Raw genomic sequence first — 282,442 nt, forward strand, 5'->3', positions numbered from 1 at the left:
GGTGTTCAATGCCATTCTGTTTGCCATCAAAATAAAAATAATGTTAAAATGTATATAAAAAAAGGGGGGGGGGGGGGACATATTAGAAAAGTTGCAAACACACAAATAGGAGATATCAGTGAATTTTGAAAGAAAGTGGTATTCAAAAAAAAAAAAAAAACGGTAGTCAAAATTCACGATGAAGGCATTTGGAGACCTGACCTCTAAAGAAGTAACGGTTTGTTCCCGTTGTCCCGCAGGTCTCCCGAGCCCGCCGCCGTGCCCGTTACGCAAGCACAAGACGAACCGGAAGCCGCGCACACCCTTCAGCACCGCACAGCTGCTCTCCCTCGAGCGCAAGTTCAGGCAGAAACAGTACCTCTCCATCGCCGAACGGGCCGAGTTCTCCAACTCCCTCAACCTCACCGAGACTCAGGTCAAGATCTGGTTCCAGAACCGGAGGGCGAAGGCCAAGAGACTCCAGGAGGCCGAGCTGGAAAAGTTCAAATGCGCCTCCAAACCGCTCCTGTCCCCGTTCGCGCTGCCCTTTCCTCTGGGATCTCCATCATCTCTGTACGGACCTCCAGCCTCCTTCCCACGGCCCGTCCCGATGCCAGGACTATTTAACGGACCCGTGTCCTATGGGATGTATTATTTGTCATAAAAAAAAAAAACTAAAAAAAAACTTTTTTCTACCTGACGCGGCTTCTTCCACTCTGAGAGACTTTGCGCAAATTATTAAAGTTTACACATGCAGAATCACAGGGAAAATTACAATAACAGCTTTTGGTCACATTACATGATTGTTCTTGTTAATTGCACAACTAAGTGCTGAATAATACTCACGAACAACATGTAATTATATTTTCAAAGGAATCATCTAATTGCTCATGGTTATTAATTGGGCCTAGTTATAGTATCAGTAATGTCAATGTTAACCCAGTCCCCTGCAGCCACACGAGATGATGGAAGTATAAGCTGCTGTATATGTTTTATTCTTCGTGTTGTATTCTGGCGTGCTCTTGTAGAGCAGCTTTAGATGTGTAACTCTTTTAAGATCGTCTGACACGGATGTTATCCGTCAGAAGAAGTACTTATTGGCCTTATGTTGGAAGTGCCTTGAAAGACCAAATATTTATTAGTCTAAAATAAAAAATATTCTTTCTTAAATTTAACCGTTTCCCTTTTGTTTTGTCGTCTTATTTCTGAACGTCATTGTTAATAATAGGCCTAACTGGCACTGATAGATCATTTTCTTATAATTCGATTACATTTATTTATCCTACTTCGAGTCCGTTTAAAATACTTGTTTAAATTGTCGTATTTTAGCATATTTATGATAGCCTATATAATCAAACGTTGATGTAAAACAACCATCAACATGGTCCGGAGTCCGAACCCAACTTTCTTCTCATTTTCGGGTTGGTGTAGGCCTATATATTTTCGGTAAGTGTAAAATTTGTAATATATATATATATATATAGGCCTATTGCTATATATATTACAAATTTTATACTTACAGATATACAAATGAAATAGACAAATTTCCTGTCTAACTGTCGGTCTATAAACATTCAAACTACAAGTTTTTAAACTTTTTTTTTTTTCTTAAACTTTCACAAAAACAAGTTTGTATAGACAAACTTTGCTTTTGGTATAATAATTATATAATAATAATAATAATGAATTTCCATTTCAATTCAATTGTATTCTTCTGCGTCCTGTTTGATATACATCAATTCCAGTTTAATTTAAATTCAGCAAATTCTCTCCATCCATCCATCCATCCATTTAGTCAGTCAAACAATTTTTCATCAGTTGTTGATATAGCAAACCAGTTGATCCACTCAAGTTAGTCATAGACCTATAATTTAAACCTTAACTGTTTAAATTAAGTTATTTTTATTAAAATTGCGTGTCACATTTACAAGAGTGTTCTTACCACAAGTATTTGATGAATAATAACCTAACGAAATAACATCTTCTAAACATGTAATTATTTTGTGGAAATTTTGCAGAACCTTTAATTTTATTTTTTTATTAATTTTATTTTTGAGGATCGTTTGCGGAAAAGCTCCATCCTCTGACACGTGTCCTTTGGCTAGTGTCCAGTAGATGGCGCCATCGGAAACAGTCATTACAATCTGGTTGAACGATAGCAGTATAGACACATTATTCAGATAGACTGCATAAAACTGGCAATTCACTGTAAAAAAAGAAAAAGAAAAGAAAGTTGCTGCCTTCAATTTTTAAGTACAATCAACTTGGTTGTTTAAGTCATTTCAACTTAAATTACATTCAATTGACTTAAAACCTAAACCATGAGTTAAATCTCTTGTATAACTTATAAAAAAAAGTTGAAAATTGCATGCTTAACTTATTTTGATGAGTTAAAGCAATGTTAAAACATGTTGTCATAACTTATTGATCATATCATTTTTTTTACAGTGTACCAGTCGCTCAGTTCTTAACACAAAACAAAAGAAAAGTAGCTCCTTTCTTTTTCATCAAGTAACAAAAATAGAAAAAGTCCTCATCCTAAACAAGATTTTTGCAGTGCAATATTTCTCAATCACGCAAACGTTTGACTCCAGTTTAACTACAGTAACCCTGTTCAACACCTGCTGCGCTGTCAATGAAAAGCATTAAAGATCAGATCTCAATTTTCAATCCTCAAATGGCCCAGATTTTTCATTATCTGCTCCTAGCTTTATTCCAAAGTCATATTGTTCAGTTGTTAGTTCATTTTTCGTGTCCTCTGTACAGATTGTTCCTCATGGGAAGATACACAGATTACAAGCTTGACTGATTTTATTCTTGCCTGCAAAAAAAGTTATTAATCATTGCTTTTTGTTATATATTTTTGTTGCAATTATTAATCGTTTGTTACATTTGACTTTTTAGCCTAGCTATAGCATTTAGTACAATTTAATACAATCACACCGCCAAGGTTACAGAAAGGCAGACTGAATGTGATCATGTGTTTGTTTGCTCAGTTGCAGAGGTCAGTCTTACAGCACTTAGCCTCCACAGCTTCAGAATGCATATAGTCCCAGCAGGTCGCCCTGCTGATACAGGAACGGATGAAGGGAGGGCCTGCGGAGAGAACGTTTAATGTAACTAACTTTAAAAAAAAAAACGGATGCGAATAGGTTCCGTAGTAGGCTATCTGTTTTCACCAACCCGATCTCACGGCAATTCGTACTACGAATTTTACGAGGTGGCTAATTCGTAAGAATTCGTACGACCTCACTCGTACAAATTAGTACGAATTTTTGCTAAATCGTACATATTTTACGAGTTGGCCAATTCGTATGAATTCGTACGAATTACCTACCCCTGACCCCGCCCCTAAACCTACCCTGCACGTGGGTTTAGACAAATCGTACAAATTCGGGTCGTACGAATTCTTACGAATAAGCCACCTTTTTAATCACTCAAATTGGTCGTGAGATAGCGTTGGTTTTCACGGGTCGTGATATGGCAAGCCGTTTTAACTTTTATTAATTTCCAGGATATGAATACTTGATATCAACAATTCAATTTTCACTAGTTAAAATTATAATTATTGATATCAGGAATAATATTTCTACAAGTAACAATGGCAATTTTTGATATCAGGAATTACATTTTCACTAGTAACACTGCTAATTCTTGACATCAACATTTACATTTTCAATAGTAAAAATGATCATTCTTGATATCAACAATTGAATTGCAACTAGTAAAAACTATAATTCTTGATATCTGTAATTGTATTTTCACTAGTGAAATGTCACCATAGGCTGCCATTCAAAATCAATTCTTGATATCAAGAATTGATTTCTTACCAGTTGAAATTCCAATTTCACATATCAGAAATACAATTCTTACTAGTAAAAACCTTTATTTTTGATATCAAGAATTAAATTGTCACTAGTTGAAATGTCTATTCTTGATATCAACAATTGAATTGCTACTAGTAACAATGCTCATTTTTGATATCAATAATTCAATTTTCACTAGTGACAATGTTAATTTCTGATATCATGAATGTGATTGTTACTAGTAAGAAAGCCATTTTAGATATCTGAATAATATTGATATCAGAAATACATTTTCAGATATCAAAAATGAATTTTTTTACTAGTAGCAATTCAGTTGTTGATATCAAGAATAGACATTTAGACTAGTGATAATTTAATTATTGATATCAGGAATTCGCATTTTTACAAGTAACAATGTAATTATTGATATCAAAAATTATATAGTAAGAAATCAATTCTTGATATCAACAATTGATTTTGAATGGCAGTCTATGGTGACATTTCACTAGTGAAAATACAATTGTTGATATCAAGAATTACATTTTTGATATCAATAATTCAATTGTTGATATCAAAAATGTAATTGTTGATATCAACAATTCATATCCTGGAAATGAATAAAAGTTAAAACGGCTTGCCATAGTCGTGATGATGGGATGGCTGAACTCACCCATTAAACCCTGCTTGAGTTTGATGTACCCACAGTTGGTGACGTGTGGCAGACATGTCTGGACTGATGGAGTGCAGGGATTCCCAAGCCCTTTGGAAACACATAGGTTACAACGCAACGCCGTTGCCCTGAAAGAAAAGCGAGCAAGATCTGGGACAGAAAAAAGAGAGAAGGAGACAAATATGCATTATTTCCTGGCAATTTTTTGTTTGTTTTTACATTGCAAGACACTGATATGCAGTGTTGGGGAAAGTTACTTTGAAAAGTAATGCTTTACAACATTGCGTTACTCCCTCAAAAGTCAAAAGTAACTAATCGCATTACTTAGTTACTCTTTATGGAAAGTAATGTGTTGCGTTACTTTCACCCACATAGGCTGGGCTTGATTGTTTGTATTTTAATAACAAAAAACAACAAAAAAGTTCTATTTTTCTCAACAAAGAGAGCTGTCAGTCAATGAATTAGAAAACAAAGTAACTTGTGTTACTTATTTGAAAAAGTAACTCAGATATTTTGTTGTAAATTTAAAAGTAATGGATTACTAGTTACTTGGAAAAAAGTAATCTGATTACATAACTCACGTTACTTGTAATGCGCTAACACTAATGCTGAGATGTGAACATAGTGATAGCAGTATTTTTATGCACTAAAATGTGTGAAAGACATATGAACAGTTAGACCAGATATAATAATTTGAAAAACAAACAGGCTTACCATGAGTAAGAATCATTAGGATGCAAACAGCACAAAACCGCTTCATTTCTCACTGCAACCTGGATATCTGGCAGCAAAATGTACAAGATAATTACAGAATAAATATGAAACTGGTTCAAAATTGATAACACACTAGGGAAAATAAGCTGATAAATGTCAGTCTTACCAGCTAGACGACTGCTGAGGGACGTTTCTCACTCTGTAGATGCCACAAGAGGACTGATACACTTTTAAACAGTAAGTGGGAGGTTTTTCCTATCCTGAAGAGTGCGTCATTCTACTATTGGCTACTGCGATCGTTAAATGGGTAAAAAATTGCATATATATATATATACATACTGTATATTATTAACACACACACACACACAGTCTGGTTCACTATCTTTTTGGGGACACTCCATATTTTTTTATACTGTACAAACTGTATATTCTGTCTCCTTACACTAACCCTATCCATCACATGAAACTTTCATTTTTTCTACAAATTTAAAAAATATCTAATTTAGTATGTTTATTAACCCATTACCCTCGTGGGGACCGCTGGCTGGTCCCCCCACACACACACACAAAAACAAATGGAAATTCTCAAGGAACAACTAGTAACAGTAACAACAACATTAGCAATAGAATAGAAATATTTCTTATTCATGAATGACATTTTTATAAAGTAATCAAATACATTTTGCAATGTTTTGCTTTAAAATGTGTATTTTCTTTTCAATATATTAGTAAAATTAGGCAGTTCATTGCTTTATGCTGTGGCATGCATGATCTGAACACTGTGGAACATTTTTTTTTACATTGTTACATTTCTTTTTAAATTTATAATGATTTGTTACATATGTGCAGCAGCAGTGTGAGTGTTTTCATTATTTGTGGAAAAATCACACAAAGGCATCATTACTTGATGGTACGTGATGACCTAAGACTTCAAAGTCTGGTGTAATTCATGTTTATCAGCATCATTTACACTGCCAAGGTCACACAGAGGCAGTCCTGCAACATTTGTACTATTTTCATCATTTGGTAAACAAGTTGTTATAAAGTAACAAACAAAAGAATGAGCTGACAGATGAACACATTATGTTACTTTAACTGTTAAAGTTGGGGTTAGCCGCAATCAAAATTCTGAATACATTAGATAAAATATGACATATAACAATATATCAGATAGTTTAAGAAAACATGATTCAATAATTAGTACATTATCGAGAATTAGTAAGGAAATCACTTTATTTTAAAGGGTGTTTGCATATAAATGTGTTTGAGTTCTGCAGAAGAAATTAAGTCTTTGGAACAACTCGAGAGTGAAATGACATGCTGTCATTTGGTGTGTCTCTATCGTTCAGATATCACCCTATCCTGAGAGGGATAAGGTGTTTAGTAAAGAAAAATATATATATTTAGCAATAAAGAGAGAAGAAGCAGTGTGATGGAGTGAGGGTAACCTACACTTTATTCAATACAGTACAGTATCAGGTGACATCTCTGAACCAGAACACACAAGCGACAGAACCGACATCAGTATGAACAAGAAGAGACGTTCAGAATACTGGCACGGGAGAAGAAAAACAAAAACGAAACATTCATCTTTTGTTTTTTTGAAAACAAAAAACAGAGTAGAACCAAACAAAACCAATAACAAAACAAGATAAAACAACAACAAAGCCCCCAAAACAAAACAACCCCCCTCCCCCAAATAAAACACAACCCAAAACAAAAAAGACAATACAGAACAAAAACAAAACCCAAAACAAAACAAGACAAAACAGAACAAAAACAAAACCCAAAACAAAAAAAGACAAAACAGAACAAAAACAAAACAAGACAAAACAGAACAAAAACAAAACCCAAAACAAAAAAAGACAAAACAGAACAAAAACAAATCCCAAAACAAAACAAAACAGAACAAAAACAAAACACAAAACAAAACAAAACCGAACAAAAACAAAAACAAAACCCAAAACAAAACAAGACAAAACAGAACAAAAACAAAACCCAAAACAAAACAAGACAAAACAGAACAAAAACAAAACAAGACAAAACAGAACAAAAACAAAACCCAAAACAAAAAAAAGACAAAACAGAACAAAAACAAAACCCAAAACAAAACAAGACAAAACAGAACAAAAACAAAACAAGACAAAACAGAACAAAACAAGACAAAACAGAACAAAACAAGACAAAACAGAACAAAACAAGACAAAACAAAACCCAAAACAAAACAAGACAAAACAGAACAAAAACAAAACCCAAAACAAAACAAGACAAAACAGAACAAAAACAAAACCCAAAACAAAACAAGACAAAACAGAACAAAAACAAAACCCAAAACAAAACAAAACAAGACAAAACAGAACAAAAACAAAACCCAAAACAAAAAAAGACAAAACAGAACAAAAACAAAACCCAAAACAAAACAAAACAGAACAAAAACAAAACCCAAAACAAAACAAAACAGAACAAAAACAAAACCCAAAACAAAACAAGACAAAACAGAACAAAAACAAAACCCAAAACAAAACAAGACAAAACAGAACAAAAACAAAACCCAAAACAAAAAAAAGACAAAACAGAACAAAAACAAAACCCAAAACAAAACAAGACAAAACAGAACAAAAACAAAACCCAAAACAAAACAAAACAAAACAAGACAAAACAGAACAAAAACAAAACCCAAAACAAAACAAGACAAAACAAAACCCAAAACAAGACAAAACAGAACAAAAACAAAACCCAAAACAAAACAAGACAAAACAGAACAAAAACAAAACCCAAAACAAAACAAGACAAAACAGAACAAAAACAAAACCCAAAACAAAACAAGACAAAACAGAACAAAAACAAAACCCAAAACAAAACAAAACAAGACAAAACAGAACAAAAACAAAACCCAAAACAAAACAAGACAAAACCCAAAACAAAACAAGACAAAACAGAACAAAAACAAAACCCAAAACAAAACAAGACAAAACCCAAAACAAAACAAGACAAAACAGAACAAAAACAAAACCCAAAACAAAACAAGACAAAACAGAACAAAAACAAAACCCAAAACAAAACAAGACAAAAACAAAACCCAAAACAAAAGCTGTTTCATGTGTTCGGTGGCTGTTGATTGACTAATGGCTACTAACAGTTCACATTTGTTATTTCTCCTTTTCCCCTTTCATCTCATATTCGTCTCAAGTATGAGTCACTGAGAAAGGTGTTTTACATGCTGAGGAAATCCTTGAAGCAACGTGACTGCTAACAGCAATGGATAAATATGCAAGGATGTCCATAAAACATATTCAAATAAAGCTTATGAACATTTGAAAAAGGTCGTAGTGCTACATGACATCAATCTCTTTAAGTGCTGCTGAAAGTATCTCACAAGATCCCAAACACAAATCAATTATTGCAAATCATTAGTTAATACTAGATACATGACACTATTTCCCCAAATATCATTCATAATCATAAAAAGTGAAATAAAAAAACTGTAAATGTAAGAGTTTCCCTCGCAATTAAAAGAACATACAAGAAATTCCTGCATGATTAAGAAAAAGTCGTTCAGAAACTTTCAATTAAAAGTATAAAAAGGGGAAAAAAGAAAATGAAAAATATATCTATTTTCCCTGCTGTGATAAAGAACTGACCTGAACAAGAGCGCAGCAGATGAAATTCAATTCAATTTCCCTTTGCCAAGCATACATTATTTAAACGAGTAAATGGAGCATCTTCATACTGTATAATATCATATTTTCCTGTTAGTTGGCAATAAAAAATCTGTTCAAAAGAACAACAAAGTTTACAGGAAGTACTGGGTCAGTTTAAGGGATAGTTCACCCAAAAACTAAACTGATGTCATCATTTACTCACCTCCATAAAATAATATTTTTTTTGTGATATGCTGAATCATGTCCATACAATGAAAGTGGATGGAGATCAGGATCTTTCAAGCTTCAAATATGACAAAAACACCTTAAAAGTGAGAAAATCACACATTTGAATATGTGTATATTCAAATTGAACACAATACTTGAGATATATGGCAGAAAGGAATTATTAACCACTTACAAATGTCCTCACAACGCAACTGTACGACTTCAGAAGACTTTAAATATTGCATAAGTCATATGGATTATTGTTCTGATACCTTTTTTGTCGCTTGACGACCCTTGGTCACCATCAAATTTCATTTGTATAGAAAAGATCAGCGTGACTGTGAACGTAATATTTCCTCTGGGGTCGATGGAAGAAAGAATATAATTTAGGTTTGAAACTTTGGAAGCCCATTTCCGCCACATAAGAAAAAATAAATCATGCTTTTGTAAATCATAATTATGACAAAGCTATTACGAGCCAAGTCATATTTATTAAGTCAAAATGATCATTTTAAGATTTAAAAAGTCAAAATTATGACATACTATGTCAATTATGATTGTGTTAAAGTTAAAAAATTGACTTTATAGATTATAATTATGACTTTTTAATATCAAAGTCAAAATATTTTCATCTCATAATCTCGACTTTTGTGTCATAATTATGATGTACACGAGCATGCGTTTTTTTTCTTATGTGGCGGAAATGGGCTTCCGTATGAGAGCGAGTAAACGATGGATGGTTTTCATATTTGGGTGAACATCATTTTAGCGTATGGATATTCTTTCAACAGCACTTTCGGGAGGTACATAAACAGGCTCAAGTGACTATTCTGTGCAGATTCACAGCGTATTTAGATTAACAAAACACAACAGCCTCAGTTGCACACTTCCTCTAACACTAGGGGACGCTAAAGAGTAGCTACGTGAGGAAGAAAAACAACAAGAAGTGGAAGCAAAAGTTCTGTAGAGATCCAAAGACAGTAAAATATTTATTTTCTTCCTTCTCGTCATTAGTGTCGATTTCCTGATGGAGCAGTCCAGATGGTTAATGGTTTCATACTGTTTCCAGCCACTCATTCCGCTAAATTCTAACACAATTGACACAGAAGAGACGATTTGGAGAACCAAACCACGGCATCTTTCTCTCGGCGCAGAAACCCGTTCACATGTTCAGTGTTAAGGTCCTGATTATCAGATTCGTGCTTGTTTCTTTTAGCTCACTAACAGTTCAATAATGAGCATACAGTATTTATAGACATAAGACACAAAACATGCACTCACATACACACACACACACACACTCTCGCTCACAGAAAATGATCCGATATTATGTGTGCGTCAACATCAGTAGAGCTCAGTAAAGTACTATACAACAGGAAGGAGGAAGACGAGCAGGAAAACAAATGGATAGTGTCACTCCTTCAAAAGTGGTCGAAAAGAAAGAGGTACACAGCAGCAAACAGCGTAAGCACACAACACATCCGCCCAATACTGAGGGAAAAGGCAAAGGTCATTAGCATATATTTCACGTAGTCTACAGAATGTACACAAGCCCTGGAAATCTGTCCGTGGCTCGGTCGTATTGGGCCAATCAGAAACCACCGTCGGTGTCAGCTGACGATTATAAAAGAAGCCGTGGCTACAGCATACAGATTCCCCTTTAAAAATGTCAAAGTAGACATGTGGTGTAACTGTTTATAATAGTGTGTGAATATCTATATATATATAGAGAGAGAGAAATAATTTTCAAACATGACCGCAGACAGTCCTGAGGCGTGTTTTTGAGCCCTCGTTTTGTCCTTCAGAGCGAATAAATTAAAACACTGATAATAAAAATAAAGACGGTGGCTGGGGGGAAGATTTGGTTGGCGCATCCATCCATCATACCATGAGCTTTTCGTTTCGTTTTAGCCACGCCCTTGATTCCTGGGAGTGGGCGTGGCTAATAAGCAGCAGCGTTGGCCCATTGACCGGTGGATGGGGTTCAAGTTGAAGGATTGGGGGCGGCAGAGGCAGCGTTGGCGTTCGGTCCACTGATGGCACCTGGAACAATTACAGATGATTATTGAAAGTGGTTGTGAGAACAGTCTCGGGGTTTCTGAGAGGCTGAAAGTGAAACGCTCACCTGTTGCAGCCGTGGCAGACTGGGCGGAGTTATCCACCTGGTTCTGAGCATGTACAGGGATGAGTACGGTGGCCAGCGAGGGGTTACTGGACAACTCTGATCATTAAATGCAAAAGATATTAGTGTAACACTTTACAATAAGGTTCCAGTTGTTTAAAAAAAAATCCATTAGTGAACTGCATTAGTTAACATGAACTAACAATCAAAAAAATAAATAATCCAAAACATTAGATAATTTATTAAAATCAAACTTTGTACCGGTTAATAATATTTAATGGACAACTCTGTTCATTGTATAAAAAAGATATTACTGTAACACTTTACAATAGGGTTCCAGTTGTTAACAAAAATCCAAAGCATTAGATCATTTATTAAAATCAAAATTTGTACCGGTTAATAATATTTAATGGACCTGAGCTAACATGAACTAACAAAGTTGTATTTTAACATGAATAAATACTGTAACAAATGTATTGTTAGCTAATGTTAGTTAATGCATTAGCTAACGTTAACTAATGGGACCCTGTTGTAAAGTGTTAGCGATATTAGTGTTAAAAAGATTATGAATTATGAAAGTACAACCACATTTAAACTACCGTTCTAAAGTTTGGGGCCTACAAAAAAAATAGTTATTCATCAAGGATGCATTAAATTGATTAAAAGTGGCATTAAAGACCGTTATAATGTTATAAAAGATTTAGTTTTTAAATAAATGCTGATCTTTTGATGTTCCTGTCCGTTTTATTGACGTCTTTCCGCGGTTGAAACACTGACTGAACGATTACATGAGAGACATGATACGGATTTCGATAAGTTGGATTGTATCTTTCAACATATAATATTTCCTGACGTTCACTCATGTTATTTTTTTCGTTCTGTAACGTAGTAAAAAGAAAGGAATTGATCTCGTACACTCGCGCTCCACTTGGCTTGAACCGAGGTGCTACGGTGATCTCTCGCTCGCGCCACAATAAAGAGCCCCAAAACTGTATTTATGGTTTGAATTTTGTGCTAAAATGGACAGAATTTGAAAACTGAGACTTTGTTTCATATCAAAAGTAACAAAGCACAAAGCTTATTGCGATTTATTGGACGAAAATTCATGACGAAACCTGAAAAGTGTCGAACTTCACTTCACTGTTACATAAATAAATAAATGCATTTCTAGCCTATATGCTTGTCCTGTACGTTCGTGAAGAAAAATGAAAATGTGAAGAAAATAAACAGAGCCTATTAAATGGCTTACTATCACTAAAATATGAAAATCACAGGTAATAATAGATTATGACGGAAATTATATATATAATTCGAATATTAGTAAGTATAAAAATAGCCATTTTGACTTGTATCAACAAGTTTTGGTCAATTTATAAATGGATATTGTGAAAGAGAACCGAACCAAGAAGAAAATGCAACATTGTAACAATTTCAGTCCCTGTTTCGGAACAAAGCGACCGATCTACAGGTCTGAAACCATGAACCCGCTGTGCATCTGTGTGCCACATACCCTGTGTGGTGAAATTAAACAACACGGGCCGCTCTCGTCCATTCGGGAGCTTGAGGATGGGCTCACGGAGCTCGTCGAAGAAAGTGTGAGCGCAGGCCTCGAGAGGAGTGAATCGGGCTGTAGGCGTGTACTCCAACAATCGGGAACACAAGGCTATTGCCTCCGGAGGGGTCCGAGGCCGGAAAACCTAACATTCGGACAAAAACAGGTTTTTTAGTGCTATATACAAACCTTTGTACAATATTATAAACTTCTGACTGTCAAAAGTACAATTTTTTTTTATATAAATCGAGGTTTAAATACGGTAAGTCATAAGAGAGCATTTAAAGTTGACAATTAAATTGTGTTGGCAATAGTAGTTTTATAAGGCATTATAAGAAGAGGATAGAATCAAAGCCTAGAATTAAACCAAGGAGAAAAGCATGAAGCACATGGAAACACTCATGCTAACCTTAGTCCAAGGGTGCGCCTTTATCTGTGGAAACTTGAATTCAGTGTAATTTGGGTTCATCTCTCGAATCTGCTCTCGTGTTGGAGTTCCCAGCACCTGGAGGAGACTAGTTTTCTTATTCTGTTTAAATCAACACTGAAAAATGACACTATTTTCTCTTCTCTATTTCTTCCTGTTATCACTTACTGCTTTGAAACGATCTGTATTGTAAAAAGCGCTATAGAAATAAAGGTGAGTTCACACTTCAAAGACAATTATATAAGATACAGAGGAACGAAATCATTGGAATCACTTTCAGAGCAATTTATTTCCAGCTGATGAATGATATGTGTGGATGCTATTATAGTTATCTTTATAGCAGTGTTATTTTACTATTCATAATATACTGTTATAGTAACTATTAATATTTAAAAATATTTATTTTATTTTAGTCAAAGTTTTAGCAATTTTGTTGTTTTGCTGTTTTTTCTAAATAGATTTCTATTTATTCATTTTTTTAATTCAGTTTTAGGTTTAGTCATTTTAGTACTTTAACTTATTTTATTTCAGTTAGCTGCTGAAGAGGCAGCTCTAATTTTTAGGATTTTTCATATACTATTTATTTTTTTATTTCAATTATTGAAAAAGGATAGGGATAACAGCAACAACACTGCCTTATAGATATCAGGAAATAAGTCTTTTTTTAACAGTACACTGAGGATTCTGCTGTAAACTAGGAGAAAGTTCCTGAAAAAAAGAAATGTAACTTCACTTTGCGTTACTCGAACACTAACACTAAGAGAAGTGAATAATGTGATTTAACATAGACTCTTCAGTTCAGCAATAACAAAAGTTGAAGCAATCAAAATGTTATTTATGAAAACTCCCATGCTTCCACACCTTGATAATCTCAACAAGCTGATCGACACCGCTGTCACCGGGAAAAATCGGCTGTCCAAGAAGCAGCTCGGCCAGTACGCAACCAGCCGACCAAATGTCTGTATAGAAAAACAAAAAGGTAAACACTGAATATTACAGCAAATACTCTTGTTACATCACAGATATTTGATCCCATTTCTTTAGCTTGTCTCAGTGTGTTTTTGAGCTCTTTATACAATACACAAAAACTATGTTGGAGGTGTGATTTACAGTAACTGATACAATATCGCTTGTTGATGCATGTAATTTTACCCATGCAAATATCTAAATTAATCATAATTAATAAAAAGATTTAAATGGTCACATTTTTTAAAGAAATGAATACTTTTATTCAGCAATATGCATTAAATTGATCAAAAGGGACAGTAAAGACATTTATAATGTAACAAACATTGAAATTTTTAAAAACTGCACTTTCTATTCATCAAATAATCCTGAAAAAATTTTTTTCCAAAGTTTCCACAAAAACATTAAGCAGCACAACTGTTTTCAACAATAATAAGAAATGTTTCGTGGGCATCAAATCATCATATTAGAATGATTTCTGAAGGATCATGTGACACTGAAGACTGAAGTAATGAAGGCTTCCTTATAAAATTTAAATAGTAATAATAATATTTCACAATATTACCGTTTTACTGATTTTTTGATCAAATAAAGGCAGCCTTGGTCTGCATAAGAGGCTTCTTTTTATTTTTTATACGAAATATAAATATTTTTGACATCACAAAGACACTATGATTTACTCAATGTAACACTCAAGTTTATATTATGACTGCTTTAATGTGATATATAACAGTACAGGATTTTGTGTGATACTGAATCTCTTTGTTTTAACATTTCTTTTAGTGCACCTATGCCGATGGTGTAGTTTAAGAACAGTTTTAGGGTACAGAGAGCAGTAGAATACCTTACCTATGCTGGAAGTGTAGTCTGTGGCTCCGAAAATGAGCTCAGGGGCTCTGTAGTACCGCGAGCAGATGTAGGAAACATTAGGCTCACCACGCACCAGCTGCTTTGCACTGCAGGAGACGCACCGAACGCGAGAGACAGACAGAGACAATCAGACCAGAAATTACACCAACAACGGTGTACATCAAAACAGCCATCATTATCATCATAAGAACAATAATCATAATCAGTATTTATCACCATACACTAATTAACTAGAGCCAAATTTAGTTCACCACAGAGGATCTTTGAGCAGTTTATTCAAATAAAGTCCGACAGATTCAGATCAGAATGCTCAGTTAAATGTGTCGGATGGTCGGATAATTTGATCCGTGGCCGTGGGAATAGTCACATTCGCACATGAAACTTGTTCAGTTGCCGTGAAATAGCCGGATGAAGTTTTCCAGTAAAGGTACCACATCTGTTATTCACACAAGCAAAGTTTTTCGGTTTTATACTGCTGCCATTCACACTCTGCCCCCAAAATGCCCTCATTACCTCAACCAACCTCATGAGGTGCATCCTGGGATGCTTTTAAACAGTATAGTACATGTTGCATGATTTTCCTGCACTAACATCTCCATATAATCAATTTGTAAAGAAATATATATGTACACTATCGGTAAAAACGTAGGGATCAGTACGATTTTTTAATGCTTTGAAAAGGCGTCTCTTATGTTCACCAAGGCTCCAATTATTTGATCAAAAATACAGTTTGAACAGTAATATTGTGAAATATTATTAAAATTTTAAATTTGAATTTTTTTTAATGGGATCGAAGCTGAATTTTCAGCATCATTACTCCAGTCTTCAGTGTCACATGATCCTTCAGAAATCATTCTTATTTGATGATTTGCTGCTCATGAAACATTTCTGATTATTATCAGTGTAGAAAACAGTTAATATTTTAGTAGAAATTTTAGAAAGACTCTTTGATGAACAGAAAGTTTATTAGTAGACAGCATTTATTTGAAATATAAATCTCTTGTAACATTATAAATGTCTTTACTGTGACTTTTGATCAATTTAATGCGCCCTTGCTGAATAAAAGTATTCACTTATTTTATTTTGTATTACTGACCCCAGACTTTTGAACAGTAATGTAAGCACAATTTTTATTTAATTTCAATCACCAAAAGGTTTTTATTAAGATCATGAGCATCAACACAGAACTTCAGTCAATGTCTCAACTATCTCTTACTCAAGATCTGGGTATCGATAAGTGCGTCTCACCTTCCGAAGTCACAGAGTTTGAGTACAGATGTCTCTGGGTCGAGCAGGAGGTTCTGCGGCTTGATGTCTCGATGGCAGATCCCGTACGAGTGGATGTACGCCAAGCTGCGGAACAGCTGGTACATGTATAGCTGAAAACACACATAATCAGTGACTTTAATACAGCTGAATTTACAAGCTGAGTCAAATCTACAAACGAATCCACTGAAAGCCCAGAAATGAACTAAGATATAGCACAGAACCCCATGAAAACAGGAGAAATCAGCTCATAAGACGTCTAAACCAGCAAGACCACCATGGTCGACCAAGCTACATCAGAAAGCCCATAGGTGACTGGATTCACAACACAAACTACGTTTTGCAGTTTTGGTCCATGAGTTAGACCAGCACCAAACCAACTTAGAAAATCACACATCTTTAGATTAGTGAATAATGTCAGACTCTGTTAACCCTCTGGTGCGTGGCGGCCAAAAATGACTTCTTTTTTTTATTTCAATTAAATGAATGTACTATATTTTAGTTAGTTTTTATGGTACTAAATTCTATTTATGCTGTAGTCACTTTAGTAAAGTAGACACTTTTTGAGCATGGACCTGAAAATTTAATTTCCAACTTAAACTGCCATAAATCTTGAAAGCTTTTGAGCACAGACTGGTGCGTTCACACCGGACGTCAGGCGCGAGTGATTTCAATGTTAAGTCAATGCAAAGACGCGTGTAAAAAATTCCTGCGGCGCGAATGAGGCGTAGAGCGCGGCGCGGTAGACGCGAATGGCGCGAATTGAGCACGCGCGTTATGCGCGAATGATTTTATTAAGTGCTTTTTGTGCATTCACGCATTTGACGCGAATTCGCGTCTGCCGCCCGAGTTGAAAAATTTGAACTTTGGCGTCAATTCGCGCCGCGTTAACCAATCAGGAGCCTAGCTGCTTGCTGCTGTCACGTGGTGAAGTATCCCGATGCTTCAATAAATTATTTTTTAATATGACTAAATGCCTGTGTGGTTCTAATGCACAACAAAGCAAATATTTTATCACATAAAACTTGTTTTCAATATATGAGACATTCATTTTGTATTGAATGCTATTTATTCCATATCTAGATTATATGAAATATTATTATAATGTAAAGACAACCAACATACTATAGTGCATAAGTTCGTGTCTGGACAGTGTTGTGTGAGAGAGAAAAAATCATCACAGGACAGGTTAATCACTTTTGGAGGCTGGCTCCGTTTATCATCAACACAAAAATAAATGACATATTAGCAGCTAGGTGGGTGAGGGCGAGGGTGATCCTCGCTCCGATGCGGGACAACAGGTCATCAAACTGGGCGCGGGACAGGCGGAAATACCGCTGAAAGCGGCGTCATCCAGGCGCAGCTCCTGGAGCGAGCAAATGGTGAAACTCGCCAAACTGGGTTCGCCTCCGAAGGGTCTGGTGGACACAAATACGGCGACGATGATCCCTACGCCGCTGTTCTGCTCTCCAGAGCAAATACAGAGCGGTGACTCTCCCGATGAATGCTCGATCAAAATAAAAAAAATGGCCGCCAACGGGTTTCGAATCCGACGCGCGTAAATTTCGCTTCAAACTTTTGTTTTGACGCGGGAATTAACACAAAGTGGTCAAGCGTCAAACTAGACGCGGTAGACGCGAATTTGACGCGCTATTTGCGTCCGGTGTGAACGCACAGTGAAGTTTGATTTCTTTTCAAAGATGACACTAGGCAAATTATTGCTGAAGTGAAAAAAGTTTTAAAAATGTAACTTTTTACGTTTAATATGAAAAATGCAAAAAAATATATTATTTTAAATTTTTATATGAAATATATATGTTCAAAAACACGTTTATACTCTAAAACTGCATGAAAATCATAGCTGTAAATCTAAACAAGTTGTGCTCCAAATATGAGCTTGATATCTAAATGTACATCTTTGTTTGGGCGCAGTACCAAATGTTTTCACTAGATGAAATTCGTCTCCCATTCATTTCCAATTCGCTCATTTTTGACCGCGAGGAGTACAAGCGTGACTTTTTTTCAGGACCATTTAACCTTTTCGACTCATGTCCATGATTTTTTTGTGTGTGTGTTCACATAGCAAGTGCCAAAACCTTTACCAAGTTTCGTACCATTACTATGAAGTAAAAAATTCTAAACAAAACGTAAAAAAAATTCGGTCAAAAATGAGAGAGATGTTACCTTCACATAGACCATGGGCAGATTCTGCTTGGCTCTGCTGTAGTGTCTGGCCACTCGGTACACGTTTTCAGGCACGTAGTCCATCACCAAATTCAGATACACCTCATCCTTCTGTGGATGTGAAGAAAAGACAAAAGAGAGAGTGTTTGCTATCTAGAAAACATAGGTTGGTTATGGGTTACAAGCAGGGTTTGAAATGAACACCCGACAACCCGCCAAATGCAGGTAAAAACGAACTGTGGCAGGTAACGCTGTAAAATCACTAGCCAATTTGGTGTGTTACTTAATGTTTACTTTGCTGAGGAAGTTCGTGTAAGCCAAATCTGCGCAGATTTAGCACAAATACTCAACTCGTGAGTCATCATGATAAATACAGCGTATTGCGAAGAATCTGCGCATATCTGGCTTACTTGAACATGCCCGTCACTACACAACAAATAACAGTGCGCTTGTTCATTTGCATTGAAGAGATAGCGAAGATTAAAAAGACATTGTTATTTTCCAACATCCTAGATTTTTTGATGTTCTTTGAACTGTATTAATCTGTCCACATAAAATACATTTTTGGTGATGAGGATGAAAGAGGAGGGGAGGAGACTGCTGGATGACAGGATTTTGTTTGAATAAGAAATGAATGTATGAAATCCATATATATGTATATATATAAGCTGTGACGTAGTTAATCTGGTTCATTTTTCTTTCTTTTGGCTAATAGAAGTTCTGAATAACCAAATTGGCTACTAAAAAAAGTTAAAGTTAAAAAAGAAAAGAAAAAGTTAATTTCAAACCCTGGTTACAAGCAATGATCAGGTCTCAGGTGTGTGTTTACTGGCTATATATATATATATATATAACAGCATCAAAAGTGGTTCCAGTAATAAATAAACATTACTATGAGGTTATGTAATTAACAATGCATTTTTGGTTAAATATTAAATATAATAAACCATTCCTTTGATGTACACTACCGTTCAAAAGATTGGGATCTGTAAGATTATTTTTGTTTTCTTTGAAAGAAAGAAATACTTTTATTCAGCAAGGATGAATTAAAATGATCAAAAGTGACAGTAAAGACATTTATACAGTTCCAACAGATTTCTATTTCTATTCATCAAAGAAAAAATCCTGAAAAAATATACATCACGGCTTCCACAAAAATATGAAGCAGGACACCTGTTTTGATATTTATATGTTTTCATATAAATTTCTGAAGGATCATGTGACACTGAAGAATGGAGAAATGATGCTGAAAATTCAGCTTTAACATCACAGGAATAAATTAGATTTTAAATTGGTTGATCGTCTTGATTGTTCACAGGTGTTTCTTGTTAGTCATTAGTCTTGGTGTTTAAATAGCCCTCATGTTTCCATTGTATCTTGTCAAAGATTTTTATCTTCGACACTTTGGCCTAAATGTCTGCCATTCTTTTTTATTTGATATTTTACCTTGTAAGGCTGTTTTTAAAATAGGGAGATTAGTTTGGCTGTAATGCTCAGTCACTTGCAAAATAGTAAAACCAACATGAAAAAGAATCGTGATAAAATCGTGAGTCGTGATTTTCCTGAAAAATATCGTGATATATTTTTGCCATATCGCCCACCCCGATATTCAAATTAAAAACAGTTATTTTAAATTGTAATAATATTTCACAATATTACAGTTTTCCTGTATTTTTGATCAAATAAATGCAGCCTTGGTGAGCAGAAGCGACTTTTTAAAAACTAAAATAAAATGTAGTGTAATATTTCTCAACTTGGGGGACTTTCTAGGGAGAAAAGGGGGTCTGAGACTCATCACACATGAGACACATTGACTATTCAAACAGTCATGATTTCTCTCTCTTTCCCCCCAGAGACAAGAACTCCTTAATGTAGCTGGAAAATGAACCAGCCAAAGGCACTGAGCCATTTCCTACCTCGCAACAGTGAGATCAGCTCTGCAATTGTCCTGTGATTGAGTGTTTTCTGAGATGTGCTGTGATTGGTTGTTCATGCACACATACAAATGCTTAGATAAAAGAGGCTGCTAAATCACAAATATTGATATCAAGGCTCCATGCTGGTGCTTTCATACAGGTGATAACTAAAGACATGCGTTTTACACATTTTAAAATACAGTGATCATTTTAGAATTTATTAAACGAGGTTTGCTATTGCTGCTGATTGGTCAATACAGCTTTCCAACCATGCCAAAATACATGATATAGTATTAGTAACAAAACCTCTGTAATACTTGCATACTGCATAATGTGTAGTATGGACTATAAACTAGTGAATATTATATTTTAAAATGTTTTTGAAAACTGCAAAATATGCCATGATAAAGTTTTCAAATGGTATTATGCAACTTTGTTGACACAAATTTAAGATGTAACATGTTTGCACATATACACATGAAAATAATTAGCTAAAATATGCATAAAGAAAATAATTATAGCCCTATTAAGATTAATTGATTGATAGATTGATTGATTGATTGACTGACTGAACAATGTTCGGAAAAAAAATGACACATTCTACAGAGCCCCTAAAGGGACATGAGAAAAACATATATTTCAATGCTTTTGCGTTCTCTCGCAATTATATAGTTAGGTAATTATATTGTATATAATTTGCGGGCATCATGCAGCCGCAATCAATATGCAGGGTATTGAAATCACTTTTGAATGCCCGCTTTTTACTTTCACTTTCTAATTCGCGATCTCGTGTACTCTGTGTATAGCAGTGGTACTGACCAGGGTGGGAATTATGTAATTTTAGGGGCAAGGCCATTTGGCCTCCACCTTTTCTTTTTTTTTAGGGGCACCAAGGCCATATGACAGGGCACAAAGGCCATTGAGTACAATTCGATGGTTTTCCCATTCAGATTGATACCATAACATCCTAATTTGGAATAAGACATGGATTATGACTTTTTTTAATAAAAAATACATTTTTTACCTTCTGTGATCTGATTTGGCTTCAGATAAAAAAAAATCAGACAGAAAATATAATATTTTATGTATAATCAGGCATGAAAACGGTTCAGGGGTGAAAAAGGTGAGAAGGATATTACCCCTCTAGGGGGGTCCGGGGGGCATGCTCCCCTGTAAGAAAATTTTATATATTCCATATTTTAAAGCATCAATCTGATGCATTTTTAGATGCATTTTTTTGCATACCAGCGCAGTTTAAAAAAAAAAATCAAATAGAATTTCTATAACTGTGTTGAACTGATAATCACTCTTTTGTGTGTTAAACACAATCTACTTAATACAGACAACTTCATTATAAAGAAAAACAACAAATAAAAAAAATTTGATCATAACCAATCATGACAAAAATTCTATTATAAACTAGATTAGTGGATAACTCAGCAGTAAAATTTAGTCTAGAAAAATCACAAGTGTACAATAATTTTATCAAATCTGAACATTTAGTGAAAAAAAAACATTATTTACTGGGGAACAAATAAGAGACAATAAGTGTAGCACTAAATCTGGAAAAACGTTACACATTGCTCTTTGTATTGTTGTCAAATACATGAATGAAAAACAAGATAAAAATCAGAAAGATCAATTATTTTATATGGCTACTATAAAATTAAGACATTTTTTTAAATGTATATCACAGCTGTTTAATGAGGCAGCAACATATGATAGACAGGACAGAACAAAAAAGGCTATTAAGAATCTTTCATTGCGCAAAAGTATTATATGATTATGAAAGGATCCAACACAGTGCGGCACAAAGCGCTTATGCGCATCCCGAGCGCAGAATGATGCGCTTGAAGCACTTCTTTTACTGTCTATGGTCGAGTCCGCATTGAAAAGTTCAAAGCACAAACGAAAGACATATTGATGCGTAGTGTATTATACAGTATCTATCTATGCAATAGTTTATTGAGCCTTTTCTTTTAACAGTTTTAAATTTCAGTTACTGTGCGCGTGAAGAACAATTATAGTGCTCCAGTGTTGTGATCTAACAGACACACGATAGAAAGTAACATGATTAAGTTAGAGCAATACAGTCCAGCAAGATAGTCATTTTATGCGAAACCATAGAGCTTTATCTACAGATCAAGTATAATAATATTAACATTGAATCATCTTGGAGAGGGTTATCTGTAACCGAACGCGACGCGCTGTTTGATGCTGAATGGAGAATGACTGACAGTCGCAGCGGAGGGAAAAGTTTTCGTGAACTTGAATTTAATGACTTAAATTTCTATCTCACATCATAGGCTACTATGGCTTCATATAGTATACCATTCTATTCAATTCAATAAAATATTATTCCTGTTAATAGAAATCTGATGTAAACTGAGAATATATAAATATTTCTCCAAATCTGCACACTTTTGAGCTAAAAGCCGTGAGTGACGTTGTTTTGTGAATCGCTGTCATGACGACAGCACATGAGTTTTTTATGAATGGGAACGCGATGGGGAAAAAAACGCTTCAGTGCGCCGACGCACTGGTTATGACACTGCACCTGCGCGAATCCACGAACTAATTGAAGTTCAGAGACTACTTGGGTGGCCCACTATGCCGCACTGGCGCTTTATACATGGAACTTGGACAGGCCCAGGGCACACAGGCCACTGTGGCCGTACGATGATTTTTTTTTTCACGGGGCATGAAGGCCAAAGTGTAGGGCAACGGCGGCCATGGCCGCGTGGCCGCGGTATAATTCCCACCCTGGTACTGACCACACATTTCACAAGATAAGACGCCAATGACCCTCAGGATCTGTTGTGCACCAAATCCTCCGACATCGTCCTGTCAGTCATCTCTCCTTACTATCTTCATGTGATAACTGAAATCTGATGTAATGTAATGTAACGACTACCGCAGCAAGCCTGACCATGTCCCTTTAGGGCCTCCGTAGAATGTGTTATTCATTTTCCCTGCCTTTCTGAATTCGGAATCAGGCTTCGTCCACATCCCTAATCCAATCAAATATTAAATCAGGACATAGTGAGCGCTTGGAAAGTCAAGACAGGTGAATTGCAATGTGGAATGCAATAGCCGGTTGTAGACTGCACATATTAGTTGCACACTGCTGAGTTTAGGTTGCACTGCAGTTCTTGACTATAAGCTGGTGTGATAGTCAATATCCATGAACTTTGATTCAACCGCACCATTGCCAAGAGACTAAAGAGGTATGTAAATGGGTGAGCGTTCTGTCTGGACAGGGTTACATAACTGAACTGATCCTGTTTCTGTGACACCAGGGGAGCCGTCGGGACGAAGTCGCAACGGTCAGACACTATGTCACCATGCTGGAAGCTCTCGCTGTCTGTCAATGAGATGGGCAAAGATACTAGCTTCACAGGCCATAAACATAACTGAACATGTCTACAAATGCAGACATGAATGCTAAATCAACACGTTAATGTATGCCTTGCTGTGGTGTTGGTAACAAATCTCAGTACTCAAGAGGGCATTAGAGTTTCCTTCAAATTGCAGCAATACTTGTAGAGTAGTGGTTCTTAACAAGTAAGACTTACTACAAAACTTATTATTATCAATATTGAAAACAGTTGTGCTGCTTCACGTTTTGCGGAAATAGTGATATTTTTTTCCAGGATTCGTTGATGAATGTAAGGTTAAAAAGAACATTTATTTAAAGTAGAATTTTTTTTCTACTATTCACTATTTCACAGTCACTTTTGATCAAGGTAATGCGCCCTCGCTGGACAAAAGTATTCATTTAAACGGTCTTTAATTGCAACAAAAAATAATCCACCATCCGACCATGCAAACTATAGCATTTTGTGCAAATGCATCTGTTACTAACCAAGTGCCCATATCCTCAAACCATAAACACATGGTAAAAGAAAATATGACCAGACTTATTTCAAGGGACTATTTGTATCCTAAATTAGAAAACTTGTGTAATATGTGTTTCAGGCCATAGTGACACTTTAATCCATCATGACTGGCCATTCACATACAGCATCCTACTTTCTGTACCGTTTCTTTTCTTTTACGACTCTCGAAGCACCCCTCACACATTGAGATAGATAATGTTTTCCTTTCTGTCTTTGTTACAAAAAAATAAGCCCTGCCGTTGTGTGCGAGAATAACTCAAGAGTAACTGAATACCCAAAGGCCTCTCATATGTGCATCGGTGTGTGCGTGCGTCTTAAGGTTAGGCGGCTAAAATTTTGTGAACTGAACGTGTTTACAAAGGGATAAACAAGGCTTTACAAGACTGGAGGTAATGATGCTGAAAATTCAGCTTTGCCTCAAAGGAATGAATTACATTTAAATTGAATTCAAATAGAAAAAGGTTATTTTAAATTGTAATAATATTTCACAATATTAATATATATATATATATCTTACCGACCCAAAACTTTTAAATAGTATAGTGTATTTTTATACAAATAATATACATATATAAAAATATGTTGCCAAAAATAAGTTTATTATATTAATGAGGCAGTTAAAAGATGTTGAAGGTCATATTGATAGCTAGTGGTTGAACTGGGTACTGCAGTCCAAATTCAAAATATTGTAGAGAGTCGTTTCCCCTGCTCCTGCTCCTCAGACTTGATGCTCACGTGGGTCGCCAGATTGAGGGTACGCAACAGAAACGAGCGACGAGCCTTACACTGCATTCACACGGTGTCGGGATGGAGGGCGTGTCTGAAGCTTGGTGCTGACGTGACCGTCAATAGTGACAACAGCCAATCACATTACTTCCAGCTTGGACTGCAACACGCTAGGGTATTTGCATAAAGGTGATCTGATTGGCTGATGCCTGCTTGAAATTTTTTCAACTTCTACCACAAACAATGCCAGTGACGCGACGCACCAGAACCCACAATTCAGTTCGGCAACACATCACCCATTCAAAGTAAATGAAAAGTGGTAACGCCGACGCCCCATGTGAATGCACTGTTACGGCATCAGCTGATCAGATTGCCTTTATGCAAATACCCTAGCGCAGACGCTAGCCAATCGCTAGCCGGCTTTTTGGTGTTGTGTTGCGGTCCAAGCTAGAAGTAATGTGATTGGCTGTTGTCACTATGATGGTCACGTCAGCACCAAGCTTCAGACACGCCCTCCGTCAACCGTCGACACCGACATTTACTTTAGCCGTCTGCGTTCCACGACGGCCCGCGCACTGTCCGTGTGACGTAATTTTCGTCATCAGGAGGGTCCGTGGACGTCCCCACACCCTGTCCACGTGCTGCACAATTTTTGTGACCGCGCGAAAGGTACGCGTACAACAGCGCATCTGCAAGTGGCTTGAGCAATTGAAAACAAACGCATCTTTCTACGGTCACGGCCAAAGCTGCTTCCCAATTCAGAGGCTGCATCATTCAAAGGATGCGGACTTTAAAGGAAACACCTACGAAGGTCATGATGGTCGGAACGAGCGTTGTTAAATGGGACGGCCTAGCTTACGAAGGGCTGTTCTTGTGGCCTAGGAACTGTGGCAGCTGCCGTTGACAGGTGGCAGAAAGTTATATTAAACAGTCTGAAAACAAAACAGTGTTCACAAACTGTCTAAACATGTTTACCACGGTCCATTTCTGTATATAATAAAGAGTATAAACTACACTGAGATAGAATTTCATCTTATTAAGATACAAGTCAACATTTGAACTGTTTTTTTTTTTTTTTTTTACATTTGTATCATTGGATATTTGAGTTAGTTGAAACCTTATACCAATACGTTTAAGTTAAGTTTACTTAGGATTTTTTTGGGAGAGAAATTGATTAAATTACACTTTTAAAGTTTATCGTCACTGGCACGCAATGAATTCTGGGGTAGGCAAGGCCGTGAAGGATCCATCTGTTGTATCCTTCATTTCACGGGAAACGAAGGACGCATTTGGAGGAGCTTTCGAATTGGGACAGCCTTCATCGAGCAGCAGTGAGGCAGTTGGCCTTCGAATTCAGCCTTCGAAGGATGCAGCCTCTGAATTGGGATGGACCATTTGAAAGGCTTGCGTGCTCAACTGTGTGAAACGCAGAGCGCAACGTCGAACATTAAGTATACCCAGGCCTTCCTTTCTGGGACCGCGCAGTCACAAAAATTGGGCTGCACACGGAGGGGTTGTGCGTACGGCTGAAGTATACTTTGAGCTTTACAGTATTAGTTGATCAGCTAACGTATATGTTTGCAATGTTTTTATTGCCAGGGCTTTAGGTCGGGTAGAATTTGCGGCCCAGTTCGTTTGCAGGCTTCCATTGCTGTTTTCTGCCAATTGGCAACCCTCGGTCTCGAAATACTATTGGTAAATTGGACCAAAATCACACAAACCAAAACAAACAACAGACATTCCGACACAGAGCGCACATTTCAAAGCCGATTAACTGCTGCAGCATCGTTTTTCAGAGAAACAAGTATTTGAACTTAGCACGTTTCCTACATCTCTGCAAACATAAGCTATTTTTATGCTTTAGTACAGTCAAAAAAATGACACAGAGCACCTTTAAAAGAGCAAGTGAAAATCTAAACTTCTGGCGAAGGCCAGCAGAGAGAAAAGACATATATACTGTTAAACACTGCTTTAGTCACGGAAAGGCCCTTGATTGCTTTTCTGACTGATGTGACACTTCAATTGAATTCACTCAATCTAAAATGTGAAGGAAAACAAAAGTGTACGCGGATGAAAAGGACTCTCTTTACTCAGTAAAATCCTCATGTTTCACAACCACAATCATTTCCCAAACCACAAGCAATGCATGAGGCTGCAATCTATATTTATATATGAATGTGGCCCTCCTGACTGAAGTGGACGACCTCTGACATAAACTATGCATATATGAACGTGGTTAGGGTTAGGTTACATTGTGTGGTACCTTGATCTTCTTTCTTAGAAAAGAAAAGAAAAAAGAAGTGGCTGATTTTGGATGTCTGCAGCTTGTATAAATTTACTCTGTAAAAACTTACTCTCAGGTATGTAATGCTATAGTATTCTCGTTATACGATCTTGACAAGACTCTGATCCTATTTGTGTGATCTGTGAATAGATTATACATTAAAAGGGAAGTCTGAACTCTGTGAACTCTCTTCGACAAACACACACACACACTTCCTTTGGTTGGCTGCACAGGAGCCAGAACTTGTCATACAGTAAAAATAGGGCTGGTTTAACAGTTTATCTTTCCATCAATCAAAAGTTTCCTACTGAGCTTTCATTGGCCACTGCTGTGACAGGTTATGCCCCCGGGGCTATCGCAGGATTACCCAGAAATCCCATCCACAGGTCAAAACTGCAGAGCCTGAGCAGCAAGTGCTGTAAATCTCAACAAAAATACCACCCTGCTGGCATAGCAAGTGTATTCTGCTAAACATACTGTAAGATTGTGCATATTATTTATAGTTCTATTCATATAATGATTTGAAGATGAACGACAACGTTTTGTATATGTGCACCGCACCATGAGAGGGACATTTCATTCAATTTGTTCATAACATAGTGGAGAATCTCATCAAACAAAAAAAAAAGTTTAAAAATATTTGTTTATATGTTGAATAAAGAAAAAAAATGGCATATTAGAATGATTTCTGAAGGATCATGTGACACTGAAGACTGGAGTGATGATGCTGAAAATTCAGCTTTAGCATCACAGGAATAAATTACAAGTTTTAAAATACATAAAAAAAAGAAACCAGTAATTTTTTGAACTGTAATAACATTTCACAATATGACTGTTTTTACTGTATTTTTGATCAAATAAAACACATTACTGGTAAGCATAAGAGACTTCTATAAAAACTCGACTATAAAAAAGTCATAATTATTCCAAACTTTTGACCGGTAGTGTATATATATTATTATTATTATTATTTATTTGATTGCATTTATTTTCAGGGTTAAGTAATCTTACTGCAATTACAAATGTATATTTATAAAAATATACACATAAAATATGTACAAAAAATTTGACATTTTATTACAAATAACATGATATCGATATTACCATGATATAAAAAATACTTTACAAATGTCATAATATAACTATGATATTACATTAATATTGCCATGATATACACATTTCTTACAAATGTCATAATATATTTAAAAAAAAAATTACATTACATTAATGAAAATTAGATTTTTTTCTGCATTACACTAATAATTGAGGGAGAATAAATCTTAGTGGAACTAAACTAGGCTTAATTTTCTTTATGTAAAATATAATTCCATATATATTTAATATACTTTAGTGTTGTGGTCCAAGCTGGAAGTAATGTGATTGGCAGTTGTCACTACGACGGTCGCATCAGCACCAAGCTTCAGACACGTCCTCTGTCAACCATCGATGTATACTTCGTTTTTTAGCAACAGAGTACAAACTCTAAGTAAGGGAGTGTGAGTTTGCTGGTGTCTGGAGTGTATTTTAGTGTGCAAGAGCCAAACCAGTGGGGCTCTGCTGCAGTCCCTCATTATAAAGTCAGGTATCAGACTGCTATTCACTTAGGTTTGCACCATATGAATACATATCCCATGACCCAGAGCATTTGCTGGGAAACTACTGGGCCAGCATGTTTGTGGTATAGGGCACTTGATGGTGCTTAGAAAAATGGAGGGAAGAAAAGAAAAGTGGCACTCACTTTGTCTCCGCTGGAGTAGAAGAAGTACCGCAGACGTACGATGTTACAGTGATCCAACTTCCTCATGATTTGTAACTCACGATTCTGATAAATAAATAAAAAGTATGACAGAGAAAAAAAGAAAAGAGTCATGAGAATTTTTTTTTTGACATCAATACAAGGCTAAATGGTAAGCAAATGTCAACCATATCACCACAAGGGTAAACAACGTTAAACTTATTTCGGCCTCACAAATCTGACGCACTTGGGCTCATTCAGATTTTCTAAGGAAGACCAGCTGGACACACAAGACAACCAACGATACACACATTCATACCTTAAACCTTTTATCCTGCAGCACCTTCTTTATGGCCACCAGCTCACTGGTGTCGCAAAGCTTCGCTTGATACACGACCCCGAACGAGCCGTTCCCGATGACCTTTGTGTCCGTGTAGCTGACCTCCTGAGGTCTGTCGGGACCCTGACCAGGGGTCGCGGCCACCGTTGTGACTTTACTGCCATCTTTATCTCCTAAGGAGAGAGAGAAAGTACAATGTACCATGAATATTCCTTTGTAATTCACTGGTCTGATTAACACAGTCACATGAGCTCTAGGTGTTAATATCCTCATTAATGTGTGTTCATGCGTGTGTCCAAATACACCTGAGCTCATTTTGACTAAAACACATCCGCTTCACACCTCACCATGTTTTCACACCCCTGAGCAAGTGCTTGAGAACATGAAAATGAGGAATATGAGCATAAAATGGGGACGTGTCCTCAATTATACAATAGAAAGATGTTTTGAAAGTGACCTTTTTCTTCTCTGTGAATTTCCATTTCTATTAAGAGTATTTTTATCTCGATTAAACAAACTTTTTTTAAATGACCCTCCAATGTAGCAAAGGTCTGGTTTCTTGGTGGAAGCGTCTGCAGTCCAGTAATGGAAAACTGACTAAATAAAGTTTCATGAGTTTTAATTATGGATAATTACTTTTTATAGCTGGCAAATGGGATCATTAATCAGCACAATGAGAATTTTAATTGGAAACTAAAGCCAGATCATTGTTTAGAAAGTGATCTAGTCCAGGCCAAAGCTGAGGTCATGGAAACTAAATGTCGTCCACTAGGAAATAACATTAGTGACTTCTTTCACTTTTTATCACCATAAAGTCAAGATATTTTACATAAACCAATCACATTCTCATTAGCTACAATACCGTTCAAAAGTTTGGGGTTGGTAGTTGGTACAATTTTTTTTAAATGTTTTTGAAAGAAGTCTCTTATGCTCACCAAGACTGCATTTATTTGATCAAAATATTGTAAGAAATATTATTACAATTTAAAATGACTGTTAATAACAGCATTTATTTGAAATAGAAATATTTAGCAACATTATAAATGTGCTTACTGTCACTTTTGATTAATAAAAGTAATAATTTTTTTAAATACTTAACCCCAAACTTTTGAATTGTAGTGTACATTTACAACGCAGCAGAATATGATTACATCGACAAACATTTTAATTATGCATGAGAATGATTCATTTTATGACCAAACAAACAAAGTTTATGTTTCTGAAAGGTGAGACAATCACATTTATGCTGTGTTTGGGTTTAGAGCAGACTCATTTCTGGGAAAAGTATGCTAAGAGAAGCAATTTTGAATCCGTTCTTCAGTTTTTGATAAACACACTCCCTACCGAAGGAAAGTACAAGGTTTTCCAAACAGGTTTCAAACAATAGACAGTATCATGATTCACTGCAGATCTTCTAGGTCAGGAATGCATTGGTGTTACAAAAATACTTTTTCAAAATAAAAGAAATAATTAGCAGCTCGGCTTGTGTTTGCTTTCTAAGTGGTAGTACAAAGGTGTTTAGCAGCCGGAGCGAACTTTTCCGGAAAGTTTGCTTTGGCAAGCTGTTTCGAACTCCCAAAACGAACTCCAAATGAAATTGGTTTCGGCCTGATTTTGTTTGAAATGACGTCACATCAGTCCGTTCTTTAATTTCGCTTTAAGTATATCTGAGCATTAAAGCATTACTATTAAATTTACAGCAAAACATCTAAAGTTACTTTCTCAAATAAATGTAACCCATGTATCGTGACGTGAGTAAGTGCAGAGGTGTTGTGTGCGCTGTGTAAACATGATGCTATTGTAGTTCTAGACTAAATGTGAACATGCTCATCTCACCAACACAAAAATAGATTCAGTATTCCTTAAAATGAATAAAAACAGTGAAATGCAAACTTAGAATACTCTATTATGCAATCATGCAAGGATTAAATATGTAAAATAATATACTTATAGTATTTATTCTCACTTTATTAAACAGTGTCTTTGCTGGTCCAATTCAACCATACCAATAAGCAAAAATGACTTAATGAGTTAAACATCACATTTGTGTTTTATTTAGGGCTGTCAAACGATTAATCACGATTAATCGCATCCAAAATAAACGTTTGTGTTTACATAATATATGTGTGTGTACTGTGTATAATTATTTTGTATAGAAATGCACAAATGTATATATTTAAGAAAAATATGTAATTTATATATAAAATGTTTATATTTATATAAAATATACATTATATATAGGCTACATTCAGTCTATATACAGTATATACATGCAAATATTTCTTAAATACACATGCATGTGAGGGTATTTAAGTATTAAAAATAATTATACACAGTACACACACATATATTATGTAAACACAAACTTTTATTTTGGATGCGATTAATCGCGATTAATCGTTTGACAGCCCTAGTCTTATTTATTTATATGTTTTTATTGCTGAAGGAAAAGTGTTAAGCTGCGCCCTCTACTGTACATTTGCATTTGCTTCAGCCTGTGGCTTATTCATTTCAATTTTCATGTGAAAGGGCCTTTAATTTGCCAAATATAGAACTTTTTTTGTTATTAAAAAAACAAACGAGCAAGCCCAGCTCAGGTTAGAAATGTAACACAAAAGTAACCCAACGGATTACTTTACATAAAGAGTAAGTAAAACTAAGTAACACAGCAAGTTACTTTTTAGGGAGTAACACAATATTGTAACGCATTACTTTTAAAAGTAACTTTCCCCAACACTGCTGAATAGATCTGAAATGCACTGTAAAAAATGATCGTGATTTTAACGGTAAAAGACTGTAAAAATGCTACAGTGCAAAACTGTTAATTGGTTAACAGAAAGTTTCTTTACTATATACGGTAAATAACTGTGATAGATCTAACGGTACATTTAATGCAATTTTACTGTAAAATACCGTTAAATTTACAGTTTTTGAAAGTGAAAAGAACAACTCATTGTATAATTTACAGTGAAAAACCGTAAATTGACATTCCCACAATTCCCTGCATGACACTTCACATTTGATTTATTTTTGTTGAAATAACTAAGTTTCTTCTTAGTTTTCTTAGTTCTTTTCTAATCAGTTATGTACATTATGGTTTTATGTTACATGTTGTTAAATTGATGTTACCATGATGGTGTTTAATGTTTGTGCGAATAACACTTTGCAGCTTCAATATAATAGTATTAACTTTCTTGTGGAAGATTGCTTGTGATGAGCTTTGATTTATCATGTGACTCTCATCACTGCTGTGATGATTGTTGGTTGTCAGTGAATTACAATGGTCCAAAACAGTTATTAATACTTCAATAAGTTGGTAAATCATCATTATATCAAATAATGAATTACGGTTTATTACTGTAAATTTTAAGGTAAGTCTGTAAAACCCAAAACGTTGATACCGTATTTTTGACGGTAAAGTTCTGGTAACCACAGCTGGCAGTTTTTTTCCGTAAAAATCAACGGGATTTTTTTTACAGTGTACAGCTCCAGGACACTTGAAATGTAGTGCACTAGTTACACGGGCTACTTTTATGGTGTTTGCCAGGTCAGGTGAACCGTGGAGTAAAGTGCAGACCAAGCGCACGTTCAGCACGGGGAAATGTGATGAGTCAGAGGGTGTGAGCGTGAACACACACTCGCACGATGAGCTAATAAAGATATGGGCTCCCAAACTTACTCAGCATGGAATTTTAATTGAGTCACGGCCCATTACTAACCCAGATCATCTTCCCATCCTGCTCCTCTGACACCGTCCAGCTCAGGAACTGACTAGTCATTTAGCAATTCAGATAAACCGAGGCATTTAATATAAGACACAGCTTAGCTTAATCCTCTCCCGTCTAAGAGACTTTTCATCATGACGGCTGGAGCATTAAACGCATTATCTCACATACAAAATGATTATCCCTCACCATCCGCAACGATAAGAACAGATGAAAATGAATTGATCATGAATAAACATGAACTGATTATGAATATCTAATGATTAGCTCTGCAGAATTTTCCTACTTCTTAGTTTTGTTTATATTATAATGAACATCAGGTTGGCCGTCATAATTAACTTAATAAACATAAAAACAGGCACATTTGTTAAATGCATTCTGCTTAGGGATGCGCTGATATATTACAATCCTGGCTGATGAGAAGCCTATTTATTTTATTTATGTTAAGGCCAATAAATACTGATAATATTAAAAATTCAATAATTTTCCATAACTAAATTAAAAATACTAAAAACTATTCATTTGCACAATTAATTATTCAATATCTGATACCAACGTCAATCTATTCTTTAGATTTTTTTTTTGTCCACTTGAATTTTTTTTTTAAGTACATTTTTTAATGTTAACAATATATTAATGATCAACACCACTACAATTGCCTCAATGAACAGACTTCCGTCCCCCACACAGGCTCGTTTTCATACACATTAAATAGACATCTATCCTAAGAAGGTCTATAATAGCTCTAAATAGGATTAAAGGCCTAATTTGCTTTGACAGGTTCACAGTATTTTCTTTAATATGAGCTATGAAATGCAATTTCACGGCTATAATGAAAGGCCTGCTGCTGTTCTCTGACATGCATGTCTAGACAGACGGTTTGCCGCATGACAGTAATGAGAGTGTCACATGGTCAGGTGTAGCCCCTCTTTAGGACACACCCTGTGGAGGAAGGCATGCTGCCTCAGGCCTGGGCGTTGCTAATGGCAGCGGGATGAGTCTGCTGGTAAAGCTGACGCTGCGAGTCATTTGCTGTCAGCTGATTAGATCAATGCCAGCACCACCGGTACATACTCTCACGTACATGCACAATATTCTGAATGCAACGCCCCAAATATCAAAAGCAAAAAAGAAATGATATTTTGCATACACAAAATGAAGACTATTTCATTATTTGGCTTTTATAATATTTAAATTGAAATAAAAACTTTAAATAATTGAAATTAATTATATTAAATTATATTTAAAGGGATACTCCACCCAAAAATGAAAATTCTGTCATCATTTACTCACCCTCAAGTTGTTTCAAACCTGTATGAGTTTCTTTCTTCTGCTGAACACAAAGGAAGATATTTTGAAGAACGATTGGGAACCAAACAGTTGTTTGGCACCATTGACTTCCATAGAAGAAGAAAAAAAATACTAGGGGTGTGCCAAAAAATCGATTCACAGAAGAATCTAGATTCTCATTTGCAACGATTCAGAATCGATCTGAAATGTCCAAGAATCGATTTAATAAATAAATAAAATCAGCTGGCTGTTCGCCTCCATTTTTGTAACTATAGCCTATACGGGACGTCCGGACGTCATGCACGCAGCCGGTTTTTGAACGTGAGCGGCAAATCAGAGGAAGCAAATATGGATGCTTTTATAGAGCTTCTGATGCTTCTAAATATGATGCTTCTACATTCATTCTGCCGTGGCGGGCCGCCACACCTAAAATAATCCCGCCACGGCTGCAGCTTCTCAGTGAGGTCCGATATTAATGTGCATATTGTGTTATTGTTAAGCTAAAGGCATAAAAAACATTGTAAAGCACCATAAAGTGTTCGCACTATATTCCAAGACTTCTAAAGTCATTCAATAGCATAATGTGAGGTAAAAATTAATATTTAAGTCGTTAGTTAAAGTTAATGGAAACTCATCTCTCCTCAGTCATTCTCCATTCAGCATTCACACAGCGCGTCGCGTTATAGCGTTTTCTAAATCATAATCCTTTCTCCCGGGTGTCTGTTAGATTACAGCACTGGAGAGCGCTATGAATTGTTCTTCATCCGCACTGTAACTGAAATTTAAAACTGTTAAAAGAAAATGCTCAATAAACTGTTGCAAATATATAATACATTAAGCATAGATAGGCAGATATAATCTCTTCGCTTTGTACTTTGAACTTTTCAATCCGGAGCGCTGCGCGCTGTGACTTCGCGTTGCTTCAAGTGCATCATTCTGCGCACGGGATGCGCATAATCGCTTTGCCGCTCTTATTCGAGCCTTTCATGTTTTAATGTTATAATACTTAGGGGAGGTTTAAACACCTGGGGTAAGGGGGCGTGGCCAATGGCAATCACTCATGGGCCATGCCCCCTCCCCCTGGCGAAATGGGCCTGCCACCACAGCTGGAAAAAATCCTAGAGGAAACACTGGTCTCCGTTTGACATTCTGTATAGCAAAGCAGATGAGAGTAGATCATGATCAGAAACCCGATTAGAAATCATTATGGATAAAATCGAATCGTTTTAAATCGAAAATCTTTTTGAATGGAAAATCAATTTTGAATCGAATTGTGGCCTCAAGAATCGGAATCGAATTGAATCGTGAGATGGTAAAAGATTCCCACCCCTAGAAGTCAATGGTGCCAAACAACTGTTTGGCACTATTGACTTCCAATGGTGCCAAACCATTGAGAAAGATACTCATACAGGGTTGCAACAACATGAGGGTGAGTAAATGATGACAGAATTTTCATTTTTGGGTGGAGTATCCCTTTAAGCCCATTTATAAATATATACACTATAGTTCAAAAGTTTGTAGTTAGTAAAAAAAAAAATACAATAACATTTTGTTTTGGAGTTTTCCTATAATAGGTTTTCATGCATCCAAGGCCAAATGCTCATAACTTTCTCATAATGTATTGCAGCATCACCTAATTTCTCAAAGAGTCTGAAAACGGATCAAGATCCGGTCTCTCTAAACCCCTCCTTTTGCAGTCTACTCTGCTCTGATTGGTCAGATGGCCCCGTCTGTTGTGATTGGTCTACTCTGCTCTGATTGGTCAGATGGCCCCGTCTGTTGTGATTGGTCTACTCTGCTCTGATTGGTCAGATGGCCCCGTCTGTTGTGATTGGTCTACTCTGCTCTGATTGGTCAGATGGCCCCGTCTGTTGTGATTGGTCTACTCTGCTCTGATTGGTCAGATTGCCCAGTCTGTTGTGATTGGTCTACTCTGCTCTGATTGGTCAGATGGTTCAGTCTGTTGTAATTGGTCTACTCTGCTGATTGGTCAGATTGCCCAGTCTTGTTGTAATTGGTCTACTCTGCACTGATTGGTCAGACGGACAAGTCTCTTGTGATTGATCTTCTCTGCTCTGATTGGTCAGATGGTTCAGTCTGTTGTGATTGGTCTACTCTACTCCGATTGGTCAGTTTTTCAGTATCAATTCCAGCCCGAGTCCTCATGCTTTTGAAGTGCATGCAAAGTGGATTCGCAGTGCTGAAAACAGTGTCTTCTTGACATGTCGACAATATCAACCGAACTCTTACAGGCCTCAGCTGCAACGTTTGAGGGCGGGGCAAAGTAGACGTTGTTCGCGGGCAGACAATGAAGACCATAGATGGCATTATGCAAATTTTTTACAATGTTACGTAGTTATGTAACAGGAAGAATTGCTGATGACTCGTTCTTTAGGAGACAATAACTTTATGTTGTACACTTTGATCTTTAAAACTTTGCAGACTTTTTACATTCACAAATAGCTATATTACACACTGCATGAAAGGTATTATTTGAAAAAAGCTTAAAAGGAGTAGTTTAAAAATAAATGTTCTAAAAAAATTGTTTTCACAGCGATGCCATAGAAGAATAGTTTTTGGTTCCCCAAAGAACCAGTGAACAATTCTTAAAAGAACCCATTTTTCTTGATGTGAAGAACATTTTAATAATCTAAAGTTTTTTTCCAATATAAAGAACCTTTAGTGGAATGGAAATGTTCCATGAATGTTAAAGGTTCTTTATGGATCCATTAATGCCAATAAAGTGCTTTTAAAGTGTGTGTAGTGTGTTAAGAAAAATACAAGCTGCGCTGAGTTTCCATTGAGCACCATTACACCGACTGGGATGTGTTAAGTGCTGGACAAAGTGTCAATCCACGTGTCCTCCCCTATTGTTAAATTGACTGTGACACTATAGGTAGGCTGAGACATTTGGAAAAGGGATAGAGTCAGAGGTGAGTCACACACATCTCTCTGATCCTCCTTTCCAGAGAAGCACAGTGGTGAGATACACATCATTAGTGTAGGAAATGAGTGATCCAGCTGGGCTGAGGCTCAGGAGACAGGCCTGTCAATCAAACCACAGGGGCACGGGTTCAAAGAGTGGAAATGGACATTTTTACAGCTCGTGCACCTACGCAAACTTCATCCAGTTAGAAAATGCGTGAGATATCAAGCTATATAGTAGTAAGCTATGCCTCAAGACATTCATGGTCTTATAAATCAATACCTATTCAAGGATTTTAGGGCACTAAAACAAGCCATGAGCTCATCAAGAAACATCTTCCTTGTAAAAACAACCAGCTAATGACAGCCCTCAAATGACAGATCTATGTGGTCACAGGAATATTCAGATTAATATCAGAATAGGATTATGTATGCGTCATGTAATTGTGCCAACCAAAACCGACCAGTATAAAACACAACAGTATAACAACAACTATAATTACCCTGAATCAGTGCTGACATGATGCGTATATGACAAAATTCTGATTAATATCTATAAATTTGTGTGCAAATAAACAGTCATTGTCTATGCTGAAAAAAAGGTCTGGGCACTGCAATCTCCCTGCTATAAAACTACTGAGCTGTGCAATGATGCCCAGGCAGGGTGCTTCCTTAATGCACAATGCAGCAAATGTATTTCCATTGAGTAGATCTGATAATAAGAGACAGGACCTGACCCATCCCTTGAGATCCAGGCAGCACTACATTAGGGGATAGATTACATGACAGATGCTCACAAACTGTATATTATACACATCACCAACTGAGCATTTCTTGTGTTTCTAATGGTGTTTGGCTAAGAAAGATTATGATATGAGATACAGAGGAGATTATAATACTTACTGCTGACTTTCATGTTGCCAAAGGCTGAAGGCTGCGGCACTGGCTTGCAGCTCTCCGCAAATGAGGTGGTCCTAGGCCGGCCTGACATCTCCAAGATCCCGTTACTCTTTAACCACGATCCTTATAGGCTCCTTTAACACAAGAGTAAATGTCTGGATCCCCCCAAAAAAGCTTCTGTTTGCGCGAATGAAGGAAAACTCCAGTGTAGCTCTTCTAATGCAATGAATTCAGAGGTGGTCAGCTGATGAGAGATGAAGATATCCGTTCTTTAATACGCCGTTTAAAACACTGCACAAAACAAATGTTACAAATTAGTCCCCGTCTTAGAGTTGCCGATGATAAAGTCACAGGAAAATGTCTATGGAAAGCCAAAATCACATTGTCTTGAACACACATTCAGCCTATCGCTATCTCAGTTCATATATCGGCATATCCAGAGCCCAGAACTGTTATCTCGCATGCGCAAAGATTAAATCTACCGGGATCAGATAAACTTACTCGATTATAGTTTATCTTTCACTTTATATCCTGCAGATGTTGCCGGCGAGTATCGGATAAAGCTGACACCGAGACTTGCCATGACCGCATCAGTCCTTGAATAATGATCTAACGTTAGATCCGATAAAACGCAAATTATTCAGGCTTCTTTCTTCTAAATGATCGGACGGGTGTCGCTAGCTTTTTCTTGAGCCCTCAAAGAAAAAGAAAAAGAAAATCCCCGATGAAGATGTTCCCTTTCTACTAACACAGCCGCGGATGCCTCCTGTTACCGATGAGATTCGTGAAAGAATCATTCATTTGAGCCGGATCTTTTACAATGAATCGAATCGGACGGGTCGGAGTCGTTTTCGACGAGTCAACTGATAGTAGGCTTTTCAAAGATTTGACTTAAGTCATTGTAAGTCACTAGCCAAATGTCTACAAATAAAACGTACTGTTAATACGTTTATGATGTGCTGTTTCAGATCAAATGTAAATAAATGTTCAGGATTTTTAATGTAAAAGCTAATTATATTCTAACCTAAATAATAATGTTTTATGAGTTGGATAATCGCTGCAAACTGACTGAACTGCGATTAAAATTTAAACCTTAATCGAAAAAAGTGTATAATGTGCGTTTAAATGTGGCTACACCCGAATGTCAAGGACCACGTGGTGGCGTAATTTCGTCATGATGTAAAAGAATCCCTGAATTCGTCTTTGGAAATAAACTATTCAAAAGAACCGATTCTCTGAAATGAGTCGGACTTGACTTCCCATGATTACCTCCTAGCGGGAAGTAAAGGATAGCGCAGTTCTCTCTCTCTCTCTCTCTCGCCGAATTCGGAACCGCATACTACTAGTATAGGCTACTACTCATACTACTTTTACCACATCTTTTTATGGCAGCTAGAAATAGTAAGAGTATGCGGTTCTGAATTCAGCCTCTCTCTCTCTCTATTCAATTCAGAAAGCTTTATTGGCATGACAAAAAATACATATTGTATTGCCAACGCATTAAAACAACAGAAAAATGATTTAGGACATCTGAACATTAAGTAAAGCGTTTGTAGAAAATAATAATAATATTTTTAGTTTAATAATAATAACACTAAATAAAAAAAGACAATATTATAAACATGTGGCTAGATATAACAAATAAAAATAATAAAAAAAAATAATAATAAATAATAAAAGATTATAATACAGAAGTCATGTAACAACTTAGAATGTGTTGGCCTAATAGGTGGCTGGTTTTGGGCTGTGAGAGTGTGTTTATTGGTTGTTTGTTTCATGGTTCATGTCATAGGAGAAGGCAAGATGCTACAAATCCTGCGGCTATATTTGTGAATTTGGCTTTTTTTCTTTTTGGTTGATCTACAGATGTTAAATTGGGGAAATATTTGATTAATTTTGGGTTTATAGTGTTCTCTAATATTTTGGGCATTCTGTGTGGAAGTGCAGCTCAGTTTCTGTCACTCCCGGGATGCAGTGCAAGCGTCTGTCCTCACGGGAGATCCATGTCGGTGCCCCGGCCCGTCTCTACGGCCAGACTGTGCTCGCTGAGTCAATGTTTTCCTGAGTTTTACACTGTGCTCAGGTAGCTTGCAACACTGTAGTCTCGATTAAAGGCCGAATAACATTCCAGTTTGTGTTGGTTTTTAAAAGTGTTTGTCCAATGGGTGATGTACTTGTCTTTTTCTGTGTTCATAATTTGTGTGGGCAGAACGTGTGTGAGTGTGTGTCTGTCCTGAGGTCAGTCAGTCTCAGCACCAGCTGGCACACTCTTCGTTATAGGTTCAGCTCTTGGTGTTTTAGGGCTTTGTAATGGTATGTGTTGGGGTCACTTGTTTTTAGAAGTTGCCAGAATTTGATGGCTCATTTGTTTGTAGGATGTTTAGAAGGAGAGGGTATTGGCCTATAGTAGGACCCCACACTTCACTGCCATATAAAACAATTGGTTCAATTATTGTTTTGAATAGTTTTTGAGCCAGATTTGGATTGGGATGTCAATTTTAATTTATATTTTTATGGCCATTTGAGCTTTCTCTTTGAGTTCATTCACAGCCAAAGTAAAGCTACCCGTTCAAGTTATTTTTAGGCAGAAGTAAGTGTGTGTTTTTGTGGTTTCAATGGTTCTGTGTGATAGTGTGAATGTGTGTGTTGGTCTCTAAGATCGGGAGCGTTTCTGGAATATCATTACCCTAGTTTTTTAGAGGTTGACTGTAAGGGCCCAGGACTGACAGTACTACTCCAGCAGATTCAGGCTGTCCTGAAGCCAGTCTTTGGGTGACAGGAGAACCAGGCCGTCTGTGAAAAAGGTCATCATTAAAAATGAAGTTCCAAAAGTAAATATACCTCAGAAATCTTGCCCCCTTTTTTGCCTTCCTGATATCTATCGAAATCATAACAAATTTTCCTCCGTTGACTCTTTTTTTCTCTCTCCGTCGACTCTCTCACTGAACAACTACTGGAACAAAACGCCACGCGCGTACGTCATAGCGTGCTTACGCTGCGCGCGTCATGACGTCATTGCATTCGGCGCCGGGGGAAAAAATGGCGGCTTTGCAAGATGGACCGATGGAGCTGGACGCAGAGAAAGAGACAAAGCCTGAAATACTTAGCGATGGGACGTCAAACCTCTCGGGGAACACTGGGAACGGGGCCCTCTCCTCATCACCCCTCACCGCTGCCCCCGCCGGCGGAGCCCCGAAGCAGGAGGACCAACAAACTTTGATCGCAGTGCTCCAGTTTCTAAAGCGGAATAAACTGTCAGAGTCGGTGGAGATCCTGAGGCGAGAAGCGGGTCTCGCAGAAGACCAGGTGGACTCTCTGGCAGCCGATGGCGGTGGAGGAGGGAAAGGAGACGGAGATGGAGGGGATGCGAACTCTCTGCTCAGCCGGGTGTCCATCACAGCAGCAGCCGCCCCCCAGAGCACGCTGACCCCCGTGCCAGTCAAGAGTGAGTGGCACCTACAGCTTCTTATTGAAACAACATGCATCGTTTAAATTATTAAAGCATCAGTACAAAATCTGCTTTAGCTCTTGCTTATTATTATCATGCATTGCTCGAGTTAGTCCACCTTAGTTGTTTCAATAACACATCATTCTTCAGTCCTCCCTAGTCTTGCTTATTTATGAGTACATTTGCACAACTTTTTTTTTTTTGCCATTTTGTGCATGAAGTTCATGCATATTAAATAACTGGCCACTACTACTATATATATATATAATGTATTTTTGATCCATTTGATCCTCATGATCCTTCAGAAATCATTCTAATATGATGATTTGCTGCTCAACAAACATTTGTTATTATTAATTTATCAATGGTGAAAACAGTTGTGTAGGCTACAACTTTTTCCAGGATTTTGTGATAAAAGAAAGTTCAAAAGAACACATTTTATTTGAAATAGAAACTTTTGTAACATTACAAATGTCTTTACTGTCACTTTTGACCAATTCAATACATCCTTGCTGAATAAAAGTATTAATTTATTTCAAAAGATTCTTACTAGACCCAAACTTATGAACGGTAGTGTATAATGTTACAAAAGCTTTCTATTTCTGATAAATACTGTTCTTTTGAACTTTCTATTCATCAAAGAATCCTGAAAAAAATTGTACATAACATTGATAATAATAAGAAATGTTTCTTTAGGAGCAAATCATCATATTAAAATGATTTCTGAAGGATCATGTGACACTGAAGACTGGAGTAATGATGCTGACAATTCAGCTTTGCATCACAGGAATAAATTACATTCTAAAATATATTAAAATAGAAAATAAATTGTAATAATATTTAACAATAAAACAAAAAAAAGTATTTTAAGTCAAATAAATGCAGCCTTGGTGAGCAGAAGAGACTTCCTTTAAAAAACTTACTGATCCCCAACTTTTGATATATATATATATAAATATACACTATACACATTAGTCAACATTTGAAGTGGATCAAAACCTTTCATCGAAATTATATACATGAATTTTGAACAATACCCGGTCTTGTCTTAGGACAACTTTAATGAACTTTTTTGATCCACTTTAAATGTTGACTACTGTATATTACATTAAAATGTTTGACATTGACGTTCATGTTGTCAGAAGACCATCCAGATGTCCGTGTGGTGCTGTCAGCGTACAGTCAGCAGGGGGATCCATCTCTGTATCAGGTGTACTACAGCGACCTGAAGAACTTCATAGAGTCAGTGCTGGACTGCCACCGAGCAGAACTGTCCCAGCTCTTCTACCCCCTGTTCGTTCACATGTACCTGGAGCTGGTCTACAACAACAATGAGACCAAAGCCAAGGCTTTCTTCGACAAGTAAGCATCAGAACATCAGACCTTGTTTACTTGTGGAGTTAATCAGGGATGATATCAATATCATCATGTAATTTGATGATTCTGTAAGTCTTAACATTGTGGCTTAACCAGTTTCCTTTTTGCTGATAGGTTTAGCGGTGATCAGGAGTGTTACTATCTGGATGACCTGCGTGTTCTTTGCGGCCTCAGTAAGAAAGAGCACATGAAGGGGAACGAGGCTCTTCTGGATTTCCGCACCAGCCGCTTCGTGTTGCGCATCTCCAGAGACTCGTACCAGCTTCTGAAGAGACACTTGCAGGAAAGACATAATAACCAGATATGGAACATCATTCAAGAGCACTTGTACATCGACATCTTTGACGGCATGCCCCGCAGCAAGGGTCAGATCGACAGCATGTCCGGCAGCCTTGGGGGAGAGGCCAAACGAGAAGTCAACAAAGCCAAGGTTAGATACAAAAGCATGTATTTATTTACATATGGAAAATACACCAATCAAAAGGCTGAGGTCTGTTAGATTTTTGAGAGAATAAGAAAAAGTACCGTAATATGAATATAAAATAACTGTTTTCAATGTGAATATATTTTAAAAAGTAATGTATTCCTGTGAACAAAGCTGAATTTTCAGCATCATTACTCCAGAATTCAGTGTCACATGATCCTTCAGAAATCATTCTGGTTTTATTTGCATTTCTTCTTATTATCAATGTTAAAAACAAAAAAAATTTAGGATTCTTTGATGAATAGATAGTTTGAATTTTATAACAAAGTACAAGTCTTTACTGTCACTTTAGATCAGTTTAATTAAAGTATTAATTTCTTTAAAAAAATCTTACCAATCCCAAAATTTTGAATGGTGGTATTGTATATAAGGGATGGGATTTAGGTTCTTAATGGGATAACAACAGGAAAGTTTGCGCTTTTACATTTTGTACATGAATTATGATAAAAGACTAAAAGAGAGTATCACTCTTGAATTGAAATCATCTTGTATTTGAATAGTATTGTATGTTTTAATAATGTGCCGTCTTGTTTCTAATGGTACCAGGTGTTCTACGGGCTGCTGAAGGAGCCAGAGATTGAAGTCCCGCTAGATGATGAAGATGATGAAGCAGAGAATGAGGAAGGGAAGCCCAAGAAGAAGAAAACTAAAAAGGACAGTATAGGCTCCAAGAGTAAGAAACAAGACCCAAACGCCCCTCAACAGAACAGGTTTGACAGAAGCTCATCATTCAGCTTGAAGTTACATGTACACTACTGTTCTAAAGTTCGGGGTTAAGTTTTTTTGTTTGTTTGTTTAAATAAATTATTTCTTTTATTCAGCAAAGATGTCTTAAATTGATCAAAAGTGACAGTATAGACATTTATAATGTTCCAAAAACAATTATGTTCACCTGAAAAAAGTGTCATCAAATATATTAAGCAGCACAACTGTTTTCAACATTGATAATCAGAAATGTTTCTTGAGCATCAAATCTTCATATTAGAGTGATTTCTGAAGGATCATGTGACACTGAAGACTAGAGAGTATGCTGAAAATTCAGCTTTGATCACAGGAATAAATTACAAAAAACATTTAACAATATTAAATCAACTTACCGACCCCAAACTTTTGAATGCTAGTGTATATTGAACTTTTATGTTCATGAGAACTTAAAGATAATGCTTGAATTGATAGTTCACCCAAAAAATTCAATTCTGTCATCATTTACTCGCCCTCAAGTTGTTTTAAACCTGTATACATTTCTCTCTTCTGCTGAAGATATTTTGAAGAATGTGAGTTGATGGACCGCATTGACTTAAATGGGGTTTTTTTTTCTACTATGGAAGTCAATGGGGTCCATCAACTCAAAATATCTTCTTTTGTGTTCAGCAGAAGAAAGAAATTCATACAGGTTTGAAAGGCAAATAAATGATGACAGACTTAAAAAAAATTTGGGTGAACAATCAACTTTAAATGATGTGAAATGGTATAGTTTCATAATCTGTTATTCTTTTTTCTGATTGACAGGATCCCTCTGCCAGAGCTGAAGGACTCGGACAAACTGGATAAGATCATGTACATGAAGGAGAGCACCAAAAGAATCCGGCTCAGCCCGGAGAACCTGCCTTCCATTTGCTTCTATACGTTCCTCAACGCCTACCAGGTTGGCGCTGTTTATGTTGATGATGGAGTTTGGTGTTTCTTAACTCTGCACGTGCTGATTGTGTTGTCGCTCAGGGTTTGACGGCGGTAGACTTCACTGACGACTCCAGTCTGTTAGCGGGAGGATTTGCGGACTCCACAGTCCGCGTGTGGACCGTCACACCCAAAAAATTACGCAAAGTCAAATCTGCAGCAGGTACACGTACCTTCTTATTACTCTCACAGAGGTTTAAGGGAACATTTTACACTAGTTTTAACAATCCTATAACTTTTATTTCCAGTTTTAAACACTAAAAGGGATAGTTCACCCTTAAAGGAGTAGTTCACTTTTGAAAAAACTTTTGCTGATAATTTACTCACCCCCATGTCATCCAAGATGCCTATGTTCGAACTCTCCTGTTCGAACTCGTTCATCAAAATGAACAAATCTTTTTCCGAGTCAATTCGTTCATTTCGGTCGTTAAATGAATCAAATGACTCGAAAAAAGATTTGTTCATTTTGATGAACGAGTTCGAACAGGAGAGTCACACAAAATAGAGCAAGGCGAGCATGTGAGCTTATAAAACTTAAACGTTGTTATTTATTTTTTAAATGAGCGATCGTTTTGCATGATAAGACCCTTATTCATCGTCTGGTGTCGTTTAAAGACATTTTAAGCTGCATCTGAAACTGTTATTAACTGTATTTTGGACCTTGGACCGTATGGTTCCCATTTAAGTCCATTATATGGAGAAAAATCCTGGAATGTTTTCATCAAAAACCGTAATTTCTTTTCGACTGAGGAAAGAAAGACATGGACATCTTGGATGACATGGGGGTGAGTAAATTATCAGCAAAAGTTTTTTTAAAAGTGAACTAATCCTTTAAAATGAAAATTTGGTCATAATTTACTAATTACATAATTTACCGTGCAAACCCATAAGACTTCGAAACACAAATAAAGAAATTTTTAATGAAATCTGAGATTTCTGTCACTCCATTGAAAGTCTATTCACCCAAAAATCTGACACAAATAAAGAGATCCAGGGATGATTTTTCCGTATTTAGACAAATTTCCATCTTTTTCTTTTTCCTGGGACCCATGTGAACTGCGTTAGTCTGACTGTATGGATACTGAAATTGCCGGGAAAAAATTCAAAACAAACTGCAAATAGTGCTTTTTCTAATACATTTATTTCACGCTCGTTTCCTTCTTTTGTTTTGTCTTTACCTTATCACATTCCTGCAATCATTAAATAAATCCATAAGAATCAAGCGGTTTAATCTTCTAATCGCTTTATGTGATCAACAGATTTCAGTTAGGCTTTTATTCACATATAAACTTTAATCAGCGAACATGCATAGAGCACTCAAATTTGGTAAATGGAAGCTCAACCGTACTTGCTTGAACACACCTCTTTGAATCTTGCGGAAGCTTCGTTAAATAAACTTTCAATGGAGGGACAGAAATATCTCAGATTTCATTAAAAATATCTTCATTTGTGTTTCGAAGATGAACGAAATTCGGGTTTGGAACGACATAAGAGTAATTTTAAAGATTAACGTCAATGTCGATTAAGCGGTGTGTGATGCCTCACACAATTTGAATCATGCTGTCCTATTCTCTAGACCTGAATCTGATTGATAAAGAGTCTGATGACGTTCTGGAGAGGATTATGGATGAGAAGACGGCCAGTGAGTCTAAAATCCTACACGGTCACAGCGGGCCGGTGTATGGCGTCAGCTTCAGTCCAGACAGGTACCAAACATGTCCTCAAAAGTAACTTATATCGCCATGAAATGTGTTTCTAAGTAATGCAGGACAACGGGGGAGGTGTGTAAGCATGAGACTAACCAAACGATTAGTTTGCTATCAACAAAACTTTGCTGACAGTGCGGTTTAATATCTTCATCTGTCTCTTAGGAACTATCTGTTGTCCAGTTCTGAGGACAGTACTGTCAGACTGTGGAGCCTGCAGACGTTTACATGTCTCGTGGGGTATAAAGGACACAACTATCCAGTGTGGGACACTCAGTTCTCACCCTTCGGCTATTACTTTGTGTCTGGAGGACACGACAGAGTGGCACGGTACGCTAGATTCTCATTACTCTAATGATGTTGTTATTTAAATCAGTGTATACTAATTAGTGCTGCACGATTAATCATATCGTAATCGCGATGTCAAGCCTATGCGATTATATGACGCAAAATACTGCGATTTTATATGAAATAAACAAATTAGGGCTGTTAACGCAGCATCTGTTATTTTTTGTCATCCTTTGGCTAATGTTACATGATCCCGCTCTTATATCAAAGGAGATCGCGCGCTGAATGTCCTGACTGAAAGACGCGCGCCAGTATCATGCGCGTGCACAGACCGCGCGCCAGAATACAGTTCTCTTTCCGCTTAAAGTGAACGAACAATAACACACACAATTATGCCAAAATATCATTTGTCGAGTGTCTTCATAACATAAGAGCAGTCTTATGATGGTTGTCGTAAAGAGTTGTGAGAGAATAAGGCGCGTGTGAGATCCGCGTCTCTGTCAGCAACTCTTAAAGGGCCAGCATCCAATAATACTTTCTGTCAGTAAAGTTAATCAAAGAACAAAGGGAACAGAGAAAAACACTCACTGCTCTTGACCAAAGAACTTGTGTAGGTTTAAATAGGATTTTAGTCCATATAATTTATAATTTATGCAGCGCAGACTGTTTGATAACTTTATTCAATTTCTGTATATTTCCTACCTGTTAGACAGGAAGAGCACAGGTAAATGACATTTATTATGGGTTTATGTGAGAATTGTTTGAAGTTCACTTTAATTAAAATTAAATTAATTTTTATTGATCATTATAGGTGTTATCAATCATTTAGTTGTTGTTGCTAGTTTGAGTTGAGAAATACACATTTCAGAATTATCACTAATCTGTGTGTGCATTCTGCTTTAGAACCAAGCAAGTTGACTCATGAAACCATTTGTTTATTATATCGCAATCGCATATCGACCTCAATAATCGCAAAATGACATTTTCCCCAAATTGTGCAGCCCTAATACTAATACTGTACATCTACTTGCATAATGTATACAAATTGTACTGTTTTTTATATATATATATGTGTGTGTGTGTGTGTGTGTAGGTAGATAGATAAAATACAATACAAAATAAAAAAGACCCTTAGATAACAGATAAAAGGAAACAGAGAAGAACAAAACAAGACATTACAATGTATTAAAAGCCAACGAAAGTCAACATTCATTTCCATCGAGAGGTGGATCAATTTTTGGTCAAGATCTTGTATTGAACAAAAAAAGAGACTTGCCAATGAATGACAAGATATTGCAAATGTTTTCTAGACCGTAATCAAATATTCATGTTAAATCTTCATTTGCTTCCCAGGCTCTGGGCGACGGATCATTACCAGCCCTTGCGTATATTTGCCGGGCATCTGGCTGACGTCACCTGCACGCGGTTCCACCCCAACTCCAACTATGTGGCCACAGGCTCGACCGACCGCACTGTACGCCTCTGGGATGTCCTGAATGGAAACTGTGTCCGCATTTTTACAGGTCACAAGGTACTGAAGGCTTCCAAAGGTGACTGAATGAATGATCTCAGCACTGCACAGGAAATTACATTAATCCCATTCGCGTTGAATGAAGCTCTTTCATTATTTGCTTACTCCCTCTCAAATTATTATTTTTTAAAAATTATTATTATAGGCCTACTATTATAGTATTTAATAATAATTAGAAATAGCTTTTGATCCATTTTGTTATGCGTCTGTGTCATTTTTGTTAGTTTTTTGTTTCATTTTAGTACTTTGGTTTAAACTTTATTTTATTTCCGTTTCTAGTTTTCTAATTAAGTTCAAATTGATCTAATATTTATTTTTTATTTCTGCTTATTTTAATTGACGTTAACTAAATCAAGCTATGAATATTTTTCAATAAAAGCTATTCCCTCTCATGTCATTTTAAACCCATCTCTGAAAAACCTGCTCAACTCTTCTTTCGTATGCCCATTCTTTGCAGTTTATCAACCAATTACCGTTTTATACCCCCATTTTTCTGATATAATACTGAGTCATACGAGTTATAATAAAAAGTGATGATGTTTGATTTCAGGGACCCATCCATTCTCTAGCATTCTCACCTAATGGAAAGTTCCTGGCATCTGGATCCACAGATGGGAGAGTTTTGCTATGGGATCTTGGACATGGGCTGATGATCGGAGAACTGAAGGGCCACACAGACACAATATATGCCCTCAAGTTCAGCAGAGATGGAGAAATCCTCGCATCAGGTTCGGACTGCTGGCTCTGTATCTCAAGACAGCGTTTATGACCACAGATTAGGACTAGTTTTGATTGGATTGATGTAAAGTGTTTCTACAGTTTTACATTTGATACAAGCTTCTGTTTACACCTGGTATTAGTTTTCTTTTTGTTCGATCGGATCACAAGTGGACGCTAAATAGGGGTTTAAATGGGGTCCAAAACGTTTAGAGCTTGTCCACTTTCGACCACATTTCGGTAGTCGAAAACGCATTCGACCGGATTGCTTTAATAGTGAAGATGCTCATGTGGTCGAATAGCCACAAAAGAGCCTTCTCTCCGCCTTAACTGACCTAAGCTATCAGAATATCACCTTACGTTTTGGCCATATGAATATCAGCAACTTGAGGTCTTTTTATCCCAGAGTATGAGCTCCATATTCTCTTATTATACTATGAGCCATAAAAGCCTGATGTATCAAATATGATACTAATTTGAAGGTTCACTAAACTGTTCCATTTCAAAGAATATTTTTTTCCACACTTATTTCAGATCTCAGGCTTTACAGGGCTAATAGTAATTAAAGTAATTAAATTCAGCTTGAAATGCTGTGTCTTTTGTTCCAGGCTCTATGGATAACACAGTTCGGCTGTGGGACGCCATGAAGGCTTTCGATGACGTGGAGACGGACGACTTCACTGCAGCGACGGGCCACATTCACCTGCCTGACAACTCCCAGGAGCTGCTGCTGGGGACGTACCACAGCAAATCCACTCCCGTCACACACCTGCACTTCACCAGACGCAACCTGCTACTGGCTGCAGGAGGCTACAACTCCCAGTGAAGGGACCGCATATTTCAGAGGACAATGACTTCATGTAGATGTGTGTTTTTCATAAATGGTGCATGTTATTTAAAGATTACCACCCACCCTAACATGTGAAATAGGTTCAAGCGAAGTGAAAAAAGGAGTCAAGCACTGAGCATACCTGGGAACAGCGACCAATACCTCTTTCATCATTCATTTACTGATCCTAGATCTCACACCTCGTGCTCTTAAGCTTACCTTTTCTCTTCCATGCTTGTTTTCAAGGCCATTATGCATCAAATGTCTCAAAATGACATGGCTGGTCTCCTTTTGTCAATTTAAACTTTTCCATTCTAATTCAGAATCTGGTTCTTGGTCTTTGAAATGTGATGCATATGAGTGCTGTTGTCAATGTCTGTACAAGCTTTTATACTAGGTGCCTCAAAGTGTAAATAAAACAAGTTTTCTACACAGTGTTTGTTGGGTACAAGTGATTTTTTTTTTTTTATTCTTTACATAGTTGAACTGAAGTTATGGTCAAAACAAGGACATCCAGCTTGCCCTCCGTTCATTCTGCATTCACAAAACATCCTGAAGAGAAAGAGGAAAATAGTTGGAATGGAAGTGCAACTTTTGGAAATGGAAATGAATTTAAATTAAATTCAGGTGGCACTTACTATAAATTAACTTGATGTCACAGCCTTTTGCTTCTTGGGCTTCAATTTGAAGAAGAGGATAATGGCAGCAATGCTGGCGTATGTGGCCAACACACACTTGAGTCAAGGGGAAAAAGAGTACTTTCAATTTAGTGAGAATACAAAGGCAATGTATGGAAACTTGTTTCCACCACTAAATAAGAACTAAAAAGGAAATGGTGCCTGTTTATCTCACGATTCTGACTTTTTTTACTCATTTGTTGGAGTAAAAAAAGCATGAATTGTGAGATAAACACTCACAACTGTTTTTTTTATTTATTATTCCGTGGTGGCAACAACGTTAAGCATATTTTATTTTAGCTGCATAATAATTGTCAATGCAAATCAACTTACATTCCTCCTGCCTGTGATTGTGTATGAATTGAAGTACTTGGCGATGCCAGTGAACTGGTGTTGAGTTCCAGCGTCGTGTCCACCCATGATTTCTGTGTGTAATCTGCTGATCCTGAATTAATAAAGGAGTTTAAATAAATACATTAGGACTTGCGCATCGTTTTTCGTTATCATGCAAGGTCACGAAAAATGCGTATATGACAACACTGCTGTTTAATTGTGAAATGTAGTTGTAGTTTTACCATGAGATTGTATATGTAGTTTCTATAATATTATATTAGATATTACATAATAATATGCTTAAAACCAACTCATTCCGTTTGCTAAAACGAGCGTCTTTATTGTAAATGCGACCTCTGTGCTTTACTAAGCAGAATATATTCGTTTCGCAAGCAATATAAAAAACCCACTTTCTAAAACATGCTGGGGGAAATAAGATATTTCAGTTCAAATTAGAGACATGACTTACCAAGCAAACTGGTGCCCTTCAATGGAGGAGAGGCCGGAAAGTGAACGATTTAAGGAAATCCCACCCTCGTGGTGATAGCTTGAATAAACTGTGGTCATTGGCTTACACTCACGTCAATCGCTTTTTACACCACAACGATAGGTTTACAGAAACGCCAATCTGATAATCCCGTCACCCTATTGGTTGATTCTTTTTATTTTTCCTGCAATCGTAAATCCCGCCTCACAGTGTTTACGTCCGGGTCGGAAAGATGGCACGCTTGTGAGAAACATGTGAGATTTACTTGCATGACAGCATTTTACATTGTTCCACACAAAGTTGTATAGCGTAAGTAAAATCAGTTTGTTGTTACTGCTGGGGTGGTTTAATGACCTATGTCGCGTCTCTAAATGTAAGGAATATGTTGATTAAACGTTGTATTATAGTAACTTATAGCCTGTATGTTGTGTATCTCATGTGTCGACATGCAGGCAGATGTAAGACATGTTATTTGTTCTTGGTCAGTTTAAATAACGGTTAAATGAAGTGCTGTAAAGATGTTTTTTTAACGTCTAATAAGACTCGAAAATGTTTAATGCCTTTGTTTTTTGATTGGACCTCACTAGAGCCCTTCTATTCAGGTAAATAGTAAAGAATGGCATCTTTGGAGGAAGATTTCCCCCGTGGCGGTGCAGAGAAGAAGACCTCTGGGCCCAAACATGTTAAGACACATGACGTGGACAATCTTTTTGAAGTAAGATTATGGTTATGATGATGATGATGGTGGTGGTGGTGACTAAAGCAGTTATTTTAATTAAGATCAATGAGCAAACAGATGCTTGCACTGATTGTTACGAGTGTAATGTGTATGAATGTTTTTCAGTCACGTGAAACACTGGTTAAGAAGAAGAAGAAGAAGGACGTGGAACATGATGAAGAGAAAACCCGTAAAAAACAGAAAGTGGATGAAGAGAATTTAAAACTTAATACTGCCACTTCTGTGGAAATTCTTCATCTTCGGGTAATTTTGTAGGGGAAAAACATGACAATTCTTTTTGGATTTAAATAGAAGTCAATGACTGGATCATTATTGCAGTGATTATTATGTTTTTCGCATGTTATATGTTTAGCAACACCTCTTGATTGAAATAACATAACATTTATTTTTATCAAGAGGTGCATCAATTTTTGGTCAAGATCTTGTATTGACAATGCAAGAGTCCAGCACACTGTAAAGTCTCCTCCAGCACATCCCAAAGACTTTCAGTGAATTTAAGCTCTGAACTCAGAGGTGCCAATTCATGTGTGAAAATGATTCTTCATGCTCCTCCCAACCATTCCTTTACAATTTGAGCCTGATGAATCTTGACATTGTCATCCTGGAATATGACCATGATGTGTCCTCCTTACATAAGAAATAAAGAGATACACACTCCATCAGTTAGGGTTAGAAGAACTGTTCCCAAACATGTAACATGCTAAAAACATAATAATCACTGCAATAATGATCCAGTCTTTGACTCTGAAGATTAAATCCAAACAGCGACTTTACTTTTGTTTTGGTGAAATTGCACTTGTGTCTGATCACCCAGGTTTCTTTCCCATTTCCTCTGTCTAGAATCTGAAGATTGGCACTCTGATGCTGGGTTGTGTGAAGGAAGTGTCAGAGTTTGAGGTGGTAGTTGGTCTCCCAAGCGGTCTCGTTGGTTACCTGCCGATCTACAACATCTGTGACTCCTACACCAAGATTCTCAATAACAGACTGGACTCTGAAGACAGTTCAGAGGTAACACAGCTGCACAAGGAGGCAACTGTAAAAATATATGCGAGCGTTGTTGTATTTGTAACAGTATAATGCATTCTGTTCATGTTTGTCTACTCTTCATAGGAAGTCGTCCCTCTCTCGCAACTACTTACTCCAGGAATGCTGGTCAGATGTGTTGTGTCGTCTTTAGACTCCGCTAAGGAGGGTCATGTTAGTCTTAAAGTGTCAGTCAACCCAAAAGATGTTAACAAGGTTTTGAGTTCAGGCACTTTGAAACCTGGAATGGTGAGTTTGCAATCTTTCTTTATTTTTATATATTGTATAGTGTATATGACCCAGTTCTTGCTGAATCTTTTATGTGTAATTGTCACTCGTGAGCTAAGATCAAATCCTCTTAACGTTTCAGACTCTGAGTGGTTGTGTGGAGAGTGTGGAAGATCACGGATACCTGGTTGACATCGGAGTCATTGGCACTAAAGCTTTCCTGCCCAAAAAGAGCATTGCCTCAAAACAAGGTAGAATCGTTCTTCTTCTTTTTTATATCTTTCTCGCTATGAATATAGCCGGGGTAGCTGGCATGGCTTTAAACTCTAAACAAACAAATAAAACAAGGTAGGGAGTCAGGCGCAAACACAACAGCATAACATCTGATTCGTGTACATAAACTGTTTATCATGGTTCAATGACACGAAGAATCACCCACATCATAAGGAATGTAAGAGGATTACCGGTAGTTCACTTACAAATTAAAATTGCCATAATTTACTCGCCTTCATTTAATTTCAAACCTGTATGGCATGAACTAGTCCTAGAATTTAAAAAATAAAATACAAAAATGCTATTGACAATTTCAAATGTTGCGCCATAATACATGTTTGGAATGACAACAACAATAAAAGGATTTCTCATTTTTGGGTGGACTGTCCCTTTAAAGGGTCACTCCACCCATTTCAACATTAATCTTTATTGAAAGTGGGTTATATATGTAGTCGAAATGTAAAAGAAATTTTTAATTTGGTTCCCTCTTGACCGAGAAAAGACAGAAAATAACTTTAGGGCGCATTTGTATGTAAGACAACAACTCCCACAATGCACCACGTTGCACAGCTCCGCAAGCCACTCCCACTAATCCAGAACAGCGCAAACATCAGAGAAATCACTCTTCCGTCTACAAGAAGGCTAGCTGCTAAATGAGTTTGAAATTCATTTCACAAAAAATGTCTAGTTAGTTGGCTGTGGCGAGCAGGACGAGGGCGAGGGACGTGAGAGGACGACGCGAGTGATAATGAATGGCACCTGTGCAGCGGTCTCATATCTCTCACGGAGGAGCGGAAGCACAAAAGGAACAGGCCTGATTTTATGTTTTGTTCCTGTTGTGTGTGGCCAGCTGGCTTATACTTTTGTTTTGTATTTGTTTATTTTACTATTAAAATGTTTAAATGTTCGCCGGTTCCAGCCTCCTTCTTCCCACAACAACGAACCCCGTTACATTGGCAAACTCATTAGTGAATTACTCGTTTGTATTTCTTTCTATATGGTGAATTATTGCATGATACCTGGATTTTCAGTCAGGCGAAACTAGGATGGTTCACATCACAACACAAACGTCCGTGTGGTCGTCTGATTCAGAGATTTCGTCTAGGAGAAATTGCGATCGTTGAAATTCTTTGCAGCAGACGGACTCTATCTGTGTCCGTAGCGCACAGCGAGAGCACACGCACCAGCAGCCCGCCTCAGCTCGAGCCAGTCCGGGCTCCTCGTTCGCGACAGGCAGCCGCCTCCTGATCCTCCATCAGCCTCAGCTGCTCTTCACTATATTGCGGCTCGTAAAGATAGCCACGAAGAGCGGATTCGAGCAGCAGAATTTCAAAATCCTCTACTTCCATATCATGTTTAGTTTCTTCCGTCATTGTCGTAACTTCCTATCTCCACAGCGCTTGTTAGCTTAGCTTATAAACAAGATGGCTGATATTGCTTTCAGTATCTGCAAGTGAAGTCCCACCCACTGATCTGTGATAGCTCTGTTAGCGCATTAGGCACAACCCCCTATGGGCGGGTTTGAAAGGGTGGGAATTTGTGCTTGTAGTCTATACAGAAATCCCCCCTTTTTACACTTCCTCCTACAATGACGTCAAATGACGATTTTTGCGTCATTGTAGGAGGAAGTGAAAAAGGTAAATAGTAGATTTCTCTCGTCTCAGGGGAAAATGAAAGAATGTTGCACGACCATTCAATAGTATGACTGGTTGTCTAACAATGGACCTCTTAATGCAAATGGGTGGAGTGACCCTTTAAGGCTATGCCTGCGTTGGGATAAAAGCGGCATTGTTATTGTAAGTTTTCTGTTTATTTCAGATCTGAATGTGGGTCAGTACGTGTCGATCCTGATCGAGGAAGTCAAGAACGATGGACGTGTGGTGCGTCTGTGCCAGAATCCCCAGGTTCTCGCAAAGGCCTGTGCTATGGCTCAGCATGGATGGACTCTAGACACCCTCCTGCCTGGACTTCTGATCCGCGCATGCGTGAAGAGGGTAAGCAGGGTCCCCACAGATCCTTAAAAAGCCTTTCAAAATCTTATATCTCAAGTTTCATATTTTAAATGGCATAAGAAAAGTCTCAAAAATAGAGGTCAGAAGGCCTTAAGAACCCTGCAGATGAAACGGTTTAAGCGTAAAGTATAATATAGAGTGCAACAGTCGGAACCGGAAGCAAAAACTCCATTCATTTTTTCACGATAACTTATGAACCTTTAAAGACAGCCTTTCTGTGAGCTACGAGGTTTGTAATTGATGGTGTTTGTTTCTGGTGAAGCCGTCAGTCCACATTAATTCAACATATTTTTAAAATAATTGTTTAACAGCGGGATTTGTGGTAAAAACTACATTACCCATGATGCTGTACAAAAATCCAACAATCAGAGAGTCAAACCCAGCAGAACACACTAAAAGGTCTGTTTTTTTTTTAGCTCCGCCCACTCCCATGAAGCACTGTGAATGATGTAATCGAGTCTATCTCCCGACACTCAAAATATATATATACAGTATATCTGTTCGCAATGATTCATGGGATTGTAGTTCTTTCCCTCACTAAAGCTGTTAAGTACACAGTCTTGTACCTTTTGTGCTTTTGTCTGATTTTCAAAAACAGGTTTGCTTCAAATCTAAGTTTGTAATGTCATGATTTACCTCTTAGCTAGTTGGCTTAGTTCTTGGGTTATAACGCTTTAACGAAGAGGTTTTTTTGAAAATCCTTATGGGAGAAATGAATGAAGACGTGGGTGGGCTCTATAGCACTCTATGGTTAATACTAAAATACTTCCTCTTATCCCAGTTTAATGTACGACTGCAAGAAAGCTGTATATATTTTGAATTTCCTTTTTACAAGTGTTTCTAGATCAATGTCTTGTTTGAGACATTGATATATCTGTCCGCTGATGTTTTGTCATACTAGGTTACTCCTCACGGGCTTATCGTGACGTATCTTTCATCTTTCACCGGAGTTGTTGATTTTCTTCACCTTGATGAGGACAAGGCATCGACCTACAGCCAAGGACAGGAGGTAAGAGTCCAAAGACCATAGTAACAGTGCTTCAAAATGGTTGCTAATCGTTTTTGTTTGTGTTTCTGCCTGAAACATTTGCTTCTCAGCAGGGTTGTTATTGTTAACTAAAACTATTAACTCTTTTATTGAAATAAAGCTCAAATTAAATCTAAATATTAGATGAAAAACGTAAACTTATTTCATTAATTTTTTTTTAGAATTTCTAATTTTCATGTAGTTTAAATAGCACTAAAATTGCTAACTGGAAATAAAGTAAATATACACTAAAACTCAAGTAAAAAATAAACACAATTATTAAATCTAGGTAGTAATATTTAAAGGGGTCATGATTGAGAAATAAAATCTCCTTGATATTTTGACATGTAAGAGGTAATTGTACTGTAAAAACATCCTGTAAGTTTCAGAAGGAAGATTCAAAACTCTCCCGTTAGCCCAAAAACATCAAAAATCAAAGCTAAAAAAACGACTTTGTGATAATGTCGACAAAAGGCATAATAAAGACAAAATAAAATTACCTTCCAAAGTATCCTAATGCTAGGAAAGTGGTTTTTATTTTCAATGTTGAATGTCTCAATTGAGCATTGTTTGTATTCAGTATATTTCATTGTGGATATTCTGGGAAATCAGTCGCCATTTCGGCGCAGGCTTTGCAAATAGACTTTTACTGTAAGATATGGACCCGACAGTAATGCCACAACATGCAAGTAACCGTGTTTAATCTAATGCCTGATCTGTGGTCAGTGATTTTTGATATGTAACGAGTCATTTACTTTGTCTCAAAGTCGTTTATTTGTGTTTATTCATCACTAAATCAAGCCAGCAGTGCCTAAACAGTCAACTTGTTTCTTTCATAATCTTGAAAATAAGCTGTTATTAAAATTATATACAAAGAATGCCTCCTTTTACAATCGCTGGAGCTTTCAACCATCAGTGACTCAGTTCTGAACTCTCGCCAAAACTTCTGTTATAATCAATGAATCTCTTATTTACATCGTGTTTGCGCTGTTAGATATGATGAAAGAAATCGAGTTGCAATGACGAGATCACTGCATTCATTCGCTCCACAGACTGTGTGTCATCTGATCAATGCTCATCACGGCAACATTTCATGTGATGGGAATAGATCTAAAAATAATCCTATAATCAACTCTTTTCACGATTAGTTAATCTCGACAGCTGTAATGGTAAGAACGTAGTAAAAGTATTCAAGTGTAGTAATACTTATTTCATATGCAAAGATGTCAGCCAATCACAGTGGGCGTATACACTGAAGTCTCACAGCAGACACGCCCCTTCAAACAGTGTGTTGAAATCAGAGGCTAAAATCAGGCTAGGAAAAAAGTCTTATTTCGAAATTGACCATTTTTGATGTAAATATCATCATAACATTATAAGTGCACCCCAGGAAACATAAAATAATCAAAAAAAATGCCATTCGTGACCCCTTTAAAATAAACAAAAAGTAATAAAAATGACTAAAGCACAACTAAAATGAATTCAAAATGATAATTAAAAACTGTAATAATATATAAATAATACTAAAATAACAGTCAGTAATTAAGTTGTGTCTGCATCTTCCCACTGTTTCCAGGTCCTGGCACGGGTTTTGCATGTGGAGCCGTCCACACGGCATGTGAGCCTGTCCCTGCGCAGTCATCTCCTGCCACCAGGGGGCGCTGTGCTGGATGTGTTCTGCAGCGAGCGGATGGGTGAGGTGGTGCAGGGCTGCAAGATTACTGATCTGCACTATCACTCAGGAGCCGTGATTAAGATGCCCGACGGTACCACAGCCTTTGTGCATGTGAGTACAAATATTGTCAAGGATAACTACACCGTAGTGATGGGAGAAACATTCTGAATCAATTCAACCAGTTGCATCACAAAACGATTCATTGTTTTGAAGTGTTCAAACGCCACAGGCTGTTGGCACCTGCTGGTCAAAACGGTGTAAATGCAATGAAAAACTCATGTATGATGCAGTGTTATTTTTGAATCGTTGAGATACTGTTATTTATATTTTGAATCTTTTTAGTTTTAGTAATTTTATTGTGTTTTTGACAGTTTTATTACTATTTTTTAAATATAGATTAGTATTTTTGTTTTAGTTATTGCTGTCTTGTCAGATTGCTAAAATTTATTTATTTATTTAAATATTTTACTTTATTTCAGTTATTCAGTTTATTTTAAGTTTTATATGGTTTTAGTGTGTGGTAGTTTTAGTTAACTTTAGTAACCCTGGTAGTAACTTTTACAAGCCAATTGCTAATGTTTTCATGAAAGTCTATTAAATGTAATCTAAACATAATTAAATATGTTAATAAATATTAAATGAAGTAAATATTCTTTAAAGTTAGTATTTTTATCTATTCACAGTGCTTGATTTGCGTGTTATTAGGCAGGGATTTGGCAGTGTACGTAAATTAGAAACAATTAAATATAGTTCTAATTTCTGTATTATACCTGTTTAAGTAATACAATTCATTAAAAATGAACCTGCATTATAAAACTGACCTGAGATTAGTTAAAGGGTTAGTTCACCCTAAAATGAGAATTATCCCATGATTTACTCACCCTCAAGCTATCCTAGGTGTATATGACTTTCACACAATCAGAGTTATATTAAAAAAATATCCATTCTGTGAGTCTGATGAAGTTTTATTTGCTTTTTGGATGTAGAAAAACCTCACGAAGGAGCCAAAAGAAGAGTTCAACCCAAACCGCTTGCTGTCCCAGTCTGAACACTCTCTGAGAATCATAGATTACAGTCCTATGGAGCAAATTCACCTGGTCACACTGCGCAGGTGGGTTGATATGACGTTGCTAGGGTGTTCTGGCTGGTTCGTGTTATGATTTGTTGTTATGATTTCTTTTGTTTTACAGGAGCACTATTGAAATGACCTTCTTCAGATATCAAGACATCAAAGTGGGACAAATTGTTGAGGTGGGCAAGACAAAAGAAGTAATGGATCTGCAGCAAATGTCACATAAAAGAATGAATGTAATGGCGGTCACATGCTGCTTCTGGGTTTCAGGGTAAAGTTGCGGATTTGCAGGAACATGGCGTTTTCGTGAGGATAACGGACCACATCAGAGGAATGATACCCAGAATTCACCTTGCCGATGTCGTCCTAAAGAACCCAGAGAAGATGTTTTATGAGGGCTTGAAAGTCAAGTGCAGGGTGAGGCTTTTTAACCAGGGATGATAAAATCATCATTCTTTTCCTTTTTATTATTATTATTATTAGTAGTCATGCAGTATCTGAAATAGAAAGAAAGCTTTTGTAACTTTGGGCCGCCCCCCCAAAACAATGGTAGGGGAAACACTGTGTATATATATATATATATATATTAGTATGTATGTATGCATGCATGTATGTTTTTTTTTTTGTTTGTTTTTTGCGTTTACCCCATTTAATGCAACCTCGGGTGTCACTAAAACTGTATTTGTTGCCTTTCTTCTAATTAATTTTAACCTGGATTGTTTTTTAGGTATTATCAATGGATGTTCAGAAAAAGAGGTTGATCCTGACCAGGAAAAAGGCCCTTGTTGAGTCCCAACTCCCGATCTTCCAGTCCTACTCTGATGCCAGGGTGGGCCGCATCTCTCACGGCGTCATCGTGTTTGTGAAGCAGTTTGGCTGTATTGTCCGGTTCTATGGAGATGTGAAGGGTCTGGTTCCTGTGGGGGAGCTGTCCGCCGAGTGTGTGGAAAATCCAGAAGGCCTCTTCTTCATCGGCCAGGTCAGAGCAATATTTTAAACTTGTGAAGTGCATCTAGTTAAAAAATGTTTTTTTTTTTTTCATTTTGGAGTCAGTAGATTTTGTTAATAATGCTGCTGAAAATTCAGCTTTGGAATATCACAGGAACAAAATACATTTTAAATGGTAACATTTCACAATATAACAGTTTCTACTGTGTTTTTGATCAAATATGTCCATGTTTAAAATGATCAAATTTAATATCAATTGCTGTATTTATTCCAGTCACACGCTTCTGCGTATCTTGAAGTGTTTTCATCTTCAGTTCACACTAATTAACACTTTGGGGGATTCTTTTAATTATTTTCTGCAGGTGGTTCAGGCCAAAGTCTTGAGGTGTGACCCGGAAAATAAGAAGCTATGTTTATCCTTCAAGGCCGTTACTGAGGGAGATATAAAGGTGGAGCAGACTGAGAAATTTGACTTTGTGATTGGAAAGGTAATTTGACTGAAACATCTTTTTATACTTATCTTTGCAAACCACAGGAAAGTGAAAAAAAAATACATTACTACATATTTCTCTCTGTCATTTTCTATTTAGCCAGTCAATGTAAGAGTTTGCCGCAAAGTCCTGGATGGTCTGGAAGTCTCCATTGTTCCTGAAGAGGCTCCGGCTTTCATACCCATAGTGCATCTCTCTGATCATGTGACCAACTGCCTTCCCCTGTGGATGGCGTTGGAGGAGGGTGACACCATCTCTAATATAATGTGTCTCAGCAAGAACAAGAAGAAGGGAATTGTATCCTCACACAACCATTCTTATCTGTCAGTAAACACACACGTTATATTTTTTATCTGTGTTGGCACTGAACCAGAGAGAGTAGTTGTCTGTATAGATGTATAGATGGGAAACACAAGTACTGAGATAAAAGTTAATAGTTCAGATATAAACACTGATGTCTACAGTAGCAAAATACATTGAATTAACTTTTGAAAGTAACTTCAAATAAAGTTTGTATCAAATATGCCATTACACCATTAGGTGGTGACAAGTGAGTGACCGTTAAAAAAAATTGTGAGTGACTAATTCATTCAAAAGATTCATTCAAAAATGCTGATTCATCCAGTAGTTAAACAAGTCATGGCTTAATGAGTGAGTCATTGAATTCTTCATTCAAGAGATTTGTTCAAAAACGCTTATTCATACAGTGAAAAAATGTCCATTCATAAATCCTCTCCCATGGCCTCATGGGATAGTAAAGTGTCCATCATACACACACTTCAGAATCTCGCCGGAAGAAGTGTGTCATTTGGGTGCTTTTTCTGTGAATTCGGACATGTTTCTTTTGTCACATACTGTTTTTCCCCTAGTATATAGTAGGGAAGTATGTGATGTCGGATGCAGCTTTTATAAGCGAGTCATTCATTCAAGAAATTAGTTAAAAAATGCTGATTCATTTAGTAAAGAAACTAGATGTCTTAATAATATCTTAATTCTTAATGAGTGAGTCATTGAATCATTCATTCAAACTGATTTTTTTTTAAACAATTATTCCATATTAATTCCATTTTTTTTATATATATATATACACTCACCGGCCACTTTATTAGGTACCCCATGCTAGTAACGGGTTGGACCCCCTTTTGCCTTCAGAACTGCCTCAATTCTTCGTGGCATAGATTCAACAAGGTGCTGGAAGCATTCCTCAGGGAGTTTGGTCCATATTGACATGATGGCATCACACAGTTGCCGCAGATTTGTCGGCTGCACATCCATGATGCGAATCTCCCGTTCCACCACATCCCAAAGATTCTCTATTGGGTTGAGATCTGGTGACTGTGGAGGCCATTTTAGTACAGTGAACTCATTGTCATGTTCAAGAAACCAATTTGAAATGATTAGAGCTTTGTGACATGGTGGAAGTAGCCATCAGAGGATGGGTACATGGTGGCCATAAAGGGATGGACATGGTCAGAAACAATGCTCAGGTAGGCCGTGGCATTTAAACGATGCCCAATTGGCACTAAGGGGCCTAAAGTGTGCCAGGAAAACATCCCCCACACCATTACACCACCACCACCAGCCTGCACAGTGGTAACAAGGCATGATGGTTCCATGTTCTCATTCTGTTTACGCCAAATTCTGACTCTAACATCTGAATGTCTCAACAGAAATCGAGACTCATTAGACCAGGCAACATTTTTCCAGTCTTCAACTGTTCAATTTTGGTGAGCTCTTGCAAATTGTAGCCTCTTTTTTTCCTATTTGTAGTGGAGATGAGTGGTACCCGGTGGAGTCTTCTGCTGTTGTAGCCCATCCGCCTCAAGGTTGTGCGTGTTGTGGCTTCACAAATGCTTTGCTGCATACCTCGGTTGTAACGAGTGGTTATTTCAGTCACTGTTGCCCTTCTATCAGCTCGAACCAGTCTGGCCATTCTCCTCTGACCTCTGGCATCAACAAGGCATTTCCGCCCACAGAACTGCCGCTCACTGGATGTTTTTTCTTTTTCGGACCATTCTCTGTAAACCCTAGAGATGGTTGTGCGTGAAAATCCCAGTAGATTAGCAGTTTCTGAAATACTCAGACCAGCCCTTCTGGCACCAACAATCATGCTACGTTCAAAGTCACTCAAATCACCTTTCTTCCCCATACTGATGCTCGGTTTGAACTGCAGGAGATTGTCTTGACCATGTCTACATGCCTAAATGCACTGAGTTGCCGCCATGTGATTGGCTGCTTAGAAATTAAGTGTTAACGAGCAGTTGGACAGGTGTACCTAATAAAGTGGCCGGTGAGTGTATATTGCAGCAATTAACATTTTGTCAGAATCTCTACTAAATTACGTTATTTTGTTTAGTTGTCTTTTCATAATCGTAGGAGAATCTTTATATTTTAAACAAAGAAATCGTGTTTGTCCAGAATCATGCAGCTTTAATTTGCACATACCGTTCAGTTCTTCTTAACCGAGTCCTGTTCAGACTCTCACCAAGAAACCCCTACTGAAGGCCTGTCTGGAGGACGGCAACATCCCGCAGAGGTTCTCCGAGCTCCAGGTGGGGATGCAGATGCTGGGCTGGGTGAAGAACATCATGCCTTATGGAGTCTTCGTCGATTTCCCGCACGGACTCTTCGGCCTCGCTCCTAAAGATGTATGTTTGCATTTTGGTTGTTTGGATAGTATTTTGTGTGAAAATGACACCGTTTAAATTAGTTGGGGCACACATCAACACCAAAACTGAAACTTATAACTTGACTAGTCGACTAGACCACCAAAAAATACTGTCATCATTTACTCGCCCTCATGTTGTTCCAAACCTGAATGAATTTCTTTCTTATGCTGAACACAAAAGATGATATTTTGAAGAATGTGTCAGTAAACAAACAGTGGATTCGCCCCATTGACTTCAATTGACTCTGAACAACTTTTTTGGGTGAACTATCCCTTAACAGTCCATTTGAAATAGCCTACTTTGTCTGTGAATCTCTGCTTGCCTTACATTATGATCATTGTAAATGAAACCTTCATTTAAAGGAGAACTCCGGTCAATTTTAACATTGAGCTCATTTTTTTGTACATTTGGAGTGCTGTCAGTACAGACAAAAACGACAAAAATCGGTGTTGCCTAGATATTAATACAAATGATGTTAATTCAGCCAAGTCACATACCTGTATTTACTTCCTGTTTTCGTTCGAAGTCCACAGTAGTTGATTGTCGAGTGCGCGCGCGCGATCATTAGTTATATTAGTTACCAATGATCGCGTGCGCTAACTCGACAATCACCTACTGTGGACTTCGAACGAAAACAGGAAGTAAATACAGGTATGTGACCTGGCTGAATTAACATCATTTGTATTAATATCTTTCACATCTACTGCAGTCAGATTGACCGTGGTCATTCTTAATAACACCACTCACATGGCTGTGCACTTGTAATGACACATTAAGGTTGTTAAGAGGCTAAAAGCTGGTTTAGAACTTGCCCCATTGAAGTCAACAGGGTGCGAATTTTAAAAAGAGGATAACACGGTGTAGGCAACACCGATTTTTGTCGTTTTTGTCTGTACTGACAGCACTCCAAATGTACAAAAAAAATTAGCTCAATGTTAAAATTGACCGGAGTTCTCCTTTAAGCCCTATTCGGACGGGACTAGTTTAACATGGAGAGGTGGAGTAAAGTAATTATCAGCAGAGCTTCTCAGTGATTTTAGTCCCGTCCTAATGTGACATCTCAGTAATCATTACGAACAATGTCAGTAAAGATTACGGCGACTTTTACCTTCAGTAAAAAATTACCTCAGGTAATACTAATCCCGTGCGAATAGACCCGCTGTAAATATGTACGTAAACATTCCGTCATTTCCTGTTTAAAAGTAGTTTTCCGTGGTTTTTCCAGGTATGGAGGCGCTTGAAAAAGCATTCAAGATCAAAAAGAAGGTCGAAAGAGGCACAAAACTTCTTTTAGCGTTAGATAAGTGCCTATTACCAACATAATACAATCTGAATTGATTTAAATCATCCGACCTGACCTTACTGTTTTATATATACATATATAGGTTATATATGTGTGATTGCACACATGATATCAGGAAGCAACGTAATAAAGATAGAGATAATTACTGAGATATCTTATCCCGTGAGAATTGGCCAGTATTATTACAGACGTCCTGTGGTAAAATGACATAACCCCACCTCTCCATGTTAAACTAGTCCCGTCTGAATAGGGTTTCAATCAACATTAGCCAATTTAGACATATTTATTTATTTAAACCAATTGAATCCGTAGGCATTGCAGGAACACTAAGTACAAACTCTAACTTATTTGAGGAATTTTGTTTATAATATTGTTAACATAAGTCAGTACATGTCAAGGTTATATTGTTCATTACCATTGTCCGTGTTTTAATGTGCTTCTCGTGTATGAAAAGTATCTGTACGCATGACAGGCATCAAAATCGGAGAAAAGTTTGACGTGTACTGGCAAATGAGCCCTGCCTCCACTCACTCACACCAGCTGATTGGTTGCAAGGTAGTTTGTGACATCAGAAACACCAGAGATTTCAAACATTGTTTTTGAGACTGTCTTTGGTTCACTGCAGTTTTAAGGAGAAAATATTCAGCAATGGTGCTGACTTATGAATTTGTACATGGTTCGGCTTAAGGCATATTAAAAACACCATATAGACATAAACAACATTAAAAGCTTGAGTTTCACCACAGGGGGACTTTAAAATAAAATGAACACTAACTGAAGTGATATAAAATATACAAAAACGTAAACTTATAGACATTTAAAGCTATATAGACATTTAAAAAAAAAAACTTCAAACAAAATTACTATAACACTGATGTTTTTTTTTCAAGTATAAAAGTAAAAATTTCATACCGGAATTGTCCCTCATAACCAAACCAGTTCTACGTCACCTTAAAATAACATGTTACCCATAATATTTTTTTAAACCACTAGTATTTCCAGCATTGTTTACTCAACTAGTCTAACACATCCCTAGTACAGATGTGATGATGTTGTGTTTCAATCTCATTGTAGGCTATGGGTGACCAGTTCATCACAAACACATCAGGCGTCTTTGAGATCGGCCGGTCGGTTGTTGCCCTAGTGACCCATCTGGACGAAGAAAAGCAAAGGTTTTTGGTCAGCCTGAAGGTGTCAGAATTGAGTCTCTTGGAGCAAGGTGCCCACGCCAGACTGGTCCAGGGTCTGAAGGAAAGGAAGTCCATCTTTGAGATGGTTTCTGGCAGAGGTATGAGTGTAGGCTCTGATCAACAACAAACAATAGGTTGTCTGACCTCTGTTTTCCGCTCTTTGGGCTATATTTTAGTGTTTTTAATCAAGTTATGCAACTCTCTGTGTGTCTGCAGGGGAGTCTGACGTCCTACAACAGCTCTCTGCTGTGTCGCTCGGAGATAAAATCAAGGTGACGGTGGGAGATACCAGAGAGGACGGCTCGGTCACACTGACCTCGGATCGGCTCAGTGAAGCCACTGTGTTGGCCTCGAAGTCCCACACAGAAGGTGAGGACCGCCTTTCTTTTAAATAAGGTTTTGTTTATTATAACAAAACTGCCCTCCAAATGTAATTAGTTTGTAATTTAAATGATTTTAAACATGATTTTCTTCTATGTTAGGGTCTTATTTTTAATAGCAAAGATCAAATAATTCTCACACCCCTACTTTTGGTCTGCCATTCTTTTACTTTTGTATTTTGTTACCTTGTAAGGCTACATTTTTACTGTTCAGTCACTTGCAAAATAGTAAAACCAACTTGGAAAAAACACAATAAAATCAAAAATTGTGATTTTCCTGAAAAATACAGCGATATGATATTTTTTCCATATTCAAACTGGTAACTTGAGTTCTTGCTTTTGTCTCAGACTGAGAAACTCTGTGTATCTACAGTGTTTAAGTGTCATATTAGTATTATTTATATAGTATTATAGTCTTTATTAATATTTTTAAGTAGCTTTTCTTTTTATATTTATAGTTTTTATTTTAGTTGTAGTAATTTTGTGCTTTTTTTGCTTTTTTAAAATATTTTTATTTAGCTTTCAATTATCTTAGTTATTTTAGTACACAAAATTATTTCACTTAGTTGCGTTGGGTAACATTTATAATTTTCGTTTAAGTTTTTAATCTAATATTTTTATTATGTTATTTCAGCTTTATTTCAATGACTGAAAACAACTTTTAATCACTTTAGTTTACAAGAAAAACACTGTTCAGCATCAGCGGAAGAATAGAAATGTTCATGAACTTCCATTAGAACTGAATGTCTTATATGGTTTGGTTCCCATTATTACTCATATTATACTCATAATAACCGTAAACCGATTATTGCTCATATTGGACTGTCTACATGTCTGGACTGAAAAAGCATATAAACGGCCTTTAAAACTTCAAAAAGTGGTTGTATGTACATGTGCAGATCTTTACATGGATGGATAACATGCTAGTTCTCGCCTAACTAGATTTGTGTAAATGTTTCAGGCGTGAATGTGACTCCGGGCTGCAAATTCAGCGCAGTGATTCTCCATGTTGACCCTTTAAAGTCTGAGGTCCACGTGTCGCTGCTTCCTAAGTTGATCACGAACAAGAAGAAGGTAAGCAATACTTACAGCTCTGAATATCCACAGCGTCTGACTTGTTCAGGAAAGTCTGTTAAAGTTGATCCTTTGTGTTTTTCATCAGTTGACAAAGGACTCCACGTTCACTGCAACAATCCAGTACACCGATAAAGACTTTGCTGTCGTCTCATTGGGTGACACTGGTCACCTGACCATCATTCCCCTTAAGACTCACTTAAATAACATCTTGGATTCAAAGAAGTTTTCAGTTGGTTCCCATCTGAATGTGACCGTGGAGGACCCGAGCAGCGAGGAATTAGGAGGACTTCCTCTTGTAGCGTTCCAGCACCCTGATACCAAACACAAGCAGCCTAAATCCAAGAGCAAACGTCCATCCCGTGAGCTCATTCTTGGGGAAGTGATGACGGTCACAGTAAAGAAGTTGAAGCCCATGAACGTGCTGGTGACGCTGCCGTCGGGGACCACAGGAAGTATCCATGTGTCTCAGATAGAGGAGTCTCCTGCGGTCGGCAGCTTCCCAACATCATCCCTGAAGGTCGGGACCGAGGTCGAAGCCAGAGTGATTGGAGGGCACACAATTCGTGGTCACAAGTAAATACAGCTGTGTTACTTCGCCGATTTTCAATCACTTTTGTGTTGTTACAATGTTGGTACTAGAATATGTAAATGAACAATGTTTAGTAGGGGTGTAACGATACACAAAATTGACGGTTCGGTTTTCCCACGGTTTTGACGTCTCGGTTCGGTTCGGTTTAGAAAGCTAAAATTGCTTCTTTTTTTTCTTTCTTTTTTTAAACAGTGGTTTAACGAAAAAAGTATCTTTGTCTTTAAATTAATTCAATTACAATTAAACGTTTCACAAGGATTAAAAAAAAAATCTGCTAATTACTATAACATTAAAGGTTGTAGCCTAGAGTTTTAACCTAAATTCAGATGCTATTTATTTTTTAGATATAATAATCAACACACAACACATTGAATGAAAACATGTAAACTGAACATAAGGCAGTTTTTGCATTAACTTGTGTTTTTACTCTAATTTGTTATTGAAATATAATACTTTACACAGTTGTCATTTTCATGAAAGATATTTTAAACATACATTAAATAATCAAGATATCATTAACAGGTTAAGTAAAATATAATATATAGGCTAACATGGTGCATTTATTTAGTGCAAGAGTTCATTTATAGGAACCAAAGTTGTGGACACTGAATCACTTGCCTGTTGAAGTAAATATAATGCTAGTGACAAGCTATGCTGTTTTATTGACGTCTTTCCGCTGCTGAAACACTGATTGAGCGATTACACGAGTTATGATGCCTTTCAGTAAGTATACTGCATCTTTCAACATACCTTCAGGTGTCCATTCTGTAACTGAGGAAGAGATGATCGCGTTTACCCGCGCGCAGCGCTGCCGCTTGAAATGAGGAGCTTAGTAGGCATACAGCGATCTGTCACGCCACATCAAAGAGCGCCAAAACGCCATTTATTGTTTGAATTTCGTGATCAAATAGACAGAATTTGAAAGATTACACCTTGCTTATTATCGAAAGTAACAAAACACGGAGCTTGTTATTTGGTGTTAATGGTGGTTAGGCTACAAAACTGAATTCGTTGTGTACTGTACACAAGACATGAGGTCCATTGAGCCGGGCTGGGCTGGGCGGGGCCGGGATTAGCAGGGGGCGGGGCGGGGCGTGAATCGTGTATCGCGATTCGAATCGTGTGTTCTGTATCGCGGTTTTTCGGTTCGGTTCGAATATCGTTACACCCCTAATGTTTAGTCGTTCTCAGTGTTACCTGGGCCGAGAAATTCACCCCTATTTTCCAGCCTAAGCCTTTTGACCGCTTCAGGGCTTTCGTGAAAACTGCAGATTCTATTTCCGTATTTTTATATCCCTGCGCGACAGACAGACAGTAGGATCGACAGAGGGTTTAATATCGGGAACCAGACAGTTGATGGACCCCATTGACTTCTATAGTAGGAAAAAAAAATACTATGGAAGTCAATGGGGTCCATCAACTGTCTGGTTACCGACATTCTTCAAAATATCTTCTTCTGTGTTCAGCAATTCATACAGGTTTGAAACAACTTGAGGGCGAGTAAATGATGACAGAATTAAATTTTTTGGGTGAACTATCACTTTAAGCATTATCTTTAAGTTCTCATGAAATACTAGCATTCAAAAGTTTGGGGTCTAAACATTTACTCTTTAAATTCATTGCATCATTATGACTAAAAGTTTGCTAAGAAGTATAACCTATTAAAGCAAGGCTCTGTTTGACTCTGGTAAATGAGACTGGGGGATAGCAACATGCCCAGTGCATTATGGGTGTTGAAATTTTCCTGCCTATTTGGCAAAAGGGAAGACGGCAGCATTTTTCTATGCTTTCTTTATTCAGGTAGCACCGATTTCTGTATTTTCATGTATTTTGCCTTTCTACTCATATATATATATATACTGTATATATATATATTATTTTTTATTTATTTAAATGATTTGGGTTTATTTTGTAAAATAGTTTTCAATTGTATTTATTTTTATTTTTAATTACGTTTTTGTATTTCATTTATTTTTAAATGCTTTAATTTTGTATTGAATTTTATTTTGCTGGTTTATGGCACAATGGGTTTATTTGACTGTTTTTCTATTTGCATCTTTTCCAATGACTCATAATATTTCGTATTATATAATTTTGCTCATAGTTTGTTTAATTTTTGTGGCTCAATGTGAGGAATATGCCACATGTTGCAACATGAAGTTTTGGAGGGAAGAAAAATAATGATCATTCTTGTAATTTGATTGAATTTGATTGCAAAACATTTTAATGTTGCAGTTCAGACTTGTTTTATTTTCTTGCCAAAGGCACTTTTTACTCATTGACACTTGACGAGTGTTAATTTTATTTAAAAGAAGTTGTCAAATGAGAAAAGTGTTAAAAACATCAATGCATAAAACAACACTTTTCATTGGTGCTATAGTGATAATGTCAGGTTTTATGGACTTTTGACATTGTTTTATTTGATATTTGGGTAGCATGAAACAATTTTTATTTGGCAAAGCTTTGATTTTAGTTGATTATTCTCATGAAATATTCTCTGTCAACAGTTTCCTGGCAATCTCTCACCCCGACTATGGTGTTTCCATACCTGAACTCAGTCTTCTGCCCAGGTATACGTTGCTACAGCTCTCCATACATTAATATATGTGAGAAAGCAGCATATGGCAACAGTTGCAACAAACATTTGCTGTCTTTGTGCGTTTTATATTCGTTGTTTTGCGGTTCTGCAGACTTCACTCTTACTCTTTCTATTTCAGAACACTGAAAGCTGGTGACAAGCAGTCAGTTGAGACAAACTTCACACCTGGAGATGAAGTCTTGTGCTTCCCGTCAACGGTACCTTTTGGAATCTGAAGAACAGCAAATATAATTTAAAAACTGCATGAACTGTTGAAGTAATTTTTTTCCTTTTTTTTTCAGTACAACGAAGGAAAAAAAATGTTGGAAGTTGATGTGAAGCCCAACCTCACTGGAACCGTTGAGCTGTTAGCCATGATTAAAAAACCTGGGGTGAGACTCGATCAATTCGTTTTTCTTGCTTGTTAAATGTAGTATTTTAAAAGCAACGTGTTGCAAGATTGCGTTGCTCTTACAAAAAGTATTTCATCTGTATTTGGCAGTAAATTAAATAAACGGGAACATATGTTAATTTCTTGAGAAATTTAATGGTAAATTATTATTAATTATTACTTTTTTAGTTTACTCCTAAAAGTCATTTTTAATGCATTATGCGCTGATTAACTGCATTGAAAGAGGACCTATTATTATTTTATTTTTTTACATTTTCAACTTTCTTTAGGGTGTAATGTTTCTGTTTGAACATGAAAAAGGTCTGCAAAGTTACAAAGCACAAAGTCACTCCAAAGGGAGTTATTCTCTATATCAGTGCGCACTGTTTCTGAATTCCCTGAAACGCCCCGATTGTAGTCTTGAGTATCTTCCGAGAACAAACACAACAAATTTTCCTCATTTAAATAATTCCCGCCAAAGGCATATGAAAAAAAAAATATGCGAGGCTTGGTTATGTTGAGTTATAGTGTGTTGAAACTCACTGTTATGGTAAGGGGCGTGACATTTCCCAAACACGCTGGAAGCGGTTGACCAATCACAACACACTGGTCCAGCCGCCCAATCAGAGCACACTGTGCTTTTCAGAAGGAGGGGCTTCATAGACTGGAACTAAACAGAGCGTTACTGACAGACTGGGAAGAGAGGTGCTGCAACAATGTCAAATATATGAGAAATAATGTTTATGAACAAAGGGCAGACCGGTAATAGGTCCGCGTTAAATGAATGTGGTAACAAACAAGCTATAACTTACTTTCACATTTGTTTTCCCACAGCAAGCTAATCAACCAAAGAAGCTGTTTAAACCAGGACAGACCGTTTCTGCTAAGGTTGTTGGTGTTAGTTTCAACAAGACTCAACTACGACTTTCTCTGTCACTCACAGGTATTACTTGTCGTTTTATCTGGAGTCATAACTACACTCTGTCCGAGGAGATTTCCTAGCGCATATTTTCTCCTTGTTATAACAAACGCTGAGTCACATTATACTTGATGTTGCGCTCCTGCCGTCATGACGCACGTAGCAATCGTCCCTCGAGTCTCTTTAGCATTTCCTGTGTGTGCCGTTGCTGTAGGGATGTACAAGCTGGAGCAAGGGTTGGTCACTATGGCGACGGTTCGGAAAGTTGAGCCTCACCAGGGATTGTCGCTTCATCTCCCATTTGAGAATTGGGGTTTTGCTTCGGTAACGGATCTCTCCGATGCATATGCAGACAACCCACTGGAGCCCTACAAACAGGGCCAACTAGTCCGGTGAGTCATGAGTCGTGACCTAGCTGGAATTGTTTGTGATGAATGTCTTCAGGATTTTTCCTACAAGGAAGCTCTAAAATGTGTGTGTGCATGTCTTTTTTTCCAGGTGCTATATTACTGAGGAGGTTAAAGAGAGGAACTTCAGCGTTTCATTACGCCCCTCCAGGTATATTATCAAGTGTCTTTTAAAAAATGAGAACAAACTGGTTGAAGATCTGCAAATCACTTTTGAAACATGATGACCTTTTCAGCCATTACATTTATTTATCTATTTTTATTTTATTGTTTTATTTTTATTGGACATTTCTATGTTTTTATTGAAAATCAAAAGCTAAAACTTTCCTTACAAGAGGACAATACATACAAATAAAATGACAACTTACTACATTACCTAATGAAATATTACATTGACAATAATGTTATAATGACAGACAGTAATGATTTTTTAATAAATGGTAGCTGTAACAATAATAGTCTGATTTGCAATTCAATAATTATTACAGTTAGTTCACCCAAAAATGAAAGTCAAACACAATCGGAGTTATATTAAAAAATATCCTGGCTCTTCCCAGCTTTATAATGGGAGTGAATGTTACCTTATTTTTTGAAGCCCATAAAAGAGCATCCATCCATCATAAAAGTAATACATACGTCTCCAACGGGTTAATAAAGGCCTTCTGAAGCGAAGCGATGTGTTTTGTAAGAAACATATCCATATTTATAATAACTTTATAAACTAAAATCACTGGCTTCCGATAACAGCCGTAAGCGAGTCTAGTTCGGAAGAGTGACCTCTGACTTGAAAATTTTTGACAATTAATTAATTTGTATTATTATTATTTATTCATTCTTCCCTTTCTGCAGATTGCATAAGGACCAGCAAGATATTACAGACCCAGACATTGAGTCAATTTCCGATATAAAAGAGGGCCAGATTATCCGAGGATATGTGACGTCTATTAACGATAAAGGCATATTTGTGAGGTATAGCATCTTTTAATGCACATATTATTAATGAAGCCATTCTAGTCTCCTGAGTTGAACTAAAAAAAATTTTCTTTTATGAAAGGTTATCAAGGGCCATCACTGGAAGAGTTCAGTTCCAACACGCTACAAAATACTTCATGAACGACCCAAAATCTGTTTCCGAATACATTACCCTGAATGCACTGGTGACGGCCAAGGTTCTCAGGTAATGTTTTTCTAACTTCATATGAAGTCCTAATCTAGCCTTTCATTTCACTGAAAATAACCTAGTTATTTTGTGAATCATTTTTAATATATATTTTTTTCATATAAATGAATTTACGTTTCAGTGTGAACGCAGAGAACAGCCACGTGAACCTGTCGCTCCTGTCGGGGGACACTGGGAAACCAGATCTTCTTCCAAAATCTCTTGATCTAAAAATACGTCTGACAGGAGAGAAGAAAGTGAAATATGACGAAAAAACTGCCAAGAGGAAACGAGCTCTTTCTGAGAGCCAAGTAAGTGTGTGTGTGTTTGTGTTTGACTCTTTGTTTTGAAGAGGATGGATGTGACCCTGTGTTTTATCCCTGTAGCAACAAGACGATGAGACAGTTGGACAGAAGATAAAAAGGAAAAAAGATGAAGAATGCCCAGTGAAGGGAGAACGCACAGAAGAGAAGAAACCCGTAAAAGAGAAGAAGAAGAAGAAAAAGAAAACAAAAACCGAGGACAGTGACAGTGGTGTAGATGTGTTTTTCAGAGAGAAGGAAGAAACTACATTGGATAAAAAGTGTGGCCAAGTAAAGGTGACGCATCTCTTTTCAGAACAATATGATTGAATATTTCGAGATATAGGTAATCAACTTCCTCTCTGATATGTAACGCAACTGTTGTCTGAATGTTTAGGGTAAGCATGAGGAAACAGAACCAAAACGGCTGCAGGTGACATTTGGCTTTCCATGGGAATCAACGCTGGGATCTTTAACACCTTTCGCCGCAGTAGACGACACCCTTGAATCCAGTGAGGATGAGCAGGAAGTCACGAGCAAGGTGAACTCACACGTGCATCAAAACTAAATTGCTCCCGTGTAGACTATTGTACTGATCCCCCAAAGGGACATGGTGATGTACAAAAATATGAAATGGAAGGAAAGAATCGCATTCCAAAGCTTTTGCGTTCACTGAGAATCCTTGTGTTCGCACTGAAATAGAGTTTTTACTTCCACCCTTTATTGTTTCCATCACAAAAGGAGAACAGGAACATTTTGCAACTGAACACCACCTTTCCAAAGGGAACGCAAAAGTCTTGAAAATAAAGGGGGACGCAAAAATTGACGAACAAACGCAAATTTTCTAGGGATGCACGATATAGGATTTTGGCCGATATTCGATATGCCGATATTTTCAAACTAATTTTGCCCGATGCCGATACCGATATATTTGTATTTTTTTTAAGTGCAAAAAAAGCTTATTAAAGCTTCTATTAAAGTTCTCAGTCAAGAGCAGTGAGTGATTTCCTCTGTGTTTTGTTGTTTTATTAACATTAATGGGATAGTTCTCCCAAAAATTTAAATTGTCATCATTTACTCTCTCAAGTTTCTTTCTTCTGTTGAAATTATAAAAGTTATTTGGAAGAATGTGGCTAACCAAACAGTTGCTGTACTTCAGTGACTTCCATAGTATATTTAAGCACAAGAAAGAAATGAATACAGGTTTGGAACAACATTAGAGTGAGTAAATAATGACAGAATTTTTATTTCTGGGTGCAGTATCTCTTTAAGGACAAGCGGCAGCATATTATTACTGTCTCTTTAAGAGCTGCACGCGACACATCTAATATACACGCATTTGACAAGCAGATTTTCTCTGTTTGCTTTCACTTTAGACATAACCAACTTTGTTTATGTAAACCTTGTGTGTATTTGACAGTATCAGTGCAAATAAGACTCGAAAGATTAGTCCAGTATGCAGGTGCTGTGACAGGCTTTAGTTCCAGTGAGCGTCGTGTGTAACGCGCTCAGAAAAGCGGATGTTAGAACAGCGCATCAGCACGTGAATGACATGTTTACCTAGCAAGACTTTGACGCACATGCAAATAATGAACTTTTGTGAATTGCGGTGTCCCGTGAGTGTAACTCTACCTCTGCCTTTACATGTGATGTGATGTGAATGTACGTCACGTTGTACAGTATGTTGAGATGAAGGCGCCAGAATTGAACTGATAGAATGCACGATACTATGATTTTTCTTCAAAAGCAGATCGTGGAGACATTTTAATCGTCCACGATCAAAAACCGTGAGATGCACGGCACACCCCTAGTTGGAAGTTTAAGTTGCTGGCGCTCATGCTTCGTTCACGGTCGTCACGTGCGCATAGGAAACACGCCACCCTATCGGCAAGACTCATCGGCAGAAATATTCATATCGGCCGATGCGGATGATGGTCATTTAAAGCTTTTATCGACCGATACCGATGTTGTCCCGATATCATCGTGCATCCCTAAAATTTTCATGGTGGAACGCAGAACTTTTGTAAACAAATGCAAAGTTTCTTTATGGAGGACGCAAAAGTTGTGCGAACAAATGCAAAGTTTCTTTAAGGAGGACGCAAAAGTTTCTCTGGGGAATGCAAAAGGTTTGCGAACAGACGTTTTTTGGAGGAACGCAAAGTTTCTCAGGGGGCGCAATTTCTTTTCTTTTTTTACAAACGAACAGAACGTTTCTTGGGGGATGCAAAAGTTTTTTGTTTTGTTTTTTTGCGATCACCATGTCACTCTAGGGGACAGAGCGCTTGCAATTGTTCCTAGAGTTAAAAGACAAGTAGGGAAATATGCATTTTGTTTTAAGGCTCCATATGATTGGAACAATCTTCCTCTTTTTATCCGTTCTTTAACTTCACTTACAGCTTTTCGAAGGGCCCTCGTGGAATATCTTCGTAATATGTCTTTGTTTCTAGTTTTGTTTGTTGGACCATGGGCTTCATTGGCCATGTGTTTACTATTTCTAATTTTTATGTCTTCATTTTTATTCATTTATTTATTATTATTGTAATTCTTATCCTCAATGTTTTTTTTTTTTTTTTTTTTTTTTGTGTTACTCTTACTCCTTGACCTTGTGCAATGCTAGTTATGTGGTTGTTTTTCTGTCATTTTATCTATGGGGATCGTGTTGGGTGGGGTGGGGTTGAGCATTATGAGCTGGTGTGTGTGTTGTTGTGTTTTGTTGTACTGTTTTTGACATTTGCTCTGCTGTTTTGGTTCTTTTTTTGCTTTGATGTATTGGAGGACCCCCTCGAAAACGAGATGTTTCATCTCAAGGGGTTAATCCTCGTAATAAAGATATGTTTATAAATAAATAAATTGTAATGAAAGGTGCATTCATTCCCGCTCTTGAGCCATGGATTGCATCAAAATTAAGTTGCTCCCATGTAGACTATTAAATATCACAGCAGAGAAAAAAATTAAGGTTAAAGGTGCACACACTGAAAAGAAATTGTGAAACAATTTTCACTCAAAAATTACTAATAAATTTCACAAAGAAACGGCAAGAAACGCATTGAATTAAACATGAAATTTTGAAGTAGAAAAACTGAAAAAGTACTTGCTCCACAATAATCTGTTTGATTTACAACTTAGAAAAAATTATATTTTTTTTACAAAGCATTGCCTGCAAACACACCATAAACGGCTACTCTTTCTCTCCAGCCTGTGAAAAAGTCCCGTAAAGAGTTAAAGCAGGAGCAGCAGAATTCGGAGCAGCGGCTCAGCAAGCTGGAGACGGAGCTCATGGACACGTCTGTACGACCCGACAGCTACACGGCGTTTGAGCGTCTGCTCCTGTCGTCTCCGGACAGCTCCCTCCTCTGGCTGCAGTACATGGCTTTCCATCTGCAGGCCACGGAGATCGAGCAGGCGCGCGCAGTCGCAGAGAGAGCCCTCAAAACCATCTCCTTCAGGTGAAACACTTTAGTTTGTATGGTTGCCATTCAGGGCTTGACATTAACTTTTTTTGCTCACCAGCCACTGTGGCTTGTGGTTTTCCAAAGTTACTAGCCACTCAGCATGTTCGCTGGCCACACTGACATCGATACCATAGGGAAAAACTGCCATATAGATATTTTTTTATATTATCTCATAATTTGGCAGCCGGTATATTAGGCTGCTGGATCCATTATACTGTTTTATATAGCCAATATACTTGTCTTTATGTGCACGTTCTTTGGGTGTGAGCACAAAATTAGCGGGAATGAGTAAAATTATGGTCAATATGCATAATCCCACACCGAAATTCAAGCCATGTAACAGAAACGATATTCATCCAGAGCAAATGAAACGAGTGAGAACGCGCAGCTGGTATTGTGTATCCTGCGGAAGACTTTCAGATATATTTTAGTGTCTATAGTATCTAGCTTTTTAAAAAAAGTACTATTAAAAAATGTATTTTATAAAATTCAGCCCGCCAAAGTGGCTAGTAGGAGTGATTGCCTTAAACACCACTGCTGAAATGTCAAGCCCTTTTGCCATTAAATAAATACAACCTATGGACAAACTGCTTCAGGAAACCTGTTTGAAAGCAGTCATTATTGTCTTCGATTCCACTGAGTGTAGTTGTAAAGAAATTACACTTTTAATTAAAGGATTATATATGTGTTGCTCTGCCCCCTTTTAGCATAAATGTTTTGAAAAACATCCGAATTAAATCAAATTTTACAACTATTAACCAGTTTGTTTGTGGGTTTAGAGAGGAACAGGAAAAGCTGAACGTGTGGGTGGCCATGCTGAATCTGGAGAACATGTACGGGACACCAGACAGTTTGCAGAAAATCTTTGAACGGGCCATCCAATACTGTGAACCTCTTCCTGTGTACCAGCAGCTTGCCGACGTTTATGCCAAGTCGGACAAGATCAAAGTGAGCATTATGTCTGGTGACGTGATCTGATTGGTTGTTAGTTGGGACGCACTGATGTGATGTGGGTAGGGGTTGGGTGGTATGACCAACATTTTATATTACACTCCCATTCAAAAATAAGGGGTCTGTAATTTGTTTTTTTATAAATAATTTTTATTGCAAGGATGCATTAAATTGATCAAAAGTGACAGTGAAGACTTTTATAATCTTACAAAGGATTTCTATTTCAAATAAATGCTGTTCTTTTGAACTTTCTGAGAATAGATAATTCGGAGAATAATGAAAAGAAAATGTCCACAGAAATATTAAGCACAACTGTTTTCAACATTGATAATGAAGGGAAACAGGATCATGTGACACTGAAGACTGGAGGAATGTTGCTGAAATTTCAGCTTTGCATCACAGGAATGAATTACATTTTAATGTATATTCAAATAGAAAATGGTAATGTCACAATATTAATGTTTTACTGTATTTATTTAAAAAAATGCATCCTGGTTTCAAACATTTAAAAAAAAAATCACCAACCCTGAACCTTTGAATGGTAGTGTAAATATGTTGACTGGTATAAAAGTCTCTTTTTAAACAATTTATACATCAATTTATTAAAAAAGCTAAAACATAAACGCATGCTTACAAGCCATCAGAACAACAATACAATGTAGTGCATGAAATGCCAATATGGCTAAATATTTCTTTCTTTGGAAATCAAAAACAAGTCCTTATATTGGCCACATCTGTTCTCAGTATCAGTCAATTTTAAAAAAAAGGATTTTTTTTCTAATATTGGGTTATACTAATATGGCCACCAATATATTGTGTATCCCAAGTTGTTTTGTTGGTCGGTTAGTTACATCAAAGTTGAAACTGTATCACGGTATTAAACTTTTTGTATCCTGTGTGTGTGTAGGAGGCTGAGAGTCTTTATAAAAACATGGTGAAACGCTTCAGACAGGAGAAATCTGTATATCTGAGTTACGGCACCTTCCTGCTACGCCAGCGTCAGAGCGACGCTACAAATGCCCTCCTTCAGAAGGCGCTGCAGAGCCTGTCCAATAAAGATCGTGAGTGCCAGCTACATGTCATCTCTGTGGGAATCTGAAAGAGCTGTTTAAATGACATCCAGACCCTCCAGGTTGCCTGTTAGCAGCTCATGCATTGTTTCCTCACTACCTTTCCAGACGTGGACCTGATTGCCAAATTTGCCCGGTTGGAGTTTCAGTATGGGAATACTGAGAGAGGCAAATCCATGTTTGACAAGGTCCTGAGTACCTACCCCAAACGCACAGACCTGTGGTCCGTCTTCATAGATCTGATGGTGAAGCACGGCTCTCAGAGGGAAGTGAGGTAAGCAGACCTGTAGGCTAGGAATTGTACTTCATGTAGCCCATGTTATTCATTTTTAAACCCTTTTAATCAACCAATCACATTATTAGGGGTTCAAGCACGAAGTGCTGAAACCCTATTGTTATTGTTAATTTTCCCATGATGCAACATTCAGACATAAAACTGATCGGGCAGAACGAACCGTAAGTCGTAGAGCTTTGAAACTTTGGGGGCTGGTAGTACTCACACCGCCTACAACGTCACCAAGGCCCGCCCCGATTGGCCCATAGGTGGCGCTACAGCGGCCAAAAGTACGAAACGGCTCATAACTCCTCAACCGTTAGGCGTAGGCTCAAGTGTCTTACATCGTTGGAATCCTTGGCTCAAGCCGGACAAGATACCTGCCTCGGATTAACTCGTCACCCTGGGTACATTTTCGGGTATTTTGGGTTTTTCCAAAAACCTACTTTTGCGAACTAGTCCTAGGTTTTTGGCCCGGCCGGAACCAAACCAGTGCAGCGAGATTCTATGGAGTCTGAATGTCAATAATTATCAAAAAAAAGTGGAAATTTCGGTTCACGGTCCCTAAGGGACGCCAAAACGTTCCGAGTGGGAGGAGCCCCTTTTACTAAATTGGCTATAACTCGTGAACGGAACGAGATATTTTCACCAAACTCAGCGCACCTGTGTAAGAGCTCATTCTGTGGTCGCCTGAAAAAGGACGCGGCGACTGGCCACTTGGTGGCGCTATAACTGTTAAAAAGGTGTCAAAATGATGTTTTTTCAATGGCAAATCCCATGAAATGGCTAAAAGCGGCCCTCTTCCTGCCTGATTTGCATACAACCTCACAAAACCGGGCGTGCGCATGCGTCACCTGATCCTAAAGAGGCTTGGAAACTTTTATGGACGTCGGGCCATCGGTGGCGCTTTAACTGCTATAAAGGTGAAAAAATGCTCCATAATATCCTACGCAAAATGACATTTAAATGACTGAAAAATGGTCTGCTCTGCTCAGAACTTCACCAAATTAGCTGAGCACGTGCGCCATATTATTCTAAAGAAGCGTGCAAACTTTTATGGAGATCGGGCCATCAGTGGAGGTGTCACAGTTTAAAAGGTAAAAAAAAAAATCACCACATTTCCATGATAAACGAGCTAAAAGGGCAGAAAACTTACTTTTTCCTCTCCGAGGCACATGTTAAAAGGCTTGATAAAGTTTTTGGAACGCAGCAGCGCAAGCGGCAAGTGCCTAGACCCTATGGTTTTTTTTTTAGAGGCCTTTTTGTGGCCCTTTTTTAGGCCATTATTAGGGGTTCAAGCACGAAGTGCTGAAACCCTATTGTTATTGTTAATTTTCCCATGATGCAACATTCAGACATAAAACTGATCGGGCAGAACGAACCGTAAGTCGTAGAGCTTTGAAACTTTGGGGGCTGGTAGTACTCACACCGCCTACAACGTCACCAAGGCCCGCCCCGATTGGCCCATAGGTGGCGCTACAGCGGCCAAAAGTACGAAACGGCTCATAACTCCTCAACCGTTAGGCGTAGGCTCAAGTGTCTTACATCGTTGGAATCCTTGGCTCAAGCCGGACAAGATACCTGCCTCGGATTAACTCGTCACCCTGGGTACATTTTCGGGTATTTTGGGTTTTTCCAAAAACCTACTTTTGCGAACTAGTCCTAGGTTTTTGGCCCGGCCGGAACCAAACCAGTGCAGCGAGATTCTATGGAGTCTGAATGTCAATAATTATCAAAAAAAAGTGGAAATTTCGGTTCACGGTCCCTAAGGGACGCCAAAACGTTCCGAGTGGGAGGAGCCCCTTTTACTAAATTGGCTATAACTCGTGAACGGAACGAGATATTTTCACCAAACTCAGCGCACCTGTGTAAGAGCTCATTCTGTGGTCGCCTGAAAAAGGACGCGGCGACTGGCCACTTGGTGGCGCTATAACTGTTAAAAAGGTGTCAAAATGATGTTTTTTCAATGGCAAATCCCATGAAATGGCTAAAAGCGGCCCTCTTCCTGCCTGATTTGCATACAACCTCACAAAACCGGGCGTGCGCATGCGTCACCTGATCCTAAAGAGGCTTGGAAACTTTTATGGACGTCGGGCCATCGGTGGCGCTTTAACTGCTATAAAGGTGAAAAAATGCTCCATAATATCCTACGCAAAATGACATTTAAATGACTGAAAAATGGTCTGCTCTGCTCAGAACTTCACCAAATTAGCTGAGCACGTGCGCCATATTATTCTAAAGAAGCGTGCAAACTTTTATGGAGATCGGGCCATCAGTGGAGGTGTCACAGTTTAAAAGGTAAAAAAAAAAATCACCACATTTCCATGATAAACGAGCTAAAAGGGCAGAAAACTTACTTTTTCCTCTCCGAGGCACATGTTAAAAGGCTTGATAAAGTTTTTGGAACGCAGCAGCGCAAGCGGCAAGTGCCTAGACCCTATGGTTTTTTTTTTAGAGGCCTTTTTGTGGCCCTTTTTTAGGCCATTATTAGGGGTTCAAGCACGAAGTGCTGAAACCCTATTGTTATTGTTAATTTTCCCATGATGCAACATTCAGACATAAAACTGATCGGGCAGAACGAACCGTAAGTCGTAGAGCTTTGAAACTTTGGGGGCTGGTAGTACTCACACCGCCTACAACGTCACCAAGGCCCGCCCCGATTGGCCCATAGGTGGCGCTACAGCGGCCAAAAGTACGAAACGGCTCATAACTCCTCAACCGTTAGGCGTAGGCTCAAGTGTCTTACATCGTTGGAATCCTTGGCTCAAGCCGGACAAGATACCTGCCTCGGATTAACTCGTCACCCTGGGTACATTTTCGGGTATTTTGGGTTTTTCCAAAAACCTACTTTTGCGAACTAGTCCTAGGTTTTTGGCCCGGCCGGAACCAAACCAGTGCAGCGAGATTCTATGGAGTCTGAATGTCAATAATTATCAAAAAAAAGTGGAAATTTCGGTTCACGGTCCCTAAGGGACGCCAAAACGTTCCGAGTGGGAGGAGCCCCTTTTACTAAATTGGCTATAACTCGTGAACGGAACGAGATATTTTCACCAAACTCAGCGCACCTGTGTAAGAGCTCATTCTGTGGTCGCCTGAAAAAGGACGCGGCGACTGGCCACTTGGTGGCGCTATAACTGTTAAAAAGGTGTCAAAATGATGTTTTTTCAATGGCAAATCCCATGAAATGGCTAAAAGCGGCCCTCTTCCTGCCTGATTTGCATACAACCTCACAAAACCGGGCGTGCGCATGCGTCACCTGATCCTAAAGAGGCTTGGAAACTTTTATGGACGTCGGGCCATCGGTGGCGCTTTAACTGCTATAAAGGTGAAAAAATGCTCCATAATATCCTACGCAAAATGACATTTAAATGACTGAAAAATGGTCTGCTCTGCTCAGAACTTCACCAAATTAGCTGAGCACGTGCGCCATATTATTCTAAAGAAGCGTGCAAACTTTTATGGAGATCGGGCCATCAGTGGAGGTGTCACAGTTTAAAAGGTAAAAAAAAAAATCACCACATTTCCATGATAAACGAGCTAAAAGGGCAGAAAACTTACTTTTTCCTCTCCGAGGCACATGTTAAAAGGCTTGATAAAGTTTTTGGAACGCAGCAGCGCAAGCGGCAAGTGCCTAGACCCTATGGTTTTTTTTTTAGAGGCCTTTTTGTGGCCCTTTTTTAGGCCATTATTAGGGGTTCAAGCACGAAGTGCTGAAACCCTATTGTTATTGTTAATTTTCCCATGATGCAACATTCAGACATAAAACTGATCGGGCAGAACGAACCGTAAGTCGTAGAGCTTTGAAACTTTGGGGGCTGGTAGTACTCACACCGCCTACAACGTCACCAAGGCCCGCCCCGATTGGCCCATAGGTGGCGCTACAGCGGCCAAAAGTACGAAACGGCTCATAACTCCTCAACCGTTAGGCGTAGGCTCAAGTGTCTTACATCGTTGGAATCCTTGGCTCAAGCCGGACAAGATACCTGCCTCGGATTAACTCGTCACCCTGGGTACATTTTCGGGTATTTTGGGTTTTTCCAAAAACCTACTTTTGCGAACTAGTCCTAGGTTTTTGGCCTGATCGCAACCAAACCACTGCAGAAATATTCTCTGGAGTCTGATTGTTAATAATCATCAAAAAAAAATTTAATTTCAATTGTCGGTCGCTAAGGGGAACCAAAACGTTTGATGGCACCAGAGCCACTTTTACTAAAATGGTTATAACCTGTGAACGGAAAGAGATATTTTCGCTAAATTTGGGACACATGTTCATGAGCACAATCTGAGGTCACATGAAAAAAATTGCGACGATTGGCCACTTGGTGGCGCTATAACATGGAAAAAAATCATGACAATGGTTATAACCGCATCCAAACGTTAGTCTAATGAAAGATGGCATGCAGTGTCTTTGTCCAGGGTACCTTGATAATCTATAAGAACATTGCTGTATCTCAAAAACTCAGTATACGTCATCGGCATAATGCCCTGAAGGAGCCTGAGACTTTTCAAGCCAGCGTTTTTTCACGGGAGTGACCTCCCTATACTCCTGAATCCTTGCCGAGTCCAACAATACCAAACATGCCAGGTTTTGCCTTTTGGTTTTGTAACGTGTCATTTAGAGCTTAAAAAAATTACTGTTATCTTCGAAGACCATTAGTCCGATCGAGACAAAAAAAAAAAAAACACAGGCAATTTGAAAACATAAGTAAATAGTAGGGGTGTAAGAAAAAATCGATACACTCGAGTATCGCGATATTTTATTTGGCAATACTGTATCGATTTTCAAAAACGCAATATCAATTTTTTTTTTTTTTACGTGCAAAAATATTCTTGGTAAAACCGTCGTTCACGTTAATGTTGTGTTTAAATATATAAATAATATGCGCGAGGGAGAGAGAGCAAGACAGCGCTCGTGTTGTTTGAAGACGTGAGAGTGCGCACGCGCGGCCGGGTGCTCTCTCTCTCTCTTCTCATGCGCCCTGTCAAGCGCAGCAGTCATTCTATTCTTCATCACTCACCGATCAAAAAATGCTTTGGCGGGACAAAAATTTGCTTTGGCGGCCACCAAAAAGCGAACTATCTGACGGGTTTTATAAGATTAAATACAACACAAATCTAAAAAACAGACGCGGCCTCTATTTGAGCCTGTACCCAAACCTGTAGCCACAGCAGGCGTGTAAAAGAGACAGGCGTCCATTTGGGACTCAGCTATTCTTTGAAGTTTTACGGTAGGCTATGTGTTGGATGTACCCTGTGTATGAATAATAGTGCAAGCATTTTTTTTTAATGACAGATTGCACCTCAGATTGCACTTTATGTGTTATGCATTAGCCTAGATGTCACATTCAGGGGCTATGTATTTTCTTTAACTGACAATTTACATTTGTTCCTCAATGTTTACTTTAGGAATCATGTTCGTTTTTTTGCAACACCAAAACGTGTTGGATGTACCCTGTGTACTAGGAATGCAAGCATTTTATTTTATTGACATAGACAGATGTCTTTTCTTTTTTCATATTGCACATAATGTGTTGTGTATTGTGACAGGGGCTATGTATTTTCTTTTATTATGGCCTACTTGAGCATATAAAAAATTGCTCACTAAGATCCTGTGAACCACAATCCCAAACTGGCAGTTTGATTTTCTGTGTACTGAATTGTTTACCTAAAGTAAACTTGTTTGAATTTTATAATGTCTTTTTTAAATAATACTTTTTCTAAAATTATAGTCCTACTTTTAAAAAAATCCCAATATATCGCCTTATGCACAGTATCGAAATATATTGCAATATATTGAATCGTGACCCATGTATTGTGATACGTATCGTATCGCCAGATTCTTGCCTATACACAGCCCTAGTAAATAGCTAAACAATAATGCCCAAATGTCAAAATTATGATAGGAACTGAAAAAAAAAATCCAATCAGTATCACCCATGCATCATTTTTATGCTCTCATAAATATAAGTGTCTCAACTTCAAAACAAAATGAGTTATTTACAACAAATTTGAGACATGTATATGGGCACTCTTTGAGGACTACTAATAAAAGTGGTGGTATCAGGCAGGTCAAGCTGCTATAACTGTCAAAAAACACTTAAAAAAAATATTGTTCCTTAGTAAATTGCCTGTATTGGCTGTAAATGGTCTTTCCTATGATCTAAGTTTATTTATTTGGATCCCCATTAACCAGTACAGAGGCAGCTAGAGGCTTCTCTTCCTGGGGTCCCAACAATTAAATACAAATACTACATTTAATCAAAAAAATAAAAAGTTAAGTCAATGAACCTAACATTTATTCCAAATATCAAAATCAACAATTTACTATATATAGTGCTAATAAATGTTCCTTAAAATATTTTTTAAAACTCATTTTTCTTGTGTAGAGTGTCTCTTGTCAAAATGTGTAATATCAATTGTAAATCCTTCCATAGTTGTACACTTAACAATCACTGATTGTGCTGCAGTGACTGACAGCCCTGAGAAACAACAGCAGCGGCATATTCATTAGGCCCGCCCACAGTTCGCGCAGGCGCCGCCGTCAGTCAGCATTCAACAGAGGGAATCAGATGAGAACAGTACAGGCAGCAGCACACGGAGCATTTCTGCACACACTTCTTTCACAAAATCATAATCGAACGGGAACTGTGATTGAGTGCACTTGGAAACTTTGGATGCGTCAGGCTGTTGTGTTGTCATAGAGAGAAAAGTGGAGTGGAAATCTGTATTGAATTTGGTTTTGGTGAGTGATTTTTTTAAATATTAAATCTGAATATAAAAAGACATTTGAAAGATATAGATATGTCAATTTCAGAAATGATTTGATATGAGTAGACCGCACTCACAGCGCGAGCTGAGCTAGTTAGCTAAAGCTAAAGCTACCACGTGTAACGATGCTTATTGTATCATGAGTTGAGACAATGAGTGATTTATGAGTGTTGATTGTTCTATAAATGTCGAGAAGTTAGATTAATGTGTCATTTGAGATGCGCATACTTAATTATTGGACGTTTGTCTTGTGTTTTGCAAGGCTGTGTTTCCTTGTTCTCAGTTTTTCCCTATGTGAATGTGATCCGCAGTATCCTGTTTTGAAACTATCAACTGGTAAGATGTCTCCAAGTTTCTTTTGTTTTTCGGACTCCTTTTAAACCTTTTTCGGTTTTAAAGGACTTTGATTCATGGGATTTAGTGATTGATTGGTTTATTTTTGCTTCTGAAATGAACAGACTTTGAACAAAGTCGGAGAACTTTGAACAACTCTTTAAACTGAATCCTTTGATTCACGAACTTTGTTCAACTGAGTCGTTTTATTCATGAACTTTGTTCAACTGAATCTTTTCATCTTTCCAGCATTTCCAATTCATAATGTTGAACATACTGTTTACTATTGACAGTAAATGTGTTTATTGGAAGGAATTCTGAATCATTGTGTTTTAAGTCGAATCCAATATCTGATTACATTTCTTTTTGTACATTTCATCATTCATTCATCCCAAAAGAAATGACTAGTCGTTAATGCTGTAACGTTAGTCAACCAGAGAAATCCTTAGTCGACCAAAGTCCTGTCCTGCACAACGATCAGTCAACAAAATAAAAATAAAAAAAGATGCGATGTTTTGCATTTTTATTGAACATTTATTAAACAATTGTCATAGAGCATTTATAAAACAACAAAAAATCAATACTACAAAACTATAATAATAAAATTAGTTGAAAATTAAGTGATTTTTTTTTTACTGAAAAGTGAGAAGTTCTGTCCTAGATCTATAGTGACCGTCACAATCGCGCACCTGATCACACCACACGCTACAAAAAATATAACTGCTAAAACTGCCAAATAATGTAAAATCATAACAAAAGCTCTCGTTTATACTGGTGTATATTCTTCTTTACTTTCAAAGCTTTGGGTTAACTTTTGTTCAGTCGATCTAGGCATTTTAAAACACACAAACCCAAATAGCCTAAAAAACAATCCTAATAATTATAGGCTGTATAGTAGGAAGGCATATATAGGGCCCTATGATTTCCGCGATCACGGAATCGCGGACGGAATTACGGAATTGGCAAATTAACGCGGAATCTAGTGTTAACGCGGAATTTCGTGGAATTTTACATATTTGGATTGAAATTCTGTTTTTGTGTGGGAGAAGACCGTATGTCTGGTGAAAATGCAGACCGGGGGACCTCCCGTCATTTCAGCTCCAATGACGGCATCAAAACAATGAAAAGCAGCTCCCACGGCTCTGCTTTCCTCGGCGAAAAAGTTAAGAAACTCGACGCTATAAGCCCTCAGTACCGAGCCGAGCAGTTCGCACGTGACTTTTATGCAGTGTTTCCCACACATAGACTAATTCGCGGCCACAAAATCAACTCCGGCCGCCACATATTGCGTTTCGTTTATTTTTTATACGCTATTTAAATCACGCATCGTATTCTTTCCGTTGTATTTCCTTTCCCCGCTCTCCCTCCATCTCTCTCACTCACGCGTCTCTCTCACATACACACACACACACACACAAACACACCGCGTCTGCGCCTGACTGGACAAAAGCGAAGCAAACTCCGCGAGCGACACTGGGCGAGAGAGAGACAGAGTGTGACTTTTATTTAAACTTTAAACTAATATAATTTATTTTACTGGACAGTTTAAAGCTCATAACCATATTTTGTTGTTACTTGAAGAGTTTAGTGTCATGTTGCATCATGCAGTATTTGTCCTGAAAAGGCTACTGAGTAAATGTCTATAATTTAAGGTCATTCCTATTTTATTTGTATACATTTTAACCATTAACTTTAAAAGCACACTCTTTTTATGACTAAAATAACAGTAAAGGGTAAAAAAAAATGAATTCCCAAAAATTAAAATGGAAAAAACGGAATTTGGGAAAAAATAAAACGGAATTTGGGAAAAAATAAAACGGATTTCATAGGGCCCTACATATAGGTTTATTTTCATTTTGTTACATTATTTAGGCTATTTTCAAACCTTTTTTATGTTGTGGGCAAAAAATACTAACATGTCCACATTCTTGGGTAAAAGACAGCTCCTCGACTTAACAATAAATCCTGCTTTGGAAAATATGTGCTCTGCAGGAGTGGAGGTTGCAGGGATGCAGAGCAGGCGTCTTTTGCGCGCTCAAATTCGTTATTTCAAATGTAGGCGCGCGGCATGCGCGCTCATAATGGAAGCGACACGGTCATCTTTTCCAAGCGCGTCCACGCCGCATCTAGATGAAAACATCTCAACTTTTCAGAATGCTGCAAGCGCACCGTAGGTCATGTGACAAGAACCTTAACAACAACAAGCTTAGAAACAACAGACGCCTCCGGAGCGCAACCGCCCTAGCGCTTTGGAAAAAGGAGAACGCGGCACGACTAGCGTTTTCTACGCCTATATGTGAATGGCGCAGCAGCATAGCTTGCACTCCACAGTCTTGTCTTTTTTTTTGTAAAATTCAGCCAGACAAAAGATTTAGATTTCTTGGAGATTTTGTCGACTAAAGCCAAAACAAATAGCATTCTAACTGAATGAATACAGCAGAACTACCTATATTCTTTACTGATCACGAAGCTGCAATGCAGCCAGCCACAGGTGCGGTTCCCGAGTGTTCTACATGGTGCGCTATACTGGCGCAGAATAGCCTAAATTAAAACATTTAAATTTGGGGATAAAACATAGGCTAATTATATTTAGAATACAGTAATATATAACTGCTTATAAAGGAATAAATATCAAGGAGTAAATCAATTAATTTATTTCTGTTGGTAAAAATTATGCAACTTGTCGACCAATGAGAATGTCAGTCGACCAAGACGGCATCAACTGATTAGTCGACTAAACGACTAAAGTTGACAGCCCTACTAGTCAGTGATGTCTGTTTTGATTTTTTGACTGTTATAAATTGTTTATATTTGTCACTCATCTTTCTGAAACAAACTACAAAGAGAACTATTTCCTTTTAATAAGGAAATAAATATAATTTTCTATTTGATAGCAATACCACTGTCACATGACACCTATCACAGGTCTGAGCTCGTCACTGTCATCACTGCAAAAAACAAAACAAAAAAAAACCTTTACATGTTAACATTGTGTTGAATAACATGGATTCATTGATTGTAATGACATGGATTGTGTCTAATGACATTGTGTCTTACATGGATTCATGGTTTTCTAAACAAACATTATCAAAACATGGAGCAAATCCGACCTTTCGCGAGTTGGGGAGTGCAATGTTCCATGCAGGGTGGAAAATTAACTTTTTTGCCCACCAGCCACAGTGGCTGGTGGATGCCCAATTTTACCAGCCACTTATTTTTTACCAGCCACTTTTTCCACAATTCAAATTTATAAAAGAAAGTGCACTAGCATATTTTGAATTCCTTCAATCATTTTTTTAAAATTATTAATACAAAATTAATACATACTATGACTCGTGCTCTTTTATTGACTCAAGGTTAGTTGTTCCTCTAACGAACGAATTGTTTGCATTTTCGGACGACGCATAGGTTCGACAGTAAGTACAGTGCATGGACTGTTCGACGGGAAGGTAGGCTAACCATTCCCTCGGTTTCCCTTTATCATCAATGCGCCACTTGTTCGAAAAGTACCTTCTCTTTTTATTTACTTCGCCCTCAACAGTTTGTACATTCATAGCTACTGCTGACTCCGCGGCGGGCCTCTTAACACCGGGTTTATGTCGCCACATTTTTTTAATTTTCCTTTCGTCTGTACCTCAGCTATATGTGTCACGGTCCGTTCAGCGCTGTGTCCGTGTCGCACAGCACTGAAAACCAATCAAATTAGTTACTCGACAAAAGTGCATTATTGTTACTTAGCAACAGCATTCTTTGACAAAAGCTGTCCAATCCGTTACAAGGAATGTTTTTAGTAACCAATAAAACTGTTTTACAATCTACCCGCCACTGTGGCTGGTATACAAGGCAAAGTCACCCGCCACTTTGAAAAAGTACCCGCCATTGGCTGGTGGCGGGTGCTAATTTCCCACCCTGGTTCCATGATGCGTAATAACATTCCATTCGTAGGGTATTGACTGTAACCCCTTATTTACACTCTTCAGTGCGTTACAGCTGTGATGCTCGGCTACCAGAGCTGATTGCGCCCAATCTAGTGAATGCTTGTGTTTACACCAGCCACGACGCAGCATTTCAGAAGCGTCTCTCCACGCCGCTTACCTAAAGATAGGCGCCTAGTTTATATTCGACGGACACCATGTCCAAGCCACACCGCACCTTATATACAAAATAAGAGTAAAGGTCAATTTCAAATATTTTGCAAACTAGTCCCTGTTTTTTTGCCCAAACGGGACCAGACCAGTCTAGGACAATTCTCTGGACTCTCTAGGTCAATAATTATCAAAAAAGTTGAACTTTTGTGTTTTTCATATTGTTATAACAGGATGATTTAGAAAAGGGGCGTGGCAATAACTCAAAAGCCTATAAATCATAAATAAAAACTCAGAACTTCACAAATTGGTGAGCATGTGACAACATAGTTAACAAACATGCAACATTTTATGGAGATCGGACCATAGGTGGCGTTATAACTGTTAAAAAGCTTTAAGACCATATATTTCCTATGGTAAATTGCCTGTATTGCCTGTAAATTGTTGTTTCCATCTATTATGTCACTGGTTAGGGTTAAGAGGCGCAAAATTAACGTTTTGGGAGGAGCCTATTTTTCTAAAATGGCTATAACTCAAAGTAAATGATATCTTCACTAAACTTGGTACACATGTGAATGAGTTCAATCTGAGGTCACAGTAAAAACATTGTGACGATCAAACAGTAGGTGGCGCTATAACATGAAAAAAAAAAAAAAATGGCTATGACCACATGACCGTTAGTCCGATTGACCTGAAATTTGGTGTGCAGTGTCTTGGTACCATGTATGTGTAAAAGAATAATGGCATATCTAAAAAAACATGGCCGCCATCGACCAATGAATTTTGAGCACATTAAACAAGGTTAACGGACGCCGAGGTTAACGGAGAATTTTGAAAGAAATCGGCCTTTGGCGCTAAAGTTTTACAGCTCTGTAATCACGTGGTGTTGCACACATCCACACAATATGCATATCTTTGATAGATCTAGTTAACGAAAATGTTATAAACCTACTTTTGTGAACTAGTCCTAGCTTTTTCGCTCAATCGAAACCAAACCAGTCTAGGACAATTCTCTGGACTCTGTTGAATTTCCTATGGTAAAATGCCTGTATTGGCTGTAAATGGTCTTTTCCATCTATTATGTCAGTGGTTAAATGTATGCTAAATAAAACTTAATGTCTTAAATGCTTATGTGCTTAAAGGCCTTAACTGCTTGAACCCCGATAAATGCTGCTTGCAGCTTTAATTGGTTTTGATTTTGTTTTAAATGTTAGTTTAAAACAATTATTTATTTGGTAGTTACAAATAAGCCCTCGTATTGGCCATATCGGTTCTCAATATCAATTTCTTTCTATTGTAAAAAGAAGAAAAAAAGGTGATAGTTGGTCAGTTAGGCTAAAGTTAAAACTTGTATTAATTTTGATTTTGTTTTAAATATTATTCTGTATTTTTATTTTATTTTTGTACTTTTTATTTTACATTTTGAAACTATTGCATTGTTAATTTTAATGTATTCTATGTACCTTTATTAATGTATTTTTATATATATATTGTTGACATTTTATATTATATGTAGGACTGCATCGATATGAACATTTTGGCCGATACCGATAATTCTTTGTTTATTTGAAAGTCGATAGACGATATATTGGCCGATAAATCTAAATCCAAATTTTTATATAATATTTTCTGATTACAAAAACAAAAGTCTCACCATTTAAATCCATGTCCCAAGCACACAATTATAATGATGTTCTTATTATAATTTTCTGTAGCCTGTATGACAGGCTACACATTGCAATTAACTGTATTTTCCTTTTTGAAGTGATTCCAATCATATTTCAAGCAAAATTCATATTTCAAAACCATCATGGTGAACAAACAGTGCACATCTGAAGGAAATAATCCATTATTTATCGGCTTTAATACATCGGCCCAATTTTCTTATCGGGCCGATGACGATAACTTAAAAAATGAACATATGAAGAGTTCGGTTCCAAAACGCGATAAACGCCATTTAAAAAAAAAAATTAGTTACTGCAAAAATCAGTATTGTATCTGGTTGGTATTGAAAAGTCCATGTTTAATTTTAAGTAAAATGCGATATCCGCCGTGTTTGTTCTGTCATGTTTTCTCCCTTTCTTTCCAAACCGTGACAAACGCCAGTCTCCCTTCTCTGCAGAATGCGATATATGCGCTCTCAACCAATCACAACGCACCATTCCACGCAATGTAAACAGTAACGGCAGCGCCTTAAATACACCCGGCTTCCTAGTTTTTCTTATCTATTTTGTACTTTTCGATCAACAAACAAACAAAAAATGAATAATTTTGACGGCATTGATGAACCTGTGGTTGTTTCTGCGGTGGGTTAGAAACGTAAGGCATCGAAATCGAATCATTTACGTGAGGAGATTAAGAAGATGAGGAACTCGTGAGGAGGAAAAATATTTTCAATCTTCTTTACAGTTCTTAATAAAAATATTATACTAATAAACTTGCGTTGTTGTGTATTTTCAACAGTTTCAATATGAGAAAAAAAATCTTTATATTGATTCAATGGATTAATTGCATTTTGATTTTTTTTAAATGGATTTATTGCATTTTGGGGGGAAAAAATAATCCGTTTTTATAATAAATCTTTGAAAATCAAAACCTGGAGTTATTTTTTTTTTTGTTATTATGACCTACAAATGCTATGTGAAAGTTTGAAACAGAAAATAGTGGTTTCCATCTTTCCACTTTCTTGGTAAAGAAAACACATTTTTACTCAAATTAATCTAAATGGATTTATTGCGTTTTGGAACCAAACTCTATATTATATGTAGAGTGGAACAGAATCTTGTACATTTGGTTCTCAATTCTTGTGTTTGGCACAACACTTGTTTGAAAATATTTTCCTGTTCCCTCCAGGGAGCTTTTTGACCGTGTGATTCACCTAAGCGTGTCGGTGAAGAAGATCAAGTTCTTCTTCAAGCGCTACCTGGAGTACGAGAAGACAAACGGCACACCTGAGAGCATCCAGGCGGTCAAACGGAAAGCGGTGGAATACGTGGAGTCGAAAGGAGCCGAAGCCGCCAGCTAGAACCATCAATTTTACATCAGGATTAAGATGAAACGAATATCTGAGGACAAAGAATCTTTTCTCCCACCCATTTTTTTCCCCTTGTACACCTATTAACATATTTCTGGAGGTGCATTTGTGTGCGTTTCCTAAACTTGCATCTCCTGTCATATGAATGTCTATAGCCAGTTTTTCCCTCTTTGATGAAATGACGATTATGGATTTTTTTTTTTTTATAAAAAGAAAAATAGTGCTGTAATAGAGGAATTCAGGTTTTGCAATAAAAAAAATTCTGCCATCTAAAGCTCCAGAAATCTTTATCCACCATTTGCTTTTAAAGGAAGGTTAACCACAAAAACATTTTATTCAAAAACAAACAATACAAAATGACAAGAAAAAGGAACAATTCAAGCAGTGAACACGATAAATGGAGAGAAGAACTGCTGGTTACTGATTATATATTGAATATTTCTGTAAGGACTACTTAGGATCTTTACGAAGACCTGTAGAACCAGTCAAACAGACAGTGCACTACACCTACACCCTACTGTCACATATATACGCCCCTTCATCGGCAGTAAAAGTTTAATTGTTTTCTTTTGTTTCCTAGTTAGATCCCCTGAGGATATTTACCTCTCATTTTGATGCCTGTTACCCAGCATGCACGGTGTGTCTCTCGCTTTAGAACCTCGGCACATTACTAATTTAAAGAATATTGTGGCACGATATATAGGAGATTATTCTTATGTTTGGCTACTGAATCACTAGTGGAGGCTGAACGTTGTCGTCCTGGTTTCTCACGTTCTCCAGGTCCGCTGTGGCGGTGCATATAGATGGCTTTGAAGAGCCTTAGCGGGTCACGTGATTTGTTCCAACGACCGCAGAACTGGAGGGTGTTAATCTGGCCGTGGGCCGCACAGTTTCTGGGGTCACACCTCCTCTGGGTCTTGCAGCACCTCGGCTCCTCGTGGGGCGTCGGCGTTCTGGATACGCATGATGGGTTTATTGCACATCGGGCAGACGCTGCGGATCTCTAACCATTTCAGCAGGCACCTGCAAGTTACAATGAAAGATCTCTTTAAAAATACGGTTGCAACTGCCAAACTTAGTTTTTGCATTTTGCTTGAAAATTGCCAACACCAATGCAAGGCTGTTGCTTGTAGTTTGTTTAGGTCTCAAAAGTGTGAGCAATAGTAAGAGTGATACTTTAATGTCTTTAGGACTGATGCATGTTATAAATGTTTATTCTTCAAACATTTAAATTGCATATTAGGGGTGTAACGGTTCACAAAATTCACGGTTCGATACACTTGTGTCACGGTATGTTTCCGATACAGCAAAAATAAAGAAATGCCAGAGAAATGTCCTTGATTTATTTATTTTTTTTATTATATTTTTATTAAAACTAACATCATAAAGTATGATATTTTTTAACTTTGAGCAATGATGGAGCTATACTTGACTTTTCTTAGGAGCTTATAAAACAAAACAGCTCCTTGGACAAAATGAAATGTAATTGTAGTAGTTATAAACAAAGGTTTATTTTAGTTCAGATTAACATTTGAGGGCAGCAATTGTATTATTCATAATGTCAAAATAAAACCGACGTGATGTTACTTGAAAGCATTATAGCCTACTATTCCTGCCAAACTTCCATGGTTACAGTTAGTAGTGTTACTACAGTAAACCCATGATTAATGTTGCTGATCTGTGGACAGTCTGGACACTGAATAGTTCATTCATGGCACAATGTTTCTTCCTGGTTTCCACGTCAGCGCTGTTTGATCCGTTAATAACGGAGAAATGCGAATGTTTCTCACTAGATCTCGCAGCGATGTTATTACTTCAGTGGCGAATTCAAATGCTTTCTTTACTGGATTTCGCTGTGTAGTAACAGTGCTGATGATTAAAATCGGCTCGCGCTGCATTGGTCCGCGCTGCATTGGTCCAAACTGATAAACGGCCCGTCAACCACACAATAACGAGTGGTTTCGTTCCGCTTACATGACATTTGCCATTTGATGTTGGGCAATGTTGTGGTCACGCCAGACGTTATGAGCGAGCTTGCCACGCGTGACGCGCCTACATTTTAAATAATGAAATTTTGGTCGGCAAGAAAAATGGTCCGACGAACCGTTCGGTTCAAAAATGCGTACCAAAAACCGAACCGAAAGCCTCGTAGGCCTACCGAACGGTTCAATACGAATACGTGTATCGTTACACCCCTAATATATATATGTAGGAGTGTCTGAATGGACTTAACAGCCTAAAATAGACTATTGTATTTCATATATGCCACCGTTCAAAAGTTTGGGTTGGTACATAAAAAAAAAAAAAATGAGCCTTTTATGCTTTTATTTAATCAGCAAATATAGTACAAACAGTTATATTGTGAAATATGATCATGTAACTGTTTTATATTTTTAAAATGTAATTTATTCCTGTGATGCAAAGCTGAATTTTCAGCATCATTACTCCAGTCTTCAAGACAAGTGTCACATGATCCTTCAGAAATCATTCTAATATGATGATTTGCTGCTCAAGAAACTATTAATATTGAAATCAGTTTAATATTTTTGTGTAAACCGTGTGGGTTTTTTTCTGGATATATCAGGCGTCATCAATATTTTGTCCGTTTTCCCATAAAAAAAGACTTAGAATATTTATTAGAAGTACTCTAACATTGTGGCTTCAAATTGAACAATTGCCAAAAATAGATGTGCGAAGGCAGGTGATGTGTAAAACTGTGACGGATGAGTTTTCTGTGGAACTCTGCTGGCTCTATATATTCAAAGCAGTTCTTGGCACAAGTAAATGTGGCATCTTCAGTTAAGTAAACACTTGTTACAGTGGAACTCACTTCTTATGGAAGGTGTGTGAGCACGGGCACACACCCAACTCGTCTCTGGTCTTGAATTCCTCTAGACACACGGCACAGGGCTGCTGTGACACAAAACACCAAACTATTTTAGTGTCCTTTTCTTTTATTAATAAAGGCATAATTCAAACATTTTAGCTGTTTAGCAATATGCTGCATGAATGCTGGCTGTAGCCTTTCCTACATTTTTTTCTTTCTTTTGGTTTCAGTCACACTTTTTCCTACTGCATGTGATTTTGCAATTGGGCTGGAGTTCTATTCTACTGAAAATAATGTCTGTGCTCCCATAATGCAGTTCACCAGGTGGTTGAGATGACCCGAAAATCCCGCAGAGGTCTATTAGCATAATCAAAAATTTCCCCTTGAGGTTTTTACGTAACAAATGAACACATCATAACCTTATTTAGAGTAATTTTTAATGCACTGTGTGGAAATTTGAAATGCAGAACTATATTTGATTCTGACACTTGTGTTCATAAATAGTTATTCTCAAGAAACGGTGACATACTACTGATTTAATCAACAGGATACTGAACTTAGTCTCATACTTTGTGAATACTACTACACTTTACAGTAATAACTATACATTGTCCATAAAAACCACACCTAATCCTAACCCTAAATACATATAGTTAATTATTATAGGCTATTTAACCCTGTTAATTGTGTATAATTATATAATTCAAATCAATAACATTTTAGGCTACTACTAAATATTTGGAGTAAAAAGTAGTTTTTAAAAATTTATGCAGAATTTATTATTGTCCCTGCATTTACTTATGCTGTCTGTGACGTTATCCCTTTAAACAATAATGGTTTGATCTTTCTGACGTCATGCAACTTTTAGGGCACAAGTTTAAACAGTCACGCTTAAAACGCATGTTATTTTACAGAGAGCTTATGAAACTTACTCCCAGCAGGCTCAGCTTCTTTCCTGCACCTTTCAGCACCACCTTTAAGAGAAAAAAGGAAATAATGACACTGTTGTTTAATGTTAAATCGTATTTCTTTGGATTTATGGTTAAATCACTCGAAGCTGAAGTGCGAACGGCGTAGTGCGTAATTTCTGCGCCACAATTTCGAAAAAGGCTTTGCGAACACGCTCCTCGTCAGTCATTGGTCGAACAAACATAGCCACGCCCATAGCTATCGCCATTGGTCGAGTCAGCATCAGGGTTACACAAATCTGGGATTACAGATCGCTGTGGCGAATTTCCACAACAACAATCGACAAGACGAGACAAGTAGTTTTCGAGAAAATTAACATACATGGCGACGGCGTACCTACAGTTGTCTCTACATCGGGATAGAATAAAGTATTTTAAAAAGCAAAAAGTGACATATTTCATCTCTACCAGGAAAAAGCCACTGTAACAGACTAATGTAAGTAACTGAGAGTTGAGAAGTGTCGGTGTGCTTTATGTATCGATTTCCTGTTTTTTCAATTGCAGTTAAGTCTGCCAGTGTTTCTCTTTACATGTTACATAGCACTTTCTATGAATACAGTACACTTTGGAGTCTTATTCTTTCTTTTTTTTGTAAGCAAGTCACATGTTTTTTATTGTGAGACCCATTACATATTTTAGATACATTATTATCTTAAATAACTTCAGAGGACCTTGACAAAAATTATATAAAAGGTAAGCATCTTCTTTTTTTTTTTAAAAAACATTAAAAAAAATGACTTTTCAGGTGCTTTTGTAACATATTCATGGAAAAAAAGCACATATGTGTCTTGTGTTGTGTCATACTTGCATGCTAACTATTTATATAAGTGAAGTATATCATGAAGGTCATTGCTAGATTGTATTTCATCAAGACTATATTTATATCTAACTGTATTGTTTTAGGCCCACCTCATTGTAACTGTACTGCTCCCTTGTGCCTTGCTGTTTCAGCCTGTAAACAAAAAGAGAAAACAAAATTAAACAACACTTCTACACTTCCTGAGTTCAACTGCAAAAGCTGCTGTGGGTGGGTGGTGCAAAAGAGAGATGTTGTGATTGTGAAAATCATTTTGCTGTAGCATTTCCTGTCAAACTCTCAAATGCATAAAAATACTTCTACATAATATACTAATTTATACTGTCATCTTAAATTCTGACAAAGTCTTGGATCCAAAATGTAATTTAAACTAAAATTTATTATTTATGTATGTATTATTTATTTATTAAATATATGTGTGTGATTAGCTGACAGGGAACGTTCTCAAAACGTTCCGACAAAGTTCTTAAACGTCAAATGTTCGCTCAAAGTTATCAGGTCTTTATTCACGAAAAAAAAAAAATCTGGAACGTTTTAGTTGGACGTTCGTCTAATGTTTTCTTATTCAGAGAACATTCAAAAGTAACTTTCCCATAATGTTCCCATAACGTCCAACTAAAACGTTATTGAAAAAAAAACTTTCCATGAATGATGTATAGATAATGTTTTTGTGCTAACAAAGACCGAAGAACGTTTATTCATAACTTAGTGAGAACTTTTTCAGAACGTTCTTGCCAGATATACACTCACCTAAAGGATTATTAGGAACACCTGTTCAATTTCTCATTAATGCAATTATCTAATCAACCAATCACATGGCAGTTGCTTCACTGCATTTAGGGGTGTGGTCCTGGTCAAGACAATCTCCTGAACTCCAAACTGAATGTCAGAATGGGAAAGAAAGGTAATTTAAGCTATTTTGAGTGGGCCATGGTTGTTGGTGCCAGACGGGCCGGTCTGAGTATTTCACAATCTGCTCAGTTACTGGGATTTTCACGCACAACCATTTCTAGGGTTTACAAAGAATGGTGTGAAAAGGGAAAAACATCCAGTATGCGGCAGTCCTGTGGGCGAAAATGCCTTGTTGATGCTAGAGGTCAGAGGAGAATGGGCCGACTGATTCAAGCTGATAGAAGAGCAACTTTGACTGAAATAAGCACTCGTTACAACCGAGGTATGCAGCAAAGCATTTGTGAAGCCACAACATACACAACCTTGAGGCGGATGGGCTACAACAGCAGAAGACCCCACCGGGTACCACTCATCTCCACTACAAATAGGAAAAAGAGGCTACAATTTGCAAGAGCTCACCAAAATTGGACAGTTGAAGACGGGAAAAATGTTGCCTGGTCTGATGAGTCTCGATTTCTGTTGAGACATTCAGATGGTAGAGTCAGAATTTGGCGTAAACAGAATGAGAACATGGATCCATCATGCCTTGTTACCACTGTGCAGGCTGGTGGTGGTGGTGTAATGGTGTGGGGGATGTTTTCTTGGCACACTTTAGGCCCCTTAGTGCCAATTGGGCATCGTTTAAAAAATGCCACGGCCTACCTGAGCATTGTTTCTGACCATGTCCATCCCTTTATGGCCACCATGTACCCATCCTCTGATGGTTACTTCCAGCAGGATAATGCACCATGTCACAAAGCTCGAATCATTTCAAATTGGTTTCTTGAACATGACAATGAATTCACTGTACTAAAATGGCCCCCACAGTCACCAGATCTCAACCCAATAGAGCATCTTTGGGATGTGGTGGAATGGGAGCTTCGTGCCCTGGATGTGCATCCCACAAATCTCCATCAACTGCAAGATGCTATCCTATCAATATGGGCCAACATTTCTAAAGAATGCTTTCGGCACCTTGTTGAATCAATGCCACGTAGAATTAAGGCAGTTCTGAAGGCGAAAAGGGGTCAAACACAGTATTAGTATGGTGTTCCTAATAATCCTTTAGGTGAGTGTATATTTAGTATGTACGTATGCAAACTATAGAAAGTTCCTGACATGTCTTATTGTGTCTTTCTACATGTCTTTACAGGAGCGGAACGCAACAAAGGACACATCTGATTTGTGGTACAGCAGTTGTGCGGGTGTGGTGAATGTGTTTGGGCTCTTGCCTGAACAGATAGCAGCAGAAGATTACACTGAGCATGAAGATGAACATGCCTATGCCCAGTACGATGACGTACACGTTGAGCGGCAGACGGTAGATGTCTTCCTCTGACATATCACAGTCTGAATGCTGCAGCCCTAAACCACAGAGGCAGCCTACACACAAACACACACTCAAATCAGCAGTTTACATCACACGCAAACAGGAAGAACACAGTTCTTCAGAACGCCCACTTTCAAGGGAATATTTGGAAATTAGCTATGCATGCACAAAAAAAAAATATGAACAACTGTGGGATTGACTCCAACAAACCACCATTTGGCCTTTCGTGAAGCCATAATATGGAACAGGAAACTATGAATGGTATACTCTTATAACACACATTATGTGTTATAAGAGTATACCATGCATAGTTTCCTGTTTTCTAACAATGTAAGTTCTAGCCATTCATATTCCCCAGTCAGTCAATGTACTTTAAGAGTTAAAGATTAACGCAGAGTCTGCAAGAATCCCCCTTAGTCCGAGTCTGTGGAACGATTCATCTAAGGTGCTTATGTGGAGGGGCTTCCACTGAGATTATTGTAAGCTTGTGTCATTCTGATGGGGAAGGTACAATGAGATTTAATGTGTGCCACATGGCAACAGATCTCAAGTATTATCATTATTATTATGCTTTGTCATATCCAATGGCAAAATATTTCATTTTTTTTACAGTAATACAACTGAATACATTTTTGTTGAATTCTTATTTTTATTATCATTCGTATGAATGATTATGACTGAATGATTATGATATTTTTTTATTGTATATATGAAACTCAAAGAATGATACATTTTTGTAGATGCACAAAATATTCTGATTATGGTCCATAATCTTGTTAAAGCTTTATTCAGAAAAAAAGGTTTGCATGCTCAGCTGCTTCCTGTACACATATATTTCATATAGGCTACATTGAGCTGCACAACTATGATTTCAACATTGATAGTAAATTACTTTTATTATCAATGTTGAAATAATAGTTTCTTGACCAGCAAATCATTCGAATTTGAATGATTTCTGTAGGATCATGTGACACTGAAGACTGGAGTAATGATGCTGAAAATTCAGCTTTAATCACTGGAATAAATTACATTTTAAAATATATTCAAATAGAAAACAGTTTAAATGTAATAATATTCCCCACTATTACTGTTTTACTGTATTTTTGAACAAATAAATGCAACCTTGGTGAGCATAAGAGACTTCCTTCAAAAACATAAAAACAAATCGTACTGACCCCAAACTTTTAAACATATATTTAGGGTCATATATATATATATATATATATATATATATATATATGAGACCCCAAAATATTATTAATACATAAAAATGGCAGCTGTTTACATCCTTTATCTGGTTTAGGCAGTCGAGTCGACGCGTTTACATGACATACGTAATCAGAATCTGAGCAATTTCCGATAATCAGAATGCATTTCGTGTTTACTTACTGGGCATTGCTGTCATTGAAACATTTGACTTGTTACAGGTCGATCCATCTTCTCATCTAAAAATAAATCTCTAGACATATCAGTTTTCAGAAGAGCAAAAGGCTTGACAGCGTGCGGGTTGTTAAAAGCTGACTACGTACGCATAGCATGAATACTTCCACAATCTTTGACAAGCTACCCTTGACCTTTCTGAATAGTTCCCTTTGACTTCTTCAAACTGGTTTCAACATCCTCATCAGCAATAACGCTTCAGTGACTAATGCTGTGGGAGGAAAACAAACTCAAGTTCAGCTTGGGACTTTTCGCAAAGGCCACTCACCGTTACACCATTGGAATGGTTGCATGTAATCTGACTCCAAGCAGAGCTGCTGCAAACTCACTGCTTGTCTGGAACAGGCAATGCGGGGGCTGGAGGACGCAGCCGAAAACCAGTTTCCAGCTTGACTTATTCCCGACAATTTGCCACTGTGCAACCAACGTTGTCTGAGAACCAGCTCTTAAAATGATAGGGTGTGCTGTCTTGATTATAGTCGAATTATTCCTCCATTCATCTCACTTTTATGATGCCAGCATCGAAGGACAAAAGATTTCAATCACTCTTTGCCTCTGCTGATGTGAATATGCACAAGGTGCTTTGTTATAGAGACAAAGGGAGCATAATGTGCCCTTGATATTCTTCTTGTCTTTTGAGAACGAGTCCATACGTGGCCGAATGGCACTTCGGATGTGATCTTCTTTGTGTTGTCGTCGCACACAAAAGTTAACAAATTCCTTGATAAATCCTGCGTCGGGCGGTTTAGCGAGCACTAAACATCCATACGTGCAGAAGTGTGAACAACATACAATCTGATTCAAGACTCCATCTACAGGCTTTGTCTTCCCTCAAACCCTCTTGCAAAAGACTTTGGCATGCCTTTGGGTCTCTTGTCGATTATTCCAGCAGTTCTTCCTTGACGTCGCCTCTTTTTTTTTTAGGTATATTCTGCCTTGTTTTTGTTTTTTTAGGTATATTCCTTTATCGAAGAGCAGGCCCTTTAAGAGAATGAAGAGAGCAGTATTTTCAAGCGTTTACGTGTGTGGGGGAGTATTTTTTCTCTCCACCTAAAACCATCTGCTCTCTCAATCCTTCCATCAAAAAAGTAGACCGAAAAAAACAATCGTCCCTCGACTCATTTAACAAATTTCCCAGCCAAAACCCAAGCATCTGGGGGTTAAAGATGTGTACTAGTGAGGCTAACCAGTAATATTATTCAGGAAGGCTCCTGCGTCTTTCCTGGCCGCACACATTCAGTTTGTAAACAGATCTGTGCTCATGTGATCCTGATTTGCCTCGCAACTCTGTCCTCCGTCCAATCCCTCCCTCCCTTCCTTCCTGAGCGATTCCCCTCCTCCAATCCCTCACGCTCTCACTGCGCGACTGCAGTCACAGGATGGCCTCCTCTTCTTCTAGAAGTGAGGGCTGCAACATTTTAGAGGAAGTAAGGCCACATGCACGCGCTGTGCTGCAGAAAACAAGCCGAAGGTGACAGACAAAACAAGTGAGAGTGAAAAAAAATGGGGCAGACGCATGAGCGAGCGCAATGACACGTACGCAGCACACATCAGATGCAGATCATGTTGCTGTCTGACCTACTAAAGCACTAGCATGATTGAAGCTTGTTATGTTCAAGCACAGAATATAACTGTAGCTTTTAATCAGAGAAAGGGCGGAAAAAGAAACAGACTCATGCGACCAACCCCCAACTCTATTCTGCTCTAGAGACAACAGCTGCTGCTTGCCTAACAACCATGTGCTCTCGGTGTCTCTGTTTGTCGCACTCAGCAATCTTGATGACTTATCACAGTTCAGTTTCATGCTAACTAGATGATTTGTTGGTTATCTAAAGGGCTGGGATGTACTACACCACTTTTAAAATCTGAACTGGTTTTGAAACACTATGCATCATGCACTTGCCGGTCCTCCGAATGGATGGAATCATCATTTGAAGTCTTTGACCTTCATACACTACACGATTTTTTTTTGTGTTTGAAATCTGTCAACTCAAATCTGCAGACTGGCTCTGACTTTCAGCAAATAACTTGTCCTGACTGTGAATCGGGGCAAAAGTTGTGTCGTGTATTGTATTCTAGCCTTATCAAATCACGGTTTCATTCCATCAACTGTCTTACAGACGTTTCTTCCAGTTATAGCACAAGTCTATTTGATGTGATGTTTACATCTGGAAGACGTATTTTTAAGAGTGTTTGCTCATCCGCAATACGTCTATAGGACGTTTCCTGTCAGATGTCAAATAGACGTTTAGAAGATGTCAGTTTAACATGCATTTTAAATCATTACATCTTAAAGACATCTTCTAAACGTCTATTTGACATCTGACAGGAAACGTCCTATAGACGTATTGCAGATGAGCGAACACTCTTAAAAATACGTCTTCCAGATGGAAACATCACATCAAATAGACTTGTGCTATCTGGGTTATTGTTAACTGAAACTATTAAAAATAGTTTTCGGTAATTGAACTAAGGTAAATTATAAATATCAAATGAAAAACGTACACTTAAAAAAACGGAAATTAAAATTAAAAATGATTCCTGACAAATAAATGGAATGTCAAAACTGAAATACAAATAAAACTGAATAGAAATATTTAGAACAACGAATAGAAAATGACCAAATAAAACATAAAATGAACTGTTAAACCTTTATTAAAACTTTCAAATTAAAAAATAAAATAAAATAAAAGCGCAAGTATTCAAAATATTCATTTTAAAGGTCCCCCTGTAGTCAGTCATTTTATCCCTTAAAACTCACCTTTGATCACCAAAATTACATATTTAAATGTTTTTTCCTTGGAAAAAAATGTCTTTATGCCTTAAAATGTCTAAAAGCATATGTCACATAGACATATAAACAACATTAAAAACTAGATTTTCACCACAGGGGGACTTTAAGACAACATTTAAAGCATTTATATTAAGATTTTCTATATTAGGATTTCTTGTCCCTGTCAAAGATATATCTCAGACTCAGACCTTACTATAATACACTGCACACGCTTTCTTTTGATCACTGCATGAAGAAGGAACGCCACCATTCACTAATCCATTTTGGCTCGTGCTATTGCTATGTCTTTTTGTAAAAATATTTTGGTCCACACTATAGCTAGGATTATCACATCCCCTGTCCGAATCGCTTTGGCCAACATCAAGGCCATCATTCACATAACCACTTTTGCAGCCTTTTTGCCCCACACTACTGTCAGTGTTATCACAGTCATCTCCATCTTGATTATTGTTAGCATTCGTGCTACAATCTCCATTTTGTCCAGTGCGAGCATCTCCACACTTTCTTAGATTCAGTCCAGGTTTGCACTTGTGCCAGTCCCACAGGAGCTTGTTCATGGTGTCCTGTCGTCGAATCCCCAACAGTTTGTCGTCTTCAGTCTCGGGTTTATCGTCGTCATCATCACTATCATCTCCACGTGAATGATCATGGAAGCTCTGAATCTCGCCGCTAATATCCTCAAAGTACTGCTTGATGCGAACCTTGGCGAAACCTTTGCCATGTTCTGTGCAAGTCTCATCAAACATCTTGCGCTCTGTGTCTACGTAGTGAGACCAGTATTTGGTTTTGAGGAAGGCGCCCTGGTTGAAGCAGGGCCGAATGGCTCTGATCAAAAACGCAACGATTGTGATGACCAACAAGAACAACCATCCAAAAGCCTGGAACATTTAGAATATAGACAAACAAATTGGTACATTTTACAACATTGGTATTTCCATCTTAACTAATGATATTTTGGCCTGGTTTCACAGACAGGGCTTAGACTAAGCCAGGATTAGACCATAGTTCAATTAGGAAATTTAAGTAGCTTTTATAAATGTGCCTTAGAAAAAAAACAAACATTACTGCTGTGCATCCTGAGACAAAACCATGTCTGTGAAACCAGGGGTATACTCAATGCCATTAAGCACTCCAATTTTAGTTAATTAGTCTAAGACTAGTTCTATACTACTTTGATTTAATATCAAGCATACAGTGGCAAAATTGTCAATAAGCACATCAACATACAGTACCTGTGAAATACACCGTATGTATATGACCGCGGCATCTCTCGATAGAATGTGTTGGCCATCATATATATGCTTGCATGGAATTTTGGCCAGCGTTCGTATAAGTTCCTCATGAGACAGTCCATATCCACTTGCATTTTTGCCAAACTCGGAAATTTGCAGGTCCATACTATAGGCACACAGAAAGCTTTTACCATCCATTAGAGTCACTGAGATCCAAACCGCTGGAGCGATCAGCGATCGCTGGGATATGGACACACACATGTAGCGCAGGACCGTAGAGTCCTTCCTCCGCTGTCCTATCGGCCGTTTCAACTCCTCCGCCAGCATTGAGACATTGTTGTTCAGTACAAAACCCAAAAGGAAGAACCATATAGGTGGAATAACCAGCATACTGATCCCATAGGAGTAGTTATATTCAGGGATACAGGGACAGTTGAACTCAAAAGACGCGTAGAGCTGAGCACTAGCCAGGGCCATGACGCCACACATGCCGTTCATAAAAGACTCTTGGTTGGTCTGGAGGATCTGGGCCATCATACGGAACTTATCCATATTGATATGTTGGTAGGTCTATCCTGATATTAACCTGTGAGAGAAGAAAATGTGTTACTTAAAGATCACCCCTGATATTTCACATGCAGAATGTTTTTCATAAAAGCTTTTTTTATATATATAAAATTGGACCCATGAAACTAATTTTACTTTCATAAATGGATTTTTTAATTGGGAAAAATATCCATTGCCAATTAATAGAATATAAAGGACAACTACTAAAAACAAATTTCTTTCAAACACATTTAAAATGCATGTATTCGAATTGCATGTTAAATTTGCATCGTTTTGGATTACACATACACAAACGAATACACTTTATGTGATAAGTCATACATACAGTAAATGAAACGGACAAGATTTCAGCACGTTCATATTATAGCATAGTTTATTACTAGTAAGTAACAATTTGCATCTATTTGATTTTATTTAAATAATCATATTTTCAAAATGCATGTATTCAAATAGCTTAGAATCAACATAAATCTGTGCTTTGTGAAAACAATTAAATGTATTCGGTTAAAAAAAGGACATGGTTAAAATATGGCTAACTTAGCTGTGGAACAAGCATAATATTCAATTAATTCAAATGCATGAGATTGTAAGATATTGGATTTATTGATAACCTGATTATTGTGTATTTAAAAACTATGTAATCCAAATGGATGGACTTTTTTCATGCAATTCAAATACATAAATCTTACATTTAGGCCTAAATATTTTTTTGAGTGTAATGTGCACTGATGAACTGTACATAATAAAACCAAATAGGGTTACAAGTTACAACACGCTAACTAAATCATTAAAAACCGTCTTAAATATAACATTGTATAGCAAAACGTCAGTCAGAGTGAGATATAACTCAGTCTACTTACAGAATTCAGCCAAATATTAATCCATTTCTCTGAACTCAACTGAAAACAATTATCAGAGAAGAGGGTTAGTGTTATCAGTTTCAGCCCTCACTGTCTCTCTCTGCTACGCGAAACAACATACACCCCTTTCTTTCACGCGATGCAATCGATTCTCTGTTCATAAAGGTGATTGATCTGTTAATCTTCCGTCTGTTTATATTTTTGTCCCTCCAAACATTGTGATTTCAGTTTCAATGCACAAAAGTCTTTGTGTTATTTGAAGTAGTCTACACAGACTGCATGTATTTACATACCTGGTAATACCATGGTAACAGGCAGTGTGGTTCAAAGCACATGCAAAGGTATTGCCTCACCCTATTCAAATTGAGTTTTCTGTGGGATTTTGGGTTCCAGTGCAGTTGCTGGAAAACTTTTGGAGCTTGATGAACACTGCGGTGTTATTAATGAATTAAATCAACAATATTTGCAAAAAAAAAGAAAGAAAAATTATTTTATTTATGTATGTAAGGGTTGAGCAGCTGACGGTCAAAAATAATCGATTCATCAATTCCAAAGCTTTAGAATCGATTCTTCTCCTTGGTTGGAGTCGATTCACTAGTTATAAGCTCCATTGAACGGCCTGGCATAACAACGGCCATGTTCACCATTACTAAACTACGACACATCCCAGAAAGTGCTATTGGTGGGATTTTGATTCACCTCAGTGATTCGAATCTGCTACTTTATACTGTGATTCTTTCTCTTGGAGATTATACTTGGAGATATATTCTCTTATTAGGGGTTCAAGCGCACAGCGCTGAAACCCTATTGTTATTGTTAATTTTTCCAAGGATCAGCATTCTCACCTAAAACTGATCGTGCAGACCAAATCGTAAGTCGTAGACACTTGAAACTTTGAGGGCTGGTAGTCCTCACACCGACTACAACGTCACCAAGGCCCACCCCGATCGGCCTGACGGGGGCGCTACAGCGGTCAAAATTATGAAATGGCTCATCATAACTCCTAAACCGTTAGGCGTAGACAGACTCCAGTTTCTTTTATAGTTGGAATCCTTGGCTCAAGACGGACAAAATGTATGCCTCGGATTTGCTCGTCCTTCGGGTAACAATTTTGAGTAATTTTGGATTATTGTGAAAAACCTACTTTTGCGCACTAGACTAGTCTTCGGCTTTTGGCCACTTGGTGGCGCCAAATATAACCACCCAAACATTAGCCCAAATGACTTGAAAATTGGCATGCACTGTCTTTGTATGAGGTGCCACGATAGTCTATGGCCCTGTCCCAAATGGCACACTCCGGACTTGTGGACTTCCTCAGAGTCCACACTTCGGTGACGTCATAGTGCAGACCTATAGGGCCCTTAGCGCGAGTCCGCGAGGGCGCATTGAGAGGTATTTTTGGGACAGACTCGATCGTCACGCCGGAAACAGGAAGACGGTCTGGTTGTTGTTATGGACAGGAGCTACAGGTTCGGGGAAATATGCTGCCTATTATTGTTGTGTTTACATATGTCTCAGTAAAGCCCTGACATTCTGTTCTATTTATTTAACGAATCATAATGCGATCGTATTATTCAGCTCGCTATTATTAGCCTATGTTTGAGACATCAACCACTGGTCGATGTTCATAATGTTTGTATAAACTTGTCATAAAAACCGTAATGATAATTACACTTAAATATTTTCTTCTCAGCCATGTTAACAATTGTCCGTGAGCGAAATCTCCTCCCATCCGTTGTCTGATTGACCTTTCGCAACGATTCCTGGGTAGTTAAAGTGCATGGAGCCTGCATCTATGCGGGCTTCGCGGAAGAACGCTTCAAGGGTACAAAGGGGGCGCTGCTGAGCACACTTCAGAGCGTTAAAATGCTAAATGGGACGGCCTACGGACTCGTAGACTCGGCGAGCACACGCAATTTATGTCCACGAGACCGAAAGTCCGCATGAAGTGCGCCATTTGGGACAGGGCCTATGAGGACATTGGCGTATCTCAAAAAACATGGCCGCCAATGAAATTTGAGTAGCTATCAAACAAGGTTACCGGAGGCTGATCAGAACCAAACTCAGTGAGCATGTTCGACTCATGGCTCTAGAGTTCTGTAAGAATTTCGAAAGAAATCGGCCCCTAGTTGGCGGTAACTGGTTTTATGCATCTGTAATCACATTGTTTTTCACACATACACACAATATTCATATAATTTGCTCCATAGGCAAAATAACAGCTAAAAAGTAATGTCAAACTAATAGCTTTCTTTTGTGAAGCAGGTGATGTATTATTAGTTTTATTCATTATAGTAAAACTGTGATTCTACAACATAAGGGCCAGCAGTTTTGTGGCAAACAGATAAAGTGAAAGATTTAACAAACAGTTTGTGCACAAAAAGTTATCATCTATGGCATCACAGACTCACACAGATATCAAGAGCACAGGGCAAGGAAATGTACTGGACAGCGTCATGCAGAAGGTCAGGATTATGGTTACGTTGACTCACGTACAATGATTGACAGCTGCAGAGATCAAATGAACGTGCGACGAGTCATAAACTGATGCAAATTAGGAAGAGGAGAGACAGCTCGCTCTGAACGCTCTTTCAGGTCTTCAGATCGCATAATTCAGTGGGAAATAAATAGAAAGGGTATTCTATATGACAAAATAGTTTGCAAACTTGGTAATAAATCAATATTTCTCCAAATATGCACACTTTTGAACTAAGAGCCCTAACGGACGCTGTCTCTAGTGCATGTATGTGAACACAAATAAACCGCAGTGGACGTGAGTGAATTCATATGACTGTTGATATTATTGTATTTCAAATATCATGCATTACAGATTGATTATTTTGCAATCCTGACATAAATCAAGAAATTAATGTCACTGTCAAGTCAAGTCACCTTTATTTATATAGCGCTTTTTACAATAGGCTACAGATTGTAAAGCAGCTTCACAGAGATAACATGAAAATAATACAACAAAGTTTGTTTCTAGAAGAAAAGTGTGTCATAGTCCACCTTAGGTAAGGCCTACATTTCGGGTCGGCCTAGACCTTAAAGGGATACTCCACTTTTTTTGGAAATAGGCTCATTTTACAACTCCCCCAGAGTTAAACTGTTGAGTTTTACCGTTTTCGAATCCATTCAGCCGATCTCCGGGTCTGACGGTACCACTTTTAGCATAGCTTAGCATAGATAATTGAAGTGGACAAGACCATTAGCATCTCTCTCAAAAAAATGACTAAAGAGTTTTAATATTTTTCCTATTTAAAACTTGACTCTTCTGTAATTACATCGTGCACTAAGACCGACCGAAAATGTAAAGTTGCGATTTTCTAGGCTGATATGGCTAGGAACTATTCTCTCATTCCTGCGTAATAATCAAGAAACTTTACTGCCGTACCATGTCTGCAGCAGGCGCAATGATATAACGTCTTGTCCACTTCAATGATCTATCCTAAGCTATGCTAAAAGTGGTACCGTCAGACCCGGAGATCGGCTGAATGGATTCGAAAACGGTAAAACTCAACAGTTTAACTCTGGGGGAGTTGTAAAATGAGCCTATTTCCAAAAAAAGTGGAGTATCCCTTTGACAGCATAGTTGGCATGAAGGTCTTAAAACGCTTGAACCCCGTTAATTGCTGCTTGCAGCTATATTTATATTATATCATTATACCTGTGCATGTTGGTGAGTTTTTTCAAAAGATTTGTTCAAAAACAGCGCAAAACACCATAACATCACTCATTTAAACCACGTTTTTAAAAGGAGGATAGCTAAAGGATCATAATTATTATAATGATCAATCTGACTCATGTCACATTAAAGACAATATCAAAGAGGTGACTAAGTTTTTAATTGCAAACAGTTTGCAAATGCTTGATTACAGAAACGTCCACCTCAGCTATCAGCATATATATAAAATGTCAATATATCTTGTCATTCGTTCTACCAATGACAATGGTGAAAAATATGCATTATACTCTATATTATAAGATCTTACTTCACCTGCCCTTTTTAATTCAAGAAAATTAATCGCTTATAACAGTTCTGTAATTTAACAGCCCTATTTATAAATAGTTTAATAAGCATCACTGATTATACATGCACTGTGAGTGATTCATACTAATTTTTTTAAACAGAGCAATCGTACAAACTTGCATATATCTTTGCATGTAGAGGCATGTCACCGCTCACCAGTGTATATATTTCAAAAATAGGAAGGGGTTGTACTCAGTATTCAGGAAGTGTGTTGTCAAACTCAAACAGTGTACATCCTGTGTGATGCACGAGAAGCAAAAAACCCGAACAGACCCTTGCAAAAACATTTTCAGACAATTTCTCTTTTCAGCTTTACACCGAGACTCTGTTTTCTGTGCTTAAAGGTGTGATATTGAGAGGTAAGTTATTTAATGATATTAAAGATGTGCATTAAGCAATAAGGACAATGTAAATGCAATAATATTTGAGAATGACATACACAAGTGCTACCGGAACTACAGAGCAGTTATATATTAAACTAGATTATTTCAAAAGCATCCCGTTACTCAATTGTTAGTTTATTCTTTGTCAATTATGATGTAGCTTATGGTTTTTCAAATACGTAAATAAAGAAAATACAGCTTTGTGAAGAGGAAGTAACTTTTTTCATTCACAGGATGGAGGACACGTTTCTACACGCGTTTGTCGTTGTCGTCAGTCTGCTGCTCTCAAAGGATCACAATGTCTTCCATGACCAAGATGACGGCATCACGGTGAGCATGCAAGAACATGAGCTTGTTCTTCTGGAGGAGGGAGCAAAGCTGGAACAAGGGGAGCATGCCGTTTCCAATGAACTGCCAGATTCAAATCAGGAAGTGCCACAAAATCATCACAGGATGCCAAGAAGAGAGGGGGACACGTCAGATGTCCAACAAATTACGCCAAATGTCAAGACCACAGTGCTGCACGAGGAGCAAATGTCCCCAGTGGGAGAGCAAAACGACTTCCGCCAAAAGGCGTTTGCACCAGATGACCAGGAAATATTGGATATTGACAAAGGCAAATGGACATTACATATGCCAAAGGAAGGCCTAACACAAGAAAAAGTCAATGTGGATGAGTCAGGGTCTACTGTGGACCAGAATGTCTCTCAGGGGGATCCGACACAGCCGGAAAAGCCACAAAGCGACCAGATTGACACCCATCGTGATCAGGGTTTATTCATCAACCAAAAAACACCAACTTCAAGCCAAAGGTTGACAATGATAACTCAAGAGGTCATTGACAATGATAACTCGAAACAATCTAGTGATCAAGAGGACAACTTAAGCTGGTACTTTTGGAAGACACTCTCCTTGATTTCATTTTTTCGTATTTTGAAAAGTTTCCTGAAAAAGGGCTCCATCCTGCAAAGGAAGACGCAACAATGCCTGAGCATCTTCTCCGTAGCGTCTAATATTGATAACGAGACTTTAACTTGCTTCCATTACCAGTGTGTCCTGGTTACACCCAGTCACAGATGGCAAACTTGTGAGTTTGTAGAGGGTTTTGTGAACGACCTTCTGGAAACTGTGAGAAATATGAGCACTGCAGGTTCAGACATGGAGATTGCGGACTTTGTTGGCGTTGGCAGCTTATACGAACAATGGGCTTCAAAGAAGAGCATCGTGTGCGACATACACATACCCATCATCCCACCAAAGCTGTATAGCTTCGAGTTTGAGCTTTTGAAAGAAAGTAGAGGTTCTTCAACCAACCAGTACTGTTGTAAAGTCAAGATGGTCAAAGACAGTGCCAGTTCAATCTGCCCTTGCAACAATTCCAACCTAGATGACGATGATATGTTGTGCCTTTTACATCCAGATAACAAAAAAGGGGATCATGTGGCTGAACGTTACATTAATGACCTTCTATGCCAAGAGAACAGCTCATATCTTGCAAAAACACATGTTGTGAAGTGGTTTAAAACAGCTATTAGGAAAGCATGGAAAGAGATCAGCCACAAATATGAGGTTGAGCTAATATTCCAGAATTGGGAAAACCCTGGAAGTCTCAAAGTTCGGTTCAGGTCAGGACGGGTCATCCTGTTCAGCCTCACTCCCGTGGTCAGGTTTAAAGACTCAGACGTACATCTGATCTCCTATCTTTCCTCTGACACATTTTCTGATACCCATTGGCCCATGTGTTTTGCACGCTACGAAAACGCCCTTCTTCAGCATGTGACCAAAACTCTTCCAGACAATGCGTGCCATATTTATTGTCTACAGATCCTTTCCTTCCTACACAAACACCAAACTGCCCTGACTGGACCATGTGGGCTAACAAGCTACCACTTGAAGAATGCACTCCTGCATCTTCTTGTCAACAAACCCTCATCTTGGGAGCCTGAGCAGATGGTTTTGAGGCTAAATGATCTGCTGACTTTCCTCCAACAGAAAATCGAAGCTAAAGTGTTTGACCACGCTCTGGTTGGGAACCCTCGAATTCCTACTGAAATTGGATTTCCCGAAGAGTTTAGAGCAGGAAAGCCTATTAACTTGTTTCTACCTTTATTAAACAATGACTTGTACTCAAAAACCAACAGACACTTACTGGAGATGATTAGAAACATGCCAATGCTGATACATGAATATGGATCAGTAAGAAATGTTCTGTAAAAGCACCATTTAATTTGAGAGTGTATGTGCCAAAAAACTTCATTATGCATTCAAATGTTTACTCTTAGGGTGGAAAAAAAATAAAGGAACGGAAAGTATTAGTAAATTCAGTTTATCACATTAGCTTGACAAGGCATAACCACATGGACTATAACAGCGTTATTCTGTGATCCAACTTAAAACATCTGCCATCTGTAAAAGTGATACTTCTAGTAATCCTCTGATTCCCAGGAAAACTCAAAGTCATCGCCAGTTAAAGGGAACTCAGGCATGGCCTCCTCTGGTGATGAGGTTTCCTTTCCCATCTTCAATTCCCAGGACTCACTGGTGATCATTGACTTACCTGTTACAGACAGAAAAACTTTTGTCAGCAAATCAAACTTAATTTGGGAAACAAATCTATTCACACTGACCAGATATCCTTGGAGAAGCAGGACATGTAGATGCACAGCAGTTACAGACAGAGGCATCACCATACAGCTCAGTCCACCTAAAGCACACCGACATCCACAAATTTCTCAGTCATGGATACATTTAAAGTCTTAAGGTGCAGTAAGCGATTTCTGAGAAACACTATGAAAGTGGAACGGACAGAGCACTAAAACACTTGTAGCCAATCAGCAGTAATGGGCGTGTCCACTCATGAGGGGGAGGGACCTGTGCTGCATGGCATGTTCGTGAATTTGGGGGTGGAGCTATCAAGATGGGTGTAATCCTTTTGGGTAGGGACGTGTTTGTTTTTGTGACTTCAAATATCAACAGCATTTCTCAAAAATCACTTACTGCACCTTTACCTCTATCAAAATTGTTCAATAACAGGATATGAAAGGGAGAGCCCATAATTTTGAGCAGAAATTTTGGGAATAAATGTGTGCTTATAAACTCACTTCTTGGTGTGTCTGTTATACATGCATGACTTGGCACTAGGTGTAGGAGTCTCTGGTCCAAAGTCCAACTCGCAATGCAAATACATGGTCTATCAAGAAAAGAGGGGATTTTAAAAGCAGTCAACAAGCCAACCATGTATTAAACATGAAACAAAAAACATTTTATACCTTACTGGACTGTGGTTGGGAAACCATGTGTTTAAACAGAAAAGCTCCCACACAAAGTCTCACAGTCATCTTGTCATCACTGGTGTAGAACTTTGTCCAAACGCTGTTCTTACTGTCCACTAGGCATCTATACGGAGATAAATTTGGAACAAAATGGAAACTCCAATAATTTATCTTCTTTACTACAACATATAGCCAAGTAAAATAATAAAGCAGCACGATTAATCATTAAAAGACTGATCTCAATTAAAACACCCGCATTCTTATTCCTAAATGACAAAGATTCAACGATTACAAACATTTAATTTATCCCAGTACTTTTGTGATAAGTTTATAGTTTGGATATTAACCCGTCTACTGTAACGAAAAAAAAAAAAAAAAGATTTTTTTTTTTTAAATAACCTTTTGAGTAACTTGACTCAAATGATTGTATCAATTACATCATTACGCCAGCATGTGATTGTTAAAAACTGTATTTGTCATTGAATAATTCAAGACATTCGTTCCAAAATGCTAATTCATCCAGTAGTGAAGTCTGAAGTAATTAAATCATTCAAAAAAAAAGAAAAAAAAGAAGACATTCAGATGAAACATTTTTAAATAGACTGCAGTAATTATCATTTTGTCAGAACCTCTAGTAAATTTGATATTTTGTTTATCCAGAATCATGAAGCTCTATGAAACGAGCAAAGTAAATCTAAACTACAGTCAACCTTAATGGCATTTAAACATAGAAGCAACAATGTACTTACTTCATTTCATAAATAAGAATGTAGATATATTTACCCATAATTCTCAACAACAGAATATTTATCCTTCGACCAAGGGCTTGGTTTGGAAGTGACAAAACAACGGTTCAGGTACAGCCGTTTTCTTGCTCCCCTGCTGGGACTTTTAGCTTCAAAGCATACGGGTTTGCCAAGGTCAAAGCTCTGGCCAACCGGAAGCAAGTTCCAAGACGCTGAAGTCACAAACAAAAATCAATTTTCACTCGTAACATTACCAGTTCAGTACAAACTTACCTCAAATCAACAGAATGTGTGGCATAATGGTGATCAGTCACAAAATATAGTTTTGACCAGTCCCAAACAAACACACTGTGAGGCACTTGGAAGTAAACGTGGCCAAATTTTGGGAGAATTTAAAAACAGAAAAGTGAAGCTCATTATAAAACCACTAAACAGAATTAATATACAAAAGCATTTGTATTATGGGCTGTACAACAGTTTAAGGTTTATGGAGCTTTGTTGTCACGATGACATAATTGTAAAATTACCTCACAAAGAAAAGGTAAGAGTGATTTGATTTTTTTTTTTTTACATTCTCTTCCAAGTGCCTAACTGTGACCCGAACTTTTGCACACATGCAGATGTATACACACATTTTATATTATATATATATATATATATATATATATATATATATATATATATATATATATATATATATATATATATATATATATATATATACACACACCAGTGTTGTAGTCGAGTCACCAACTGTCGAGTCCGAGTCGAGTCTCGAGTCCCAGTGTTCGAGTCCGAGTCACCAAAGAAGAGTCCGAGTCGAGTCCGAGTCGAGTCACCATTACCTGAGTTCAAGTCCGAGTCGAGTCTCGAGTCCCGTGTTCGAGTCCGAGTCGAAATTATATACACTTAAGCCAAATCAAGCAACATTTTTCAGGCACTCTTTCTTGCAGCTAGAAATGTGTATGATATCACTAGAATTGCCTTTGACCTTATCAAATCATTGTCAACTAGCTGTGGCACGATTATTTATTTAATTGTTTAAATACATTTTTGGATGATCAGTCAACTGGAATGGATAAAGAAAACAAAAAAGAAAGCCTAATTGGACAGAGGAGGAGAAATGCATTCTTCTTGACGAATATGGTAAAAGAAAAACAATTTTGAAATTTTGAAAAGCAAACTAAATCCCAATGTAACTGCGGCAAAAAAACAACAGAAAATGCAGTGCTATAAGCAGTTGTAACTCCGCAGGAAAAGAGTGGTTGCGATGTGTGACATAGTCAAGGTCGCCGTCTAGTTTGTTGGCTAAAATAAACATAATTGTGTTATATTGTATGATAAGCGGGATTAAGCGCTGAGCGCGTCCGATTTTGGCTCAGCGCCAGCCATAGCACGAAAGCACAGTTTAAATCTGGTGGTACCTTTAAATGTCACGTCACTGTACATTCGCTCCTTAGTGGTCAGCTCAGCTGCTGCAAAGCGTGCCAAAATCGAAATTTCTGATTAGATGTAGAGGAACTTATCGAGTGTTAAATGAGTGTTACGTTAACTCTCTCACGAGAATGCGGCGTAAAGTGAGTGACGTCAGTGAGTGTGTTGTCAAGCAAGGAGAGCGAGCGGTAGCAGTGTCTCTGTGAGGGAAAAAATAGATCACGGCCGGTCTTGGACCCCGAAACAGGAAAAGTGTAACATCTTATATCAATTTTTTATAACCTATTTAGTCAGAAACAATGTCATTCATTTGATGAATGCTCAAGTCCGATTTTATATATTCTCGAGTCCGAGTCCAATTATAGTCATCAGTCCGCGAGTCGAGTCGAGTCACGAGTCCAGAGCATGGAGTCTCGAGTCGGACTCGAGTCCAGAGAATAAGGACTCGAGTCGGACTCGAGTCCAAGTCCAGGACTCGAGTACTCCATCACTGATACACACACAACAACATAAGTTTCGAATACACAGAAATATTTGAAAGTGAAAACAGATGACTTATGTACCATCCATTGCAGCAAGTGTGGGCCCTGTTCGAGTTTCTATGGACTTGTACAAGACTCCACCTGCTACGTGGGGTAAGAATCCTACCTTATAAGAGCGATGGAACCTTAATTAAATTTAGAAACAAAATAAGCCACTTAATTAAATTTAACACACTTAACACTTTAAAATGTACAGAAATGTAAACAATTTACTTACTTTGTGTAGCTACACCGAATAGGCACCCTAAACGACTGTTCCCTCACAATCAGCTCAGTGGCATCTGGCATATATTGGAGCGTGTTCGAGTAAGTCACACGATCTGCATCCTCCTGAAATAAAACATATCACATCACCAAAAATGCATTTGACTTGACCCTTTTCACATTACATGGGTAAACTTCTATAGTAGTGAATGAGAGACATTGATATTGGCGTTTCCATTTCCTCAAATAGCAAAAGAACTCCCAACAGTTTTCACAACTTTCCAAAAGAGGGGGGGGGAAATAGAGAGATTGATAAATGGCAGTCAGAAGACAGAAAGATGTCAACTTTAGTCACTCCCACAGCCACTGTATTGGAAACACCCTCAGCAGCGTTAACTATTTTTTGCAATTTTATAAAAAGGTACTCTAAAATACTAAGTGTGTTATAAATGTATTTTAAACAGGGGGGGGGGGGGGGGGAGACTGTTAAAAGAATCAAACTGTTAAAACGCATCACAGTCAGTAAAAAGGGTCCATTCACAGAAGCGCCATCTTTGATTTTTAAAGGGAATGAAAGCAAGGCTGTGAGGGATCATAGTGAGGGATAGACATGCATCTCAGTTGGTTGTACTGTGTTTTTTGATTGTTCTGTTGACGAAACACTGCAAAAATATCTTTCAGAGAAATTTCTCAGACAAAATAAGCTGTGGGAAATTATAGTTTTTTTTTTGTTGTTTTTTACAGCGGATGCCATTGAAAACGGCCTCGCCTTCATACCTGCCATGGCGCTGCTCTGAATGGCCGAAGGTCTACTGACGGGGAACTTGGGAAGCGATAAAAAGAAAATACCATCACCCACCCCTCGTTGTATGCCACATCCTTTCAGATAGTACAAAAATTGATAGTGAGTATCTGAGACTTTGTTGACAGCACACGTTCCTAGCTTCAGTTTTTTCCATGCGCTGGGGTCGGAAAACAAACTTCTCCGCACTTTTACGTGAATCCGGTCCATGTAACACATCACCTCCATATTCGGATCAGAGACAGGTTTCTTAGGTTTCACATCGGCCGTTTCGGCCAGAAGTATTGATTTGAGCAGCGGAGGCACCGGCCTACTGTGCCTTTCTGGGGTGAAAAGTTCTTTATGTAGCATAGATGCCTGTATTCGTACTGACCCCGGTAGTAATAGCGGACGAAATGGTTTTGAGTGAGATAAACCGTTTTTGACTTGAACTGGTTTTGAGTCCGATATATCGGGTTTGACTTTAAATGGTTTTGAGCCCGATAAACCGCCTTTTTCTTGAACTGGTTTTGAGTCCGATAAATCGGGTTTGACTTTAAATGGTTTTGAGTCCAAACCGGCTTTGACTTGAACTGGGTTGGAGTCCGGTAAACTAGCTTTGAATTGTGTCATAAATCCATCACCGTCACCACTGTTCTCAGTGTCGTCATCATCATCTGGGCTTAGTGTGAAACTTTCCAACGAGTCCCATTCCTCCTCTGGGTCAATATCAGTGTCAGCATCTTCAAAATTGAGCGAGTATACTAAATGAATAGAGCTGAGAAAAACAACCAGAAGACAGTTCAGCCACATCTCTGCAGTTTCTAGCTACCGTTCCTCTGCTTAATTTTCTGAGGCTGTTCTCATCCCAAGACATTTGTAGTAGCATATCAGTGTGACAAGAAACACCTGCTGTTAATTGACTCAAAAAACAGGCCAAGTTTGACGTCTGCTGGATTAAGCTGGTATTGCATTTAGCGAAGGCATGGCAAATCAGAAAAAACACCTGCTTTATAAGACTTCATCTCTTCTTTTTCAATTGTGGAAAAAAATGGGTTGAGTTTGAATTAATTTAGCCTCACTTTGGCTTCAAATTAAACCAAATTATTTACTTGATATATAAACTTATTTTTTCTTGTTCTGCTGCCTCCTTTCTTTGTTCCATGTGTTAGTTTTTTTATACAGTCGTAACATTATCTCTAAGGGACTGTTCGTTATTTAAGGGGCCAACGGAGGAGATTTGAGATCTGTAGTAAAAAAAGACTTGACCCTCCCTTCGCCAGGAATAATTTTTTCTATGACTCTCCAAAAGGATTGTGAAAAAAGGCATGACCCTCCCCGATAATTTATTGATTACTTCTTACTATCAATGAGAAATTCAAATCTGATGTGAACAAAAAACAATTTGATGTTCAGAAATCTAAGCTTTCTAAATCTAAGTGGGGGATCTAATTTGAAAATTGAGTCAAAGCAATTAAGAAAACCTGTAATAAGAAAAATATAATGAAATAGTATTTACAACAAAATATCTTTTTATTTATTTAAGCATTTAAATATGTTTGAAGAACCACCAAATAACAGGAAATACAATGAGGTTATGAGGTGACATACCAGAATACATGCATCAATGCATCATATTATATATGATAATAAAAATTACAAAATGCCTTAGTTCAGTTATTTTACCATCTGTAAATCATAAACAATGAAAGGTAATTTATATATACATATCTATATATATATATATATTGTATACTGTTGCTCTGACATCTATACTGTTTATTTACAATTATTTACAGTTTTAAGATAAATATTTAAATTGACTGAGCTGTGTTGCATCTATATTTCAAACTTGTGACTGAAAGAAGCTCAGGGAAACAATCACATAGTTCATGTAACATTTTAAAAACAGATAACCTACAAGTTTTATCAACATACACTTAGTTTTGTATATTTTGGGGTTGGGAACCTTGAAGGTTTGGAGCATCGATGTTCATCCTCGTCCAAAAACCTCACAAAAGTGGATTGCATGCACTAGCTTGTAGCGAAGTGTTTTGATACTGCTGTATTTGGGAAGAATTAATCTGTCAAAACAGGTCTGAGCCTGTGGCAAACGGTGATCTGGATCAGGACCGTCTGACTGACAAATCTTCAGAGAACGCGTTGAGAAACCTCCCACAGGCACACGGTCCGTTCCATACAAGAACACTGAAGAAAAATAGGTAGAGCGAGGATGTGAGGCAATACAAATAACAATTCTTAAATGTACATATGATGTTGTAGATGCATATAAAAAATAAATATATTTCATGTATAAGCTTACTCAGAAATTTCTTCTTGTTCTCTTCAGAGAACTCAAAGAAAACAGTCCAGAAGTTCTTGATAAGCTCATCAGAACATCGTTCATAGGAAGCAGACTGAAGACAGAGCAGAAAAAGTCTTAAATACTTGTTAAATTCTTGTTACAAATTGTTTGTAATACGTTTACCTGGAGAAGCTCCTGCCAGTCATATTTAGGGGAGCCGTGGAGAAGCTCCTGCAGTTCTTCAGGGTGAAACACGCTCCAGATATCGAGAGGGCAGCCCTCAGAGAAACCGCTTGAAAAATCCTTGAACTGATTCTCCACAGACTTGTTGAAAACAAAGTCGACATACAAATCCACATACTTCTGTCTGAAAAAAATTTTTTTTTTAAAAGACAAGTTTGACCGAAAGTCTGTCTAGATAGATAGATAGATAGATAGATATAGATACCTATTAACTTTGGTCACTGGAATTTGACCTCCGTTTGGAACGAGCTCTTGCCCTTTGACCTGAAAGAGGTAAATGGCTCCTGTAAGTATTAAAAAAACAGCTTTGTACACCTTTAAACAAGTGAATATAGACTGTATTACTGTGAAATCCAAAAACAGTACATCCACGACGTCCTCTTCTTCCTCGAGAAGGCTTTTCAAACTTCTAATGTGGGATTTATAAAATACAATTAAACCATGATCAGCTCTGTAAAAGCACTGGGAAACTTACAATGTGTAACATCTAATGGTTTACCTGGCCTCCACAGGGGACAGTTCCTCCAGATCATTCAGAGTGGGACTCAGCTGGAGGAGTTTCTTGAACAAGGCCAGTGGGAAGTCAATGTTAACATAATGATGGTTGTACAGCGCCATTCCACAGATAATGCCAAGATAGTAAAAATCCTTATTACATTGGGTGCGCTGAAAAGATACAAGCATCGTTGCGCATTTGATATGGGGAAGACCACATAAGAAGCCTAGGAATAAGGAGTGTTTGGTGAAGAGCTTACATCAGGATTGAACCAAACCAATAAATTCTCATGGACCTCCAGCACGCTTTTCTCCCATTTGAGGAGAGACTTGGAAAGAAGGGAGAAGAATTCGGCTGATAAGCCCCTCTCATCTATTCCATTCTCCCCGATGAACACGACCTGTACAGGAGACGTTTCCATCATTGTTAAAGTAAAATGCAATATCAGACATTTCAACTCTGATTTCAATTCTGTAATTCTTTTACCTTTAATAGATTTAAAAATGAGTGGGTTTTTTGTTTGAGATACTTTAAGGTGTCTGTCAACAGTGAGTTCCTGTTTACACGCAACACGTTGTCATTTAACATGAGCATCTCTTGGTCAGGAAAGCTCCATATGCACTTATTCTGCAAGTTCTAAGAAGAGTAAAATGATGTTAGCTTTAAAGGGGTAATCCACCAAAAAATGTCAACTCTGTCACCATTTACTCACACTTGTATCATTCCAAACTTGTATGACTTTCTTTCTTCTGCAGACCACAAGTATTCTGAATAATGCTGGTAACCAAACAGTTTTGATCTCCATTGTATGGTCCAAAAAAATGAATTTCTCAAAATCTATACACTATTAGAAGAAAGGGTTCTATATGGAACCTTTAAGGGTTCCGTCAGGCGCTTCATAACCTTTTACGGGCTCCCATTATGAGATCATTTTATGGATTTAGTTTTAATTAATTAATTTAGTTTTAATTCATTTTTAATTTTAAATAACATTTATGAATCAAACAGCTTGTAAACATACTTTATCACTAGAAAATAATTAAATAACATGAGAGATATATGCAATCATTTAAGTCATTTCTCCTTATAGAACCTTCTTGGCGTAAAGGGTTCTTTAAAATTGAGTCAAGAACCCTAGAGTTCTATATAGAACCCCATTGAACCTTTTTTTTTCTAAGGCCCTGTTTACATCAGGTATTAAGATGCATTTTAGGCGATTGGATCACAAGTGGACGACACTAAATGGGTGTAAACGGGGTCTAAAACTTTTTGAGCTTGTCCACTTTCTAGAGGTATTCGAAAACACATTCGACCGGATTGCTTTCATAGTGAAGATGCTCACATGGTTTGAATAGCCACAAGGCCCTGTTTACATCTGGTGTTAAGATACGTTTCGGGCGATTGGATCACATTCCCGTTTACACCTGGTGTTTTAATCCGCCTCTTTTGTCCACTTTCAACCACTTCTGTCCTGATTTCTTTGAGGGGAGGGTAAATGTTTTTTTCAGAACTTTTTTCAGAATCTTAATACTAGGTGGAAACAGCACCTAAGAGTGTATTTTGTGTCCCACATAAGAAAGAACATCATACAGGCTTGAGGGTAACTGTTAAAAATTAAGTTATTTTGCATATGTACTGTATGTAGGGCATATGCATGACTGAGTACATCCATCTCTGACTTACACCAAACATTCTCCGTTTAGATACCGTGTCAGCTGCAAAAGGGAACTTGACCAATATTTCAATAATTCCCTGAAAGAAAAATCCATTGAAGTACTTTAAGATTTGTTAAAGTTATTGAACACAGAACATTAAAAATGTCATGCAAATCTCATTGAAATATTTGTTTGTATCATGTCAGAAGCCTTCAATACTCACCAAGTAGTAATCTCTCAATTTCACCGTGTCATTTTCTTCTGTGAGCCCAAAGCTCATATACATCTCGCGCAGGTTTGCCAAGGTGGCTTGCAGCTATTGATGTATAGAAAAAGAGAAATTTCTGGTATTTTGGTTTGTTGTCCAAAAATATCTTTGTGAAACTGAATTCACTATTGCTTTGGTTCTCACCGTATCTAAAAGATCGTTGATCTCATGAATGATGAAATCACTGTTTGTGATGTCACTGTGGGTAGTGCAACAGACCTTCACAACAGAGACAAAATATAAACAACTATTATACAATGATCAGGTTAAATTAAATCTTGAGATCAAATGTTTAAAAAAGGCACCTTATTGAGCATCTGAAGGATCTCCAAAAAGGTCTGCAGGCGTCTAGTAAAGTCATGGTCGTTTTTGCCGCAAGAAATCTGGCCAATCAGCTCAGCACATTCTTTCTGAAACAACTTCACCAAGTCTTTGAGCCAATCGTTGGGGAGTTTGGACCAGTACATCACTGAGAATATATCATACAAATGCTTAAACAAACACAACAAGGCCAAAAAACACAAAGGTTGAAATGGTCCTCCAGCTTTACCTAACACAGTACGAGCATCTAGATTCAACTGAAGGATTTTGGAGGCCAGTGCTCCAGTGAGTTCAGTTCTTTGTTTCTGGAGTCCTCTGATGAGTTCAGGGAGGAGAAGGTAAAGTCTCAGAGCTTCCACACCAGCTGGATTTGGGTTCAGAGACGGCAGCAGTTTCTGTTGAACTACCTTCACCACCTGAGGGCCAAAAACCATCAACTGCATCTCACTCATGCAGTTTAAAATGTAATGTAATTTTTTATAAACATTGGTTTCATCATTACCTTTGTTATTGACCGTTTATCCTCTAATAACTTTGCAAAGGATGTTTTAACCAGATCAAAATCCAATCCACAATGCTCCTCAGAAGTCTGATAATGTTCATCACAACTACAAGGACAGAACGTTACATAAAATCTGTGATGAAAGGAGAGATTTTAGGCACAGAAATGACTAGATAAGACTAGCTAATTTTACCTTGTTTTGATGAAACTTCCATTCAGAGAAGCAGCCGAGGAGAACACTGTGTTTATTTCCCTGTAAACAACAAAACTATATTTATATTCCATTTATATGCTCAAATATATTAAATTGCTCAACAACACAACCTCTAATTGAATTAAAAAGTAAGAATCCTAAGATTCACATACTAAATTGTGTAAATATTATAAAATCAATACTATCTGATTGTTCTGCTATTTAATATTAAGTTTTAAAAGAAGGACAAATGCATTAATAAGGTCACGACACACCACATGTTTTTTCAAAATATTTTAAGAGCATACATAAATGCGGTACACTGGATTTATAACAATATCATGAAAAATCACGTGAACAGAAGCTAAGCCAGGCACTCACTTATTTATTGTTGTATCACTTCCAGACACCCATCGGTCAACCATTTTGTCATTTGTCAAAACCGCTCTGTGATTGGATTTTGGCTTACTTTCAAGCTTCTACAAAATACAGAAAAGTAAATATAAGAAATCACGGTGGAGCAATAATCTGTATGTAAAACTGAATGAAAACTGCCTGTCTTACTTTGAAAAACAAGGCAAAGGAATGATTCTCCCCAGCGATGAGTTTTTCAAATGTGTATTTATGATCACATTCTGTGTGCAACAAACATTTAGTTCAGAGCAACATCTTGAATATAAAATATTCATAACAAAATAACCTATGGCTAAAAGATAATTGAATCTACCAGTTGACAGATCCACAGGGAAAGGCACAGACTTCTTGATCATTTCTCCATTTACCAGCTTCCCTTGCATCCCACATCCAAATGAATAGATCAGCTTTGACGATTCAAATGATACGAGTGTGTGACGTCTTTATTCAAGAAAGAATCAAATGCCTATTACTGAGCTGATCTCAAACATTAGATATACTGATTGCTTCTGAAAAGTCTAGTTTACCTCCCGCATGTGACCTGGGACACTTTAGATCCCCACAGTTCAGCAACGACCCGCGGATGATGTTCGTCTTTAAATGAGTTGTGCCCAAGCTGGCCAAAACCTCCTGATCCAAATGTGAACACTGTGCCGTCCTGAAACATGAACAATTAATTACATTTTCTGTCAAGCTTGTTGTATGCTAAATATGGTATTATTAATAATATGGATATATAAAATATTACAAAATACTACCTTTGATAAAGTGGCAGTGTGTTCCCCTCCACATGAGATGGACACAGTTTTCTTTCGGTTCAGACTATTTACAACCGTTGGGACGTGTCTGTCTGTGGTGGAAAAACAGTAAATTCCTCACTTCCAATGCTTTGATATAGATTTTACACAGTATTTCACAAATGTAGTATATTTATACAGTATGTGCTTTTACTGATTGATGAATCAGAAAAATAAATAATTATATTTCTTTCTTATGTTTTATCATTAATCATTTATATAATTTGATTTGATATAATTGTATTAATTATCATTAATCATTTATATAATTTGATTTGATATAATTGTATTAATCTTTATGCCTCAAATTTAGCTGATTGACTTAGGGTGAACTTTTATACTTGCTAGACGAGGGCAAAAGTCTATACGTTTCCGATACAGACCACAAATGCTCGAATGTCTCAGAATAAAGTGGTAAACGAATGTTATCTTAGCTAAACATCTTGCAATGTACGGGCTAACACCTCAGAGTGTGAAAACATGAAAACTAGATATGTTTGTGTCTTGTGTGGCTTCGATGCAATATACTATGAAAAGAGAACTTAGCTCGGTTCCAATAAGCAACTGCATAAGAGGAAGGAAGAATAATTTTCTGTACGGGTCGGTTTATCCTTCAGACTCAGACCTTGCTCCTTCGCAACCCGTCTTTTCAAAGAGAGATCTCTCAACCACTTTACTAATCTTTAAGCAAGAATATTATACTCAGTGTGTTAATTTTACTTAGATATATTAGAAGTGGTTTTAACTGTTCATTTATGTTTCTTTATGAAACTTTTAGTCCTAATTATGGATTAATTAATTTTACTATTCATTTATTATTTGATTTTTTGCTGTTAAGAAATCAAATTTGACTTAATCATCTGACTGGATCTCCTCCTTGCATCACTGATTAGATACACTATGAAATATTCAGACCTGTAGTGTCTCCGAGGCCCAGCTGTCCAGCCGAGTTCTTTCCCCATCCGAACACGACTCCAGAGAGAGACAACACAAAGCTGTGGTCTCCTCCAGCGCTGATCTGAGCCAGTGGGATCCCATCCAGACTCTTCACGCGGTGAGCTGACAGAGAGCTGGACTGTTCTTTCTCCAAACCCAGCTGACCGTGAGAGTTATCACCCCATACAAACAGCTGACCATCTGAAAGACCAACAACAGCTCTGCATATCTACACACAAATGCAAATAACTTTATGTCAATCATAACAAGATGTCAAAAGATTAAAACAAAACATCAGCTGTTAGATGAAATGGTTGTGAATACCCTTGGTTAGTGCCATTGAATGCTGGTCTCCACACGCGATCTGAATCACTTGCTTGTTTTCCAGACCGTTAAGAGGACTGCAGAGAAAAGACAATCTGTCAGATATACTGTAGCCGGGCCATTCCACCGAATGGGTGACATTTGCTTGTTGTAACTCTTCAAAATTAAACTTTATTTTTTATCTTTTTCAACATTGAATCTAATACTACACATATTTAACTATTCAAAATGTGTATTGGTCAATCTCAGGCAACTTTATTTATTGTTTTACAAGGTTTAAGCAGAAGATGGGCGCATGTTTTCTCAATCCTGTTACCGAAAATCATGTGCCATTTAAAAAGCAAGTTTAAAAGCATGTCAATTAATTCCTTTGTTTTCCCCACAAGAAAGTGTTTAATTTAAAGAGATTGTTGGTTATATTTTCAAAAAATTGATATTTGTGACAATAAAATCACTATTAAGGCAAGGTGTATTTTAATAAAAAACACAAAGCCATTTTTTTTTAACAAGACCGAAGCCTCAAGTTTATATATTTTTTTAATTTAATTTATTAAATAATTGTATAACTTATGGGCCAAACAAAACTGATAAAAATAGTGGTTTAATTTTATTTTTTTAGAAAAAGAAAAAAATTGTAACAGGACTGAAAGTAACAGGATTGAGTTTTTAAGCAAAAAGTTATCAAATACATGGCATATGGCCACATAGCATAGATGCTAATAGCATGAGGACACTGAGCCATTTCTAGTGCCTTACCAAAAGTTAATATTTTTAAAATAAACAAATTAAATCTAAGAAAAAGTTTAGGTAACAGGACCGTATGTTGAGATTGACCTTCTCAGTCATAGTTACAATTTCATCAAATATACAGAAATTAAAATGAGAGGACTTCCTTATGGTCGCCCCATTGCCTTCAGAAGATCCAGATGATGCAACTTACTGTTGAAAATGTGTCTTGTGGAATATTCTACGTTTTTCAGAGGCGGGATGTAATAGGGTATAACAGGACTGAGTGAAAACCCGGGGACATGACTAAAATGTGTATTTTATCTAAAATATTAGATCAAATGTTTTTTTCTTTTTTCATTTTAAAGCAGATTGGATACAAAGTCACACAACAATGCAAAAAAAATCTAATTTCTGAAGGATTTTAATCATTATATTTCATGGTAAAGTTTAGAGAGAGAGTGGGGACATGCAGAAAATGCAATTTTTTAGTGTTCTATGTAGTTTCTATTAATGTTTTTAATTATACATTTTAAATTTGTAGTTAGATTAATATGCATGACATTTTGCTTAATAATAAAATGTATTTTAGAGTTAATTTTCATGCAATTTTATGCATATAATGTCCTGGGGACAGAAATGTCACCCTTTCGGTGGAATGGCTCAGCCCTATATTTGTTATTATCATGTATGGTAATTTATACTGCCTACATAAACTTACCGGCACACAGTAGATGTGCCCATAAAGAGAACTTTTCCTCCATCAGCAAGAAGAACCGCACAGTCTCCTCCACAGACAATCGATCTGAATCTCAAACTGTCCTTATTCAGCTGTGGTTGCTCTGGATTAAAACAAATATTTTCATCAGTTCAACTTCTATTCAGACTGTAAACATACAAACAAACATGTTTTCATAATTAATACATGACATTTATCTTACATTTAATAAGTATTGTAATGATAATTTTAACAATAAAAATACAAATAAAAATAGTTTAATTTATTGCAGGCTTTCATACCTAGTTTTCCATCCTGATCACAGTCTTCGCCGCGGAATCTCAGGATCGAGAGCTTCTCATTCCTGATAAATCCAACAAAACTCCTTCCAGCTGACATGTCCTGAACTGGTGATTTGGAACACACGGATCGTATTCCACATTTGCCATGTTTGACTTTGTCAGGCTGTATCAAACCGAGGCCCTCTGTGAGCTGCGCTCCCCAGTAGCACAACATGTTCACACAGCTGATCGACCAAAGACTCCAGCTGACTGAAGAACACACTCTCTGAAAGCAAACACGCTGGTTTTAGCCAAAACGAAACCGGTTTGATTTCCCACTAAGTGAAACTGTTTGGGAATCATAATCTACAATGATGCGTTCAATATAGTGAATAGCTAAAACGAACAACAAAGGAATGAGGAATTTAGTTGAGTAATGAGGGCAGTTAATTGGAAAACGAAACAAAAACTTAAAAGGATATTTCAACCAAAAATGTATATTCAGTGTATTTTTCTCTCGTGTCATGTCGATTTCACATAATATATTTTAACACACATACACGCTAGGTAGGTATATGTACGATCAAGTACAGATAAACATACTGACGTATGAATAATTTTATAACAAAACAGTTGGCTCTTTTACATGATTCCGAGTTACAGAGTGGGAAGCTACTGTTTCTCCTAAATCATTGGTTTAGATCCATGTCAATCACAGAAATCTGTCCAATCAACTGATTGAACCCCACCGACGAAATGGAGGGATCTGATTGGTTCACTGGTATTTTCCTTCAGAGGCGGTGGGGTGCAGAGCCGAAACGACTCTGAAGATATGACCGATTGTATATTTACTTACACTAACGCGTTAGGATAAACAAAAACAAATAGAAATTCATTGTTATCACACAATTTGAAGGTAGGTAGCGAATAAAAATGTAGAAATTATACAATATTCTCGTTTTGTTGCACATTTGCGTGTAACCTTGTTACCTAATGACTCCATTGGTACAGGCAGTAAACCCGCTGTTTAGTGTTTAAACAAAGGCTGTCTTATAACCTAACGAGCTGACTACATAGCATTTTTGGGCATGTATTATACAGTTTTTTTTTAATTGAATGACTTAACTTAAGTGGGAGGGGCTGTAAACATGCTATTTAGATATAATAAAACAAAGGCTATGTCTCAAAACACATCGAGCTGCCTAACTAAATAGCTTTTTTTTTGGAAATCATAGGTGCCTAAAAAGTGCTGCCTGTGTTGGCAATTCTTGCTAAATTGTGAGACACAGCTGAAAGGTACGTGCTGCATTTCGGATAGTATATGTTAATCTAGGGATAAACAAGCCTTGAGGAAAGTCATTAATTTGTTCATTTTCTCCTTGTTTTTCAGAGAACTCCTGGTCGAGACTATACATTTTTCAAGACACGCTTTCTGCACTGAACTACGAAGCATATTTTGGGTCCCATTTTGTTAAGTGTGGGGTCCAGCCACGAGTATGTCAGTGGCTCTTCTCATGCGATATGCCACGCTCACCGGGTCCCGAGTCTGGAGCAACCATAGACAGTTAAAGGGCAGCAACCAGTAGCAGTAAGTGACATGGCATCTGACGCACAGTTGGCACATCCGGTCTTCATTGGCATGTGCCAGTGGATAGTGGAATGTGTCACTGACATTATCGCGACACACTGACATGATATATTTATTTTGTGTCTTGAATGGGCTGTTTGTCACTTTGCTAGATAAACAACATAAAGTAGCACTGGTATTACAAAACATTGTTGTAGAGACGGAGACGGAGACGGACTTTTGACTTGAGCGCGGCGAATTCTCCAACCGGGGGGGGTATGGGTATGAGCGGACTTTTGACTTGAGCTCGGCGACTTCTAAGGGCCCCCCCCCCCCCTGCCTCGGGCCCTGGGTACTCGGTACCCCTTTTCCCCCCGCTACCACGCCCCTGCATAGAGGCTCAAGCCGTATGTTTAGTAACATAAAACTTCAGAGGTTTCCTTCAGGAGATGGGCTTTGGAATCTGTGTTTTAGAATAACTAACTGTTTATGTTGCATTTGGTGTTTTTTTTTTCAGAGACATTGCAGAGGAGGAGAATAACTTGGAGTTAGTTTTAACCAGGGCATTTCTTGAGCTGGACAAATCTTACTGCACATGCATTATTAAGAGTTCATTCTATAGGTATGCGCGTTTGAATATATGTAGTCGTTCCCTAAAAAAACAACCCTCAACAAACTACTTGTCTGGCCTTAAAATGTATAATACAGAATTTTATCACTTCGGGGTATCCACGCGAACTGGAATTATCCCGATAACGCTTTATCTCTAGAGAGGTAAGGGAAGGGAAGGAGGCCTTCACAGGGGAGGGACTAGTGAAACTTCAGCACTGCATTGTCGTCGTGTCCAGGCGCAGGTCCTTCATCAGATCTGAATGTTTGAGGAGACTGTGAGGCTGTCAGTCCCTGCGCCGGTGTGGATCCTGTCATTCAGAATCACAGATTATTATTTTTGGAAGTATGACCAACATATTAAGTTTCACCGGAAAATGTCATCTGAACAAGTAAGTAACATCCACTTTTGTTCTGACCACCTAAGGGGAAAAAAAGCATTGCAGTTAATCGCGCTGATTAAATCTAACGATCGCTTATCATATCACGTCAAACCGTGCAAATTATACTTTGTTCTCAAATTGTTAATGTTTACAACATCAGCATTGCGTGACTACATTTAATGTGTATTAGGGATAACGTTACCTTTAGTTCAGTTTCCATTTCTGTGCAGTCTAATTTCTAAATGTCATACCAACAAATATAATATAATCATATTATTACCTTTTAAATGCCCTTCCAATATTATCCTTGTTTTCGCATGGGTCTGGTTGCACTCTTTTTTTCTGTAGCCACTCGAAGTCTGAGTTATCCACTGAGTAAGTGCACTAGACAAGTTATGTTTTAAATCGGTGCAAATATTTCTGATATATAGAGCAAATATTGCGTGATTTTAGTTTGCATCGCCAGCTGTTAAGTCTTGCTCATTGATCTGCAGGAATGACCGAAAAACCTCTTGCCCTCCCTTTCCCCAGCCAGTGCAGACTTAAACAGATATAATTCATGCATTTCCATTAGGGGTGTCACGGTTCGGTTCAGTACGTTTCCGATACAGCAAAAAGAAAGAAATGCCAGAGAAATTTCCTTGATTTAATTTTTTTTATTATATTTTTATTAAAACTAACATCATAAAGTATGATATTTTTTAACTTTGAGCAATGATGGAGCTATTTGTCCTTGGACAAAATGAAATGTAATATTGTAGTAGTTATAAACAAAGATTTATTTTAGTTCAAACTTCAAATTAACATTTGAGGGCAGCAATTGTATTCATAATGTCAAAATAAAACTGACGTGATGTTACTTGAAAGCGTTATAGCCTACTATTCCTGCCAAACTTCCATGGTTACAGTTAGTAGTGTTACTACAGTAAAGTAAACCCATGATTAATGTTGCTGATCTGTGGACACTGGATAGTTCATTCATGGCACAATGTCTCTTCCTGGTTTCCACGTCAGCGCTGTTTGATCCGTTAATAACGGAGAAATGCGAATGTTTCTCACTAGATCTCGCAGCGATGTTATTACTTCAGTGGCGAATTCAAATAGCCTGGCATGCCAGACCTACATCAAGATGTTAGATGTCACACTGGCTGCGAAATAATTTTTGCTGCCGCTAGGGTGCGTCTAGATTTCTAGGCTAGAATTCAAATGCTTCTTTACTGGATTTCGCTGTGTAGTAACAGTGCTGATGATTAAGATCGGCTCGCGCTGCATTGGTCCAAACTGATAAACGGCCCGTCAACCACACAATACGAGTGGTTTTGTTCCGCTTATATTACATTTGCCATTTGATGTTGGGTAATGTTGTGGTCACACCAGCGTCTCTTACATTATGAGTGCGCTTGCCACGCGTGACGCGCCTACATTTGAAATAACGAAATTTTGGTCGGCAGGAAAAATGGTCCGACGAACCGTTCGGTTCAAAAATGCGTACCGAAAACCGAACAGAAAGCCTCGTACCGAATGGTTCAATACGAATACGTGTATCGTTACACCCCTAATTTCCATGTAATTAGTTTCACAAACGTAATTCCGATCGACCAGCTCACTTGGCACGGCGTTCGTGGTTTGATTAGTCGAGACTGTTTTCCAAAGCTCGAGCTGCCTGTATACGCGAAGTGGACTGTCTTTATAAAATATCTTTTTATTAAACTGTCTGTACACTTACAAAGTTCTCAATGCTTATGTTACTGTGTTAGTGTGGGGCTATTTTGAGCCTTGTTAGTGGTATTAACTAGCGATTTTTATTTTTACTTACTCTATGCCCTATATACTAGCGTTATACGCTAAACAGTTTTTAGAGATAAAGCTCTTTACATTCGATTATCATGAAAACAAATCTCAGAGAACGGTTGACTAGGTACCAATGTTTTATTAGACCAAAGGTTCATTTTGCGCCGGAGTTCTCCTTTAATGATGGATTTGATCTGCTGTAAAGTGTGACAACACCAGGCCGTTGGCGGAATTTGTTCTAATTCATAATGTACAGAAAATTATTGTTTATATTATGTAATTATTGTTTATATTATGTATTTTAACAGTGTTTCACTGTAAAACCATATGATTACTTGCTTTTGATACATTATTTGAACTAAATATTATTGCCTCATTGTTATTATGCCTATTATACAGTATATGCCTCCTTTCTTTGTTCCATGTGTTAGTGTTTCTGCTGCAACAATTCTATTGCATTATGTCTGCAAAATGTAACATCCAAAACGTTTATTTCATGCTAGTTATTGTGTCAGTAAATTGGCCAATGCCACCAAAATAAAAAGTGCCTTTGTCATCGTGTGTGAGCCACACTTGTTAAAATGTTTAGATGTTTTTTTCACCATGGAAATATTTGTTATACAAATTTCATGTTTTTTCATGACACTTTTGCATACATGTGCCAAAACATGCAATTTGCTTAAATCAATGAGAAATTCAAATCTGATGTGAACAAGAAACAAATTGTTGTTCAGAAATCTTATTGGTTTGAGCAATAAGTCAATTGAGTCAAAGCAATTAAGAAACACTGTAATAAGATACATATAATGAAATGGTATTTACAACGACATATCTTTTTATTTATTTAAGCATTTAAATATGTTTGAAGAACCACCAAATAATAGGAAATACAATAAGGTTATGAGATGACATACCAGAATACATGCATCAATGCATCATATTATATATGATAATAAAAATTACAAAATGCCTTAGTTCAGTTATTCTACCATCTGTAAATCATAAACAATGAAAGGTCATTTAAAAAAAAATACTGTATACTGTAGCTCTGACATCTATACTGTTTATTTACAATTACTGTATTTATAGTTTTTAGATAAATAGTTCAATTGACTGAGCTGTGTTGCATCTATATTTCAAACTTGTGACTGTAAGAAGTTTAGGGAAAGAATCACATAGTTCATGTAACATTTTAAAAACAGATTTACTTTTACAGATTTTACTTTACACGTTTTACTTAGTTTTGTATATTTTGAGGTTGTGAACCTTAGTGGTTTGGAACATTGATGGATGTTCATGTTCGTCCAAAAACCTCACAAAAGTGGATTGCATGTGCTAGCTTGTTGCGAAGTGTGTTGATACTGCTGTATTTGGGAAGAATTAATCTGCCATAACAGGTCTGAGCCTGTGGCAAACGGTGATCTGGATCAGGACCGTCTGACTGACGAATCTTAAAAGGACGCTTTGAGAAACCTCCCACAGGCACACGGTCCGTTCCATACAAGAACACTGAAGAAAAATATAGATTGAGGATGTGAGGCAATACAAATAACAATCCTTAAATGTCCATATGATGTTGTAGATGCATTTTTTTAATATATATACATTCATGTATAAGCTTACTCAGAAATTTCTTCTTGTTCTCTTCAGAGAACTCAAAGAAAACTGTCCAGAAGTTCTTGATAAGCTCATCAGAACATCCTTCATAGGAAGCAGACTGAAGACAGAACAGAAAAAGTCTTAAATACTTGTTAAATTCTTGTTACAAATTTGCAAGTTCTGCTAATACATTTACCTGGTGAAGCTCCTGCCAGTCATATTTAGGGGAGCCGTGGAGAAGCTCCTGCAGTTCTTCAGGGTGAAACACGCTCCAGATATCGAGAGGGCAGCCCTCAGAGAAACCGCTTGAAAAATGCTTGAACTGATTCTTCACAGACTTGTTGAAAACAAAGTCAACATACAAATCCACATACTTCTGTCTGAAATAAAAAATCAAGACAAGCTTGACAAAGTCTAAATGCTTTTGAAGATAGATAGTTCGATAGGGAAGGATGAGGGTAGTTAAACAAGTACACTACCTATTAACTTTGGTCACTGGAATTTGACCTCCGTTTGGAACGAGCTCTTGTCCTTTGACCTGAAAGAGGTAAATGGCTCCTGTAAGTATTTAAAAAACAGCTTTGTACACCTTTAAACAAGTGAATATAGACTGTATTACTGTGAAATCCAAAAAGAGTATATCCACGACGTCCTCATCTTCCTCGAGAAGGCTTTTCAAACTTCTAATGTGGGATTTATAAAATACAATTAAACCATGATCAGCTCTGTAAAAGCACTGGGAAACTTACAATGTGTAACATCTAATGGTTTACCTGGCCTCCACAGGGGACAGTTCCTCCAGATCATTCAGAGTGGGACTCAGCTGGAGGAGTTTCTTGAACAAGGCCAGTGGGAAGTCAATGTTTACGCAATGATGGTTGTACAGCGCCATTCCACAGATAATGCCAAGATAGTAAAAATCCTTATTACATTGGGTGCGCTGAAAAGATACAAGCATCGTTGCGCATTTGATATGGGGAAGACCACATAAGAAGCCTAGGAATAAGGAGTGTTTGGTGAAGAGCTTACATTAGGATTGAACCAAACCAATAAATTCTCATGGACCTCCAGCACCCTTTTCTCCCAGTTCAGGAGAGACTTGGAAAGAAGGGAGAAGAATTCGGCTGATAAGCCCCTGTCATCTATTCCATTCTCCCCGATGAACACGACCTGTACAGGAGACGTTTCCATCATTGTTAAAGTAAAATGCAATATCAGACATTTCAACTCTGATTTCAATTCTGTAATTCTTTTACCTTTAATAGATTTAAAAATGAGTGGGTTTTTTGTTTGAGATACTTTAAGGTGTCTGTCAACAGTGAGTTCCTGTTTACACGCAACACGTTGTCATTTAACATGAGCATCTCTTGGTCAGGAAAGCTCCATATGCACTTATTCTGCAAGTTCTAAGAAGAGTAAAATTATGTTAGCTTCAAAGGAGTAGTCCACCAAAAAATGTTCATTTACAATCATTTACTCACACCTGTGTGATTTCAAACCTGTATGACTTTCTTTCTTCTGCAGAACACAAGCCTATTCTGAATAATGCTGGTAACCAAACCAGCATTATTTTAATGCACAGTGACCTCAGTTGTATGCTCCAAAAAAAGGCATTTCTCAAAATCTCCTACACTCTTTAGCCGGGGACACACTTAACGACTGTAAGAGTTCCGTCAGGCGCTTCATAGAACCTTTTACAGGCTCCCATATATGAATCAAACCGCTTGTAAAAAATACTTTATCTCCTGAAGAAATTAAATAACATGAGAGTATTATGCAATCATTGAAGACATTTCTCCTTATAGAACCTTTTTGACATGAAGGGTTCTTTAAAATTGAACCCCATTGAGATTTTTTTTCTATGGCCTCGTTTACACCTGGTATTAAGATGCGTTTCGGGCGATTGGATCACAAGTGGACGACGCTAAATACAGGTGTGAACTAGTAAGAAATAAGAACACAAACTACAACTTTCTTCAGTCACAGCCTTAGATGAAATCAACTGAAGATAAAACATTAAATCTCTCAAGATCTCAGCAGAGGAGGATTAAACAACTCCACAAACAGCATTACCAGCTTCACTTATTACTAAACAGATTGACTTTATTTCTGTCAGACGTCTACAGAAGTTCTTATTGAGAACTAACAGAGGTTTAGATGTTGATTAATGATCGTTTCATTTGACGATACCATCATGATGATCAGCGTTTACTTTAGTTGGGCTCTTGACCCTGTTTAAGGGGTCATCAGATGCAAAATTCGCTTTTATATGATGTTTCCATATAAATGTGTCTTTGGAGTGTGTGGACACAACCACAATACAATGAAAAAATCCATTCACTCCTTTTTTGTTATCCTCAAAAAGTCTAAACACTCTCAATAATCAAGCCATTTGGATTTTCTGAGCAATGTCATATTGCTTATGCTCCACCCACTGACAGACTGTTCCTTATTAGCATAGTTCCCCCTTCAGCCATTTGTATACTGAGGCAGGTATAAGCATAGATATCCATAATAACGGCTAGATGTCTCGTCCGCGCTGCTGGTCAATGGAGGTCGACGTCCGCACCTGGCGGCCATCTTGTCACAGGCAGCTCGCTCACTCGTAACATTGTGTTTTAATGGTGCGTGTACTTTTTAAATAACCATTACTTGCTCAATTTTCTACCGATTTTCAAACGGTTTGGTTTGTTATAAACGTCAGAGATGTAGTTATGACACTGCATACTTATGAATAATAAGTGTATAAATAAATAATCATCCAGAATTATAGCCACGTTAATAACGTTTGTAAGAAACCAAACCGTTTGTAAATCCGTCAAGATTTCAACGAGATAAGAGTATTTGTGTTCGTGCTGATCACTCATCTTACGTACCACAGAGATCGACAGAAAGCTTGCCTGTGACAAGATGGCCGCCGGTGATGACGACAGAGACTCCGCCATAAGTAAAAACTGCTGCATCTGTGTTGATGAGAGAATCAAAGTGTATGCGCGTTGTGCACCCGATACATTATGGCCAAGCATGCGCCATATAAAATAGCATTATGAACAACGCGGAAGCAATTGTTTTCTGGAACTGCAAAATAGCACTAGGGAATGTTTGCGCCGAAACACGCCTCCTTTTTGCGCCGACCCGCCCAGGGAGCGCAAGTTCATTTCCTAGTTTACCGACGTGCGTCTGTGGAGGGAAAAGCCCGCTTTACGAGGGTGCAAAATAGGAATGATACAAGGAGTGTTCAAAGTCATTTGCGCCGGGTGCAAGATAGGGCCCCTGGTGTTTTAATCCGTCTCTTTTGTCCACTTTCAACCACTTCTGTCCTGATTTCTCCGAGGGGAGGGTCTATGGGTGGGTAAAAAATGTTTTATCGTAATACCAGGTGTAAACAGCCCCTAAGAGTGTATTTTGTGTCCCACAAAAAAAAGGAGAATATTATACAGGTTTGAGGGTAACTGTTGCTTAAAAATGTATTATTTTTGCATATGTACTGTATGTATGTCATATGTACATCCATCTCTGACTTACACTAAACATTCTCTGTTTAGATACGGTGTCAGCTGCAAAAGGGAACTTGACCAATATATCAATAATTCCCTGAAAGAAAAATCCATGGAAGTACTTTAAGATGGGTTAGTTATTGAACACAGAACATTAAAAATGTTATGCAAATCTCATTGAAATATTCGTATGTATCATGTCAGTAGCCTTCAATACTCACAAAGTAGTATTCTTTCAATTTCACCATGTCATGGAAATCTTCTGTGAAACAAACACTTAAAATCATCTCAGCCAGTCCTGCCACGGTGGCTCCCAGCTATTGATTTAAAGAAAAAGAGAACTTTCTGGTATTTTGGTTTGTTGTTAAAAAAAAATAATAATAATTTAAACTATTGCTTTGGTTCTCACCGTATCTAAAAGATCGTTGACCTCATGAATGATGAAATCACTGTTTGTGATGTCACTGTGGGTAGTGCAACAGACCTTCACAACAGAGACAAAGTATAAACAATTATTATACAATGATCAGGTTAAATTTAATCTTGAGATCAAATGTTTAAAAAAAGGCACCTTATAGAGCATCTGAAGGACCTGCAAAAAGTTCTGCAGGCGTCTAGTAAAGTCATGCTCAGTTTCATCGCAAGAAATCTGGCCAATCAGCTCAGCACATTCTTTCTGAAACAACTTCACCAAGTCTTTGAGCCAATCGTTGGGGAGTTTGGACCAGTACATCACTGAGAATATATCATACAAATGCTTAAACAAACACAACAAGGCCAAAAAACACAAAGGTTGAAATGGTCCTCCAGCTTTACCTAACGCCATACGAGCATCTAGATTCAACTGAAGGATTTTGGAGGCCAGTGCTCCAGTGAGTTCAGTTCTTTGTTTCTGGAGTCCTCTGATGAGTTCAGGGAGGAGAAGGTAAAGTCTCAGAGCTTCCACACCAGCTGGATTTGGGTTCAGAGATGGCAGGAGTTTATTGTGAACCACTTTCACCACCTGAGGGCCAAAAACCATCAACTGCATCTCACTCATGCAGTTTAAAATAAGTTTTTTTTTAAATAAACATTGGTTTCATCATTACCTCTGATATCAACCCTTTATTCTCTAATAACTTTGCGAAGGATGTTTTAACCAGATAAAAATCCAATCCACAATGCTCCTCAGAAGTCTGATAATGTTCATCACAACTACAAGGACAGAAGGTTACATAAAATCTGTGATGAAAGGAGTGATTTTAGGCACAGAAATGACTAGATAAGACTAGCTAATTTTACCTTGTTTTGAGGAAACTTCCGTTCAGAGAAGCAGCCGAGGAGAACACTGTGTTTATTTCCCTGTAAACAACAAAACAATATTTATAGTCCATAATATGCTCTAAATTGCTCAAAAACACAATCTCTAATTAAATTAAAAAGTAAGAATCCTAAGATTCATTGCTAAATTGTGTAAACATTATATAAAATCAATCTGATTGTTCTGCTATTTAATATTAAGTTTTAAAAGAAGGACGAATGCATTAATAAGGTCACGACGCACACCAGATGTTTTTTTAACAATATTTTAAGAGCATACACAAATGCGGTAAACTGGATTTTTAGCAATATCATGAGAAATCATGTGAACAGAAGCTAAGCCAAACACTCACTTCTTTATTGTTGGCCATGTATCACTTCCAGACACCCATCGGTCAATCATTCTGTCATTTAATGTCAAAACCCCTTGGTGACTGGATTCTGACTTACTTTCAAGCTCCTAAAAAATACAGAAAAGTCAAATATAAGTAATCACATTGCAGCTATAATTGTATATTTATTAATGAAAACTGCCTGTCTTACTTTGAAAAACGAGGCAAAGGAATGATTCTCCCCAGCGATGAGTTTTTCAAATGTATATTCATGATCACATTCTGTGTGCAACAAACATTTCGTTTACAGATCTGTGCAACATAATGAGTAAAACAATATTTATAACAAAATAACCTACTGTTAATATATTTTTAGGCTATTTACCATTTGACAGATCCACAGGGAAAGGCACAGACTGCTTGATCATTTCTCCATTTCCCAGCTTCCCTTGCATAACACATCCAAATGAATAGATCAGCTTTGACGATTCGACTGATACGAGTGTGTGACGTCTTTATTCAAGAAAGAATCAAATGCCTAATTACTGAGCTGATCTCAAACATTAGACATGTTAACCATGTGAGGAAATGAAAATAAATCTGCATTACTGCATTGAAACACTGACTGCTTCTGAAAAGTCTAGTTTACCTCCCACATGTGACCTGGGACACTTTAGATCCCCACAGTTCAGCAACGACCCGCGGATGATGTTCGTCTTTAAATGAGTTGTGCCCAAGCTGGCCAAAACCTCCTGATCCAAATGTGAACACTGTGCCGCCCTGAAACACAAACAATTAATTACATTTTCTGTCAAGCTTGTTGTATGCTAAATATGGTATTATTTCAGTGTTTCCCACAGAATTAGATTCTATTTGCGGTGGTGTGGTGTTTGGGGACCGGGGGGGGGGGGTTGGGGGGGGGTGATGGGTGCATAAAGGACAAAAGCTTAGGCCGCGCCACAGGGGCCTATATGTATTGTAATGGTGCAAAAAGTCTCTCTCAACATAGAGGCATGTTATCAATAACCTTTATTGGAATATAAATGTACATAAGCTTAACTGCAGGAATCTGTGAGGGCAACGGACAAGAAAATTGGTGTACCCAGGGCAGGCTTAGTAACAAATACCCTTGTATGGTTGTCTTGTCTATACACTAAACATTATTGCTGTCAAAATAAATGATTAATCCAAGTGATTAATCAAAAAATAAAAATAACTCATAATCCTGATTGATGCCTTCCTGATTGATACCTTCCTGGTATGTACTATGCTCAATTATATAGCAGGGCTCTCAAGTTTTGAAGACAGGCAGCAGGAGTGACAGAATCACAATTCCAGGATATGCTTTTTTTCTGGTTGTTGCGTTAAATCTTACCCAGATACAATAGTGCTATTTTCTGATTGGCTATTGTGTAGCCCTTTCTTTTTTTTGATTGGCTGATAAGTGGCAGGCTCGACTGCAGAACTCCAGGGGATACGCGCTTGATTCCTGCTGCTTCCATAGTGAGAGCGGCGCGGCCAGAGACATTTTGGGCGCTGCGCATATTAAATATATTATAAACAGTTTTTCCGCGAGAGAAATACAAAAGACCGAAATGAGTGACTGTGATGCTCAATGCGTGACACTTGAGAGCTCTGATATAGCTAATGGCAACAATGTTGCAGGTGCGATGCACCGTGTACAAACCGGAATATGTTTATACTTCTCATCCAACCACAATCAAATGCACTCTATCCAGATGGCGCGATTTATCTGGATAGGTTTTTTTTTTTTTTTACGATGACAAGCAGAAATGAAAACAAGCCGAAATGAAAAAGCAGTAACAAGGCTATTTTTAAAATGTAAGGAGTAGAAAGTAGCCTACAGATAATTGCGTGAAAATGTAAGGAGTAGAAGTAAAAAGTCGGCTGAAAAATAATTACTCCAGTAAAGTATAGATACCCAAAATGTGTGTTTGGACAGAATACGAGACAGAGTTCTTTATTACATTCATAAAAGACCAAATACAGGAATACTGGCTTCTAAACCTCAAAGAAATGCCACAATCAAGACCTCGGAGCAGATATAAGTGAGAAAACACCTCACATGTGCCGCTCACAGTATAAGGGTCTTTCCTTGCCATTAATGCTTGGATATCACGCTTAGGACTACGTCTCTTTACATTAATAATAATAATAATGTCTAGTGCGGTGGCTGTGATTTAAATATAAACCAACCAACATCCGTTGCCATGATTTTTGGAATGACTGATCACGATAGGAAAAAATGACGTTTTAGTTGCATAACATCGTTTAATGGAAACGCCGTCATTTCGCAAGCGCGAATCTGTAATGGAAACGCGACAGCATTTAACATAGATTAACTTCTCAGTTATAGTGTTCATTATACTAACCATTCAACTCCGGATTGATTCTGGAGGAATAAGCACCGGCAACAATCTCATGTTTTGATTCAGATCGTGCTCGAAGAGGAGGGGCAGGGCTATTCGCGTCTCCGTTGTCAGTTTGTGAGAGGGGGAGGGAGGGAGCAAGCTGCGCGCAGCTCTACAATAAAATACAATTTTATATTAAATAGTTAAAAAATCTGAAAATCAATCCGTGGCGGTCAGCGTTGATATTGTGGCGGGCCGCCACAAATTAATGCATGTATGGGAAACCCTATAACATGGATATTTAAAATATTAAAAAATACTACCTTTGATAGAGTCGCAGTGTGTTCCCCTCCACATGAGATGGACACAGTTTTCTTTCGGTTCAGACTATTTACAACCGTTGGGACGTGTCTGTCTGTGGTGTAAAAAAACTGTAAAGTAATTCATCACTTGCTTTAATGTACATTTGACACAGTATTGCACAAATGCAGTACAATTATATGTGCTTTTATACCATCACTGATTTAGTGATGAAATATTCAGACCTGTAGTGTCTCCGAGGCCCAGCTGTCCAGCCGAGTTCTTTCCCCATCCGAACACGACTCCAGAGAGAGACAACACAAAGCTGTGGTCTCCTCCAGCGCTGATCTGAGCCAGTGGGATCCCATCTAGACTCTCCACACGTTGAGCTGACAGAGAGCTGGACTGTTCTTTCTCCAAACCCAGCTGACCGTGAGAGTTATCACCCCATACAAACAGCTGACCATCTGAAAGACCGACAACAGCTCTGCATATCTACACTCAAATGCAAAAAACTTTATGTCAATCATAAGATGTCAAAAGATTAAAACAAAACATCAGCTGTTAGATGAAATGGTTGTGAATACCCCTGGTTAGTGCCATTGAATGCTGGTCTCCACACGCGATCTGAATCACTTGCTTGTTTTCCAGACCTTTAAGAGGACTGCAGAGAAAAGACAATCTGTCATTTGTTATTATTATTATCATTCATGGTAATACTGTTATGCCTACATAAACATACCGGTTTACAGCCACAGTAGTCGCCCCAGCAGCAGATTTGTCCATAATGTGAACTGGATGAAAGCTTATAGGTGACTGAAGTAGGCTGAAAGCAAACCCGCTGGTTTCAGCATAAACGAAACCACTAAGTGAAACTGTTTGGGAATCATATCTACAAATGTTTTCAATTGAGTAATTGGCTCAATGTACAACAAAGAAAACATAATAGTTGAGGAATGAGGAAAGTTCATTGGAAAACGAAACAAAAACTTAAAGGGATATTTCAACCCAAAAAAATATATTCTGTGTAGTTTTCTCTTAGTCTTCCACGGAGGCACAAAAGAATGTGTTTGACAAAATATAATGGACTAAAAACGAACAAAAGTCAACATTCAATCTATTTTCATGCAACGAAAATAAATGGTGACAAATCGATTCTGTACGCGATATGTCATACATCTCTCCTACATCAAGATCTACATGTCGATACATATATTTTAACACATATACACGCTAGGTTTGTCTGTGTGCGATCAAGTTGAGACAAACAACATATTGGCGGTGGTATGTGAATAATTTTTAAACCAGTTCGCTCTTTTGCTCTTTTACATGATTTACTGAGTGCCAAACTACTGTTTCTCCTAAATCATTGGTTTAGATCCATGTCAATCACAGAAATCTGGCCAATCAACTGATTGAACTCCACCGACGAAACGGGGGCTTCTGATTGGTTCACTGGTATTTTCCTTCAGAGGCGGTCGGTGCAGAGCTAAGCTGAAACGACTCTGAGAAGAAATGACCGACTGTTTATTACCATAGTATATTACATATACTAACTCGTTAGAATAAACAAAAATAAAAATCGAAATTCATTGTTATCACACAATTTGAAGGTAGGTAGTAAATAAAAATCTAGAAATTATACAATATTCTCGTTTTGTTGTCGCGGAATCCGTTTTTGCTAGCAGCTCGAGCGCCGAAAAGCTCGAGGATTCATCTCCATTTTGCTTGTTGTGATTAATGTTATCATTAATAAGCTTCTTCTGGTAGAATTTAAATACGTTTATATAGTTGTTTTGCGTTACTAGTTATGTTTAAAACGTCACTAACGAGCTGTTTGAAAGCATTGCTAACATGCTGTTATATAAGCGGAGTGTTGCGTCATGTTTATTTACACTCTTTTTTCATTTTTAACTTGTTGATTATTTGCCCGTGTGTCTTAATTTTGGGTTATTCTCCTTTTAGATGAATGTATTGATGTTGTCTTCGCAGGTTATGTGTATATAATCTATTACATCTTGTGTGAATTAAATAGGGGGTGGGGCACATTTGCGTATAACCTTGTTACTGAATGACTCCACTGGTACAGGCAGTAAACCCGCTGTTTAGTGTTTAAACAAAGGCTGTCTATCTGCTGAGTATCGACTACCTAGGCAGCATTTTTGGGCATGTATTATACAATGTTTTTTATTGAATGACTTAAGTGGGAGGGGCTGTAAACATGCTATTTAGTTTTAAAACAAAGGCAAGTCATTCATTTGTTCATTTCCTCCTTGTTTTGCAGAGAACTCCTGGTCAAGACTGTAAATTCTTCAAGACACACTTTCTGCACTGAATTTCGAAGCGTATTTTGGGTCCCATTTTGTATCGGACTCTTCCCACCTGTTCCATAAGTGTGGTGTCCAGCCACGGAGTATGTCAGTGGCTCTTCTCATGCGATATGCCACGCTCAGCGGGTCCCGTGTCTGCAGCAGGGCCGCCCTCGGCCTGACCAGCGCCCATCAGGAAGACCCGAGACGGTCTCTACACACTCCGTCATCTCCACGGTGCAGTAACTCCCGCTTTGATCCAGACGGCAGTGGCTGTCCGACTACCTGGGACTCCTTTGGGATCTGGGACAACCGCATCGATGAGCCCATCATGCTTCCATCAAGCATCCGCTATGGTAAACTCATTCCCAAAGTTAGCCTGACCAAGGTCGGCTGTGCCTCACTGATTGGTCAGCGGAAGGAGAATGAAGACCGCTTTCAACTATCGCAGATGACGGACAACATAATGTACTTTGCCGTTTTTGATGGGCACGGGGGTGCAGCGGCTGCTGAATTCTGCCACAAGAACATGGAGAAGCATATTAAGTAAGGATCAGTCGTTTAATGACTGTTATGGGAGTTTTATTTTATTTGAATAAAAATCTCCAGTTTTGTTGGCACGAATATGCATCCGGCTACTAGAAAAACTCACGATTGTGCGCACATAGAGGCTCAAGCCGTATGTTTAGTAACATAAAGCTTCAGAGGTTTCCTTCAGGAGATGGGCTTTGGAATCTGTGTTTTAGAATAACTAACTGTTTATGTTGCATTTGGTGATTTTTGTTTCAGAGACATTGCAGAGGAGGAGAATAACTTGGAGTTAGTTTTAACCAGGGCATTCCTTGAGCTGGACAAATCGTTAGCCAGGCATCTTCACTTCAGTGCAGATGGTAGGTCCTATTTCACTGATTTATTCTTTTTTGAAAGCATGCATGTTACATGAATACATAATACTCTGTAGTCCCTCAGCTCAGTTGTAGAGTCTTAATGCTTAAGTATTGCTTTGATGCATTAGGTATATATGTAACAGAGCCAAATTGACGTTTGTGAGCAGAACATGACAATGTAGTCTAAAGAAATATTTTTGTTTAATAAAAAAAAACAAGTGATCCCTAATGCAGAGCAGCGAAGGCCTGTATAATCTTCTCGTGATAGTTCACAGACTTCTCTTTGGCTCTGTAAAATGCGTCCATCCTAACATAAAGATAGCACTTGTATATACTAGGGGTGGGTAAAAAAAAATTGATTCCTAGATGCATTGACATTCTTTCTCCAAATTACGAACTGTTCATCACAATTTCAAAATAGAAGTTTAAACCCTCGGTCTGAGTTTGAATGTTTTGATGTCCACATGTTCTTGCTCAAGAAATTACAGTGGCTGTAGCATTTCTATCATAAAGAAGTGAACACATATTAAAGATTAAATAAACTTGAGTTAAATGTCATTTGGCCAGTATTAAGGATGGATTTGATCTGTTGTAAAGTGTGACAACACCAGGCCACTGGCGCTCTCTGCAGGCATTTGTTATAATACATAATGTACAGAAAATGACCGTTTATATTATGTATTTTAACAGTGTTGTTCTGTAAAACCATATGATTACTTGCTTTTGATACTTTATTTGAACCATATTATTGCCTCGTTGTTCAGTGTTAAACCATGACTTCTGGCAAATTTTGTGGATAGAAATGGACATTTTGAGACATACAAATATGACATACCATCAACATATTCAAGACATGATTATTGCAGCACGTACCTTGAACTGGTCACAAACAGAAACCTTAATTTTAAGCAGGATTATTCATGTTTTTCTTTTGTGTTATTAATTAATAATATATTGTTCACTCAATGTGTTGATGTTAGATAACGCATTAAGTAATGTTAATGAATGGTATCTATCTTCTTATTGTAGTGTTACCAAACTATACAGGAGATAAAACGTGTTTTATTTGACTTGACTGTACTTTTATTTAATCCAAAATGGTGTTCATATTTAATTTTAAAAGGGCTTTTTAAACCTGCTAAGAGTTATCCAGCCAAGAATAAGCCTAGAACTGCTTTTTTGACAGACTAACATTAATGACATAGGGATGCACCGATACTGATACCAGTAGTCGGGTGTCGGTCCGATACTGTGCTCATGTAGGCTACTCGTAAAACTACCCCGATACAACCACACCCGAGTCCACTTTAGGGGCCGTTCACATATCTCGTTTTTTGCGCTCAAAAAACATCTCAACATCTCATCTCAATAGGTCATGTGACAAAAACCAAACAATCAGCTTCGGCTTTTTATTTCTCATCTCCATAAATATATCTAGTAGTAAAGCTAATGCAAGGGATAGAAATCAAATAATTCTTTGCTGATACTTCCTCGTCCTCATGGAGAGCGCAGTTCGTACCGCTTTCTCCTTTCCACAAGCGCTTGCTCTCCCGTGGCGTCTCGTTGCTATGCAACCACGAACAGAGGCGCGCCTGGAAAAACGAGCGCGCCGCGTCGCTTCTATTATGAGCGTGCTTGCTACATTTGAAATAACAAATTTGCACGTGCAAAAAACGCGGTCTATTTTTATTACCACGGAAAAATATCAATTACTCGAATAATCGACCGATTACTCGGTTACCAAAATAATCGTTAGCGACAGCCCTACTCATTTATTTTATTACTGTTCATTTTTACAGAAAATTTGCCTACAAGGTACCTTAACTTGATAAAGATTTGCATCCAGTGAAAAATCAAAATGCATCAGGAATTATTTCGAACAACATCATGACTCCTTGAACTGAAATAGTATCAAATATTAAATTTGATTCCCACCCCCAGTATATCATATTAATGCATATTTAAAAATACGCTTTTGCCATTTTTCTTTAAAATAGTCTTTGTTAGATTCATGTGTGTTAATAAGGATATTAAATGCTGTTAGAATAAGTACGATTATGCCAGGCCCATCTTATTCATGTAGTGTGCGGCCCACTAGTGTGGCCTGCTGCGTGACATGTCCAATCTTGCCCTTTGTGTGTGCGTGTTATATCTACAACAGCCGCGGACCCAGCTTACCCCCTATAAGAGCTGCAGCTCTGCACTACCTTTATGGAGGCCGGAGGGCTAGATTGCTCCAGCGGGTCCTTGCGTGGACTTCTGGAAGGTTCCTGACCTTTCTCTCTCTCTTTTCCTTTCTGTCTTTCTCTCTTATCTCTCCTTTACTGTGCTCTGTCTTCTTCACATGTGTTGGTTGCTGGAAAATGATTAGTTAGTTGTTGTTGTGTTCAGAGCTTGTTTTCTGTGTATGGATAACTCTAGTTTTATTTGATGTTGTAGAAATGAAAAGCACAAGATATTTACTGTGGGAGAACAAAGTAATTTCCAGTGAAGAAAAGCTGTTTGCTTTTATGCTATTAATGAATTTTTGTAAACCAAACTGGTGTTTACTGTCATATGTGCCATAGCTAGTCAAAAAGACACAATGCTACCTGGTTGCCTTGACCAATCCAGTGCATCATCTCTTTTGGAATCTCCCTCTTTTTTGTTTTCGGTTTACGTTTTTATCAAAAGCTTTGCGTACATATTTATTAAATATGCACAGTATTGTGTAGTACAGTACACTAGAATTATGTGCATTTCTCAGAACAGGACTAAGAATTAAAGCTTTTTAGTTTCTGTGTGTGTGATTAAAAAAATTGTACAAAAACTCACTATTGCGGATTATTCTGTATCGGTGACTTTAAGCGCATCACAACTAACCATTCTGCCTCGGTCTCTGGTGTGTTACAGCCTCTCTGTTGAGTGCAGGGACCACAGCCACAGTGGCTCTGCTGAGAGATGGGATCGAGCTGGTGGTGGGCAGTGTGGGGGACAGCCGTGCCATGCTGTGCCGCAAAGGCAAGGCCCTCAAACTCACTGTGGATCACACACCTGAGAGAAAGGATGAAAAAGAGAGGTACAGTTTCCCTGGGAGCACTAGTTTCTCCAAGCAGATTGAGGCACTGTGAGAGCACCTCTTTTGATCGACATGTTTGTTTCTGAAGGATACGCAGGACTGGAGGTTTTATTACGTGGAATAGTTTGGGTCAGCCTAATGTCAACGGCAGACTGGCCATGACGCGCAGCATTGGAGATTTCGACCTCAAGACGGCAGGTGTCATCGCAGAACCAGAGACTAAGAGAGTTTCAGTGAGAGCTTTTTTTTTAAAATTCACTTTAAATATACAAAATGTCTTCTCTTTCTCTCTCTCTAGAATTATATTATCATTTTTTTTTATTTTAACATAAATACTTTTAACATAAAAAGTTGTATTGATTTAAGTGTACCTGTGTTGTCAGTTGCATCACGTCCATGATGCTTTCCTGGCACTCACTACTGATGGCATCAACTTCATCATGAACAGTCAGGAGATCTGTGACGTCATTAACCAATGTAACGACCCTAAAGAGGCCGCACAGCGCATATCTGAACAAGTGAGTCAAATAATCCAACATCCACCATTAAAGGGTTAGTTCATCGTTCCAAACCTGTAAGGCCTTTGTTCATCTTTGGAACACAAAAGATATTTTTGATGAAAACCATGAGCTTTCTGACCCCCCCCCCCCCCCCCATAGACTGACACGTTATTACCACTTTCAGGCCCAGAAAGGTAGTAAAGACATGGTTAAAACAATCCATGTGACTCCAGTGGTTCAACCTTAATGTTATGAAGCGACAAGAATACTTTTTGTGTGTCAGAGACTGAAAAGTATTCTTGAGGCTTCATAACACAACTATGTTTTTTTTAAGTCATACCGATCATCGTTTTCATGATTGATCGTCCCTGTAACGTCCCAGTATTCATGCACATCCCTAACCTAAACCATTTTTTTTTTATGTCCGGCAAAAACAAGAAGATTGTGATGCGTCCTGTTACCATTATATAAACCTACTCATTTATTCTGGTCCCTGTTGTGAATGCAGCAGGATTAAACATGCAAACGATTCGTAGTAAGTTAATTGGTTCTTTTCTGTCTCTCTCAGGCTCTTCAGTATGGATCTGAAGACAACAGCACTATCATTGTGGTGCCGTTCGGTGCCTGGGGCAAACACAAAAGCTCTGACGTGAGCTTCTCCTTCAGTCGCAGTTTCGTCTCCAGTGGCCGCTGGGCCTAAGCATAAATAACTCAAGACACTGATCGTTTAAGTGATACACAACATCGACTCACTAATCTGAGCTAAACAATGTGCAATATTCTCCTTATCCATCCTGTGAGGATCACCTCAAAAAGACCGTTAAAGCCAGAAGCCACATTTAATGTGGTTTTGGAGTTGATTTCTCTCATCAGAATGATTGTAAGCTATTTAGCCTAGAGAAGCACAATAAGCATTGAATTAATGTCTAAGACGGTGTTAAAGTTTTCCTGAGCTTTGAGGTTTTCCTTGTCTTGAAAATTGTTCTGCTAACAGTTATTTGGTGACCTCAGTTCTGGTTTGCTCTTTCGCAGATACAATACTTTAGAATAGTTTGCCTTGCTATAGTGAAATCAACATTTTAATGTCACAACGTGATTGCCAAGCACTTTAAGATTTTGGGAGGTTCCATTGTTTTTTGTAGTGTTGCGTGACGCGCAGAAGCACATTTCTGTGGTCTACAGTCTTTGTCTGATGGCTGTGCGTATTCCTAAGCCCATATTCACAGTTAGACTACTGTGTGTACTGAAATATGAACTCCGATTCCTTGTGCAAGCACACGTTTCTGTAACTCTGTCTCCTATTATTAGTGTGAATATACTTCTTCCAGCTTAATAACAACCAGCAATTTTAAAGCTACACTAAGAAATATTACTACCAAATGGAATCCGCAACCCAACTTGAGGACCATTGTGTGAACAAATCCATGATTTTTCTGTGCCTTGTCCATAAACGTCTGTTCTTATTTCTCATGCTTGAGTTATTCTGATGAGGAACTCAACTTTAGGTTCATAACTAAAGTTTTAAACTGTGACGTGTGCTTGTTTAGTGTTACCAGACAAACTTTTTTTATTCAGATTGTACACTTCAGTGGTTTCCCTACAATGCATAGATCAAAGTGCAGATGGTTGTTTTATTTTATTTATATAATGTATATGATGGACAGTTAACTTTATGGTGTATGTGAATGTATATATATTATATCTCAATACATCTTTTCTTCTAAAGTCTCCTAGTTACAGGAGAGAAGTGAACATTTATTAATTCATTCATCCTCTGACATGATTGTTGTAATTGCAGACATTCTGCTGAAAAATCTTCTGTCATGATCTCTGATGTTGTCCAGTGAATTTTATTTGTAGAGCCATACACACGTGACCTCAGCAAGTCGGCATCTCGGTTCAGATTTCTCCTTCAGCATTTCCTCTTATTTATGACTTTTAACAGCCTTTTTTTTTTTTTTTTTTCATGTCTTCCTCTTTAAGGTCCAATAGCGCTTCCAGTACGATAGGCGTCTTGTTTCTTTTCATATGTGCTGTTCTTCAGTTATTATGTTTCTGTCAGAATGTATTACATTCAGTGTTAACACAACTGTGCATGGATTTTGCCTAGAACAATCTGTAAAACAACTACAAGTGTTTCCTACTCTATATATCTGGACCTAACTTTGCTATTATTGATATGCAGTTTATTGTAAAATACAATGCAGCTGTGAATAAAGTTTCACCAGAAACATCTCCTTTGGTTAAACTTTTTTTTTTTTTACCTGTGTTTAAATACTGATGCATCTACTGTCCAATCTAATTGGATCCATTAAAAGTAGTGTTGTTGTGCGTCACATTTCTCATGGTATTAGGCACCACAATTATTTTTTTTCTAATTGACTTGCTACTAAAAGCATATTTTAGTAGGCCTGTAAACTTAAGTTTGATTTAAATGTCCTGCTGCAATGTGAATCATTTAACATGTTATATTATTGTGTCCCAGTAAATGTACTACAGGAAAATGTTCAGGTTTAAACGCTGATGATGCCTGTGACTGAATCCCACCCTCTGCTCCATCTATATAAGATCTCCGCTTCACCGCCTCAAGTCAGATTTGGATTTTTCCCATCTGATACTTGAACAGCTTAAACACTTGCGGACATCCAGCGGTCACTGCAGCAGCGAGAGGAGGGTAAGCATCTTTCTCTAATGTTTCACTGATGTTATATTAATACTGTAGATTGAAGGTTGTGGATGTTTATGCTACTGTAACCTGTTTGTAATCTGTAACTGAAGTGAAAAAATATGCTGATAAAGTGTTACAGCCACGTTGTATTAAATAATGGCTATTTTAACAAAAAGACAAGATATTATATAAAATCGCATATTCGTATAAATTATATAGCCATTTCAATTTCATACATGATACACTGGAATATAAAAAATTAAAGCTACATATGGAGAGACCGGGACTGATTGTAACCCATTCTAAAAGGAGAGTTTTATTTCTGAAAGTGTCTCTATAGACATGCCTTAAAGTCTAGGCTACAAAAAACTTATTGAACATTTAAGCGTTATAATTCTGAAAATAGCATAACAGTAACTCTTAAAATCTGAGGTATAGTTTATATTCCTGATACAAGCTAAGTACACTTCTCTTATTCATATTGTGTTTGTCTTTTTAGGGAGAAAACCTGGCAGAAGATGACTGACAATGTTGTCTTTGAGCATGATCAAATCACGGAAGAGACGGGCAGAAATGGGATGTCTTTGTCAAAGATCATTGCCATGGGGCCCGTGAAAAAGCAACATGGAGCCACTGTCAGCTTCCATAGCATCTGTTATAGAGTAGATCAGAAGAGCGGACCCATCTGCAAGAGGACAACAGTCCAGAAAGAGATTCTGGTAGACCTCAAGTGAGTCGATCTCATGCACAGAGACAGAGAGAGAGAGAGGTCATAATAATTCAGATCAGGGCTCCTTTAGTCTCTTTAATCTGTTAAAAGATCGTCCTCCATTGAGTTTTGGCAACATCTTTCTCGGGTTAAGCTTTTATTGCATTTATTGTAGTTATTGCATCATTGGAATTAAAAAAGATTCTATGGCATAACTCAGACCACTTCTATGATAATATAGGAATATTAGAAGGTTCTCCTAGGACATCATAAGAACTTAAACATCTATGATAATATTGGAATTTTAGAAGGTTCTCCTATGACATCATAAGAACTTAAACTTCCATGATAATATAGGAATTTTAAAAGGTTCTCCTATGACATCATAAGAACTTAAACATCTACGATAATAAAGGAATTTTAAAAGGTTCTCCTATGACATCATAAGAACTTAAACTTCCATGATAATATAGGAATTTTAAAAGGTTCTCCTATGACATCATAAGAACTTAAACATCTACGATAATATAGGAATTTTAAAAGGTTCTCCTATGACATCATAAGAACTTAAACTTCTACGATAATATAGGAATTTTAAAAGGTTCTCCTATTACATCATAAGAACTTAAACTTCTACGATAATATAGGAATTTTAAAAGGTTCTCCTATGGCAGGAGTTTTTTAAACTGGAGTGCTAAGGCATCTGAAAAAATTCTGGAAAAATAAGATAACTGAAGGCGTTAAAAGTAGTTGTATTATTTCCATTGTTCTGTTTTTGAAACGCTGGTTAGAAATCATTAGATGCATTGTTAATTTTTTTATGACAGCCTAGTTTATAGCCGTAAGAAATAAAATCTTTCCTTGCCATGTACAGGCATTCAAGAACAGGTTGTATTTTATTCATAGCTTGTATATAAACGAATGCATAAATATAAATAAATGCATATGTATTTGCTTCACAAGGCGATCATCATATTTGGGGGGCCTTAGCATCAAAATGTTTGAAAAAATAAAACATTTTAGTGGCATCATATGGATCTTGAAAAAAAGTCAGCACACCTTGGCTCCAATAATGTGAAAAATGTAGTAGACTCACACACAGGTGGTAACGTTTCGAGCACGTAGGCAAAGGTTAAACACACCCCGCCTTTAAGGTGGTGTGTTTAACTTTTAATTGTCTGACGAAGAGCCTACGTGCTCGAAACGTTACCATCTGTGTGTGAGTCTACTACATTTTTCACATTTTTACACCCAACTTGAGCAACGTAGTGTTTTGCTGTGGATGTGCGTGCTTTTGGATCTGATTTTATCATATGGATCTTAACGATAGTTCTCTTACGACATCACAGGAATAAACAATTCTCCTATGCCATCATATGAAATGTACAAAAGTTATCTTATGAGATCGCAGGAACTTTAAACGGTTTTCTCTCTGGCTTCAGAAGAACTTCAGTAGATTCTCCAGTGGCATGAGGCTTTACAAAACCTTTTTACCTTTACATGTTCTGCATTACTTGTGTGTTCACCAGAACAATGGATAGCAGAAAACTAGAATGCTTTTCCTTAATGAGCTTGACATTTCCCAGAACCAAGTGCATAGTTTCTTTGGACATTCTCTCTATAGTGTTAGTGTCAATTATATGATATTATGAATGGGTTTGTGAGTCTAATCTCTTGATCTCTTGGCTTGCAAACCCACCAGGGTTAAATGCAGTCAAGTGTGATCTTGACCTAATGAAAAACCCAGTTTAACTACGGGTCTCGACATCACCTAGATGACCCAGTTTTAAACCGTGTTATAGTTTGATAACCATTTAAGATCTCTTAAATGTCAGGAATTTAATGACAATTAGATTCATTGCTTAGATGAGTAGCATTTAATATGGCGCTCTACATCTTTTAGACTAGCATAACAACATCTGTGCAATAAGTGTTTCCACCGGGCCCGATGAATTCAATAGCAAGTGACATGAACATAATCTCATTTTTATCTCCCTTTTCAGTGGGATCATGAGACCTGGTTTAAATGCTATTTTGGGTCCTACGGGAAGTGGCAAATCTTCGTGAGTACATATTTGACGAATTCACATCTTAATAAGATATCAGTGCCAAATGGATTCCGGATTGAAGGGGAGATTATTTTTTGTTTAACAAGCTTTTGGAGTATCTTTCCTGACAGTTTCCTCCAGGAATACGGGATCAGATGAATGTTAATGCAACGTTATCATCCTCAAATGGAGTTTTTCTCTCTATCTATCAGGTTTTTGGATGTACTTGCAGCCAGGAAGGATCCTGCAGGTCTTTCTGGAGAAGTGCTCATCAATGGAGCCCTTCAGCCGCCTAATTTCAAATGTCTTTCTGGTTATGTTGTCCAGGTACAATGCATGCATGAAATGAGCTCTATATATGAGTCTAAAATGAGTTGCTTAAATGCTTATAAGGTGTAGGAATGGGATATTGGGATTCAGCATAGAGTTTCCTAGCAATACATTATACGCAAGGTTTGTGTGTATATGTTAAGGATGACATTGTGATGGGCACTCTAACGGTGAGAGAGAACCTCCGTTTCTCGGCCGCACTGCGTTTGTCTTCCCGAGTCAGTCCGAGGGAGAAGGAGGCGAGAGTTAACCACCTCATCTCAGAGCTGGGCCTCAACAAAGTCGCAGATGCAAAGGTGAAATAGCATTTCTTGTCCAGGATAAATTAGGTATGTCTAGTTTACTTGCTTCCTCGCATTCTTTAACAAATCCTTCCCTCGTGGTTCAAAATGACCCGAAGCCCTAAAATTATACTAATTTTTTTTCTTCAAAAAGCTTATTTTATTTCATTTTGATATTTTTTCTATTTTTTTAATGCAATTTATTTTGAGATTTTTTTTATTTACCTTTAAATTGCTAGATTTGATCAATAAATAAATAGTCATTTAAGCACATTCCTCATCAACTTAAATTCAAAATAACTCACTATTTCATGCATAAACCTTTTAATTCAGCTCAAAATATCTTACACTGTGTGTCTCTACCATCCTTTGTGGGGAAAAAAATAATATAACATGATATTTCATGACTCTAGCCACTAGATGGCATTATATGTCCAGTCCTTCCGCTGGGTCCTAAAGTCAATTCACTTCGGTATGCATTCAGACACATGTAGACATTATAAAATAATTTTTTGGTATAGTTTTAGCAATTTTAATTTTGAGCATTTTTAGGTTTTTCTGTGTGTACTGAAGGATTCCTCCCATTCCATTCATTCCAAATTGACCCACGAGGGAAGGATTTGTTACTTTTTTAAATGTGAACCACAAAACTCCTCGAATCCATTCAATTTTTGTGTGTGTATTCGTGCTTCAAGTGCGACAGAAAGGGTCTTGGACCCCTCCAATGAAAAATTCCGGGTCAAAATGACCCGAGGGAAGGATGAGAGTTAAGTTGATAAAAAAAGTGTAAATACCATCAGAAAGCTGTTACTTCAAAAGATAAAAATAAAATAATTTTAGGTAGTTGTACATATAAAGTTCTGAAACATTTTTTATTATCCAACATAAATATTTTAGGTTAAAATGTATAAACAGGTTTCAAATCAGGTTTATTGGCGAAATGTACAGACTTCCAGCTGTTTGCAATGAACAAATCAAACAAGTTATTGAAATAGCGCAACAAAACAAATGTTTCAATTGTTTTCCCCAAATTCAACTGAAAATGCAACTTTTGATGACTTCTGCAGTCTAACTAATATTCCATGTTGTCTCTACAAAAGATCTAGACCATAAGTGTGCACGTATGTCTGTATAGGTGGGCACGCAGCTTATCCGAGGGATCTCAGGTGGGGAGAGGAAGAGGACCAGCATTGGGATGGAGCTGATCATAGACCCATCTGTGCTGTTTCTGGACGAGCCCACCACCGGGTTGGATGCTAGTACAGCTCATTCTGTGCTTCTGCTGCTGAAGAGGCCTGTATATTCACAACATCCATTCATTGTCATGGTAACACTTTATGTTAACACTAACATAACACTAACAGTTCATGTTAGTGTTAACACATGGTAACACTCAGGGGCGTAGCAGCCATTATAAAAGTGGGGGGGACAAAATGGTGTGGTGATGTGACCCAAAGGTCAGTCCTTCCAGAAAAATGCGGAGTTTTTTTGTGATTGGTGGGGGCAAAAATCCTTGATTATGCGGCGATGGAATATGCAGGATATTTGCAATTTTATGTGATGAAATTGCGGGAACTTGCAAAAACTGCGGTTTGATGAAAAAGAGAGAAAAGGTGATTCCCCAACACCCTGTTCTCACTAAGCTACTACCTTAATGTAAAGAGCTATTTCTTATTACTTCCTATGATAAGCAAACATACTACATCACAGAAAGTGCTGGAATATTTAATCTTGTTTTATTTCAGACCTTAATAAACGCATGGCTCAAACTTACAAAACATTGATGAGTCAAACAAGTTCTGTAGCTTTACAAAAGGAATATGCTACAACTTCTGTAAAAATTAATAAATAAAATATGAAAAAAATGTTTCCTGTTTTACATCTTTTTTTCATTTTTTTTTTCAATGATGTTCATGTCGAGTCATTATGTCACTTCATAACGTTCCCATGGCAACCGGGGGAAACGGCTGCTCTCGTGTGAAGCAAACGCAACATTTTTCAACTTTCTGCTTAGATATATGTGACTTTTTTTTGCAACAAAAATGCGGGGATTATGAAATCATACAAGCCCCGCATATTTTGCGTGGAAATAGGCAATTTATACGGCAAAAGTGCGGCGTATTTGAAAAAATGCCCCCGCATAAATATGCGGACTTTGGCTGATTATTGAATCATGCGATCGCATAATCGCGTTTTTCTGGAGGGACTGAAAGGTGATGTTCATAATAATACATTCTAGATGGAATAGCAATTGGCATTTTACAGCACCCTAGTGCCATTTTTGGGAACATGCCATGATAGTTTACAGCAACCTATTTTTGTGAAATCATACTCGAAATAAAAAAATATTGCAGGACTTGGACTGTGGACATCTATACTTTATTTTTTATGAAATAAAGATATTTTATGATATTTACAATATTTCAGTTAAACTACACTTGAACAATAACTTTTATCTTACTTCTTAACAGTTGGACCAAAAAAAAGTGTTCAATGAGTATAACAGATTACATCTAGCCTACAGTAATTTTATACAACAGACATTTTATAAAAAATATATCAATAAAACCTAAATCAATGTATTCGGTATTGGACATCAATTTAACATTGACATGTTGCATTTACATTGAATTTTGGTCACCCGACGTCGCAACCAAAATTTAACCAAATATCAACGTCTTATGACGTTGTGTGCCTGCTGGGAATAATCTGTTATGTCTCATTTAACAGACGCTTTTATCCAAAGCAACAAGTAGGAGAGCATTTAACAGACACTCGACACAATCCGGCGCGACGTGAACCCATACGGGTTCTGCTGTCTTACACGTCTTACAGCGTTACAGTAGGTTAAATCATAACAAGGAAACTTTACGTGTGATTCATGTCATCGCGACATACTGTAACACATTATACTTACAGTGTGTGTTTGAAAAAAATGATGTAGTCCTCTGCTTTTTTTCTGGGGTGCATTACAGCCAAACAGCAAAGCGACTAAACAAACACGAAAATTCGCAAGAGCAACAAAAGATTTGAAGCTCATGGCAGACGCGCCCAATAGATGCTTCGCGCTGTGATTGGCTGAATGTTAGCTCACTCAAGTCTAAGTAACAAATCAGAGAACACGGGCGGAAATATTGGCGCTGAGTAAAAAAAAATGCGGGGGACAGAATGACCTGTTTCTAAAAGTGGGGGGGACGTGTCCCCCCCGTCCCCCCCGGTTGCTACGCCCCTGGTAACACTAACAGTTCATGTTAACTAATGTAGTCAACTAATGTTAACTAATGAACTTTATTTTAAAGTGTTACCTTTGAAAAAGTGATATGATCTTAGTGATGTTGTCTCAACACTGTTGTGTGTTTGTTTTTCAGAATGGCCGGTCAGGGACGCACCATCATCATGTCCATTCATCAGCCGAGGTACACCATCTACCGGCTTTTCGACAGCCTCACCCTGCTGGCCAACGGCAAACAAGTCTATCACGGACCCGCTCAAGACGCTCTAGACTACTTCGCCAACATTGGTACGCATTATTTACCGATACGAAAACCTAAAAAGCTTTTAAATATGCTTAAAAAACAAGGGTTGGAAGAGCTGAACTGTGAGGTGACACTTTCTTCTAAGATGTGAATATCAGGAGCACAATACTAACATCTCTACTTGAATGAAACTTTTGTTTTTTCAATGATATCTTAGGATATGCGTGTGAAGATCATAATAACCCAGCTGATTTCTTCTTGGACGTTATTAATGGGAGCTCCGCAGCGGTCAACGTGACAAAGATTCATAATAATGGAGGTACTTTGGTAATACTTCTATTTATATAGAGTCAGACTCGCTTGTTGAGTGATATATAATTAGCCTGGTTAAAACCAGACCATTCGTCAGTTGTAACTGAGTTATGGTCTGGCAAAGCGTCATAGACAAATCATTTCCAGAGGGGCGTCACCAACGGACGTCGCGGATAGACCTACAACCAATCAGAGCGATGAAGGAGATGACGTATGCAGAGCAGCGGAGAAACATCTCCGAGTGTTGTTCTTTGCTCGGTTTTTAACAAAAAGGAAACGTTCAAATCGCTTAAAACAGACGCGATAGCTGATTCGAACGAGTGATGTTCGACGGCGGCATCCATCTTTGTAATGTAGGCTACAAAATCTGCTTCAAAATCCCAGCGCTGTCATCATCGTGTAAAGCCCGCCCCAACCATTCTGATTGGTGCCGCGATTTCGACGGATTGGAAATGGGCTTGAATGAGTTCTTTGCCAGACTAACTTTCAGAGCAAATCTAAATTTGCCGGAAGTTGTCTGGGTTTTCCCAGGCTAATGTATAATATAAAACATGCCAAAAATGCCAATACGAGGTTTTCCTTCAAGTAAATAGCCATTTACACTCAACTTGGCTATAAATAATTAAAGAGATGTTTTGTATTAGTGGTGCATTGTGATCACTTACATGAACTTGCATTATACACCATGTGTAATATCGACAGATTTTGAGTTTGAAGTCGCTGCCGTCAGCCAGCAGTGTATTGAGGATCAGCTGGTGGACAAGTACAGAAACTGCAGTTACGCACGGGTCATCAAAGCCGAGCTGGAACGCATCACCCGGGCCAAAGACAGCAATATCAGAGCCGAAGGTCACGCCATCACCTACAACAGCTCTTTCTTCCAGCAGCTCCACTGGGTGTTGTGGAGAACCTTCTGGAATCTGATGCTGAACCCGCAGACGTCAGTAGCGCAGGTACCGCTGACATCTGACATCTGTTGCTGTTTTCTAAACTTAGTTAGAACTTATTTATAATAATTATATTAAATGCATCACCCCAAAACCCAAAAATAAAATAAGAAATTCTACAAATACAAAATAATAATTGTAAATAAATAATTTAGTAAAATAACTTTATTTAAAAAATGTATAATGTATATTAAAATATAAAAAATATTCAAATATGTATTAATTAGTGTGTGTATTAGGGCTGTCAAACGATTAATCGCAATCGTATTTAAGAAATATTTGCATGTATATACTGTATATAGACTGAATGTAGCCTATATATAATGTATATTTTATGTAAATATAAACATTTTATATATAAATAACATATTTTTCTTAAATATATACGTGTGTGCATTTATATACAAAATAATTATACACAGTACACACACATATATTATGTAAACACAATATATATATATATATATATATAATTATTATTTACATAAATCAAACCAAAATTTAATTATTTTATTTATTTATAAATATGTTAAATGTATCACCCCCAAATCAAAGATTAAGATAAGGAATAAAAAAATATTTTTAAAATAATTATATATATATATATATATATATATATATATATCTTATAAGTCTTACAATTGAAAATTTAACTCTCTGGAGGCATGATAATTCCAGTAAAAAAAGGTCATAATGCGAAATCTTCTTAAGAGTTCTAAAATAGGCTTTATTTTTTATGCAAAACATAATCTCATTTCTTTCTATGTAACCTGGTCATGTTTTCATGAGATCTGAGCATTCAGCTCAGTTTGTAGGAATAGATTACACTAAACAAAGATTTGTTGCCCCAACAGTTAAGATCCAGATCCTCAAAAGAGAATTTACGGAGACTTTAAGTTTAGATGCTCATTAACCACCAAATGCCATCAGAGGAGCCCTCGATTCAGTCATTATTAACAGCTGATTGCTCCCAGAGGCTTTGGGCTTATTCCTCGAGGTCAGAGCTAAGCGGATCTGCTGACTGTTGTGACCCTGCTCTCGCCCTCCTCGTAGATCTGAAGTGATATCATTTCTGGCCATGCACTGTGGATAATTTTTCACAAGCATAACAGAATAGTGTCTACCAGACCGTCACCTGACTGGAGTTAACATAAGGGCTGAAGGCTCTGCTGTATTTGCTTAGCCTTTTACCCTGGGAACGACCTTCACACTGCAGACACTCATACGCTGTCAAGAGATTATTGTCAAACTCACTCGTTCTGCCTATTGCCTCTGTCCAGTAAATTATGCTAAGATGTTAAGCGGTGCTAATTAGCACGTTGCCTTGCGCTTGCTATATTCTGGGTGGTTGATGCATTGTTGCTAAATGGTTTCTAGGATGTTTTGGGTGGTTCAAGTCAAAAGCCATCAAGCGGATTTTGATTTGCCGCTAGTTATTTCCTATACTATTGTTTCCAGATTTCATTCCAAATAGTATCTGATAACACTTTACAATAAGGTTCATTAGTTAACTACCTTAGTTAACATGAACTAAGAATGAACAATATTTCTACAGCATTAATTAATCTTAGTTAATATTAATTTCAACATTTACTAATATATTATCAAAATTAAAGGCTGTATTAGTTAACATTAGTTACTGCACTGTGAACTAACATGAACAAACAATGAACAGCTGGATTTATATTAAGTAACATTAACAAAGATTCATAAATACTGTGACAAATGTATTGTTCATTGTTAGTTCGTTAATATGTTAACTAATGAACCTTATTGTAAAGTGGGTTACACTTTATTTTAAGGTGTCATTGTTACAGTGTAGTTATATATTTAAGTACCGAGTAAAATTAAGCAACTACATGTACTAACTATAGGATTAGGATTTGGTTGAGGCTTAGTTGCATGTAATTATGCATAATTTACTGTTATTACTACTGTAAGTACATGTAACTTATGTAACAAGGACACTGTAAAATAAAGTGTTACCTAATATTAATGAAAGCATGTTCATGTGTCATCAATACTGAGATCATCTATGCCAGTTTTAGAGTGCACTGCTTGAATGAATGAATGAGGCATTTATATGAAGGTTGAATTGAATTATGAAGGTTATGTTTGGCAGTTGGCAGTCACGACCCTCATGGCTGCTATTGTTGGTGCCATCTTCTACGGAGTCAAAGATGACCAGAGTGGCATACAGAACAGGCGAGTTCAACTCCTCTCCTGTGTGGCATTAAATAACTTTATTTTAATGCCTTTCTAGAAAGCATTGTGCATGTATATAAAGCTTTAATTCTTGTTCGGGGTGGGCAAAGTACACAAGCTTTTATGATATTATGCTTTAGTTTAATGTAGTCAAATGATTGATAACATTCCACAAAATGAAAATACTCTAAAGAACAAATACTTGCGCACAATACTTTGACTACTGAAAAAATAACAAATAGTGAAATTTGCTTATTTATTTATTTTGAAAGGTTTTGCAGTTTTTTTAAGTACATTTAACATCTGTTAAACTAAGAAAAATCTACTGTTTTAAGTATATTAATCTGCAGTTATGAGTGCTGTCAAATCAGTTAATTGCATCTAACATAAAAGTTGGTAAATACATATTTGTGTGTGTATATGTATATATATATATAATATATATATATATATATATATACACACACACTGTTTTATATATATATACACACACACACACACACACACTGTTATATATATATATATATATATATATATATATATATATATATATATATATATATATATATATATATATATATTAGGGCTGTCAAACGATTAATCACGATTAATCGCATCCAAAATAAAAGTTTGTGTTTACATAATATATGTGTGTGTAGTGTACTGTGTATAATTATTTTGTATATAAATGCACACATGTATATATTTAAGAAAAATATGTTATTTATATATAAAAAGTTTATATTTATAAAAAATATACATTATATATAGGCTACATTCAGTCTATATAAAGTATACACATGCAAATATTTCTTAAATACACATGCATGTGTGGGTATTTATGTATTAAAAATAATTATACACAGTACACACACATATATTATGTAAACACAAACTTTTATTTTGGATGCGATTAATAGTTTGACAGCCCTAATACACACACACACACACACACACACACACACACACATATATATATATATATATATATATATATATATATGATATATTTACAAACTTTTGTTAGATGTTATTAATCATACTGATTAATCGATTTGACAGGTAAATCTAACTTAATCATTTAAGTAAATCTAACTTGATTATTTTACATAAAATTAATTAGAAGTAATGCATACACATAAAGTAAATGTGAAGTGATCATTTTGTGAAAAATTCATTAAAAGCTTTGAATAAATCTACTAATTTAAAGTGGCTATAAAAAGTCTATCCTTATTAAAATGCCAGGTCTTTTTCCACCTTTGATGTGACATTGAAAACAACAAATTTCACATAGCAAACAATATAAACGCATGATATGAAATTAGTTATATGCAAATTACACAGATTAGCCAATTTTCTCCAATTCGTCAAAAAAGTAATTAGTTAAAATAAATGAATCATAAAGTACTAAGTTTATAAAAATATATACATTTTTTTAGAAAAGGCATGCAGCTTTCCACTGAGTAAAATACATGTACTCACTTTATTTTAGTTTTTTTGTAGTTCCATGTAATTGTCTCAATTTTCTTTTCAGGTTTGGTGTTTTGTTCTTCATCACAACGAATCAGTGTTTCAGCACACTCTCCGCAGCCGAGCTCTTCATCGCGGAGCGCAAACTGTTTATGTATGTTCTTCAGACGTTTCGTCAATTTATTATTTTGAACTATTTTATATTATAATTCTAATTTATATATTTTATGATCATTAAAATAAAAAAAGTAAAAAAAATGGAAAATATATAATTAAAAATGTATATTTTAAGTATATTTTTAAAGATTTCATACACCATTTCATGTTTCTATTGATTTATAATTGTCTTATATTATAATTGTATTTTTTTTATTTTATGTTAATTAAAATAATATAATTCAAAAAATGATAAATATATAATTTTATAAGTAAATATAAATATTTTAAGATTTCATACACTATTTTCATGTTTCTATGTATTATTTTATATTATTGTAATTTATTTATTTTATGATAATTAAAATAATATAATTAGAAATTAGTTTTTTTAAAGAATAAAAAATGTTAAGATTTCATTCATCATTTCATGTTTCTATATTTATTATTCATTATTTATATTATAATGGTAATTTATGTATTTTATGATAATTAAAATATAATTTAAAAAATGAAAAATATATATTTAAAAAAGTACAATTAAAAATTAGAATCAAGTATATATTTTTAAGATTTCATACATCATTTGATGTTTCTATATTTCTAATTGTATTTTTTATAATGAACATTATTTCTGTACTTAACCTCCGTGTAAACGTATCTCTATGTGGTGTATGTGCAGGCTCGTGTGCGTCTTCTGTGACTCTTTCTCTTTTTGCAGTCATGAATACACAAGTGGATACTACAGAGTGTCCGTCTACTTCCTGTCTAAGATCCTGTCTGACATCATCACTCAGCGCACGATCCCTACCATACTCTTCACCTGTGTTATTTACTTCATGATCGGTAAACATTGTACACGCTTAACCCTCTGGGGTTCCTCATTTTAGACTCACACTCAGGACCTTCGGGTCAAAAATGACCCGGAGGGCGGCATTAAGATACATTTTATTTGAGTAAAATCAATGAAATATATTTTTGTTCAAGAATATTTTTTCTTTTCTTTTTTGGTGTTTTGAGATAATTTTATAATTTATAATTAATATTTATGCAATAATTAAGACCCATTTTTTCCCATTGAATATAATAGAACATTTATATATATATATATAATTAAAAAACATTTTTTATTAAAGCTGTATTTCATTTTAGAGTCAAGTCTAGACCTCATGAAAGCAATTTTTGAAATGAGATCGGAGCCATCTGGTGGACACACTGAGCATTTTTATCACGCAATAGCACATTTTTACCACTAGTGGATTTACAGCTCTCTGTTACAGTAGAAACCTATGGTAGAAACACTCTAGTGATTTTTTCACATAATGTTTAATTTTTTCAGGTTTTTGATTTGAATATATAATAACAGATTCTCAAAGACTATATTTGTCATTTTTTTTAATTAAAAAAAAAAAAAAAAATTTTTGGTTGGTTTAAATGGTAATTTTAAGTGGCAGTTTTACTTTATAATACAGTCAAACCTGAACATTGCATTATAAAGAGAACAAATGGAAAATTTTTTGTCACCCATTGTTTTAAGAGATTCACCTCTTCACTGTTGTGTGCTTTTTTTCTGCATCCTGGCTGTTTTGTAGATTGTATGCACAAAAAAACTCTGTATTTTCACATTTTTGCCAATTTCCCATTCATTTCCTATGGGGGTCATTTTTGACCCGAAGACCCTGAGTGTGACTTTTTTTTTTTACGACCACTTAGACTTTTAAAATCCTTTCCCCAATTTTTTTGGGTGTTCATATACCAAGTACCAAAAAAGTCACCAAGTTTTGGACCACTCCGATGAAGCTACGATTTTTAACATTTTTTTATTTAAACGCTTCGGGTCATTTTTGAGGCAGCACACGATTGCATAATCCTCATGTTTTCTGTAAACGTATAACCCACGGTATCTACATTTAGCCTACAAATTAGGAAAAAATAATATAGCATCAAATTGTTTTAACATGTTGAAAATGTCTTTGTTTTGCAGGGCTAAAACCCACAGCGTCAGCGTTCTTCATCTTCATGCTGACAGTGATTCTGGTGGCTTGTACGGCGGCGGCCATGGCCATGGCCATCTCAGCCGACCAATCAGTGGTGGCGGTGGCCAACATCTTCATGACCATCAGCTTCATCTTCATGATGGCAAGTACATATTGCAGAACAAGTGTTTTAACCGCAGAGAAGGCCTGTTCTTTCCTCTTTAACTGAATGTGTGTCCAGATCTTCTCTGGTCTGCTGGTTAACCTGAAGAGCATCATGGACTGGCTGTCCTGGTTGAAGTATCTCAGCATCCCTCGCTACGGGCTTGAGGTATGAACTTTCACTCTCTACATCTGAGCGACCGAAAGACTTCCTGTTGAGGTGATATTGTTATGATGGTTGGTCTAATCATTTGAACAGGCATTGGAGATAAATGAGTTTTTGGGGCTGAATTTTTGTGGAAATGTCTCTGCTGTGATGAGCGGCCCTGCAACAGACATAATCATGTATGTACAAATATATGTTATATATATTTTGATATGTGTGGTAAATAGTCTCTACAGGTGTAGAATTGTGTATATTGTGCCAGTTTATCTTATATAAAACAATATTGTTAAATGTTACTTTCTATTCATTAAAGAGTCCTGGGAAAAATATATCATGGTTTCCACAAAAATAGTAAGCAGCACAACTGTTTTCAACGTTGATAATAATTAGAAATGTTTCTTGAGCATCAAATCAGCATATTAGATTTCTGAAGGATCATGTGACACTGAAGACTGGAGTGATGATGCTGAAAATTCAGCTTTACATCACAGGAATAAATTACATTTTAATATATATTACAATAGAAAACAGTTATTTTAAATTGTTATGATATTTCAAAATATTACTGTTTTTACTGCTCAAATAATTGCAACATTGGTAAACATAAGAGACTTTTTCCCAAAACCTTTAAAAAAAATATTCCCAACCTTTTGAATGGTATTGTATATGTGTATCTGATTTTTTTGTTACGTTATACTACATATTCGGTGCATTATATTTTACAGCTGCACAGGAGAACAGCACCTGACGTTCCAGGGAATCGATTACTCATCCTGGGGTTTGTGGCAGAACCACGTCGCACTTACAGTCATGACTTTGATCTTTCTCTTCATCGCTTACATCAAGCTCAGATTCATTCATAAGTTCTCATAAATGTTCTGATTTGTGTTAAAGGATTAGTTCACTTTAAAAAAAACTTTTGCTGATAATTTACTCACCCCCATGTCATCCAAGATGTCCATGTCTTTCTTTCTTCAGTCGAAAAGAAATTAAGGTTTTTGATGAAAACATTCCAGGATTTTTCTCCATATAATGCACTTTGCTGGGCACCAAACGGTTCAAGGTCCAAAAGACAGGTTCAGTGCAAACTGTTCAAAGGGCTTTAAACGACACCAGACGATGAAAAAGGGTCTTATCAAGCGAAACGATCGCTCATTTAAAAAATAAATAACAAAGTTTAAGTTTAATAATGTCAAATGCTCGCCTTGCTCTGTTCTGTGATGCTTGTTCGTGACTTTCCTGTTCGAACTCGTTCATCAAAATGAACAAATCTTTTTTCGAGTCATTTGGTTCATTTAACGAACGAAATGAACGAATTGACTCGGAAAAAGATTCGTTCATTTTGATGAACGAGTTCGAACAGGAGAGTCACACAGAACAGAGCAAAGCGAGCATTTGAGCTTATAAAACTTAAACTTTGTTATTTCTTTTTTAAATGAGCGATCGTTTCGCTTGATAAGACCCTTATTCATCGTCTGGTGTCGTTTAAAGCCATTTGAACAGTTTGCAGTTTGCACTGAAACTGTCTTTTGGACCTTGAACCGTTTGGTGCCCAGCAAAGTGCATTATATGGAGAAAAATCCTGGAATGTTTTCATCAAAAACCTTAATTTCTTTTCGACTGAAGAAAGAAAGACATGGACATCTTGGATGACATGGGGATGAGTAAATTATCAGCAAGTTTTTTTTTAAAGTGAACTAATCCTTTAAATGTCAGCTTTATCACATAATATAATTGTATCCTTCTTTACAGTAAGGATGTACGTAGATGTGATTCTTTCAATGCTGATTTCATCCCAAGTTATCAGGGTTTGATAGTCAACATGAGATCAAAACTGGCCCTTTCCAAATACACATAACTGGTCTTACTATGAACAATTGTAATGCATATTATTTTTACAATCTGATCAACATGTCCCCTTTTTTCTTTCTTTTTTATAAAACATATCACACCAAGAACGATAACTATATTAGCGTCCACACCAATGCATGATATCGTTCAGTTTATTATAAGCATGCGCTTCAGATTTGTAGCCTGCCACTTTAAATGCTAAAGCTCTTAAAAGCAGGGTGGATTCTGATTGGCTGTCAGTGTTTTTATAGTTTATCAGCTGAAAAAAAAAACATGATTCCATTTCCAACGATATCGTTTCTCTGTGCCATTATTATTATAGTTGTGTGAACGCTCTGCTATTCTTTTATATTAAGAATGATTTTTAAAACCATATCGTTACAGTTGGTATGAACGGGCCTTTGGAGAAGTAAAATGGGCTGTAATAAATCTAAACATTATTATTATTATAGTACAATTAGTAAGAGATCTTAATGAGAATCTTTTGTAAACCTATACTAAGTTTAATGATTTGCGCTAATCAACTTAAACTTAAATATTTTGCCCCCCCCATCCTTTGAATAATGAACAATTTGAACCCCTATGTTACAAACAGGACTAGGGTTGTGCACAGGCCTGGTACGGCTCGCTCCTTCATAATCCATGTAATTGGTCTTAATGAGTTGCAATCCACTGCAGACATCAGTGAGATTACTGAAGCGCTAAAAGCACAGACGAAAGCTAGCTAACTCTTTCATTGATAACTACACAATATCCCTTTATTGTACAGGTCTTACAGTCGAGGGCATCATGACTGGGATCAAGCTACACGTGCTTCGTGAACAAATAATGAGCACATGATGAGTTTCAATGGTTTTTATTTCAAATGACTGTCGTATTGAACTGTAATAATGAATAATGTGTATGTAAAAATGTGAGAGTACCATAGTTACAGAGGTTATTGCACAAATTGAAAAATGTTTAAAAAAAAATCCAAAAAAAAATCGTTAAAGCTGCAGTCCGTAACTTTTTTTGGTGTTCAAAATTTATAATAATGATTAAAGTACATCATGAATCCACTTTCCAAACTGTGTTTTTGTCTAATCTTGAATCAATACGGTATATAATAAGTGTTTATATATTCATGCAGTTCTGTTTATTAAACGCTAGAGCGCCAAAAGTTACGGACTGCAGCTTTAAGATCTTTGATATTTTTATTAGGCTTAAAGGAGAAGTGTGTAATTTCTGCTTCTCTAGCGGCACCAAACGGTGAATAGTTTGAGCAGCCCAACTAGGCCCCAACATAACAAATTTGGCTGTATATTCATACGACGTGTTTGAAAACAGCTAGTTGTGCAGAAACTATATACTTTACCTTTAGGAAAAGCTTTGCAAATCCTATCTTAAGACAAATACCGCATGGGTTTCCCATGAAATCAGATGCACTCCAAATCGAAGTTTGTTTCAAATTACAAAAAGTATCAAAATGATTTAAGTTTCATAATTATTCAAAATAAATGTAGAAATGATTAACACAACATGCCACACTTGTATTAAATCAAGACAAGAACTATAAAATATGCAAAGCAAACCATAAACTTGAGTGAAATTGCACTAAAGTTGATATATACTGTATAAAGCAATGTGTGACCACTGTATGTATGTTTACTTTTCACACGTTTTTGTGTTTATTAATAGCTATTTTCACACATTTCTTCTGATTATATATAGAATGATATTGGTCCTCGCTGAACATTATTTCCTTAATTACATTCATCATTGTAAGCTTTCCAACTGGCTTCTTCAATACTGTTGAAACTGGACTTAAATACTGTAGGTTAGTGAAAGCTTAATGAATAACTAAGTATATACTGCATTTATTTGTAAGCAGCGCATTCAATCATAGCAGGGTACAGTACAAAAAAAAAGTGATTTACAATATACTTGGGTTTTTCTGAGCCATTTCTACAATGACTTCTAAGTGTTTTTAGAGACTGTGTCAAGTTCCCCACAATTGTCTTGAACACGATCCACTAATATTCATTTTGAATAGTGTATCTATTGTATTATGAACGTTTTATCATTTGATACTTGATACTATGAAAATGGTTCAAGAACTTTTTGGGACGAATGTTTACTGTCAAGGAGTTTGATGAAATGATTGCATCAGTAGATAGTATAATTATAGCTAGGATTGCCTGAAAATACGGGAAAGCAAAATGCACATCAAATACATATTAATACATGTTAATATGAGTAAACTAAAGCTAAGCTGCCACTGACTGACCTTAAAATCTAATTTGCTTTATTAGAACATCCACAAAAATCTCTTTTCAATGAGTAATAGTGAAACTGTGTTTTAGAACTTCAAATTTATCTTCATTTTTTGCATTATAAAGCACTGTAAAGCCCCAATTAACTTTAATATAAAGAAACACAAATAAATAGCTTTGTGCAGGACTATTTAACAGCTGTGGCTTTAATACTTTTAAGTAGATTTTGCCCAGTGCACTGCACCAAATTGTGAAACAATGAAATTCATGATCTGTAGGAATGTTTTTTTTTTTTACAACCAAACCCCTTCAAATGTGGCCGGCAGCACTGGCCGCACCATCCGGGCCCTCGTTGGACAGCGAGGAGGGTGAGCGGGAACTGCGTGGGCGGAGCTGAGCGGACGAGATGATGGGAGTGCCCTGATGGTGGCTCACCTGTGACATCGTGTCATCAGACTCCCAGCGCTCCAGTTCGTCTCTCACCAGCCGGTCCATTTGCTCTCGGCGCAGCTCTGGATCTCGCCCCATTCTTTCGTCCTGAGAGCACAAGTTAATGCGTCGGAATGTACACTAAAATTATTTGCAGTGATCCAGGTGACAAAAAAATGACAAAGGGGCCATTCACAGAAAACGCGTTTTTGCTTTGAAAAAATAAATGGAATGAATGGGGGGAAAAAAGCAAGTCTATCGCGCTTTTTCACAAAAACTGTTGAAAAAACGCGTTCTGTGTGGACCAGCCCAAAGGCATTTTTGGGAGTCAAGAGCACGCTCCAGATAAGAAAAATAATCTCCATGTCCTAACAAGTTTTCAGGAATAAAATAATTTGTCTAAAAGCGAAAAGTGCTGCCCAACATCACACATACACTCACCGGCCACTTTATTAGGTACCCCATGCTAGTAACGGGTTGGACCCCCTTTTGCCTTCAGAACTGCCTCAATTCTTCGTGGCATAGATTCAACAAGGTGCTAGAAGCATTCCTCAGGGAGTTTGGTCCATATTGACATGATGGCATCACACAGTTGCCGCAGATTTGTCGGCTGCACATCCATGATGCGAATCTCCCGTTCCACCACATCCCAAAGATGCTCTATTGGGTTGAGATCTGGTGACTGTGGAGGCCATTTTAGTACAGTGAACTCATTGTCATGTTCAAGAAACCAATTTGAAATGATTAGAGCTTTGTGACATGGTGGAAGTAGCCATCAGAGGATGGGTACATGGTGGCCATAAAGGGATGGACATGGTCAGAAACAATGCTCAGGTAGGCCGTGGCATTTAAACGATGCCCAATTGGCACTAAGGGGCCTAAAGTGTGCCAGGAAAACATCCCCCACACCATTACACCACCACCACCAGCCTGCACAGTGGTAACAAGGCATGATGGTTCCATGTTCTCATTCTGTTTACGCCAAATTCTGACTCTAACCCTAAAGATGGTTGTGCGTGAAAATCCCAGTAGATTAGCAGTTTCTGAAATACTCAGACCAGCCCTTCTGGCACCAACAATCATGCCACGTTCAAAGTCACTCAAATTAACTTTCTTCCCCATACTGATGCTCGGTTTGAACTGCAGGAGATTGTCTTGACCATGTCTACATGCCTAAATGCACTGAGTTGCCGCCATGTGATTGGCTGCTTAGAAATTAAGTGTTAACGAGCAGTTGGACAGGTGTACCTAATAAAGTGGCCGGTGAGTGTATATATTGTATATAATGTATTAGTATTTTTATTTAGTACTTAATGATGTTGAAAATTATAAGAAATAGTTTTTTAATCATTTTTTAGTTATTTGGTAATTTAATTATTAAAGTATGGAATAATTACATTTTTTATGCAATTATTTGATCAAAAATACAGTAAAAACTAATATTGTGAACTATAATTACAATTTAAAATATTTTTTTTTCTGTTGTAATATATTTTAAAATGTAATTTACTCCTGTGATGTTAGAGCTGGATTTTCTGAACTCCAATTTTTTTTCTTTCTATCTTTAATTTTTTTTTTTTTTTAAATGAATACTTTTGAATTAGCAGGGACGTATTAAATGGATCACAATGAACAGTGAAGACAGATTAAACATTTTTAAGATTTTAAAAACATGCTGTTAATTTTACTATGAAATAATCCTGAAAAAATGTATCACGATTTCCACAAAAAATAAGCAGCAAAAACTGTTTTCTACATTAATTATAAGAAACATTAATAACTGAGCAACAATAATAATTGAGCAGCAAATCAATATATTAGAATGATTTCTGAAGGATCATGTGACATTGAAGAAAACAGTTATCTTAAATTTAGGGCTGTCAAATGATTAATCGTGATTAATCACATCCATAATAAAAGTTGTTTTTACATAATATATGTGGGTGCACTGTGTATAATTATTTTGTATATAAATACACACACATGCATGTATATTTAAGAAAAAAATATTATTTATATATAAAATATTTATATATAATATAAATTATATATAAATCTATATACATGAAAATATTTCTTAAATATATACAAGCATGTGTGTGTATTTATATATATACAAAATAGTTATACACAGTGCACCCACATATATTATGTAAAAACAACTTTTATTTTGGATGTGATTAATCACGATTAATCATTTGACAGCCCTACTTAAATTGTAATAATATTTCACACTGTTCTCACTGTTTTACTTCTTTCAAAAACATTACAAAATCATAATGATTCCAAACTTTTGACCAGTAGTGTACAATATATATATATATATTCTTTTATAATAAATATAAAAAATGCACTGTTTATTTAATACATATGTTTTATACTTGTGTGTGGTTTTCACTAGGTTTTCAGACAGTGCAAAACCATTGGTAGATTTTATCATAATGCTATCGCAAAGGTGCATCTATGTAACGTGCATCCTCAATCTGGCAACCCGCGTGAGCATCGAGTCTGAGGAAGAGGGGGCGGGGGAAACAAAGATCTCCGATATTTTGAATTTGTTATTTCCACCACTAGTTGTCCTTCTTACACACTGCACCTTTAATGTTATAATGCTAATGTGCAAACATTTTTGAAAGGTTTTAAACTGTTTTTATCATCACCTCCATGACTCCATCCAGGATCCGTCCAAGCACATCTCTCCTCTTCATCTTGGCTCTCTCCATGGCCTCTAACTTCACGATAACGGCGTCAATCTTTGACACAATGCTGCCGATCGAGTGCTCCATGCGGTCCACTCGACGCACAAGCCTGATGGGCCACATCAAGCACAGAATACTTTTCAGTTAGAGGTCAAACATTGGATATTGTGAAAGCGTAATACCAGTGACAGGTGATGTTTACACTTGGAACTCCTCGTATGACACGCCTCCTGAGCTGCTGCCACGGCGACGAGAGCTGTGTCCACTGTCCTCATCATCGTCCTCCTCGGAGTCGTCATGGCTACGAGAGAAGCTCCGCCCACTCACTGGCCTGGGCAGCGAACTGTGCTCCAGATCTAAGTCCTCCTGGCGAGTGTTCAACAGATACTAAACATCTGCTCCAGTGTCGTTTAGTGTGTTCACACTTGGCATGTTTGGTTGGATTAAAACGAACTCAGATGCGATTGCTCTGTTAGTGCGGTTCATTTGAAGCACTAGTGCAATGCCCGTGCAAAATCAGTTTTTTTGTGTTTTTAGTAATTGTTGGTTTGAGTTGCTTAATAGCCTGGGCTACTATTACACAGGAGCCTAAACTCTGAGAAAACGATAACGTTAAGCGCACCAGAATAAAATATAATATTCAGAATTAAACAGTGTAGCTGATTTACAGATTCAGTTAAATCCCTACTTTTTCAAAAATGAATCGCTACTTTTTCAAAAATTAATCGCTACTTTTTCAAAAGTGAATCGATACTTTTTTCAAAAAAAGAATCGCTACTTTAAAAAAAAGAATCGTTACTTTTTCACAAAGAATTGCTACTTTTTCAAAAGTGAATCAATATTTTTTCAAAAATGAATCGCTACTTTTTCAAAAGTGAATCGTTACTTTTTGAAAAAGAATCGATACTTTTAAAAAAAGAATCGCTACTTTTTCAAAAATGAATCGCTACATTTTCATAGTTCTATACATAATTTTTCATAGTTCTATACAGTTTTTAAACTATGTATAATTACATTGTAATAAACATATAATTACATTTTAATAAACGTATAAGAATGTAACAAATGTATATTTAAATTTTTACACTACTTTTTCCAAAAAGAATCGGTACTTTTTCCAAAAAGAATTGCTACTTTTTTCAAAAAGAATAATGTAACAAAATAATAATGTAACAAATGTATAATAACACTGTAATAAATGTATAATTACATTGTAATAAATGTATAATTACATTGTAATAAATGTATAAGACTAACAAATGTATAAATAAAAAATTTACACTACTTTTTTCAAAAAGAATCGCTACTTTTTCAAAAAGAATAATGTAACAAAATGTAACAAATGTATAATAATAATGTAAAAAATTTATATTAACACTAATAAATGTATAATTACATTGTAATAAACGTATAATAACACAGTAATGTATAATAACACTGTAACAAATGTATAATTACATTGTAATAAACGTATAATTACATTGTAATGTATAATAAGACTAACAAATGTATAATTATTTTTTACACTACTTTTTCAAAAAGAATCGCTACTTTTTTCAAAAAAAATAATGTAACAAAATAATAATGTAACATGTATAATAATAATAATGTAACAAATGTATAATAACACTGTAATAAATGTATAATTACATTGTAATAAACATAAAATAACACTGTAATGTATAATTACATTGTAATAAACGTATAATTGCATTGTAAAAAAATTATAATAACACTGTAATCGCTACTTTTTTCAAAAAGAATCGCTACTTTTTCAAAAAGAATAATGTAACAAATGTATAATAACACTGTAATAAATGTATAAATACATTGTAATAAACGTAAAATAACACTAATGTAAAATTACATTGTAATAAACGTATAATTGCATTGTAATAAATGTATAATAACACTGTATTAAATGTATAATTAAATTTTTTACACTACTTTTTTCAGAAAGAATCGCTACTTTTTCAAAAAGAATATACTATATGTATATGTATAACTATAATTATAATATGTATAATAACACTGTAATAAATGTATAATTACATTGTAATAAACATATAATTACATTGTAATAAATGTATAATAACACTGTAATAAATGTATAATTACATTGTAATAAACGTATAATTACATTGTAATAAATATATAATAACAACCTTGAAAAGAATCGCTAGATTTCTCGAAAGAATCGCTACTTTTTTACTTTTTTTACTTTTTTACTAAGTAAACAGTGTAGCTGACTTAATGTTTAGCTGACAGAATGTTTATTTCTAAACCACACTTTTTAAACCACAACCCTCTCTAATGTCAGAATGTTTATTTTTAAACCACAACTTCAATGTGTGCTCCTTTTACAGATATATTTAACGATATATTTTGCATTTCTAATCCAAACAATGTCAAACTCGGCACTGCACTTGAGACACCTGTCAAGTTTGAAATCCACCGGACTAACGGTTCGAGAGATATTCGATTAACAGACAGACAGACAGACGTTCCTGTAATTTATAGATAGATTGAAGTGTGAATGCTGCCATCTGAACCCCGGTGCATCAAACAAGCGGACCGAAAACGCTGAAAAGATGAATCTCTGTCCGCTTCCAAACTTACTCTGGTGCGGTTTGACTGATATATGAACACAACACGGACCAAAGACATGTAAATGAACCAAAAACGGGACATGATGTAGAAAGATGAGACTTTAAAAAACACAGAATACTCAAGAATACATAGTCAATCGACATAGTCACAATGTTGCTCATCACAGTTCAGTACAGGCATCAGAACCGCGTCTCCTCACAGCAGATCTGTGTGTGTGTGTGTGTGTGTGTGTGTGAGACGGAGGGATTCCTGCTGCTGTTTTAACTCTTCACGAGTTCTCAGCTGCTCAAAATATTATCATATGTAGGCTACGCACATACAGCGAGCGCATTTATCCCAGAACACAGCATTGTTTTGGATGTTCGCTAAGTTCCATCATGAAATATACATAATAAAAGGCGACCAATCAGGTTGTGAACGTATCCCACCCTATGCCTTTAGGTTCGGTATCTTTAGATTCGGTGTTGAAATGCCAATGTGAACGCTAAACGGACCAGTAATAAATGCTTTTTCTCTCTCTTTGGTCCAGACCAAGCGAACCAAACAACAGGTGTGAACACACCCTTAATAAATGAAGTTCTTTATTTTAAATGTTTTAATAGTGCTCTTGAATCTTTTTGAGCATTTCTGTGGCTCAAACAGTAGAGCATGACACTAACAACGCCAAGGTCATAGGGTTTGATTCCCAGGGAATGCATGATGAACTAATGAGATGAATGCAATGTAAGCGACTACCAAATGAATAAATATAAATTGTTTCCTTTGGTCCATTTCGGGTGTGTTCAGACTTGCAGTTCAGTTTGTTTGGTCCAACAAAAAATAAAAAAAACGAAACAAACGCTTAGCATTCACATTGGCATTTTAACACCGAACCTAAAGGCATAGGGATGCCTTCACAACCTGATTGGTCGGCTTTTATGATGTACCGTATATTTAACTTACCAAACATCCAAAACAATGCTGTGTTCTGGGATAAACGCACTCGTTGTATGTGCGTAGCTATTTTGACCAGCTGAGAACTCGTGAAGAGCTTATCAAATGTGTAAAGGAGTTAAAACAGCGGCAGGAATCCCTCCGTCACACACACACACACACACACACACACACAGATCTGCTGTGAGGAGACGCGGTTCTAACGCCTGTACTGAACTGTGATGAGCAACATCACGACTATGATGAGAAAAACAGGTATTCTGGAGCATTCTGTCCTGTTTCAGGGTCGCATCTTGTGTCATCATGTCTTGTTTTTGGTTAGTTTACATGTCTTTGGTCCGTGTTGAGTTCATATTTCATTTGAACCGCACCAGAGTTGGTTTGGAAGCGGATCGAGATCCATCTTTTCAGCGTCTCGCTCTGCTTGTTTGAGGCACCAGGGTTCAGATGGCAGCGATCACACTTATTAAAATGAACCGCACTAACAGAGCAATCGCACCAGAGTTCGTTTTAATTGAACCAAACATGCCAAGTGTGAACGCACCCTTAAATGAAGTGACATGTTACAAAAACAAAACTAATTGTGCAACATCCTTCAGCATTAGTTTTTCACTCACTCGCTCTTTCTCCAGGTCATCTCTCATCTGCTGGTGCTCGTGTTCGGTCAGTTCCTGATCTCCGTCAAGGTCATACTTGGCAAAAATGGCTTCAATCTCAGCATCTGAATGGCCCTTTCTGTGTACAAACACACATAAAACAATTCGCATTGATCGTTGCGTCCATCTTGCATTTGTATAAATTAGTGTAGATAAATGTTTCTCACCCTCTGAGGTCTTGCCGGAGCTCATCGAAGCTGAGTTTGCCAGTAGCCTGGTGTAAGCTGTCTGGGATGTCATTGATGGAAGTCTTCTTCAGCTTGAGTTTTACCATTGCCCTGTTATAGCCCTTCTTGATAAGGTCTGTGATCTCCATCTCTGACCTCTGCTGGGCCATGTCAGCTTTCACCTCCGAGTACGTGTCATTGATGATGGCCAAGAACATATTCTGAACAAAGCAAAATGCACCAGTCAAACATAAGCATTCCTTTTTTATATTCGATTTATTTTATTTTCAAGCTATTTCTTTTAGCTCAAACAGTAGAGCGTTGCACTTGCAACGTCAAGGTCATGGGTTTGATTTCCAGGGAAAGCAAAAGCTTATAAAATGTAGAGGCCTCGATATACTTCAAGCGCAATTGAAGAACGAACTGGTGTGATGTCATTTCCAACAAAATCAGGCCAGAACGAAAGTTCGTTTGGAGTTCTTGTCGGGAGTTCGGAAAAACAAACAACAAAGAAAGAAAAAGAACTTTGCTAAATATGTTGGGGCCTTAAAGGGACAGTTCACCCAAAAATGAAAATTCTGTCATCGTTTACTCACCCTTAAGGCCTGTTCACACCGGGACGAATTTCGCGTGCGATATTCGCCGACGTTTAACGCCTCGTGACTAAACAAAGGGCGCCAATGTGAGTGTGCACACCGACACGAAAAACGCCACGCGTAAAAGCGCCATTTTTAAAAAAACGCCTCGGGTTCGTTTTTTAGTTTGACGCGCCACGTCAAAAACTATCCGACCAATGAGATTGGCGCTTTTGCTCACGTGTCTGGAGCTTCTGAAGTTACAGTAAAACACAACTTGGGGGCGCTCAAACACAAAACGGTCTTGCTGAGCACACATACGTAACTGCGAAGAAGATATACGCAAAGTAGCGTCTACACTGCCGGGGAGAAATAAGACGAGGAAGATGCGAGGCAAGATGAATGTAGAGCTGCTGGTCTCGTTGGTGTCGGAACATAAAGAACTATATGACAAACGCAACAGTGACTACAAAAATCATGATAAAAGAGAACTGTTATGGAGTGGTATTGCAAAGCAAATGGGCGCCATCTAATGTCAGGGAATGAATTTGCATGTTCACTCGGCTCATCGTCAGCGAAATTCGCTTGGGTGTGAACACAAAAAACGCGTTGAAAAACGCTGGCGAATAACGCGCGCCGATATTAGTCCCGGTGTGTACAAGCCTTTAAGTTGTTCCAAACCTGTACGAGTTTCTTTCTTCTGTTGAACACAAAAGAAAGTGTTTTGAAGAATGTTGGTAATCATACAGTATTTCTTTACTACTATGCAAAGTCAATGGGTACCATCAACTGTTTGATTAACAACATTCTTTAAAATATCTTGTTTTGTGTTCAAGGCTGGGTAAGTAATGACAAAATTTTCATTTTTGGGTGAACTATCCATTTAAACCTTCAATCATGGAAGAGGAGAGACGGGAATTGGACCGGGAAAGGACATCAAGATGAAACTTATTAAAATAATTTGAATCCTATTTTATTTTTAAGGTTCAGTTCATGTCATTTATGTCAAGTTCCTCTTGCTGTGTTTACCAGCAAAATCATGAAGATGAAGAACACGAAGGTGGTGAAGTAAATGGGTCCCAACACGCTGTCGGCCTCCTCGATTTCCGAGAAGTCAAAATCACCCAGAATGATCCGGAACTGCGTGAAACTGTGAGCAACAGAAACCACCAACATTAACAATATTCATAATGTCTCACAATATATTTTTTAGAAAAGTGTATTAAAAATAAATAAACACATTTATTTACATATATATTAAATGAATTAGTTTTGAAATTATATATATATATATATGTAATTATATATATATACATATATATGTACAGGGGGGGGGGGGGGGGGGACTTGTTTCTAAGTTTCACTTGTTGATTGGATGTGAAGATGTGGGCGTGGCACCCAAAAAAGAGGGTAGATAAACGTAAGCTTGCAGAGTCAGGGTTTAAGCGGACTAAATGATTGGAGAAGTCCTGCATACATCACGTCGGGCGTTTTCAACGGAAGATTGATTTAGGCTCAATTTTGATTCAAAATTACGAGGTCAAAAACATACATAGATGAATTGTTCACAATAAGATCTATAACATGCATTTAGAAAATAGTGTGTATTTTCATTTCATGCCAACTTTAGCTAAACGTGGATGAAATTTTTCTAAATAGCTGACGTTTTTGTGAATTATTGTTAATATAACAATATATTCTGAGTATAGGTTATTTAGATGCATCCAAAACTCACATGCAGGCCTGAAATGTGCTGAAGTCGTTGACTTGAGTTCCAAAAACTAAATATGCCAGCTGGGCGTAGGCCAGGAACACGATGAAAAACATGATAGCGAAGCCCATCAAGTCCTTGGCGCAGCGTGACATGGTGGTGGACAGCTGATTCATGGTCTTGTTGAAATTAATAAACTTAAAAAGCTGTGGGAGAATCAAGATGGTTGTATTTTGAGGAAACAACAACAACAAAAAATCATTTTGGCACGACAAATGTTGAGATGACACCTCACCTTCACCCATGAGAGGAAGACAATGACGGCAGCCAGGTTGTTGAAGTGAACCTGAAGGCGAGCGAGCGGCTCAAAGTTGGGGTATGTGCTGTGGTTCTCCAGCAGGAAGTGAAGTCTGTGACTGACCGCTGATGTTCTACAGATGTTCATAATGATGGCTGGAACACTGAGCTGTGATGGTGATGAAGAAGATGAACCAAAGTGTCATGCTCAAAAGCACAAAATACACTGGCTAGAGTAAGCTATACGTATTCAGCGTCTAAAATATGTGGCTTACTATAACAATGAGAACGTCCAAGCAGTTCCACAGGCTCTTGAAGTAACGCAAACGATGCAAGCGGATTTCTAGAACTTCTTCCACCAGGTAATACAGCACAAAGAGGCAGAAGGCCACTTCACACATGCCCACAAAGTAGTCCCAGCTGGACACGTAGCGGATAAGACGCACCGTCTGGAACTGCCAGGAGGTCACGGCGCCCCCTGTGGCTGGAAACTCTGCTAGCAACCTACAGTAAAGCAGCAGGAGACAGATCTTTGAGGCAAGGTGGTATATTGAGTCAAGAAAAGTAGAACGAGGATGCTAAAGCCATGCTGTATTTTATTATACATCACATAGGCGAGCATGCGAAAAATCGAATTAAGAATTTGTTCCTACCACGTTCATTACCACGATTTATTAATTGGTTCCCTCATTTTAGTTAAATCATGGCCAGGATTTAACTGAATCAAAGTAGTTTGAGGCCACAATTTACCAAAAACGAGGGAACCAATTAATAAGTCTTATGAACTAATTCTTCAACTCATTTAAATTATATGTTTAAAAAAATGCAAGACAGAAGGCCAATCACAGTTTAGTATGCAAATTACACCATTGCGAATGCTAAAGAAGTCAATGGATGAGTTTTATCTTAATTTTTTTTTTTAATAGTTTAAATGGAGTCTACATGTTAAACGTAGAGCAATATTTGATGCTAGATGCTATATTTTTTAAATAAAATATGTTTGCCATATTTTATTAATATATATGCAATATTTATTGCATAAATTACTATTAAAATTGAGTTTTTCATTTAGATAAATAACGTTGTTTTATTAAATAAAATGTATTTGCTATATTTGATTAATATTTAGGCCTATGCAATATTTTATTATAAAAATAACTATTTAAATTTCGTTTTTTAATTTAAATAAATAGTCATTTAAATTGATGCATGCAAGAAGACCAATCACAAGTCGGTATGCAAGTAAGTCAATAGATGATTTTCAAAATTTCTTACATTTCTTTAAAAAAAACTACAAGTTAAACAAAAAATAGTTTAAATAGAGTATGTACAGTATGTTACTGGTTTGGGAAAAATAAATGGCAAAAATTTGAATAAAACTAAATTATTAAATCCCATGCACTTACAACACAGAATCAGTCCATTACCTGACAATACAAAACAAGTTAACGTTGCCATTGTAGACGGAGAAGTCCAGGAACACTGCTCTAGTGCCACGATCCAACCAGAGGTTGTTTTTTAACTCTTGCAGCTGATTGGACGACTTCTCTCGTGTGCGTGAAAGGTCCTGGTAGTAACCTCCACCGTCATAAGTCGACACCTGACCCCAGTAGCTGCTCTCACCCAGACTGCTCTCCTCTGAGTACCTCCACCTGACAGATAAACAGCATGAGAAACCTGTTCAAGACCAAAGATCAAAAAAACATTCAAAATAAGCTATCCGTGTATTTTTACATACGCTGTGCCATTCTTCAGTCCGAACGGTGCCTTGTCCTCATTGGCAGGAGAATAGACATTGTAGCAGTCGTAGACCTCATCCCGCAGGTCTTCGTGGACAGAACAGGACTCATTGCGCACTTTGAGTTGCCGGAGACGTGGGACGCCCAACAGGAGGTTCTCGTAGTAGATCAGACTCTGGTTTTCAGGGAGGCTCTTGTTGTTGTACCAGACCTCCCAGTACATGCCATTAAGAAAAGGGCCTTCTGTGAACTACAGATAATGTTTTCATTAAGGTCTGTTGGAATTAATCTGCATTTTCGTTTCTATAAAAGAGCATTAAAGTCAGAGGATTAATTACTTTCCAGAAGTCTTCCATGGAAGAAAGAGTCTTGAAGGTCGTTGGTTCTCCACTTGTCAGCGGTGTATCCACGAAAAGTTGGGACATGACTTTGGTGTAGTAGTACATGTTGGTGCTCACCATTCCGTAGGTTACTAAAACAAATATAAAGACATATCGATAGTGTGTTTATTTGAAGGTGAATTTTTTTTCCATGTCCTCCTCCTGCTACAGCAAGTTGAGCTGGAAAGAGATTGACGGATCTGGAAAGAGATTGATGGATCTGGAAAGAGATTGATGGATCTGGAAAGATGGATCTGGAAAGATGGACCTGGAAAGAGATTGATGGATCTGGAAAGATGGATCTGGAAAGAGATTGATGGATCTGGAAAGAGATTGATGGATCTGGAAAGATGGATCTGGAAAGAGATTGATGGATCTGGAAAGAGATTGATGGATCTGGAAAGATGGATCTGGAAAGAGATTGATGGATCTGGAAAGATGGATCTGGAAAGAGATTGATGGATCTGGAAAGAGATTGATGGATCTGGAAAGAGATTGATGGATCTGGAAAGATGGATCTGGAAAGAGATTGATGGATCTGGAAAGATGGATCTGGAAAGAGATTGATGGATCTGGAAAGAGATTGATGGATCTGGAAAGAGATTGATGGATCTGGAAAGAGATTGACAGATCTGGAAAGAGATTGGTGGATCTGGAAAGATGGAGCTGGAAAGAGATTGATGGATCTGGAAAGAGATTGATGGATCTGGAAAGAGAGTGACAGATCTGGAAAGAGATTGATGGATCTGGAAAGAGATTGATGGATCTGGAAAGAGAGTGACAGATCTGGAAAGAGATTGATGGATCTGGAAAGAGATTGATGGATCTGGAAAGAGATTGATGGATCTGGAAAGAGATTGATGGATCTGGAAAGATGGATCTGGAAAGAGATTGATGGATCTGGAAAGAGATTGATGGATCTGGAAAGAGATTGATGGATCTGGAAAGATGGAGCTGGAAAGAGATTGATGGATCTGGAAAGAGATTGATGGATCTGGAAAGAGATTGACAGATCTGGAAAGAGATTGATGGATCTGGAAAGATGGATCTGGAAAGAGATTGATGGATCTGGAAAGATGGAGCTGGAAAGAGATTGATGGATCTGGAAAGAGATTGATGGAAAGAGATTGATGGATCTGGAAAGAGATTGATGGATCTGGAAAGATGGATCTGGAAAGAGATTGATGGATCTGGAAAGAGATTGATGGATCTGGAAAGAGATTGATGGATCTGGAAAGAGATTAATGGATCTGGAAAGATGGATCTGGAAAGAGATTGATGGATCTGGAAAGAGATTGATGGATCTGGAAAGATGGATCTGGAAAGAGATTGATGGATCTGGAAAGAGATTGATGGATCTGGAAAGAGATTGGCTACACTGGGTTAAGAGAATGTATATTGACATAAAAGATCTTACATACTTCACCTTTAAACATAATCTTTAAAACTATGGAGCCCCTAAAGGGACACCGTGATACATGTAAAATGTTAAAGCATTTGAGCTGACTATAAATAGTCAAAAAGGGAATTGCTGCTGTGGTCATTTTGAGGAATTAAAGTGCCTGTTATTCCAGAAAGAAAGACTGCCAGAGCTGGAGCAGACCAGGGAAACGGACAATTTTAGAAATATTTTTCCATTATGACATCTGATTCTCTATGCTTAATGGCAATTAATTTTGTTCCGTTCAAAATAAATAAATCTTTATACTTTTTAAGTATCATTAAGTTTTATGCTCAATTAAACTGACTCTTCATCTGAAAACTGTTACTCTAGCATGTAAGGAAAGGCAATGTAAAAGCATTAAAAACATTAATGTAACAAGGTGTGTATTAACATATTTAAGCATGAAACTGTCCATAATTCAACCTACATATGCAGAGAGTGACCAGAAAGAGGATGTAGGTGATCATTTCTCGTAGGACGGTTTTCAGATACATCTCTCTGTTACTGTTGCTCTCGCCCAAAAGACGAGTGTCCCACAGCACTGAAATAGAGAATGAAATGAAGAAATATCAATTTTCCACCAAAGTTAATTAGTGAATTCTCACTTATTTTCTTTCTTAATTATTTTCATCTGAAATGTTTTATCTATTTCTTTCTTTTTTTAATGATTTTTACCCTTGACTTTTAATGAGGTACTTGTTGAAAATGTAGTACATAGGCTATGTACTACTTTGAATTTGAATGTTTTTTCTTGTCTTTTCTTTTTTACTTTGTTCTTTTTTTCATTCTCTTCTGCTCACCAAGTCTGCTTTTATTCCATCAACAATACTGAAAAATACTGAAAAATATTACAATTATTTTTTATTATTAAATATAATTATTATTTCAGCATTATTACTCAAGTCTTCAGTCACATGATCCTTCAGAAATCATTCTAATATACTGATTTGATGCTCAAGAATCATTTCTTATTATATCAATGTTGAAAACAGTTGTGATACCTTCAAACCATGATACCCTGAATAGAAAGTTGAAAGGAACAACATTTTTAGGAATTAAATAAAAATACATTATAAATGTAAATACATTATAAATGTATAAAATACATTATAAATGTATTTACTGTCACTTTTTATCAATTCAATGCACCCTTGCTTAATAAAAGAGATTAATTTATTTTAAAAATGATAAAGTTAGCGAATTACAAATAGTGCACATTAACAGACAGGCACCTTGTCATAGATTTTAATTCGGACATTATTTTGGCCCATTTATGAACTTTATTTTAAAAAGTATGACCCAGGGTTTTAGAAGATTTGGTAACACTTTAGTTTAACGTTGTTTTATTAGCATGCATATTACTAGGATATTTGCTGTTTATAAAGCACATATTAATGCCTTATTCTATTATTCCATTTTCTACATCCCTTAATCCTACCTAAACGTAACTAATACCTTTCTAGGTATTTATAAGGAGTAATTAAGAGTTAGCATGAGGCAAAAGTCGTAGTAAATAGTTAGATAATAGTGAGAACTGGACCCTAAACTAAAGTGTGACCTAAGTATTATATTTTCATTATAGTGAAACATACATAATTATGTAATTTTAAGCAAAAGTTTCACCTCTCATTTTCTCGAGTATCCTCTTCCCACAGCTGCGGTGTTCTTGTGCCGGTGGAGTTGGATACAGTCCTCTGTTGATCCGCGCACTGATGCCGGAGAAGCTCCCGGGTCTGCCGCTGCTGCTGCTGCTGGACGCCGTGGACACGGACCTCCGACCCGGGCTCGCCGGAGGCCAGTCCGCTTCCATCATCCCCTCCTCCGGCTCGAAGCCTGGGTTATCCCGGCTCCACGCCTGTCTGGAGCTGGAGGCGGGTGGGGAGGGGGTCTCATCGGGCACTCCGAGGCCCACTTCAAGTTCTTCATGATGCATTTTTTCCATCTCGATCCCTTCATGACGCGGAGATGTTGCGGGAGATGCCGCCTGGGTCTGCGGTGCTTGAGGACGGACGCGACTGGAGCTCATTGTGTCATTTACAGTAACCGAATATAAACAAACGTCTTCATTTCAGTAACTCTGGATGATTGCGACGGTATGAAAAGGGCAACCTGACGCCACGAACTCGTATTCAGAAAATCTCGGATTTAAATTCCTTTAAGCAAAAAGTTATTGAGTTATTGTTTAAGCTTTTTAAAAACTCTAAATCCACTATTACGATGGTATGTGCAACAGAAATAAGTTACGTAAGCAAATTCGACTTTAAACTTCATACAACAACAAAGGTTTTTGTCTGAAAGAACAGACGCTTTTTAAAATAGGAATAGTTTACTTGCATGTTACACACTGAAATAATTTTGATTAACTTAGCTTCAGTCCAGCTTTTGTGAGAGTGGGGGAAAGCAGTTTTCCAGTCCACACTCAGCCATCTTTGTTCCCAGTTGTTCCCAGACTAGAGGAATCCAGTTACACACTGACATCAACCTCTGGAAACTTCAACATTTCCCAGCTCCTCCCTTCTGTCCACCTCACTTTCACTGACACTCACAAAATCATTTAAACGTTCGTTTAATAAAAAGATTAAACAATTGGAAATGGTTTACAATACTTAACATTGATTTATAAAGTGGTAAAAAAGTTTTAAAATATTAACCATACATATTCAGTCTAAAAAAGTGACTTCATTTGTTCAATTGGTTTAAACTAACGACAACGTCACAGACAGTTTGCATTTCACACTCTGTTGTTATTGTTTGCGAATAAGGCGAATAAGTTGCCAGGCAACAAGATGACGCCCCCCTCCAGGATTTGATGTGGAAGGATGAGTCACCGTTTGCTGAACCAATCAAGAGATCAAACCAAAACACTTTTGCTGCGTCCCAATTCGCCTACTTATACTACGCCCTAAAAGTATGTACTCTTTTTGTGAAGAAAAAGTACATACTTTTGAGTGTGTAGCAAAAGAGTAGGCAAGCTTTGGGACATACTACTTCCTCATCTTTAACGGACAGATCTGTCGCGTGCATCCTATCACCGTAAACTGCCCTGTCAATCATCTCGTCACAGTTAAAATCCTCCATTTAATCTAATATAACTTCTTACCATTTCGGAGAGAATTGTTGTCGCACGTTCATCTGCCAGTCATGGGTCTTTCATGCGGAGACTCTCCTCATGTGTTTGGAATTTGAATAATAATGCATTTAAAAGTTAATGGCTAAACGTATCTTTGCAAAAGTTCACAATGCTGCTGCAGATGCAATATAATGTGGACAACATTGAATAAATACATTTTCGTCAGGTTAGATACTGATAATTAATCACTCAAACCCCTTTATCTAAACCTCTCTACATAACCGTCGGACTCGCGCGTCCTCCATGTCTGTAGTTTTTGAACACTTTTCATTCGTGTTTGTAGTTCTAACCGAATCCTCGTCCAACGCGCGATGGGTTGTGGGCAATATCAGCCGTTAGAGTGCGCATCGATCTGCACTTCGGATTCTGACCGGATATAGTAGACCATCCGGGTCTCTTTGGGACACTCATTTCAACATACTACGATTTGGGACGTACTAATTCTATTTTCGAATACTATTTAGGACGGATAGTATACGAATTGGGACGCAGCATTTCTGTCTGATTGTTTACAGTCTATGGTCTGATCACTTCATGTATGAGAAGTTCTACTGGTTATATTAGTAAATAACCACAATAATTCAGTTTAAAATAATGACTATCAAAGCAGTGCTTTAGGCCGGGAAAACCCTGCGATATTTCGTACGAATTTTACGAGGTGGCTAATTCGTACTAATTTATACGACCTCACTCGTACAAATTCGTACGATTTTTGCCAATTCGTACATTTTTTACGAGTTACCAAATTCGTATGAATTCGTACGAATGACCTACCCCTGACCCGCCCCTAAACCTACCCATCACGTGGTTTTAGACAAATCGTACGAATTCGTACGAGTGAGGTCGTATGAATTTGTACGAATTAGCCACCTTTTAATCACTCCTACGAATTTGTACGAATTGGTCGTGAGATAGTTGCCATGAAGAACCTTAAAAGGGGCAGGTCACCCAAACATTTTAATTCTAGTTGCGTCCCAAATTACGCATTACACTCTATTCACTTATACACTACACAGACAGGAACATAGTGTCGGCCCAGATCCGGCCCACATCTTGTACGCACTAGCCGCGTTTCCACTGTCGGGCCAGTGCGAGCCAGGGCTTTAAACGAGCCGTGCTGCCGGGCTAAAAGCCTCAGGCCTGTAGCACAGGGCCCAAAATCTGCTGCGTTTCCACTGTCGGGCCAGAAGCTCTAGTGCTTCACTAAAACCTGCCCTTAACATGCCTCTCTGGAACAACGTTACACTAAACCATAATTTCACCAACAAATGGAAGTTTTATCAGAAAACTAATCAGAAAGAAATCACTGGAAACACGCCCGCTTTTGGCCCGACAGATGAAACACAATCCACATGTACCAGATGTGGCCCGGATCTGGGCCGACACTATGTTGCTGTCTGGCTATGTACTTATGCACTAATACTTTCTAGAGTTGAAAATGGACCTGTAAAACCATATCTGGACATTTTAAATGCCCTTAAATAAGCCACATACCCTAGATATAAGAGACTAAATTTAAATATTATTTCAACACATTCTAGGGCACCTTTAAAAGTTACATTTTTAGGCTCATAAAATGATTAGGATGTCAAAATGATCGAAATGACCAATCAAATCGAAGAAGGTGTCTTACTGTCACTGTCACAATGCAACGAGAGATCGTGGAAAAGTTGTTTGGGGAGTAATTTGCTTTTGGGATAATTTGTTTGTTAACCTTAATTGGGAAAAAAACCTGGTCTTTACAGCAGAAATTCTTACTCACAAATAAAGTGAAAGAAATTTACTTTAAGCCCATACACAGGTTCTATCCTGTTTTATTATGGGATTTATGCTTTCTCTTATATGTTACCGTTCTATGCAACAACAAAACAAGAACCCCGAAATGGTTCTTCTTTTTAATCTTTTTTTATTAAATCAAATGGTCTGCTATTCATGTATTTTACAAACAGCAATATGTTTTGGTCATTAATATTATGCTTAATTATTCCTAATGCTTTTTAGTATTAAATAATTAATTTAGTGAGCTTGTAAAAAACATTTATTTGTCAAGTACTGTTTTTTTGTAGGCTACTTTTGGCAATTAGGCCTTCAACTTTGACTTGGTAACTTTGACTTTGATACAGAAAATTTATGCATAAAGCACAGTATTTTTGGGACAAGACTTGATCAGTCGTTCACTATGCAATTAAGTATTGTTTTTCTGGTATTCGCATACCACAGCAAGTCTACAAATTCTGCCATATAAGGGATATTCAGTGAGTCATATGAAGCCTCAGACAAGTCCAAATAGGCCTACATCTCATTGATAATGTTTAGAGAGGGTTTGAAGCAAATGTTTTTCCTCTCCAAATCTCAACTTTGTTGCCTTTTCATGCACCTTTACAAGTGTCTCCATTGTCTTCCAGTTTCTGTTAGATTTCAAGCCCACCCTGGCTGTTTGTGTGGAAACATTTGGTTACCTAACTTCCCCTTGTCTTTACATAAAAGCATCCTCTCCAGATCCATCACCAACTTATTTATCTTTGTTCCTCAGTGGTGGAATCGACTCCCAACACCTGTTAGAACTGCGGACACTGTACTATTGTAAGCTTGTGAAGGTGTATCTACCATGAGGAATCTGCCCAAACTTCCCAATCCTCAAGGGAATAAGCAGGGCTCTGGACCGTATGGGGGAATGAATGGTTCTGTTAATACTCAACCTAGGGTAGTGTGTGGGAAACTGCAAATGCTTATGAGAAGTTTACCTAAAGTACTTCAGGATTACACTAATGGCAGAAAACAAGAGGACCAGTTAAGCCAGTGGTCAGGCCTGCGATGGCCATTCAGGTGTCTAGCAACTGGAAGCTCTTCTTTTTACAACTTACTCAGATCTTATCAGAGAGTGTCAGCCGTTCAGAGGCCCTGCAGGGGAAGTTCAGTTTCTTCTCGCTGTGTTTAGGGTGCAGGGCAGAGATTGATGTACAATCGATTAAATGTTCATGTCTATATAGGCAACAGCCTCCTTACAGCATGTTCAACATGGGCTCCATTTAATTTATTTGATAAACCCTGTGCTATTGGCATCAATGATTCTTACAGTTTATATTCACAAATTATCATTGTTTTGTTAAACAGTTTCTTTATTTTGGTATATAGTTGTATTGTACCAACTTGCAGCATGTCTCTAATAAAAGAAGATCTAAAGAATTATCTAAACCCTTATCTTTTCCTCATTTAACATACCTTTCAAGGGATAGTTCACCCAAAAATTAAAATTCTGTCATAATTTACTCACCCTTGAATTGTTCCAAACCTGTGTGAATTTCTGATAAACACACAAAATAATTTAAAGAATGTCAGTAACCAAACAGTTGATGGGCCTCATCCCATATATTTTTCTTTCATTCAGTCAGTGGGGCCCAACAACTGTTTGGTTACTGACATTCTTCAAAATATCTTCTTCTGTGTTTAGCAGAAGAAAAAAAATCATTCAGGTTTGGAACAACTTGAGGGTGAGGAAATTATGATCGAATTTTCATTTTTGGGTGAACTATCTCTTTGACTAAAATGTTACTTGTTTTGTATTCATAGATATTCATATTTATGTTATATTAGCATAACACCAACAAATGTTCATTCATATATATATATATATATATATATATATATATGATATTGGGTCAATGGGGCTAACACAGATTTCACTTTACACAGGAAAATATAAAACAGAACATGAGTGATATTCTTCTGACCTATGATTCTGACAAGTCCCGCCCTTGACCTGATACTTGTTTGCTTTCGTTGCCACGGCTATATGAACGACTTCTTAACTGTCTAATCACGATCGACTTGGATGCCATTCCGACCAATCTGATTGGTTAGTGGGTGGAGTCTTGACGCGTTAGAGGCGGGACTTGTCGGAGCCTCCATCACTTCCTGTGCCGCATCCTGTAAAGCTCTACGCTTCCTTCTGGAGTTCAATACGTACAGTGGACCCGGCACTTCAGTAAAGCAACTTCTGCGAATATATATATCACACTATTTATTTGTTTACCAAGTGTGAATGCAGCAGCTCAGAATGGAGACATCTGGGAACTCGAGTAAGAAGCAGAAACTGAGTAACGCGCCTGAGAGTTGGGTGAGTAACGGTAGTGGCTGTAAATTGAGGGATATTCTGCATTGCTAATATAGTAACGTTACTGTTACAGTACCACACATCGTGCTTTGAATAATAGTGTTTTTGATTATGATTCATCTGACCCACAGTATTTTAATTCATAATATAAACGAAATCTAGAATAATCGTTCTCGTCATGGAGGTCCTCGGCTTTGATAAGTGTGTGAAAAGGATGAATGCATATAATCCTTTTATTTGTGCATATTGTCTGTCTTAAAACCTAGTGAGCTTCTACAGTATTTCTGGCATCAAAAGCACGGGTATCTTTACTTTTTGGGCATGTAACGTTACTATAATACTAACATGGCTTATTGGACATATACCATGGTAGTCTTTGGAGTATAATGTAAATACCATGATGGTACATATGCTAATAATTCTGTACCACGTTATATATATATATATATATTATAGTATTTTTGAATTTTGTATTTTTTTGTTGCATTTTTTACATCATAGGCATGTGCAATTGCAATTATTTATGCAATATTGTGCAATAGCCTATTTATAAATATCATCAATCATCAGTAAAAAATTACCCTGTTTGTTGGACAACTACAAATTGTTTATATATACACACCATATAAATATTTATATATATGTGTGTGTGCGTGTGTGTACAAAAAAAATTGTATAAGAAAAATATAAGTGGTCCAGTACTATGGTATAAACCAACATACCATGTAATTACAATCTGATACAGCCAATGTCTTTCTTGAAGTGCTTCACTTCAGTCAATCAGACAGGAGGCCTTTGTCAAAGATGAGGCAGATTAAATGAATCTGAATCTGCAATTTGTACAGGGGATGCAAAGAGCCACCAATGTGACATACCAAGCCCATCATGTGAGCAGAAACAAGCGTGGACAAGTAGTCGGCACTAGGGGAGGATTTCGAGGATGCACGGTGTGGCTTACAGGTAGAACATGAATGACGTGATTTAATCTTCATGGTTGTGTGTGTCCAAAATGTTCAGTAAATATGAAGACCGCTCTGTTGTGCATCCTCAGGTTTGTCTGGTGCAGGTAAAACGACGGTCAGCATGGCTCTGGAGGAGTATCTGGTGTGTCATGGCATCCCCTGCTACACTATGGATGGAGATAACATCAGGCAGGGCCTCAATAAGAACCTGGGCTTCAGCCCTGAGGACCGCGAGGAGAACATTCGCCGTATCGCGGAAGTGGCAAAACTGTTTGCTGACGCGGGGCTCGTGTGTATCGCCAGCTTCATTTCCCCATACAGCAGGGTGAGAAACATAGGGAGCTGTGTGTATAAGACTTCTTAACAATGTAAAGCCTGACATATCAAATAGTAGAAAAATCTGTTTATTGAACCTGTTTTGTGTCATATTTGATACATCAGGCTTTTATGAACCATATAATTTGATATAGTGAGAATATGGAGCTCATGCATTGAGAAAGAAAACATATACATTTTGCAAACTGAGCAAAAATATACAATTTGGTGCAAATGTTGTTATTTACATAGCTTGTAATGTAAATCAATGAGATTTTTATAGCAGCATGACAACATAAAATGCATATAAATATCAGTTGTCACTCAATATCTTCCAGTGTTTCTCAGGAGGATTATATTTAAATTCTTAGTTTTAAGATCAAAACTCTGTAGTTTTTATAGCAGGTGGTGAAATGTATAATGTAATGCAATATAATGATGATTGAGAGATGAATAAATAATTTTGAAACAAACAAAAAATAAACAAACAAATTCCTCAATAGCCTGTTGTATCATATTTTAACAAGAGTTTTCAAAAAAATGATGTATGGATGATCAAGTAAACCTAAGTTGCTTTAGTCCAGTGAAAGTTATTGTTATGTTTACTCTATAAAATCGTTAAAGATAAAAAGTGTAAACTATTAATCAGACAGAAGGCATGTAGTGGATTGTGCAATCTAAAACAACAAGTTTTGATCATTTTGGTAATTTAGAGGCATTAGAAATGAGATATTTTAGGGTTAAAACATTTGATTAATATTGTTTTGGCCCCAGGACCGCCTGAATGCCAGGAAGATCCATGAAGCTGCTGGTCTTCCGTTCTTTGAGGTGTTTATAGACGCTCCTCTGGATGTGTGTGAGCAGAGAGATGTGAAGGGGCTCTATAAGAGGGCTAGAGCTGGAGAAATCAGAGGTAAGATAATCATGTTTTTTTTTTTTTGGCATATCCAACTCAAATCATTTTAGTTTTTTTGTAGTCTGCTGCAAATGTCCTCATGAAATACAAAGATTACTATTCAGATTCAAACTACAGATATTTAAATTTTGTTTGGACTTCATCTCAGTTGCTGTCAGTGTCTATTGAATGTAACTTTTGTCTATTTGTATCTGGTATTTGGACATATGAATGCGTAATGTCATGCAAAATATGTGTCCAAATACATGTATTTACACTCACTTAAAAAAAATGAGCCTAGCTAAAAATTGCAAAATATTTAATTGTCTTTTAATGTTCTCAACCATTTTAATCAGAAATCACTGGTCAGGAAATTAGCAAGAATTGCACAAATACTGTAGATGAAGTAACTCAGCACAGAATAATCCTTCCCAACTTACACAATGGAGACAGCAATGGCTTTTTAAATAGTGGATTTGCTTACATTTTGCATAATTTCCTGACCAATAAATTGTGGTTAAGACAATTAAAAGCTTAGCGTGTAGCCATTTTGGGCTTGGCCCTTTTTTTTTTTTTTTTGTAGATGCACTGTATGTTATGGCTCAGATTTAATCTCATACTGGTCAGTAGTCAGTAGGGCAATCAGTCCTAAAGTTTTAAACCTAAATGGATTTGTGTGCTGCTGTCAATAAACTCAAAGCATCCTCTTCAATTTTGCAAAGATCTTGCAAACCTGATTGTGCAGAAATATGTGAAATGATTGAGTTAGACAAGACAAGGGCCCTGGGATGATCTGAGGCACTGAAGGAGGACAACATGTTTTGTCTGAGAAGAAAAACACCAGAAAAGCGTTTACTGGATTTTTGCAGAATGATGAAAGAGTGGAGCTTGTGGCCTTTTTGGTGCGCATTAACACTTCATCTCGAGAAACACAATTATGATATCAGCAGTGTGTACTTTTGAGGTTACACAACTTTTTGAGCAAATGAGAGGTGATTCATCACAACCTTCTTGGTTTCCTGAAGAATCTGGAAATAGGAGACACTGGACTCGCTCTTGACTGACTCAGTGTTTCCTGTTGTTTTTGTTAAATTCAATTTGTATTGCTGTGGACCTGCAAATTCAGTAACGGCCAATCAGATGAAGAGTGACACAGGAAACACTGCTGTGAAAGTTGAAATTACTCGCATTAATCTGAAAGTTGCTAACATCTCGTGATGAGAATGAGTGATGTTTATAGCAGGAAGTGTCTTATTCACATGCGCATATTAACTGATACATTTGAGCTGATTTATACGGTGGAGGAAAAATGCTAAATCCTTCCAACATTACTAAGGACTTGGTCCCGTTTAATGAAAAACTGCTTTCAAGAAGTGCATCCCAAGCATGTCTGTTTTAATGTAACCGGCTACTCTTGTTGTCCTCAGGGTTCACAGGAATAGACTCTGAGTATGAGAAGCCAGAGGCCCCTGAACTGGTACTAAAGACCGATTCTTGCAGTGTGAACGAGTGCATCCAGCAGCTCCTGGACCTCCTGCAGGAGAGGGTAAGCTCACTCCATTCGTTCATGTTAAACTGAATTCTGTTTGAAACTCTGTTTGAGAGTTTGTTATCTAAATGTCTGATTGTTGCAAGCGGTAAAACATCTTGGTAACACTTCCTTTTACAGTACAGTACTTACGTGTACTTACCTAGAAAGTACTGGCTAATATAAGGTAAGTACATGGGTTAGGGGTAGGTTCAGGGTTAGTACCTAGTTATTACCCAGTAATTATAGTTACTATAATAAGTACATAGTAAGTAAATGGGTTACAGGACTGTAAAAGGAAGCGTTACAGACATCTCTTGCTACAGAAGTTTTTCTCATTTACATGCACATGTACAGTATATACTGGTATCAATTGGAATATGGCAATATTACGATTATTATCAAGTCATGTGACTGCCACAGTCTGATATCCTGATTCAGTTTTTGCTACCCCTGGAATATGCCTGTTTTATTCGGAAATTTGTTGCATGTAAACACCTTATACAAAATCCACTGAAAGAAGATATTAACTGTTTTGTATTTTAAAAATGTATTTTATTCATGTGACACAAAGCTGCTTTTCAGCATCATTACTCCAGTCTTCAGTGTCACGTGATCCTTCAGAAATCATTCCAATAAGATGATTTGGTGCTCAAGAAAAAAGCACCAAATTTGGTCTTGAAAAAAAGTTGTTGTGCTTAATATTTTTGTGGAAACCATACTTTTTACTGTCACTTTTGATCAATTTAATGTGTATTTGCTGAATAAATGTACTAATTTCTTGAATGAAAATGAGACCGATATAACAAAAGTGTAGTATTATTATAAATACTTGCTCGACACTTTCCATTCCATGGCGTTGTTTGTGAAAAACTCGTAATAAAACTGAGCATACTGTATAACCAATGGCAGCATCTTGAAACTCCCAGGAAATAACAGTGGGAATAGAAAACACGCATGTGTAGATCATCATATAACATCCATGTTAACAGGAATATTCTGATGCCTGAACACATGTAAACTTTGTATTCCAAATATAGCTACAAACCGAAATAGATTCTATTATGCATTAGATTCTAATGTGACAATGACTCTATTGTGACATCAAACTAAGATGATGGGGTTATTATGGAAGCTTGTTTCCGCCACAGAATGAAAAATAAAAAAGGTAATTGCGACTTTTTATCTCACATTTCTGACTTTTTTTCTCACAATTGCGAGTTAACATCTCGCAATTCTGACTTTATTTCTCAGAATTGCGAGATATGAAGTCAGAATTGCGTAATATAAAGTCGCAATTGCGTGTTATAAAGTCAGAAATGGATGATATAACATCGAAATTGCGTGTTATAAAGTCAGAAATGGATGATATAACATCGAAATTGCGTGTTATAAAGTCAGAAATGGATGATATAACATCGAAATTGCGTGTTATAAAGTCAGAAATGGATGATATAACATCGAAATTGCGTGTTATAAAGTCAAAAATGGCTGATATAACATCGAAATTGCGTGTTATAAATTCAGAAATGGATGATATAACATCGAAATTGCGTGTTATAAAGTCAGAAATGGATGATATAACATCGAAATTGCGTGTTATAAAGTCAGAAATGGATGATATAACATCGAAATTGCGTGTTATAAAGTCAGAAATGGATGATATAACATCGAAATTGCGTGTTATAAAGTCAAAAATGGCTGATATAACATCGAAATTGCGTGTTATAAATTCAGAAATGGATGATATAACATCGAAATTGCGTGTTGTAAAGTCAAAAATGGCTGATATAACATCGAAATTGCGTGTTATAAAGTCAGAAATGGATGATATAACATCGAAATTGCGTGTTGTAAAGTCAGAATTGTGAGATATAAACTATAAAAATGTTAGTCTTTTTTTCCCTTAGAATTGGCCTGATAACTCGCAATTTATATCTCACAATTCTGAAAAAAGATGTCAGAATTTCTCGCAAAGAAATTCTATAGAAATCGAAAACTCCCAATTATGTATTCTATATAAATAAAAAAACTCGCAATTATGTGTTATAAAGTCAGAATTGCGAGATGTAAAGTCTCAATTCTGTGTTTTTTTTCTCGCAATTGCGACTTTATTTCTCACAATTCTGACTTCATATCTCGCAATTGTGAGATAAGTCGCAATTATTATTTTATTTTTTTTATTAAGTGGCGGAAACAAGCTTCCATAGGTTATTCATTTGCACCCTTGTTAACAAACTTTGGTATCCTTATTTCATGATTTAAGGCCAGTTTTTTTAACACAGAAAATATTGCAACTTTGCTCAAAGGGGTCATCGGATGCCCATTTTCCACAAGTTGGTATGATTCTTTAGGTTCTTCATGTAAAGTTTGTAACATACTTTGGTTAAAATTCCTCAATGGCTGTGTAAAACAACACCAGGGGCGTTGCTAGACCCATTTTACTGGGACACGTGCCCCAGTATAAATCTGCTGTGCCCCAGTAAATCTGAAGTTTGAGTTTAACAATTTATTTTATTTGTCAGTGTATTTAATATAAATTATATTATAGGGTAATAGAAATGATCTATTTGCAACGCAGTAATAAACGAATCAATGCTTGTAAAAGCAACGCAGTTTAACCGAAACAGAAGCGACAGAAATCCGCGCGCGTCTGTGTTTCCTAGCAACAGCAGCGCTCACAAATCTGAGCACACCGAAGTCCGGTGTTGGCACGCGAGGTAGGCTATGAAAACATGACGAAACAAAAGTTTCTAAATAATACAAATAATCTTAAAAGTAAAATTGAGTCAGAGTCAAGTGATTGACCGTTTTGCCAAAGTGAAGCATAGGCGGTAGCCTACAGTTTAATGCTCAACAAATAAATCAACTTAGTTTGAACTTGGCTGGGGAACTTTGTTTTCTTTTAGAATATACATGCTCTTTATTTTATATAGTAGGCTATATATTAACTCTTTATTGATTTATTGAAATGTAATTGTAAATTCTTGAAAAATATAAAGGCTAATTATTTACATTGTGTAATGTAGAAGAATCTAAATGTGCAAGAAAGTTTTCTCTCCGTTTTCTATTTTCTAAAGTTTTCTATTTTCATACAGTGTTGGCTTTTATGGCACAAAAAAAAAAAAGAAATTCGTGTATCATGATTTTAAAGCTATTGTTATCCAATTTGTTGGCATTCAAACACCTTAAAATGGACATATGTAGGTCCGAGAAATCCAAATTTTTCCACTACCCAGCATGGTGTTTTTGAAACAAACAAATTTATTTATCTATCGGTAAGCCCCGCCCTCCTTAGTTACGCTTGCTATCTCAGACAAACAATGGGGGACCTGTGCCCCAGTAGAGTTTTATGTCTAGCAACGCCCCTGAACAACACGCTTTTTATCTTCTCAAAAAACAGCTCAGCGACCAGTTTTGGTGCATGTCTCTTTAAATGATGAGCAACTGCTCACCCCACCCCTCTCTTCCATGGGGGGTGTCACACAAGACAAGTAAAGTGCTGCCTTGGTGGACAGTATACAAATCAGTCCCTCCAGGATTTCACGATTTTTTTATGTGATTTTTGCGATCAAAATGACTGATTTTGTGGTGGTAATTTCCAGAAATTTGTGAAAAAATTTGCGATTTTTTATATTTTATAATTATGACATCACATTTACCATATATTATGTCAGATGCACTATAGTCATACATGACACAAATCACAAACAAAATGCATGAAGCTTGTTTATTTGGTCTAATCAATTTTTTTTAATTGCGCTGTCGCCTATTGTTGTTACTTGATTAACATTAACAACAGCAGGTAAATTAGGTTACTGTCACTTTAAGCCCTACTACAGTAATGACAAACGTCCCAATCAGTTATTACTGATTGTTTTACATAAATACTTGCCAAGATTAATATTTTGAAGTAATTGTAGCTATGTGTATTTGTTCAAGTGCTATAAAGAGAATTCAATATTCTTACTAGGCCGACAGGCGGTGACACGCAGTCAGTCAGTCAGTCCGAACACACACACACACACACACACGCTTGCAGTCAGAGACAGACTGTCACTCGACTGGCTGAAATTAGTTCTCTTTCACGGTATACTGCGCTTTTAATAATTCTTTTTAGTACCATCGAACATATCATACTTTTTGTTATGTCATTCAATCATGTTAAACGCATTAATAAGTTTGCCGTACTGCCTAATGAAAACCTGGGCGCTTATGTGAGAGGGCAGGAGAGACGCTTTTTCTTTCGCCATGTTTCTGACAGACCGCTCACAGACATCACGCGTGCGCAACATCTATTCTGTACCCACGTAAAAATGCATTGAAACTTTAATTAACTAGAGATATTTCAATTGGGTGATTATAATTTAATGTTTTGTTAGGTCTTTTTTTTGTGATTATTTTGCGGTTAAATTAGGAATTATGCAGGATCGCAAAAAAATGCGACATTTTGTTGATTTTGCGTTGTATTCAGCGATCGCAGAATCACGAAAAACTGGAGGGACTGACAAATGGCTGAGGCTAATACAGGACAGTCCGTCAGTGGTCGTGGGCGGAGCATGAGCAATATGACATCATATTTCTCTGAAAATTCAAACGGCTTGATTATTGAGAGTGTTTAGGCTTTTTGATTATTAAAAAAAAAAGGAGCGAATGGAATTTTTTCATTGTAGGGTGGTGTGTCCGCACACTGCAAAGACACATTTATATGCAAACCACCATATAATAAAAGTGAATTCTGCATCCGATGACCCCTTTAACATCTTATCTAGATGCTTTCATCATACTTTGATATAAATGACATTGACGTCTCTGTGATAATGTCTTCACCTTCTGTAGGACATCGTGCCTGTGGACGCGTCCTATGAGGTCAAGGAGCTCTACGTGCCTGAGAACAAGCTGGACTTGGCCAAGGCTGATGCAGAGACTCTTCCAGCAGTGGAGATCACCAAGGTATCACTCCTCGACTGACACTCACATTCAGCCGCCTTCAGATGGCCTGCAAATCCATTTTGACTATTGGCTGTTATGAACTTGAAACATTGTCTGACCTATATTGGTTTTAAACAGTCTAAAACATGTGCAGTTTAAAAGCTAACATGTGTTGTCTGTTGGTGGGTTAGGTGGACATGCAGTGGGTTCAGGTGCTGGCTGAGGGCTGGGCTACTCCTCTGAACGGCTTCATGAGGGAGAGAGAGTTCCTACAGTGTCTTCACTTCAACTGTCTGCTCGACGGTAAACGCATAATCTCGTGGTATACTTTTAGGCTTGGATTTCTTTTTTATGTGCTGTGTTTTCTGAATGCAACACTAGATGGCGACATTAGACAGTGCAATGCACTTTTTCCTGCTGGCCGCTATTACATTCAGAAGTGATTTTAGAAATAATTTCCATATTTTTTCTACTTTTTATTTTTATGTAATACAGATTTAACTGACAACTAGTAAATCATGATGACAGAGTAAAAACACATTTTTAGAAATATTTTGTACATTCATGAAAAATAAAGATCTTATAGGTACAGTACTACTTCAGGCTCATAAAGGCATAGCTCACTCCAAAATATGGCTCCCCTCATGGCGTTCCCAACCAATATGACTTTGGTTAATCTTTGAAACACAAAAATGTTGAAATTTTTAATGAAAGCACGATTCATATGGATTTGTTTTACAACACATTTTTGGATCTTTAAAGTTTTGGTTACCTGGACTTTTCAATGGAAAGACAGAAACTCAAGTTACACTTATGTGTACTTACAGTGTACTTACCTTAGAAAGTACTGGTTAATATAAGGTAACTACATGGGTTACGGTTAGGTTTAGGGGTAGGTTCAGGGTAAGAACCTGGTTATTACCCAGTTATTATAATAACTATAATAAGTACATAGTATGTATATGGGGAACAGGACTGTAAAATACAAATAAAGTGCTACTAAAACTCCTCAGGAAACTTATGGATTTGGTACAACATGAAGGTGAGTAAATAATGACAGGATTTTCATTTGTGGGTGAACTATGATGGACCACCGACATAAGGTGAACAAGCTATTACTAATAATCTAATATTTCAGTGTTTCTGGCTCTTGGAATGGGTGGCCTATCACAAAATAAACTGAATTTAAGCGAGGGAATCTTAAGGCTCTGCGAGTGGATTTGAAATGACAATTAGTGGTAGAAATAAAAGTGTTAATATAATTTTAACGGAGGGCTTTTGGTTTAGGTTGATCACATGCTTTCCAGGATGTTTGGGCTTTTTAGAAACGGGATCGTCTGAAATAAAAAGTCGGCATCCTTTTGATTACGAGAACAACAAATGTGTGAATTGCTTTTTAAACCACGACGTGTTCCTCGCATTTATAAAACTGTGTAATTACAGCAATTTCCCACATCATGCTTGAGTTTCCAAAAAGTGTCAATTTAGTTTTACGACCTCGTAGTGCTCTGCCGTGTGTTGCCTTGCCTAGTATTCAAATTTGTGTTTATGCTATGCATTGACACTCACACACCTATTAAGATAAAAAAAAAAATGGGCCTAGTAGACGTTTGACTTTGGATATGACAGAAATACGGCCAGAGAAAGTCGTTAGTTATTCATGCATTACATCATCAGCGTCATTAGACTTGATTACTGTACATCACACCTTGTGTTATTATTTTTATCCTTACAATACGCCCAATTGGACTCTTGTTGGACCAGACTGGCGTCTTTATGGACGATGCCTGATACTAGTTTAATTTGGATTGAGCTGAAATGGGACACTCAAAGGGCTCGTTCTTATGGAAAACAGCTGTTTCTGCCATGATGTCGGTGTGTTATATTCTGAAAATGGATTTTAAAAGCTTCCCGCTCATATTGCTTTAATCAAGGTGTAGGACCTCTTACTTTCTTAGAAAACTCGCCACTTTGACATTCAGAGTTCTTTGCCTTATCTCGCCCCATAGATCCTTAACTGTTCCCCTTTAGCCCTTTCAAAGCTGTCAATTTCTCAAAGTCTCGTGTTGTTTGATGTATGTGCCGTGCATCTGACCTCTGTTCGTAGGCGGGGTTATTAACCTCTCGGTGCCGGTGGTCCTCCCCGTCTCAAGCTCCGACAAAGAGCGTCTGGACGGCAGCACCGCGTTCGCGCTGGCCTACGGTGGACGGAGAGTCGCCATCCTCCGAAACCCAGAGTTCTACGAGCACCGCAAGGAAGAGCGTTGTTCCCGGCAGTGGGGCACCACCTGCAAGGATCATCCATACATCAAGGTCAGAGGTCAAATATAGACAAAAACCTGCATGTTTAGTAGATTATGAACACAGTGTCCTAACTAGGCAGCGTGTCCGGCAACAAGAAAGCGGAAGATCTGCGTGACCCAACACAGTAACAGCCAATTAGAGCATATTTGATTGATTTTAAATTAATTTTTTGTTCACACTATGTTGCAATTACTGTAATTACTCGATCAGCCTCAGAGCTGTTCACATCCTCGGAATTATGCTTTTCTATGGCAACACTGTTAACGCCGAAATGAATCTGTGTAACTTGATTAATCAGTAGACAAAACCACAATACAACACATTATGCAAATGCCTTATTAATTAATTTATAGTTTATTTAGTGGTGCATGAGATGGTTATTCCAACTCTGCTAGCAACTTTAAAATTCATTGTATGTCTGTCGTTTTGTTTTCAAATTGATCTTTTATTTTTAATAGATTAACAAAAGTTAAGTATAGGAATTTTTCAAAAGAATTGACAATATAACTTTCCTGCTGAATTCACTGCCATTTTGAGTTTCCGCATGAGGTTGCAGAAGTTGGAGCGCTCAGAAAATTCAGTTTACAAGTAATTGTTACAAATGACCAAAGCAGTTATGTAATTTCAAGTTCTACGAGGACGTGAGTGCATTTTATAAGTCGGAATCTCGTAATTATGCTAATTCCGACATGGTGTGAATGCATTTATGCAAACTATCTGGAGCTTGATTTTGGACCAATGAGATTTCTTATCTTATGTAAGCACTTGGAAAGGATTAACATGGCCCTGTATCTCATTTTTGTTGTCAGCTCCCTCCCTTTCTTTCTTTTCTGACTCACGAACCACCTGGAAAGTCCCGATTATAAACCTGCTGTGAATGAGAGCACTGTTTAGACTACATACATGTTAATATGAAAGCAGAATCACAGTGATTCAGCACCATGATCCATTAACGCATCACTTTTCACCTGTCTGGCACCGGGGCACCCTTTATGGGAACACATTGTCCGATGGTACAAGCGCAGAATTGTGCAAGGCTGTCTGTTGCTTCATTGCTATTTATGAATGTTCATGAGCAAATATAATAGCTTTTTCTTGGGTTCAGAACTACATTTGATCATAAACTCACCCCAAACTGTTGCTCTACAGAAATTATAGCTCAAGACTAAATTATCCTCCTTATTAGGGATAAAAGTATTGAAAAAGGGTTATTTCAGAAGGGACTTGATATTTAGGCACCACAACGATGTCGTTTTTTGCTGTACATTTCTTTTCTTTCTGCAATTGTATTTAAAAGAGGAGATTTTCCGCTTAAGTCCCATTTTTGAAGGTAAAGTCATGGATATCTAGTCAGAAACAGCTGACCTGATGCTTTAATAGGCCCCTGTGCGGTCTCATTGCCAAGCTTTCCTTGGACTGGACTTTGACAGAAGACAGAGTCATGATGCCATCTCACTAGGTCTGTGGAAACAGGGTCTCTCTCTCTCTCTCATATATCTTTGTTCAGTCCTTGCTTTAGTGATCTCTTTATTCCTTGACCCCCTTCATTTCACACATGTGTTTTAGTTGGATTTCTCGCCCTGCGTTCTATCCTAACAGTGTTTAGGCAAGTGGCGCTCTCCTCCCCTCCTTTCCCCTCACCTTCCTCTTACAAATCTCGCAGAGTAAATACTGAACAATTGTTTCCATCTGTAAGTAGGGATTGTGGGCTTAGGTGCTCTTTAATGGCTCCGCTCTGCTCCAGCTCGCACTAATGGGCGCCAACGGAGAGCTTTCGGACTCTGGAATGGCCCCGTCTGTCTGCTCGCCTACGGTCACAAATAAACCCATCTCCAGACCCAAGAAAGAAATTGCATTGAAGTTGCTAGCAATCAGCTTTCGTTTTATTTACAGTGTTCTGTCTCTCAATGGCATTCTCGTAATGAAGTTTAGATTTACCACTGTCCATAAACAAGCCAAACAAAAAAAGATTGATTATTAAATTATACAAAAATATAAATATATATATATATATATCCTCTTGAATATGCTGTTTTTAAAGTTACATTTACAGTTTAACTTTTAAAATCGTTGTAATCAAATGATTGTAATATTGACTAATAGTATATTTAATTATGCATGCTCATTTACATATATTTTTACATTTTAATATTTAATAATCTTTTAAAATGCTAATCATTAAATAACACTTGATGTAGACATGCCTAAATTCATGTGTAGCATTTTATTTCTAGTGTGCTTTATTTATTTATTTAAATATATCATCCAGAATTTTATTATTGTTGCATCCCTAGAAAATAGCTTGCGAATTCCATATCTTATTGAAGTGATTGCACTTCAGTTTCTTCCATAAGTTCAGTCAAGGCTCGAGCTGGAACTACCGTCATGCCTGTTTTCATTTTACATGATCATTAATATCACGTACGCTGAAACCCCCCAAAACAAATGAGTCTGAACATCTGTTTGATTAATATTGTTCCAGAGTGTCCAAAATGGGAAAATTTGGTCTTATGAATGTGGAATATGTGATTATAAGTTCACAGAATAGTTCATCTCATTACTTCACTATGTCTGGTTTGTATGTTAAACTCTGTCTGCTGAAGCACGTCAATCAGCGGGGCTGTAAAACCGGCCTCCATTACGTGTGGTAAATACTCTTTTCCTGTTTATTTCGGCTGTCAGTCTGACAGCTGAGTCCACATTGTGAGATTTTGTATGGGGAGAGCATTAACTTAATTGCATTATCTATGTTTTTTCCCCTCATTGAAAGGGGTGCAGTGCTCAATTATTGTCTATGACAGCTAATAGAGTTGATTTACTGTATAGATGTGATGTAGTGCCAACAGATCGCTCACTGAGTTTTTCCATCGCCAGCCTCTGCAACATAAATTAAATAAACGGCTGCTACTGTTGCTATACTGTGGCCAGAAAATGACAGCCGCACATGCATTCAGTCTTCAAATGCAAACGCAATGCAACTTATGAAGCATTTTATTAACATTCACTGCTTTCAGGCCTCTCCAAGATTGCTTAATATGATCACATACTTGCACATAAAGTTCTCGAGCCACCAGTGGTGCTGTCAAGTCAAATCAATAGATGTAAGTCTTGTGAAATGGTATTCTCCATCCTAGCGGCCCCGAATCTGCTGCAAGCTGTGATATCCTCAGCATACTTTACTGCTTCTTAACCCTGGCCAAGTTAGCGGCTCAGCCAATGCCAGCGAAGACCTCCTGAAGGTAAAATATAAGTAAAAGCAGCCAAGAGTTCTAGTCTGATTTGATATGGTAGTCTTGTTTTTAAAAATGAATGTTTAGAAATTCAAGCTAATAAACCAGAGTCTGTTGAGTCTGAGAATGAGAATGACATCTTGCTTTTAGAGCTTTCTAACTAAGATTGTCAAACTTGAGCATGGAAACAAAGTCGTATTTACTTCTTAAGTTTCCAGGCTGTTACGATTAGCATTTTTGAGGAAGACCTATTTGGGTTTCTCAACGTTTGCAAGGTTCATGACATCAAATCTTTGAAATGAATACAAGAGTTTTGTAATTTTGTATATTTTCCTGTTTCAGAACCAGCTGTCCCCAACTGTGTTTGCCAAAGAGTTTCTTCTGTGTTAGTGGACATTTTGTGGCCAGAATATGCTACAATGTGGACATTCAGTCAGGGTTAGCTATATTAGACCACTTTCTTACCCCAAACCACCATGCTGAGATTTTAAGATGAAATGTTTTTGCATGTATCATTTGGCTTTCAGAATCTGGAGGGATTCTTATGTTCCTCAAACCTCACAAAGAAAGAAAGAGAGTGCAATTGTGGCAGTTTGTCCAACAACATTGTACAGATGAGGTTGGAAGTTCATTGCTGCTGTTCCTGATGGTCTTTCCTGCGGCAGATGGTGATGGAGAGTGGAGATTGGCTGGTCGGAGGTGATGTCCAGGTGCTGGATCGGATCTACTGGAACGACGGGCTGGATAGTTACAGGCTCACACCAACCGAACTCAAGCAGAAGTTTAAAGAGATGAACGCAGGTATGGAACAACACTCAGTAGTTGCTCCTTTTGAGACAATTTTGACTAGTCTGTTGGGTGTTGCAAGTTGCCTTGCCCTCAAACTGTAAACATACATTTTCTTAAAACTATTACATTAGTTTTAATGCAAACAACTATTATGAATAAACAAGTCTTTATGGATTTTAATTGCATTGCCATAGACTTGCATTGCTCTGTATATTAACTTATGATATTTATGGCTAGTTAAGAGATATTAAACACTCTTCTCTCATTTTTAGATGCTGTCTTTGCCTTCCAACTGCGGAACCCAGTGCATAATGGCCACGCGCTGCTCATGCAGGACACACAGCGACGTCTAATTGAACGTGGCTACCGCCGACCCGTGCTTCTGCTGCACCCGCTGGGAGGCTGGACCAAAGATGATGACGTACCACTGGCCTGGCGCATGAAACAGCATGCAGCTGTGCTGGAGGAAGGGCTGCTTGATCCCAACTCCACCATTGTGGCCATTTTCCCCTCACCGATGATGTACGCCGGCCCCACAGAGGTTAGTGTGGAAAGAAAAGGGACCAAGAACAGACCCCTGAGGCTTACCATTAAAATAATAATGTGCGATCAGCTGGTCATTATATAATTTTTTCAGTTTTCGTGCTTCGAATGGAGACTCTTGATCATCTAGTCATCTATCGAAGATTTTATGCTCACCATATATATTACTATATACTAAAATGAATTTTCTGCAGTTGGTAGCTACATGTTTTGAGACGCCAGATTCAATTTAGCCTTTGAGATCTTCCTCAATATGTAAATCCTTAAGTATCCCATAAAGCTCTATTAAATGTGCTTTTTGCTAAGAACGATAATTAAAATAGCGTTTGCAGTCAAGGAACTGTTGTATGGAAAGTTAGTGGGGAGGAAACTTGCGCAGGGCACATTCCTTCTTAAGTCGTCGAGGTTACACTGGATTGGTGATCCGTTCCACCTAACCTGTGCTGGAGGCTGAAGACAACAGGGACAGTCTCTTCTTGCGGGCATCACGCATCTCTGGACTTTCCTGTAGGAATTGATTTGTGTCTCCTGAAGTGGCTCTAAACAGAACCAAAGTGTTTAGAGGACAGTGGTGTCCCTCTATGATCCATTTGTACACACACACACACACACACACACACACACACACACACACACACACACACAACAAGGACAAACAGGGAGCTTTCTTCTGACAAATTTTTTTTCTGGTGTAGTGTTCCATGGCTATTTTGAAGTCTGTTGTTCTTTAATCATGTGGCCAGGGACATTAAACATTTTATTGGGAGCAGACAGAGTCTGTAAGACTAAAGCAGCCCACAGGAAGCAGTCGTTCGCCTCATTGAGTTATGAGAAGGAAGTTAGGGACATGCTGACTCCACAGAAAAGAATTAGCTTAGGTAGTGTAGGCCAATTCTAATCATGTGTCCATCCAAATATGTTTTCACTTATTTCAAAATGATACGTTTTGACATATTGTCCCTATCTCTGTGTCATTGAACATAATTTCCATTTGTTTTACATCATTATTGTATCCCTAAATTTAAGTGCAGGATTGTTCATCAAAAAAATGAAATCTGTCATGATTTACTCATGTTGTGCCAAACCTTTTTTTCTTTCATTAACAACACATTTTTTTTCTGTTGCTATCTGTTTGACTTTTCTAAATTTTCTAAAATTTCTAAAAACATACAGCAGTTTTGTCTGAGTAAAAGACCAAAATTGAAATTAGATGCTGAAAATCTTTTTGTCGTGGGCACTCTCAAATCTCATTCGCATGCTTTTGGTTACAAGACATGCGAGAACCAATTGACGTCAAACCTGTTTTATTCATATTCAAATGGACACAAATGTGAATGACATTTGAGAGCTATAGCAGAGGGGATTTCAAGTGAATTATAGTTAAAATTTCGGCCTAACAAAAATATTTGATGGTTTCAGAAAACTTAGAATATGGTGTACAAATTGTATGGAGTTCTTTTATGATATTTTATGGTGCTTGTTTAGTCTTTTTGGATATCAGCAACCCTAGTCCTCATTCACTTTCAGTCATTGTTCACACTACTCTTTTCCAAACATTCTCACTTATTTTGTGCTCCACAGAATGAAGAACGTGAACTTGTTTGAACTAACACTCTAATTGATTAGCTTTAAAGTGAAAATATAATAAATTTGAACTGTTTCCAACAGGTCCAGTGGCACTGCAGGGCCCGAATGGTGGCCGGGGCCAACTTTTACATAGTGGGCCGTGACCCTGCAGGAATGCCTCATCCGGACACAGGTAAAGACCTCTACGAGCCCTCCCACGGAGCTAAAGTTCTTACCATGGCCCCTGGACTCATATCGCTGGAAATTGTGCCTTTCAAAGTGGCAGCCTACAATAAAGTCAAGAAGGCCATGGATTTTTATGACCCCAAAAAGTAAGTTTATGTATTTTTCCCCATTTAAATTTCTCTTCCTTTTTGTAAACACAAAGTAACTACCGTACACAAAATGAGTAAGTCGAGTGTCTTTATGGATCAAATCTTATCAAGTTCGAGACTTGGACATATTGACGTGGCGTTAAACTGAAAACATGAATTTACTTCATGTACATATTCAAACAGACTATCATCTTGAGTTGAACTTCCCTCCATATCAGGCTTCCTCGATTCCTAACCGTGTTGCCAAGAATAACAGGAAATGTTTTGTTGTTGTGTGCTTTTACCAAATTCTATGGCTTTGCTCCATTCTTTGAAGTCATTTAGAAATGGATATCTGCCATTATTCCTCTGGCGCTGTTGCAAATGCTGCGGAAGATGACTAACGAAAATCATGCATTTTCGCGGCGTCTCGTCTTGCAATTAATAGCGCCCGTCCCGCTATCGAGTTAACAGGCATTTTTAGTCGTCCCTGATGAAGACCATGCAGCATGTCAACATGCAGCAAAACTGACTGGAAGAACTGGGGACTTTTAATGTTGAATGATCTTTATGCAAATGCACATCCCACACAGAGTTTAAAGGAAGAAAATTGTATCAATTACTCACCCTCGGGTCATTCCAAAACCATATGTGTCTATTTTTTCCATGGAAAAACAACAGCAACAAAAAAAGATCGAGCTTTAAATAGATTTTTCATCGGTCAAGCTCCATAAAGGGCAATAAGAAAAATGGAAATATTCCATAGAAATGTTACTGAATATTCAAATGGAATATTAAAAAATAAAAGAATATTAACATTTGTAATATTCATTATTCAATATGGAAAAGAGCAGCTTGTATATTCTGTGAAGAATCATATTTTGTGTTTCACGCGGGTTTGGAATGACACGTTTTTTGGACTGTTCCTCTGTCTGTCACGTTCCATAATCATAACTACCTTCATTATGATTAAGTATTGAGATTGTTGCTTACAACAATCTCAATACTTGTAAATATGTAAAGTCAAGTGTCAAGGTGACAGTGGTGCTGGAGGTTGCTGGCATCACTTCCCTCCTCCATCCCAGCAATCGTTTGGAGGGGGTTGGGGTGGCAGACTCGCACTCCGTCTGAGTTTCAAAGAGCCCCGCTTGGCGCCTTAGTAAATTTATGGCGTTCCGTCTGCTCCTTGAGCAGGGTGTTGGGCCTGGCCAAATTTGAGACGAATATGGATGCTGAGCCTAATTGCCAGCCATCCCCCTTAAAGTCTTCCTCTAAAACGGCTCAAATCAGTCCAAGCTGTTTCTCATTTAAATGCATATTAACGGTTCTCTATGGAGTCAGGGTTTATGTGTTCCACCCCTTCACCCCATTGAAGTGACTACCAGGTGGAATGGTGATAATATTCCATAAACCATCAGTTGTGGGTCCATCCAGTAGTAGGATGCATCATATTTGCATCTATTGGGTGATTGCTAAGGTGTTCTGGCTGCTTGCTAGGGCATTGCTTGGCAGGAATTTTGGGTGGTTACTAGGGTGTTGCTAGCCTGTCACTAGGGTGTTCTGGATGCTTGTTAGGGCATTGCTAGGGTGTTTTATGTGGTTACTTACTAGTGTGTTTGGTATGTGGTTTTGTATTCTGAATACTTGCTAAGTTATTGCTGGCCAGTTGCTAGGGTGTTTTTGGGTGGTTACTAGGATGTTCCTAAAAGGGTTGCCAGGGTGTTTGCTAGGATGTTGGTTACTGGGATGTTGCTATGAGAACATTACCTTTAAAAAAAAAAAACACAAGATGTCTTTACCAAAAAATACAGTAACAATTTAAATATTGTGAAATATTACATATTACACAGCTCTGTGGAATACTTGATTCTGATTGGTCAATCGCACCATCCACGATAACGATAACAACGTTAAAAACGGATAACACAGACTCATCCGAGTAACTGAAGTCGGTGCTTTACCCTTGTTAGGAACGGGTTTTCCTCGTGGGAGTTTTGCGTTCGGTCGGTGAGCTAATAAAATAATAAAACTCAGTCAAATCAATATTTAGTGTAGAGTTATTTAAAGATGTCATCCGGGTATCGCAGACTGGCTCTCTCTTGAATACAAACGCAGCTGCTGCCATTTTGCAACGATTGTTTTGTACACTGTAATAGATAATAAGATAACAAACAGGTACGATTTTTTAACGGTTTCATCTCGAATCAATATCTCTAATCGCCATAATTATTTATGAGGTGAAATGCCGTGTAATACGTGGTATGACTGTACCGTATCCCTTAAATGTCCGTCTAGTTTGAACTTGCCACGTTTAAGAGCTACTAAAATATTTCAACTCAAGTCAATATTTTGTGTCTAATGATTTACTTATGTGGCAAGTAGCCGTTACTTAATTGAACTAACTTTTCTGTTTGAATATATTTTAAGATGTAAGTTATTCATGTGATGTCAAAGCTGATCACATTTAAAAAATTTTTTTTTTTTTTTGGAAACCGTGATACTTTTTTTCAGGATTCTTTGAAGAATAGAAAGTTAGACCTAATATTAGGGTCAGGGGTTTGTTCAAATGCACTATTCAGCGTTATAAGCCCATATAAAATGCTTCACATTCAGTCTAGACTGAAGAGCCTTTCTGAATGACAGCGTTCGTTTAATGAACCTGATTACGGCAGGGAAAGGGCAGTGCAACAGCGTACGTTTATAAATGCATTGTGCTGTGTGAATTTGTTTTCATAAGGTCTGCGTCTTAATCTGAAGAACAACTAATCCGTAACAAATAAACCCTATCCGTAGGAGCCATTGAGGATTGTATTTAGACTAGCGTTCGAGTTGTATTCGTGCTGTTGGAGACTAATTAGCTCTATTTATCAGACATTTTGCGCACTGTTTATTTTCGAAGCATTTGTTTAAATGAAAACGTGTAGCAGAGAGTTTGGATTTAATGACATTGGTCTGAAAGTTTAGATTTCTGTTTCTTGCTCATTTATTTTTGTCTAGAAGTAAAGCCAGCCTGTTTACCTCGTCGTCTTTGCACCGTTGAAAGGAATTATGTGGCTTAAAGAGCCACTTGAGAGAACATATTTTATCATAGAGCTCTTTTCAGAGTACAATACATCGTTCCCTCCAGAGCGAAACGTCCCGAACAAAGGAGCAGTGTACAACACCTAGTTATTATCTCTGACGCAAACCCTGAGATTATGTTTCTTTTTCATTTTCTTATCACATTGGGTACCACACTGACTGTCCCTTTTCTGTGCACATCTTAAAATTCCCTCCGCCGTCTCGTTTTACCCAGACACCAGGACTATGACTTCATCTCAGGAACCCGCATGAGGAGGATGGCTCGCGAGGGCCAGAACCCTCCGGAAGGCTTCATGGCATCCAAAGCCTGGAATGTTCTCAAGGAATACTACCAGTCTTTGGAGAAGGCCTAAGCCGTTTTCCAGGCGCCCCGAGAGAAGCAATTCTGTTACATGAAAAGGAGGAAGAGGAGGCGATCATGGTTTGTAAAAAAACAAAACACAAACGTTGGGACCACCCAAAGGACTTCTTGAACTGTTTTGGATGTTGTTCCTCATTAAATCACTGTCGGTTTCATGGTTCTGAGTCTTATGGCAGCATTTTTATGTTCAGTTTGAAAAAAAAAGAAGAAAGAATGCGAATCAGCTTGTGAAAGGTACATTTTAAGTATACAACACTGTAAACATTAAAAAATCTAAATGTTTTATTAGTAAATTATTCCATCTATATTCTTGTACTCTCCTTGGAATTCATAATCGCTGTTACAATTGGATGAAAGACGTGTAATTTGAAAATTGCCCTACTTGCCTTAAAGATCAAAAGCTTTTAGTGAAACGGTTACATGTACAGCATTATTCTGGCTTAAATGCACATTAAACTCTATCAACAGCATTTATGGGATACCGTCAAGCACGGTAGAAAATCTTTTTTTTTTAAACGGCAAAAATAGAGGTTGCAAAGTCAAATATCAAAATAAAGAGGAAACTATTTTGTGGTAATCAACATTATGCTACAAATTCTGTCAAAAGAGCTTAAGTATTGAACAGCGAACAATCCTTTAAGCCAGAAATGTGTGCCTGGATGTGACGTATACAGTTGGTTGTGGCCGGCCCTCTTTTAGGCGTTGGTTTTAGTTGATATAATTTGGGGGGGAAACTGTCGTTTAATTAATGGTCTGCAAATATTTGTAGTGACAACAGTATGTTCTTCGTGTACATTTAGGCAACATTTTGTTCTGAAATCTGGACAATTGTTTCTTGCTTGCAAAGCAGCCAAACATACATTTCACATATTTAAATCTGAGGTCTGTCCTTTGAAAGTTACTGGCATAACTTTAATAGAATTTGTTTAGTCAGCAACATTTCTAACCACGGTGTTTCGATATTTCTTTGTTTGAATGTAGTGTTTTGTTAAACAACACGATTTAGCTTTGTTTTTGGTATAGGTGCATTTTCTTTGTAGTATTTATTTTAAAACTTTTTTGTGTTTATTGTATTAGAATAGAAAGGATCATATTCTTCAGTTTGCAATTCATATTTGTCCTGTTTATTTTTTAACAGATTTGTCCTTTACTCAGTGTTTTTAATAAAGCATTCCACCAAAAAAACAAACAAAAAAACATCAACTTAATTGCGTTTTAAAGTTTTATTAATTAAAAATCTGCACTCTCATACAAAATGCACATCCAAGGTTACAATAATCCGGATACATTTTCGTTTAAAAACGCTCTCCGTCCACACTAGCATTTCAAGCGTTTTCCAAAAGTTTCTCATCCATACTGAAATGTCGGAAGACGCTTAAATCAACTTTACTGCGCATGCGGAAAACGTCAACTCACCGAGTTGATACAGAGATCGAGAGACCCGACTTCTTCTGACACGATCACTACATTAGCAAATTATCCCACCACTTACTGGTGCGTTCGGGTCGCACTCAATTGCCACTCCAAGTTTTGGTATGAAACCAAAAGCGTCTTCAAAAAGCTGTTTTCTCTGGACAAAAATGCCATCTCAGCAGTGGTGGAGGAAGTACTGAATCTCAGTACTTAAAGCTGCAGTCCGTATCTTTTCCTCTTTGTCGCCATCTCTCTGTTCGAAATCTGTAACTGCAGTGATTCGCGGAATTATCATCTTTACGTGGGTTGTAAATCGGCATGAAACAGCGCGGATGAACACAGTGCTTTGAGGCGAGTGGTGCTGTCAGTCACCGCGCTGTGTGGATACTGTCATACAGAATCACAGATTCACTTTTTGAAAGTTTGACCAACATAAGAATTTTCATAAGAAAATGTCTTCTGAACAAGTAAGTAACATCCATTTTTGTTCTGACCAACTAAGGGGGAAAAAGCATTCGACATGATAAGCTTCGTTAGATTTAATCAACGCGATTTACAGCAACCGTGCAAATTATAGCCTACTTTGTTCTCAAATTGTTCATGTTAACAACATCAGCATTGCGTGACTAATGTTAAATGTAATGTGTTTTATGGTTAGCAGCTACCTGTGTAGTTCAGAATTCAAGTTCTCCATAATAGCAAAACGAGAAAGGCACAACAAAGGAAACTCCATAACTGTGTGAATTAAGAAAACGTACTGTTACACGATTGAACTATTGAAATGTCTTACTTGTTCAGCAGAAAAAAGCCGTCTCTTCTTCCGTTTTGAACCAAAACACGGAGTTCACGCACTTTTCAAAAGCCTCGCCGATGTTTAAATCCTTGTGTTCGCATGAGACGGTTTCTTTCTCTTCCTCTAGCCACCTTAAATCCGAAGTACGAAGTCTTTTGGGTTTTATAACTGCTGAATCTCCAGTTGACACTGATGATTGTTGTTTGGATCTTTCTGGATGCCATAAGTTTAATTATGTAAAGTACTGCGAGAAAAGCCTATACATCTAAACATCTCGTCACGCGCAGTATAGCCGGCTAGCTGAAACTCCTTCTTTATGTGTACGGGTGTGACGTCATGACGCAAAGACATGCTCGAATTTCCCGCGGAAACCCACCAGTACCACTGGAATTAAAATCATTATTACAAGCTAACCGTTTTGAATCTAGCTATGGCAAGCAGATAGTTTTGACCACTGGCAGAATACGTTTTTTTTAACATAATTATTTTGGATTATTTTTAACTTAAAAAAGTTACGGACTGGAGCTTTAAGTAAAAGTACAAATAACCTGAGACATATTTACTTTAGTGAAAGTAGAAGTACCACAATGACAACCCTACTTAAGTAAAAAGTACCTGATTTTAAATGTACTTTTAGTATTAAAAGTAAAAGTACTTGCATAACAATTTATTCTCTTAATGTCTATATTCTAATGATTAATAAAACAGTTCATCCTAACTCATTCAACATCCTATAATGATGTTCAATAATGATGGAAAAGCCGTTATTTTTAAAGTTTTTGTCACCATTTCTGAACAAGCTTGCAATTAGGCAATATACACATCAAGCTTAATTTGACGGGGTTTGGCTGTAAACGCGATTAATTTATGGCTTAATTCTGAACCTCTTGGCTTGCCATACTAATCCTTACCAAAGGCTACACACGCACCCCACACTTCTTATACTGTCTATGACCCCACACCACTACTAAACCTACCCATGCGTATATGCACGTAAAAACAAATTTCCGCGTATAAATTGCACGATAAACACACTGCGTGACTGGGTTGATATGGTAACCAAACTTCACTGGTGAGACAAACGTGCGACGAACGGACGGTCAGGATGATGTTTTGGCAGGGGAAAACTGATCAGAAAATGTAACGAAAATGTAACCGAACGTTGTAGAAATGTAGTGGAAGTATAATAATTGCTGCAAAATGTAACGAAGTAAAAGTAATAAGTATGCACTATTGATTCTACTTAAGTACATTTTTCGCACATCTTTACTTTACTTAAGTAAAGTAACGAAGTATTTGTACTTCGTTACATTCCACCACTGCATCTCAGTGTGGACGGAAGGCCAAATCTTCAATGTATCTGGATTCATAGACAAAGAGATGAAAACATCTCTAATCATAATGTACTTTTCCCCCAGTTCCCGCAGTTAAACAGTGCCGTGTGCAGCTGCTGTACAAGGTCAATGAAATATATCAGAAAATACACACAAGCCCAGCTGGCCTCCAGATGCAGTCGTGCCCCTGTGAAAGTGGGACACCTAGGGTTAATCCAGACTCTTTCAGGAATATCCTGCGTCTCCTTTGATTCCAGCTCAGAGATGAAGTGTCCAAATGTGCCAGCCGTCATGTTTTCCCTCTGCCAGATCTTGTTCAGTCTCTCAACTGCATCGAGCGGGGCTTTCAACATGACTGAAAAGCACTTCAATATGAACATGAAGTGAACGTGCCCTAGTTACCTTTTCCCTCTTTATCAGTTTACCTATATTCTTATAAGTTCACTTGATTGAATTATTTCAGTTGAGATATGTCAGTCGCCGTATATCTTGTGAATCTTGCCAGAAGTAATTCAATATTGTATACACCCAATTTATCTCTGTTGTATACCGTTCATTCAGTCTCGTAACCTAAACGATGTTTGTAAATGCCAACTGCTTTTTCCCTTCAGCTGTGTCTTGTAACTCAGGCTTTATCGATACTGACAGACAGGGAAGCAGCTCTCGGTAGCACCTGGTTCTTGTCTTGGCCGCTCTCGGCCCGTTTGACCTCCCCTCCAGTGCTGGAAATGCAAACCACCATAAAGGTAAACGCATCAAGTCATTACAATATCCTTAACTCATAGAGACAGACGAGTTAGTGCAGTTGTTTTTGAAAGGTGATGGGGAAAGAATTATTGTGGTCCAAATGTTTGTTGTTATTGTTATTGACAGATGTCTTTGTCAGGACATCCATGTGTTCTCGTGACAAATAAATATACAATGTAGTTTATTTCCAAGTATAGACTCCAGACTCTTGGACCGGTTTGCTGAGACAGTTCATGTCTTTGAATAGGTATGGCTAGCTTAAATACCTGATACCTTTCCACAAATAGGGTACTTTACTGTAAAATGTTGATTTTTGACATTTTTTCAGCTCATACTGTATGTCTTGACCTTCGTTACTGTATCTGACGATTTAAAACGTCATGAATTTTACATTTTCTGTTGAATTGATATAAAGTTCATTAGAGAACAAAAATAATAATTATGACCAATTATTATAAAAAAAGGGCATGCAACCACATGACTTTCCCCCTTAAAAAAGACAATCATTAAATCTCAATTTGTACACATTATAGTGTTGACTGCAGTTGTCAAGCTCAACCATACAACACTGTCATTTATTTTATTCTATTATGTTATTTAATTTTATACAATATAGTATTGTTTGGTGCTTTAGCAATGCAATGGTCATTGGTTCAATTCCCAGGGAATGCATGAACTGACTTTAAAAAAAATTATACTTTCAGTGTAATGTAAGTTGCTTCAAAAGTTTTTTATTTTATTTTTGCACCTGCATTTTTACATGTAAAAGATTTCAGAAACAAGATTTAAATTTTGGGTGACTGCTCATAAAACTCATATCTACTTTGACCTATTGATGTGGTTGAACATTTTCTGAAGATTATGCCCCCCCTTTTTTGTCTGAATCTTTGTTCCAAGTCCTGTTTTGTACCCATTTGTGGAAAGTGGCCGATAACTCGCATGCGTTACTCCAATCCTCCATGACTAATTAGTGTCACCACTCCATCATGTGACATCATCGTTGGATTAAACGGTTACATGAAGCCCAGCCATTTCCCCTGCATCTGCTTTTACTTGCATTCAAAGCCGTCCATGACAAAATCTGACTCTTATAGAAGGACTACGAAATGATGAGGAGACCCAAAATCTGTTCCCGGAGCTTTACAGGTTCTATAACAACTAGCTGTTAGTTGAGTCCTCTCTTTAAATTTGTGATTAAATGAGAATGCTGATGTTCCCGTGTGATTTCCATGGCTTATATAAATATTTGCCTTCTTCCACATGTCTTTTCCTGGGATGTCTGATACTTGAGACGTCAGTCACAAACATTCATGATTTTCAGTGACTACATTCTTTTTACTTTTTAATCTGCCTTCATCCGGTTTGGAATATCTACAGATATTAAAATCTGACATATAGGGCATTACCTCAGATGTGAGGGGTTTGGTATAAAGAGATCGCATGGATATAGGGGTATCATACATCAAATACTACAGCCTGGCATGTTCACATCAAAGAGACGCATCTGTTTCATGACATGGTGAGGATTCGAGTCCCGTGAGACTTGAGTCAACCCTCTCGCACTCCTCATCTTGTCCTCGTTCGCCGTCTTGAGTGTCTTCAAACTATGGCAACACTCCAGCCTCATGCCACCTACCTGGGTAAGCGCAAGTGATCTTTGTCATTTCCAAATGATTCAAACTCTGTCGTCTCAGTATCAGACGGCACGCCTAAAGGCTGTTCACAAAACATATGATGCATATTGTGTTTAAATGACAGGAACCTCTGAGTCAGGAGTGAGCTGGGAAATGGTCAACTATATTACTCAAGCTTTTTTTATCTGTAAAGTTGAATAAACATTGCAGCTACTTCCTGACTAAATTTCTCTCTCTTTTTTGAAGGTTTCACATCTGTGTCCCTACCTCAACACTGTCATATATTTAAAAAGCTGGCAAACTGAAGTCTTGAAGGTCCTTTTTTTCATATTTCACCTTCTACAAATTCAACAAGGTCACACAGACTCTGGTGAGTTGTATAGTTGTGTATAGTGTTTTTTATTATTATTATTATTTTTAAGAGTAATCCCTTACTTTACCTTTTCAATGGAAAAGTAATTCAATTACTTTTTACAGTAATTATTTAGTTCTGCATTACACCCAATACTGATTGTGATGAATAAAAAGTCCAAAAGAACAGCATTTAAATAAATCTTAAATGAAATATAAATATCTTTTGTAACATTTTAAACGTCTTTACTGTTAATTTGTCCTTGCTGAAGAAAAGTATTAATTTCTTGTAGCCTAATTTTCCAGTGAGTAATTAATTTGCTTCACATTATCTTATAATATTGGCCACTATTAGTGTGTGTGTGTGTGTCTGGGTGCTGTGAATTAACTTAGAAATTTACATGCAGTCACGTTATTTGCGACAGGGAAATTGCAGTGAATCTGTCCAGCAGATTTGAAAGCTGTCAGCGCTTCTTAATGCCTTTTGGCCACAATGTTTTGATGACGAAGGTAATGTTGATGCTATCATCTGCTGTATGTTTTGCAGGTCATAACGGTGCATTAATAAGCCATTAACATTCATGACACGCCACTGTATTCAAATGTAATGGCTTGTATGGAGGTGCCTCTTGCGTCAGCGCCATCCGAATGAGTCCTGATGCTACACTGTGCTCCATTTATCTTTCTTCCTCAATCAGGAGAATGAGATATTATCTGCGAGAAAGAGAAACAATCGTTAATCCTTCAGTTTATTTGTTCGTCACTAGTTACAGACCACCCTTGAGGGGATACCTCTCAAAGTAAGCGCATATAGCGTCAATTATGCAGGCAAATTTTCTATCGATTGTTGCTAGCTAAAATGGCAACAGTTTAAGAGTTTAGTGGTATAAATTCAGTAGATTTAAGTCACTCTTATGATGTTTTGCTTTCATAAATGTATTTCATCTTAGCTAAAGGGCCATTAGGTAGCTTGGGTCATTTATATCGAGGAATGTTATACTCCTCAAAATGTTTAATTTAGTTCTTAGGGATAAAACTAAAGACCTTGTATAATTAACTATAAGAATTTTAAACTGTAGGCGTATTAAAGCCATTTTGCTTATTTTAAGCACATGCCCTTTTGGTGCTTTTAAATCAAGATTGTAGTAAAGATTTGAACCCACATGAACCACACCACAAAGTGTGGTGAAACTCAGGATTTTCTTTTAGCCCCAATTTTACGAGATGGGGACGTGTCACTGAGAAAGCAGTCGACCCAATAATGAAATTATTTTTATTTACACGTATGCACAAAATATAATCGTATTAAATGATATAGTGTATAACGATTCAGTTTACAGCACCAAAATGTTGCTGTATTTATTTATTTTTTGTAGAAATGATGCATCGCTAAAAGTGAAAGTTGCCCGTGAAGTTGAAATTACGACTTCCCAACTCAAACTTCCCAGAAAGACTTGAACGCAGCATCTCACCACACTTAATGAGTCGCAAGCAGAAAATATTTCTGATTGGCTAGTTTTCTGGTTAGATAAGCATGGACTTTCTTTTCTCTGTTTGCATATGTCATTGATGTTCACATTTTGAAGTGTGCAATTTCAAAGTGTGTATATTCTAAATAAATAAAACATTTATAAAAAACTGAAACTTATGCAAAAATCACATTTGCATTTAATCACTTAGCAGACTCTTTTATCCAAAGCGACTTACAAATGAAGATAGCAATAGAAGCAGTTAAACCAACAATAGAAGCAGTTAAACCAACAATAGAGCAACAAATATGCAAGTGCTATGACTAGTCCCAGTTAGTCTAGCACAGTACATGTAGCAAGTTTTTTAAAAAAAAGAATAGTAAGTGTTAGTATTAATGAATGAATGGGTAAAGTGTTGACAAAAAATATGCATCTTCAACCATTTCTTGAAAATTGGATAAAGACTCGGCAGCTCGGGTTGAGTTACGCAGGTCATTTCACCTGCAGAGAACAGTCCAGGTAAAGGTCTATGAAAGAGATTTTGTGCCTCTTTGGGATGGCACCACAAGGCGCTGTTCACTTGCAGAACGCAAATATGTCTGGAGTACTGAGTTTAGGTATGGGGTGCAGAGCCAGTGATTGTTCTGTAGGCAAACATCAGTCCCTTGAATTTGATGCAATTGGCAACCAGTGCGAGTTTATGAAGAGAGGTGTGACGTGCGCTTGCGTTGAAGACTCTTGCTGCAGCATCTGGATCAGTTGCTGAGGTTTGACAGTGCAAGCTGGAAGGCCTGCCAAGAGATTTACAATACTCCAGTCTGCAACGAACAAGAGTTTGGACAAGGAGTTGTGTAGCATGTTCCAATAGGAAGGGCCTGATCCTCCTAATGTTGTATAAGGCAAATCTGCAGGACCAGGCAGCTCTAGCAATGTGGTCTGTGAAGTTTAACTGATCATTAATCACAACTCCAAGGTTCCTGGATGGAGTTATGTTTGATGAACCTAGCTGAATGGAGAAGTTGTGATAAAGTGTTGGGTTGGCTGAGACCACAAGCAGTTCTGTCTTTCGCAAGGTTGAGTTAAAGCTGGTGGTCCTTCATCCAGCAAGAAATGTCTGTCAGGCAGGCTGAGATGCGAGCAGCTACCGTAGGATCAATAGGCTGGAATGAGAGGTAGAGTTGTGTGTCATCAGGGTAGCAGTGATAGGAAAAACCATGTTTCTGAATGACAGATCCTAGTGATAACATGTAGATGGAGAAGTGAAGTGGTCCAAGCGCTGAGCCCTGAGGCACCCCAGTAGCTAGATGCGACTTCTCACCCCTCCACATAAACGGTGGAGTTTAAAATGACAAATAAATGAATCTGAAAATTTGACACCCTGAAGGACCTACCTGAGAGGTAAGACTTGAACCACCAGAGTTCGGTTCCTGAGATGCCCTTCGTCATGAGGGTTGACAGAAGGATCTGGTGGCTGTGTCATAAGTAAATCACATCTGTCATCTTCATACTGTATACTTACTATGTATATTATTTATGTGCATATGTATGTGTTGTGAATTAGGCTAAAAATTATTGTGGAAAGTTTTTCTGTGCATATAAAAATGTGCAGTAATAAGGGAATGAGACCCATTGTTGGAGAAACAAACGTCCTAGTCCTGCCCCAAATGTGCGCTATTGGTTTGCAAGTCGTGCTGGTTGAGATGTTCAACAAACAGAGCAATGTTTTGATAATGTCACAGTCACAATGTTTTCTTTTTAGAGAAATCAGTCTTTGAATGACTGACTTGTAGTCGTCTCTGCAACTGAGGTAGGTATTTTGACACAAATAATACAAAAAAAACCCATAAAAAAATCCATCAGTTTCATGCCCTGTGAGGTTTAGCCTTTCTAAAATCGAGGTTGTGAGGTCACTTTTGCTGGTTTATGTGCTCTCTCTCACGGTATTGGGCCATAAATAAACACAATCTGATGATATACATCCAAACCGGCATTTGCATTCAAATTGAAGATACTATCCTGACAGCATGCAAATAGAGCGGGAGCTTCATGAGGTCATAAACACATCCGTCAGCAATGTGCTCATCTTGACAACATGTTGTGTTTGTTTGTATGATGTCCCAAAGCCCTGTGTGAACAAACTCTCACATCTAGCATCTAGATTATTTGAGCTTTGTTCACATAATTAATAACTGATAAAGGAGTGTGTAGTTACATCTGCTTGGCATTTAGCCACGTGTTTTTATTAGTAATACATAGTGGCTCTGTTTCAGCCAGGGCTTGTTGGCTGAGCACCTGGCTGGCAAATCTTTATTTCCCATATATCATCTGTTGTGGTGCTATTCGATGCGGCGATTGTATTTGTCTTGGACATTGTTCTAGCTTTGATCATGAGCAGCTGTAATTATTTGGCCCCGCACTTTCCGCAGGAGACAGCCGGTGCAACAGGAGAAGGCCGTGTGTGTGTATGTGTGAACAATCCCAAACAGACTGGGTACAGTGCAGGATTTAAGTAGAGGATAAATAGCCCAATTAAATACCTCCTTTATGGTTTTCATCAACAATACAGTTGGCTGGTATTGTGCAACACTCTTTAAGTCTGTGAATGAAGGCGGATACGTAAATGAATCAGTGGAAATTGAAGCAGGCCCACCCTCCCCCAGCCAGGCTTTCATCCTCAGGTCCCGAAACAAAAATAAACACATGAATTAAACCTGAGAGGTGAATGAGAGGGAATTGTTCATTTATGGATTCCGGAAAAACAGGAGCAATCGGGACGGAAAACAAGGGTGATTTCATTAAACTCCAAAACCGCACATTTGACCCCTCCCCTAACTATTGTACGGAGCAGACAATGGAGCTTTTTGTGTGCAATTTGTTTTAAATAGGCATTTTAAATAAATATACAGGTTAAAACTGACCAACATTGTTCTTTGTTGCCAAAAATATTTAAGAAAAAACTTTCATACTGTACTAAATACTATCACATGCACCTTTTTATTAATGTCTTTAATTCACAGACACGCATATTATTATATACAGTCCGTTACTGATTCCAAATTACATGACAACATTTTTTTGTTTTATGGAATCTTTTACAATACAAATTTTAGGTAATATAATCTGACTACTTTTAACCTAACTTGTTTATCACGTTGAATTGAATAATATTGTACCATATTGATATAAAAATACAAAGAAAATATATTCCATTCTTTGTTATCAACAACATGAAGTGCATTAAATATTAGATACAAGCTAACAATTAAATCATAATTTAAAATTGAAATAAATTATTTTTTAAAATAATAAAAATGTGATTGAAAGAAAAAAGGGTAGCATTTTATTTGAATGTGTCCTTGTTACATGCATTTATTATAGTAATAACTATAACTTAGGCATAATTACATGCAACTAACCCTAAACAATGCCCTTTTCCTTCCCTAACACAATAGTAAGTACATGTAGTTAGTTATTACTTAATGTACAATTACACTGTAACGGGGACACATTCAAATAAAGTGTAACCGAAAAAAGCTTTCCAAAGACACAGCAATATATGGTTAAATGACTCACTGAGTGATGAATCAAATAATAATCAATGTGTTGAGTTAATTTGAAAGTTGAGAAAACACTCCAATGCTTTGTGGCCTCTCAATTTTCCATGTATAGCCACCTGACTAGTGGCTGGTTTCTGTGTGCAATTTCACAAAACTAGAAGACTTTCTGAATGTATATAAGCGATATATATGTATATATATATGTACTTTTTTATAAAGACATTTTAAACATGAAAAAGAAGAATTAGGGAGAATCAATAAATGATTTACTGGGAGAATCAATGAATTCTTTACTGCTATTGTTTGAATAATATGTAATCATTCAAAAAAGTAACTACGGTTATGATGGATTATGTATTTTAAAATGGCATCTAATCTAATTACTTAATTTTTAGAATCTAGTTACTACCCAGCACTGTTTATATACACTCACCGGCCACTTTATTAGGTACACCTGTCCAACTGCTCGTTAACACTTAATTTCTAAGCAGCCAATCACATGGCGGCAACTCAGTGCATTTAGGCATGTAGACATGGTCAAGACAATCTCCTGCAGTTCAAACCGAGCATCAGTATGGGGAAGAAAGGTGATTTGAGTGACTTTGAACGTGGCATGATTGTTGGTGCCAGAAGGGCTGGTCTGAGTATTTCAGAAACTGCTAATCTACTGGGATTTTCACGCACAACCATCTCTAGGGTTTACAGAGAATGGTCCGAAAAAGAAAAAAGATCCAGTGAGCGTTCTGTTCTGTGGGCGGAAATGCCTTGTTGATGCCAGAGGTCAGAGGAGAATGGCCAGACTGGTTCGAGCTGATAGAAGGGCAACAGTGACTGAAATAACCACTCGTTACAACCGAGGTATGCAGCAAAGCATTTGTGAAGCCACAACACGCACAACCTTGAGGCGGATGGGCTACAACAGCAGAAGACTCCACCGGGTACCACTCATCTCCACTACAAATAGGAAAAAGAGGCTACAATTTGCAAGAGCTCACCAAAATTGAACAGTTGAAGACTGGAAAAATGTTGCCTGGTCTGATGAGTCTCGATTTCTGTTGAGACATTCAGATGTTAGAGTCAGAATTTGGCGTAAACAGAATGAGAACATGGAACCATCATGCCTTGTTACCACTGTGCAGGCTGGTGGTGGTGGTGTAATGGTGTGGGGGATGTTTTCCTGGCACACTTTAGGCCCCTTAGTGCCAATTGGGCATCGTTTAAATGCCACGGCCTACCTGAGCATTGTTTCTGACCATGTCCATCCCTTTATGGCCACCATGTACCCATCCTCTGATGGCTACTTCCACCATGTCACAAAGCTCTAATCATTTCAAATTGGTTTCTTGAACATGACAATGAGTTCACTGTACTAAAATGGCCTCCACAGTCACCAGATCTCAACCCAATAGAGCATCTTTGGGATGTGGTGGAACGGGAGATTCGCATCATGGATGTGCAGCCGACAAATCTGCGGCAACTGTGTGATGCCATCATGTCAATATGGACCAAACTCCCTGAGGAATGCTTCCAGCACCTTGTTGAATCTATGCCACGAAGAATTGAGGCAGTTCTGAAGGCAAAAGGGGGTCCAACCCGTTACTAGCATGGGGTACCTAATAAAGTGGCCGGTGAGTGTATATATATATATATATTTAATTTATTTAGTTTTTTATTATTATTATTTTACTACATTATTTTTCTCATAAACTCCTCCACTTCCATTATTTTCTTTATACATTTTAATGTTTTGTTTGTTTCTTAATTCAATTAGCATTTTATGTCCTTTTAATATTTTCTCTATGGCTAATTACAGGTTTCTATTCCGAATAACGCTAAAATATGTACTCCCATATACAGAGTTTGAGACTGCATTGAAAATCTGTGATTTATCGTGATTTAAGCCTGAAAAAAAAGCCTAAAATATTAAACTGATATTAACACTTACAATGTGTATTAAATCACCAATGAAAGCAAAACTGATAGACTAGCGGTCTCATTGTTTTAACTCTACTGTGCGTCCCAACAATGGCGCAGTACCATTTGTATGCGCTTTTGGAGGCTTGCAGTTGATTTCTTGTCTTTCAGTGCTTTTGATCTGTGTTTGGTACACAGCAGCCCACCCTGAAGTTCAGGTAATCCATGAGATCCCCACGGATCTCCAGCGGGAGTTAGACTGGCCTGTATCCCCACTCCTGATATCCTGATTTTTATAGTTCACTTCGATTCCTCTATCCTCAGTGCCAAAGCCAAATGTGTGCTTTTTTTTTTTGTACAAGTTTTTTTTTAGAACCTTTTATGAGTTATAACTAGTATCGCATGTTTCCATTTCCATTGTCCAGAAATTCCAACAAAAAACACATCTCTATAAATCAGGCACAACGGATCCCCGAGCAGTTTTGTTGCTGCCCTACTAGTTTAATCCTGAGCCAGTTTTCAGAGTTTAGTGGAATGCAAACTCGCTTTATATTGCAGATCTAATTAGCAATGACTGCGGAAAAGACAAAGACATTTAGCTTTGGAATCTCACTTCGTGATAATCATGCTCTTGGAGGACAGTCAGAAACCATTACTTCCCACTCCTCGTGTCGCATTTTAATCTCTCGACCACATCCTGACTAGCCATGGAAAGAGATATATTCATTCTTCAGTCGTCAATAATATGGCCTGGATGGCTCGAGTTTATTGTGCATAGATGATATTTGGTATAGCATCCATAAATGCTTATTATGCATTTGGATAAATATACCACATTAATTGTCTCAGCAGTTTTCTATAAGCTTGTCATTTTATTCTTTGTTATTATAAACTCAACTCTTGTCTTTCCAGCTTTATGAAGAAACTCGTTTTGTCAGTGAACATCATACTCTAAAGAAAGATTTATTCGTTTGACTTTCTCGGAAGAAAAACGTTTTTTATCCGTACAGTGTAAGCCAATGGGGTCCAATGTTGTTTTGGACCCCATCGACTTTCATTCTAACGACAAAAAAACATATATTCAAAATGTATTTTGTGTCCCATAGAAGAATGAAAGCCGTACAGGTTTCAAACGGCATGAAGGTGGGGTGGACTATCGCTTTAAGTATCACTTTTATCTAAGATGTTTCTCTCCAAATTCTTTACTTAGAAAAATGGGATAAAAATCTCAGATCTTGGGTGATGGATATGATGAGAAATTGGTGAAAACCGTCTATGTTTCTGTCTTTTGAGCATGTGCTGTTATAGTAAGTGTAATGTATTCGTTCCAATGTTTTATTTCTTATATTCTGAATTAGTATGCATCAATAGCTTTTGGAACGATGTAGAAACTTGGTGAAATTCTGCAACTGACTCTCAGTTGAATTCAGTTGTCATATTATACTATTTGGACAACTATTTGACTTTAAATAACTCAAAACAGCACCAACTCTGAATATTGTGCTTAAAAACCCCATTTTGCTTGGTGATCTGTTAATAAACAGAAGTTTAAGACACATTTCTGTGATGTTTTTGCACTACTGTTGTCATGTTTGTGCATAATTGAAGTGTTGCAGCATGATTAAACAATAACACACACGCGTATTTACCGTCAGGTGTCGGTTTATCAACATACATTTAGATCAAATGTTTCTTGTGAGTTTCATTTGGCCCTCAGAGACATGCCTGAAGACAGACAGAAGAAGGGAATTTTACTGGGAAGTGTGTTCAACTAACAGATGTTTTTTTCTATAACTGTAGATCGGAATGTCCATTTATTCACTTTCTGAAGACAAAATTCCAGCTAAGTGGCCAAGACCTCTCGGCAATATGAATATGAGCAGAAACACGTCCAGCATGCGTGGTGAATCAGACCTCAACGGCTCCCCAGAGACATTTTCGAAGCATCTGCATCCCGAATCAAGGTAACAAATGTGGTTCTGTATCACGACTGTGGTTCTCTGCCAAATGCATCCAAATCAACGTTTTATTTGCGTCATGTTGTTTTTTTTTTGGTAAAGTGGGACAACACAAACTTTCGGACCTCCATGAAGTGGAACATCTGTGATGTAAACACTCTGTCCCACTGAATCACACTTATTAAGGGGACGTCGCCGTCCTGCCTCCGTTACTGTCGGAGTGTGTTATTTATGTGAGAAATTGCTGTGGTATTTCTGACACTATCCCCTGGTGTATATTTGGGGGAGTCTGGATTCCACCTCTGCTCATTTACACCTAATCGTTCTTTAGTGTGAAAATCAGGCAAGATGGAAAGGCAGATGGAACATATTAAAAGTATATATATTTATACACGCGCACACATGACAGTGGGCATTCTCCGGGCACATGGATTTCATTTGTGAAGCTTAGAGGCAACAGATTTCGACATGATTTTTTGACTCCTTTAAAACTTCCATTTTGTTGTCATGCCAGTGAATTAGGGCATCAAGTGGGATCTAATCTTTCCTGATACACTTTCAAGGCACATTTTCAAGTAGTTAAAGTAGGTGAAAAAAGGATACAATACATGATATAGCAATGTTGTGAAGCACTGTTCACCTATATAATGTGTATATTGCGCTCATATGGGTGGGTAAATATAAAGAGTCTATTTGATTAATAGATTAATTCATGCTGTTTATTATTAAATGCGTCATCATGTATTCAATCCTTATTAACTAATAGTCTAAATGAATGTGTTAATTACCACAATGGGTTAAGGCCATGTATTTCAACTTCCAGTTGTCTGCTTTAATGAATCATTAGCTAATGGTTTGCAAAGATATCGTTATGTAATAACTTTTCTTGTTGAGGGACATGACTATTAACTCATTATTAAGTAATATGTAATTTTGGTTTTGGCATCCACGCTAAGCCATGGATTTCAGTTTCCACAACCGGGATTCTGCTGTACCAGATGAACTGGTGCATGGAGTGTCTTGTTGTTCATGGCACAGAAATATAAAGCTTATATTTGTGTGAAACCCAACGTACCCATCCTACAAACATATTCTCTGACATTACATTACTGTGCAACTCTCACAGACCTTAAAGTTGAGTGGGGGATGTCGATACCCATAACCATAATGACATACAGTGTTGGGTAATTAAAAAAAAAAAAAGTCATTAAATACTGTACTAGCTACTAATTAAATCTTTAAAAGTGTAATTAGATTACTGTACTAATTACTCTCTCTAAAAAAGTATTGGATTACTTATTACGAATTACTTTATAAATCATATCAACCTCAACCAGTTAAACAATAGGATAGAAAAGAAACTGCACTTTTAATTCTTTCAAATAAACAATATACAACTGCATAAATTATTCTTCAACTGACCAAAGTGTGTAAAGGGAGAAGGTTACATAAACAAAAACACATTTTAACGATATTGTATTATATATAATTATTGTAGTCTATACAGTATTTCATGCAATTACATCAGAAGTAACTAATTAAAAGAGAGAAAAATTAAGAGTAAATAAAGTAAATAAATTAAAGTAATTAGATTACTTAGTAATTAATTACCCCCAACACTGATGACATATTACTCAATAATGATTTAATAGTGCCTCAACTAAGTCGTCATAAAACAAATATTTCTTTGCAAATCATTAGCTAATGATTAATTAAAGCAGACAACTGGAAGTTGAAATACATGGCTTCGACCCATTGTGGTAATTAACACATTCATTTACACTATTAATACAATAATGAATTAATACATGATGACACATTTAATTAATAGCAATTCATGCATGACTTAATTGCTAATGTGGTTAATGGATTAATGAATTGTTTAATTCTTCATGAGTCAAACGAATTACTGCATATTAGTGCATGCACCCATATTGTAGTGTTACCCAATATTTTTATTGTGGAGCAATCAGTATTATATTACAAGCAATCTGAAAATAGTTGTTTCTGATTGGTCAATCGCTGCATCCAGCGGTGTGATATCGTGCATTATTGATTGTAGGGATGATAACCTCAGATGACTTCAGTATTAATATTAGGCCTTACTGTCATTTTGTTGCAGTGTTCATCCTGTTGCCATTACCAGACAAAATGTTTAATACACTGTAATTTACTTTTTTCTTAGTGGAAGCTTCAAGATAATAGACCAGATTCTAGTCAGAATATGAGTCTGATACTGCTGGGCTGTGATTATGGGGCGTGTTTCAACCGAACCAGGAAAGAAAATACCTCTGCACTCAATTGGATAGACCTACAACCAATCAGAGCAAAGGAGTAAGTGACGTATGTTGAATCCCGTAGGAAGGACGGCAAAAACATCTTTCCGATCGGCAAATGCCTTGATCGCGGTTCTCTGTTCCTCTTTTAAAATGAACGCGCTGTCGATATCTTCTATAACATGGCTGAATCTACACATCTCATTTCTCCAGCGGCAGCCACCTTTGTTGTAAACGAATTCAACCCAAGCGCTCTTTGGTGACGTGGATGATTACGTTACTGTTGATCATCTGTCCATCATCGTATAAAGCCCGCCCTGACAATTTGATTGGTCCGAACAGCTCTGGTTCGAGCATAGTTGCTCCGCCTCCACAACGAATCAAGTCCAGAGTCACGGTGCGGATCCACTTGTCCGTGCGACACTTCAGTCGCGCCGCGCTCCGTTTTATTCCTATGGGTGACGTCAAGCGACTTTAACGCGCCCGCAAAACATCCCGGGAAGGCGGCGCGGCGCTGAGCGTCAAAAAAGCTGGCCGATGCCCATCTTTATGCAAATGAATCCGATGAACATGACGCTTCCATCCAATAGAAGTAGAGCACATGGACACTGGGGAAGTCTCTCGAGGGTCCCATTTGTTCTAGACGTCCTACTAGAGAAACCACGCCCATACCGGTAAACTTTAAGAACGCCCATCAACGTACAAATGTGGGGAGGCGTCGCAACACCACGCGACAGTCGTGTCGCGAAAGTGGATCCGTACCGTTAAGACCGAACTTCCCGACCTCAAATGTTGTGGGCGGGGCTTAGTTTGGCTGGCATCCAGGCTAGATAAATGTTCGATTAGTCTGTGAAATATCATTTTACTCCATTTAAAACTCATAATAGAATGGGCGCTGGACTCGTGCCAGTATAGGTTTTCTTTTAATGCCTTGAGGAAGTGGCTGTTGAATAGACTTTTAATGTACTTTGGGTTTGCTTAAGGTATTACAGAGTTCTATGAGGCCTTTTGAACTGAAAATAAAGAAGTGTTTCCTCACTATTCAGACAAATTACATTTGATCTTGTCTGTTTCCTTTCTTTTCAAATCCCTTTTAAGTTGCCTGTTGAGTGAGAGAAGGCAAAAGTGACTTTCTTGGTTGAGCTGAAAGGCCTGGACCATATAGAGCTAGTAAACACACAAAAGCCCAGCTGGTGGGTTTGACTCTCACTTTCTTAACATATATGAGGACTGAATAGACCGTTTTAAAGGGATAGTTCACCCCAAAATAGAAATTCTGTAATTTACAGTACTTACCCTCATGTTGTGACTGTTTAGCAAATTGTGCTCTTTTCTGTCCAAAGAACAAAAAAGCACCGTAATCACTGATACAAAAATATTGACATCACTATTCATGTTGCGTTAGTTTAATGGCATTGATGCCATCATTCCTTGTCTTGTGAGTGACTAAAGTGGATAGCATGATTTTTAGCGAATAAATTTAGATTTTGGTCTGTTATAATGCAGTTTAGATCAGTGGTTCAAACTTGGTTCCCCTTTGTCCAAGACAATACTCAAAGGCCCTCATATCTAAGGATACGTTCAGACGGCAAGTAAATTTTTTGCTTCTATGTGACTCAGATCTGTTTTTGTCATGACTGGGCCATTTCCATATGTGGTCCTAAATCCGATACAGGTCCGATGTTTTGCAATGCGACCTCAGTCTGAACAGTCATATCCGGGTGGGTACTCATGGGGTATGGATGATCATGAGAAAGGTGAGGATAATAGGTCCTATAGAACCTATTAAGGTTCTGTAGGACTTTAAACCTATAGAAAATCTGTGGAGGGAGCTGAAACTTCGAGATGCAAAGCGGCAGCCAAGAAACCCTAAGGGTTTAGAGAGGAATGGACCAAAATCCCTCCTGAGATTTATGCAAACCTGGTGACCAAGTACAAGAAACGTCTTACTATTGACTCCTATTGTAATAAAAATAATAATTCAACTAAAAAAAATGTCAGTTTGATGTTACATCTTTATTGTTTGTGTTTAGGATGTTAATTAATTGAGTAAATATGACAACATTTTTAGTTATTGGGGCCCCCTGGTTGAGAATCACTAGCTTATATGGTGTTGTTTTGCCCCTTTTTTGAAGATTGACAGCCTCCATGTACTATATACTTATCTTTTTACATCCTTTTTGTGTTGCACATATAAAATTAAGTCAAACAGGTTTGGAAATTTATGTTGTAACTACTTACAATTCTTAGAAAAGTCCCCTTTTTTAAGGGTTGTGTTCTCCAGCCTAATCACAACCAGATAATCAGAAAGTTTAAAAGAAAGGAAATTAAAAAAACATCAATTCCTCTTATCTCCCCTGCTTCCCCCAGAGTGTTAAAAGCTATTGCAACATTTAGTCCAGCACATGGTTACAATCATATGCTGTTTAAAATGTCTCAGTAGGCTATATGGTTTTTCTGTTTTGTCAAGGGTATTTATATCTAAATGTAATAGTTTAGAGTGTTGCTAATGCGAATGTGCTAATTTAATTTGAGTACGAGCTCGTCGGAGTAAAGACTGCAGTCTTCCCCGTTGGGAAGTCAAACTTCATTAGACACTGTGTATTTATGTTCCAGTGTTTATTAAATGGTGGTTTGAGTATTTTAGTGATGGTACCCTTGCTCATCACTCTTGCTGCCCAGAACTGGGTAGTTAGTGTCCAAGAACAAGAATGATGGATTTCGATAAGACATTCTTAACTCCGCTTGGAACATCTCCATGCTTGTTTAAACCCAAACTATTCGCTGCAAACATTCGTCGATGGCCAATGGTGAAAAGCGGGTCAGAACAGAAGTAGCAACCGTTCATCTTAGATGCTTGTGGTATGGCAAAGTATGGAATATTTTCTTTTAAATGTTACCCACAATTCTTCCTTTTACACCCAGAAGCTCTTCTGGAATCAATTGTCGCCTCAACAGTGTGTCAGCACCTCTGAAAGTTGTCATCTGACCAAAACCAGCGCTTCTCTGCAGCAGTTAGTATTCAGTAGAAAATGTCACCCAAGGCAAAATCGCAGCCAACATAGTAGCTCTGCGAGCCGCCTCTCAGGCCACTGGCTAGATAGACAGCTGTCTTTTAAGGGCAACACTCTAACCAACATGTAAATTGGTTTTGAATGCATTCCGATGGAATGAATTCCTTGCCAGATTCTAAACCAAAATCATGAAAAGTCTATTTCAAATAAATGCTGTTCTTTTGAACTTTCTATTCATCAAAGAATCCTGAAAAAAAAAAGTATCACTTCCACAAAAATATTAAGTGGCACTTTTTTTCAGCAATGACAAAAATAACAATAAATGACACTGAAGAGAGTAATGGTGCTGAAAATTCAGCTTTGCATCACAGGAATGAATTGCATTTTAAAATAAACATAGAAAACAGTTATTCTAAATCGAGCGCTGCAGAGCGTTTCAGCGGCGTTCGTTCGGGAAGAATTTTTTCCATTAATTTCTCCCATGGGGATTTAAAAAAATATTTGATAAGCATAATTAGCCTTGAAAAAAGCCAAGCAGCTACAAGGTGAATCATACGATTACAAAGTTTGATTTAAAGCACAAAAGTTTTTGAGAATTGGACAAAAGACTGTGGTACAAGACTTTGTACTTTAGTGAGGGAAAGAACTACAATCCCAAGAAGCATTGCAGACAGCATAATCAAATTAAAAACTATGGAGAAATATAAAATTACGCATTTAAAAATGTTTATTGCAATGTGTGTGTGTGTGTGTATATATATATATATATATATATATGGAATTTTCTGTACAGCATCATGGGTAATGTAGTTTTCCCCATGAATTCTGCTGTTAAACATGATAATTTAAAAAATAAGTTGAAATAATGTGGACTGACAGCTTCAACAGAAGCAAATACCATTGATTAACAACCTTGTAGCTCAAGGTCTGTCTTTAAAGATTTATAAGTTATCATTAAAAATCAAGAAAATAAAGTAGTGTATACGGTAGTATATATTTACAGTAAACATTTCTGTCTTTCAGTTAACACCATTCGCCATCTTGGATGATGATTCCAGTGTATGTAGGGATTTCTTTAATCGCAACGGACCTTAGTGATGGATACCTGCAATGCTGCCTCATGATCAGGCCAAAGCGAGTGATCTTTTAAGGTATCGATTTATGCCTACCTTTTGAAACAGTCTTGACTTCAGGAGCGTGCTATAATGGCTTGCTATATTTTAAAAACACAGCTCAAATTCTCAAGAAATCTCACACGTTATCTTCAAAATGACTCATTACTTCATGCCATCTTATCATGCCAGTTGGGCGCAGAAATGGACACTGGTAGTCAGTACACGGGGTGCCCACTCACTGCCCTGCTGCTTCTGCAATTTCTACATCTCATGTTTAGGGACAATGAGCCATTGTGTGGCAGTTATTCAATCCTCTGAAGCTTGCGAGCTTTGACAGTGAGTGATCACATAAAATGATGTCACTGCAAATGCTTGGAAGCCAAGTACAAAGGATCACCTTAGATACTGATCTGTGGTCAGATTAATGTGAAGGAACACTGATGAATTCAGAGGAAGTCTGTAACAAAAGTCACAGGCGCAAAGATTTGACAAAATAAGGCAATTCTGTCCCTTAAAAAGAAAAGTGGACTGCTGGTTTTGTATGGTCAGTAAAAAAAAAAACTCTACTGAACTTTTTTAAAGTAATTAACATGCGATAAAAACCAAGCTCACGGAATGTGCGCCTGCAGAACTCGGAGTGCCTGATTTTCACAATGTTCTACCAATCCCATGTGTCTTGCTTATTCATTTATTGAATGTTTGACTATGCTTTCAGTTACAAATAAGAGTAATTCACCAAGGACCAGATTTACTAAACAAGGCAAATTAGCATGAGAGCACAATTCCCCAAAAAGTGCCGACGGGGTGGAAAGTTCTGCATATGATCTACGGATGATGCGCAAATTAAAGAACAGACACAGCCGGATCATTTCCATAATGACCAACGCAGTCTACAAAGAGCAGTGTGTGAAATGTTTTTTTTTTAAATTTAATTATGTTTTTTTGTGAACCCAACTACTTTGAACAAAAACAGTTCAGAATATATTTTTTTTAATGTTGTGCAGAAAAAAAAAAGTCATACAGGTGAAAAAATTATGACAACATTTTTGTCCGTTGACCATGTACTCAATATAAGGCAAAACTCACAAAAACAAATGCAGCTTTACAGAACAAAACACACACACAACAGTGACTTTGTGTCTGATTTACATTTAATGATCTGTCTGTCTATAAACAAAACCCTATTCCTGATAAACCCAATCAGGAGTCTACACTGCTATAATTATACAACAATAATTGCACTCAAGTACATTGTGTTCTGTTGCATTTCGGCATGCTATTAACATACCGAAACGATAGCATTATGTTGTTTTATGGTTGACTGGATTGATTTAGTGAAATATTTGTAAAATCACATTTTATCATGAGAGCGGTTTGGGGCCTACAGTTTTTAAGTCATGGTACATCGTAAATCTAAGCGGAAAACTGGCTCCAAGCTGCAGCTTTCTGTGTAGAATGTTTTTTTCTACAACCATATAGATAATACAAGATGGGGTACTACTAACATTTTGAAAAAAACCTTATGTTAAAGGTAGGGTAGACAATATTTTTCGCAAACACTTTTTGTTATACTGGTTCTCTCTCCACATCCTGATAGCAATCAATAATAGAAGTGGTCTAATTGTTTAAAAATGACATGCATCTTTTGTGGAATGATTTATCCAATCATTGCATTCGGTCCGAATGCAATGATACGACGTCCTACCTGCCTGTCAAAATATGCATTTCCATATCTCCGCGCACCTGCTCCCGTAGACGTCACACGTCATCAGTGCATTTCATGCTGTGCAGAATTAGACAGACGTCAGTCACCGAGCGCTGCAACCGAAACACCAGCCGCCTTTTACAGTTCCTCCTGAACCAAAACAACCAGCTTATGTTGCGTTTACGCTATGTCGTAACTACAATGGCAACCTGTGACGTTCTACCCGGAGCTGTTCACGTCCCCAGACTCGGATTTACGCTTTTCTATATCAATGCTATCAACGCCTAAATGAATCTGCAGCAGTCAGATGGTACAAGTTAGCGCTCTTTAAGTTGTTTACGTTCATTATTATTGTAATGTTATGTGCTTTAACCCTTTAGGCGCCAGAGGTTTTTTCCTAAAACGTTCAATTTTGACATCTTAATTTCAAAAGGCTATATCTTAAAAGTGATAAAAGATAGAGACTTTCTGTGAATTAGAGAAATATTAAGGATGACCCAAAGTTTATGTGGGGATTACATTTTCCCATCTAATTTGCATATTATGACGTCATATGGTGACGGCAATCTTGGATTGTAGAATTTTCATGAAATTCCACGTTGCCTCCTAACTGTCCTATGAAAATTTCGACCTCGTCTAACATACCCAGTGGTATTAGACAAAGTCTCCACCACAATACTGTCGCCGCGATTGCGGAGAGGATCTGATAACATGGCTCACTCGCACACTAGCTCCGCTTTTGATCGCACTGATTCAATGCGCTCTAACTCGAACATTTTGTATAGAAACATGACGTTTTTTGGATTCGGGGATGAAGTATGACATGTCTGCCATCCAGTGGAGGGGAGGTCGAACGAAATTTGACACCCAATTTGACAAAATCGGCCGTTTTATTCAGTGCCGCATCTTGTCGAGTAAACTCGACCGTGGCGCCTAGAGGGTTAATGTGTGAGGTAATTTAACGGCGTCTCTCATGATGCTTTGCAGACTCTACTGTTGTGTGTGTTTGTGTGTTTTGGGCTTTGGAAAGCGCTCTGAAGCGAGTGAGATCTTATTATTCAAAAGCTAGATTGCTATTGCTAGCCACTCTGAAATTGCCTACCCTACCTTTAATACTTTTATTCAGCGAGGATGCATTAAATTGATCAAAAGAGGCATTTATAATGTTACAAAGATTTATATTTCAAATAAACGCATTTTTTTTAAACTTTCTTTTCATCAAACATTTCTGAGTAAGAAATGTATCACAGCTTCCAAAAAATATAAACCGCCCAACTGTTTCAACATTGATAAGAAGAAACGTTTCTGTGTGAGACTTCTTTCAAAAACATTGAACATCTTACCAAACCCAAACCTTTGAATGGTGCTATACGTGGAAAAAATAGTAGCTTCTTCAGGGGATGTAAATGTAGAACACATTGATGCCTTAGAACACTTTTAAAATATGCAGCGCTGAAATCAAACTGTGTGCAACTCTAGGAAAACCCCCACTTTATGGATTCAAGGTTTTTTGGGATAACTCATCGAATATTTCTCTATATCTGGCTCTTAAAGGTGACTTGCGTCTCATTGAATCTTCAAAGCCTGAGGCGTCGTCGTATTAACCCAGATCAGGCTGCTTGGGTTTGAGTCAGAGACTATGCCTTTAAGGCTGTAATTTAACAGCAGCTTCCCTTCATGTGGTTAACGCTTCACTAAAGAGCGTTCACTGTTATCAATTAGAAAAAATCTGAGTCATTAAGAAGTCAAGAAGCTGCATTCATGCTTCGACCGTTCTGTGACTTCTAGGGAAATGGCCCAATCCATCTTCCGGAAAAAAGGGGACACTGTAGGAGCGGTTATCTGATGAGGCGGCTCCCTCCATTTCAATGAGAAATCCCACCACCAAAGCTTCCTGGAATTTAGGGATTTTGAGGAACAAGCTCTCTGAACCAGCTGACCAAGTCTGATGAAGGTTTGTCTCTGATTTGAATTTCATTCAGAACTTTCTAAAACATGCAAAATATTGTAACAAACAAGATATCAATACTGCAAATCAGTGATACTGACCAAATCAATTATCAGTAGTAAAACATTAGCTAAATGAAATCAAATAACAGTAATTCATTTTCTTAGTGTGTTTCTCTTTAGGTTTTTTCATTATTTTTATTTGATTTTTGGTTCATCTCATCTGTAAAACTCTATATAATCGATAGCTAGATAGTAGTAGTATTATTTAGTATTTTTAACACTTTTCTCAACTGTAAATCACAGCCCAAAATAATTAGGAAAATTAGAAAAACTTTGACTGTATGAGATGTGAATTATACATTGCTGCTTATTTAGTCATTTAAGCGTTTGTTTACGGAATGCAAATCATGGCCTTAGTTTTCCTTGTTGTTTTACTCTTGGCAAAAGATAAAACACTTCTTTTGCGTATTCACTTATCTAGAAAGCCATGACTTCTATCAGAATTTTATGGGTAATTGATTTACAGAAATAAAACAAGAAAACGCGCACACCTGTTTTTCATCATTTGTCGAAAAATAAATTCGGGAAACAACATGGTTTGGGACAAAGGGTTCGAAATCCGAGAAACATTTTTTCAGTTGAAGTGGGTAAATCCGATAGCAAATTGTTTTGTTGTTCCAATTTTAATTCCATTTAAACAAGCTGCACTTTTTTATTAATGTAGACATACTGTTTGGCAGCCCTGAGGTGGGTCTGAATATCAGGTTTTATTTGTCATCTTGTGTGGTTGTGCTCAAAATGTACATCAATACGCTCACTGAGAAGGACCGCACGGAATATCTTAGAGAAAAAAAAGTATCCCAGATAGCACACGTACGTCTCCAAGATTTAAAGAGCACTTCATCTGAAAAACATCTGATAAACATCTTTAAAAGAGTAGTTTTACATACTTTCCCATCTTAAAAACTGTCACCTGCCCGTATACGGGCAACCTAAATTTACTTCACTATATTAATATTAAATCCTAATCTAGTCATGACAAACTATATATCGTTGGAAAGGTCTAAGACTCCTTAATAGATATTTTAGCGCTGTTTTTTTCTTACAAATTATGTATGAACAGTAATATATGAATTTATGACAAGAGTGCGCCTCAAAAAATCGACGTCATTACAGGAGTTTCTGACCTTTGTCACAAAAAGTTGACGCACACACTTTTAATAATTGAAACTTTGGTTTTTAATGCTAAAAGTTCATAATAAAACATAATCTAGTATTTGTCAATAAAAAAGATAAAATTATATTTTAAAAAGTAAAGTAAAAAGTCCTCTAAAAAGTATAATATATATATATATATATATATATATATATATATATATATATATATATATAATTTTTTATTATTATTATATCACATATTTTAGTAGTTATCATAAATTAGGTATCATTTGAAAGCTTACGAACTCAGAATTCATCCTGTGAAAACCGTTTTGAAATTGGACGTTGCGTTACCATAGAAACGGTATTTTTTTATCAGGCCCCTCCCCTTTTGGGCATCATCTTTCATAATTTATTATCAAAAAGGTTCTAATCTTGACAAAACACATATTGTCAGAAAGGTCTGAGTCTCAAGGTTCCATATTTAGTGACATAAGTGATATTTGGATAGAAATTTATTAATTTGTTATGGCAGAATGCATACAATTAAATTCAATGGAATGCAATGGCACCCGGTGGCTATTTTTGGTATTACGCCTAAACAAAATCTCATGGGAACTTCAATGTTTGTGATATCAACTTCAAATTTGGAACACAACTTGGTTAGATATATGGCTTTGACTTTCTGTAATTTTTAAGCTGAAACCTATATTAATTTATATATATTTTTAATAAAAGAAAAATATATATTTTATTATATTTTCATAACAATAAACTTAAACTTAAATAACTTTTAAATAATTTAATTCTATTAATTAAATTATTAAAACTTCAGCAATAATCTGCCAAGAGTCTTCTTTTAAAAGAGACCAACCGTAAGTCTTTAGTACAAAGGCTTCATGAATTACAACCGTTTAAGTTTGGGTAGTGCATTTTCACGTCAACGCTCAAAAAGGGGGGTGACAGCTAAAGGGTTAAAGACATTTTCTAAGTGTCTATATAACATCTGACAGGAAACGTCTTGGAGACGTATTGCAGATGATCAAGCGCTCTAAAAAAAATGCATCTTCCAGATGAAAGCACCCACAACAGACGTCTCCGCGATGTATGTGTGCTATCAGAGATACTGCTCAATTCTACATGCAACTGTTTGTGGTCAAATCACCTCTTGATGGAATCAACATTAAGATGCGCATCAATTTTTGCAATGCAAGAGTCCAGCACTCTGTAAAGTCTCCTCCAGCACATCCCGAAGACTTTCAGTGAATTTAAGGTCTGAACTCAGAGGTGCCAATTCATGTGTGAAAATGATTCTTCATTCTCCCTCCCAACCATTCTTTCACAATTTGAGCCTGATGAATCTTGACATTGTCATCCTGGAATATGACCATGATGTGTCTTCTTACGTGGTTGTTTAAGAAATAAAAAGATACACACTCCATCAGTTAGGGTTAGAAGAACTGAACACATAACATGCAAGAAACATAGTAATCACTGCAATAATGATCCAGTCATTGACTCTTAAGCATTTGCCTATTTAAATCCAAACTTCTTTTTTTTGGCCGGGCAGTGTAGTAAGAGTAGTATGTTATTCCGCCCATAGCTGTATTTGTGCCTATTTTGGACACTGCAAAGAACATCAACAAATTGAACATTTCAATGGAGTCTTTGTTAAAATCTGTTAAGTTTCTTAGTGCTATGCAAATGTTGACCTACAGTGTGTTTATGTTAAGCAAAATAAGGAATAAAATAAGCAGATGTGACCTCAGTTTTGACGCAGAGGACATAGTGGATTTGGGCATATGATTAAAGTGATAAGACACACTTCATTGACAGAACAGATGAGTAATGTTTCTCTAATATACCTCTCACGGCATTATTTCTACTGGAATCGATCCAGTCGATACGGGATATAAGCAAGCTGAAGAAGTTGGCACCTGTTGGCTATATGGTGCCTGACATTTGAACTTCTATAAGCTGCCAAATTTGAATAAAATTGAATGAAAACAACAACAGCTGATCTCTGCTCTGAGTTTGTCTCTGTTTGTTCTACACGAGATGGCTTGTGTCGATAAAGCCTTTGGACCGTAATGTCAGAGCATTGCATCGTAGCGATCAAAGCTCGTTTGGCTTATTAACACTGCGGCGATGACCGAATTTCAGAACGCCACCCAGAGTTCTCCGTTAACCTCATTGGAATGATTATTTATTTTTCCTCTGCTTATTCTCCCTTGAACCTGTTCCTCACTTTCATGTCCCATATATTTTCCACCCCGGCTACATTTATACCAGTGAAGTTTTGTTTTCAGTGCTATATGTTAGCTGCCAAAAACACAATCCCTATGATTTCATCTTCATAAGGCATGACTGCATTACAATATTACTATATTTACAGTTCACTTACTTCCATGCTCCTCCTTCATATTTGATTTATTAATGCGTCCATCTCATATAATTTATACCTCCAAGATCAGCTGATTCATAGTGAAAGGTTCAAGCATACACATCTAAAGTGCAATTTGCATGTCAGCTGTTTTAAATCATCATCTTGAAACTTGTTTTTATCCAAAACTTTAAGAAATATGTTTCTCGTCCTTTGTAGACAAGTGTTCTTAAAAATCCTGGCTTTAAGCTGAGAAACTTCCATCTGGTCTCTGCAACGAATTCAAGCAAGGACTCACACTGACATTTCATAATTACGTTTGCAGTTGATCAATATTATTGTTTGCTAAACTGCATTTAGTTTTTTTTTTATTAAATATGTCAAAAAAGTGATACATAATTTTTTACTATTCTCTTTTTACTAAACTGTAAAAAAAAAGATCAATAAGTAGTGACAACATATGTTTTTACATTGCTTTAACTAATCAAAATAAGTTAAGCAATCTTCAACTTTTTTATGTTATACAAGATTCAACTCATTTTTAAGTCATTTTTATATAATTTAAGTTGAAATGATTTAAACATCCAAGTTGATTGTTTTAAGGCAACAGCTTTTTTACAGTATAGATAGATAGATTTGAGCTACCCCCCCCCCCCCCCCCCCCCCAACCCCCCCCCACCCAAATGCGCTCACCTTTACTCAAAATTCACTAATTATACAGTAGGCTACTATTTATAGCCTATACTTTAAATAATGCATCAGATGTAATCGGCAGACTGACTGATTGGAAATCCCATGAAATAACATATGCTTCATAGGTTCAACATATTGTCTTTAAACATCCATAACTGAACTCCAACGCAAATGTGCTCCGATGGTTCCCTGAGGTCTCTGCGAGTCCGTAGTGTGTGTGTGAACAGGGGCGCACAACATATCAGTCATCTTTTGTCAATACAGAATGGGGGCGGAGGAAACACATCCTATAAAAAGAAGGTATCCCACCACATCATGAAACGGCGGGCAGCTTCACAAACACTCGAGCAGGAATCCTCCTCTCTGCTGCCACTTTCTTTTCTTTTTTTGGTACAGCATCCCGATGCTTTAAGCTTATCCACATCTTTGTGATTTTATAATATAGCATATTAAGTAGGCTATTTTTTAACGGGTTTTTCCCCCCACTGACAGATTATTTGATGGACACTGTAGAATGGAGTTTATGCTTTTTTAAGCCAAAGTTTGGTGGTCAAAGCACCTAGTGCTGTAGGAAACATCTTATCTCCAAGAAACCAACACATTCTCATTCAGAGTAAGAAAATACTGAAAGGATGCTGAGCGTTACGCGGAGTCGGAGCTGTTGGATGTTGACGCTGATCATCGCGGTAGTGCGGATGGGAGAAACTCAAGGGACCGAGAGCAAAGCCCAGGTGAACTCCATCAAATCACTGGAGCCCCAGATCACCTCCGCTAACCGCTCCAGCGCTTCATATAGCGACATCCCGAAGAAAAGCAACATCCCCGCTCAGGTAAACCCGACACCTCGCTATCCATTTATTAGAGAGAAAAAAAAGCTAAAACCCTTCAGGCATTATTTGCCTACTTACTAAATGCATAAGGAAATCACACGTGTCACTTGTGAGCAAATTGTTCGCTGATCTTTTTAAAGGAATTTCTGTCAGTTAGCCCACTGTCTACAGTTTGTCTGAGGGACAAACCTTTTGTCCCAAATTCCTGCAGTCACAACCATTGTCCAAATTTGATTATTTCCTTGTGGTAGGCTGTATAAAAAAAAATCTATAGCCTACTAAATACACGTGACAATGTTTTGATCGCAGTCACAGAAATCGGAATATCACCACAGAGACTGTAACGCTGTAATCTTTTGCGGTTAATGAAACCTGAGATCGTTTTTTTTATATATATATATATATTTGTACATTGCACTGTAGAATTCATTTTTCTGATCTTTTGTTTTGCATTTTTTTTCATTAAAGGAATGGTTTGACAAATTGTAAATTACATTGTAGATTAGGATCTCACGTCAAGTTTAGACTTTTACTTTCCATCAAGCGCCAAAGAGAAAGGCTTGTGATATCCTGTAATGTAGGCTATAGCTCATCTATTTAGGCTAATCAATTTGTCAAGGCTCAAACATTTGTGTTATTTTAGATGGTGATCATTAAGGGAGGCTACACTATAAAACATGATCGTGATTTTAACAGTAAAAGACTGTTAAAAATGAGACCTTAAAATCCTGTTAATATGTTAACAGTAAGTTTCCTTATAGGGTGTAACTGTAATAGATCTAACCTTACATTACATGTAATTTTACTGTAAAATGCTGTTCAATTTACAGTTTTACAGAATCCCCTGCATGCCACTTCACATTTTATTATTTTTGTTGAAATAACCTAAAATGTTGCTACCTTATTTGTCATGGTAAATTTCTTGCAACCACAGCTGCCTCTTTTTTTTTTACCATAAATTTCACTGAATTTGTTTCTGGAGTGTAGCCTACAGTTTTACCTGCGTATTATACAAGTACAGATATCAGAAAGGGTTTATTGTAGGTCAGTTGAATGGTCAGTATGCTTTTGAAAGCTTTATATTTCTAGCATGGTGAATCCTGGATTCATACCAAGCTCATGCTTAATATACTTGTTTTAAGTGAATAAATTCTCAGCATGGGTAAGTCACCTACTATTACTGCAGATGAAAATCCTCTTTGCTATTTGGTTTTGGTCTTGGTTATGACTCTCATATCAGCAGTAAATATGCAGATGTTGTTTTAATTGAGAGCAGACAGAATTTATTGGAAGAAAAAGAGGAGGTGATGGGATTTTTCTCCCTCTCATATCCTCTTTGGAGTGGGAAGATCTATTCCCTGCCAGACCCTCATCTAAACAATTGCTTTCAAATATACCATCTGCATAAACGCAGGTGGTCTGGATGATCAGACCACTGCCATACATGTGGAAACCACTACAGTCCAATATTAGTTAAATGTCATGGTACATTTAGCTTCTTATCCAAATGTAGATTGCTAACAACTCTGTAGATTGCAAACAGAGCGACTGTTGTCTCATTTGGAAGTTTCCAGTTGCAGATGGTGCAAGACAGATCTAGAACGTTTTATACTCTGGGGCGACTCTATAAATCTAAAAGAATTGCGTAGGAGATTTAATTAAAATAATTAAAGATAACTTTAAAAAAAAATGCATACCCTGCTGAAGAAATAACTGCTTAAGCCAGCCTAACTTGTTCTTCTAGTCCAGGGGTAGGCAAGTTCGGTCCTAGAGAGCCGCTGTCCTGCAGAGTTTGGCTCCAACACTGAAAAAAACCTCTCCTGCCTATAGCCTTAGTAATCCTGAAGACATTGATTAGCTTGTTCAGGTGTGTTTGATTAGGGTTGGAACTAAATTCTGCAGGACAGCGGCTCTCTAGGACCGAACTTGCCTACCCCTGTGCTAGTCTAAGGTGGTTTAAGGTGCCTGACCAACTAACAAAACTCCCCTAAAACCAACCAAACCAGACTTTGGGTGTATACAAAACCAATTTAGACTGGTTTCAGCTGTTTATTTTCTGCAACAAAACCAATTTAGACTGGTTTTAAGCTGTTTGTTTTTTGCATGTAGTGTATGTTGATTAGCTTAATTTTTATGGAACAAAGGCCCTGTTTACACCTGGTATTAAGATGCGTTTTGGTCGATCGGATCACAAGACAAGGGAGACACATTCACGTTTACACCTGGTGTTTTAATCCATCTCTTTTGTCCACTTTCAACCACTTCTGTTCTGATTTCTTCGGAGGGAGATTCTATGGGCGGGTAAATGTATGTAGGTAAATAAGCTCACACGATTTACATATGAACGCAAGCATTAGCTTTCGTTTCTGCTCAGCCGGAAGACCAGCCGAATGCTGTGAGTGTGTGTTAGAAATCAGGAATGGTGAGAGAACATTGTGCTTGGTACATTTTTCGTCTTCAAACCAAACTTGGGACTCCAGCAGACAAAGTTTAAATCCCGTCTGGCGAGTGCGCTTCCCATAATGTTTACGCATTAGGTCAGTTGGTGGAGAGTAGGAGGTCTTTTTGGCTGTTTGAACGCATTCAATCACATGAGCGATTACACTACGAAAGCAATTCGGTCGAATTAGTTTTTGACTACCTCTGACTACAAGCTCAAAACGTTTTAACGCACCTGTATTTAGCATTTGTGATCCGATCGCCCAAAACGCATCTTAATACCAGGTGTAAACGGGGCCAAAGAAACTTGTAGTTGTGTATAAATTATGTAAACATAGGGTTACATCTGTTGTACAGGAAACCTTGTCAACTTTCTTGATTGCAATTGCATCTTTGAGAATTTTCTTTAGTTTTAATGCCCTCTTAAATTGGAAATTGAAAACATTTGACATCTGATTAGCCTCGTATAGACATCCTGTTTTAGTTACAACATTTCGTGATGTTGATTTTTCTTATTGCTACTTTGATAACAGATGATGCATGTTATGATATGATGCATGCTAATTTCAAGTTCCTCAATCAAAGTTATTGTTTTTTAATTCCCCCTTTGGGCGAAATTGAACAAAACTAGGCATGGATCCTCACAATAAGCTGTTGTCAAAGTTTAATTAACTTTGGACTTTGCCGCACCCAAACATTTTATTGAATTTTATTTGGAAAAAGCACTGACAAATTAAAAACATCTTTTGTTAGCTGTTTGATATATGTGAATTAACAGTCTGGGAAGAGTTAGTTCATTATGATCGAATTTTTCCAGACATCACACATCATCAGCCCGTTTCATGCAATGCAGAGTTAGACAGACATCAGTCACCGAGCACCGCAACCGAAACACCAGCCGCCTTTTACAGTTCCTCCTGAACCAAAACGACCAGCTTATGCTGCGTTTACACCATACCTGCTGTAATTTGGAAGAGATGGAAACCCGTGACGTTATACTCAGAGGGGTTCGTGACTCAAATGTATGCGTTTCACTATCAACGACAAAATGAATCTGCAGCAGTCAAGTGGTACAGGTCAGAGCTCTTTAAGTAGTTTGTTCATTATTATTGTAATGTTATTTGCTTTGAGACATGAGGTAGTTTAATGCCGTCTCTCGTGATGTGGAAGGTTATATGAGGGTGGGGTCTTATGCTTTCAAAGCTAACTTGCTATTGTTAGCGGCTCCAAAAATCACCTACCCTTTTAAGGTAAGAACTACAATTCAAATGACCTGAAGAAAAATAGGGAATTAGCCATATAAGTTCTGCAGGTGACTCATATAGTGACTGAATATCTCTAAAAGATTGAATGGTGGCACTCAGAAGTGTGCCTGAATTTAATTTGCCATGATGTCCTAGTAGTCACTTGTCCTACATTTTTCTTTCCCATCTGGGCGAGCTGTCTAAAGAATGCTTTACATTTTTATATGTCATTACACAGCTGCTGAAATGTTTCCTCTCAAGTCCTCTAACTCTCTAACGCTCAAGGATATGGTGAAGATTATAACACAAGCTCCCAATAAATCTCCCACACTGGCGTACTCCCAAGTGCTGCAAATTAGGCAGGCAAGAGAAACGGCCACCCAGTTTCATACATCCGTCCTAACGGAGACAAGCCGAAATCGGTTCGCCGTTTCGTGCTATAAGTAAAGCTGGCCTGTAGCCATGATGGAAGAGTTTTATTAGTAGCAACAACTTAATTAAAATGTGTCTGATGAAACTCATGTCAGATGTTGGCTTGATGTTGTCCACAAATCACCAACAAACCGAAGTCGCTCACTTTAGACGCTTAAGAGTAAATTTTCAAGGGGGGTTAATGGTGGTTTCCAGTTGTGGGCAACCCAAAAAGAAGGATATTGGGATTGGCAGAACTTGTTCACCACATTAACCTCTCGACTAGAGGGGAAGAGGCTAGTATTCTGCATGAACACGAGCGCTGTTTCACATCAGTGCCGCAGCTTTGGGACTTTTAGCTTTTCCTCTTATTTAATTTGACGCTGAGGTTCCGTTAACGAGTAGGAGCGGGACGGGGGATTGTTTGGGTCTGGCTTGTAAAGAGGCGAGGTGGGTCGCCCTCTCCTGCTCCCTCTGAGGTTAAGTGACTGTTTAGTGATGCTAACGAGCTGAGAGAGTGAAATAAAACAGGCAGAGGTGTGGCGGCTTTTTAGCGCTAACCAGGCTAATCATCTGGATTTTACTTTCTTTGAGGAACTAGACAGCCTAGAAGGTATAATGACCATGAGTTTCTGAACCACGATTTCATTTGCCAAGGCATGATGCCGCATTTCTGTAGCATTCCCAGAATTCCATGGATGTAACGGTTAGCATCCAGTTAGCCATGCTAATTGAAAAATTACAAGAACAGAACAATATTACTAAAACTAAAGCTGCCCCGCTAAACACCAGCTTCACCTGGTTGTGAGTCAAGCTAGACCCGCTAAAGACCAGCTTGGCCAGGCTGGAAGACAGACTTAAACCAGCTAAGATCAGCAAACCAGCTTAGGATGGTTTTCTCAAAGATTTAGCTGGTTTATGAGGTGACATTGTATTGTCATTGTATTCTGTGGCAGCACAACAAAGATAAATTACACCGCATTTGTTAGGGTTTTTATTGCACTTGCGCTAGTCTTTATTGGGAAGTAGAGAAAAATAAAATTACACAACATGGATGTTTTATTGTGACAAAAATATACCCATCACATAATTAAGTAGGAACTCGTATTCCCACAGCCTCCATATTTGTCAATAATGCCTTTAAGGGTTTGCTACAGATATGTTTTGAGTGCTGGTGAGATTAGCCTTCACTTGCTTTCCTGTGCAATCTGATACACAGGGCCATGCCCTTTGAGGGTGGATAAGGTTTGTTTGTTCAGTGACATAGTTTATTTTACTCTTGAAAACCCTCTCAATTCACTAACACCATTCATGGTGTCAGATGTCAGCTTTGCTTTTGCAAGGTCAAGTTAAGCTAGGCCCCGGGGCCCTAGAGGAACATGTGTGTGTGATACATGGGTTTTATGTGTGGAAACCCTATCACGATAGTCTTTGAGTCTTGCATTCCTATAGTATAGATGAAGAAGATTATTTTGTAAACTGTTGTGTACACAATATTTACTTTATAAGCTCAAAGCTAGTTGATAAAGAATTTGTATTTGTTGCAGATTTTTTTATTTATTATTTTCTTATATTTTCCTATTTATTTTTTTAATTATATACAATATATATATACATATATCATACGAATTATATAAATTATTTAACTTTTTCCATTTATAATACATATTTATTTAAAATAAAATGTAAAATTATTTATATAATTAGTTAAATATATGCATATATATGACATCAAATATAAATTATGTATAAATTAATATTGTATATGTATATAATTATACATATTATATAAATAAAATATATATATATTATATTTGAAGTCAAGTTTATTATTTAATGTTTTTAAAGTTATGCTATTTTCTTTTCTTGTGTAAACCACAAATATTACAGTATTTCCATCTATCTATCTGATTATATATATATCGTGTAAATTAATCAATTTGACAGCACTGATATAGCCTAAATAAAGTTTTTTTTAAATAAAAAATAGACTGCAATATTTTTCAGCCAGTTTACAAATCTGCCTGCTAAAGTACTGCATGCTTATCGGTTGCTACTCGCTAGATAAGACGTGACATAGTCTGGGTATTACCTGATATAAATCCTTGAATGCTATATTGGAGGCATGAGGGAGAATACAGATAGGGAGATGTTTTTCAAAGGCATGGCACATTTAGTCTTCAAAGTCCGCTTTTTTTTTGCTAGCATGTGAGCGGTGACACAGGGGCCAGTGGGCATCCCTCATCGCTGTCTGTCTCTGAGCTTATCATCTCGACACTTATCTCACACATGAACGTATGGGAGGAATAAAAACAGACTGTGGAATCAATGAGGGATGAGGATCAACGAGTCGTATCCAAGCGCTGGCCGGGTCATTAAAATCCTGATGTGATGACGTTGCCAGATTATGTGCAGACACGTCTATGTGTCTACATTGGCTCTGGTGGTTTATGGGATGCTATGGAGAGAAGGGTATGAGATGCGGGTGAGTCTTGCAGCTTTGGAATCAAAATTTGTCTCATCCACTTCGCATCTTCAAGTTGACATGATTTAGCCGGAAATCTGAGAATGTTTTACGTCTAAGCACATAATGTAACCGAACTGAATAAGGGGGTGTTTACTACATTCATTCATCCACTAATGCACTGCACTCAATAACTTTCTAATGATGCGGCGAATGAATACTGAATTTTGAGGTCAGTAACTTTTTAGTATTTAAACATTTAATGGGCTTCATTCGTTCCTCATTCCTCTCGTGAATGTATCGTTGGTGGTTTGGCTGGGTTTCATCATGTGTTTTCAATGTTACCAATTTTGTTACTAAAGGAAGGTTGCCCTGAGGTCTGTCGATCTACTAAACAGAATAATTTCTTTTGTTATTAGATATTGAGATATCCCTCCCCCCCCCCCCCCCCCCTCTCTCAGACCACATGTTTTGCATTTGACGCTAAACTGAAGATTGTTACGGGTAATGTAAAGCGTTTCTTCACTGGCTGGTTTCTTTTCATGAGTTTGTGATTTGTATAATGTCTTGTCAAGGTCTCCGTCTCATCCGTTTTATCTTATATTAAGGTCATTTAGCCTTATAATAAGGAGCCGGGTCTGGTTTGCTGATTTTGGAGGGGTTTGGCGCACCTAGACCAATTCAAACCAGTTTAGCCTGGCCTAACTTGATTATAACTCAAAGGTACGCTAATATAAAACACATATTAGACAATTTATCAATGTACTGTTATGTACTATTAATGCAATGATTCAAATTGCATTACAACTTTTCAGTTTAACCACATAAAAATCATGGTTTATGTGCGTCATTCTGGTTTGGTTTATGTTATCCTCTTGAGCATACACATATATATTGTATATTATATTTTGATTATCCTAATGTCTCTGTTTTTCAGAGAAATTAATCCATAATGTATAATGTCCGCAGATACAAACAACTGGTGTCATATTGCAAATCAATTATGGATTGTAGTGGAAATGAACTCCCCGGTATTAAGATTACTGTAATTTTGTTACAGTGTTTGTCTTGTTTTAGTTAAGTGTCCATCAAATGCACTTTACAGAATCTCGCCGGAAGTATTCAGTCATCATAATACTTTTCGCTAACTGTTTCATGAATACTGTGAATTCAGACATGCTACTCGTCTTACTACTGTTTTCCCCCTGCTATATAGCATGGAAGTAGGCATATTCAGATGCGGGGTTTGTTCGTTTTAATTTGTTGTTTTGCATGTTGTTTCATCCATAATTTCCAGCTGTCACATTAAAGATGAAATATAGCTGGCGACAGGGATGAGGGATAGTTGATACTGGGGATCCAGAGTTGGAATAATCAAAACTAATAAATTGTAATATTTTCTGTTCCTGACTATTTGATGGCATCATTATCCTCTTATTTCATTTTAATGTTTGTGACCAGAATTGACATTAACTTTTTTTTGCTCACCAGCCACTTTGGCTAGTGATTTTCCAAAGTTATTAACCTCTCAGCATTGTCACTGGCCACATATTGACATCGATACCATAGGGAAAAATTTCCATATAGATATTTTTAACATTATCTCCTAATTTGGCAGTATGTATATTAGGCTGCTGTCACTTTAAGACCTGACACACAGATCCATTATACTGTTACACTTGCGTTTTCCCTCTCAACTGTTTACGGTCAGTTAAAACATAACTGACTGTGTTTATGTAAATACTCACCAAGACTGGCATTTTGACATTATTTTGTGTGTATTTGACGCAATAAGTAGCAAAAAATAACTCAATTTAGTGCTGAGAGGTGGCTTTATGTGCCGCACTTCGGGTGTGAGCACAAAATCTGCGGGAATGAGTAAGATTATGCGCAATAAGTGCAATCCCACGCCGAAATTCAAGCCCTGTAACGCCAACAATATTTATCTGGAGCAAATGAAAGGAGTGAGTGAGTGGAGGCGGGTTTGTGTGTAACTCGCTGTCGGAGAGATAAGAGAGTGAGAAAGCGTAGCTAGCTGGTATCATGTATCTATTCTGTGGAAAATGAGTATTGGAAGCATTTCAGATATTTCAGTATTGAAAAATCAATATTTTTGACAACATTGCACTTAGTTCATTATTTCAGATGCCTGTTTGAAAGACTACAATTTAGTGCTGCACGATTAATCATATCGCAATCGCGATGTCAAGCCTATGCGATTATATGACGCAAAATACTGCGATTTTATATGAAATAAACAAATTAGGGCTGTTAACGCAGCATCTGTTATTTTTTGTCATCCTTTGTCTAGTGTTACATGATCCCGCTCTTATTCATGCGAATGCTTTAACCATTCAGCGAGACAAGTCAAAATTAGAGCGCGCTGCCTGTGAATGTCCTGACTGAAAGACGCGCGCCAGTATCATGCGCGTGCACAGACCGCGGCCAGAATACAGTTCTCTTTCCGCTTGAAGTGAACGAACAATAACACACACAGTTATGCCAAAATATCATTTGTCGAGTGTCTTCATAACATAAGAGCAGTCTTATGATGGTCGTCGTCGTAAAGAGTTGTGAGAAAATAAGGCGCGTGTGAGATCCGCGTCTCTGTCAGCAACTCTTAAAGGGCCAGCATCCAATAATGCTTTCTGTCAGTAATCCAATAATGCTTTCTGTTAATCAAAGAACAAAGGGAACAGAGAAAAACACTCACTGCTCTTGACCAAAGAACTTGTGTAGCTTTAAATAGGATTTTAGTACATATAATTTATAATTTATGTTGCGCAGACTGTTTGATAACTTTATTCAATTTCTGTATGTCCTACCTGTTAGACAGGAAGAGCACAGGTAAATATGACATTTATTATGGGTTTATGTGAGGATTGTTTGAAGTTCACTTAAATTAAAATTAAATTAATTCCTATTGATCATTTAGTTGTTGTTGCTAGTTTGAGTTGAGAAATACACATTTCAGAATTATCACTAATCTGTGTGTGCATTTTGCTTTAGAACCAAGCAAGTTGACTCATGAAACCATTTGTTTATTATATCGCAATCGCATATCGCAATATTGACCTCAATAATCGCAATTGAAAAATGTATATATTATGTATAAAATTCAACCTGACAAAGTGGCTAGCAGGAGTGACTGCATTACACGGGTTGGCGGGTGTTAATGTCAAGCACTGTTCGTGACCTGTTTTTGAGAGACATCAATTTGACAGACTATATACACAATCATCACCCTTAATTCCTACTAAGGAATGTGTAAAGGCTCACTCTTTTATACTTCAAACGAGTGTTGAAAACAGGGTTTGGTGGAGAAGAAATGGACCTGATCTGTGTTTCTCATTCTCAGGGGTATCCATGCAGCAGTGATAAAGAGTGCATGGTGGGAACTTACTGCCACAGTCCCCAACACGCCCCGTCCCGCTGCCTCACCTGCCGCAGGAGAAAGAAGCGTTGCCATAGAGACAACATGTGCTGCCCTGGAAACCGCTGCAGCAACTGTACGTTCTTCTGTTGATTTCCCAGTGTCTTTATACTAACTTGGGGGGAATTTACAATGGATTTCTTCTGTCATTCCTTAGATATCTGCATCCCCATCTCAGAGAGCTTGCACAAATCACCTATGGAGGAGCACAACACGCTTCCTATCAAAGACAAAGGCTGGAGGAAGAACGGCAAAGCTCAGGCCAAGATCTCTCTCAAAGGTGAGGAACTGACAAAGGCGCAAATGGAGAACCATGTTTTTTTTTTTTTGACAAACTTTCCAATTATCCATTTTCCCTGGAAAACAGTCACTGTGTATCCTGAGTTCAGGAAGTTGCATATGATTTCAAGCATGTGCTTTTCTGTCTGGTGTTGTGTGCTGTTCGTATCAGACTGTGGGCGGTCTGTGGCCATCTGAGACTGAGAGTGTTTCATATTCATACTCACTTATGAACAATGTCTGCAATGAGTTGATTCACTGGATGTGGTTACATGCATGTGTTGAGGGGGACAGCGGCCCACAACTACATGCAGCTCGTATATCTTGAAGATTTAACCACAGCGGGAGGCCTGTGTGGGAAGGATCACGATGCCGTTTCCTCACCTCTGTATTCTCGCCTCAGTAACACGGCGGCTCAGTCACGCTCTCAAACTGAAATTAAACCACACCAGATTTAGACTGAGCCATTTGAGGCACACTAAATGTTGTACCGACTGCCATTTCGACTAAATATGGACTAAACAAAAGACGATGGCAACTTTCATTTCATGCCAACTTTAACCAGCTCTGTTTCTAATTTTGGACAAGTGAACAACCATTGGAAAATTGCTTTGCATTTGTTTGTAAGTAGATCTATATCAGTCGCAGTGACGTATTTGGTTGCACTTTGTTTTCTGATTTCACTTGAACGTTGCGGAGAATATTTGCATGGGCGACAGATAGGTCGAGTGTGCGTAAGATTCGCCTTGGACTGGGTCTGACATAGAGTGGTGCAGGTGTGACATCACTTTGTAGGCCAAAACGCGGGAGCGAGTTAGCATTTTAGCACTTCCGGTTCCATCGTCCCAAAGTCAATGGGTTTTTAAAATGGGATTTTGGTTAAAAGGCTGAAATAAGGACTGTGGTGAACACAAGCTCAAGACACTTTCACGTTTTATTCAATGACATAAAATACATCAGTAGTAGTACCCCACTCGGGATATTTTGAAGCTGTTTCTTGTCTTGAAAAAGTGGTTAAATGGGACTGTCAAGGAGATTAAATGTCATCACGCCGAAAAGGTAAACTCAGTCCGCTTTTACAGCCTTACGGAGCCCCCCTAGTCCCACTTTGTCAAAAAAATTTATTATAACTATCTCGTGGCCTCAAGATAAGTAACTCGTGGCCTCAAGATAGTAACTCGTGGCCTCAAGATAGTAACTCGTGGCCTCAAGATAAGTAACTCGTGGCCTCAAGATAAGTAACTCGTGGCCCCTCAAGATAAGTAACTCGTGGTCTCAAGATAGTATCTCGTATTTAAAAACGTACACACCCAACTCAGAAACCTACGGATGGTACCTATGGTTTACCAAGTAACTAGCCATAAGTTCTGGCCATGGTTGTAATTTGGGCTACTGTTTTGTAATCGGACATACTCTGTTTTTGCATACTACATCGAGCACAGCTTATCACACTTAGGCCCCGTTTACACGAGAACGATTCCGGGTGAAAACGTAAAAATATTTTATCGGATGTGCCTTTCGTTTACACGGCAACGGCGTTTTGGGGACTTAAAAAGGCAAAAAAGTGAAACCACCCTCCAGAGTGGAAATCTCAAAAACGCGCCATGGTCGCGTTCCCGTCTAAACGGTAAAAACGCAAATCTGCTCACGGTGGCTCTCATCGCGTACGCGTTTACGTCACAGGCATGCGCCAGTACAGGAAAATAACAACCAACATGTCAGATTATTTCCATACGTCGGACCTTCAAGTTGCCCTAGCAGCTCTGAAAAACATACAAGAGTCTTTTCAGCAGTTGTACAAAATATTCTAAGATATTGGTGTTGTTATGTGGCAGTACTTCACATTGCCACCTAGCCACCTGGAGTGCATACTACATCGAATTTCACACACTTTTGCGTCACCATATGCACGCGGATTTCCCAACCATAAGGGCCGTTACATATGGCGCTTTTCCATTACCAGTACCAGCTCGACTCGACTCGACTCGACTCGCCTTGGCTCGCCTCAACTTGGCTCACTTTTCGTTCCGTTTTCCATTGCAGAAAGTATCGCCACAAATAGTACCCGGTCGTCATAGCGACGCCTTTCGTTCCTCGTTGCCCCATCAAGCTCTCGCTGGATCCTCTCTTCGGCAACCAAACAAAGGAATGTCTGCACCTCCTCGTTTGACCACGGCATATTCTTCCGAGTTGCCATAATAATAGTAGTAAGTTTAGTAACTATCTCTGGCCAAACTATTTAAAAATGGCGGGGTTATTCTGGATACTCCATCTGGCGCGTGCAATGATGACGCAGATTCTCTGTGACCAATCAGCAGTCGGCATTGTTTTCACGTCACATTTTAGTATCGCCTCAGCTCGCCTCAGCTCGCTTAGAACCTCGCCGGAGGTGGTACGAAAAAAAGTACCCGAAAGCAGGTACAGGTACAACTTTTACACAGTGGAAAACCAAACAAAGGCGAGTCGAGTCGAGTCGAGCCGAGGCGAGCTGGTACTGTGTAGTGGAAATGCGCCAATAGTCAACGCGAGCGACGCGAGCTACACGCTCCTTTTCATAGTACACAAGCAGGCGATGCGTGAAATGCAATACACCGATCGCGCAACAGGGGGTAGTAGAGTCTAGAGTCGGGTCACGTGATATTCAGATCAAAATGGCAACTGAAGGGGAGTGCATATTGCTGATTTTATATCGGCAGCAATAAAACAAGCTCACATAACTTTTCCTCTTCGCCCGCCATTGTATTCAAATCGTCTTCTTCTGTTAACATAATAATATACTTTTTTATGTACATTACTTGCAATGTCGCCCCCACCGACAACGCATAGTATTGCATGCATCGGCGCGTCGCGTATCAAAAACTAGGATGACACATTTGGCTACGCATCAACGCATAATGGCGGCCGAAGCGTAGCGATGTGTAGCCTTGCGCACGCGTATGCGTACCGATGCGTTGACTATGTAAGGGCCCTAACGCTCGTCTAAAATCAGAATAAAAAGTGATAACGCAACGCCCCTTTTGCGTATTTCTCTTCAGATCGTTTCCGTGTAAACATAGCCTTAGCATTCTGCGCTTCAGTTTGAGCTCCAGAAATGGCACTGACGTCTCCCTTCACCCGCAGGTCACGAGGGCGACCCTTGCCTGCGCTCGTCCGACTGCTCGGAGGGCTACTGCTGCGCTCGCCACTTCTGGACCAAAATCTGCAAGCCTGTGCTGCGGCAGGGCGAAGTTTGCACCAAGCAGCGCAAGAAAGGCTCCCACAGCCTGGAGATCTTCCAGCGCTGTGACTGCGCCAAAGGACTCGCCTGCAAGGTATGGAAAGACGCCACCTCCTTCTCCAGGTCCAGGCTGCACGTGTGCCAGAGGATCTGAGACGGGAGGCCCCTGGAAAACAAGACGCACCTTGGGGCCCCTGCGTCCCTCTGGGGGAGGAGCGGGCGAGGGCTCCTTTCTCCAGGACTTACTCAGCTGTGATAAAGGGAGAGATACAGATGAATGTGTGCCAGAACAGGGTGGGAACGAGCCGATATGGTGGACGCTCAGCCGTAGCCGTACCCCGTGCTTCTTTTCAAGATTATTTGCTGGAGGTTTATTGATCTACAAGCCATATTTATCACTGATGTGTTTGACGCAAGCGCTGGCGTATTTCGGTATGCCTGTGCTGTGTCATTTTAGTATCATTTTCAATGCTCTGATTTGGTTTTTTTTTTTTTTTTTTTGGCACTAAATATTTCATGCACATATGATAGTTTTTTTTTCCACAGCATAACCACTAAGATATTAACTAGGTTTTTTGGTTGCATTATTGCAGACTTTGATTTCTCGATTGCTAATAACTGTGTGGAGAGCAATTTTAATGTTTAGTTGTCTCTGTTTCTAAATTTCAGACATCTGCCCTTCTGAAAGTGCACTTTGAGTTTTCTTGTATAAAAAATGATCTGAAATGTGTACATAACAACACCCAAACAGAAGAACGATAGTATGTTGTCAAGGTAGCCACACACTAGTAATGCATTAGCCTGAAAAATATGATCATTAGTTCAGATTTACTCAATAGATAGCATTTTTATTCTGTCAGAAATACTAAATCGGTTCTGATTATCAAGGGAAGTTGTTTACAGTTTTGAGTGCTGTACAGTGAATGTGCAGATGCTTTTATGATTATGGCATCATGAATCATAGTCCGTACTTTTGGTTTGTAAAATTCCACACCACGTTTTAGCTAGAGTAAAAAGAATAATAATTCAAATCTAATAAGCTCTTATATTGTAAATAAAATGCAAAATTGTCGAAATGTATTTAAGAAGCAGTTGTATATCATGTATATATTGGTAAAAAGGAACAGATGGGGGAAATAAAGTAGCGTAAAGAGACATTAAACACTTTTTACTTTCAACTTACTGTCTGTCATAGCATGGTGTGAGATCATTTCCTCAAGCTCTGTTTTACACCGCAGATGAAAATCCCCACGCAGAACTATTTCTATTAAATTATTTTCAAAATACGTTTCTTCACAGAGCTCATGTTGTGTATTTGTTTAATGTCTGATTTCCTGGGTTAGTCCTTAACTTTGTTCCTGTTGTAACAGTGATGTTATGTCTCATTGTGTATTTACAGTGATTTAAACAGATTAAAGAATGTATTTTGTATTACAAGCATTTGTCTGCTCTCGTATTTTCAGCTCTGAACCGAACCGCTTCTGATTTTCTCTAATACAGCCTGAGGTGAGAAACTTAAGAAGACACAATTGAATTTGTAAGATTGATATTAACCAGCAAAGACATATGCCTTGAAAAAAAAAAAAATATATATATAGCCTGAAAAATGCATGATTTGTGTTAAGAAACAAATAATATAAGCTAATATAATATACTACAGTTGTAGTCAGATTTGCATGGCTAACACATGCTGCCCGAGAGGCATTTCAAAGATGGCCGCCGAGTAAAACGACTCGAGTGAGGGACTTTGCTTGATACTGTGATGGATTGATGTATAAATGTGATTTATTGTGTTTGCAAAGACTTTGTTAAAGGGTTATTTCACCCAAAAATGAAAATTCTCTCATTAATTACTCGCCCTCATGTCGATCCAAACCCATAAGACTTTTGTTCATCTTCAGAAAACAAATGAAGCTCTTGATGAAATATGAGCCAGTTCTGTACTCTCCATTGACAGCTACTTTAATGCTTCAAAAAGTTCATAAAAAGATCACTAATCCATATGAATCAGGCGGTTTAGTCCAAATTTTCTGAAGAGACATGATCGCTTTACATGATGAACAGATTTAATATAGGCTTTTATTCACATTTAAACATTGATCAGCGAACATAAACAGAAGCTCAAACACGAGAATTGTGCAACACGAGAATGAACCTCATTGGTTCTTGCACGTCAAGTAAGTATGCCTTAGCTTCCGTTTACCACAACTGGTGTGTGATAGGATGAATGTTTATATGTGAATAAAAGCCTAAATTCAACCTGTTTTTCATATAAAGTGACCGTGTCTCTTCAGAACTTCAGAATTTGGACTAAACCACTGAATCCATATTTTTTGAAGCGTCAAAGTGGTAGTTAAGTATAGCTGTCAATTGAGGGACAGAGATGTCTCAGAGTTTATCAAAAAGACCTTCAGTTGTGTTCCTAAGATGAACGAAAGTCTTACGGGTTTGGAACGAGAATGACAGAAAAGGGGCGAGTAAATGGTGACAGAATTTTCAATTTTGGGTGAACCAACCCCCTGAGGCATCATAAGGTAAATGTCAGATTGCTTACATTTTGTAATTACTGTATTTTACCTTCTCATAAGTCATTTACGAAGCTGTCAGCGTTCTGTGATTAAGTCTCAGTGGTTTTATACGTTTTGCATTTCTATGACGTTATTTGTGATGACATTTATTAGCTAATACACTTAAGGCTCTTTATGTTGAAAATAAGCAGCTTACATGCATTTTCCCTTTCTTCTCAACGGCCGTTTCACGATTAGCTTAACGGCCATAAGTCTAACATGTCAATAAAACGTGAAGACTGAGTCCTGTGTTTCTGGCAGACAGGTTACGAGTAGACGAAAGAATATAAAATGTCTAAGGCCGTTAACATGACAAACCACGAACAAAGCTGGAGCGGCCCATTTAATGCTCGACTTATAAGACTTGATGTTGTTCAAAACTAAAACTAAAAGTGCATGTGCAAATGTTTGGTTTGTTAATTGTTCACACTTCATCAGAGCTGTAAATCACAGGCTTTATAAAGTAGACCTCATGGCGTAAATCATGCTATTGTATGTATGAAGGTTCATTTCACATAAATAAAGGTTAAATGGGAGTATTTTGGTCAGTCGTATATTTTAGCCAGAATTTTTTACCCCCCCCCCCCTCCCCTCCCCTTTTTCCTCCCCAAAATGTTCAGTAACACCTTCTTTGCATTAGAATCCACATGTCGAGGGTCATCGCTATAATTCAAAGGACCTGGGAATTTCTTGGAGTGTGTGAGATTGTGATGAATATGATAAAAAGTCAAATTGGAAGAAATGCCTTTAGACATCTAATAGAGTTGCATGTGGCAGCTCTACAAACATTGCGCTTTACTTCTTTCATCAGCGGAACGATTTGATTGCTTTCATTGGAAGTGTTGAAATAACAGGGACTTTCCACATTCATTCCTTAAAACCTTGTGAGTGCAGCGCATAAAATGTATGCTTACATATTTCTTTTAGATTTTCTATTTTAAACGGATCAAATGTTGTCCTAAAAAACAATTGGTCATAGTGATCTAGGGCTATAGTGAAAATCATTCTGAGCGGTTTATTTTTATGGACCATTAAATGACCTTTAGCGTCTGATGTTGCAGCCCATAATAAATCATTTTCTCCATTTTTTTTTTGGACAGTCTAGAGGCACAACCTGTAATAATTATGAAATACTAGCTTTTCAGCTCATGGTCAACCAAGTCGTGCTGTCCAGGCGTTTGTATTATATTTCACATGTGTTTTGAATTCTAAATAATGACTTGTGTCTTAGGCATTGGGTGGGCTTTTGGGACCAATAGGTAAGCATTGTTCTTTGTTGCGGCTGTCTATTAGCTCGGATTTATAAAAAGGTAGAAATTCTTTGAAAAGTCCCTTGATGGTCGTTGAACCTCAAATCCGAGGTTGAAATATAATGCTGACCAAAGCTCTTTTTTTGAACACCAAAGCTGATGAGAATGAAAGTTCGTAACAGTCGGCCACCCACTCGCACAGAGCAGCAGCCATAATCTGCTAATTGGTTCATAGCGATGACTGCGGCCCAAAGCGGCTCTCTCCTCCGAGACAAATGTGTCATCGTAATCCAACACAGTTGTTAGCGTTGGCCCTCCGTGTGACTGTGCATGTGCCAACAGGCTTCAGTGTCGTGTTGACGGATGGAGGGCCCTGGTGGTGTGCCCGAGGTAGCATGTGGCACACTTTCCTGGACATCAGATGTGGAATAATTAAAGTCAAGGCCACACAGACACTGGGGTGGCAGATGAGACCCCACCTAATACTGGGAAAAATCACTTTCTTTGTGTCAGCTGTGATTTTTTTTGAAACTTTTTTCCCTTTTGGCCCTTTGGGAGATTTTGCAAGCTTGGTTCGAATGTACATCGGTTGCATGAGAGCTGCAGCTCAATGTGTGCTATATTTACATTTTTGTTTATAAACTTCAAATTATCGCATTTTCATTTTCTACACTGACTTGACATCTGTGGCTGAAATCACAAAGATATTAAAGTTATATTCACAGATAAATTCAAGATGTATTTTGTATTTTGACTGACCATTTAAGATTTAATAAGAAAGATGCTTACAGAATGCATACCCATGTGCAACACATATTACGACCAAAATGTTTTTAAAATATAGGAAACATATTTGTTGTAAACAGAGTGGCAAAAAATATATTCAACCTTAAATCTTCAAATGCTGAAATCTGTAATAAAATGCTTTTTGTTTATATTTTTAATTTAAATATATATATATATATATATATATATATATATATATATATATATATATATATATATATACATTCATTTAAGTTTAATATTTTTATACATATGTCTGAGAATATCATTTCTGCCTTATAGGTAGGTTTACATTTTCGATGGATGGATGCTGTAGATATATATACTGTAGATAGATAGATAGATAGAGACAGACAGACAGATAGTTAGATAGATACTGTAGATAGATAGATACTGTAGATAGATATACTGTGTAGATAGATAGATAGATAGATACTGAGATAGATAGACAGACAGATAGATAGATACTGTAGATAGATATACTGTAGTAGATAGATTTACAGACAGACAGACCGACAGATAGATAGATAGATATACTGTAGATAGATAGATAGATAGAAACTGAGATAGATAGATAGATACTGTAGATAGATAGATAGAGACAGACAGACAGAGAGACAGATAGATAGATAGATAGATAGATAGATACTGTAGATAGATAGATACTGTAGATAGATAGATAGAGACAGACAGACAGACAGATAGATAGATACTGTAGATAGATACTGAGATAGATAGATAGATAGATAGATAGATAGATAGATAGATAGATAGATAGATAGATAGATAGATAGATACTGTAGATATACTGTAGGTAGATAGATAGATAGATAGGTAGATAGATAGATACTGAGATAGATAGATAGATAGATACTGTAGATAGATAGATAGATACTGTAGATAGATAGATACTGTAGATAGATAGATAGATACATAGATAGATACTGTAGATAGATAGACAGACAGACCGACACAGATAGATAGATAGATAGATAGATAGATAGATAGATAGATAGATAGATAGATAGATAGATAGATAGATATTTACTATGACCTTGTTAAAACTGGAATTCTGTCCACCTGAGTTTCAGTAAAAGACTCAGAGTTTCCATTCTTTTCTTTTTCTACTCTACTATGACATAAGCCATATTTCATATGATTTTTAAATCATTTCAATCAGGCCAAACCTACCACATGCACAGAGGCCAAGAAACGGGTCATAATTGTTTCAGAGTTTATCCAAACACACCGGCTGCAAAATGCCAGTCCCTTATTTCTGGAGCACATCCTGGTGAAACAATCCCTCATTACCCCACAACACGGAGAACCCGTCACACTGCCAGGCAGGAATTCCAAGAAGTCGTGTACCTGTCATAATGCAAGACAAAATGTTACAATTGGGAGAATTTATGAGACAATCTGTCATCATTAGATTGACCAGATCTTTGGTTTTGCTGTATTTAAACCAGTGCCAGCTGGGAATTCGGATTTCTCGCAAACAGAGCGAATATCAAACGTTCTGGCCGGCAAGCTTTTGAAAGAATCTCAGCAAACGAGATTACATATGAGCGATATTATCTCAATACGATTAAATGTCAGTGATGTTATCTCAATTTAGGTTTGCAAAAGATCACAGTGCAAAGGAAACATCACATATGTGGCTTTCATATGTCCAAACACAACAGATCCATTCTGACAGATCATGTAAACAGCTGAAGAATGTCATGTGCATCACAGAAATATATTTAATTCGAACTGGACGCTTCAAGTTTGGTCAGAGGGTCAATGCAAGCATACTTCGAGCTCAGGCTTGCATTATCTATTCCAGTTTATTCCTACATGTACCAGTGGTGTGCGGTGGTGTTTTAAAATGAGGAGGCAAAGTCCTCACAATTTCATTTTTATATATCAAATGTAAATGTCCTTGTGAACACTTTATTTTCCTGGTTAAATAAACATTATGTAAAAAAAAAAGAGACCAAATACAATTCTATTTTGTACTTTTACACTAACTTTGTAATGTTCTCACTTCAACACTTTAAACATTATAGTTTTGTACACATTATAGTACACATTTGAGTATTTGTGTTATAGTTTATACGAATGTACCAATACTTTTCTTTTTAACAGTCAACTTATTTTCAGGTGTCATCAAGCTTGTATACACTGGTCACAGAAACAAAAATGTACCTTTAATTTCTCCAAGCTGATCGCCAGTGTTGTGCTAGTTACTAAGAAATAGTAACTAGTTACAGTTACTAGTTACTTCATTCAAAAAGTAACTCAATTACTTTGTTGATTACTTACACCAAAAAGTAATGCGTTACTGTTAAAAGTAACTTTTTAGTTACTTTAAAAAAAAACATTCTTTAATGTTTTACCCTTTTATGCGTTATGGTCTATACAAACACAAAACTGGCTTAAACAGAAAGTAATTTTTAAACACTATTTTATTTGAGTCAGACCAGCACAAACTGAATATATCACAAGGATTTCTGAGGTGACTCACTATGCTGACTCGCGATCTTCGCAGTAGACGCGCCAGAGAGAAATGCACATTTCATACGGATTACATAAGCAGAGAGCAGTCTGTAGTCTGTTTTCTTTCGTTTTGAATTGTTCTGTTTAAAAGTAGACATGTCTGTGAGGTAAGTAGGTTACCTTATACGCCGAGTTTCGGTTCATTTATGAGACGAGCTCCAGTTCACGAGCCGGCGCCTCCATTTCGTGATTATCTATCGTCTGCTATATTTACTTCTTATTTATTAAATCCAGGCAATTGGTTGATGAAACATTGATTAAAATTAAGATACAATTAATACAAAACGAAATTCACTTTAAAGAAAGGTTTTGTGCTTTCTGTTTGAAGTCTCTGCACTGTCACGTCCGTAACATTGTTTTTTCCTCATAAATGCGAACACTAAAAATAAAATAAAATGAATATTTTGTTCTGTGGAGACTGAGAGCCAACCCTTCTTTATTCGGTGGGTAGTAGTTTGCGCAGTGTAATTCACATAATTACTAAACAATATTTATTTTAGGCCTATAAAATTCAGAAAATGGACTAAATTTAAAAATGGACTAAATTAATTTGATTCTAATCATAATGTGACATTTTTGTGAAATTGATTTATTTATAGGCTATTTGCTATTAGTATAGTAAAGTGTTTTTATCCAACTAGGCTATGTGTGGGCCTTATGTAAAATACGGGACAAATCGCGTCCCTTACTGATTTGATACGGACGCGTAATTTTACTTGTAAATACGGGACAATTCCGTATTTTAAAGGACGGGTGCTGTAAACAGGTTAGGCTGTAGGCTTCAGCCAAAATTAATTAATTTAAAAAAGTAACGGACAAACGCACCATATGGTAACGGAGTTAATTTATTTAAAAAGTAATGCGTTACAGTATGAGTTACTGTCAAAAGTAACTCCGTTACAGTAACGCGTTACTACCCAACACTGCTGATCGCTCACTAAACCCCCCCACAGTCTTCATGTTTTCAGGCCATTTCAAGTTTGATTTTGACTTGACATAAAGCAGTGATATATCTAAGTGGCTGAGTTGTTTATTTATTTTTGAATTAGTCTTCCCATTAACCCCATCATTGTCTTAATTCAGGCCGTTTCGCTTACGCGCACGAAAACAAGAGGCGGGATTTATTGCACAAACCAATCATATCGCGATGGAGGCATTGCCTCCTCTCATGTGACTTTCCCCCATTCATTCTCAATTACCCCCCACCAAACCATCCGCACACATTGGTGTATGTTAAAAGTCAATTGGCTCAGGGGATTTTAATGCTGCACATTTTGTAATATTTGCGTTTTTTGTTTTTGTAATATCGATTATTTTCTCAAGTTTTTTTTTGAGGAGACAGTTGTTTTAAGAAGACACAAATTGCTTTTTAGAACTATATCTTTTTTGCTATCATTATAGTTATTGTTCTTGGTGTGAATGGGCCTTTATAGTAAATAACAATAACAAACAACAAAATAAAACATAATGTGGTTATGAAGCCACTTGAACCATTGAGCGTTATACGTCACATGATTATATCCAAAGATTGGATGGATATAATCCATAAATCCATAATTTGATGGATTTAAAGGCAAAAATGTCAAGGTTTTAAGTTTTAGTTTTAAAGCGCTTAGCCTACATGAATTCTTCAGTAAAATATTGTTTGTTTATAGAGCTGTAAAGTTGAACCCATCAGATGGCTACATTAGTGCCTTATAGAAAGTCGTGTACCTATTATGACTCACGTGTGCGTTTTAATAATTAGGAGACAAAATGTTACAACTGGGAAGATTTCTGAGATCTGCCATCATTAGGAAAAATGAAATGTGAGCCGATATTATCTCAATTTATGTTTGTGAATCATCAGTGTGCAAAGACGTCCCTCTGACGTGTCCAAACACAACTAATAAACAGCAGGATAATATTATGTGAGTCACCGAAATCGATTTATTTGTCTTCTTTGCTTTTAATGGACTGCTCAATGTTTGGTCAGCAGGTCAGAACGCACTCCAAGCTCAGACTAGCATTGTCCATTATTTATTTATTTATTCAATATTTCTTTATTTATTGAATGTTGCTCTGACATCAGTTTGCCTGTACTCTTTTTTTGCCGAACATTTGACTTTGTTGCACTTGATGAGTGGTGAACATTACGATTTATTTGCATCCTGTTTTGATTAAGTGCACAGTACATTATTTTCAAACACAGATGACAGTAAATGATGTTATGCATCTGGGAATAGAAATCTAAATCAAAGGATCTGGTTTGAAATCCATGTATTTTAATAAGCCAAAATAGAGATTACATAGCCATAATCAATTTTCTATAATTGAATCATGACCATATTTTACTCAAGAGAATCCTGAGATGGGCTGAAGCCAGTGTTTATTCCTTAAATACCCCATTGAATTGCTTGGTGAGCCCAGTTTTTATTTCTGATGACCTCAAAAATAATAGATATGGACTAAATGCCACAAAACTCCTATTTATTTTTTGCTAGGTTACTAGTCCATACACACTCACTGGGGACATGCCACAGATGCTGTCCATAACCAGTAAGTTGAAATTAACCCAGAACATTACTTCACATTTTTGGTCCATCATTGGTTCAAAATCACGTAGAAATTCGCTTAAAAAATGTGAAATTAAAAAAGAATTGTTCACCCTGGAAACCATTAGCTTGTCAAGTAAAGACCACTTTTGGCTCTAAGCATGTGTTTTGTCTGGTCTGATGTGATTTGATGTGGGATTTTCAGTTCAGAAAGGAACTTCTTTTGACAGATTGAACAGCCAAATAGCGTGAATCAAAATGAAGTCAAAGGAGCACGAAAACATGCAGTCTAACAAAACCACATCATAATACAAAGTTAAAGGAGCAGAAATATCCATTATGCATTAGGCCTACAGCATTTGTTTACAATATGTGTATTGAACTAAAATGAAACTGACATTTGTGGCCCATTTTTGTAATAGGACATATTTCCAAAAGGATATTCGACAGAAAAAAAATGTAGGATGCTTGTGTGTATACCCATGGGAACTGACTGAGTGTGAGCGCCACACAATCAGGACTTCTTTGTTCTCGTGCTAGCCGTGAATTTCACCTGTAAACATTGTGACTAAAGTAAATATTAAAGATAGCGATGTCCATAACTGCAACATCTTACCTAAACACGAGTTCAATCGTCCAGATCAACTGACAGCAGCAGCGTCACTGAGAGGAAGCGGTGTGTGACATGCGCAGAACACATGGCGGGACTCGGGAGCAGCTCCTGTTGAAGACGCAAATACGGCGACTGGAAAGAATACCTTTAGATGACACACATCTCATCTCCGTCTCTGTGAGTTACCGAAACAACACTTTAAAACACGCAACAACATACCCGAGACGCGCGCGTGCAGGTGCAGCGCATGTGGCGTCAACTTGTCCAGTAGCCTACCATTTACACAGCAGGAGTCCTGAACATTTACGTGAATGAGTTCAGCTATTAAATGCGGTTGTCACTCTCGTAAATAACCGAACTGTGTCGAATGTAACGGATAAACGGTCAATAGAGGGATGAAAATCGTTTTTTGCTGCTTTATGAACGTGGCTCATGAGGGGAAGATTTAATACAGGTTTTTTTTCTTCAAAAGAATTACATGAGATCAAACACACCTGAAGGATTCTTTAAAGAAAAATAAATATTGTCCTAAACATCATGTGTTGTTCATAGTTTGCATTGTATTGTTTGTTTCATGCTTGTATATCATGGTAATTAAAGTCAGCATGAAACCGAAGTTATGATCGTCTTTTTTTTTCCCTATTGTGACCTATTGCCTATCTGAACCCCTTTCACACAGAGCGTTGATCCCAGAGAATTGCCATAGAATTGCTAGAGTGCCTTCTGTGTAAACGCAAACACTTACTCGGATAGATCCTGGGATCGATCCCGGGATGGGGACCTAGTAACATTGCTGGGATCAGTCCCGGAACGCGCCCTGTGAGAACAAAAGGCAGGATCAATGCCATAACGCATAGGCATAATTTGCGGGTGGGACATGTCCCCACCACTTTTTGGCAGGGTCGATATTGTCCCCACCACTTTTGAAACATCTCTCGGCACGGATGTACCAATACAAATAAATAAAACATCTCCAGTTAACTTGCAGAGCATTAATTTCATTCGTTTGTAAAATAAGAGGCGATCTAGCACTCTGAAAGTGTTCTGAAATGTGTTGTTTTTTAAATCAAGTGATCAAAGTGCTCATTGACTCTGCAATCAGTGGTGCAGATAAAGTGTTCTCTTGTGGTCCGCGCACAGTCTTCACACGGACGTGCGCTTTAATCCGTTGCGGAGACTCTCAATTCGTTCTGGTGAAATCACAAGATAAAATGCACACAAACGTGTCCCTGCTTGATATACAACCACTGATAAACATAATCGGTTTTAATGAGGAAAAAAAACCTATACGAGTGCGGTTTAGAACCCATATTATATCTCATTAAACGACAAATTAAACCCAATGTACTATTTAAATCAATTGCTGGACAGCGTAATGTTATTGTACATAGGTACATCTGATTTATGATTTAGCATTGTATTATCGAGGGCACTCATTCAATCCCATAATGCACCTCAATAACGAGTGTACAACCGATGTACATTCAACGTCAAGCCACTAGAGAATTGCCATTCACTGTGAACGTCACAACAAATGAATTCCCACGTCTCACCAGAAGATCATGTTTCCAAATTCGCTCACTTGTTTTAATTCACTTATTCAGTGGAGTAATAGGGAATAGTAAATGGGGGCCATTTCGAATACAGCCCATGTGTCTCATGAGCTGTGCTACATGATTCAGGGATGAGAATCTGTTTCCCGTTTGATTTTATCCACAGCCTATTAAGGGCCAAGTGTGTCTGTCTACAAACAAACACTGGCAGTGTTTGTTTGCAAAGCATTTGAGGTCCTCGGGAGTGGGCATCCGTCTTGTTCTTTCCTCCTTGTGGTTAGCAGTTTTAAAAGCCCTTGATCAACAGCCCATGAGGAGCAACAGTTCAGGGGTGTTTATGTACACTAGTATCTCACAAATCATGCTGTGAAAGTGTAAGATCTGTCAGCAATAGTCCAATAAAAACGTCTGCCAGCCATTGCTCAGCTCTTTATACAGCTATATCCAGTCATATTTCACGTCAAAGGTTTTGTTAAAGAACTAATTTCTCAGTCTAGTCTTGAAAGACTACAAAAGATGACCACTACAAAGAACGTCTGTTGTCATCGAAACTCTGCAAGTTTACATCTACAGTAAAGTGAAACAAATAATCAGTTATTTATTGTGGCACTGCTGGTTATCCAGCATGCTTTGCGGCTGAGCTCAAATCGGACCGATCTGATGATTAGGTAGGAGGACTATAAATTCGTAGTTAATTGTAAAGTTTATATTTCACTGTAATATTGCAGTTGCATATGTTTGTCACCATTGTTGAGCAGTTTAGTCCAAAAAGCCATTTTTTGCCAACTTCAGCCATTTTCATTTTCTTTTTAGTTTTTTGCATTGTGCTGCTTGCAAATGGTCTTTTACCGTGACTTCAGTATGACGTTGATAAAAATGCGATAAAACAAATTGGTAACACTTTAGTCTAAGGTACAATTCTCACTAGTTGCTTATTAGCATGCACGTTACTAGGATATTGGCTCTTTATTAATACTTATAAAGCACATATTAATGCCTTATTCTGCATGACCATATTCTACAACCCTAATCCTAATACCTAAATTTAACAACTACCTTACTAACTATTAATAATAAGCAGTAATTAGGAGTTTGTTGAGGCGAAAGTCGTTGTTAACAGTTAATAGTGAGAATTGGACCCTAATAAACTGTTACCAACAAGATGCTATAATATTCATAAAAAATACGTAAGCTTAGGCTAATATGTACAATTTTGAAAGTACTTAACTGGATCTTCACAAACAATCCTAGCTTGAAATGCTGAAATATTCCTGAGTTAGCATGGCTTATTTCAGCCCCAATTTACCTAGACACGAGGAGACTTAATATCGGGTACGTTGCAGTTTTTTTTCAGTCAGTTTGTTTTATGTGATTTTTTTGTTAGTGTGTTATTGTATTCAGTCAGTAGTGAATTAATATTGCATGTCACGTTTGTATTTAGTAGGGTCTAAAAGATTAATATTCCCATTAAAGTGATCTGATTACCATTTTGGGGAAGTAATTAAGAACCTGTAGTGCTTTATGTTGAACTTCCTCCACGCCGCTGTTGCCCCAGTCACCACTGCAAATCCATTTGTCAAACAGGACAATATGATATCCTGTTGTATTGTGCACCTTTCAACAGCTTAGAGCGACGACACTGCCACTCCTACTCCCAGGAGGACGGCTCCAATGGCCTCATCCCATCCACATCCAGTGTTATTCCGCATCTCCAAAAAAGTCTTTTTGTCCAGATGTCTCACTTTGGCAGTTTAACTGGATAGGGCCTTATTGAGTGCTTGTGGGTGGCAAAGTGTACAATTTCCCCCCAGTCCAAATACAGAAAGAGGCCGAACAATTGAATCAGCAAATCCATCGGTTGTCTCAACGTTCTCCCGACTCTTTCCGGAGACGGTGGAGCCAGAGACCGACTGGAGGTGGAATGTCACGGACAGCGTAGACGAAGCCAGCTGCCTCTGCTTGTAATCAAACCAAAGGCAGAACCACATGCTGCGCCCTGGTTAAGAGACATGCAAGCTCATACTTGGGTTTTATTTATGGGCCGGGTTGAAGCGCCTTTGCCAGAGGCCACTTGAGCACATGTAGCCCTAATTGAGTCGCAATCAGCGTTTTACGCATTAGCCGTTTTGCTGACGGTTGCGCTGAAAGTCCTGCAATGGCATCTGTATTGAGCTGGTTTAAAGGCGAGCGCCAGGGGCCATGACTTCATCTGGCACTGGTGTGTATTGCTGAAAGACCGTGAATGGGTGGCTGCGAGGGTGGCAGGAACTTCTTTTGCTGTCAGCAGGCTTGTTCAGCGGCGGCGATTACATGGAAAATTCACATCTACAGTATATTACCGGGTTGTGCCTGATCATACATTCCACGCTGAGGTGTTTAGTGCGCTGCTGTTTTCCAAGTTCCTCTCACAAATCAATGTCTGACCACCCCGGCGCTGACCACCTTTAAGAACATACGGCTAATTGGACGGATAATGCCTGCCGGATTATTCACAAAGCATTCCCATGCAATGGAAAAAAGTCTTGCGTGAGGTCTTAATTATGGTAGTTATCAATTGTTGCGTTGCGAACTTAATACGTGATTTGCTTCTATTACGACTGCATTGCTGTTTAAATAAGTGCCTTTAAACTTTATAAACAAAAAAGTATGACAGTTTCCAAAAAATGTTTGAAAAAAATAACTGTTTTCAACATTGATAAGCACCAAATCAAACAAAAAGGATCATGTGACACTGAAGACTGGAGTACTGATGCTGAAAATTCAGCTTTGCATCACAGGAATAAATTACGTTTTAAGATACATTGAAATAGAAAACAAATATTTGAAATTTTAACAATATAAGGTTTTACTTTGTTTTGTTGTTAGCTTACGAAAGGTCATGTATGACTATTTGAGATACTCTACCTAAATACCTTTAAGTGCTATAGTGTGTTTTAATGTTTGTTTGTTTTTGTTAAGAAAATCACGATTAGCATGCTAAGCCATATTTTCCTCTCACGTGGCACACGGCCCCCTCATGGGAGCGATCCTTTGACGGTCTTCGGCGGGCTCGGCCGTGCTCATCGGGGACCGCTGTGAATGAATGACCTGGAAATGGACGTTTCATATGACCACTCTTCGGAAGTGGAGCTGTGAGGAGACCTATTATGTGCTCAACAGCTCCCACGTCCATACACACACAGACAGACAGGAAAGAGAAAGATGAAGGGAAAAAGACAGAGACGGAGAGCGAGAGAAAGGGGCAGGGGCAAATTGGAGGGAGGGAGAAACGCACCCCACCCTGTTCGCTCCACACTAGGGATTCCGGTGCCCTGGTGACATCATGTCTCTTCAAGCGAGCAGACGGCATTGTTATCGCTGACTGGCTCAAACCTTTCTCTTTCTCCCTCCTTTCCTCTCGGTCTGTTTTTTCCCCCCCTCGTTTCTTTTTCACTCTCTGCCCTTTTTTGTTTTGTTTTTGCAAACAACAAAAGGGACGCCAGAGTTTCATCAAGGCAGGAGACATCCTTCCTCTGGCAGTTAAAAAGAGCAGCCTCCCCACCTCCCCACACCCCACTATATGAATGGGCAGATCACACAAATTGGGCGGCTCCCACCGGATAACTTTACCTGGGTCTTTCCTCTCCCGCACCACCACAACCCCCTCCCTCCCTCCACAATCCCATCATTCATGAAATGTTGGGAAAGATCTTTTGAACGTCCTGGCTGATGCTCTTCCGAGCTTTACCTGTGATAGCATACAGATTTATATCACAGAGATGAGCTCATCAGATGAAGACACCCTTTATACTTTGTTAGATTTGATCTGAGATGCTGCCGATGCTTATATTCATTCTAACCTTCTTCAAAATGTTGCGCCTGTTTTTCAGCCATGGCTTTTTTTTCTTTTCCCTTATGCATTATGGTCCTAAAAAGGCTTTTTGAGTTATATATCCATCATGAGGTTGAATCACTATGAGAGGAAAATTTGGGACAAAATCTTGAAACAGGTTGTTTTCCTACATTAGAAGAAAAAGAATTTTGCTGACTGAAAACACAGCTGTATACTCTTTCTTCATGAGTCGAGTGTGTGGCCGAGCAGATCATAAATTGTATAGCGCCCAGTTTTGGCTTGTCAGCTCTATTCATCATAACATAAAAGTTCTGAAAGAGCTCCGCTCTTTTGTTAACCCCGTTTCAGCTTAGTGTAGGTCACTTGTGCTTCTGTTACCAATCACTCAGCCCACACAAAGGGAAATTCAAAATATTGAGTGTGTATTGTGTGAACTCTGCCCGTGCCAAGCTAGTACGTCACGATCTCGACATCCTATTCTAATGGATCTAACGTTCTGTCTGCTCCCTACATGGACAGCATTCTAACTAGGGAGCCTCATACGTTCATAACTTCACTTACAACCGATTGGCAATTTTATTCTCCAAAATTATGTAGTATGTACAAATATTGAGTAAAATTGTACATTTTTAATTATATTTTATTAATTATTATTAATGAACATTTGCCTCCGTTCGTCCGCCATAATTTTTTTCCCCCATAGAACTTGTTGCTATGCATTATGGGCCTAAAAATATGTACTATGCACAAATATTTAAGTAAAACTAGTACGTGCAAGTAAAACTTAAGTAAAAAAAGGGATTATTAAATATTGTAATGAAAATATGCAGTTTGTACAAATTTTTTACGTGAAACGGTTACGTATTTAAGTAAAACTTAAGTAAAAGACATTATGTATTGTAATTAAAATATGTATTATGTACAAATATTTATGTAAAACTATTACTTAAGTAAAATTAAAATATATATTAAATATTGTGCTGACAATATATAGTATGTACAAATATTTACATAAAACTATTAAGTATTTAAGTAAAACATAAGGAAAAGAGATATATTGTTATTAAAATATGTATTATGTATATTTAACTATTACATATGTAAGTCAAACTTAAATAAAAAAGATATTAAGTATTGTAATGAAAAAATGTATTATGTACAAATATTTACATAAAACTATTACATATTTAAGTCAAACTTAAATAAAAAAAAAGTTATTAATATTGTGCTGAAAATATGTAGCATGTACAAATATTTATATTAAAATATTACATATTATTGTAATGAACGTTCGCCTCAGCTTGTCACTATCTTTTTTCCCCCTCAGAGCTTGTTGCTGTGCATTATGGGATTGATTGGATTTGGCCGAAAGAAGGCATTATCTACTTTTCGTCAGAAAATTCTGCTACAGACCCATAGCATTTCTCCACATTTTCACAGTTCATTAACCACACGACTGGCTTTGTTCTCTGATCGACTTTGACTCCTGGTGTTATTAAAATCTCTTTCCATCTGCCCTTTAACCTGTCCTAACCCTGTTTATTTGTCTACTCCACCCCTCTGGAGACTGATGTTACAGGTCCGACCACCTCCGTCTGCAGGAGACCAGAGTCTCCAACGCATTGTTGTCACCTTCCTAGCACCGTAGCTGCTCTGGAAATATAATGATTTGTTTATTACCATCAGCCAAGACGTAGAATTGGGTCCCACCGTGGGAGGAATGATGTATTCTTTGGCACGTAAATTGATACTTTTCTATCAAAAAAACAAACTCTGCAGTGTCATGAGAAATTAACAGTAGTGATCCCCTGAGAGACTTTTTCTGTGGGGATATGGTAAAACACTTTCTATATAACTAATGGTGCCTCACCATGTTAAGTATCCATGGAAATTGGAACAACACCTTTAAAAATAAACTGCACACTAAGGACATTTCAGGGATAGTGTCTGAAGGAGAGGTGGCACAGTATGAGTGTGTGTGCTTAGGTAAGGGAGGGTTCGTTTAAAACGTGTGCTAAAATACCATATGCACTTTGTCTTGGAAATTAGTAAGCAGAGAGTAGTTTATCTTAGTCAAAACGTATTACCCTCAAACACATGATACATGAAATACATGAAAAAATTGTGTAATGCACATTGAAATTTTATTAAAAAAATATCAAAATTGTTTTATGCACATTTACTTCTATGTGTATGACCAAATATAAAATAAATATGGACTGTGTATATATATATATATATATATATATTGTCACGGATGGAACAGGAGTCAGACAGGTGGTAAGTGAAATAGTGTTTATTTACAGGTTGCAGATCCAGACAGAGATATGGTGAGTATGCAAGCAGACGATATTCAGGATGGAACTTAGCTGAAGGATAACCAGAGTCTTTGTTTACAGATGCGGATGGAGAGTTACTGGGAACAGGTTGATGACCGGAGATTGGAGACTGAATTTCCGTGTGAAGGTTAGCAGGTGATCGATGGATGGAACTCAGGAAGGTAGCGGGTAAGTTGCAGGTAAGTAGCGTGATAGTCTGTAGTGTCATGTAGAGACGAGACCAGACAATGAGTGTGTGAAGAGGAGTTGAATATATAGGGAGGTGAACTGATGAGGTGCAGGTGATGGTGATTAAAACTCAGGGGACTGTGAACGAGTGGGAGGAGTGAGTGAATCTGGTGGAATCCTGACAGTACCCCCCTCCTCCGAGGCGGCTCTCGACGCCTGAGACGAATGACGAAGACGGCGACGAGGTCTACCACGACCCCTGGGAGCGGGGCGATCAGGATGGTCGACGTGAAACTGAGTGAGGAGATCTGGATCCAGGATATCATCGCGAGGAACCCACGACCGTTCCTCTGGACCATAATCCTCCCAGTCAACCAGATATTCCAGCCGAGGACCTCGTCGCCGTGAGTCCATGATGGTGCGGACTCGGTAGATGGGCTCTTGCTCGACTGGAACCGGAGGAGGAGTTAGATCCTCTGGGACGGTTTCTGTGGGAGGAGAAGAGACAGGTTCAATGAAGGGCTTCAATGACACATGAAAAGATGGTGAAATCCTGTATTGTGGAGGAAGGTCAAGCCTGTAGGTGACTTCGTTCAGCTGCCTCTGCACGGTGAAAGGACCGATGTATCGAGGACTCAGCTTACGGCAGGGCAGGCGGAGGCGGATGTCCTTGGTCGAAAGCCACACCTTTTGTCCAGGCTGGTACTGCTGAGGTTCAACACAACGATCCGCTTGGTCTTTGTGCCTCCGCACTGCCTGCTGTAGGTGCACGTGAGCCGAGTCTCATACCCTCTCGCTCTGATGGAACCAGTAATCGACAGCTGGAACCTCAGAGAGCTCACCCGACCAAGGGAAGAGTGGAGGTTGATAACCCAGGACACACTGAAAGGGGGTGAGCCCAGTGGTGGATTGCCAAAGGGAATTCTGGGCGTACTCCGCCCAGGGAAGGAGCGGTATGAGCCCAGAAGGGCGGCACGAAGATGGAGAGGTACGCAGACGCGCCCCTCTGGACCTCCCGGTGGAGCGGGATGACGAAGGTTCTCCTGGGAAATCTGCTCGTCGATGTCCCAGATGATGGGGCTGATGATCATGGCTGGAGGGAGGATAGGTTCTGGTAGCGAATCTTCGGTTGAAGCATGATGAAGATGAGAGAGAGCATCCGCTTTGCAATTCTTGCTTCCAGGTCGGTATGACACGGTAAAATCAAAGCGGGTAAAGAAGAGAGCCCATCGAGCCTGACGGGGATTCAGCCTTTTCGCTTCTCTGAGGTATTCCAGGTTGCGATGATCGGTTATAACCTCAAACTGGTGATTAGGTCCCTCCAGCCAATGTCTCCATTCCTCTAACGCAAGCTTGATGGCGAGCAGCTCCCGATTCCCAATATCATAGTTCCGCTCCGCCGGGGACAGCTTCTTAGAGTAGAAGGCACATGGATGGAGTTTGGGAGGATCACCCTGCCGCTGTGATAGAACTGCTCCAACTCCTGTTGAGGATGCGTCCACCTCAACAACAAACGGTATATCTGGGTTAGGATGAACCAGGATGGGAGCAGCCAGGAAGGCTTCTTTCAGTTGTTGAAAGGCTAAGATGGCTTCAGGAGATAAGGACAGAGACTTGGGCCGGCCCTTTAGAGATGAGGTCAAAGGAGAACTGATGTGACTGTAGTTATTGATGAATCTTCTATAGAAATTGGCGAATCCAAGAAACCGTTGAAGATACTTCACAGTAGGGGGCAGGGGCCAGTTCCGGATAGTTTCCACCTTCCTCTGGTCCATCTGCACTCCCTGTTGGTCTATGATGTAGCCCAGAAATTGCACAGTGGTGGTGTGAAACTCACATTTCTCCAGTTTCAGGTACAGTTTATGAGCTCTCAGCTTCTCCAAAACCTAGAGTCACATGGCGCTGATGCTCAGCAAGAGATGAGGAGTAGATGAGAATATCGTCGATATAGACAACCACAAATCTGTTGAGATACTCTCGGAAGACCTCGTTCATGTAACCCTGGAAGACAGCTGGGGCGTTGGACAGTCCGAAGGGCATGACTCGATACTCATGGTGACCTGAGGGCGTGACGAATGCCGTCTTCCATTCATCACCTCGTCGAATGCGAATCAAGTTGTACGCACTGCGTAAATCAACTTAGAAAAGATGCGGGCTCCACGCAGCTGCTCCAATGCTGCTGGGACCAGAGGAAGGGGATAACTAAACTTCACAGTTTGAGAGTTGAGATGACGATAATCAATGCACGGCCTCAAGCCTCTGTCCTTCTTAGCCACGAAAAAGAAGCTGGAAGCGGCAGGGGATGTAGATGGTCGAATGAACTCCTGTTGAAGAGCCTCCTCCACATACTCCTCCATGGCCTTCTGCTCCGGGATGGACAGATGATAGACGTGGCCTTTAGACAGGGTGGCTCCAGTGAAGGTTGAAGAGCTGATCGTGAACTGTGAGATCGGAAACTGTCTGACCAAACACTTCCTTGAAATGATGAATGAAACTTAAAAAGGGATTTAACCGCAGGAGAATCTGAATTCCAGAGAAATTGGGCCCATTGGAGAGCTCTGCCGGACAGCAGGGAGATAACAAACGCCACTCGGGCTGAATCGTTAGAGAATTGATGTGCCTGCATTTGGAAACATAGCGATACCTGAAGCAAAAAACCGCTGCAATCCTCCGTCTCTCTGTTGAATGTCGCTGGTCGGGCCATGGGACTCGCAGAGGCAGCTGACGAAGCAGCAGATATTTGCGGAAGTGAATGGTGGCGTGCTGAGTGAAGGAGATCCTCGGGAACGGTAGGTGGATTAGCCGGTGGAGAAGGAAGTAAGGACTGGCGAACAGCCTGAACCAGTTCCGCGAATGGATCGCAAGATGGATTCTCCACGGGCTCCGCTGGACTCTGCATTTCGTTGGTCTGGTCTTCTGTCACGGATGGAACAGGAGTCAGACAGGTGGTAAGTGAAATAGTGTTTATTTACAGGTTGCAGATGCAGACAGAGATTGGTGAGTATGCAAGCAGACGATATTCAGGATGGAACTTAGCTGAAGGATAACCAGAGTCTTTGTTTACAAATGCGGATGGAGAGTCACTGGGAACAGGCTGATGATTGGAGACTGAACTTCCGTGTGAAGGTTAGCAGGTGATTGATGGATGGAACTCAGGAAGGTAGCGGGTAAGTAGCGTGATAGTCTGTAGTGTCATGTAGAGACGAGACCAGACAATGAGTGTGTGAAGAGGAGTTGAATATATATAGGGAGGTGAACTGATGAGGTGCAGGTGATGGTGATTAAAACTCAGGGGACTGTGAACGAGTGGGAGGAGTGAGTGAAGCTGGTGGAATCCTGACATATATATATATATATATACACACACACACACACACTCAAAAAAATGATATGTTGGCTTTACTTAACTTTTTTATGTAAACAGGTTCCACCGGTTCCACATAACTATGTTTCGTTAAACAAACATAATATGTTCATGTAACTTCAACATCATGGAATTTGGTCATTTTAAGCGACCCAATTAAACTCTGAGCTAATGAGTTAATTAAGTGAATAATTGAGTGATGATTGAGCATTATTGAAGACACCTGATGTTAACAAGCAGAATCTCTGAAGGAGAAAACCGGAATGTTTAAGTCACCATTATGGAGATAAGTATTCGTTTTAGTTGGCCTCTTGACCATTAACTTATTGACTTTAGATTTTGTTTGGTTGCTGTACATGAGTTATAACAGCCGGATGAACAATAAACAAAGGTCATCTGATGGGATTGGTTGTGTTTTAACATAATAATTATTTCACAGTCATTTGACCTGAGTCACTGAACTTATATTAAACCGAATTTCTGAGTTAAGTTTACCTTATGGATAATAACAGCACTGTCATTGTAGAGCATACTATTTTTAGATTTTTCAATGAAATTCAAATGACCAAATCAAGAAATAAAAAAGAAACTTCCTAAAAAATATTTAGAGTAGGCACACACAGACATCAAGAATCAGCATATGAATCTCAGCAATGGTGACAAACAGATCATAAGCTCATTATTTATTCATGCAGCAATGCATGATGGGAGCCATGAATGAGTTTTGATTGGTGGCACCCAGAATTCACTACAACATGCTTTATAATTGTCACCATTGGTGAGATTTACAGGCTGATTCTTGATGTCTGTGTGTGTCTACTAAAGATATTTTTTAGGAAGTTTCTTTTTTATTTATTGATTTGATCATTTGAATTTCATTGAAAAGTAAAAAAAAAATAGTATGCTCTACAATGACAGTGCTGTTATTATCCATAAGGTAAACTTAACTCAGAAATTCGGTTTAATATAAGTTCAGTGACTCAGGTCAAATGATTGTGAAATAATGATTATGTTAAAACACAATCAACACCATCAGATGACCTTTGTTTATTGTTCATCCGGCTGTTATAACTCATGTACAGCAACCAAACAAAATCTAAAGTTAATAAGTTAATGGTCAAGAGCCCAACTAAAACACACACTTATCTCCATAATGGTGACTTAAACATTCCGGTTTTCTCCTTCAGAGATTCTGCTTGTTAACATCAGGTGTCTTCAATAATGCTCAATCATCACTCAGTTATTCACTTAATTAACTCATTAGCTCAGAGTTTAATTGGGTCGCTTAAAATGACCAAATTCCATGATGTTGAAGTTACATGAACATATTATGTTTGTTTAACGAAACATAGTTATGTGGAACCGGTGGAACCTGTTTACAAAAAAAAGTTAAGTAAAGCCAACATATCATTTTTTTGAGTGCACACACATAAAAAAAATATAATAATAATAATAAAAAAAATTATATATATATATATATATATATATATATATATATATATATATATATATATACGCACATTCTAAAAATGGAATAAAATGTAAAAATAATAATAACCATTAAATAAGTAAATAAAATGTAAACAATGTATGGCTATTAATAAAAGTAAATAAATAAAATGTTCTGACAAATCAGAACAATCTACATTTTGAAGTAACTACTAATATATTGTGTTTAATGAAAACGGCATGCAAAACATTTTTCACACATGCTCATCAGCAACTCATTAAAACAGACAGAAAAATGAATGCCACGGAGTCTGTTAATGTAACAAAATAGCATCAGCATGTATTTACTGCCTTTTTTATGGCCAAGCATGAGATATTTTTTTCTTGTAACAAATAGGGCCTTTAATCATGGCAATGTGTCATTTGATTATAAGGTTGAGGATAAAGCTGGGGGCAAATAATATAAAAATAATATCAACAATAAAAATAAAACTGATCATATTCTCTTTCTTCCACATCGTGCATGAAAATAAAGACTCTTGGCTCAGAAGACAGGCATTTAATGAAAGAAAAAAAAAACCTAATGGTACTGGAGGCTTCACGTACATTTCCATCCCGCCGAGCAGTGCAGCTTATTGACTGGCATATTTTAATATGCTTTCCAGAACTCGGTGGGTGGCTCTGAAGGCAGCACACTTGAAATCTCTGGTGTTTTAATGTTTCATCTTTGCATACTCAAGGTCGCTGAGAAAGTTCCTTTCAAAGTCAATTGTCTTCATCTGTTCTGAGAAAGAAAAAAAACAAAACCAAGAATACATGTCGTGAATGTAACATCAAATGGCTTGTCTGATGCCACGACAGGCCACACACTGTTCAGATCTCGAACTCTGGTGAAAGGAAGCTGGAGTCCGCTCATCTTTCAGATTTTCTCCGTCAAGGGTTCTTGCCATTCCTCTTGAAGGTTTTCGGGTTTAGGTGTTGACAGTGCTCGTAACTGACCTTTCACCTTTACTTTCATGCCAATTCCTCCTCCTCCTCTTTCATGTTGAGGAACCTTGCTCTATGCTTATGTATATGATTAGCTGGCTCTACACTTCCTTCTACATTTCCTTAGCATATCCCCAGGCTACTGTCGGACCCTGGGATAAAATCTCTTTTCTGTGTGGGTCATTGTTAGTTGGGACCCACAGACTTTTGTTTTGATCCTTACTGAATGATTTCTTTTTTTGTGTTTGCATGAGAAGTGGCGTCCGATCTATAAAAATCACCCGGAACAAAGCAGAAAAAGGCAGGTAGAGAAAGAGACAACAAAAAATAGAGACTACAATGCTTTTCCCAGTGCTCAGATGTCTTTTCTTTGCTGCTGTCCCTTGCGGTAACAGGACACCTGGACCATTGGTGTGCTGTGTTTATCTAAATGTCTCTAAGGGACAGTTAAGTGTGGTTCCTTAATGGGACTCTTTTCACTGTTAACAAAAAAAGTGCACCTCTCCCATGTGATCCATTCTTCGTCCTGACTTACAGAGCTATACTTATGTAGAAACGTACAGCCAAGACAGGTCAGACTGTATTCCCACCCTTATTGACACCACCACTGCAAAAAAAAAAAAAAATTGATGAATGGGATGTCATGTCCAAAAAATACTGATTGTTTCTTAAACTATGGACACAACCAGGGTTATTATCGCTAACTAGTACTCTCCTGAATAGACTTTTTCACATAACAGATGTTTACATATAGTCCAATAGACAAAATAATAAGTGAGTTTATCAAAAAGTTTACACACCTTTGAATCTTAATACTGTGTGTCATTGCCTGGATGATCCACAACTGTTTTTATGTTTTGTGATGGTTGTTCATGAGTCCCTAGTTTGTCCTAAAACGCTGTATTATTCATGCCAGGTCAGTAGTTGGTGATGTCACTTTGTAAAGAAACACTACGCGCCTATACTGAACACGTAATACTCATTGTGACATGCATGCCATCACCGTTTTCACAAACTCATGTTTTTGTAGTTTACAAAGTTTTCCGTTTTTAGTTTGAAACGGTGTAGTGTAAACAGCCCCTAAATTTCATCCCGCGCAATTTCACTGACCAAGAGTAAATCTGACCACCCGTTTACCCTTATCACAGACCCATAATTTTCATTCTTACAATATGAAAATGGATCATAAAATGCTGCACATTTCGATTTAGCCCATTTACTTGCTGTAACTTAGGCACAGCTGGTGCAATCCTCTCCAGGATGTGCTATCAAACTGCACACTTATCAGGGGAAACGTTTACATTTTATTCTCATTCTAATTTAAAGGAACAAGTACACACTTCAGCTCCTTATCAGGCTGCACGTCCCTTATCAGGCTGGATGTTTAATGCTGTAACCTGATCTCTGGCTTCAGGCAAAGCAGATAGCGTTTCTCTTATAGTTCGCTCTTACATTCGGCAAAGTGACCATGTGCCATGATGACGGTCTGAGGATGATGGACGTGCTTGAAATAGAAGGTCACTAAAAGGCAGCTGAGGTTCATGGAGGGCTAATGGGGGCCAGATGTAATGCAAGGGTCAAAGGTTATTTCCCATCTCTCTTCCTCTGTCAGTATGAATGCAGTGCATTGACACCCAAATCCAAAGAAGCTTAATTTCTCTTCTGATGAGCTAAGCTGGCTATTGTGTTTTGGCATATCATATGACAAATTTCCAGAGGAAGACAATCAAACTGCAATCAAAATCCTGACTGCTCAAATATAATTGGTCTATATATAATTTGTCTTAGTATTTAATATTTGCATTTATATATATATATATGCAAATACCAAATACTAAGACAAATTCTAAATATTCTAAATAGAAGCAGAGTGATAAAAGTTGAGAATTAATCACATTTGAAACATCAGAATCAGAATCAAGAATTCAACAATGCCATTGTATAAAGTTGTGCATGACATCGCTACAGTTAGCATTAGGATATGATGCTTTAGATTTCTACAGATTTCTACATTTCGCCACAGCATA

The 282,442-nt window shown here is 37.7% G+C and overlaps 17 protein-coding genes across 21 annotated transcripts in view; 8 read left to right on the forward strand and 9 right to left on the reverse strand.

Moving 5' to 3' along the window:
- msx1b (muscle segment homeobox 1b) overlaps positions 1 to 1,154 on the forward strand; it is a 2,286-nt gene extending 1,132 nt beyond the window's left edge. Inside the window, exon 2 of the mRNA XM_056253544.1 lies at positions 240 to 1,154. Within this exon, the coding sequence (XP_056109519.1) occupies positions 240 to 643 (404 nt within the window). The 3' untranslated portion in view covers positions 644 to 1,154. The remainder of the gene's footprint in view (positions 1 to 239) is intronic.
- Positions 1,155 to 2,971: 1,817 nt separating this feature from the next.
- si:dkeyp-80c12.8 (uncharacterized protein LOC107963954 homolog) lies at positions 2,972 to 5,215 on the reverse strand. Its single transcript, XM_056253534.1, has 3 exons — positions 5,170 to 5,215; positions 4,456 to 4,605; positions 2,972 to 3,075 (listed from the first exon to the last, which is right to left on the reverse strand). Exons 1-3 carry the CDS (start codon positions 5,213 to 5,215, stop codon positions 2,972 to 2,974), a joined length of 300 nt encoding a protein of 99 aa, XP_056109509.1.
- Positions 5,216 to 10,710: 5,495 nt separating this feature from the next.
- gsk3bb (glycogen synthase kinase 3 beta, genome duplicate b) lies at positions 10,711 to 38,949 on the reverse strand. Of its 2 annotated transcripts, none has more exons than XM_056253543.1 (12): positions 38,667 to 38,949; positions 38,169 to 38,409; positions 29,305 to 29,498; positions 28,989 to 29,072; positions 18,426 to 18,536; positions 16,224 to 16,354; positions 14,955 to 15,061; positions 14,001 to 14,098; positions 13,122 to 13,217; positions 12,671 to 12,857; positions 11,164 to 11,259; positions 10,711 to 11,081 (listed from the first exon to the last, which is right to left on the reverse strand). In XM_056253543.1, exons 2-12 carry the CDS (start codon positions 38,254 to 38,256, stop codon positions 11,023 to 11,025), a joined length of 1,251 nt encoding a protein of 416 aa, XP_056109518.1. In that variant the 5' UTR covers positions 38,257 to 38,409; positions 38,667 to 38,949; the 3' UTR covers positions 10,711 to 11,022. The 2 variants fall into 2 exon arrangements, with proteins under 2 accessions (XP_056109518.1, XP_056109517.1); XM_056253542.1 differs by having other exon boundaries at positions 38,169 to 38,456.
- A 2,223-nt stretch (positions 38,950 to 41,172) lies between these two features.
- On the forward strand, positions 41,173 to 50,659 carry taf5 (TAF5 RNA polymerase II, TATA box binding protein (TBP)-associated factor). Its single transcript, XM_056253548.1, has 11 exons — positions 41,173 to 41,610; positions 42,756 to 42,975; positions 43,105 to 43,420; positions 44,021 to 44,184; positions 44,984 to 45,119; positions 45,194 to 45,314; positions 46,728 to 46,857; positions 47,023 to 47,187; positions 48,499 to 48,676; positions 49,227 to 49,404; positions 50,002 to 50,659. The coding sequence occupies exons 1-11, from the start codon at positions 41,205 to 41,207 to the stop codon at positions 50,217 to 50,219; spliced, it is 2,232 nt and encodes a 743-aa protein (XP_056109523.1). The 5' UTR covers positions 41,173 to 41,204; the 3' UTR covers positions 50,220 to 50,659.
- On the reverse strand, positions 50,660 to 51,778 carry atp5md (ATP synthase membrane subunit k). 2 transcript variants are annotated; one of them, XM_056253550.1, is made up of 4 exons: positions 51,702 to 51,778; positions 51,233 to 51,344; positions 50,861 to 50,956; positions 50,660 to 50,774 (listed from the first exon to the last, which is right to left on the reverse strand). In XM_056253550.1, exons 2-3 carry the CDS (start codon positions 51,317 to 51,319, stop codon positions 50,867 to 50,869), a joined length of 177 nt encoding a protein of 58 aa, XP_056109525.1. In that variant the 5' UTR covers positions 51,320 to 51,344; positions 51,702 to 51,778; the 3' UTR covers positions 50,660 to 50,774; positions 50,861 to 50,866. The 2 variants fall into 2 exon arrangements, with proteins under 2 accessions (XP_056109525.1, XP_056109524.1); XM_056253549.1 differs by having other exon boundaries at positions 50,857 to 50,956.
- Positions 51,779 to 51,945: 167 nt separating this feature from the next.
- Positions 51,946 to 94,317, forward strand: pdcd11 (programmed cell death 11). 2 transcript variants are annotated; one of them, XM_056253551.1, is made up of 36 exons: positions 51,946 to 51,973; positions 52,322 to 52,434; positions 52,564 to 52,701; positions 53,299 to 53,466; positions 53,569 to 53,730; positions 53,852 to 53,960; positions 55,801 to 55,976; positions 56,896 to 57,003; positions 58,598 to 58,807; positions 59,683 to 59,807; positions 59,887 to 59,947; positions 60,039 to 60,185; positions 60,496 to 60,747; positions 61,079 to 61,204; positions 61,307 to 61,504; positions 63,685 to 63,855; positions 66,254 to 66,467; positions 66,586 to 66,738; positions 67,711 to 67,823; positions 67,912 to 68,399; positions 70,923 to 70,985; positions 71,133 to 71,211; positions 71,296 to 71,385; positions 72,219 to 72,327; positions 72,518 to 72,695; positions 72,802 to 72,861; positions 73,560 to 73,679; positions 73,765 to 73,887; positions 74,012 to 74,180; positions 74,256 to 74,468; positions 74,569 to 74,712; positions 77,367 to 77,617; positions 78,403 to 78,571; positions 79,482 to 79,635; positions 79,753 to 79,918; positions 93,958 to 94,317. In XM_056253551.1, exons 2-36 carry the CDS (start codon positions 52,336 to 52,338, stop codon positions 94,127 to 94,129), a joined length of 5,478 nt encoding a protein of 1,825 aa, XP_056109526.1. In that variant the 5' UTR covers positions 51,946 to 51,973; positions 52,322 to 52,335; the 3' UTR covers positions 94,130 to 94,317. The 2 variants fall into 2 exon arrangements, with proteins under 2 accessions (XP_056109526.1, XP_056109527.1); XM_056253552.1 differs by lacking the exon at positions 51,946 to 51,973 and adding an exon at positions 52,010 to 52,028.
- Positions 94,318 to 94,448: 131 nt separating this feature from the next.
- On the reverse strand, positions 94,449 to 103,123 carry zgc:175214 (uncharacterized protein LOC557610 homolog). The gene is made up of 6 exons (XM_056253553.1): positions 102,680 to 103,123; positions 100,874 to 101,024; positions 98,843 to 98,885; positions 97,898 to 97,939; positions 96,969 to 97,051; positions 94,449 to 95,161 (listed from the first exon to the last, which is right to left on the reverse strand). The coding sequence occupies exons 1-6, from the start codon at positions 102,702 to 102,704 to the stop codon at positions 95,038 to 95,040; spliced, it is 468 nt and encodes a 155-aa protein (XP_056109528.1). The 5' UTR covers positions 102,705 to 103,123; the 3' UTR covers positions 94,449 to 95,037.
- Positions 103,124 to 105,350: 2,227 nt separating this feature from the next.
- On the reverse strand, positions 105,351 to 107,020 carry LOC130087274 (calcium homeostasis modulator protein 1). Its single transcript, XM_056253527.1, has 2 exons — positions 106,438 to 107,020; positions 105,351 to 106,083 (listed from the first exon to the last, which is right to left on the reverse strand). Exons 1-2 carry the CDS (start codon positions 106,987 to 106,989, stop codon positions 105,388 to 105,390), a joined length of 1,248 nt encoding a protein of 415 aa, XP_056109502.1. The 5' UTR covers positions 106,990 to 107,020; the 3' UTR covers positions 105,351 to 105,387.
- Positions 107,021 to 112,149: 5,129 nt separating this feature from the next.
- LOC130087299 (inositol 1,4,5-trisphosphate receptor-interacting protein) lies at positions 112,150 to 114,525 on the forward strand. The gene is made up of 2 exons (XM_056253554.1): positions 112,150 to 112,253; positions 112,511 to 114,525. Exon 2 carries the CDS (start codon positions 112,512 to 112,514, stop codon positions 114,489 to 114,491), a length of 1,980 nt encoding a protein of 659 aa, XP_056109529.1. The 5' UTR covers positions 112,150 to 112,253; position 112,511; the 3' UTR covers positions 114,492 to 114,525.
- Positions 114,526 to 114,591: 66 nt separating this feature from the next.
- On the reverse strand, positions 114,592 to 120,129 carry zp3c (zona pellucida glycoprotein 3c). Its single transcript, XM_056253555.1, has 8 exons — positions 119,335 to 120,129; positions 118,489 to 118,601; positions 118,293 to 118,396; positions 116,333 to 116,507; positions 115,547 to 115,673; positions 115,379 to 115,467; positions 114,905 to 114,981; positions 114,592 to 114,834 (listed from the first exon to the last, which is right to left on the reverse strand). The coding sequence occupies exons 1-8, from the start codon at positions 120,067 to 120,069 to the stop codon at positions 114,701 to 114,703; spliced, it is 1,554 nt and encodes a 517-aa protein (XP_056109530.1). The 5' UTR covers positions 120,070 to 120,129; the 3' UTR covers positions 114,592 to 114,700.
- Positions 120,130 to 120,990: 861 nt separating this feature from the next.
- Positions 120,991 to 143,917, reverse strand: LOC130087301 (probable E3 ubiquitin-protein ligase HERC3). Its single transcript, XM_056253556.1, has 23 exons — positions 143,772 to 143,917; positions 143,430 to 143,651; positions 143,208 to 143,299; positions 141,162 to 141,292; positions 140,898 to 141,025; positions 140,724 to 140,794; positions 140,534 to 140,640; positions 140,163 to 140,222; positions 139,970 to 140,075; positions 139,698 to 139,884; positions 139,453 to 139,616; positions 139,291 to 139,365; positions 139,103 to 139,198; positions 138,910 to 138,978; positions 136,641 to 136,790; positions 136,414 to 136,554; positions 136,158 to 136,324; positions 136,004 to 136,067; positions 135,864 to 135,922; positions 135,581 to 135,764; positions 135,409 to 135,502; positions 135,068 to 135,294; positions 120,991 to 121,225 (listed from the first exon to the last, which is right to left on the reverse strand). The coding sequence occupies exons 1-22, from the start codon at positions 143,890 to 143,892 to the stop codon at positions 135,080 to 135,082; spliced, it is 2,703 nt and encodes a 900-aa protein (XP_056109531.1). The 5' UTR covers positions 143,893 to 143,917; the 3' UTR covers positions 120,991 to 121,225; positions 135,068 to 135,079.
- LOC130087303 (probable E3 ubiquitin-protein ligase HERC3) lies at positions 121,248 to 129,701 on the reverse strand. The gene is made up of 24 exons (XM_056253558.1): positions 129,457 to 129,701; positions 129,158 to 129,278; positions 127,711 to 127,787; positions 127,366 to 127,587; positions 126,412 to 126,503; positions 126,181 to 126,311; positions 125,967 to 126,094; positions 125,792 to 125,874; positions 125,621 to 125,715; positions 125,240 to 125,299; positions 125,047 to 125,152; positions 124,774 to 124,960; positions 124,529 to 124,692; positions 124,368 to 124,442; positions 124,179 to 124,271; positions 123,984 to 124,052; positions 122,787 to 122,936; positions 122,560 to 122,700; positions 122,304 to 122,470; positions 122,150 to 122,213; positions 122,010 to 122,068; positions 121,745 to 121,928; positions 121,580 to 121,673; positions 121,248 to 121,464 (listed from the first exon to the last, which is right to left on the reverse strand). The coding sequence occupies exons 1-24, from the start codon at positions 129,668 to 129,670 to the stop codon at positions 121,250 to 121,252; spliced, it is 2,991 nt and encodes a 996-aa protein (XP_056109533.1). The 5' UTR covers positions 129,671 to 129,701; the 3' UTR covers positions 121,248 to 121,249.
- A 759-nt stretch (positions 143,918 to 144,676) lies between the features above and the next one.
- On the forward strand, positions 144,677 to 150,903 carry ppm1kb (protein phosphatase, Mg2+/Mn2+ dependent 1Kb). The gene is made up of 7 exons (XM_056253557.1): positions 144,677 to 144,797; positions 145,469 to 146,039; positions 146,283 to 146,383; positions 149,273 to 149,438; positions 149,527 to 149,671; positions 149,822 to 149,956; positions 150,507 to 150,903. The coding sequence occupies exons 2-7, from the start codon at positions 145,600 to 145,602 to the stop codon at positions 150,636 to 150,638; spliced, it is 1,119 nt and encodes a 372-aa protein (XP_056109532.1). The 5' UTR covers positions 144,677 to 144,797; positions 145,469 to 145,599; the 3' UTR covers positions 150,639 to 150,903.
- Positions 150,904 to 152,395: 1,492 nt separating this feature from the next.
- abcg2d (ATP-binding cassette, sub-family G (WHITE), member 2d) lies at positions 152,396 to 168,638 on the forward strand. The gene is made up of 17 exons (XM_056253559.1): positions 152,396 to 152,612; positions 153,106 to 153,336; positions 155,319 to 155,378; positions 155,576 to 155,690; positions 155,837 to 155,989; positions 157,110 to 157,267; positions 159,343 to 159,494; positions 159,668 to 159,769; positions 160,465 to 160,715; positions 162,832 to 162,914; positions 164,449 to 164,538; positions 165,262 to 165,386; positions 166,525 to 166,679; positions 166,758 to 166,847; positions 166,938 to 167,023; positions 167,570 to 167,743; positions 168,561 to 168,638. Exons 2-16 carry the CDS (start codon positions 153,125 to 153,127, stop codon positions 167,715 to 167,717), a joined length of 1,980 nt encoding a protein of 659 aa, XP_056109534.1. The 5' UTR covers positions 152,396 to 152,612; positions 153,106 to 153,124; the 3' UTR covers positions 167,718 to 167,743; positions 168,561 to 168,638.
- Positions 168,639 to 170,782: 2,144 nt separating this feature from the next.
- On the reverse strand, positions 170,783 to 187,050 carry pkd2 (polycystic kidney disease 2). 2 transcript variants are annotated; one of them, XM_056253561.1, is made up of 14 exons: positions 186,211 to 187,050; positions 185,015 to 185,128; positions 183,102 to 183,235; positions 182,763 to 183,013; positions 182,452 to 182,676; positions 181,300 to 181,528; positions 181,023 to 181,193; positions 180,752 to 180,933; positions 180,046 to 180,166; positions 178,442 to 178,662; positions 178,236 to 178,353; positions 174,278 to 174,438; positions 174,037 to 174,184; positions 170,783 to 171,484 (listed from the first exon to the last, which is right to left on the reverse strand). In XM_056253561.1, the coding sequence occupies exons 1-14, from the start codon at positions 186,611 to 186,613 to the stop codon at positions 171,257 to 171,259; spliced, it is 2,706 nt and encodes a 901-aa protein (XP_056109536.1). In that variant the 5' UTR covers positions 186,614 to 187,050; the 3' UTR covers positions 170,783 to 171,256. The 2 variants fall into 2 exon arrangements, with proteins under 2 accessions (XP_056109536.1, XP_056109535.1); XM_056253560.1 differs by having other exon boundaries at positions 174,278 to 174,441; positions 186,211 to 187,049.
- Positions 187,051 to 191,623: 4,573 nt separating this feature from the next.
- papss1 (3'-phosphoadenosine 5'-phosphosulfate synthase 1) lies at positions 191,624 to 212,729 on the forward strand. The gene is made up of 12 exons (XM_056253562.1): positions 191,624 to 191,834; positions 192,677 to 192,791; positions 192,883 to 193,118; positions 193,883 to 194,021; positions 195,431 to 195,549; positions 200,371 to 200,484; positions 200,655 to 200,766; positions 202,571 to 202,776; positions 206,663 to 206,798; positions 207,059 to 207,327; positions 208,998 to 209,227; positions 212,505 to 212,729. The coding sequence occupies exons 1-12, from the start codon at positions 191,760 to 191,762 to the stop codon at positions 212,641 to 212,643; spliced, it is 1,890 nt and encodes a 629-aa protein (XP_056109537.1). The 5' UTR covers positions 191,624 to 191,759; the 3' UTR covers positions 212,644 to 212,729.
- Positions 212,730 to 242,593: 29,864 nt separating this feature from the next.
- Positions 242,594 to 256,951, forward strand: dkk2 (dickkopf WNT signaling pathway inhibitor 2). Its single transcript, XM_056253563.1, has 4 exons — positions 242,594 to 242,945; positions 252,862 to 253,012; positions 253,094 to 253,216; positions 256,336 to 256,951. The coding sequence occupies exons 1-4, from the start codon at positions 242,748 to 242,750 to the stop codon at positions 256,584 to 256,586; spliced, it is 723 nt and encodes a 240-aa protein (XP_056109538.1). The 5' UTR covers positions 242,594 to 242,747; the 3' UTR covers positions 256,587 to 256,951.
- Positions 256,952 to 282,442: the final 25,491 nt, after the last annotated feature.

This window comes from Rhinichthys klamathensis, unplaced genomic scaffold (assembly GCF_029890125.1).
Source record: "Rhinichthys klamathensis goyatoka isolate OS25496 unplaced genomic scaffold, OSU_Roscu_1.1 h1tg000107l_1, whole genome shotgun sequence".
Classification (NCBI taxonomy): domain Eukaryota; kingdom Metazoa; phylum Chordata; class Actinopteri; order Cypriniformes; family Leuciscidae; genus Rhinichthys; species Rhinichthys klamathensis.

Coding starts and splice junctions, on each gene's coding strand:
- si:dkeyp-80c12.8 (XM_056253534.1), bottom strand. CDS start 5,215: ATGAAGCGGTTTTGTGCTGTTTGCATCCTAATGATTCTTACTCATG. Junction 4,606..5,169: donor CCTAATGATTCTTACTCATG/GTAAGCCTGTTT, acceptor TTTCTGTCCCAG/ATCTTGCTCGCTTTTCTTTC. Junction 3,076..4,455: donor ACTCAAGCAGGGTTTAATGG/GTGAGTTCAGCC, acceptor TTCTCTCCGCAG/GCCCTCCCTTCATCCGTTCC.
- gsk3bb (XM_056253543.1), bottom strand. CDS start 38,256: ATGTCAGGCCGGCCTAGGACCACCTCATTTGCGGAGAGCTGCAAGCCA. Junction 29,499..38,168: donor TGGCAACATGAAAGTCAGCA/GTAAGTATTATA, acceptor CTCTCTCCTTAG/GAGATAAAGATGGCAGTAAA. Junction 16,355..18,425: donor TGCCCATGGTCTATGTGAAG/GTAACATCTCTC, acceptor GTGTGTTTTCAG/CTATACATGTACCAGCTGTT.
- taf5 (XM_056253548.1), top strand. CDS start 41,205: ATGGCGGCTTTGCAAGATGGACCGATGGAGCTGGACGCAGAGAAAGAG. Junction 45,120..45,193: donor CGTTCCTCAACGCCTACCAG/GTTGGCGCTGTT, acceptor GTTGTCGCTCAG/GGTTTGACGGCGGTAGACTT. Junction 46,858..47,022: donor GTCAGCTTCAGTCCAGACAG/GTACCAAACATG, acceptor TCTGTCTCTTAG/GAACTATCTGTTGTCCAGTT.
- atp5md (XM_056253550.1), bottom strand. CDS start 51,319: ATGGGTGGACACGACGCTGGAACTCAACACCAGTTCACTGGCATCGCC. Junction 50,957..51,232: donor CAATCACAGGCAGGAGGAAT/GTAAGTTGATTT, acceptor CCTTGACTCAAG/TGTGTGTTGGCCACATACGC.
- pdcd11 (XM_056253551.1), top strand. CDS start 52,336: ATGGCATCTTTGGAGGAAGATTTCCCCCGTGGCGGTGCAGAGAAGAAG. Junction 60,186..60,495: donor GCTTGAAAGTCAAGTGCAGG/GTGAGGCTTTTT, acceptor ATTGTTTTTTAG/GTATTATCAATGGATGTTCA. Junction 68,400..70,922: donor CACACAATTCGTGGTCACAA/GTAAATACAGCT, acceptor CTCTGTCAACAG/TTTCCTGGCAATCTCTCACC.
- zgc:175214 (XM_056253553.1), bottom strand. CDS start 102,704: ATGCAACCATTCCAATGGTGTAACG. Junction 101,025..102,679: donor ACCATTCCAATGGTGTAACG/GTGAGTGGCCTT, acceptor GTTTGTGTGTAG/GCTGCCTCTGTGGTTTAGGG. Junction 97,052..97,897: donor AGAAGCTGAGCCTGCTGGGA/GTAAGTTTCATA, acceptor TTTGTGTCACAG/CAGCCCTGTGCCGTGTGTCT.
- LOC130087274 (XM_056253527.1), bottom strand. CDS start 106,989: ATGGATAAGTTCCGTATGATGGCCCAGATCCTCCAGACCAACCAAGAG. Junction 106,084..106,437: donor ACATACGGTGTATTTCACAG/GTACTGTATGTT, acceptor TAAATGTTCCAG/GCTTTTGGATGGTTGTTCTT.
- LOC130087299 (XM_056253554.1), top strand. CDS start 112,512: ATGGAGGACACGTTTCTACACGCGTTTGTCGTTGTCGTCAGTCTGCTG.
- zp3c (XM_056253555.1), bottom strand. CDS start 120,069: ATGTGGCTGAACTGTCTTCTGGTTGTTTTTCTCAGCTCTATTCATTTA. Junction 118,397..118,488: donor ATTCGGTGTAGCTACACAAA/GTAAGTAAATTG, acceptor AATTTAATTAAG/GTTCCATCGCTCTTATAAGG. Junction 114,982..115,378: donor TATAACAGACACACCAAGAA/GTGAGTTTATAA, acceptor GGTGTGCTTTAG/GTGGACTGAGCTGTATGGTG.
- LOC130087303 (XM_056253558.1), bottom strand. CDS start 129,670: ATGTTGTGCTACTGGGGAGCGCAGCTCACAGAGGGCCTCGGTTTGATA. Junction 129,279..129,456: donor TGATCAGGATGGAAAACTAG/GTATGAAAGCCT, acceptor GTTTTAATCCAG/AGCAACCACAGCTGAATAAG. Junction 124,272..124,367: donor TCAACGATCTTTTAGATACG/GTGAGAACCAAA, acceptor ATACATCAATAG/CTGCAAGCCACCTTGGCAAA.
- LOC130087301 (XM_056253556.1), bottom strand. CDS start 143,892: ATGATAATAATAATAACAAATGACAGATTGTCTTTTCTCTGCAGTCCT. Junction 140,223..140,533: donor ACATGGCCAACAATAAAGAA/GTGAGTGTTTGG, acceptor TGTTGTTTACAG/GGAAATAAACACAGTGTTCT. Junction 139,617..139,697: donor AGATGCTCGTATGGCGTTAG/GTAAAGCTGGAG, acceptor ATATATTCTCAG/TGATGTACTGGTCCAAACTC.
- ppm1kb (XM_056253557.1), top strand. CDS start 145,600: ATGTCAGTGGCTCTTCTCATGCGATATGCCACGCTCAGCGGGTCCCGT. Junction 146,040..146,282: donor AACATGGAGAAGCATATTAA/GTAAGGATCAGT, acceptor TTTTTGTTTCAG/AGACATTGCAGAGGAGGAGA. Junction 146,384..149,272: donor TCTTCACTTCAGTGCAGATG/GTAGGTCCTATT, acceptor GGTGTGTTACAG/CCTCTCTGTTGAGTGCAGGG.
- abcg2d (XM_056253559.1), top strand. CDS start 153,125: ATGACTGACAATGTTGTCTTTGAGCATGATCAAATCACGGAAGAGACG. Junction 155,691..155,836: donor TTTCTGGTTATGTTGTCCAG/GTACAATGCATG, acceptor GTATATGTTAAG/GATGACATTGTGATGGGCAC. Junction 155,990..157,109: donor ACAAAGTCGCAGATGCAAAG/GTGAAATAGCAT, acceptor ATGTCTGTATAG/GTGGGCACGCAGCTTATCCG.
- pkd2 (XM_056253560.1), bottom strand. CDS start 186,613: ATGAGCTCCAGTCGCGTCCGTCCTCAAGCACCGCAGACCCAGGCGGCA. Junction 182,677..182,762: donor GGACTGAAGAATGGCACAGC/GTATGTAAAAAT, acceptor TTTATCTGTCAG/GTGGAGGTACTCAGAGGAGA. Junction 174,185..174,277: donor TCATACGAGGAGTTCCAAGT/GTAAACATCACC, acceptor GTGGCCCATCAG/GCTTGTGCGTCGAGTGGACC.
- papss1 (XM_056253562.1), top strand. CDS start 191,760: ATGCAGCAGCTCAGAATGGAGACATCTGGGAACTCGAGTAAGAAGCAG. Junction 200,767..202,570: donor CTTCAACTGTCTGCTCGACG/GTAAACGCATAA, acceptor CTCTGTTCGTAG/GCGGGGTTATTAACCTCTCG. Junction 209,228..212,504: donor GATTTTTATGACCCCAAAAA/GTAAGTTTATGT, acceptor CGTTTTACCCAG/ACACCAGGACTATGACTTCA.
- dkk2 (XM_056253563.1), top strand. CDS start 242,748: ATGCTGAGCGTTACGCGGAGTCGGAGCTGTTGGATGTTGACGCTGATC. Junction 242,946..252,861: donor AAAGCAACATCCCCGCTCAG/GTAAACCCGACA, acceptor TCTCATTCTCAG/GGGTATCCATGCAGCAGTGA. Junction 253,217..256,335: donor GGCCAAGATCTCTCTCAAAG/GTGAGGAACTGA, acceptor CTTCACCCGCAG/GTCACGAGGGCGACCCTTGC.